This window comes from Canis lupus, chromosome 2 (assembly GCF_048164855.1).
Source record: "Canis lupus baileyi chromosome 2, mCanLup2.hap1, whole genome shotgun sequence".
In the NCBI taxonomy this organism is placed as follows: Eukaryota; Metazoa; Chordata; class Mammalia; order Carnivora; family Canidae; genus Canis; species Canis lupus.
In genome coordinates this window covers 28,936,512-29,207,435 of record NC_132839.1, presented here as the reverse complement: position 1 = coordinate 29,207,435, position 270,924 = coordinate 28,936,512, and the positions used below count along the sequence as shown (strand labels likewise).

The window sequence follows — 270,924 nt, the reverse complement described above, 5'->3', positions numbered from 1 at the left end:
TTTTAAGATTTATTTATTTATTTTAGAGCGAGCGAGCATGTGCACTACTGAGGGGAGGGGCAGAGGAGGAGAATCTCAAGCAGACTCCCCCCTGATCTTGGAGCCAGACCTGGGGCTCAATTCCACCGCCCTGAGATCATGACCTCAGCCAAAACCAGCAGTCATGCCCTCCCCGGGCTGAGACCCCCAGGCACCCCCAACTCCAAATCCACATAACATTGCAACTGGAACACTAACAAAAGCTGTAACCATTCCAAAAAAACATACTAGCAGAGTTTACGAGTCATGTTGAATTCCTAGTAAATATTACAGTAAATATAAATATAGGCCTTTACGTTTAAAAAACGACAGCGGTCACCGTTGGAGAGATTGGAAGGAGAGTTGTTTGAGGCTGTTGCCCTGGGAAGATAAGCACAAAATATACAAATATAAGAGGTGAATACCCCCCTCACCATAAATCCTTCCAAGTTAGAACTCATGGCCAAACCAATCCAAGAGAAGGAACACGGCGGATGGGCACGAGGCACCGCACACGTTTATTCTCCATGACTAGTAGTCTGCAGTGTTTTGCTCGTAGATGCTGTTACCTGGTGGTGCAAAATATTAGAGTGCTGGCAACAATCGCTTGTGAACCAACACAACCACCTCATTTTATTAATATCCTTTCCCTACATATCAATCATTAATGACTTCATTTGTGTTACCTATACTCTCATTACAGAAACAGGGTTATGCTTAGGAAGTAGGCTGTACTTCATTCTACACATGGATTGCGAGCCTGCTATATGCCAGGAAGTGTTGTTGGGCCTTGTGGATGCGTCAGTGAACAAAAAGAAGCACAAAAATGTCTGCCCTTGGGGCACCTTAGTGGCTCAGTGGTTGACTGTCTGTCTTTGGCTCAGGTCATGATCCCGGGGTCCTGGGGTCAAGTCCTGCATTGGGCTCCCCACAGGGAACCTGCTTCTAGCCTCCGCCTGTGTCTCTGCCTCGCTCTATGTGTCTCATGAATAAATAAAATCTTTTTTTAAAAAATGTCTACCCTTATGGAGCATACGTACTTGAACATGGCATCCTGGGATGGTATTACATATTTCATATGTATATAATTTAAATTAGCGCCTCATCTAATGCCTTATGTTTTTGTATTTTTCAAAATGTCTGACAGTGAATGCCTACTAGGACATGTAAGTTAGGCATTTTACATCCATTTTATGCCTTGTGTTATTGAATTCACAGGAGAATCACCTGAGATATCTAAAACTAAGGTTTTCTCAGAACTGTTTGTGCTATTTGGGCTAAAATTAAAGCAAGTTCCCCAGATAGGATCGTTTGGATCTGAAGAGTAGAAGAATTACATTTGGTAGGAAGCAAGAAATTAAGGATGAGAAGCAGGAGGGAGGATAGAAGAGAGAGATGCTAAAAGGTATAGTTAAGAAGAAAGTACTTCTCAGCTTTCTGGAAATGTAGCTGGAGAAAGAAGGATAATAACAGGAACTTTGGGATACTATGATGCTGCTGCTTTCATGTGTTTCAGCCAAGTGTTCAAGAAACAATGTGAGATGAGTGAGGACAAAATTGCAAGAAATTAAAGGGTACCCGAAGAGCTTGGTCAAATGACAAGGAGGCCTTGGAAAAAAGTAATTGTGAGCCACTAGATAGGTCATAAGGTAAAATTATAGTGGTGCCTGGCTACAGGGTTGTGATTCTGAGTTTACTTGCCTGTGCAAATCACTCCTTTCTCTGAACAGTATACCCCACCTAGTATAACTTACATCAACAGGGCTAGATATTTTTCATGTGTGAACACTTTGTATCCTATGATGAGTATGAATCTGCTTGGAATACAAATAAAATATGCATTTACAACTGACATATTTGCTATATTTTCATGATTGTCAGCATACTGAATATAGATTAACTTTAAATTTGCCTATTCATCTTCGTATAAACTACACTCTCAAATCCACTGCCCCCTTCTTAGAGATTGACATTTCCCAAACCGTGATCATAGAATTCCAGTGCTAGACCCACATTCAGAAATCAACATCTTTTGAAGATCATATAAAAAATGAAATGATTTAAGCAGAGAATCTCTTCAAGGAAATGAGCAAAATTGCAGTTCACCAACTTGAGGTCCTGTGAAAAATGAGTCTCTTAAAAATTATCATTCTGCCTTTTTATCCATGGATCTAATAATACAAAGAAATCATCTGAAATTCTAAGAATCCATTTTCCTTGACAGATATGGATAAAGAAAAGGCAGTTTTGAGCACAAAGACTTGAAAAGCTCTCCTAATTAAAAGGGCTCTGGGCAGTTAAAATCAGTGCTCTCTGATCCATGCGAGACAGAAGCAGTCTTCTGGCTACAGAATGGGCTGGCCAAAGTATCCAATGGGCTTAGCCATATCATATTTCATTTTCTGCCTATAACTCGCAGTTTTTAACACAAGGGTGAAAATGACACTCCTAAATACTAAAAATAAAATAAAATAAAATAAAATAAATCCCTATTTTTCCTGAAATCCCACTACCAAGGTGCTCGGCTATTTGTTGAACGAGAATAGCAAAATGTCTCCAAGTGAGAATAATTATTACAAGTACAAATAGGCATGTAGGAGATCTCAGTAGCCACATTACAAGAGGGCAGTAGGACCAAGTCAGAAATCAAGGGTCATGAGCCCCTGATAAAGAAAATCTCAGTGATCTGGAGAAATGCTTCCTTAATTTTCACACATCTATTAAAGACACTATCCATACAGAAGCCAAGAGAAAACATAGCCCTAAATACACTGTGGCTAAGCCATGAAAGAAATGAGCACACAGAACTTTGGGCATTCGTTCTCTTCTGGCAAAACTAAGGGTTGTTGACCACTTTTATCTTCAGGCCACAAAGTCTCTACCTTCTGGCCTTCCTTTATTCTATAAATGAAGCAGTTTTAATTTGCCACTGACTTCTAAAGAAGTAGTCTGCTTTCCTGCCTCTAGTTCCAAAACTTGATTCCATGTGACTCCAGCACAACTCAACTCAAGAAGGTGCTCTGTTCATTTCCTCCTATTATGTCACCACTACCATAAACAAATCCATCTGGCCCTCATCCAATTGAGCTTACCCCTGAAGTGAGGTGGAAATTTCCATACAGCGAGAATGTTCTATGCAATATTACTTTATAAGTTACATGCAAATTCTGCAACATTCTTAGCTGCTTCATAACGCATAACTGACAGATGCAATTCATTCCAAGTATTCACCTGCAGACATTTTCCGGGATGACAAACTTTTCTCTGAAGACGTATGAAATACAAAGAAGCTTGGAGGATTAGCTGTCTTACAGTATTCATGACAGGTATAAACCCATCCAAAGAAAGTATGCTTTAGCCCTTTACAACAACAACGCTATGCATCTTGCCCCTCACTTGGGCTTTATCTTCTCTATTATGAATTATGTGTTGCTCTCAAAACCTCAAAGAGGTAAGGTTTTTCTATTACCCTTATTAATACCTACAATAAAATTTGGAAAATACTCTGTGATTCAAGAGCAATGCTGAGATGAGAATTTGAGGAAACCACTGCTGTTTTTTGCATTGTAAAGAGGATACTTGTCCCTAATCTGGTCCAGACTGAAAAACCCAATCTCCAATCTGAAAACTTTGCCTTTAAGGAGCTTTTTTTCTTTTACTCTCCTTTAATTGTCTTCTGAAAACAAGAAGTACAACACATAAATCTCTAAAACTAGCAACTGTTGGGGACCCTATTTTCATATAGTGCTACAGTTAGAGGATACATTATTTTCTATTGATAATTATTATTGGTCATAACGTGTACTCTATTTCCATATGGCCCTGGGATGACTTGTAGTTAAATATAATAGAAGAACGCAAGAAGTTCTCTTACCAGAGTCTTGATTTACCATAGTTGAGCATTAAATTTAGCTCTGGGCTTCCCAGACCCAAGGCAAGAATGACATACAGTGAATAATACAGTTCTCATGGTCTGGTAAAAGAATCATAGTTGTTCTTCAAGTTAGACAAACTTTTTCCTGGCATTAACTTCTAAGAGGAATTGAATCATGGGAATCCTTACATAAGAGCCACTGGGCAATCTAAACATTTGGGTGCAGTGTCTTCACTGAGAGAAAGCAACAGCCTCATGCCCTGCAGAGTAGAGAGGGTAAAAAGTTCACAAGAGATGACAGGATTGTCTAGACTGTGTTTCTGTCATGGCTGAAACTGCATTATCTAAATTGAACTTCTGTGTAGATTCTGAGACCCAGAGGATATACTCCATGTCCTCCATTAAGAAAAGAAAAACAAAGGAGCTTTGTATTAAATGAATTCTGCTAAATAAATAAATAAATAAATAAATAAATAAATAAATAAATAAATAAATACATTTCTTCATCGACTTCACCTAGCTTTCTCAGTCCTAAACATTCTATTATTTCACGTAGAACTCATTTGACAACTATGACCTGTGTTCATTTCAGAGCAACCTTGGGAAGGTTTTCAATGAAAACAAGAATTAAGGACAAGGCCAGTCCACACAACTGAGATTCCTTCTAGCTTTTATTCCAACAGAATGGCATTTCACTATGCTAATTATACAAAATAATGTTCAATCACTTTTGAGGTCATATAAATGAGGCTAACATAAGCTGTGAAATTAAAATGAACCATAAAACTAGTTTTTATAGTTGAAGAATGACTTCTTTAAATATCTTGTGAAACACTGCTGTTAGACAACAGTCTCAAAATAGTAATAAGTGCCTCTGTAATTTTCTAGAGTGTCACAAGAAAATGTTTGATATTAATGAATTCAAGTCCCTACACTGCCTTCAGATGCAGTTTGTGTTCACTAAATGCAAAATAATAAAAGCTCCTTGTTATGAAAAGATCATGGGCTTTGGATTCCTAGGGACTGTGTATACATAACACTTCCTCCACTATTAGTTACAAAATGCTCATGGGCAAGTTACTTAACCTTTACAAACTTTACTTTTCTTGCTTTTTAAACATTAATTTTTTTTTTTTTTACTTAAAGTAAGCTCCACTCACAATGTGGGGCTCGAACTCATGACCCTGAGATCAAGAGTCACATGCTCCACCCACTGAACCCCTACTTTTCTTTCTTTTAAGTGAGGATTATGAGGACCTATTGCATGGGGTCATTATGATGTTACATGATTATTATTACAGTGTATGTAAAGGTGTCTACTGTAATGCTAACATATAATGGGTGCCCAATAGACATTTATTCCTTCTCCCTGACATCCATAATCCTGCAAAAAGTCTTCTCCAAGTTTAAGGAGACCAGTCTTCCCAATTTACCAATTACACAGCTTTCCTATACTGTTTTTTAAAAATGACAGAAGAAAAAAGAAAGATAAATGACAGAAGAATGAAAACACTGTGGTACTGGCATAAGGATAGAAATATAGATCAATGGAATAAAATGGCAAATCCAGAATAAACTCACATTTATGGTCAACTGATTTTCAACAAACAGTGCTGGGACAACTGGATAAGTACATGCAAAAGAATTAATATGAACCCCTACCCATTCAAAAATGGATTGCTCAAAATGCATTAAGATCTAAATATATGAGCTAAAACTATAAAACTCCTAGAAGAACACAGAGGAGTAAATCGTCATGACCTTGGGCTCGTTGATAACTTAGATATGACACCAAAATTACAATTAAAAAAAGAAAAAAATACATCAAGTGTACTTCATTAAAACTAAAAACTTTTGTGTGACAAGAGAACACCATCAAGAAAGTAAGAATAAAACCATAAAATTGGTTAAAATATTTGCAAAACATGTATCTGATAAGGCACCTGTCTCCAGAATATATAAAAAAAACTCTTACAAGTCAATTATAAAAGACAACCCAGGGATCCCTGGGTGGCGCAGCGGTTTGGCGCCTGCCTTTGGCCCAGGGCGCGGTCCTGGATATCCAGGATCGAATCCCACGTCAGGCTTCCAGTGCATGGAGCCTGCTTCTCCCTCTGCCTGTGTCTCTGCCTCTCTCTCTCTCACTGTGTGCCTATCATAAATAAAAAAAATAAAAATAAAAAAAAATAAAAGACAACCCAATTTAAAAAAACCGGGCAAAGGATCTGAATGGATGTTTTCCCAAAGAATATATACAAATGGATAATTAACACCTGAAAAGATGCTCACCATCATTAGTGATTACAAAAGTGCAAATGAAGGGTGCCTGGGTGGCTCAGTTGCCTCAGCCTAGGACTCTTGGTTTTGGCTGAAGTCCCAAACTCAGGTTCCTGAGACTGAGACCCATGCTGGGTGTGGAGCATGCTTGGGATTTTCTCTCACCTTCTGCCCCTCTTTGCATTCTTTCTCTAGAAAGAAAGAAAGAAAGAAAGAAAGAAAGAAAGAAAGAAAGAAAGAAAGAAAGAAAGAAAGAAGAGAGAGAGAGAGAGAGAGAGAAAGAAAGAAAGAAAGAAAGAAAGAAAGAAAGAAAGAAAGAAAGAAAGAAAGGGAAAGAAAGAAAGAAAGAAAGAAAGAAAGAAAGAAAAGAAGAAAGAAGAAAGAAAGAAAGAAAGAAAGAAAGAAAGAAAGAAAGAAAAGAAAGTACAAATGAAAACAATACATATACCAGTATGACTAAAATAAAGCAAGCAGAATATAACACTGTTGTTAAGGATGTAGAGAAAGTGAAACCTTCATACCCTGCTTGTGGGATTATAAATGGTTCAGCCGCTTTGAGAAACAGTCTAATACTTCTCAAAAGGCGAAATATGGAACTATCATTTGACCCAGAAATTCCTCTCTTGGTATGTACAGAAGAGAAATAAAAACAGGTCTACACCAAAACCTATAGAGAATGTTCACGTGGTATCGTTCATAGCAGGCAAAAAAGTGAAAATGCAAATATCCATGAACTGATGAATGGATATACAAAAGGTGTTATATACATACGATATACATTTGTTATATTATTCAGTAATAAAAATGAGTCGAGTACTGGTACACGCTACAACATGGATGAACTTTTTTTTAACTTTTTTTTTTTAATAAATTTATTTTTTATTGGTTTTCAATTTGCCAACACATAGAATAACACCCAGTGCTCTGGATGAACTTTTTTTAAAAAAAGATTTCATTTATTTATTCATGAGAAAGACACAGAGAGAGGCAGAGACGTAGGCAAAGGGAGAAGCAGGCTCCTTGTGGGGAGCCCAATGTGGGACTCGATCCCAGAACCCTGGGATCAGGCCTTGAGTGGAAGGCAGCCACTCAACCCCTGAGCCCCCCAGGTGCTCCAACATGGATGAACTTTGAAAACATTATGCTAAGTATAAAAAGCCAATAACAAAAGAGCACATATTATATGATTCCATTTATATGAAATGTCTAAAATATGCAAATCTATAGAGACAGAAAATAGATTCAAGTTTGCCTAGGGCTGGGGTGGAGAGGAGGGTAGGGGGAAGTGAGGAGTGACTGCTAATGGGTATGGATTTCTTTTGGGGGCAGCAAAAATGTTTTAAAATTAGATTGTGGTGATGGTTGCACAGTTCTGTGAATATATTAAAAACTACTGAACTATACACTTGAAATGAGTGTGCTTTTTGGCATGTGAAATATATCTCCGTTTATAAACAGAAATTAAGAAAAAAAAAGAGGGACACTGGGTGGCTCAGGGGTTGAGTGACTGCCTTTGGCTCAGGGCATGATCCCGAGATCTGGGATCAAGTCCCACAACGGGCTCCCTGCATGGAGCCTGCTTCTCCCTCTGCCTGTGTCTGCTTCCCTCTCTGTGTGTCTCATGAATAAATAGATAAAATCTTGGGGAAAAAAAAGAAAAGAAATGATAGGAGAAACGGTTGTACTACCAACAACCAGGAGTAACATTTGCTTACTGTGTAAGAGAGGGATACAAGGATGGCTAAGCATGGACTCTATCCTCAAAGTGCTTAAAATCTAGCCAATGGATGCAGTTCAATGAAGATGAGTGTATATTTTGATTGCCAGTGGGACCACAATTAAATAAATAGGTGGAATGCAGTGTTTATCTAATGCACAGTGCTGAGCATCGTGCTAAGCCTGGGGATGTGAAGTTTGCATGTGTAACTCTCTATAGGCACCCAGCCTTTTGGAGTGGCAGAGAAGGGTTTGGGTAAAAGTGCTGCGCTAGAGAGCGGGTGCCGAAGAAGCTTATCACTACTGAAAGGAAGTGAGAGGAGGGGAAGGAGGTTTTCTGGGGGTGATGACACTGTTTTCAGGAGTGAGTAGGAGTTCACAAGTTGAAAGATAGAAGAAGGCAATCCACTCGAAGGAGACTGAATGAACAAAGGTCCTGAAGCATCAGCAAGTGCGTGGCTGAAGAACACACAGAAAAGAAAAGTGAGAGATAAGAAATTGACTGAAGGGGGGGGGGTGGATGTTAGTGAGAAACCCAACATCCTATGAATCACATTAAGAAGTTCAACTCAAGGTCCCCAGGAAGCCAATGAAGGTTTTCAACCCCAGGATGGCCCAGTCTTAGGTTGCTCTGCCTGCTATGGGAGGAAAGGGACTAGATGAGAACAAAATCAGAAATGGAGAGACCCATATTCCAAGAGAGTGGGGATAAGGACCAACATAAGTAATGGTGGCAGGCTTACAGTGCCAACTAGGTGCTCAGGGAAGGAAAACAAATCAAGGATGACCTCCAGGTTTCCAGGCTGGGTGACACATGACATGTTGTGTCAGCCACAGAAGGACTGAACGTGGAACAAAGGATGAGATGCCCGAGGAGGCATGGAAAATGTGATATACCCCTCATATGAATATGTTAGAAGGTAGGGGAGGAATAGTAGAGTAGCCCCCAAACAGAGAAGGCACTTTGAGGCCAGAAAACAAATCAGGTCACTCCATTCAGTTTACATAGAATTTTAATCAGGGTAAATTACTGAGGTGTGTGTCTTGGCAGGATATGAAGGGTATACAGGAAAGGTGGGCAGATCCAGCAGAGGACAACCCATGGCAGCTACATAATTATTCTCTAAAAAGTATGGATCTTAGTCTAATTTTAGAGAGTGAGGGGACATGCAGAAAAACACTGTAGTGAGGTCAGAGGGTTTGCATGTATCTAATTGACAGCTAACTTTTAGTTAGATTTTGGAGCACCACTTGTGTGTCAGGAAGGGGAAAGACCATGTTATCTCTAACAGATTCATGGAAGGCAAAAACAAGCCTCCTCCCATCCTGGCCTTAATGGGCATTTCTAAGGGAATATATTAATCTCCAGAACACACAGCCCCAAGAGAGATCATCAAATGAACATAAACAAGACAGAGGGCCAAAGATGAAGTCAGTACTGTCAGCGCTCCTACAGAGTGCAAGAGGCCATAGGCCACAGATATATAGAATGAGAATTTCCCTCCTGGAAACTTTAAAGATCAGTGTCAAATCCTTCCCTTTGCCACCAGATTGTGGAATTAGGCACAGTTATACCTTCCTTGGACCCAAGCCAAGGGCGGGCCTTCAGGCACTAGAAGACACCAAATTCTATCTTGGTCACTCAGACTATACCAACGATTATTAGATAGTCCTGATAAATCTTGGTACACTGAATGCTTTCTAGCCAAATGAAAAATAGCTAACAGGCCCTGGGAAAGATTCCCCCGAGGGACTTCACCATCTAGGTTCTGATGGAGTCTGGGAGACTCTCTAGACATTTAGCCAAATTGGGTTGAATCAAATATCGTTGTCATTTATGAGAACATGTAAAATGCACCAGTTGTCTAAACCAGTATTCCCAATGGGCACCACCTCGTTCATTAGTTTAACACTTAATAACTAAAAAGCTAAGAGAAATTTCCCCTTGTTTTGAGTTGTTCTTTTGCACTTATACTCAATACTACTTCAGAAGCTTCCATAACTGTGTAACCCAGATAAGGCCCTCAAATCCTATTGGGATTATTGATTCTCAAGTCAAAATAAAGTTTCAGTGCAACTCATAATGCATTTATTGATTGCTGATGGGATCAAAATTAACATGAAAAATAATCAATAAAACCATCCTAAAAATAAAGCCACATCAGAAACAATCTCTGTATCTTCTAATGTGGGACTCTATGTGTGAGTGCAAAGTTCCCTTAGAAACCCGAACTTCCTTTGACCTGGTAGAAAGTCACCATTTCAACATAGGATGAAAGACAATATGATATGCCTATTCAAAAGTAAACAATCATTCAAAGTGCATTTTAACCTCAGAGACCTCAAAAGAAAAAGCAGCTACCATGTTTACTGATAACACAAAAGGAATTCAGGAGAAACATTTCAAACTTAGAAAACAAATTGTTAAATCTTTCTTATCCTTTGTCTGAAACTGGCTGTGGTCCAGAAGCATAGATTCTCTTTCTCTCAGCCCAGAATACTTCCCAAAACGTCCACACTCATGACATTGTAAGTGAAGGAAACTTGCCAGTGCCTGAAGGTAGCAATGCCAGCAACCTGCAAACATTTTAATGTAAGAGACTGTGCATATACTGTGTTCTTCAAGGAGCTACCTTGAGAAAATGTATTCATTTCTCTCAGTTTTCAACATTGCAAAATAAAGCCATTTAATAATGCTTTATATGCATAAGTTGAATTTTAATAAATTCATAGTTTTATTATACTTTTTATAACCCAAGTCTCACAAATCTTCACGGAAATTATTAGCAACAGTTTATGGCATCTTACAAAGTCCAAACTGTAGCCATGGTGGCTCAACTATTATCTCAGGCGATTCCAGGTAGTGGTGGAGTGGGGGAACTAAATGTCCATTTCTATTTTGGTGTTTAGTGTCCAAGCCCTAACCAAGCCCAGGATTTCTTTGTAGCCATTTTTCTAATAAAGTAGCCTAACTAAACATTCTATATGGCAGTTGGATGATAAGAAAATGCTTTTAGAAGATTCACTACTAGGTTTTTATTTATATCCTTTTTTTTTTTTTTTAGAGGGGAGGGGAGGGACAGAAAGAGAGAGAATATTAAGCAGGCTCCACACCCAGCACAGAGCCTGATGTAGAGCTCAATCCCACAACTTTGAGATCGTGACCTGAGCCAAAATCAAGAGTTGGACACTTAATTGACTGGGCCACCTAGGCACCCCTTATTTATATCTTGAGAGAACTTATGTTGAACTATATCCCACATGAAGACAAAGTCATTTTGAAATTATTTGCTGAGTGGGAAGTTCCAGGAGAGACCAAGTATCTAATGACCCAAGTCTTACTCTTTGGTCATTATCTCATGACCAATGTATAGGAACCTCTCAAGCGTAAGGGTAAGTTGAACCCTTATCTCGTACTATACAACAACTCAGAATGGATCAGAGACCCAATGGGAGAGCTGAAACTATAAAATTCTTAGAAGAAAACATGGAAGCAAATCTTCCTGACCTTGATTTTGGTAATGGATTACTAGCTATGGCACCCACGAGAAATAAACAAAAGATAAATCACACTTCATCAAAATTTACAACTTTTGTACATCAAAGTACACTATGAAGAAAGTAAAGAACCCCACAGAATGGGAGAAAATATTTGAGAATCATATATCTGATAAGGCTATAGTACCCAAAACATATAAATAGTTCTTATAACTCAATAACAAAAAGACAACCCAAATAAAAATGGGCAAAGGATCTGAATAAACATTTCTCCAAAGAAGACATACAAATGGCCAATAGGCACACAAAAAGATATTCAACATCTTTAGTCATTAGGAAAATGCAAATCAAAACCATAAAGAGATACCCCTTGACGCCCACCAGAATGGCTATAATAAAAAACAAAACAAGGGAAAAGAACAAGTGCTGCCAAGGACATAGAGAAATTGGAATCCTTCTACATTGCTGATGGGAATGTAAAATGATGCAGTTGCTTGGGGAAACAGTTGTGCAGTTTCTTAAAAAGTTAAAGATAGGGTTCAAACATGACCCAACAATTCCACTCCTACGTATGTACCTGAGAGAACTGGAAAACAGGATCCCGAACAAAAACTTGTACATGAATGTTTATAGCACGCTTTATAGTATCAGTCAAAAAGTAAAGACACACCAAATGTCCAAGTTAAATGTAGTATATTCACAGAGCATAATATTAAGTCATAAAATGGAATGGACTACTGACACATGCTGCAATATAGATAAATGCCGAAAACATTAGGCTCGGTGAAGAAGCCAGACACAAAGGACACCTATGAGTCCATTTCTATGAGGTGTCCAGAATAGGTAAATATAGAGACAGCAGATGAGAGGTCACCAGAGGCTGCAGGAGGGGGAAATGGTGAATGATTGCTAATGGGTATGGGATTTCTCTTTTGGGGTGATGAACATGTTTGGAAATTTGACAGTGGTGGTGGTTGCACAACCTTGTGAGCCTACTGGAGGCCACGGAATTATAAACTTTAAACTAATTAAAATGGTGAATTTTGTGTTATGTGAATTTTATCTCAAATAAAAAACTATTTTCTAACACCAAAAAGTAAGCACTGAGAAGAGTAACATTGTTTTATATTTTTGTAAACCTTTCTTACAAATGACTTGGTAGAAAAGAGTTGGGTGCTTTTATCTGCTTCTGCATTCGAGCTGTTACAATACTGTTTGAAGTGTATGAAGAGGGATCCCTGGGTGGCACAGCGGTTTAGTGCCTGCCTTTCGCCCAGGATGTGATCCTGGAGACCCAGGATCGAATCCCACGTTGGGCTCCCGGTGCATGGAGCCTGCTTCTCTCTCTGTCTCTGTCTCTGTCTCTCTCTGTGTGTGTGTGACTATCATAAATAAATAAAAATTTTTACAAAATGAAGTGTATGAAGAAAAACCATCTCACATAGATATGTAGATGGAAAAAGGAGACTTTAATGTCCTTTTTAGATAATAGTGGATACTCATTCTCCTTTGATATGACACCCAGATTCAACAAACGATAGATTTTTAGGTTAGTTTCGATGTGGAATCTGAAACCAAATCAATTAGCTTTTTGTGTTCTGTTATATTAAAATCCACCAGTTTACCTTGCAGAAGTAAAAAAAAAAAAAAAAAAAGGAAGGGTGAGACTGAAGGGTGGTAAGGCTTTTTCCTTTGCACGTATACAACCCTGATTTAATTTCAATAAAGAAAATGTGTAAAAGGATAAAGAATTTTGTTCAAGGTTATTAGTTAATAATTAGCAATGGAGTTGTTCTACTTAAGGAACGTACTACACTGAGTGAAAGGGAGAGATGTATTTTCAGTCTACAAATATTAAGCTCCCTTGTATATGCTAGATTTGGGCTGGGTGGCAGGAGCACCTGGACGCAGGAAGCAGTTGGAAGGAAGTGTACAAGATACCACCATTTGCTTCAAAAGTTTGCCCAGCCCCAGCTGGGCTGAGCTCAGGCTGCTTTCCCTGGCCCGGGGTGGTGGTGGAGAGGAGACTTCACAGCCCAGCCAGCCAGCACCAGAATGCAGATTTCCCCAGGGAAGGCAGAGGCACCTGTGTCATCGAGCCACGGGCACAGTAGGTCCTCAGAATTCCTCTGGGGAGCTCTACTCAACTAAGAAAAATGTACACCAGTAGAAGGATTGTTCTTGCTGTTGTTTGACTTAAAAAAATATAAAAATCTTCTTCGAAAAACTGTAAGTTCATTGATTTCATCTTTTTTATGCATCTTTTTACAACACTGAGATCATGCTGTAGATAGCCTCATAGCTTTTCCCCCCGGCTTAACCACCGTGACGTAACCATTTCCTCATGTTAGAAAACATTTTGTCTGCTCCAGTGTTAAATCCCCTCCTAAGCAAGGCCCGTTTCTGTGCTTGCTAGTGACTGACCAGGGGTGCACATTCCACTAGAGAATCCTCATGGTTTCCTTACAGCTCTGTTAAGAGCCTCAAATATGTCAAGAAGCATTTTTTTAAGACCTTAGTTTTCTATCAGACCAATTGCCCTGCATTGCTGTTGGATGGTATCCTCTGCCACCAGCTTGAGAAAGCCACGGCAGGCCCAGTAGAGAAGACCCCAGGACTCCCAAGGGAAGCACCTAGACCACCTATTGAGGTAAAGCCCAGTCATGTCCCATAATACTGTGACCTCGGAAACATTATTTAATCTCTTTGCACATCAGTTTTTTCATAAGTAAAAGGGAAAAATGCTAACAGTGTCTCCTACCTCATAGGATTGTTAGTGGGTACATGGAGGGTGCTTATCACAATGTGTGGGACTTGGGGAAGTCGAGACGTTTCTTCAGGATATGAACTTGCAACCAGCAGATAGAGATGACCTGGAGATCTAACGCACAGCATAGTGATCACAGAGAACGATACTATATTGCAGATTTCAATATTGCTAAAACAGCAGGTCTTAATTGTTCCCAACTCACGCACACGCAACACGCACGCGCACACAATATAGTTAGGTGACATTGATAGGGTGTTAGCTAAGCTATGTGGGTAATCATATTGCAATACATAAATGTACAAATCAACACACAATAGACCTTAAATTACACAATGTTATATGTCAATTATATCTCAATAAAAATAAAAGAAACAAGCTTGACAAGTATTAAATGTTTAATACATGTTAGTGGTGACCCTTATTGTTAAGTAGAATCAGAAAGCCCTGGGCTGGCAGCACCCAAATCTCAGTGGACACGGCCTTCAACTTCCGGCAGGCTTTGCGTTTCGGCCCTGTGGATCAGGATTAGCAGACCTACCTCACAGGGTTGTACCGTCTGACATTTAAGTGAGCTCAGCGTGGAGCAGCTCCAGGGCCCGCTCGCAGTGGGCACGCAGGAAACGGTTGTTAGGTCTCAGGTTCCTTTTAGAAGTCCCACCCCCAAAGCCACAGAGCAGGTGTTTAGCAGACTGAGGGGAGACTGTTTGGGGACAGAAGGTTTTGGGGGGAAGAAGAGAGGCACAGAGGCTGCTGTTTGGGTAATTCCCTTCTTACTACCCCGGGGTCACCGGGTGGTGAGGCCTCAGGAGTCTCCACTACCCTGAGACCCACCGTCAAGGGAGAGGGACACCCTGGAGCCAGCAGACTGTTTTCTTAATTTGCTTCCTCTCAGGGGTTCTGGTGGAGGACCCCTTCAGCTGTGGTAGAGTGGGGATGTTTCAATAAGTGTGTTATCTGTAAGATCGAGTTCCTCTGTTTAGAAAATATCAATCACTTGTGGAATCACAGACGTGGGAGGGTTGGGGATGAAACAGGCTCCCCAGGCAGTTCCCAAACAGAGGGCCTTTTGGTAGGGTTTTCTTTGGGGGACTTTTCAAAGGCTCCTGCCTGGCTGGCTGCCCCAGGCTAGTCGTCAGAATGTAGGACTCCGTGGGAGGACGCGTGGTTGTCAGCAGACAGGGTGCCTCCGTGTGTGTCCTTGCCTGCGGCCCAGCACACAGGTCACGTTAAAGCACCTAACTACTTTGGGAATTAGGCAAGGGAATAAAGGAGTCAGCTGATCTGTAAGTCGGGGACTTGGGTAATTCAGGAGGAATTCAAAGATGGCTCAAGAGGTTTATCAGGCCTGCCTCCTCTGCCTCTAATCTCTCAGTTCCTCTTGGACTCCTCTCTTCAACTCCATCTTGGAAGAGTTCCTTTCCAGTTTTTCGCCTTACTCCCAGCCCCCTGGCCAAATCTGCTGTCTGTCCTTTAAAACCCTTGGACCTTGGAGAGTCCATTTGTCTGCCTGGCCCAGAGGGTAGCCTCTCTCCAGTTGAAAGCTGTCTCCCTAGGGGATCCCTGGGTGGCTCAGCGGTTTGGCGCCTGCCTTTGGCCCAGGGCATGATCCTGGAGTCCCGGGATCGAGTCCCACTTCGGGATCCCTGCATGGAGCCTGCTTCTCCCTCTGCCTGTGTCTCTGCCTCTCTCTCTCTCTCTCTCTCTCTCTCTGTGTGTGTGTCTCTCATGAATAACTAAATAAAGATATTAAAAAAGAAAGAAAGAAAGAAAGAAAGAAAGAAAGAAAGAAAGAAAGAAAGAAAGAAAGAAAGCTGCCTCCCCAAGCCCCTGAAATGCAGTGGTTCCTCTGAGTCATCGTGGTATTTCCCCTGCTCGGGATCTGCTATGGGCTCACCTGGACTTAAGTGAGCTCCCGGTGTCACACAGCTTACCTTTGCCCGGGGATATGAAGTGTTAGCCAACTCCCTGTTGCCGCCATGGCCTGCCTTGGATTCCCAGCATTGGTTTTCTTCAATTGCGTGCTCTGTATCTCTGTGTAGTCACTACACCTGCCCCTCCAGCCTGGGGCATACCATTGGTAAATATTTACCAAGATGACTGAGGGCAAGGTACTGTGCTAGGGGCCAGAGACTAGAAAGTTAGAAGACTTGTCTTCAAAGAGCTTCTGAGCTAACTTAGGGCCAAATACAGCTGAAGTGTTGGGTGCCAGGGAGACTACTCAGAATGGCAAGCAGGAAGGACTTTCTTCCCTGGGAGAGTCAGGGAGGGCTTCCCAGAAGAGGTGGGATGTGAATTGAACAGTAGTGGATTAGGCAGGCCAGTGGTTCTAAATGCATTTAATTTAAATTTAAATTTTATTTTTTGTTCTCAGTGCATTTTAAAGAAATATATGTGCTGGGTTCTAGCCCAGAGTGGTGATACATAGGTCTGAGGTGGGGTCTAGTTGCTGAATTCTCCTTCCTCCTCTTCCTTCTCCTCCTCCTTCTTTTTTAAGTTTCATGGGTGACTGAGTTAGGTGATCAATGTTGAGAATTGTTGGTTGTGATGAGGCAGGGAGAAGTAAACATATCAGATAGAGGAAACAGCTGTAACCAAAGAGGAAAAGCAGGAAAGCACAGAGCTTTTATTTTGGGTAGGACAGGCAAGAAATAGATATTTCTTATACATATTTGCTTATGTATTATAAGCATATATTGCTGGTACATATTTGTGCTTGAAAGGTAGCTCAGAAGTTTAGATTCTATACTTTAAGTCATGGGAAGCCATTGATGGTTTCTGAAGGTGGGGGAGAGGTCTGAAGAGATAGGACAGTGTTTCTATAACAAACACTTGCTCTGCCTAGAATTCTCTCTTCTCAGGCTTGAAGGAGGAACATTACTTTCCTGGGTTCAGAAGTGTTAGTCCTCATTTTTTTGTGATTGCAGGGAAAGTTAAAACTAGATGTCATTAGAAACAAAACAAAACAAAACAAAACAAAACAAAACAAAACTAGATGTCATGTTGACTCCTGTCCCGGGATGATTGGCAGTGATTATGGCCATTGCTTTATTCCCATGTCCTCCAAAAGACAATCATAAAAATGAGCCTGATGTTGCATTTCCCAAAACTTCAACCATCTGATCATGTCCATGGACAGGCGGTTTTCACAGACGTGCAGGTAAAGGCAACAGAAAAGAAAAAAGGGAGCAATTTAAGAGATGTAGCAAAGTAAGAAAGGTGGGACTTGGAATGCAAAGTAGGCAACCAGGATAACATATAAGGAATTCTTAAGGAAAATAAGAGTGTTTAATCGACAGAGCAGCTGCCTTCAAAGACCCAAACGCTGTCACCAGGCTTGTTGTGTATATTGGTAAGCTTCCCTGCGAAGTGACGGGATGGGAGTGTTCACACAGGTCATGGAGGCTAAGCTCTAACACTTAGGGTTTCGGGCTCTATTAAGTGCTTGAACTTGTAGAGTCAGCCATTGCCCTCAGCAAAAGGCCGCACACCCAGACTGTAACCACAGTGCTGTTTATAATAACGACACCTCTCTTTGTATAATGTCAGGCATTACATCTCTTTTGAATGCTGCACAAAATCCAGTATGATTTTGGGCTGTATGAAAAATTGCTGATGAAAAATATATTACGTAGGGCTTCCACCTTCCTTTAATTCTAGTGGCCCACATACATTATCCAAAAACAAACAAACAAACAAAAAACAACCCATGTTATACTTACAGAACATAGTCTTTTTCTCTCTAAAAATTAAAAATCTCTTTTTTTAAGTCCTGACCACTATTATTCAGGATGAATCCTAGCACTCTGTTCTCTCTCAAGAAACCCTCCTACAAATTATGCTTGATTACATCCACGAGCTCTGCAAGAACTCCCAACAAATAAGACCTTTCATAGTAAATGGTGAAATAGAACAATAGGAAAGGGCAGCTTAATAGCTACTCTACTGAAATATATGGAGGATTCTCGTTAGGAAAATATTGGGGGAAATTTCTGCATTGTGCTGAGAATAAGAAAAAAATGGTCTTAACTTTAACAATGATGTCAAGAATGACACTCAGAAGGATGTAATAAAATATTTTCTGTGTAAGCCTCTGAATAATGCAGTCCTTTTCTTTTCTTTCTTTTTTTTTTTAATTTGAGAGAGAGAGAGAGCATGAGCAGGGTGGGGAGAGGAAGGGAGAAGCAGACTCCTCACTGAGCAGGGAGCCCAATGTGGGCCTTAACCCCGGGACCCCAGGATCATGATCTGAGCCAAAGGCAGATGCCTAACTGACTGAGCCACCCAGGAACCCCTGATGCAGTTTTTTTTTTTCTTGAGATTAGTGTTAAACTGGGCCCATAGGGGCTGTACCTTAGCCCTACAATTACCTCTCTCTATGATGCATGTGCTAGACTGTGAGCACCATGACAGCAGGTGCACTGTTTCCACTGTTTCTATGATTGTCATCACTGCACCCCCAGGATCAAGCACAATACCTGGCCCGCAATAGGCCTTCACTGAGCTTTTGATTAAAGAAAGGATGGATAGATTTGATTACCAAGTCCTAAGAGTATTGCATACCTTATTTTTAATTTATGAAAGTAAAGAAATAGCCAAAAAGAAAACCACCAATCTCCCCACATAATATACAGTTTGGCAAATAAAGAACCTTGGATCATAGTGAAGAGCTGCAAGGAGGCAATCACTGGAAACTGTGTAGACTTGGAAAAGGACCAGAAATGTCTAGGCAGATCCTAAGTTCAGCCTGTATAAGATTAGAGCCATAAATTGAGTATGTTTATCATTCAAATGAACAACAAATGGAAACATGAGATAAGCTGACATTCAAGCTCACTAAACTTTGTGTTCACAGAATGAACACTTTGCAAATGGCCCCAAGGTTACAATTCTTTTAAATTTTTCACATTAGTCTTCTAAGATGTGGTGGGCCTGAAATACCACAATGGTGTGATGATTGTGCCAAAAAGCAAGCAACGTAAATACTCAGGAAAGGAGAACAGTACCTTTTTTTCCTCCCTGGTTGCAGGTTTCAAAGGACCAGCCATTTTTAAATATGTAAAAACTTGGAAAGGAAGTTTTCTAAAAAGCAAGGAAGAAGTTGGTAGAAAGAAAAGCAAAAGTGGAAAATGATATAATGCTTGGAAAAAGAAGGAAAAAGGATCAAGGACAAGCAAAGGAAAAGAAAGAAAGTACAAGTACAACTTGGGATTCTGGGACCTTACAGGTATAAGGGGAGGACCTCTGAAGCTCTACCTGCCAAAATACTGAAAACAGGGATCCCTGGGTGGCGCAGCGGTTTGGCGCCTGCCTTTGGCCCAGGGCGCGATCCTGGAGACCCGGGATCGAATCCCACGTCAGGCTCCCGGTGCATGGAGCCTGCTTCTCCCTCTGCCTGTGTGTCTCTGCCCCTCTCTCTCTCTCTCTCTCTCTCTCTCTGACTATCATAAATAAATAAAAATTAAAAAAAAAAACTTTAAAAAAAAACAAAAAAACAAAAACAAAATACTGAAAACATAACCACACGGTGGATCATGGTCCACATGAGTGATGAGTAAATTCTTACTTCTTTCAACCTCAGGCTCTTAACTTTAGTAATTAAAGCAATTATCCATCAAACTAGTTATCAAACAGATTCTGAGAGAATTAGCATCTCATTTTCCAGCCTCTGGTTATTCTATAAGAAGATGAATTCTGGAAACACCTTTGGGATTAAGTCCTTTCAAATGCACACAGAGCAAAGGATCTTGGTATAAAGACAGAGCAAAGTCCTGTGGTACTGTCTTCTAGGTGTAATCACTTAGAACAGGCCTCAGGAAAATATTCAAAGTGGTGAGGTTTCTATGTACCTCTTTGAGACTTCCCTCCCACCTCCTGGCAAGTTATAATGATTTCTATTTGCATAGTGCTTTACAGTTCAGTAACATTTTGATATAAATTATCTCATCTCATGCTCACAGATACCCTGAGAAAGGCATCATTACCATTGCCATGCCTATTTTAGAAGAGAGGGTACTGGGGCTCGTTCAGTTACTATTTATAGACTAATGACTGTGTGTTGGGCCCAATGGAGACAAAATGATGATCCTTCAAGATGGCCAGCAGAGAACACTAACCACCAGCAAGATTTGACAACACAGCCCAAGCCTATCAGAGCACGTAGAAGGGCCAGGATCCAAAAATGGAAAAGCTTTCTGCAAGAGGTGTTACTTAATTTTTATAGAAGCAGGTTAATAAGGTAACAAGAGCCACAGGAAGAGCATTCTAGGCCCCAACCCATTCTTATTTGACCTCTTAAAGAGGAAATCTGTCAAATCAAATAAATTTCCGACCTTATAACAATGGAGGTACTTGAAACAGGCAATGTGTGGGGAAGTTTAGGCTCAGAGGTATCATCCTCTAATCCCTAGATGGAGTGTACCCCCTTCTAGGAAGCCATACCAGCCTACTGCAGCCTCTTTCCCACAGACAGACATGGAGTAACTCTCCTGGACTCTTCTCCTTAATACGAAAATGAAAATACACATATAGATCACATATACCAGGTGGAAGGTGGACCTTCCGGAAGTGACCACCAGGAAAATGATGTTAGAGCTTTTCAATTACAAAATATAGTCTAATAAATTCAGGCACCATAGAGTAATGACTGACTGTTTGTGGTCAGAGGTTCAAGCCAGAACAACTTTTCCTGCTTCTTCACTCTCCTTGGAAAAGAAGAGGTTGCATCTGAGTCCTCCATATGGCCCCCAAACAGGGGCCCAAAGGTAGCTAACACCACAAGGCAGCAAACAAATCTGCAGCATTTTGTTCCAGCATCTAGACTAGAGACTAGTCCAGCATCTCCAGGGACGTCAGGCATCACCACCACCGCACACCTTTGATTTTTCTCTCAGTAGGACACAATAGAAAATCTAAATTATTCTGAGGAAGAATAAAACATTTTGGTCAAGCTGGTCCTCCTTTTAAAAAACATCTGGGATAGCAAAATGGGTGAGATAAGTGTAAAATAATTTTAAAAGATGCCATTCCTAGAAATAGTGCAGAACTGCTTCCTTATGTGGTCTGCATGGTGGCCAGGGGTCTGCAGGCCGTCCTGGATCCAGGCCTAGGAAGTGACTCAGATGTGGCCAAGCAGCCACGTTGTTAGTGAAATCCTGGGGCTGGATTGGGGAATGGCACCTATTTGATGATGATATAAATTCTAGTCTTGTGCACATATTGTTTTGCAAAATCCAGGCATGAGATCATTTGGCCTGAATGTTTTCTCTGAGGGTTTCTCACAGACAAACACAGTTATCTGAATTGAGTTAGGCCAGGGGAAAGGCATTTTGGGGATTATCTGATTGTGCATGTGGACATTTAAACATTTCTCAGTTGGGCCCCAAACCAAAGGTTTATTTGTTTTCAAGAGGGCCCACAGAGGAAGAGCCCACAGATTTCTTTCTTTCTTTTTTTTTTTTTTTTTTTTAAGAATAGCCCACAGATTTCTAATCATACAATCTTTTCCTTCTACTTTATGGAGAGGAACTAAAACACTCTCTCCAAATCATGGAGCAGAAGGCGGAACAGCCACCACTATTCCTCCAGGCAGCATGTATTTGATTAGATTGGTGAGTATTTCTGTTTGGTTTTTGTTTTAGACTTTTCAGAAGAAGCGCCTCTAAGACTGCTCACAGCTCTAAGCAGGATTTACTATCACAAATGAGTGGTCATAAAAATCTGAGTTTTAGATGATTGGCACTGCATCTTTCCAGAAGACAAAGGTCTGACCGATTGCATCACATCGTCCCAGTGTTTCTGACCACTTGCATCAGAATCATTTGCAGAGAAACCAGTTAAATAGAAGATTCCTGTGGTCCTGTCCAGAGATCCTCACCCATCAGGTCTGGGTCACGCCCCAGGAATCTGCAGAGGTCCCTGGTGTCCTGGTACACTTGCGATCACAGAATTTCCAAGTGCTAGATAAAGTGGCCATTCTCTCTCTCCCATGTCCTTTGCTTGATTTTTGCTCCAAAGAATATTTTAGTATAATATAAAATATTTGTAATATAAAACATTTTAAGTAGAGCTTTCTGAGACTAAAATGTTAGCACTCATCAGAAAGGTAGGGGATATTTGGCCCATTAATAGTCGGAAATACCCCAAAGCAAGAAAGAACCTGAAATCTAGTTGGTTATCAGTTTCTTGAATAGAAAGAGAGAGAAGCGCACGTTCCCTAAAGGGAGACCTACAGAGTAGAGGGGAAAGCAGTGTCCAACCAAGGGGAGGCTTGTGAGGGCAGCCACATAGGGTAGGTTTTACCTTTTCCTTCATCTGCAAAATGTTCAGAATTAACATCTATAATGAAGAGTCTTGCTTATGAGGAAGGACAGACTCAGACTTGGAAATTGGGTATTCTTTTTTATTTTTCTTAAAATTTTTTTTTTATTTATTCATTTGAGAGAGAGAGAAAGCCAGCAAGTTCAGAGGGAGAAGAAGAAGCAGACTCCCAGCTGAGGGTAGACCCTGACGTGGGGCTCCATCCCAAGACCCTGGGATTATGACCTGAATGGAAGAGAGATGCTTAACTGACTGAACCACCCAGGTGTCCCAGAAATTAGGCATTCTTAAAGATGAAGATAGGAGTACATTTTTATGAAATTCTGAAAATATAGCTGTGGAAAAAAATATACACTCCAAACTCAGAACTCTACAAATGGGGAATACCCACTGAAGTTTGAAAATGTTTTAAATGTATATAAAAGCAACAACAAATAATACAAATGGTGGTAAACTTAAGGCACTTATTATCCCAAGAGCTACTTCAGGTTAGAACTATTTACAGTTCTTTTTTTTTTTTTTTTTTTTTTTTTACAGTTCTTATATAAAACATAAACTTAAATATTAGGAAATGTAGAGATTAAAGACCTTCATCAGGTTATTAAGGAAATTAGTGATATTTCAGATGCATGTCCCAAATTTTGAGGTTGATTTTCTTGGACAGCAGTTGAGGTATTCCTGCCATTTTCCTTGTGATCATAGATGAAAATATGATATTACCAGGGTTTTTATGTCCTTAGTTCTTTGGGGATATTCATCTGTTATCTGGCAGCAGCCATATAGCAGGACCTCAACCTCAATTCTATTTCTCCTGCTTACTAGCTGGGAAATGTTGGGCAAATTATTTTACTTCTCTGGTCTTGTCATCTGTTAAATTAAATATGAGTATATGTAATACCTTTCACAGAATTATCATGAGAATGAACTATGGTCCTGTTGGTGAGTGTGACAGCCCAGAAGTAGATGGGAGCTCAGCGAAAGCTTTTGACCCATGGCGTTTCAGGCTGGGTTCTGAGTGAGCCCTGTGTTCTGTATGTCTGGCCACACAGAACACTTTCAGCTTACACAGGAAATACCGGCATATCCATACTAAAAATGTATGGAAAAAATAATGTATGAATCCATTTCCCCATTAGCAAATTCAAAACACAATTCATTGAGTTCTGAGATTTATTTATTTATTTATTTAGTCTTCACTGATCTTTATTAAATGAAGGACTCCAGGGCAAGCAGGAGGGAATCAAGAGCAGCAACAGCAGGAGCAAATATAAAAGTGTAAAATGTAAAGTGCAGCACTGGAGAATGTGTGCAGGATTGAACCACGCTCACTTGGGACACAAGGCTGAGGACTAGCCATAGCCTACCCTCTAACGGAACCTAGACCTGAGGGGCCTGTGCAGGGCTCTTTGCTGGGGGTGGAAGTGGTTTGAATGGGGCCCAACCTTGGGCTTTGAAGTAGGAGACCAGCTGTGTGGGAACTTCTGCAAGCACAGTCTGTGCCAGTGTCTCCCAAGGGGCATTTTGGAAACAGCAGTAGGGCATAAACTGCACTATGTCACAGGCAGCTGCCTCCCCAGAGCGTGTCTGCAGGGGTCCACGGTCAGCATCTAGTTGCTCCATGGCCTTGAAGTCAGCACCACCCACACCCACAATGATCACTGACATGGGCAGGTGGGAGGCACGCACCACAGCCTCACGTGTAGCCTCCACATCTGTCACAGTACCATCAGTCAGCAGCAACAGCACGAAGTATTGCGAGGCTGTCCTCTGATGTGCAGCCTGGGTTGCCAACCTGGCCACGTGGTTGATAATGGGTGCGAAGTTGGTGGGGCCATAGAGGCGAACTTGGGGCAGGGCTTGGCGTAAGCATCTACAATGTGCAGTAGACCTCAGTTACTGGGGTTGAAGTTCAAGGCAAATTCATGGGAGACCTGCCAATCAGGAGGTACCTGGGCCCCAAATCCAAATGCTGGGAACAGCTTCTCCGAGTCATAGTCCTGGATCACGCTGCCCACACTCCACAGTGCTATCAGGTATTCATTGACTCCTATTGGGCTCAGGTAGTGCAGGGAGTCTGGGGAGGAAGGGTCTCCATTAGAGCCTGTGAAGTCCATGCCTACGGTGAAGTTGATTTGACAGCCTCCCATCACATAGTCCAGGAATGAATATTGTGTTTCTACCTGGCAAATCTTGACAAGAACAGCCCCAGATTCTTGTAGCTTTTCTTTGTCTGCTGTTTCTCAGGGTGGATGCATTCAAACTCAGCCGGGGCTGCTTGCAGTTGGGCCAAGCTGGTGTAGAAGGTACCAATGAGATCGTGTGAACCATCACTGTCATAATCGGAGCATCGCACCTGGATGGGTGTGCTGGGGTCTCCCCCACGGAAGTGCTGAAGGGGAACAGAGAAGTGCTTCCATGTAGGGTTCAAGTTGTTCTTGATTACCGCAGATCTGTAGGCCAGGTGCCATTTCCCATCACCCTGACGGAAGAACTCCAAGAATGGATCTGATTTCCCCAGGAAGTCCTTCTTATCTAGATTTCTGGCCTCCACCTCCATGGTCACTACATGACTATCCTTCATCTCTTGAGCAGATACTGTGATGGTCCCCCGCCCAGCAGGTTTTCCAGGCTTCAGCATCAAGGGTAGAGTTATTATGTGGCTGGACACAATCTGTCCTAGGGAACACTCAGCCCCTCCTAGGAAGTCATCATCCCCCAGCTCAGGTGTCTTGTTGTCTATGTCATAGATGCCAAATAGGAGCTTCTGGACTGTTTCAAAGTGGTACTCAAGCTGCAGAGTCTGGGAGAACTCAGGGCTTGAGCAGTTCCGCACTTGCTCAGTTCAGCCAAGCTCAGCCCAGCTGCCCTCTCCCACATCCTGTAAAAGGACACAGAGTGGGTCAGACTTGGAGGCGATGTCCTTGTCAATGAGGTGGTCACAGGAAATGGATAGATGAACCAAGGTCACACAGTGGGCCATCTCTTTCGCTGCTTCACAAAATGGCTGACAGCCGCTCAGCAGCTCCGCATTCCCGAGTTCTGAGTTTTAAAAACAGTTTAGTATAATTGCTCCGACTTTATTTAGTAGACATTTAGTGACTTATTAAATGAGAAATACTAAGGGCATAGATTTGAGAATCCACATCAACTAGACAAGTCTGAGAGTCGAAGTTTTCCTCCTCTATCTTCTCTTCCTGTGGATAGCGGAGGTGGAATTGGACTTCTTCCATAAGGTAGGACCAAACTCCAGAAGTCCAGGTCTTAGGAAGAGACATGACTTACAAGCTTAGGCTGAGTGCCTGGCAGTGCTTATGGCATGGAAGGCATAATTCATTCTATTCCATTCTGAATCCCTCTGTTCCAAATGCAACATTGTGCTTTATATTCTATTCCCCCACATGGTTCCAGTAGAGAACTAAATAATTTATTTATATTTCTATTAAAATTTTCCTGGTGCTGTCAAAAATGCCATGGTGCAAATGGCTTTTTTCATTTGATTAATAGGATTTCCAAAAGGATTCCAAGTGACATATTCAAACTCAAGTGTTTACCCAACTAAGCGACTGGACACCGATGTCTGTGTGCATACAGAGACTATTCTCCTTAGCTACCGAAATACTGGGGAGCTTTTGAGGTAATGGCAACATTTGGCATCTCGATAGTTGCAGTGGTTATGTGAGTTTATACATTTGCCAAAACTCATCCAACATTCTACTTGAAAAGGGTGGTTTTATTGTGTGTAAATTACACATTAGTTACTCTTACTTAAACACAAATTGAGCATTAAAAATAGGCCCCACTCTACCCCTGCTGCTTTCCAAAATTATTTGATTATGGGCTGTTATCACAGCAGGGTTACAGTGAGGCCATCATGGCACTTTGTTCACTCATAAACCAGCAGTTGGCTTTCAACTCCCCTCATCTCTTCAGAAGAATACTGACAACTCTCTTAATTTCTCCTCTTCTCAAATATTCTATGCACTCTCCTCAAGGAAGAGCCAGGGCTGCCATCCAAATCCAAAGCTGTCTGCTGAAGACAACTCTTACTTGGGGGAGGTGAGTCTTTTAGTCTACGTAGGCCTTCAACTGATCGGATGAGGCTCACCCATATCAAGGAGAGCAATCTGCTTTACTCAAAGTCCACTGATTTAAATACTAATTTCATCCAAAAACACCCCCACAGAAATATCCAGAACAATGTTGGACCACGTATCTGAGCATCGTGGCCCAGCTAAGTTGACACATAAGTTTAACCATCACAATCTTCTTCTAGCTCTGTTTCTACCCCAAATTTTAAAGACAAGGAATAAAGTTTCAGGCAATGAACTCCTCAAAACAGTGTTTTCCAAACTTGGGTGATGATGAGAATCTCTTGGAGGCTTATAAAAACTGCATAATCTCTGCACACACACACACACGCACACACACGCGCGCGCACACACATACACACACACACACACCCTGTCACCCCACAGATTTTAACTCAGGATCTTGGTTTAAATAAACTCCCTCAGGGATAATGATCAGGAAAATTTGGGCAATGATGCTATAAAATAAACCTACTTGTAACCAAGGAGCCAGGCTACTGTGGAGTTTATAAGGGCATGTGCTCAGTGCGAATCCTGTCCCTTGAAGCTGCTTTAATGGCACACAACAAAGTCTACTTAAGAGCTCCTTCATTAAGTGATTAATCCTGTCCCAGGACTCAGCTGGGTCTCCTCCTGAAGGAACTCCATGTAACTTCAGGGACTGAGGTACTAGATGCTCGCAGATCACACAGGCCCACCTAGGCCCCTTCATGAAGGTGGATGCAGAGTCTTGGCCATTCTCTGGGCAGCAGCTTCTAAACACACACAGAAGGGATTTGGTGTTTGCCCTTTAATGAGGCTAAGCCAGTGTCCCCCAGTGCCATAAGCAGGAAAAGAAGCTGGAAAGTAGAGGGAGAAGTGCACTTAATACCCTTAAGACAGATATGGATCTTCTTTTCCTTTGCTTTTTCTTTTCTTTCTTTCTCTCTCTCTCTCTCTTTTTTTTTAAGAAAGCTTTAGCCTGGAGTGGAAAGGACACCAGATAAGTATCTTGAAATAGCTGAAGAGTGCTCATGTGGAAGAGAGGTTTAACTTTTCCCTCTGTGCTCCCAAGAGAAAGAAATAACCTTAGTAGGTGAAAGCTACAGAGAAGGGGTATTGTGGGCCGGACAAAAGGTAAAATAAGTAGAAAGCATGAGGAGTGACAGCCAGATAGCTCTTCACCTGCTGGCCCTGCCACTCACCAGGTGTGGGATCTTGGGCAAGCAGTTAATCTCTCTGAGTTTTCTGAATTGCAAAATGGGAATAATAATAATACTTGAAGGGCCGTGGTGAGGATTACATGAGATGTCTTGTAAAAGCTTGTCTTGTAAAGCTCTTAGCAGAGAGCTGGGCCCATAACTGGGGTTAATAAGCCCTAGATGATTGAAATAAGAATAGTTCAAGCTGTGATGGGCAAAGAGGTTGCCTAAAGGAGAAGTAAATGCCCATGACCAGAGGTGTCCAAGCCTGGTCACAACTGTCCTTTCTGGGGAGTGAGGGAGGACAGGGAGTGAGGGGCTCCAAGCACTCTATGAGTGGCTGGATCAGACCACTCTTGAAGTCCTTTTCACCTTGAGCAATTTTACGGTTAATAGAAGAGGTAGAGAGCCCAGTCTTATGCTTGCAAAAAGATTGTTCTTTTGCTTTTAGTGAAAACATTTACTTTCTCCAGGCAGCCAACCCTTATGATTTGGCCTATGATTTGGTTTTTACTGAGAAGTTATGACATTGCACAATGTTTGCTCCTATTCCACCCTTAATACCAAAACTTGGAATATGAATCACAAAACAAACTGATGGCAGAGTACATTCCAAAACAGCAAGGAGAACAACTGGACCAGAGTCTTGACTGCCATCCGCAATGCACAAAGCACACTGTGTTTCATCCAGGACAGTTAAGGAACAGCATTATCAAAGGGCCGTGAGAGGCTGCGGTGCCTATTAAATATAGGAACTGGAACTGCAGTTTTCCCTAAATGTGCTATAAGGATGTTCACAAGAATTGGAATAAAGGGGGATCCCTGGGTGGCTCAGCGGTTTGGCGCCTGCCTTCGACCCAGGGTGTGATCCTGGAGTCCTGGGATCAAATCCCACATCAGGTTCCCTGCATGGAGCCTGCTTCTCCCTCTGCCTGTGTCTCTGCCTCTCTCTCTCTCTCTCTCTCTCTCTCTCTCTCTCTCTGTGTGTGTGTATGTGTCTCTCATGAATAAGTAAATAAAATCTTTTAAAAAAATGGGAATAAAGGTGAGAAATGTAAAACTCCCTTTCCCCTTCTTTCTCTCCCCCACCCAGCAGGCAGCTACCTCCTTCTCACACCCCCTAGTTCTCACACACCTAAGTTTATTCTCTGGAAGTTTGAGCATAAGAGCATCCTCATTCTAAGATATCAGCAGATCTTAGGAGAGGATGGGTGGAAGATGGTCTATTGAAAACAGGGAGGTTAAGTAAAAATTTGCCTACTAAATGGAGAGTTCCTCAGCCCCTTTACCTCCTGGCTTTCAAAACAAGAGTAGCCAGGATAGTAGCACATGGACAGAAGACGAGAGTCTTTTTCTTTGAAAAAAAAAACAAAGATTCCAAAAAAAGTTCTACAGATCCTGACCTTCTAGGACTCCCAATTAAAAGGCTGGCTTACCACTTGATCCCCTTAAAGGAGAGCCTATCACTTGTATATCTTTTAATATGTTTTATGTATAATATCTTGCTGTTGGATTTGTTCTTTCAACTAGGGGTCACCAGATATTTGAGGAAAACCCCCAGCTTGTAGGACAGAGAACATAACATACAAGAAGGGGGAAAAATAGAATGTGAAGGGAATCCAGATAATATAGAAAGCAGACTTTTAAAAAATATTCTAATAACCTCAAAGAAATGGAAGAAGATATTGTGTCTATGAAACGAGGAATGGATATTGTGGAATAACAATCTGAGGATAGGAAAAAATGCGTTTGGAACTTCAAGCCGTGATAGCTGAAGTTCAAAATTCAGTGGAAAGACTGGAAGATAATATCTCTTCCAGAGAGCAGGGCAAGCAACCGGAGAAACGGGTGAAGGAGTTACGAACAGTCCCCTCCGGGAATGGGGCTCGAAGCAGAGAGCGGAGGGTGCTGTTTTCCTTACCAAGTCTTGTAAGGCAATTTGACTTCAGCTTCATGCATGTGGATTTTAAAAATAATAATAAATGAATTTACAAAAAGAAAGAAAACTCACAGGCAGGATGTGGAAGGCCCATCAGTGGCCACTGGTTCCTAGCTGGAATCTGCAGAACTACCTAGGGAAGGGGAGCCAGAAATTGCCCTCATCCCAGGACTGCAAGCTCCCTCCGCTACGATCCTCTGATCCTGTGTGTCACAAGCTGGGAGTTTCTGATCTGTAAGTCTGTCCTCCATTTACTAACCCCCCCACCCCCTGCCCCCTCAAAGTTGAAATGTCCTGACCTATTCAGGCAATAGTATTGATCCTGGCTGGAATTTACTTATGGGAAAAGAGGAAAAAAGCAAGGAATTACTATTGACCTGCTGACTAGGGAAAATCCTGGTGAAAATAAAAGGAGAGGAAATAGATAAAATTCAGGGGGCTGCTTTTGTCAGAAAATATTTTCAACCTGCTGTCTGGCAGGTTATGATAAAGGACAGCAAGGCAGGCTTGGACAGAGATGAAAAAGCAGGCTGCAACTCTGGAAAACAGTGTGGAGGTTCCTCAAAGAGTTAAAAATAGAGCTTCCCTATGACCAGCAATTGCACTGCTGGGGATTTACCCCAAAGATACAGATGCAGTGAAACGAAGGGACACCCGCACCCCAATGTTCATAGCAGCCATGTCCACAATAGCCAAACTGTGGAAGGAGCCACGATGTTCTTCGATAGATGAATGGATAAAGAAGATGTGGTCTATATACACAATGGAATATTACTCAGCCATCAGAAAGGATGAATATCTACCATCTACATTGACGTGGATGGAATGGGAGGGTATTATGCTGAGTGAAGTAAGTCAATCGGAGAAGGACAATCATCATATGGTCTCACTCATACGGGTGAGTGAAAGGGATTATAAGAGAAGGTGGGGGGACTGAGTGGGGAAAAATTAGAGAGTGAGACAAACCATAAGAGACTCCTGACTCTGGGAAACAGAGGGTAGTGGAAGGGGAGGTGGGGAGGGGGACAGGGTGACTGGGTGACGGGCACTGAGGGGGGCACTTGTTGGGATGAGCACTGGGTGTTATATGTTGGCAAATTGAATTTAAATAAAAAGTAAAAAAAAAAAATCAAAAAAGGAAGGAAAGAAGGAAGGAAGGAAGCCAGCAAGTAAGCAGTCTGCCAAGGAAGACAAAGCAGCAGGTCAGGATAAGGAAGAAACACAGTGTTTGCTCCCTACACTGAGGAACAGACTGTCATAGAGAGATGAGGCGGATGCTTGCCCAAGATAGAGCAGGGTGACGGGAGCTAGGGCAAAGTCACAGACACGGCAGGCAGGGAGAAATGAGTGAGAGAAGCCTTAGACGATGAGTCTCAGAAGAGATAATGACACAGGGAGGTGGGATACACAGGGATGATGCTGAACAATTGTTCTGATTTAGAGCTTTTTTGGAACTGCTTTGGAATTGTTATGAAGGATGACTCAGGGAAAACCAAAGGTGGTATGAGTGCAGAAGTTAGGTTTTGTGCTGATTTTAGGAGGAAGGAAGCAATCACAGCTTTTCACTTTTTTTTCTCCTGAAAGTTTTAAATTTCATTTAGCCTTGTGAATTTAAATATAGGTTCGCAGGAAGCTACAAAGATAGACTAGAGTTCCTATGTACCCTTTACCCAGTTTCTCCTAATGGTTACCTACGTCTTACATAACTGTACATTGATATAACATGTGCAGGTAGTTCCATTCCATTTCATCACATGCACAGACTTCTGAAAGGACTACCAAGATCAAGATCCAGAATATTCCATCACCACAAAGGTCTCCCTCTTGCTACCTGTTTATGGTCACACCCACCACTTCTCTTCCTCTGGCCCTGTTGTTATAGTCGCACTCCACCCCCATCTCCCCCACCACTCACCTCCTACTTCCCTATCCCTAATCCTTTGCAACCACTAGTATCTTCTCCAACTCTTGAATTTTGTCATTTTGAGAATGCAATATAAATAGATTTATACAATATGTAACTTTCTGTGATGGGCTTTTTTCACTTGGCGTAATGCCTTTGAGGTCCATCGAAGTTTTTACTCGTATCAATAATTGAACACGGGCAGCCTGGGTGGCCCAGCGGTTTAGCGCTGCCTTCGAAGGGCCCAGGGCCTGATCCTGGAGACCCAGGATTGAGTCCCATGTCGGGCTCCCTGCACGGAGCCTGCTGCTCCCTCTGCCTGTGTCTCTGCCTCTCTCTCTCTCTCTCTGTCTCTCATGAATAAATAAATAAATAAAATCTTTTAAAAAAAATAATTGAACACAACAGTTTAGCCATTCACATAGGGACGGACAATTTCCTTGCTTCCAGTGTTTGGCTGTTACAAATAAAGTTACCGTGAACATTGTGTCCAGGTTTTGTGTGCACATACGTGTTCATTTCTCTGATAGAAATTCCCAGGAGCCCAATTGCTATGTTTGTATAGCAAGAGTATGTCTAGTCTTGTAAGAAAATCCCATACTATTTTCCAGAGTCACTGTAACATTTTACAATTCCACTATCTGTGTATGAAAGCCAATGTCTCCACATCCTCACCAGCAGTTGGTCCTGCATTATTTCTTTTTTGAAAGATCAGGAACATCCTGCTACCTTCCTTTTTTACTCTCTAAGTGAAAAGAAAAAAAAAATCAGTCCTATGTATATGTCTGTATAAGCATGCATGCACACGTGTGTGTGTGTATAAAATCTACTTAAGTTCAAAGCACAGTGAGACAAATACCTATCAACACATTCATTGCCCAATTTAAAAACCAGAGCGTATCAAACCCAGTTCCACCCTCTGCTTCTCCCACCGAAAGAGCAATCCCACTCCTGACAGTGGAAACCAGTTCTCTGGGGGGAAAGCTCTGCTTCACAGAGCTTGTCAATATTGGGGTGTAAACACCACATGAAAGACTTCAAGCTGCCAATCAGGGTAACTGGGTGTGAGCAGGCAAGAGATGCATGGACTCCGCTCTTGTGACAGAGTACAAGCCTATTCTAGCCCCGCTGGTCCTGAACTCGGTATTTATCATCCTAGAAAGAACTGACCCCTGAACGATGCAGGGGGTTAGAGGCACTCACTCCGACAGAGTTGAAAACCTGCATATAACTTTCAACTCTCCTAAAACTTCACTAGGAAGAGCCTGCTGTTGACTGGAAGCCTTACCAAGAATGTAAACAATCAACGAACACATATTTTGTGTGTGGCATGTGTTATGCACTGTATTCTAATGACAATAGTAAGTTACAGAAAAGAAAATGTTATTAAGAAAATCAAAAGAGAAAATAGGGAGAGGCTGAATAATGACCCCAAAGATACCTTAATCTTAGGAATCTGCGTTACCTTATATGACAAAGACAGCAGATGAGATTGAATTAAGGATTTTGAGTTGGAGAGATGATCTTGGATTCTCGACTTTAGCCCAGTGAAACTGGTTACAGACTTCTGGCCTGTAGGACTGGGAGAGAATTATTGTTGTTAAATAATATCACCAAGTTTGTGATAAATTTGTTACAACAGCCAGGAAACTGATACAGAGACACACTGTTTTGCACATATGTGCTCCTAAAGCATCTATCTAAATAGTTCATTTGGCTAGATTTTATCTTTATAAAATTGCAATATTATACAGAGAGATTCTGAGAGTTCCTTTTTTTTTGCTCAACACTGTTCCTAAGACTTCTTCACTTTGTTGCAAACCATAATTCATTTATTCTTACTGCTGGGCAATCTTCTGACACAACACGTACTTACTCATTCTCAGCCGACTTTGGTGGGTCTCCTTTATCAGATTAAAAAAAACTTTTTTTTCCCCCCCGCAGACTGAGTTTATGCCCAGATGTCTCATTTCCCATGTTCTTTCACCTCAAATATTGAGTCAGACAAAAATCTTGGAAGGGAAGCTGAAATGGATGTTGTAGGACTATGGGATTCTAGATACTCCATCAAGAGTAAATGTGGGTGAACTTCCTCAGCACTAGGGAGGGAGGGAGGGCTGGGCAAGGCGGGGGATGAGGGGGGGCGGTGTGGGCAGACGGGCTCAAGTGCAGGAAGGAGAATGCACCCCCCCCCGCACCCCAACTCCAGGGATCAGTGAGGAGCAGAGGCCTCCCTGGCTGACGAAGAGGCCGACGGGACCAGAAGGCTCACCCGAGACGCGGGGACTCTGCAACGCGAGGCCACCCATCACCCATCACCCATTACCCATCACCCCGAAACCAAGAGTAAACGAAATTTCTGGCCTCCAGTTGGACGTAAGCCCCCTGCTTCTCCTGAATATCTGGGAAGGTGAAGGGCACGAATGATCTGAAGGAACTAAGGGTGACTCAGCCTCGGCCGAAGTGGGGGAGTGATCATGAGACCTTTTCTCCCTTTCCCAGCAAACGTCGCCCTGGACAAGACCTTGCTCCACTGGACTGGCCAGTGGCTCCCAGACCTGCGCGGCCTCACCCCCGGCCTCACCCCCGTACTATTTGGCATCTGCCTCCTCACCCCTCTCTGCAGTTGTGAGCTCTGGGCTCAGCTGCCACTCAAATTATCCCCTTGCCTGAGAATCATGGAACTCACCGAGGATTTCAGGGGGACACGGAAGGTGTTCTCAGTTTGCACCACAGCCCAAGCATCTGAAAACTCCGTTTTTCAAATTAATGCTCTGTCAAGTTTTCACCTAGGAATTGCTGAGTCATTTCCCACGTAATTTCTACACGGCTGAGAAACGCAGGTGTGTTTCTTGTTTTTGATAGAATTCCTGTACCTTGGAGCAGCACCTAGAGCTCCTGAACACTTTATATGGAGACGCGGCTCCTTACCTCTCCAGGGGCAGAGGCGCAGGGTGACCTCGGCAGGGATCCAGATGGGCAAGCAGCAAGCACCTTAGCGCCCACACAGGCTTCCTTACCCTTGTCCTCTTGGCACCACCTCAGGGGCTAGAGCATTGGCTGGGCTCATCCCCTGCCATCATCCTTCCCACATACTTGGAGGTAACTGCCAACTGTTTAGCAATCTAGTTCTCCAGCCCGAGAATGACTTACATTTTTTTCCTGTCCTCCTTTCCACTGTTTGTCCTTTGCCCACTCATTTCTCATGTGCTGTACTACGGAAACTGGGCAAAAATCTGGTGGATGACTTACGAGGAAGAAAGGTAAAAAGGTCAGATAGCCTTCACTATGCACCTTATCCCTGGCTCTTACCCATTAGGGATGATCTAGAATGGTCTGTATGCTCCAAGCTCCTGTTTGGGACTCGTTTAGCAGCCTCTCTCTCCAGAGCCCAGTCAGAAATTCTACCTAGATGGAGTACATCAAGACCACATTCAGATCGCCTGAGTCTCCATCCAAAGTTCTCTTTCCATTACACCATATCCTATATTTTAGAGTTGAAGTTGAAGATGTCAGTGGTTCAGTAGGACATTCAGCAGGTCGCTCCTGGCTCTTGTTGTCCCTAATCAACAGAGGATAACTCTGAAGGTCTATGCTAACAGTTGGCGGCAGTCTCTATTTCCATTATCGAAGACTGAGCCAATAAATTCACTTAGAAGGCGATGTCGAAATCCTTCAGTAGCGGCACTCAGACTGGCTATGTCACCAAATGCTCCCAACATTTCTAGATCCATTCAAAATCAATGGTTCTCTTCACAAAGCACAAAAGCAAACACCAGACCATCCAAAATCAATAAAAAGTGACGGACGGGGGAATAGGACTGGGTAGCACAAAGGATAAAGAAATAATAAAGCCAAAGGTTATGAGACAATTGCTTTCTAATTTGTCTTTATAAAAAAGGAAAAAGAATCACATGAAAAATTGGCAAGCTGCAGAGTGAAAATGTCAGAAATGTTTTATATTCCAAGGCTTTGCCACATACTGTCTTGCACAATGTTGGAGGAAGCAAGGTTGACATGGAGAATATTTTCACAAGTCTGAGCCAGCCAGGAAGCTGGGGGAAAATGCTCTGAAATTTGGGGAAATTACAGGCCTGCTATTTGACATTAGTTGGAGAAAAACATCAAACCTCAGAACTTATTCTGAGAACCTGAACAAGAGAAGTACTTCAAGCCCTGTGTTTGGTCCAGAGGAGGGTGGATCCCTCTAGGACTTAGAAGCACTACTGGTGGAGGCTGTTAGGGAAGCCCTTGCCAAGGGGGAGGGATGAAGTGGGCTCCCCTCTCTGTAATCCATCTTCTAAGTGTGCATGGAGAACCACGAGAACGTGACTCAGGCCTGGGGCCTGGGAAGAACATCTGAGCTAGGTTGGAGAGTCAGATCTCCCCCTACACATGGGCTCAGCATCACAGTTAATTTTAAAAGAAACAAGCTTGCTCTTTAGAAAAGTGATAAGAGCTATCAAAATACAAAGCAAAACTGTGTAGTGCTGACACACAGATAGTCATAAGGTTCGATGAAACAGACTTGATGGTCCATAAATAGGCCCACATCCAAGCCAGGGGTAGCACTGGTCCCAAGCAGCAGGCCCTCAGCATGGGAGTTCGGAGCGCGGTGGGGCTAACCCTAGGCGTGCGGCCGCATCGCACCCATAGACTCACACCTGTACCAGTGCAGGTGGAAGGTGAAGGCTGGATTATGTGGCAGCTAGGACATTGGAATGGAGTGGGGGTGAAAATTACAAAAATTGGGGAGCTGGTCTGATTTTAACTCTCCGGAAGCCATGAAAAAACAGACCCTGCTGTAAACCGAAGGTGTGATATGAAATCTAGAAGGCCTCCAGCAGTTACAGAGTAAGTAGAACGTGCTCAAAATTGGTCCCGGGATCTAATCATCACAGTGGCGAAGCGGCGAAGGCAATTACCTCATGGTTTCAATGAATTTCTTATGTCAGAGTCAGGGTAGAGAGCAGCTGGGTGGCTCAGTGATTGATCGTGATCCTGGGATCCTGGAATCGAGTCCCACCCCGGGCTCCCCACAGGGAGCCTGCTTCTCTCTCTGCCTGTGTCTCTACCTCTCTCTCTGCATCTCTCATGAATAAATAAATAAAATCTTTAAAGAAATCAAGGTAGAAAAAGGGTAAAATCCTGAGATGTGGTTGGGATGCTTGGATGGATGAGCCTGAAGAGTATGAATTTTCCTGCTCCCCCGAACTCTCTCCCCTGCTAACGGCGAGCAGACTGCCCTTGCCCAGATGCAGTACTGAAGCCCCACTTGGTATCTGTCTTCTTGAAAAGATATTCTGACTCCTTTTAGTGTCTCAGCAGTCTGAGTAGAAAACACAGCTCCTTCTCCAGGAATAAAAATTGTCCACGTGAAAGATACCTTGAGTTCCAGGAAAAGCCAAAGGTCACATGAGGGTGTGGAACCAGGTAGGGGAGAAGGTGGGTTTGGTAGCAAGGGCAGACAGTAAGGCGGGGAAGCGGCCGGTTTACTGATCCGGGGGCCTCTCCCCTGCTTTGAATATTAGGGAAAGGAGACCCAGGAATGATCCTAATATATTGTTGGAACAGCTCCTTGAAGTTTGGACCAAACAATGGCCACGGGAAATGAGGTGGAAATGCTGGAATTGCCTTAGCATTGTCTTGATGAAGAGGTCGGAAAGCTTAGGTCTGTGGGAATGCGCGAAGAGATTTATTGTGCAGGACCATAGGAGCTACCAACATCCTATATTCCTCAGGAGGGCAGAGGAAATGTTCCCTTCGCCACGGCAATGAGGGTTACCTACGGGTGAAGGAGGCACTGCCGTCCTAGAGAAGTTCGGCGGTGCTTGTCTTTGGTAGGGACCAGATACCGTCATGGAAACAGGCTCACTAGTATCAGTGGAAACTACGGGATTCTGAAATGCCAGAGACTGGTTAGACTGTAGTGAGCAGCAAGGCCAGGGCAGCAAACCAGGGTGTTCTGACCAACAGAGAGGGATCCTTGGCGATGGCTAATGGATCACGGTGTTCCCAGGAGCAAGACACATGGATGGCCTGCTGGGATACTAGTTAACTTGTCAAAAATCACGAAGGCTCTGGAACTTTGCCCTAACAGCAAACTAGCAAGGGGGTCTACCATAGTTTCACGGACGCTGGTGGATACATGAGACTCCTGAGTCAGAGACAAGCATTTTATTGTTCACGGTAGAACAAGCACCGTGAGCTTCCTATCTGCACTGGTGTTCCTTGCCCCCACACCCGCCGGGGGCACAGGTGACTGTCATACACCCACAAAACAGCTTTGTGTCACAATTGAGAAAGCCTGAGTTTGGGGAGCTTGAATTTTTTATAATGGGAATAAGCAAATGGGCTTGACTTTTGCTCTGGAGGGAGACATCTCCCCCCTGCTGTCTGCTCCATAGGGAGCCCCTCTATCTTCCAAGGCTATTTGCTGTACAAACATACTGGAAGGTATGATTAGGAGCAAATGGCTGTTAGTGCCTCTGCTCGTAAGACATGGAAAAAAAAAGATAAAAAAAAAAGATATCCATGGAGAATCATCTCCCAACCCCTGCCTAAAAAATAAAAAACAAACAAAGAAAAAACAACTTTGTGACAAATCCCTTTTGGTATAAACACTCTAATAAAGAGCTCTTTCTCTAGATCATTCATGGGGACAAAGATTTGACTTTGCAGGTTGTAACTCGTCAGTCTTGTTGGGATTGCTATCGTGGAAGTTCTCGCCGTCCGTGGAGTCAGTCTCGTCCAGCTGAGACCAGGAAGAGGGTGGTATTTGCAACAGTCCCTGTCCCAGCATCCTCCCACTAAGGAGGCCGCCTGTTTCCCTACCCCTGGAGTCTGGGCTTGGCCATGAGACTTGCTTTGCCCAGTAGGACATTAGCAATATTGTGCAAAGGATCGAAGAGCTCACATGATTCCAGTCCCTCCCTGGTGTTCCTCCACCGTGGCACGAGCACGCGTGTGGGCTGGCCTGCCGAGTCACCTCAGCACCCAGCCACAGCCAGCCGACTCCCCCACGTGCGAAGCACCCCAGGCGAGCTGCCTAGCTGGCCCCTCCCCGCCCCCAGACACACCAGCCCACCACATGGTCCCTGTTAGAGGGCACTAGGGTCTCGTGGTTGTTTATTATGCAGGATGACTGTGCTCAGAGCTTGGTGGTACCACGAGGCAGACACGTAAGAATGACCATGGCTTTCCCGGGAAAAGACACGATTACCTGGAGGAGTCTATTGGTCTTCTCTTTTCTACAATTGCACAGTTGGAACCCGGATAGAAGGAAGTGGATCTAACAATAATACGACCCCACACTAACCCACGTGTCCACGCAGAGAGGACCAGGTGAGGACAGAGCCGCATCTCCCCTACCCTGAGGGTTGACTCTACTAACAGGAGGGGGGTGGGTGATGTGGAGCCCAGAGGACAGGAAACCGGGAAGCAAGACGTCCCCAGGCTTACTCGGGCCATGCTAGGGAGGGAGAGCCTGGCCTGAGGGTGGGCATTTTGGGGGTCACCGGCTTCCCCACACCTGGCTGGTGTCCCTCAGGGGGCTGATCCTGAACTCATGGCTTCCTTCCCTCCTGCATGGGGAAAAAGCACACTCTTCTTGGATTTGCTGCTTCTGACCATGTGGGTGAGCACCTCACCTGCTCCTCCCTATCCCAGCAACACCCGGGGGGCCCGTGGCAGGGGCCCTGCTGAGTCTGCTCTTCCCAAGGCCTTTCTGCTGAGACTCCAAGCCGTCAGGGAGCTCCACACACCTGACCCTGCCTCCCCCTGCTCGCAGGCACACGTTTGCTGGCATTTTGAGTAACAATTATTCCACAGGGACAGTTTTGGAGGTGGAGCATCTGATCAGGGTGGGCCTGGAACCCTGGCCAGGGCAGAAAACCAAGCCCCCGCAGAGCTGCTCCGACCTGTGACTAGTGTTACCTGCAGCACAGATCAGAACCCCCTCTAGATCCCGTCGGACACCGGCGGCATTTGGGGGAAGTTCATATCTTCTGCAAATTCTTTTTTTTAAAGATTTTATTTGTTTTATTTATTTATTCATGAGAGACACACAGAGAGAGGCAGAGACGCAGGCAGAGGGAGAAGCAGGCTCCATGCAGGCAGCCCGACGTGGGACTCGATCCCAGGACCCCAGGATCATGAACTGAGCCAAAGGCAGGCGCTCAGCCACTGAGCCCCCCAGGCGCCCCTTTTCTGTAAATCCTATTAGTATGGCCCAGAGCTGAAGACCGTCTGTCCGGTCACCAGCACTACAGGCACTAACCCTTTGGTTTTATATCCACTCAGCCTGGGACCTAGAAGACGGTACCTGTTCCTTTACTAACATCAAGACATCTTTTGGTTCATGGCAGCCCTGCTGGGACCCTGACGTTTGCACAGACTTTTCCACTGGCAGCACCAAACCTATTGTCAGCCATGGCTGGGCACTTTCTGACTGTTTCTGGCACAACTCTGGCAGCTAAGTAGACACTTGCTTTTAAATCCCATCGTGGTTCCCCTGGGGTCCCACTCAGAGCCCTTGGCAAAGCTCAGGAGCTGCCTATACCGTCCAGAGTTCAGCTGGGTCTTGGCCTGCGTATAAACAGGAAATCTTAAGGTTCCAAGGGGCACCTTTTTCAAGCAATAAAGGCTCTTTACAAGCCCCGCAGTAAAAGACACTGAACCAGAAAAGTAAACTCACACAGAGGGGTGACTGCATTCATGGACTTGACCAGTACTAACCCTCTAACTGTAATGATTTGCACAGATGACCTTCCAAAGAAAAATAAAAGTAAAAAAGTAAAAGCAGGCCTTCCAAAGTGGTGCAGAGCATCAGAATTTGGGAGGTGTCGATCCCCAAGTAGGAAGCTCTGAGTAATTATTAAAAGGGATGAAAGGGACGCTGGGCGGCTCAGAGGTTGAGCGTCTGCCTTTGGCCCAGGGTATGATCCTGGGGTCCCAGGATCGAGTCTCACGTTGGGCTCCCTGCAGGGAGCCTGCTTCTCCCTCTGCCTGTGTCTCTGCCTCTCTATGTCTTTAATGAATGAATAAATAAGATCTTTATAAATGAATGAATGAATGAATGAATAAATAAATAAATAAATAAATAAATAAATAGAATGAAAGAAAGGAATCTCACAACCACTCTAGGAAGAAGAGTTGAAGGAGACTAAAATTTAGAAGGAAAAGGGAACAAGAGAAAAGAAAGGCAAACCAAACAAAATGAAAAATAAGTTCACCTCTTACAGGGGAGCCCGATCTTGGAACCCTCCGGAAGGCCAGAAGGCCAGCCGGGTATTGTTAGCAGGTGACTTTCCTGTGGTAACACCCAGCAAACAGCTGAGGGGGTGGGCTGGGAGGTGCAGAAGGTAAACAGGATGCTGGAGGGAACTGGAAATCAGCATCACATTATAGGAAGTGCTCTGACTCCTGTGGAAGGTGTAGATGAAAATCTAGCTTAAGCTCACTGCTTTATTAGCTTGACAAAAGCTGATGCATTTTTTCAACCTTTCTCCCATGTAGAGAATTCATAAAATGCCCCTTTAAAAAAGTCACATGCATCACACACCTGTAAATGTACCATAAAAAAGGAAAAAAATACCGGAGTGGAAACAAATATCATTATGGTTTCAAAATACGGAATTGCATTCTCTCTAACACCAGACTTTCGATTTGATAATAAATTTAAGACTCGGGGGAAAAATATTCATTCTTTTCGGCCATAACAATAACAATGGTTGCCCTTACTTTTTCTTTTTCTTTTTTTAAGATTTTATTTATTCATTCATAAGAGACATAGACAGAGAAAGAGGCAGAGACACAGGCAGAGGGAGAAGCAGGCTCCTGATGCCATGACCCCAGGATCATGGCCTGAGGTGAAGGCAGATGCTCAACCACTGAGCCGCCCGGGTGCCACCTGCTCTTACTTTTTCGTACACTTTGGAGGGAGGACCAATTGGAAAATAAACTAAGACCAGCAAGAGCTCTTACCTGGCATTAAGCGCCATCTCAATGGTTTACGTGTATTAACACCTTCAATCCTAACAGCAATTGCATGAACTAGCTACTATTATAATTTCCTCTTTATAGATGCAGAAAGCCAAAGCACAGAGAGATGAAGTGAGCCGCTCAAGGTGACACAAGTAGTAAGTAGTAAAGCTGAGATTTGAACCCAGAAGGTCTGGTGTGAGAGTCTGAGCTCCTGAACTGCGCTGCTAGCAAGAATACTCTTGAAACACAGTTGTGTCTAACAGGAGACAATGGACGAACTTCAAATGAATGCTGGAGTGAACTATTAGATCACAAGCAAGACTACAACATAGGGTCCATTTGAAGTTGATTTTAGAGGATCCCAAGCCTTTTATCTTAAAGCCTAAAGAGTCAACCTTTCTCAGCTTAGTTTTCCCTAAACTTCTCTTCCTTCTGAGGCTAGAAGACTCCATAGAGGATACTTCCTTCTAGGAATGAGGGTCGCCTCAATATGTTACGCCTAAATCAGTTTCTTGAGCAACTGTGAGGGACAGAAGAGTAAATAGGAGTTTGGAAAAGAAACAAAACTGGATCATAATATCCTAAGTGTCGGACAATCATTTTCATTCCTTTCAATCTTCCCCTTCTCCACCTTGATTTTGAAAGATTTATTTTAGTTCCATTAAAGAACAATTTCCAGACTACAAATGGTCAATGAGCTGCCAAGGAGTCCAGTTGGCTCCTACCCCTGTTTCGTGGAACCCCTCAGTACGTGGGGCCTGCAAGGAGACCTGTGCTGTCCCAGGGCCCATCCGAAAAAATGCATTTTGCCAAGTGAGCCAGTCTTAAAACCGGTTTACTGTGAACATTTTCACCCTGTAATCTTAAACCCAGCAATGAAATTTAAAAAACCCAGTGTGTTTGTATGATTTCCACCAAGTTAGAAACAAAATCTGATGACTGCTCAGCCCACAGAGTTAAGAAATTTATAGTCTTGAAAACATTCACATGCTTACTGAAAATTTTATCCCATGCATTAAATAATCACTGGTCACAAACTATAATTCAGAGTTTTTATGTCCTTAAGTCCTCTAACTACAACCTAAGTTCTCTGGATGGTAATTTTGATGTGTGTGAATGCTGATGAGTTTTGTAAATCTCTCTACCATCTGAAAAGCAATTTTAGTTGATGTGATTAGGCATTAAGAAGCAATGTTTAACTGCTCTAGAAATTTTGTCCTAATGCCTTTGTCTCAGACTTCTCTGAGAGATACTTTGCAATTGTTCAGGGGGCATGGATTTCTATTGGTGGTTACTTTTATTTTTTCAAACTATACAGACGCTAATGAAGATTTGCTGGTTGCCTGTTTAAAGAAAATCTTTAAGGCATTTTAAAGTGTCTTTATAGGCCGGGTGCCAGATGCTTTCTTTCAAACATGTGGAGAGAGAGAGGAGGCCAATGCCAACAAGTAACAGAGGAACAATTCTATAAAGCATATATGCTAATATTAACCGCATTTTCTGAATGTTCTTTATTATATAAACTAAAGGGCCTTTGTTCTACGGTGAAAAGGAGCAGATAAACCAATCACTGTGGGAAAAGTTTCTGAATGCTTTGTAAAATAAAATTTTACATGTTTTATACGTTCATTATAGAAGAGAGCAAAAATACAAAAAAGGTTAAAGAAAACAGTAAAATCACTCAAAGCCTCACCTCCCAGAGGAAGGAAAATTGTCGTATTTTTCTACACACACACACACACACACACCACGTATTTTTTAAATCTTTGTGACCCTGCTCTACTCAGGTTTGTCCCTTTCTTCAATGATCAGGGCTTGGTGAGGTCAAGCCAGTCACCTATGGCTTATTCCTTCCCTGGATGAATTCATTCCTAGTAGGATCTTCACAGCCTCATTCAGACTTCTGACAGACATCCCCCAGCAGTTTCAGAAAAGCCCTGGCATTTCTGCATTTTAGCATGGACTCAGTCTGGGCCATCTTCTCACACCCTTGTCCTTACATTTGGTATAAAGAGTAAGAGAAATACGGCAGCTGCCTTCTAATGTCGGAAGGGTGAGCACAGAGGGGAAGGCACACTGTGGCTCTGTGCAGTTCTAGGGGACGAAGCTGGGACTGATGGGAGATAGAATAGTCTTGCTTGAGAAGCATGGAGTTCTCTGCCCTGAGCTACATTCCCTTGTCAGGATGGCTGGGGATACAAGATGGAGAGCAGAGACAGTTGATGACAGTGTCCTTGCCATAAGGTTCTGAGACTCCGTTTCTTTACAGGGTTGACCTTGTGTCTTATCTCCACATCAACATCCTGATCACGGCTGTAGCCGCAGGGCTCAGTACGGTGTCGGGCACATGGTAGGTGCTCAGTATTTGTTGGAACAAAGAAATGAATGTATCCGTGAATCTGACTGCTGCGGTTACTCCTTTGCCCTGCGTTTCTGGAGATTATGGACAAGCAACTATGTTGGAATTTAAACAGGCTTTGGTGGAAAGGATGGAGAACTGCTGGCTTCTTAGCTCACAGAATTACCCATTTTCTGTTGTTTCTTGGGAGGACCCTTGGCCCTGGTTTTCACACAGTGGTATGTGGAATGGACTGGGAGACAGCCAGTTTGGGCTTTTTCATCTACCAAACAAAACAAACCCAAACATTTGATTTGATGGATGGAATCCCCAAGTGGATGATTTCACTCCGTTTTTTAAACAATGCATGAGACCACTGGCCTCCTGCAGGCATTCTCTTGGTGGGGGGTGTGAGAGGAGTAGTGAACTGCAATGGGGAGATAACAAGTGCTAAAGGATTAAAAAGACAGGGAATGACTTTAAACTAGCAAACACACTTTTCAGGGATCAGATGTTCCATTCAACCCAAACTGACTATACAGAGATCTAAAATCAAGCATTGCTATGTTTTTGTAACACAAGGAAACAATATGTTTTAAAACTTCTCTACCAAATGACATTCTAGGACTTGACAATATTTTCTGACCTGCTTGAATGAATACAAACAGCAAGCAGCTCCATAAGCAGAGATCAACAAACAGATTTGAAGCGACGGCTTCAGAAATGATATACCCGAGTTAATTCTATGTCTGAGGAGTGGAGATGAAACCACCAACCAGGAGTGAAGGTCTGTTTTTTGCTTTGTCATGCGCAAGTGGGGATGCCCGGGAATCTCTAGGGAGCTGCGGTCAGCTAAGGTTTCAATTTGAGAGAGTGGTAAGGGATGGGTGTGTCTCAGAGGAGGCCTCAGGGGCGAACCAGGTAACTGGAAATACCTTTCTCCACCCTACACAAGAATGCCAAACATCAACGCAGCTCGCCCCCTTCATTCACACCAGCGTGGTTTACAGATTGAACAACATTAACGGGCACATTCTCAGGGTTTTCAAGGGGACACATTGTATCTCGAGGCATTTCATCTGTAGAACCTGTTTAGGTAGGACGTTGTTGGACCTTTACTCAGGACAAATAAAAACTTCTACTTGAGTGAGAAAATATGCCCAGTGTTCCCCTTCTGGAACTGGTAGTTAGCACAATGTACACTTGGCTTTGGGCCAGTTTGAACACAGGTGAGTTCAACCAGACATACAACCCACCAACTAGTTGGATAGAGGTAGCACTTTCTAGACTAGAGTGTCAATTACTGGTATTTACTGGCCAGGAACATACTGTTCCACCCATCAGCACCATAGCCAGGAGCCAGAGGGAATGTGAACAGGTCGGCCATTGGAATGTGGTCACAATAAGAGCCCGTAGCTACCAGGCAGGAGTACCGACTGCATGATTTAGCCCTGGGACTCTCAGGGCCTTAGGTCAGGCAGGAGCAGCCTTGAGGCTTCGGTATTCTTTCTGGACTGGGCTTCTCTCCTGGGTCTACACCTAAACCACCATCAGTTCCGCACACCCTCCTCCCCAGGAACTGAACTTGCCCCAGTCAACCTGTGCCTACCAACTCCTCTTTTTTTTTTCACTATTTTTTTCCTGAGAGAAACTAATTAAAAATGTAGAACAGTTGTCATCATGGTTTTTCTGAAGCTGCTTGACTCAGCCTTCCTCCTTCATTTGAATGAGTTCCGTGGAAGCTTACCTCTCCCTTCTAGCAAGGCCGCAACATACTAACCTCCGTTTCCCAATCTTCTACTCTCACCCCTGACTCAACACTTCTCTGTCCCCCTCAAAGATTCCTCAAAGGGGCACCTGGGTGGCTCAGTCCGTTAAGCGTCTGTCTTCAGCTCAGGTCATGATCCTGGGGTCCTGGGATCCAGTCCTGAATCGGGCTGCCTGCTTGGCAGGGAGCCTGCTTCTCCCTCTCCCTCGCTTGTGCACTTTCTCTCTCTCTCTCTCTCTCTCTCTCTCTCTCAAATAAATAAATAAATAAATAAAATCTTACAAAAAAGATGCCTAAGAATTTGTTCTTTTTTTTAAGGGGTGAGGGGCAAACGGAGGGGAGTGAGAGAATCTTAAGCAGGCTCCATGCCCAGCGGAGAGCCTGAGGTGGAGCTCCATCTCATGACCCTGAGATCACGACCTGAGCCAAAATCAAGAGTTGGCTGCTCGACTGACTGAGCCACCCAGGCATCCTGGAAATTGTTCTTTTGTAAAAAGATCTGCCAGGGTGAAGGGAGTGATTTGGAGGTGAGGTAAGGAGGCAGGGCAATTACATCACTCAGACACAGAATTACCCTTAGAAAAGTCCCCTAGGGCAGCCCGGGTGGCTCAGCGGTTTAGAGCCACCTTCCTCCCAGGGCGTGACCCTGGAGTCCCAGGATCGAGTCCCACGTCGGGCTCCCTGCACGGAACCTGCTTCTCCCTCTGTCTGTGTCTCTGCCTCTCTCTCTGTCTCTCATGAATAAATGAATAAAAGCTTTAAAAAAAAAAAAGAAAGAAAGAAAGAAAGGTCCCCTAGATGTGTCTCTTTTCCCTAAAATCTCTGCCTTTGGATGCTTCCCACCCAAGCTCCTTCAGCTTCAGTATCCTATCCTTCTTCACTCCAATTTTCCCATCACATGCACCTCACCCCTTTGCTTATGCAGAGTAATTTGGCTCCTGGACATGCAGAAGCAAGATGACGTTGGGGTCCAAAAACAAGAACTCCCCCAGGCACCAGGAACCCTCCTGGTGGAAGAATTTTAAGTATCAGATCATTTTTCTGGTTTACTTTTTCTCCCATCACCTACACCAATTCATCTAGGCAACCTGCACATCACCTCCTTTGAGGTCCCCGTCAAGCCACACCTGTGGCAGGGGCAGCTTCTCTTTGTGCCACACCGATTTCTGGAATGAGCTCAAATAGACACCTACACACCCAGGTAGATACTGCCCCTCTGTTCTGATTCAAAGCTTTTGGTGACCCCCACACGGGGCCAGCTTCATGGGCACCAACCCAAGTGGTGGTTCAGGGCCCCACATCTAGAAGTGCTCTAACACAGTTTAATGCTCTACCATCACCCTCGTGAAATTCTTAACAGGTTTGAATTAAAGGCCCCACATTTTCATTTTGTACTGGGCCGTGAAAATTAGGTAGCTGATTCTGCCCACACATGACCCTCACAGAAAATCTCCCTTCTCCACAGCTCCTCACAAGCCTAATCTCCAGTCCAAACCTTGACCAAACCACTGTGGGCTGCTGAGCCTGGAGAAGGGGCTGTGCAGATGGAGATAGTAGGGTCCCTCTTTTGCTCTAATGAACCCACAAAACCAGCGTTTCTGGGGAAGAGGCAGGGGGAGAAGGCATGGGGATTGGAGGATGAAGAAGAGCCCCTGCAAAGTCATCCACCTTGCCCTCATGCCCATTCCAGAGATTCTACTGGTAGAGAGCATTCCTTTGTGGTAAAGTCCTTTGCAAGGGTTTCAAAGGTGAGGATATTTCTGAGAAGGTCAGTACCCCACATTATTGGTCTCTCCCACCTCGAAACAAGCCCCTAAGCTGCTGTAAGCTGACCCCTGGTGGGGGTGTTGGCACAGGGGGAGACTGAAGAGGGAGTGAGGGTGCCGTGAGCGTGAGTGAGCATGGAGCAGAGGGCATCCCCAGGGAGGAGAAAACAGAATGAGGCCTGAGAGGGGGCCCTGAAGGGGCGGCGGGGAGTGGGGAGGGAAGCTGCTGGAGTACTTCCTCTACTTCGCCAGTGTGCTGGACTCAGAACAAAGCTGTCCTGCTCAGCACATTTGGTGGGTAAAAGGAGTTGTATTAATTTCCTCTGGCTGCCTTGTTTTTTCGCTTTTTTTGTGTGTGGGTTTTTTTTTTTTTTTTTTGCCAGTGACAAATGACCACATCCTGGGTGGCTTAAATTAGCAGAAACTTACTCTCTTATAGTTTTACAGGCTAACGTCTGAAATCAAGGTGTCAGCAAGGTTGGTTGTTTCTGGCGGCTCTAAGGGAGCATCCATTCCATGCCTGTCTCTTAGCTTCTGGTCACTGCCCGATAACCTTCGGTGCTCCTTGGCCTGTGACTCCGTCCTTCCAGCCCCCGCCTCCCTCTACACAGTGCCCTCTCCTCTGTGCCTCTGTGTGTCTCTCTTTCTCTTACAAGGACACCGGTTATCAGATCGAATGCCCAGTCTACATGCAGAATGATCTCAGCTAGAGAACCTTGACTTAATCACACTTCCAGAGACCCTATTCCCAACAATATTGAATTGCTTACTTCCAAAATGCTGAGAGACTACATCTTAAATGTTCTCACCATAAAAAAAAGGAATGATAATTAGGGGAGGTGATAGAGGTGTTAGTTAAGAATGGTGGTAATCATATTGCAAACATACAAATGTATCAAATCAACAGGTTGGATGCCTTAAACTTACAGAATGTGGTATGTAAATTATATCTAAAGTTAAAAAATAATTTTAACAAAGAAGTTATTTTCAAATAAGGTCACATTCATAGGTACAGAGGATGGGATTTGGACGTATCTTTTCGGAGCCACAATTCAATTTATGATGGTGTCTTCACATTTTTCAGTTTGCTTACTTTTTATGCAAGCTTCTTGTGAACTTTTGAGCTTTGGTTTCTCCCTTGATGGGAATGCTGAAATCCTAAGACTGACTATTAAGTAATAACAGCAAAACCTCTATAAATCCAAGACATTTTACAAGTGTGTACCACAGGAGACTCTGCAGGATCTCCCAGGATCTCAGGAGAATGGCCAAAGAACAATAGCAAAATGCTTTTGATCCCTTCAGTAGGAAAGTCTCAATAAGAGCCAAGTTCTATGCTTTAAATATTGTTGTGCATTAGTCAGAACATAGAAATGTGAGTGTTTACAGTTCTGAGACTGAAATGGGAAAGTAACAAAAATGTGGTTCTAGGAGATTTTCATTAGACTTACTGGTTTGTTGCAAAATATATATAAAAAGCCTAACACAATATTTGTGAATAAAACCTCTAATGACTAAATTCTGTCCACCACTCTCACATGCTTTTAGAAAAAAATTGCTTTTCAGCAAATTATACCAAAACAGTACCACAGGTGAACAATGAGAAATTATTCATGATTCCTAAACACAAAGGAAAGATTCCATTACCCCCAGAGATCTGGCATATTAAAATTATTAAATGAGGAAAATAATCTTATAAAAAGTTAGGGTTTTTTTTCCCCTTCATTCATCTTCACCACTCTAGGTCAGTTCTATTCAAGTTATCATCATGGCTTGGATCAAAGCCATAGAGTATTCAGCAGCTTTGAGGTTGAAATTTTTCCCTCTGAGTTTTTTCCCACTAATTTTCTTTTTAGGATGCCAGGTTACCTCCCATTTCCTTCTTTTATGTGCAGAAAATTCCCAAACACCCCCGGGTGTCATCCTAATCACATTTCATGACCAGTAACATCACCAAGCAACTAAACTTAAGAAATTGTTTTCATGGAAAAATAAACTTGAAGGAATAACCCAGAACATAATTAAAATGATAAATAAAGGAAGTAGATCTACCAGATATTAAAATACATCACAAGGCTACAATACTTAGAACGGTGTGGCGGGGGAAGAACGGTAGCCAGCACTGGAGCTTGGGGACCCTGGGACCGACCCCAGGCCCAGACGCCGCGTGACTGCAATCTCCCAAAAGATCCCAAACCAGAACAACCCAGCCAAGTCACTCCTCATCTGAACCCACAGGAACTATGAAAGAAACTACTGTTGTCGTTTGAAGCCGCTAAGTTTGGGGTGATTTGTGAAACAGCAGTAGTCATAGATTTTTATAGCTGACTAATACAGGCACTCTCAGTGCTTGCTGGAGGTGGACTAAATTGGCACATCCTCCTTGGTGATGAGTAACTTACTCCTTTTATCAAAAGAAAACATACACAGGCCCTTTGCTCAGACATTCCACTTTTAGAAGCTTCCCGACAAATATACTCACACAGATACATACAATGTATTTATCACAGCGTTGTTTAAATGGAAATTATAAGACATAACCTAAAAGGCCATCAATATGGGCCTCTTTAAGCAAACTATAACATTCAGTAAAATATCGTTCAGTCTAACAAAGATGATGGTATTCTTTATATGCTGACCTGAAAAAAAAAATCTCCAATGTAATTTCTAAGGAAGCCAATAACCAAAAAGCAAAGTGCAAGGCAACGTGTATAGTAAAGTGGCCCTTTAGAAAGCGGAGGAGGAATATTTGTTCATAACTGCATGAATACACAAAAATTATCTTTGTAAATCACACAAGAAACCCTCACGCCCATTGCCTGGAGAAAAGTACTGAGGCGGCGACAGACAAGAGTGGGAGCGCAGAGGTACTGTGTACCCTTTAACATCTTTTAATTTTATTCCAGTGAATGTATTAACTTAATCATAAAGAAATAAAATTAACTTAAACAAAAGACATTTCTGGGGTGCCTGGGTGCCTCAGTTGAGCATCTGACTCTTGGTTCCAGCTCAGGTCACGATATTAGGGTCATGGGACTGAGCCCAAGTTGGGCTCCACACTCAGCAGAGAGTCTTCTTGATTCTCTCTCCCTCTCTGCTCCTTCCTTCTCTCTAAAAAAGTAAATAATTTTTTTTTTTTAAAGGACATTTCTAACAGTTGTTTTGGCTTTGACTTAATGCTGTCTGGACTTTCAGATATTAGAGCTGAGTCTTCAAAGTGAGGTACATGTAGGTCCAAGGATCAGGAACATTTTCTTTCAGGGTGTATATTTGTGGTTAGAGGCTAACGGGAATCAGTGTCCAGATTTAGAATGAGTGCAGAAGTTCCCGCCTGAAATTCACTTGCCCAGGAAGCCCCTTGCTGGGCTGGTTCTCCTTTCTGACTTCTCCCTAGCCCTCCTTCCACCTCTCACCTGTCCTACACTGTATGCTGAGTGTCCCCCTGGAGAGGAAAGACCCTAGGAGGCCGAACCAGGGAACAGCTCAAAATATTGGCATTGCTTTTGAGACAGCAAAGAATTTTACAGATTGGGAAATAAATCCTTTTGTAAGTCCCACTCTTGCAAAAGCTAGTTTCCAAGTTTTTGCATTCCAAAAAATTGAAAGAGAACCTGTTGTCAGCTGATAGCACATTAAAAATTATTTTTGATGGGGGCGCCTGGGTGGCTCAGTGGGTTAAGTGTCTGCCTTCAGCTCAGGTGTGATCCTGGGGTCCTGGGATCAAGCCCCATGTCTGGGTCCCTGCTCAGCAGGGAGTCTGCTTCTCCCTCTCTCTCGCTGCCTCTCCTCCCTCCTCATGCTCTCTCTCTCCCTCAAATGAATAAGGAAAATATTTTTAAAATTATTTTTGACAATGGATTCCTGAGCCACTTTTTACATGTAACGTGAGCCTTCAGAGAAATGAGTGGCATTGCTGTAAAAGTCTTTTCATTGCCATCTGCTTGATTATATAAATAACAGTTCTTCAGCACTGACATTTTTAAAAACAGAAAAAGGTAATACAATTGATCCAATAAATTATACTCAGCCATAAGTAACTGAACTTCCTTAAAAAGCAAGGCAGCCCTATATCCATCTTACTAAGTGATTCATTTCCAATGAAATTTTTCTTTTATGTTTAATGATTCTAGTTGGCCAAAACAATTGTAGTGATAACTCCATCTAAAGTTTTCTTTTTTCTTTTTTTTTTTTTTTACCCTTACAGCTTTACAGTCACAAGATTTTTCTTTGTTAAGGTTTTGTTTATTTATTCATGGGAGACACACAGAGAGAGAGGCAGAGACACAGGCAGAGGGAGAAGCAGGCTCCCTGCAGGAAGCCCGACGTGGGACTCGATCCCTGACCCTGGGATCATGCCCTGAGCTGAAGGCAGACGCTTAACCACTGAGCCATCCAGGTGCCCCAAGATTTTTTTTTTTTTTTAAGATTTTATTTATTTATTCATGAGATACAGAGAGAGAGAGACAGAGAGGCAGGGACACAGGCAGAGGGAGAAGCAGGCTCTATGCAGGGAGCCGGACGTGGGACTGGATCCCGGGACTCCAGGATCATGCCCTGGGCGTGAAGGCAGGCACCAAACCGCTGAGCCACCCAGGGATCCCTTTTTTTTTTTTAACTTCGATTTACTCACATCCTTTTCTTAAAGTATTGATAAAGTGATTTTAAAGAAAAAAAAAACCTTTAAAGCATACAGACATATCAGAGGTAAAATTCTTTGGGGGACATGTAATGAAATTATTTTAAAGTAAAAGAGAAACAATGTAAAATTTGTATGTATTAAAGAAGAATTTTTTGATATATATTTTTAAAGTGATGATGGGGGATAAAATTGCTGTGTCACTTTGGATACATTTTAAAGAATGATGTAACAAAGTGTTTCAAGTGTCCATATTCATAATGTGTTGGAAATTATGTCTTTTGTTAAAGAAACATTTTAAATAACATAAAATTGCATAAGGGAGAAAGTTCTTCGAATTCTTTCAGCAGTGCACAAACAAATCATTTCAACTATTGCTTTAGAGACCATCTGGTTCTGCTCTCTTCACTTTGCAGATGAAAAACTTAAGGTCACCAGTGACATACGCTACCTGGTGTCCGGTCTCCTGGTGCAGGCACCGGGATCCAATCTACGAGGCAACAAGCCCACCCTGAGAGGGCTGAGAAATCCCCTATAGTCCTTCGCAGAAACACCTGAGCGGTGAGGAGCAAAGAGCAGCAGCCTGGATCCCAAAGCTGTGCACTCCAGTGGCCCCTCGGGAATGGAGATTAACCCAAGCAACAAAATGCTGTCTTCCCACATCCTGGTGGGGCTTGTGCAATGCCCCCTTAGGACCACCCTTCATTTTCTTTCCCATCTTTATTTCCTCTAATTTCTGTGAATCTTTTGCTTCCATTTGGCTTGCGAGGCACCTCTCCTGTACAAGCCTCATCACCACTGCCTACGGTGCCAGCAAGTGCTGGCTGGGACCCAGAAAGGGAGAACGGGGCTGCCAAACCTTCTTGACTTTGCCTTGGTAGCTCCGCTTTCTCTCGTTCTCACCCCGGACCGGCCTTGCATCTTTTCATTCAGCTGTGGGCAGCCCTGCCATGTAACTGCTTTTCCAAATTCGCACACATCTGCAAGAGGAAGGAAGGAGAACACTGCTCAAAGTGTTGGGTTAGCCATAGGGAGTGTTCGAGTAGTAGGTAAATCAGGGAGATCTGGCCTGGAATAAAGTGATAACTCCCAAATGAGGGGGGAAATGTATAGATTATGAATGTCTGCTGCGTTGCTTTTGTCTAACGTTCTGAGATGAGCCAACACTACCAATGGGCACTCGTAAATTGCACAGAGCTATACGCTGGATGCGATTCAGGGAGTCCAGAACAATCCTGTATATGACCAACAACTCCTGCAGTATCTGGTATCCCCCAAATTAAAGTTATTGCTTAGGCCTTCTGGACACTAGTTCATTTTACCTGGGTGGCATAATTTGGTGGGAATATCATAAATGCAGCCTGCTTTATCTTACAGAGAAGAACCATGAGAACATGGGTCACAGGACAGCTAAGTTTTGAAATGGGTACTAGAGGTGACATAGTAAAAGATCCAGAACACAAGTACTGAACCAAGCTTGTTGGGAGGAGGCAGCTATGGCCTCTGGGGTGGGCATTCAGTGTGGCGTGTTCCCATATGCAGCCTCACTTAACCCTTCCTACAGCCACGTAGGTGGGCATGGTCTTCCCTGCTTTCCTCGGGATGTAATGCCCAGGTGGTCTATCACCCTTCTGAAATTTCTTTGAAATATCAGTACACAACAGAGACTGTGCCAGAAAATAAATAAATAAATAAATAAATAAATAAATAAATAAATAAATAAATAAATAATAACATCTTGTATCCATGAAGTTCCACATGTTGACGAGTGCTTTCACGTGCATCATGTTGTGCAGGGAGAAACTTGGCATGTCTGACCCCATATTGCTTCTATTCCCCCCACCCCACCCCCGCCCCCCGCGGCTGTGACCTAGCGCTTCAGGAACTCTTGATTAGGCCTGCCTGTAGGCATGCTCATCATGGAAGGAATTTTGCATACAGCAGAGATTTGAAAACTGCTTTTTTTTTTTTTTTTTTTTTTTAAACCACAAACCTACCTCATTCGAGGAGATAAGGAAGTTTGCACAGCAGTGAGGATACTACGTTGAAGATTTACAGGAACTATGTGACCAGATTTCGGTACGGAAGATCCACAGACCAAGGACAAAGGGGTCACACGAGCTTCCCTCAGGTTTCTACAGCCTCCAGGGCCCTTTTGATTCTACGCTTCCCCCTCCTCCTAACGTAAAAGCAGCTCCAGTCCCCTGCTGAGGCCGCCTCCTCAGCTTGCTGCCTTTCTGGAAAGAAGTCCCTTTCCTTGCCCATATTGCCTCTGCTCGATTTATTGGCCCACCTTGTGCAAAGCGGATGAGCGTGGACTTAGTTACAATTTGGTCCAGACTTGGTAAGAGCCTCGTATCTCATATCGAAAGTGTCCTGAGGATGGCTTTACAATGAGCACAGCTGACACCCATAGCCCACGTGTCCTGCCTTTGGGTTTAGTGATTTGGTGCTTTGCCCATAGGCTACAGAGCTCTGCGCAGTTTATAAGAGATCAATCCTGACAAATTTCCTTGGCCTTATAGGGAGGATAAATTGGATCACTCCAGCCATGTGTATTGAGAAAATATTCACTTACAACTAGACTCCCATGCGATCTACCAAGGTTTGTAGGTCCCTAAAAACCTGATCCCTGCCTCCTTTCTAGTCCTTAATGATAACAAATCCCTCCCCACTGGTTATTTTCTCTGCCTGGATTTCCTTCCCCCCAGATCTTTCCATGGTTGGCTTATTCTCATGCCTCAGGCCAAGGTTGATTGCTTTAGACTCTTGCTTACCCTCTTATCTAAAGTGGCCTTCTCGATTACTCTCTCTCACATCATCCTGTTATTTCCTTGAATGCACAGCACAACTTGCTTCCTTACTATGTACTTTTATCATGTTTTCTCCCCTGGAACATATGTCCCATGAGGCAAGGAGCAAGTCTGACTTTTAATTGCTCTATTCCCAGTGCTGGTACCTAGGAGATACTCGAGAAATGCTATTTTGTGAATAAAATGAATAAGCAACTTTAACTGGGGATGCTTGGTCTGGGGTTGTGGCCTGCTAGCACTTCTCCCATGGATGGTTATGCTGTGATTTCAACAAGAGTTCATTTGGGAAACCACACTCACTGACTCACCTAACTGTGAAGGAAGGGAGCCATTATGTACTTGGAAGGGTCTTCTGATCTGCCTGCCTCAGGAAGGGGAGTATCAAGATCATATCGGGCAAACTTGTCACATACAAATCCTCCAGTCTATGTATAAACTGCTTGACCTTTTAAAAAAAGTAAAGCCCATATGCTATCATTCAATTTAATAACACAGTCAGGAGGAAGCATAGTATATAGGATTATTTAATTGAAAAATGTATCAAGCAAAAAACACTCTTCAATCTGCTTTGACAAAATGCTGAGCTCAGGAATTCTTCAATCCCAAGAGATTCCAAAGGCTCCAACACATGTTAACCTCAGAGCAATTTCACTGGACTCTGGTCATCTCAGACCTGAGATACTTTTGCCTGTTTAATTAAAAAGAAAAAAAAATCCATTTTTTCCTGCTGTTTTCTGACCATGATGTTAGTTTCTTTAAAGCAATAATTTCCTGGGAATTCTAGCACAAGACAGCAATCAGAGGCAAAGGAGCTAAAAAACCATGGGAAAAGGGAAATCTTAGAAATATAGACTAGAAAAAAGAGTTGAAGACTAATTTTTTTTTTCAAGGTCCAGAGCATTTTCGGATGTCCCCTAACAGAATAGAGGTCAATCCAAAATTTATACAATGCTACATTAATGTATTTTTACCCTATGAGAATATATCCAAAATAAATTTAAAAATTTTAGTTGAAGACTGCAAATGGAGAGAGATCTCATATCAGTTTACTTTATACCATAAGAAAAAACCTAATAACTTCCAAATTCTCACTATAATTTTGGCAATTTCCTTCCTAGACTGTAATACAGGAAAAGCAATCATACACTTTTTTAAAATTTTTCTTTCTTTTATTATGTATATATAGAGAGGATGGAGGGGCAGAGGGAGAGAATCTTGAGCAGACTCCCACTGAGCACATAGTCCATCATGGGGGCCCAATCTCACAACCTTGATATCATGACCCGAGCTGAAATCAAGAGTCAGACACTCAACCAACTGAGCCATCCTGGTGCCCCAGTAATTATTATACTCTAGTATTGGTATAGAAATAGAGTAAACCATCCTGGAACTGAGATATACATTTTTAACCATAGTGATACAATGATGTAATATCTTTAAGTAGATTCCTTACTCATTTTTTTTTTAATTGAGATTTTAGTAATGATAGAATGGTCAATTTAAACTAGTCTACCCATTGAGGTAAATTGGAGGAATTTTGCAGCAGGACATTAGAAATGTCTGTTTGAAGGCATCTGAGAGCTCTCAAGATGGTATAGAATTCCCAGGCTGAAAGACAGAGGCCCAGAAAGGTGGCCCAGCACGTGGAGATGTCTTTTCCTGGGAATATGTGCCAACTCTGAAAGTGTCTGAGAGGCTGAAAGCTGCTTTTGACAGCCATATTGGGCTAAGGGGCCTACACTAGTGCCCACCAAGGGGGCCTCTGGTAAACTATAAATTGAGACCCCAAAGGGATCCATCTAGGAAAAAGGGTGGACTAGATTTAGAAAAGCCTTATAAGGATTAAAGCTCAACTTTATTTCGAACCTTGAATTGAGATCATCCAAATTGGTGGTGTTCCTGTCTGGTAGAAAAAAATCACATTAGACCTAATTAATTCTACAAACAATGTTGTAAATACATTGGGCACACACTAAAAAATAACTAGGTACATGATGAGATAAGGCAACATGAAAATAAATCAATCAACCAAACCAACGCAGAAACAACCAACCACAAAACAGACCCCCAAGAGCTTCAGATATGCAAATGATCAGCACAAGTCTTACTTAACTGTTCACTATGCCAAGGAGATAAATGAAAAGATGGGTAATTTTGACAAGAACTAGAAACTATAAGTAAACAAATAGAAATTTCAGAACTGAAAAAAGATGACTGACATTAACTTAGTGGATGGGTTTAACACAGATGAAGAGAGAATTGATGAAATAGAAATAAGTCAGAGAAAATAATTCAGGATGAATCATGAAGAGATAGATTAATGGAGAATATCTGAGCAAGGATAAGTAAAAGAAGATACAATAAGAAGATATTACATACTTGAGAAAAAGAGTGGGAATGAGATAAAAGTAATATCTGAAGAAATAATGCTGAGAATTTTCCAAAGCTGATCAAAGATATCAAGCCATATATTCAACTAATCTTACCAATCCTAAACAAATTTTTAAAAAAGAAAAGAGGAAACGATATCTAGTCACATTATAGTAAAAATTCTAAAACCAAAGAGAGAATAATGTTCAACAGATCCTGGTTATAATACAAACAACGTTCAAAGGAGTGAAAAAACGATACAGAATTTAAAAAATTAATACAGAAAACCGACTTTAACAGAAGCAATGTAAAACAAAGGCAAAGGAGTAATATCTTCAAAAAGCTGAAAAAAATAACTGTAAATGTACCAGAATGATTGGGAAATACATCTTTAGATAAACAAAAACTGATAGAATTTGGCACTAGCAGACTTAAGCTAAGGACATTATTCAGGCAGAAGGAAAATGACACCAGATGAAAGCTTAAAGATGCAGGAGAAATCGGGGGTGGGAGGAGTTTAATTTAACTTAATATTGACTTATCAAACAATAATAAGAATTAGAATATACAACCACAATGGTAGATAAAGATGGGGGGAATAAATGGAATTCAAGTACTCTAAGATCCTAACGTTCAGGAAGAAGACAAAAATAACAATCAAATTACACTTATAAAGAATTCATTTATTACCTATATGCAAAGGAGAGTATAACTTCTAAGCTGGAGGAGAGGAAAAAGAAAATCACAATAAACTTGAAAGTTCAAAGTAAAAACAAAGAAAGGAGAGGAGAAAAAGAATGTAGACCAGAGTAACAATAAGTTACTTGATTAAGAGTAACAATAAGTTCCTTAAGACTATAAACTATGTAGCCGTAATTACATACAATGCAATGAGAGAGTCAAAGATCTTCAAAGTAACATAAAAATTATGCTTATAAGAATTATCTATATCTCTATGTATATGAATACAAAAATACTGTAAGTAAAGAGATGGATAAGGAAATACAATATAAATACCAAGGAGAACAAGTGAGTATAGCCATGTTAACATCAGATCCAGTAAACTACATCTGTAAAGAGGGACACAATGATGAAACTTACACTAGGAAGATATGACAACTCTAAATTAATCTCCACTTCAAAATATAGCTTCAAAATATATAGTATAAAGCAAAAATGGGCAGAACTAAGTGGGAAAACAGATAAAAACATTTCAGTGGGAGTTTTTATTGACATACTTTGTAAGTGATAGAATGAACAAACAAACTCAGTAAGACCATGGAGGACTTCAGCAAAATGAAATGAAAGTAAGAAATAACATGAGAGACAACACGGAACATTCGGCAACTTTGGGGCATAGCCTGTGTTAAAGCATATATGGAAAAATCAATCAGACACTGTGTCACAAAGCAAATCTTGACAAATTTCCAAAGATTGAAGTCACACGGCATATACTCTGACCACACAGCAACTGAAAAGAAACCAGTAACCAAATCATATTAGAAAAACCCGGGATCCCTGGGTGGCACAGCGGTTTAGCGCCTGCCTTTGGCCCAGGGTGGGATCCTGGAGACCCGGGATCAAATCCCACGTCAGGCTCCTGGTGCATGGAGCCTGCTTCTCCCTCTGCCTATGTCTCTGCCTCTCTCTCTCTCTCTCTCTGTGTGACTATCATAAATAAATAAAAAAAAATTAAAAAAAAAAGAAAAACCCCATGTGTATGGAGATTAAAAAAATAAGCTTCTAAATAATGCCTTGATCAAAAAAGAAATCAGTGAAAACTAGAAAATATTTTTGGATGGCATGAAATGAATAAAACATGGGGGAAACTTCCTGATTTTAAAATGTTGGATGTAAAAAAATAAAATAAAATAAAATAAAATAAAATAAAATAAAATGTTGGATGTTGTCTATGGAAGAGCTAGATTCAACTTTTGAAAACTTTCTCATGCTCCCCCTACAAAAATATATCCTTTCTCTCTCCCCTCTTCCCATCTTCCCAAATAGTTTTAGCACATTTTGGTTAAATTAATATTCATAATATGACTATATAAATATTTTTCACAAAATATAAATGGGGGTAGATGTTGCCTTTAAGGCAGACCACGTCTTTACCTCTCATCTACCCTGTCGACTGCCTGATTCCTTTGCCATCTCTGAAACTCCTCACTCCAGCTGCTAATGACATCACATAACAGTTAAGTAGCTAAAAATCTCCACAATCCAGCCTTCAGGGCCAAAGCTTGAACTAATGGCAACTCAAGATGGAAAGAGATGTGTTTGCATACTGCAAAATGGCAAGAGCAAAGCTAAGGAATGCACAATGGAAATAGCATTAAAAAATAATAATTAAAAAGAGAGTAGATCTTCTCAAAGCAGGCAGGAATAACTGTCTTTTTGGCTAACTATAAAAGTGCAGAGCAAAAGCAGCCTGAGAATCGAGCATTCTGAATGATTTTATTACAGGGGAAAAAATAACAAACCCAACTTTTTAATTTTCCTTTTTCAATACCAAAAAACAAAACAAAACCAGCCCCCCACACACACATGAGAAAAAAAAAAACTAAGAAAAGAAAGAGAGAGAGAGAGAGAGAAAGGGAGAAAAAAAAGAGGCAGTTTCCAGGATACAAATCCATTGCTTAAAAAATGTTCTCTCGGATACAAACATGTGCTTATGAATGTGAGCAGGTGGTGTTCCATCTGCTGTGACCCCAGAAGACACCCTCTCTATGCTCCAAGTGCAGGGGATGGTGTGTAAAGAAAGGAAAGAACCCATGCGACAGCCAGAGCGGGGGGGGGGGGGGGGGGGGGGGGGGGAGTACAGGCAATGGTCTTCACAAAGGGCCCTGAAGCCGCATGAACAGGGGCCCCGTCCAGCTCCCTGTCGCAAGCCACGCGCATCGGCCAACAGAAGCCATGGGACGCTCTACAGCACGCGGGGGACACTCTCGGATCAGGATGGGAGAAGAAAGCACAGATACCATCTGTGAAAAATAAGAGTAGGACTTTTGAGGACTTTTGCTTTCCTCCTGTTGGAATACATACGTTTCTATGGAAGAGCTGGAAACTTCACCATTCGTTTGTTATTAGCTCAACAGATAGTGAGGGAACACTTAGTGAGCACCCAGCATTCAGCTAAAGCTGGCAAGTTTCCTCAAAATGAACTTACAGTTCAGTAGGGAACACAGACATAAGAAGGCAACCACAATAGCGTAACAAGGTTAAAATTGGGTGGATTTAGGTGTTACAAGGGCTCCGGGAGAGGTCATGGTCAGTGCAGCCTGGGTGGATGGATGGGAGGCTTCGGAAACTGGGCATCTAAGGTGACATCTAAACCACAAAGGTCTGTGACACTATGAGAAAATGTAATTTTTAAAAAAGATTTGATTTATTTATTCATGAGAGACACACAGAGAGAAGCAGAGACACAGGCAGAGGCAGAAGCAGGCTCCCTGCAGGGAGCCCGGATCACGGCCTGAGCCCCCCAGGCCACCCCGGGAAGATGATATAAATCCAAATGATATAAACTCCGGACTTGCTGGTCTATCAGCCCCACTTGACGTGCACATCTCAGATTGCTTGTATACTGTTTCTTCCTCAAACAGAGATAGAGGTTGGTGATACTCCGGGCGCCTGGTGGCGTGGTCAGTTAAGCGTCTGCCTCCTGCTTGGGTCGTGAGCGCAGGGTCCCGGGATCGAGCCCTGCATCGATGGGCTGTGCGCTTGGCACGGATTCTGCTTCTGCTTCTCCCTCTCCCTCTGTCCCTCCCCCGGCTCGTGCTCTCGCCCTCAAATAAATAATCTTTAAAAATCCGTTGATTATACTCATTGTTGCTAAGACTTTTGCTTTTTCCCAATCGTCTTAAGCCTGAAACCCTTTCTGTTGCTTTCCTTTTCAGATCACCGTCTACAAAGGCCCCCAGTCCACTCATTGCTTGGCCCAACTTCTTTTTGACTCATGATGCAGTCTTACCTCAAATTATTACTTGGGAGTTAAAGGAGAGTTCCTGGTGGGAAAGGCTGGGACTTCTTTTGAGAACTGGCTCTCAGAAAAGGCCATCAAAAGGTAACCAGCCACGTCCAGCTTTTGATCAAATTTTAATGATCACACTGATATAAACCACTTTCTGTTCCTGATCTATTTCCCAGGGTCTGTCCTGCAATTAATCACCAGCCGTATGCGCTCCGGGGCTCCAGGCCAAAGAGAAAATGCTCCAAGGCTTGGTCTCAACAGTTTGTGCAGGGACATTACAGAGCACTTTTTATTAGCTCTGACTCACCCTAGACCGTCTCCATAGCCTGAAGTAAGGCTGCCTGTTACCTTTGTTTCCTCCAGTTCCCATAGATACCACCCCGAGGGGCTCTGAAAGCTCCAAATATAGGTTTCCTCTGTTTTTTGGTCCTTCTCTTGGAAGTGCATTGTGGATTTCCATCTCAGCTCTGGTTTTTCAGGTGACATGGCATTCTCTCCATCACCTGCTCAGTGTGACACTACTTTCCCACAGGGGTGACCAAAACATTGTGGCTGCCTCTAGAGATAGCCTCTTTCTTGGACTTGGGATTTGAACCTGATTAGAAGCGAGGCAATGAGGGGCACCTGGGTGGCTCAGTGGTTGGGCACCTGCCTTCGGCCCAGGGAGGGATCCCGGGGTCCTGGGATTGAGTCCCACATGGGGCTCCCTACAGGGCTTGCTTCTCCCTCGGCCTGCGTCTCTGCCTCTCTCTGTGTGTCTCATGAATAAATAAACAAAATCTTTAAAAATAAATAAATAAATAAATAAATAAATAAATAAATAAATAAATGTGAACCTGCAAATTAATTACTCACGCAGATGCTCCAAGCAATTTTTTGAGGAGCCAGGTAACGTCTGCCCATGAGCTGAGTGCAGGTAGGCTGTCCTAAGTGGAGGCCCAGCTCCTTCCATGGATCTGGGAGGTCCAGAGGGTGGGGGAAAGGGCAGGGGAAAGGGCAGTGGGGAGTTTTGTTGCCTTGGCAGCGCATCTGCTGGGTCACCGAGGAACCTCTGGCCGGTCCAGTGGGTGGTCTTTCATAGTCACACTTGACCGGCTACGCAGCGCAGCCCACACTCTGCTTACGGCCTCTGCCAAAGTATTTATTAGGAGCTTTGCCTTCTTGGAAGACTAAATGGCTAAGGACTTTATAATTAAACACTTCGTTAGTTTCTTACTGTGAATTTCCAGGGCTGCTGAGACTGGGCCTGCATTATTGATGGCACCGGAAGGCGGATCACCCATCAGTCTCCGCGATCCTTTTACCCCCAAGTGGCCACCATACACCCTCTGCCCCAGGAGTCTGTCAGCAGAATAGGAGAGAGTCAATGCCAGAGTTAAAAAGAAAGAATTCCCAGGGTCTCACACTGGTCGGCATACATTTGTACGGTGGCCAAAAGCAGGCTGGGAAATGTAGCAAGTCCAACCCCCATTTGTCATCCTTTAATGGTCTTCTATTCTGAGCTCATCCCATAAGTAAATGGGGCATTCCAGAGGATAAGGCTGCGCTTTCCCCATGGTTCATCTTTCAAGATTGTCACTAGTGAGTAGTTGAGAAGCTCTGTGGGGCCGAGGACCGGCAGGCCTTAGAGAGAAGGGCGGAGGGACAGGCCCGGAGCTGCCGAAGGAAGCTGGCGGAGCAGGGTCGTGAGATCAGTACAGATTCCCTAAGAGTCATTTTGTGGCCTAATTTGAGGCCTAGCTTCTTTTCTAATTCCGATAGCATGAGGGAACACCACGAAAACAGCTAATGCCTGAGCGCTCCCCTTTGCCAGTGGAATGTTCTGGAGCACTTCATGTGTGCTCTCTCATCCCTCCTTGCTCAGCAGCTTTCCACCAAGTCCCGGTTTCCCCTCCTGCCCGCAGGAGTCGCGGCTGGAACGTGGCCAAAAGGCCCAGAAGGACATTTCCCAGCCTGGAGGCAGGGGAGGCCCAGAGTCTGTACCTTTTCAGAGGGAGTGTGACATGAGTGTGCTGCCCCCCACCCCACCCCAAGCTGGAGCCTTCGGGGGAAGGAGTCGGCCTCCTCCATGCTCTTTCCTCCTCTCCTCTCCTGTTGGATGAGTTGGTGGAAAATGTAAAGGTTTTAAAACCTATGAGCTGCTATTAGGTGGTGCCTAAGCCATCCACCAGCTCCAGCACCTGCCCCAGATGGTTTCATGACAGAGAAATGACAGCACCTGCTCCTTAGCTCTCCATTTTAAGGATCTTTATTAGAAAGCTTCTGTTATTCTAACAGACTTTGCAACAACTCTCCAAGGCAAGTCATTTTAATTGACTTCGTCATTACCTGATGATAAAATTCCAGTTCTGAGAAGTTAGGAGCTTGGTCTGCAGGAGTCCCACTGTGGCTAGTTAGCAGCGCTGGAGTCTGTGATGGGAGAGGTCAGAATAGTGGTCCTTTGGGAAGAGTGGGTTCCCTGAGAGGGTGCACAAGGAGACTCCCCCCACCCTGCCTTTGGTTTTCTTTCTTTCTTTCTTCTTCTTTCTTTCTTTCTTTCTTCTTTCTTTCTTTCTTTCTTTCTTTCTTTCTTTCTTTCTTTTTCTTTCTTCTTTTTCTTTCTTTCTTTCTCTCTTAAGATTTTATTTATTTATTCACAGACACAGAGAGAGAGAGAGGCAGAGACACAGGCAGAGGGAGAAGCAGGCTCCATGCAGGAAGCCCGATGTGGGACTCGAACCCAGGTCTCCAGGATCACAGCCCAGGCTGCAGGCGGCGCCAAACCGCTGCACCACTTTGGAGAAAGGTGCTTGGATTAGTAGTTAACATTCAGACAACGTTTTATCCTTATACAAAGCACTTCCACACAATTGGCTCATTTAATCCTCATAAATGCCTCGTATGTTGTACAGATGAAGAAACTGAGGTTTGGACAAGTTGTGTGTCTTGAACACAGTTAATGAGAACCAGATCTAGGCTTTGAATGTAGGTCTTCACTCCCAATCCTGTGCCCAATCCATTATCTGCATGCTGAAGCAACTTGCAACTCTCTCACGTGGAAATTCAAACACCAACTCATCCTAGTTTAAGCAAAAACCAAACCACCCCTTCAACCACCACAACCACAACCCCCCATGCCCATATTGCCATTCACTGAACTGATAGAGCACAAAGGTGAATGGGCCAGAGTAGCACGGCTGTCGTCAGACTTTTTGTTCCCTCACTCTGCCGGTGGTTTTCTTCCCCATGGCTAGAGGAGCACGGGCCGGAGCTTCCAAGGTCAGCAACCCCATGAGAAAACTCAGTTCTTGCCTACTGCTCTAAAATAAGTCCTAGGGAAAGACCCAGGGTGGGCTGGGTTGGGCCAGTTGCTTTCTTCATGGGCCAATTGTTGAGGCCACGGGGAGGGGGCAAGATACTGTGATTGGCTGACCCACTCGAACCACATGGGATGGGTAGCAGGACAGGAACAATTATCTGTGGGAAGTGGACGACGGTGGATGCTGATGGCCAAGTCAGGAAGGGATATTGGACGGACAAAACCAGATCCATTACACATATCCTGCCTTATAGAAAGGATTCACCGTACAACTGGCAGCAGCATCCCTTAATGGAAAACATTGTGTGTGTATGATATAGGTGACTGTCCCTTGGTCTAACTATAGACTTCCTCTTGCACGGTGTGTTCCAAAACATTGCACCCTGTGACTTGCCTGTTCCTTCAAAACCCGCTGGGGCTTCCTAGCAGCAACCCTCTAATTACAGGCCCCGGGCAGGCTGACCAGCAGCACGTGCCCAGTCTGTCCCAGGATGGCCAGCGTCCCGGGTTCCGGGGACGAAGGAGTGGGTATCCTTGGGAAGAGTGGGAGAGACACTCTTACATATACTCTCGGCGTCCCCCGTCCCATTTCCAGGGTTTGTTTTTGGTTATTCTCGGGGGATCTGAATTCACTTTCCCTACAGTCCCTCCGGGGAACTGAAGAGTAGTGAGAAGTCAGATATGCCCGCATGCCTCCTCCTCGGTGCAGAGGTGCAGCTCCCAGCCAGAGCCGGTGTCCTTGGTGGCCCGACGGACACGAGCTTCCCCGCGTACTGGGCTGAGTACTGGTGGGGGACTGTCCTCTCTCTATGCTGCCATGCGACCCAACAACTTAGGACACATTTTTAAAACTCCAGATCTCTCTCTCCCCTGTTTTGCATTTGCTTCTAAACTTTTCAGTAAAAAAAAAAAAAAAAAAAAAAATTTAACCCACAGTAAAATGTGACTTTTACATGGGCCTTGCACACATACACGCAAATTGTAACCAAAAATATTTCTTGAAAAACACCTAATACTTACCCTTACCCTGTGTGTTGCACTCCGATGTGTCCCATTTTACTTCAGTTTTTAAAATCTGTGGGGCATAACTGGATACAATTTCATGACAAGTTGTGTGTGGCCTGCCGTGGAAGAAGAGTCACAGAGGCCAGCCGCCCGAGCACTGCTCTGCGTGCATCATCAGTGTAAACTGATGCATCACCATCAGTGAGCACCTTTGCGAATGCTTCGAAAGCCTTTTGTGTCAGGACTCCAGCCCAGGAGCCTGTGAACTCGCTGGGAGGTTAGGTAAGCAGGTCCTGAGCCTGACCTCACCTCTCTGCTCCTCAGGAGGCATCTCCGAGTTAGCCTGGAGGCTTGCTCAGCGCACCGGTCACGCAGGCTCTGCTCCACACCTCCGGCAGTTGGCTGGGTTATTAAAAAGCTCTTTGTTGTTTCCAATTAAAATGAACTTGCTGCCAAGTGCCTGCCTTTGAATCCAGGGGAGCTGAATCTCTCCTTCACAATATACTTTACAATCTTTGAAAACAATGCCTATTAACTGTCCTGAGTTCCCTGTCATCAAGTTCTTCCATCTACAAGGGACACGGTTCCTAGGTCGCTCGCCGTCCTGCCTGCTGTTTCTGGACACTCTTGTTTGCTAACATCCGTTTAAAATTGGAACAAGCAATTGAGTTCTTGGTAAATCTCATCCCATTTTAAAAAATCAGCTGATATAAAGCTGATATACAGAGCCCTTGATTCCAAGATACAGAGCCTGGTCCTACCTGCATGACACTGAGCCAACTCTGGCCAATTTCCTCATTATTAAAGAAAAGATTGTGTTGTTTGGTGGGCACAGGCTTTCAGTTTGGGATGATGAACAACTGGAAGTGGGTAGGTAGTAGTGATGGCTGCACATCGTAAACGTACTTAGGGTGATTGAATTATACATTTAAAATGGTTGAAATGGGGGGGTCAGGGTGGCTCAGTCAGTTGAGCATCTGCCGTCAGCTCAGGTCATGATCCTAGGGTCCCGGGATCAAGCCCCACATCGGGCTCTCTGCTCAGCCAGGAGTCTGCTTCTCCCTCTCCCTCCGCCTGTCACTCTGCCTACTTCTGTGCCCCCTCTCTTTCTGTCAAATAAGCAAATAAAATACTTTTATAAATGGTTGAAAAGACAACTTATGTATATTTTACCACAATTTAGAAAAACAGAGAGGGTTAGATGTGGTGATCTCTAGGATTCCTTCCCATGCTCCTAGAGTCTTTGCCATCTGATCTCATGTTACTTTGCTTTGAAGCCCCCAGCTCAGCCCCAGGCATTGCTTGGACAGCAGAGGGAAGAGGCTGGCTGATATTCCCAGCGGAGCATGAGGGAGGCTGGCGTTCAGCTCCTGGTGCACACCCCTCACCCCCTTTGTTCTGGAATTGTGTGGTCTAGTAGGGCCTCGACCCTGGACACATCCCTAGCATAATTAGAGCAGTGACCCTGCTATAGCCCCTGGGCTCAGAGTCCCTGCAGGACATTTAAAACAAGCAAATGGGGGATCCCTGGGTGGCTCAGTGGTTTAGGGCCTGCCTTTGGCCCAGGGCACGATCCTAGAGTCCCGGGATGGAGTCCCGCATCGGGCTCCCTGCATGGAGCCTGCTTCTCCCTCTGCCTGTCTCTACCTCTCTCTCTCTATGTCTATCATGAATAAATAAAAAATAAAATCTTTAAAAAAGATAAAAAAGAATTTAAAAAAATAAAAAATAAAACAAGCAAATATGGGGGAGGGGTACAGGGAGGGAGAATCGGAGGAAGGTGGCCAAAAGGTACAAACTTTCAATTATAACGTAAGTACTAGGGATGCAAATTATAACATGGTGAGTATAGCTAACACTACTAGTGATTATATGGGAAAGTTGTTTATGGGGTAAATCCTGAGCATTTCCATCACAGGAGAAATTTCTTTCCCTTTTTATTATATCTGTGAGCACGTGGACATTAGCTGAACTTACTGTGATAATCACTCGACAATATATGTGAATCAAGCCTTCTGCTGTATGTCTTACACAGTGATGTATTTCAATGATTTCTTAATAAAACTAGGAAAAAAAATACATTTAAAAAACAAACAAAACAAAAAAGAAACAAATGCTCCCTTTGACAGCCTGAACTCTGGGTTATATGCAGGCCAAGCCCAAGAAGACCCAGAGGCCCAGACTTGAGGAATTCTTTCTCTACTCCCTGGCTCCGGTTTCTAAAATCATCCTTCTCCTGCTGTTTACCCCCGTGGGAGTGGGCTCAGGGAGCTGTTGGGACGCTGGTGGGGAAGCCATCCAGTTGGGCTTTCGTTCCTTTCTAGTTTTGAAAAGCAGCCTTCCCTCTCCCTTTAAAAGGTGGAGGGAAGGGAAAGTAATAGGAACCCCAAACAAGCTGAATCTGAGGCCTACAACGATGGCCTCCTCTGGCCAGCCCTGAGGCCATCGCAGAGCTGGGTAACACAAGTACCCACCATGCCTGGGTGATCTTGGTGACCAGCACCCACAGGCTGCCTCCCCCAGGCCGCTCTGCTGGGACTCCAGACCCTCCTGAGAAATCACACGCAGGTGTGACATAACATCCCACTCCCAACCCGATACTGCTATGGAGGTCCCCACCTCAATGGGCCTTTGAAGTAAAAACGGGTGAGAGTATTTGATTTTCAATGCTTTCTTTTTTTCGTTTTACAAACTATGAGACAAATCCAAGGCAGCGGACAATGACCCCGAGGACTGGATCTGGAGAGAGTTGCCATATTACATATGTTCAGCCAGTGACTGAACCAACTCCTCAGGGACAATGGGAGGCAAAGTGAGATGACACTCACTCCCTGCAAGGCCTCCCCTGTGAAGCAGCAGCTGAGACTCCAGAGCTGGCCAGGGCTGATGAAAGAGCCCAGGGAAGAAGTCAGGACCCAGAAACAATGATGGCTTTGGTTTCTAGCTGGTGGGACTGGCTGATTCTTGGTGCAGCTTAAGACAGAGAGCCATTTTTATACCACTTAGTAGCTAATGGAAGCCTGCTGGGAACAACAGGGCTTGTCTGGAGGCAGCTCAGTTTCTGATTTGGTGGGCAGCCAATCAGTGCAGCAGTCACGCCCGGCTGGGTGGACAGGGAGGGCAAAGATGCAGTTGGCGTGCTTCAGCGGTGCCCGCCAAGGAGCCACCTGCTGCTGGACTCCATAACTCCGTTCCTACAGACCAAGGGGCACTCACAGGACACCCATCTGGTTCCACCGCATCCGACTCCTGCAGCATCATCTCTTTGCCTTTGCCTTCCCCTTCTTGTTCCTTTGTTGTACATCAAGTAACTGGTATACATGCTGCATTTTTCTTTTAATTTTTAAAAAAGATTTTATTTATTTATTCATAAGAGACACAGAGAGGCAGAGACACAGGCAGAGGGAGAAGCAGGCTCCCTGTGGGGAGCTCGATGTGGGACTCGATCCTGGGGCCCCAGGATCACGACCTGAGCCAAAGACAGATGCCTAACCACTAAGGCACCCAGGTGTCCCGAATGCTGCATTTTTAAAAAAACTAAATAGCCATGGTAAGTTTTGATCGTCATCAAGTGGAGATGAGACTGGTAAAATAACTGGTTCTGGGAAAATAGTCTCTTTCTCCATTAGTGGCATGCTCATTCCGCTCTCATCTTTATATTCCACTAAGTTATTTTGCTCTGTTTAACAAAACAGCAACATAAAAAAAAAAAAAATCCTTGCAGACCTTATTTGATTATAGAATTCTAGTGTTTTCCACTTATCATTGTAAAACCAAGGACAATTTTAAATCAGTTTTGCATGTAGCCACTACATGTGTAAGACAATTTATCTTTAGGTAGGGATAAATTACTCCAAAAGGAATGAATCCTAGATCGTTCTCCCTTCGAGTCAAATGTCTTATTGTTTAAATAAACTTCTTGTTTAAAATGAAGGGAAAAAAAGATAAAACCAAAATAAAACTCCCAAGTAGAGGTCTGGGTGTTTATTAACCATTAAAGAACAACTAAAGAGCCAAAGCACATGTGACCCATTTGCGGGGGAGGGAAGCGCCAGCATGTGGGCACCCTCCCGCTTTCCTCCAAGGCTCCGCTGCTTTCCAGCCAAAGCAAGGCCTGGGTCAGCCATCTGCATCCGGGCCCAGGGGTAGTGCATCAGTCGCAGCTCTGGGTCCTGGAGCCAGTCAGATGTGGTTCAAACCCTGTACCTGACACTTTCCAACTGTGTGACTTTGGTCAAACATTTCCTGCTCTCTGTGCCTCAAGTATCCTCAGTTGTCCATCTACCAAGTGAGGATGATGATAATTACTTTGTAGGCGGTTATGAGAGTGAACGAGATAGGGAGAGACAGCAGCAAGAACTCGATCATAGTCTGTATTCCATGTCAGTGAATGTTGAAAACCATTGCTCTCTTTGACATCGGTTTTTCTCCTGAACATTTTATTACAAAAAAGTTCAAACATACAAAAAAGTCGAAAATGGCACAGTGAACAGTCATCCACCTAGATTCTACAATCAGCATTTTTCTGTATATGTTTTATTGCCTATTATCTCTTTTCCACCCATTGATCCATTTTTTTCAAAATTTACTTTATTTTTTTTTCAAAATTTATTTTAAAGTAGGCTACAGACATCAGTACTTTTCACAACGCACATCATCATCTAGTCTTTTATTTTATTTTTTTAAGATTTTATTTATTTATTCATGATAGACAGAGAGAGAGAGAGAGAGAGAGAGAGAGGCAGAGACACAGGCAGAGGGAGAAGCAGACTCCATGCAGGGTCCCCGACGCGGGACTCGATCCCTGGTCTCCAGGATCACACCCTGTGCCAAAGGCAGGCGCCAAACCGCTGCACCACCCAGGGATCCTATCATCTAGTCTTTTAAAAGGCAAAATTTATATTTGGTGGATTGTACAAATCTCAAGTGTATCATGAATGCATCCATGTTGGATCCTTAGTTCTGTATCCCTGGCCTCTGTTGCCACAGAGACTGCTTTGCCATATGTTCTCCTCTCCCAGGAACCAGGCAGTGGGTGGTGGTAGGGGAACACACAGGAGGATCTCACCTAGAGGCCAGTCACCCTACTCCTCTGGGAGGTCCAGATTGAGCTCATGTTCCAGTAACTGCACACATAACTATTTCAAAGGTCCAAGACAGTTTAGATGTCATTTAATTTACACAGTGTGGAAAACCCTTTTGTCATATCCCCCAACAGATGACATTCAATCTCTTTGCATGCCTCCAACAATCCCACTAGCTTGTCTTTCCCAACTCAGTTCTTTCTGTTGATGAGCTGGAATTCTTCATCCTGTAACTTTCACATTCTTCCTTCTGAAGACAGATTCAATATCCCTGTAAAATAGGAAGCCTGGTCTCACACACTCTTCATTTTCTCTCAATTTCTTCAGGTCTATTTTTCCTCCTTTGGCACTTTATCACATCCTGCCTTGACTTGTTCATTAATGCTTCACACATTCTCCTTTTTAAAAGTTTTTTTAAAGGATTTTATTTATTTGAGAGGGAGAGAGAATGAATGGGGAGGGGCAGAGGGAGAGGGAGAAGCAGACTCCCTTCTGAGCAGGGCCCAGGTGGGCTCAGTTCCAGGATCCCGAGATCATGACCTGAGCTGAAGGCAGATGCTTACCTGGCTGAGCCTCCCAGGTGCCCCCATTATGCTTCATTAGTGAGGTTTCCTAGGGGCCGGGACCACATCTAAGGCTTCTGTAGGCCAACCTGAAACACTGTCTTCTTTGTGGGTGCTCAATGCATGGATGGGATTGACTTAGATGGAGAAAAATAAGAATATCACACGTGTTAGATATAAATATAACTGACCTGGGTCCAAACCATTTAATAGGCTTTAGTCTTTTCAGCATATTTGGAACTGTACATCATGAGTAGGAAAGCTTGTGCATCAGTCTATGTTCTGTAGAGGAAACAGCCTTGGAATATAACACCTTAATGAAGATCCTTGACTAATGAAGCTATAATAAAAACATTAACTCTATGTTGTCAATGTTGGGCTGCCTGAGCCACCACAGCTGTATACTTTGGATTATTAGGTTTTTGATTTTGGAGAAGAGAGCCTTGCTATTCAGGAACCTCTCTGAAATGTCAGCGCAGTCTTGATGTCCACCTCAAGGCCAGGGCTGGGGATATTTCAATTTCATGTTTGAAGCCAGGGCACATTCAAAGGGCTTTCAGGCACAGCAGAAAGGTCTTCCAAATGAAACTTTCCTGCTTCCCATAAAGGGCCCTGGTTTCCAGTGGACTGTGTAAATGAAGAAAGTCTAGTTCCACCCAGCTCTTATCCACTCCCTTTCTTCCTAATTCTTTCACAGAAAACCCAGGTTGAAACATCTTTATAAACTTTCTTCAATACCATAAATGCCTCCATTTGGGGCAGGCAAAAACTGTGCCTACTCAGCTGGTTTGCATTTTTTCCGGTCGTGTTTGCAGAAAAGAAAACTGAACTAATTTTTACCAAACCTTCTCCTCTCTGCCTCTCAGGAGACCAAGAGTTAGCCAGAAGCCAAATTATCACTCTAACAATGTAACTGTATTCTTGCCCTGCATGTTTTTCTTTTCTTCCAAAATTAAGGGACCCCTCCCCCCACATACACACAGTCTACCATCAAACCCATGGTCATATATGGGTTTCACAAGAGACAAGAGCTGTTGACACCATCCAGATGGGGCCTGGGAGGCACTGATTCTTCCCTGGACCTGGAGAGGGTTTTCAGGGAACATAGGGAATTGGCAAAGAAGTCTCTGATACGCTTGCAATGACTCGTGTCTACTGGGAGCTCAGTAAATGTAAAATAAGCCTACACAGATTTTTACCACAAAAGTCAGGGTACAAAGGCACATCTCCAACAGCGTGATGGCACTCAAAAGGGCTTCTCTGGGGAGACATCTTCTTAAAATAAGAGCAACTTAGGATCTCAAGGTTTTGGGAGAAATGTGTCTTGTTCTCTTCCTGCTGCAAACCCACTTGTTTTATATGGCCCCATGGCGGGCCCAGGAGTTATACCCTATTATAGTGACTGGTTACTCTCTGGAGAGGCTGGGCCTTGGGTGGTTCCTGACAGCCAAGAACAAGAAGGCCAGAGAGAATGTATTTACCTGCCTGGGGTGGACCAAGGGGGAAGTCTGGGGAGGCTCAATTCTGTGTCCAACGCTCTTAACATGGTGCCCAGAACAAGTACAAAAACTCCACTAGGTTGGCTGCTGAAATGGATGGAAAGTGAAAGAAAACATGGGAGATTATGGGGGACAGGCTGGACGATCTCTTGAACTGTCTTGAGTAATTAGGACTGTTTTCTGGAGCAGGGATAACATCCCAGCTTGTATTTTATTGCTTGCTCAGTGCCTGGGTGGGGAGGGTATTTGGCTTCCATGAAAGCACAGCACCTAGGAAACTACTAGCTGCCTTCAAAACAAGGTGATGTTGCTTACTGAAGCTGCCTTGGTTGCATTAGCAGTTTCTCCTTCACTTGAGGGCAAAAAGATCTGCCTCTTCAATATACAAGTCAAGGCTAACCTGTGTCAACTCTCTTTGAAGCTGACTTTAACCACACGGTTAATTCCCACTGTCAAAAGTCTGTCTTCTTTTACACTATAAAGTTTAAAGATACTTAGCATGGGGTTGGGTACTGGATCCACATTTAAAAAAATACCTTTCATCTCACCTAGAAGACCTTTATTTTAACAGTCACAGCACTGCCTGAAACACTGAGACACTGACCATAAAATAATGAACCTTTTAAATGACGTTTGAGTGACCATTAAATAACAAACACATTAGAACGTATAAACCAAATATAAGTAAACAAATATGTCTACCCAAATAAATATTGTTCTTGAAATAATCTTTCTACTCAAATGATGCCATTATTGCTAGAAGCATTTTCAAAACCTCTCTTGCAGGGTAGCCGTTGAAATAACTGGAACAAAAGCAAAAAGACGTCACCGGACTTGAGGGTCACAGGTTTGCTTCTTTGAACCAATACATCTTCTTGTCTTTCACACTTTTTGAAACATTCTTCCTGTCCTTCTCCCCTCTTTCACATCATGAACTGATACCAAGAGATCCCAACAGAGTGTTTTAATGGTGCTGAGAATGGAAAGGTCCAGCAAAAAGACTGAGGGGCCAACTGCAGTCTGGAATCTGAGAGATCAATGGAGCATGGTCACTGCCCCAATTCTTTTGGGTATTGAGTGATTAAATGAAATGTGAGAGGTGCCTGGGTGGCTCGGTTCGTTGCAGTTGCCTCTTGATTTCAGCCAGGTCGCAAACTCAGGGTCCTGGGATCGAGTCTTTCTTCGGGCTCCTTGCTCAGTGGGGAGTCTCCCTCTCCCTCACCTCCACTTGTGTTCTTGCTCTCTCACTCTCTTTCAAATAAATAAATAAATCTGAAGAAAGAGAAAGAAAGAAAGAAAGAAAGAAAGAAAGAAAGAAAGAAAGAAAGAAAGAAAGAAAGAAAGAAAGGAAGGAAGGAAGGAAGGAAGGAAGGAAGGAAGGAAGGAAGGAAGAAAGAAAGAAAGAAAGAAAGAAAGAAAGAAAGAAAGAAAGAAAGAAAGAAAGAAAGAAATATAAGTAGATAACTGGCCAGTGTCCTCAACTCAAATCAAATTGAACCTCCATTAGGTCAAGGAATATTCCTTGGCTATAGCCAAGCGGTAGCACCATGCATCCAGTGTAGATCTGGATTCCGTCAAAGTCTTTTTTTTTTTTTTTTTTTTGTAACAGGCCAGGAGACAGGCACTGATCAGCCATACTAGAGCTGGTTGCTGCTGGGTGGCAGGAATGCTTGAGGCTCAGAGATAAGGCAGAAAAGAACCAATTGTAGTTTGAATTCCCGTGATGGCAGCAGCTGTAAATGAGACTTAGAAGAATTGGCTTAGGCCATGGAGAAAAGATTAGTTTGAGAGAGTTCTAGTTGTGTGGAGCTACAGGAGAGAACAGCAGTTCAAGTAGCCAGGAATAATAGAAAACCAGGCTATGTACTCAAGATTTGGAACCAACCAAAAAAAACCTGGTTGGCTGGTTGTGAGGATTGCTTGAAATATTTATGCAAATGTTTTAAAACTATACAATGCTTTTGTTGATATGTTATTCACCATCTTTATTGACCAGGAAAGCAAACAAGCTTCAACCTTTCCACCCTTCCACTTACCAGTTATCTGCATTCACCCCTATCTCATTTGCTCTTTGCTCTTTCCTTATCTGTTCCTGTTCTTACCCTCCCAAGCCAATTACCTGTGCAATATCTGTTCTCTTCTAGAGCCACGCCTCCCTGCTTCCTGAATTCTCCTTCCACCCACTGTGCCCCATTCATTCACCTCTTCAACCTCTCCCTCCCTCCCTCTTCCCCATCACCATTGAAACAGGCTCTAAGACCTCCTACCAAAGAGAAAAACCCTCTCTCGTGCCATTACACTCCTAAAGGTACTTCTTGTTTCTCACATTATTGCTTTTTTCTTTATAGTCAACCTTCTATAAAGGGCACTGTCTACTCATTACCTCTGGTTGCTTACATCCCATGCATACATGAGCAGTCTGGTTCCTGAATCCATCACTTCGAAGGCATTGGTTTTGTCAAGTACTCCCCACATCCAGGGGGCACTTTTTTGTTCTTCCATTAATCCACTCTCTCAACTCTATTCTTTCAGCTTTTAAGGGAACACACTCTCCTGTTGTTTCTTCCATTTTCCCAAATGTTCCATTCCATATTGCTTCCTCTATCCATTCCTTGAACATAGGGGATCCTTTTTGGCCCCTAAGGGCACTGATAGTTCTTCAGCTCTTAGGAAGAGGCTACTTGGCAAACCGTTCACAGTTAAGGCCCTATGTTGAGCCAAAGGTTCTGGAGTTGGTGCTTTCTCTCTCTTAGATTCCTTTCTGGGGCTCCTTTCTGGGGCTCTTATTTTCCAGCTATCCAGTTGAGTGAGTCCGCATGTGGCCACCAGCTGCTGGAAAAGCACATGTTATAAAAGCACAATTTGACCAGCAATGCTCCAGATGCCAAAACAAACCTCTCTTTGTTTCCTTACCCATTTTTTGCCATGCCTTTGCCTTGGTGTTCTATAAAACAGAGAGTAGACTTGCATCTGGGCTTATGAGGACAGGTGGCCATTCAGGCTAAGTCAGATCTGCCTGCTATAGACCAGACAATTGGTGGCTCCATTAGTTAAACCCAACACAACGAGGGCTAGGGCTAGTCCCTATCCTCAGGGACTAAAGCCCTCAAACATCTATTCCTTGGGAGATTCCTCTGCCTGCCTAGGTTCTTTTTAAATGTTCCTGTCCCAGAGTCCCAGATGAGGTCAGCAGCCATTCTCAAATGCATCTTTATCTGACTTTTATCTATAGTCTCTTTCTTCTCTATACACACTTGTTCTGAGAGACCTGACCCACCCACAGGGCTCCAAATACTGCACGCGGGTGATGATGCCAAATCACCATCTTTGGCGCACAGACAGGGTTCCTGGCCCATATCTAATTACAGGATCAACATGCCTAAAAGAGAACTCATTAACACTCCTCAAAACCAGCCCTCACTCCCTATACTCCATTCTGTTTATCCCCTGCCTCTCATCACCCTTTTTATCTGGTTAGCTCTTACTTCTCCCTAAAAATAGAGCCAAGCCAAGGTATCACTTCTCTGGGAAGGCTTCCCTGGCCCCTAAGATTGGGTTGGCCTGCCCCTATGTTCACATGATGCCCTGTACTTTCCCAGTATGACACCATATTATAATCACTTGCTCCCTTTTTTGTTTTCCCATTAAATTGCACATCTTTCCAGGGCAGCAGTGCCATCTTGAAAGTCCAAGAGTAAGTGCATGGGTAAAATGGAAAAACTCCTGTTGCAAATTGAAATACTAGCCTTCTTCAAACACTAGCCATCCGTTTATTGACCAAGTTGAGCTGGGTAAGATTTTGTTTTCTCCCACCATTGTCTTCAAATGAGCTCTGCTGTGTCACCTTTTTTACTCTTTGGTGAGGTCTCCAGGCAGATTCCAAGACTTCAGTCCTGTTCAGGCATCAGCAGAGTCCTATTTGGGAATACTAAAAGCTCCACTCTAACCCCACACTTGAGCCTCACATCCGGTTTAGTTCCTTTTCCACACCTCAGCTCAGGTCTGACGTGAGGGTTAAGAACCTCCAGTAGGGAAGGGAGTGTGTCTGTTCTTTCCTTCTTCCTGATTTGCCTTGTTCACCCCTAACCTGCTTCTGGATGCTCTAGGGCTGAGCAGATGGGGAAAATTGAGAGGAAATCAGGCCATTATGTATAACATGTGCAGTTTGTTGCTTTCCCTGGAGTGTCTGAAGTCCCCTTCATTCTAAGTCCAGCTCCTTTATAGGCATGTTAACAGGACTTTTGAGATGCACTTCCCTACTTCTGCCTTGGAGACTTCCCACAGTGCACTGCAGGTGGTGCCCTGTTCAGCCTATCTCAATCTTTCTCTGCTGGGCCCCTTGCCCCACAGTGCAGCTCTCTGGCTATCACTTGGCCTAATGGGAATCGACTCACAGAGCCCTCCAAATGGCAGACACGCATCCCTGCTGCCCTCTCTCACCATACCCCATCGCCCAGTCTCAGCTAGCCTCCTGCCCTCACAGCTCCCTGAGAGCCACATGCCAGTCCTCCTGGCCCCAGACTCCAAGAGGCACGCAGCAAGGTCTCCCGAGACCCTTGGCATTCTTCCCTCTGGTAATAGCACCTCACAGGCTGAAATGTTTTTGCCACTCAACAAGCTTCCATCTGTCTACAAAGTGCGAGACCAGTCTGTCTCCCCTTCTCTCAAGAACCTTCTCCCAAGCCTGAGGTTCTCTTGTCTCCACTCTCTGCTTGCTTTGGGTAAAGAATCCCCTTTCCCATAGGGAGTGGAGGGAAAAGCAAAGCTTGCTCCTCTTATGAATTCCCTTCAAAGAACTCTCTCTCCTGAACCTCTAGCCTGTCTTTGGCAAATCCTGTGAGATTTTTTAGCATCTCTCTTTAGAACATGGGGGTCCTTATCATCCATTGACTTCAGCTTTGAAGCTGTAGCCAACACCTGAGACAACAGGAAACGTTCCATTGCACATCCTGCTAGCTCTCGCCTCTGCTTAAAATACTCCTTCCTTACACCTGCACTTACACCTCCTTACACTTCCTTACCCCCTCAGCCTCACATCGCTACACCATCAACCTCATCTATAATATCATAGTAAACTGAGGAGAAAAGGGGTTCAGTTGGAACTTTATCTTCACACAAAACTAAAACATCACAAAACCTTATTTTCCATTTTATACAATGGATATTGTGTGATTGTACACTAATTCTTAGACTGAAAAATGAGTTCAATTTTTGGGCATTAGCTCTTTGATTAGATTATCAGATAGCATAGTATGTCTTCCTTCATTTTACATTCAAGGACAGGAAGATAAAGAAAATATTGCAGAAAATATTCAGGAGTTTCATCAGTTTCCTGAGGGCCTCTCCTCTGCCTTTGATATTCAAATCACCTTCCTTTGAAGAGCCTAATGTGTCAGTGTCCTTGTGGATTTTCTCTCCTCTGTCAACTGCTCTAGCTCCCCAGCCCCACCCCCCAGATCCTTCCTCTTTAGGTTCACCCAGGAGTGAGTAATTCAACTTCACTGCCCACTTCCACAAAGTATATTTGATTTGCATTTTATTTCTCCACATGCACAGCATTGGAAAGTCAGCTGGAGGGTAAGTGGCCAGGAGGATGAGGCAGCCAGCTAGGAAGGAGGCTGGTTTAATTAGGATCTGGTACTTGCAACCAGACATCTTTTTGAGAGCTAAATTCCTCAGTCACCACTGGGTCATAACAACTTTTGCTTTCCCAGGCCACCTCATACCTCTGGGCTTAGATACTGAACTGTGGGATGAGCAGGGGCCTCGGCCAGCCCCCCGGAGAAGTCGCACCTTAAGTGCTTCTCGACGAAGATGGAGGCAAGGACAGATTGGAGCCAGTGGAGAGACCACAAGAGACAAGGATGACCAGGGCTGAGTGTGACTATGCTGAATCACAGAGCCAGAAAGGACTGGAAGGGTCTTAAAGGGAAGGCAAGGGAGGAGGTCCAAGACTTTGGACCAAAGAGGTGACCAAATGGGTGAGAGGCTGAGCCCTGGGACGGCACAGAAAGTGTCCTCTTCTGTAAGTCAGCTCTTTGGCCCTGAGACATCAACAGGACCGTCAGTATCTTTGTAAGACGGCACACTAGGAGTGGTATCAAGGGACAGCTTGAGGCTTCAGATCGTAATTTGCAAAATGCATCAAGGGACAGCTTGAGGCTTCAGATCGTAATTTGCAAAATGCCACCCCCATCAGCCAACTCTTCCGTAAATGTGTCCTACACCTACTGCCTCTTGCCCAGAACTTGGCCTCTATAGACAGGCTCTGCCACCAGCAAGTCCTTCTGGGTCCACTGTCTGTATAAGCAGAGCATCCAGCCTAATGCCCTTACGACTTTAGGCTATTCCCCACTCTTGGGGGCCGGAGTGGTGGTGGTAAGCAGTCACGAGCCCCTTCCATAAGCACATACTGAACTGGGAAGGAAGCAGTGAGACTGGGTGGAGGCACACGGTGGGTAGCCTGACAAGGTGCCCAGGGATTGCTGCCCCCTGGCATCCACATTCTTGAGTAATTTCCTCCCCTTGAGGGTAGGCTGGATTTAGTGACTGGCTTCTAACAAACAGAATATGGCAGACATGATGGATATCATTTCTGAGAGATTAGTTATAAATGGTTGCAGCTTCCATTGTGGGTACTCATGCTCTCTCTTGAATCCTACCCACCCTTTCCCAAATCAAGCCTTTGAGATGACCACCCCATGAGAACATTCATCCAGAGTCACCGAGCTAAGGTCCACCCTGACTCTCAGAAACTGGAGGAGATAAATCTGGTCTTTTTTTAAAAGATAGATAGATAGATAGATAGATAGACAGATAGATAGATAGATATAGATTTAAGAGAGAGAGAGAGAGAGAGGAGGAGAGGAGAGAGAGGGAAAAGGAGAAGCAGACTCCCTGCTGAGCGGGGAGCCCAATGTAGGCTGGATCCCAGGACTCCAAGATCATGACCCGAGCTGAAGGCAGCTGCTTAACTGGCTGAGGCACCCCTGTGTATGGTCTTAAACACATTTGTGCCTTACACTTTTCATCAAGACTCATGCTATCCTAGTCTGCACCTAGGTAGCTAAGCTTATATCTCTATTATCCCCAATCCTTGTCTTCAAAAAATTGTTCAACTCCACTTTCCTTAAGGAAATCTCTAGTTTATCTCCATTATATCTACACCAAAAACCCCCACCCACTCCCACCCTGTGGAAGGAGAAAAGCCTGAGTAAATATGGATCGATAACAAAAGAGCATCAGGAAATATGCCATCTGCCCTTTCCAGCTTGCCTTTGGCATTTGCAAGACTTAGCTGCAAGTGGAAGCCATGAAGCCAGTTTTCTGCAGGGAAAGTCGTGCACGGAAAAGCATCTGTAATAAAGCTTGAACAAACGCGAGGAGGAAAATCTTAGGGAAGGATTGGAAGATGAAGGGGGAAAATCTGAGTCTGTCCGAATCTGAGACCATAAAAAGTGTTTGAAGCCATCAGCTGATATCTTGGAGGAGATCCCAGGATAAACAAAGCCTGCCCGAGGAGTCTGGCTAGTGTATTGTTCACCCGATTTGACGAAGGCGCTGAAGCCCTTCCAGCTGATACTGATAAAGCCTTTGAAGATAGCCAAGGTTCCAGACACACATTTCCCCAGAGCAGGCAGTGGGGTGCGGCTGTTGTCAGGCTGGGCAAACAGGGTCTGCAGGTAGGGTAGGGGCAGGGTCTGCAGGTTGAGAGCAAGAGCTAGATCAGGGACTTCCCTGTCACCCTCAAACTGAAGGATGATTGGGTCCTCTGAATTCAACAAATGGAACTCATTCAACTAGCATTGTCTAATTGCCAAGCATGGCTCTCTGAGACAAAGATATTCCATTAAACACGCCAGACATGAGATTTCCGCCTGCTGGGGAAGACAGACATTTATTTATACAGGAATAACAATGGAGTGTGATGTCCCTTCTCATAGGAACACCATCCCCGTCCAGCAGGGCCCGGGAAAGCTTCCCGGGGGAAGGAGCCCACGATGTTTAGACCTGGAGGAGGAGCTAGTCCAGAAAAAAGCCGGAGGAACCGCGTATGCAAAGGCACTAGCCTGTGTGATCCTAGGCTGGGGATCACTGGGGCACCGGCAGACTGGAAGAGCCGAAGTGCAGAAACTCAGATGAAAGGCATTAGGATTATTCCTACTAAAAAAGGCAAGGCTAAAAGTGGAATGCAAGTTTCAATTCTGAGCTGTTTATACAGAGGGCACTGCCCTCCCTCATGAGGCTGACTCGGGGGAGAGGGGCTTCAGGGACCCCACTCAGATGGGTCAGCCCAGGTACAAGGGTCTGAAGGTGTGACAGGACAGCGCTGTCAATGGGGAGAGACCGAACTTCTCTCACGTGTGCAGTTGGGTGGGATCACCCCAGGGGACACGCTGAGGAAGAAGCTAGCTTCGGTTTAACTGACCCTCAGGGTGAGTCTGTACCTGCAGGGCTTCGTTTTGCCAAGTGCATGTGCACCAGCCTTGATGAGTTTGGGGTCACAGTGGGGTTTGGGGGCCGCTGTCAGAGGTCTCCCCTCTCCATCCATCGCCCCCCACCCCCAACACAGCGCTTCTGTTCCAATAATAAAAGAACATCACTTCGAAGGGTCACCAAATTTTCGCCTTTCTCACAAGTCTGTTTGACTCCGTCTGTAAGGAAAGGATCTTGTCTGTTCCTTCTACTCCTCTTACTTTTCCCTGCCTCCTAACACAGTTCCAAAGACTGAGCATAAAGCAGAGAGTGGAGCACACCGAATGCACGGCCTGTGAGTCACCAGCAGCCCCAGCGGAGGTGATGGCTCGGGTGCAAGCGAAGGATGGCTTTTCCTTGCGCTACCCTCTTGGCTGGGCCCTCTGTTCCCCCTCCTCCTGCTCCCTGTAGGCAGGATGGGTGGCACCAGGGAGGGAGAGTGGTGATCAGGACACTCAAAAAAGAGCCATATGGGCCAATAAAAATATGGAAAAGTCCAATCTCCTGGTACCGAAAGAAACACAAAACAATGTAACATTTTAAAGCCTGTCACACCAGCAAGTCTTAGAGCTGTGGGATAACACGACCTGGTGAGAGGGCGGGCGAGTTCCACCTATTGAGGGTTACACCTAAAACCTTGATGACAGGTTAGCTGCGTACATTGAAGACACAATCAGTGGAATTGCTACCTTTTGCAAGATTGAAATCATGGCAGGTCCAGAAACCGATGCCCAATTCCATTTCACTGGCATCAGAAAATATTTCAACTCTTATACTCTCACAGGTAGAATGAATTGTGTATTGGCCACACGTGGAGGCATTGCTTTGCTTTTATACTTCAAATTAGGGTCTAAAAAAACGCCAGCTGTGAAAGCAACATAAATGGACTTTAACTTGGACCTCATCTGTTAAGTCCCATGCTTGGAGAGGCCAATGTCAACTCATCACCTGATACTCAATTTCAACAATAAATTATGAACCTGGAAAACAAACAAAACAAAACAAAAACCCAAAAACCTTGACGACAGAGGAGAGACTCATGGCACCACCTTGTCTGCTCTGCTCCGCCTCCCTGTCCAAGGGCAGGCTGCTTCTCCCCTGCTGGGGGTGGATTGGCTACCCCTTGGCGTGGCTCCCCTGGCGACCGCGTGGGCCTGCGTGGGTGGGGACCGGGGCACAGGGGCCGCTGGGGTGGCTGTGCCGAAGGAGCCGAGCCCTCGGGAGCACCAGGCCAGGCAGGCCGGCCAGGGGAGGAGCAGGGAGGAGCAGGGAGGAGCAGGGAACCCCTCGCCCCGCCGTTTATCCCTCCACAGAAGAGGAGCTGTGGTCGGCCCACGGCTCGGTTGCAGAACTTTTTGCTGAAGGCAACAGTGTTTAGCTAACTATAGAAGACCAAGCATTTCTCTCTCTCTTTTAAAAAGATTTTATTTATTTATTAATGAGAGAGAGTGAGAGGCAGAGACCCAGGCAGAGGGAGAAGCAGGCCCCATGCAGGGAGCCCGACGTGGGCCTCGACCCCGGGACCCCAGGATCCCGCCCTGGGCCGAAGGCGGTGCTCAACCGCTGAGCCACCGGGGCTGCCCAAGACCAAGCATTCCTATCACTAGGTCCTGCTGACCAACACATTGCTCTCTAATTTGTGGTATTTTAAACAAAAACATAGTATTTGGATCTAAACATAGTCTTTGTGCCTCTTCAAGGAGAGGCCCTTGCGAGGCAATGTTGCTCACAACCTCGGCTTTGCTCCCTCTCATCCCGCTCCCCCCCCCCCCCCCGAAATCCTTACCACGGAACTTGAGGGAATACCAGTGGGCCTCGGTGTTTGCTGAGCCTCAGACACCGGGTGGACAGGGGCCCGTGGGCCCTCGAGAAGAGCGCAGGAGCACCTGCAGGATCCAGCAGCACCGCGCCGGTGGCGGCAGGCCGTAGGACGGGATGGAACACTGGGCCCCCTCCCAACCAGCCTCCGCGCCCCCCCTCGCACCCCTGCGCCCCCTTCCATCCACCCCTGCGCCCCCCCCGCACCCCTGCGCCCCCTTCCATCCAGCCCCTGTGCCTCCCTCGCACCCTGCGCCCCTTTCCATCCACCACTGCACCCCCTGCACCCCCTTCCATCCACCCCTGCGCCCCCTTCCATCCACCCCTGTGCCCCCGCGCACCCCTGTGCCCCCTTCCATCGACCCCTGCGCCCCTCCACACCCCTGCGCCCCCTTCCATCCAGCCCCTGTGTCTCCCCTCACACCCGAGCCCCCTTCCATCCACCCCTGCGCCCCCTTCCATCCAGCCCCTGCGCCTCCCTCGCACCCCGCGCCCCTTCCATCCACCCCTGCACCCCCCGCACCCCTGCGCCCCCTTCCATCACCCCTGCGCCAGGGCTGCCGCGGCCTGGAGAACCCGGTGCGGGCCTCCGCCTCCGCGGCCAGCGCCGTGCGGCCACCGTCTTGGGCACCAGCGGCCGTGCCCTGTGCGCGGACACAGCCCCCCGCGGAATGTGCGGGGGCCGCTGATAAACTTCCTCCCGGGCTGAGCGGTTCAAATACCCTTCAGGTGGGCTTGAGGTTTTAGGCCTCCAGTTCGGTTGTGATGCCGGCCCTCGTCACCTGCCGCTCGGCCCCTGTGCCCTGGCCTGTAGCGCCGCACACCGCCCCCCGCCCTCGCTGCCCCCCTAAGATCTCGGGGGGGGGGGGTGGCCGGGACACGAGCGCAGGCCGCGGGGACGGAAGGCGGCAGCGGGGGGCGGACGAGGGGACCCGAGCACCTGCAGCTGCCCGCCCCGGAGTGGCCGCGGGGACTTCCCTGTCCCCAGGCCAGGCCGCCGCGTGGCACCCGGCGCTGAGGACGCTGGCCTCGAACTGGTTCACGCCTCGGGGTTCGGAAGGGGCTCGGTCACGGAGTTCTTTCCCTCCAGGCCAGAGACAGTTCGGAGCTCAGGTGTCAGGGCCTTTTGTCCTCCTCCGTGATTGCCCGCAGACTTTTCTCTTTACCGTAGTGACAAAGAAAAGCCTCGCTTTCCCTTATTGTAGTAAACTGCACTCTTAGTACAGATGCACATTTAAGGAGAAGCACCGTGTTCCGACTCCCAGCAGGGGCAGGCCGAGGGGAGCTAGAGTCTGGGGGTCTCCAGGAGCTTTGGGGATCGCTAAGGGCCCTGCTCGACCGGGCGCCCAGGGAGCTCAGCTGCTTGGCGGAGGAGCCGGGTACGTAGACCTCAGGGGCGGGACACAGGCGGGTCCCAGTGAGACAGGCCCTTCTTGTCCCGGAGTCCTGCATGTGGCAGACACATACTTCCACCCCCTGTATGTGTTAAGTCCAAACGCTTTCACTGAAGCTCTGGCCTAAGAACCAAAAAAACCAGAACAGTCTTGTGAAGTCCAAACAAGCAGCATCTTTCAAATAAATCAGCTGTTTCCCTAACAGATTCAGAGGACCTTCTAATCAAAGGGTTTCATTTTAAAAATAGCTCATTCAGAAAAAACCTACTGCTGTCAGGAGTGTATAGATACAAAGCAATAATTGGAGTTAAGTGAATCCTCTTGGCAAAGGTCAAGCTGTACTTCCTCTGTCTCTAGAGCCTCCTCCTCCTCACTTGCTTTCCAGCCCTGTTCTGGGACTACCTCCTGCTGTTGGTGGAGTTCCCTGATCTCACCCTCCTCCCTCCTTGCTGGTCAGTGGCCCCTGGCCTCACCCCCAGTGCATATCACAGTGTGGACTTGAACCATCCCAGTTACAAAACGCTGGCATAAGAGGCAATCCCAGCTTTGGTTCACTTAATGTAAACAAAGGCACAGTGAGACTGGTTTACCTGCCTTAACTGCAAGACTCACGATGAGAGGAGCACTGGGTGTTATACTATAGGTTGGCAAATTGAATTAAAAAAAAAAAAAACTGGCCCAAAAGGCAGGTGCTTACTAGCTGCTTTGATTGATTGCACAAACTCCCTTGTGTGTGGAGGCCCTCACTTCTTGAGGTTTGTGGAAAAGATGGTGTAGAGAGAGAGAAAATTCATATTTGTAAGTGTGTGTGAAAACATGTACTCTTAGAATAAAAATGCTGGGAAGATCAGTATTTCGTTAATGCGATTAAAATGAAGAGTTTCAAAAGAATGACATTTTATTTATCTACCATCTTGATAGTCTCCAGGGAGGGTTCAGTTGGGCTCAGTGGGATTTGAAAACCAATCGGGGGCAGCCCAGGTGGCTCAGCGGTTTGGTGCCACCTTCAGCCCACGGCGTGATCCCGGAGACCCGGGATTGAGTCCTGTGTTGGACTCCCTGAGTGGAGCCTGCTTCTTCCTCTGCCTGTCTCTCTCTCTCTCTCTCATGAATAAATGAATAAAATCTTGAAAAAAAAAAATAAAAAAGAAAACCAATCTGGGAAGTGGGCCACTTATTTACTCTCTTAAAGAGAAAGAAGGTTAATGGTGGCAGTCTCTTGGTGGCTGCTTTATGGGATGTCTAATTTTCTCTATGCATTTTCTGTATAACAATTCTAAAATTGTTACAGTGGGACGTATTATCTCTATTGTCAGACAAATAATAAAGGTTATGAAATGAAATATCTTAAGCTCAAGTGATTTGTTCCTTGGGTGAGTTAGTTTGAGAATTAAATTGCCCTTCCAGTTTCCTTATGGTTAAAAGTCCTAAAGTCAGGCTCCCGGCAACTTGAGTCACGCCTCCTCTGCTCTGTGGCACCTAGTGGGTGGCTCCCGTGGCAATGGAGCAAGGGTGAGAGATGCGGCAGGCGCCTCTACAGCCGTTCAAACCTCCTGCTCTCGGCGATCGGTGAGGAAGATGGCCAGAGGGAGCAGCCGGGTCTTAACAGCCTGAAAACGAACCCATCTGCACAAGCTGTGGCTATTCTTCACTTGAACAAAAAGAAAAAAAAAAAAAGATTTTAAAGTTTAAGTGGTGACTGGGAAGGATAATAACTACTTCAATATGTTTAGTATTAGCTGGAATGGTCTTAACAACTGTTAAGCTAGAAAGAGCTTGGTACTACAGAATTGGATCTGAAGCCTCTTGGAGCAGAGGCCTTGCCTGCAATTTCATTCCTATCATGTCGTGGTCTTTGCACCTCTCTCCCAGCACCAGAAACCTCCAGGAAAACGGGGGTAGCAAAATCTCAATTTAGGAACGCCAAATCAATGCATTCAGGTTTTGTAAAAGCAAAAACCTAAATTTGTGTTTACAAAAGGAGTCACAAAAAAGCTTCTTTAAGTAGTGAATGTCTTTGCAGTGTTTAAAAGATTTTATTTGCAATCGTTTGTATGTTTCCAAGCACATTTGGGTCACATATGAGATAAATATGTAGTGATCTCTTACTGTAAGGGCATGTGTTTTTTGTTGTAAAGCACTTGTTAATTAGGTATAACATAGGAACTCTAAAGTACAAAACTTGAGTATACGTCTTCGTGAGTTTTTACACATGGGTATACCCATGCCAAGACCACTCAGACCACGATACAGAGCATTTTCTGGATCCCAAAGAGTTTCATTATGTTCCTTCCCAGTAAATACTCTCTCTGCCAAGGGAAGAAGTTTGTTGACTTCTCTCACCATCAGTTAGTTTTGGCTTATGTGGAAGTCCAATCTATAAAAAGAACTAAAAGAGCAGCTATACTGGTAGGTCAGAGGACCTAGACCCCACCACTCCATTCTTTCTGCCCCCCTTTCTCTCCCTCCTTCTCTCTTTATATTTGATTAAATATATTAATATATAATATATTTTATATATAATAAAAATATATCTATATATAATAAAATTGGCCATTTTAACCAATTTTAAGTGTATAATTTAATGGCATCAATTACATTCATAGTTGTGCAATCATCACTACTATTTCTAAAACCTTCTCATCATCGCCAAAAGAAACGCTATCCATTAATAGCGTTAGTTCTTCCCTCCCCTCAGCCTCTGGTAACCTCTACTCTGCTTTCTGCCTCTGCCAATTTGCCTACTCTTGATATTTCATGTAAGTGGGATCATATAATATCTACCCTGTTGTGTCTGGCTTCACAGCATAATATTTTCTTTTTCTTTTTAAAATATTTTATTTACTTATTCATGAGAGACTCAGAGAGAGATACAGAGACACAGGCAGAGGGAGAAGCAGGCTCCATGCAGGGAGCCCGACATGGGACTCGATCCCAGGACCCCGGGATCACACCCTGGGCCAAAGGCAGACATTCAACCACTGAGCCACCCAGGCGACCCTTAGCATACTATTTTCAAGGTTCATCCATGTTCTAGCAGCAGGTATCAGAGCTCCATTTCTTTTTCTGGCCAAGTAATATTGCATTGTGTAGATATATTTTGTTCATCCATTTGTTGGTTAACACTTGGGTTATTTCTCTGGTGTACTTTGTAAAAAGATAAAGTAATTATTTTTATTTTCTTGATTTAAGTAATCCTATGTTTGGGTAAATATTGGACATTTAGAAAATGTAAGGGGTGGGATCCCTGGGTGGCTCAGCAGTTCAGCGCCTGCCTTTGGCCCAGGGTGTGATCCTGGAATCCCAGGATCGAGTCCCACGTCAGGCTCCCGGCATGGAGCCTGCTTCTCCCTCTGCCTGTGTCTCTGCCTCTCTCTCTGTGTCTCTCTGTATCATGAATACATAAATTAAATCTTAACAAATAAAAAAATAAAAATATAAGGGGTGAAAAGCAAGCATTTTTTTCTTAAGATTTTATTTATTCATTTAAATAAATGTCTCTTTGAGACAGCATGAGCAGGAGGAGGGGCAGAAAGAAAGGGAGAAGTAGACTCCTTACTGAGCAGGGACACTCAGTGGGGTCCCCCCCCCCATGTGGGGCCTGATCCCAGGACTCCAGAATCATGACCTGTGCCGAAGATGGAAGCTTAATGACTGAGCCACCCAGGCGCCCTGAAAGCATGTCTTTATAATTATGATTGAACAGATTTTATAAACATTACCTCTATTTAGTTTAAAATTATATTAAACAAGATAATTATTTATTTATTAAGAAGAACATTGCCTTTATTTTCCTTGGGCAACAAGATAATTCTTTTAAAGCACCTAGTACGATGCTTGGAATACACTAAGCATTCAAAAAACTAGTTTTTAAATCATATTTTCAGGAAACAAATATTTTTTAAGATGGAGCACAATCTCTGGCTATTTTAGCATAGTCTTTAAAAAAAATCTATTTGAGAGAGAGTGGTGGGGAGGGGCAGAGGGAGAGAGAGAATCTCAAGCAGACTTCCTGCTGTGCGCAGAGCCCGACATGGGGCTCAATCTCACAACCTTGAGATCATGACCTGAGCCAAAATCAAGAGCTGGGTGCTTAACCCAGTGAGTCACCCCAGCGCCCCAGCACAATTTTATTTCACATTCTTACACCAGAGTCCAGTCAGCTGAGAGTCAGTCAACCACCATCTATTTAATATATACTATGTGTTAGGCATTGTTCTAAGCACAAGGGATCTAAGAGATTTTACAGTTTACTTAATTCAACCCATCACCCTACAGTAAAAAAAAACCCGGAGCCACAGAGAGGATTAGATCCATGGTCATTATAACCACTAAATAGCAAAGTTGGATGCTTTTTCTTCCATCTGTCTTCAAATAGAATTTGATAAGTGCATGTGGACTTGAGTGGACAATCCATTACCCAGGAGGCTACCTTTGCCCATTCTTCTCCATCGTCCGTGGTAGAATCAATTATGTCCACCAATTTGACACTGTCTTCAAAAGGCAGGACCTAATTCTCCTTCACTTACGTAAAGGTTGGACTTAGTGACTTGTTTTAAGGGAGAAGTGACGTTGTACAACTTTGGAGGTCACGTCTTTAAGGCACTGTAGCTTCCTCTTGCTCGGTCTCTCTCACATTACTTGCTCTGCTGGAAGTGGACTGCTATGTGTGAGGAAATTCAAGCAGCCTGTGGAGAAGCCATAGGCAAGAAACAGAGGCCTCTAACCAAGAGCCTTGTGAGTGAGTCATCTTGGAAGTGGATCCGCTGCCCCAGACAAGCTTTCAGATGACTGCAGCCTTGGCCATCTGCTTAACTGCAATCTCATGAGACATCCTGGGCCAGAACCACCCAGCTAAGCCACTCCCGGGGTCCTGACCCCCATAGAGGATGTGAAGTAATAAATGTTTGTTTTATGCTACTAAGTTTTGGGGTAATTTGTTATGCAGCAATAGAGAACAGATATACTCTCTTATTATCACTTTATATTCACTCCTACCCTCTCCTGACCTCCCTCCAATAAGTTATTTTATAGTTTGCACTCTGGGGGCAATGACTAACACATTTTTTTCAGTTCTACATTTATTTATTTAACAGTTTCATTGAGATGTAATTTACATACCATAAAATTGGCCAATACGTTAAAAAACCACATAAAAGTTATCATTTAAACCATTTTAAAGTATACAATTCAGAGGCATGCTGTGCAAACATCACCACTGTGTAGTTTCAGAACTTGTTCACCACCCAAATGGAAACTCCCTATGGACACATTTTAAAGGATAAAAACTTTTTGTTCTCCAGATCTGGAATAATCATGTACTAACAAAGAAAAACAATCAATAAAACTTTTCTTTAAAGGTACGCAAATTTGGAAAGAAACCACATTAATGTGAATCTGTTCACATTCTAATATGGAATAAAGAAACCTAATGGGATACATTCTATCATGGATAAAATAAAATCTCAAAAGTTTGACAACAATTAGTGTTTACAACTCCCTTTAAACAATTGAGTGTAGAACATCCATGTTGTACCTGGCCCCCAAGGGACTAGAACTGGGCCAGCCCTGGGAGCACAGTGGGGAGAGCTGATGGCTGTCGTGTGGTGATGGCCTCTAATCTTATGGTATTAATAGACACTGGGATTAGAAGGATCCAGAGGAACATCTGGGCTCAGTTCATAGTATCTACCACAAGTGTGGGAGTGGTAGGTGATGGCATTTTGACCAGCTGTTTCCCAACCCAGGAGTGGGGTAAAGGTTGGTAATAGGTATCTTTAGCTCTAGCACCATTGCCTTCCAATCATCTTATTTTAATACAATACATATTAGTAGTGACCAGAAATTACTGCTACTAAATTGAAGGATGGCTATACAAGGACCTATAGCACATTATTTGCTGGTTTTAATTTCTAGTGTCCTATAAAGAATAGAACTAAGGATTATTGCCCAAAGAGTGTCTTTGGCAGGTGTGTTTCCCCTATTCCCTCCTGAAGAGGACACCATGGCTTCACTATGGAGTGTACGGTGACTGTCCAGACACACAGACTCTGCTCCTACCCCAGGAGGACAGCTTGAGAAGAGAAAAGCAACAGTTGGAGATATTTAATTTAGCCCTGTGTTTAGCTGTACTTTCATGGTGTGCAACTTTCTCATTTGTTCAACTTGTTCAATTGTCCATTCATTCATTAAAAAAAAAAAAAAAGTATTGACTGCCTTCTTTGTAACAGGCACTGATCCAGGCATGGGTGACAAGGAGTGAACAAAACAGTGGAGCTAATGGGAAAAAGAATATCATTTTTGCACATACTAAATCTGACACTTTTGAGAGCTATTCTGGATTGACCCGCATTAGTAGGACATCAGTGGGACTGAGAAAGGATCAGCAGGTCAAACTGCCCATCCTCTTTCCTCAACCCCAGAACCTTAATACAAGCAGTAAAACGGAACAAGAGAAACGTAGATGTGCCCTCCTTTGCTTTACCGAGGCCTGGTATCTCGGATGCTGGCCATTTCCTTTCAAGCCGCCCACTTCCATCATCCCAAGACAATATTATTGTTTCCTGGGGTTTCTCCTCATTGCTGGGGAATAGCATGCAACTCTTAATACATTACAAGACAAAGCCACCATCATGATAATAAACTCCATGCAACTTAGAAAAATCTTTACCAAACAGATGACACAGAGTTGAACATCACCTGCCCAGCCCCTCCTGTCCACCACAAGCGTGCCTGCAGGGCCAGACTTGACCACCTTCCCTGGGTGGGGCTCCAGTTTCAGGGTTAGAGGCGAAGGGAAGGCAGGCCACAGCAGTGTTCCAAAAACCAGTGGTGTTCAGAGTAGGGAGGCGAGGCAGCCTTCCTAGGCACAGGATGCCTGAGTGAAGAGGAGGTTAGGAAAAGAACCGCAGGGGAGAGGGGGTAGCAGGAAGTCTAGACAAAATGAGCAGCAGCTGGAAAGAAAAACTGGGAATAAAACCACATTTTTTTTATTGTAATAACCCAAACCGAGAAGCAGGCATATTGCCATGCTGACCGTAACTATGAGACGGGCCTTATACTCCATCATGAGATGAGTGACAGGGTGAGTAAGTGAGGGCTGAACCCGGGGGGTTATTCATGGCATGCCCGAACATGATATCTCACAGACGGGGAGATCCCCCGGCCAGCAGAACCATTACAAACTGTCTGCTCCCCACATTTGTTACAAGAAACACGAGGCACTCCAATAAAACCCAGCTATTGGCAGAGGGAAGTCTAACATCTGACTTGTGAGGCAAAGAGAGCCAGCTGTTCCAGCCTCCGGGAATCGACGAGAACTTCCTATTTCAAGCCGAGTTCCCAGCGGTCCCACGGCTCAGGAAAAAGAGGCTGAACTCAGCCACCCTCTCCTCTAGACACATACCCTGGCCAACAGCAGGGGCGCTGCGGGCGACGTCAGCCTCTTCAGTGCACTGGGGGTTGAAATGAGACACCTCAGGGTGGGCTGGGAACAAGAGGGGGGCCAGGGGAACCTGGGCTGGGAGAGCAAATGAGACAAGAGACACAGGAGTGAAGGCCTGAAGTCCAGCTTGTAGCACAAAGGTGGCCTGGCTGTCGCAGGCCGCCGGGGAGGCCTAGATCCATGGGCCCCAGGCCCCGGTGCCCTTGGGGTCACAGCGGGGGTCCTGCGCCGGGAAGTACACAGGCACCGAGTGTTTGTGGTAGAACTGCAGGCGGGAAAGGAGCTGCTTGACAACGTGGGGGTGGTCTCTCGACAGGTCATGTCTTTCTTCTGGGTCCTGGTCAATATCAAAGAGCCACAGGGTCTTGGTCGGTGGGTCCGAAGAGGGGATCACAGAGACGTTGTGCTGAGACGGTGGAGGAAACCAGCAACCACAGCCTGGCAAAGAAATCCGATGGTTTACTGGGGGAGAAGCATCACGGGCGGGTTCTCATTTCAAGGGAGGAGACTGGGGCACAAGGCTGAGCGGGACGTGGGCAGGAAGCCACGCAAAGATGCAGCCCTGGATGCTGCAGCTACGTCTGCCTCAGGCTCTGACTTCTGGTGCTTTAACTAGACGTGGTTCACGGGTTCATGACCAGGGGCTTGCAGGAAAGCGCGGGCTCGCATGCGTGCGTGGGGGTGGGGGGGGGTGGGGAGGGTGTGTAGTTGTCCCAGGGACCCGGGGCTACTGGCACACAGGCATCACGGGCCAGGGAAGCTAAGATGCCTTGCGATGCTCGGGCGCTACCAATCAAAGAACTGGCTTGCCGCAAATGCCAAGAATGTCGTCATTATCAATACTGCTAATGGCATCACAGTCTTAGCCGGCACACCCCATATTTTAAAAGTATTTAAAGGACATCATTTTTAGAGACTGTGCTCCGGGGAAGCAAGCACGTCCCTCAACCACCCAGCTGGTTAGGACGTAGCTTTCAGAGGGTCTCCTTGCAGGCAGGCTAGTACCCGACAGCACACGGCCCTGGACTCTTTATTCCCCATGAAACATGAGCGTGGCATTGCTTCCTTTCAACACCCCCCCTCCCCCCCGGCCTACAGTTAATTCTCAGTCTTCTTCTGTCGGGACAGTAGATCAAACCACTCTTCCTCATTCAGCTGCCCCTGAGGTATGTTCTGCAAGGCAGCTGTCACTTCCGTAAAGGTTCCCTTGCCCTTCTGGGGGCAGGAGCTCAGCATTGTACCTGGGTAGCCGGTGAGAAGTTTCCAGTTCCCGTGTCTAATTGCAGCATGGAGAGATGTGTTGAAGGAGAAATATCCTGGATGAGAAGAATCATCCTTTGCTGGAGCCAGGCTCTGCCCAGGACCTGGGAAGAAACCGGGTGGAAGCCTTAGATCTCTGCTATTGAAACGTGTTGTTACAAATCAACATTTAACAGCCTTCTTGTTGACCAGTAGCTTCATTCAATGCTGGGGTGTGAACGTGTCTCCCGCCACGGAAGCGAATCTTCTATTATATATGAACAGAGAGCTCTAGCTACACGGAACAGCATAGACCACTGCAGATAGAAAGGGAATCCCAAAGAGATTAGAACACGAATTCATCCTTAAAATCACTGCGTTCTAGGGTGTGATCCTGGGATCCTGGATCGAGTCCCGCGTCCGGCTCCCTGCACGGAGCCTGCTTCTCCCTCTGCCTGTGTCTCTGCTTCTCTCTCTGTGTCTCTCATGAATAAATATATAAAATCTTTCGGAAAAAAAAAATCACTGCTTTCTGCAGAGGTGCAGCCGGCCCCTGCAGAGCAGTGGTCTGTCATAGCAGGTCAGGCTGTTCTCTGTGTGCACCTGTTTTCTTTTTGCTGTTAAATGCTCAAATTAGATGAATATATATTTTATACTTATACCTATGTAGATAATGGGATAGATTATAAAATATACACTTTAATGGAGTCTGTCTCGAGCTATGAGAGTTCAGTCATGCCATGATGAACGGTGCTATAGTCACCTGTTTAACCACACTGATGAGACCTAAAGTAGCTGAGCAATGCTCAGTTAACTATTCAACAGGGTAATCACGGGTGTAAGAAGGAATTGGTATACAGATTCTTGGTTATTATCGTGGATTACATTAATTTCTCATCTTGGGGTCTTAAGCTAATCGATTATTAGGTTTTTGAGGGAGGCAATTAATAGGACCTACTCCCCCACTTTCTTGAATTTGGAACCAACTGAAAGGCAGAGACCAGACAGTTGGAGCTAAAATATTGCCTTTGTTACTGATAAAGTAGTTTGGAGATAACAGAGCTCCAGGTCTGCAGCACAGAGGCCTTTCTAACAACGGACTCTTGACTTAGACTAAACCTCCCACCACTGATCTTGCTGGACACCCACTGGGCTCCCTCGGGGCTGAGAACCAACTGGGGTGCCTACGGGCATCCCGGGGCAGACACACAGAAGGTCTGAAATGAGCAGCTCGGTTCCTTCTGTCGGTGCGCCCTCCTTGGCCAGCGGCGAGGGGTGGATAAAGTGCAGCGGAAGAGACCTGACTTCTACTCTAGGGACCCTGAAGGGGCGCCTTAGGGAAGCGGCTGCCCTTGCTCGTGTCGTGACCCTGGGGCCTGGGATCCAGCACCGCGGTGGGAGGGTGAGGGGGTGCGGGCGGCAGGCTCCAGCTCCCAGAGGTGGGGGAGTGGGGGGGGTGGAGGGGGGTGGGGGAGTGGGGGGGGTGGAGGGGGGTGGGGGAGTGGGGGGGGTGGAGAGGGGTGGGGGAGTGGGGAGGGTGGAGGGGCGGTCAGGCTCCGGCTGGGGGGGGTAGGGGAGTGAGTGGGGGGGAGTGAGGGGACGGCGGGGTGGGGGGGTAGTGGGGAGGGTGGAGGGGCGGTCAGGCTCTGGCTCAGGGGGAGGGGGGCGCTCCGGGTTCCGGGGTGGGGGTGGCAGGCTCCGGCTCCTGGGGGGGCAGTGGGGAGGTGGAGGGGGGGAGTGGGGAGGGTGGAGGGGGGTGGGGGAGTGGGGAGGGTGGAGGGGCGGTCAGGCTCCGGCTCCGGGGTGGGGGTGGGGGTGGGGAAGTGAGTGGGGAGAGTGAGGGGATGGAGGGGGAGGGGGCGGGGGAGTGGGGAGGGGCGGTCAGGCTCTGGCTGGGGGTTTGGGGGGAAGTGAGTGGGGGGGAGTGAGGGGATGGAGGGGGGAGGGGGCGGGGGAGTGGGGAGGGGCGGTCAGGCTCTGGCTGGGGGGGCAGGCTCCAGCTCCCCGGTGGCGGTGGGGTGGGGGGGCTCCAGCTCCCCGCGGGGGGTGGTTCCAGCTGGGGGGGGGGGCAGGCTATGGCTGGGGGGGCGGGTGTTGTGCCAGCGACCCTGGAGGGACATTCTGGGGCGGGAGCCAGCACCCGGGGGCGGCTTCAGGCCTCCGGTCCCCGAAGCCACGCACCGACCCCCCCGGCCGCCGCTCCCCGGCACGAGGAACGGGCGCCCGTGGGGGGAGGCCCTGGGGCACCAGCGGCTGCGTGTCTTGCTCTGCTCCCCGCAGAGGTCCAAGGGCCGCCTTTGGGTACCACACAATGTGGGATGGAACAAGTGCGTTGCAAACATAAACAATGGGAGGAAATTTAGCTCTCTCGGCCAGACTTCTATTTCTATACATTTTTTTCTAAAACAGGACCATAAAATACTTAAGCAATGAACAAGCAGAAGACTAAATGATGGAAGATGCTACGGTGTCAACTCTAGTTTTTTTTAAACTGAGAAATTAAACAAAGAGAAAATTACAAGGAATAGTTTAACTAACACCCCCCCACCCCCCACTCCCCGGGGAGCCAACACCTAAAATGCACAGATGTTAACATTCTGTCCTACTCGCTTGGAAAAAAACAAAACAAAACAGAAAGGAAACAGAGCAATGACAATGAAGGGGCAGTTTCCATGTGACCGTTTGTCCCCAATACCTCATGCCCTCCCCCTGGGGCTGCAGCGGTCAGGGCTTCAGTGCACAGTGAATCCTGCAGTCACTTAAAAACAGAGGGATATATGCATGCATCAAAGAATAATATCTAGACTTGTTTTATACTGTAAGAATGTCCATGTATATGTCATACATACTCTGCAACTTGCTATTTTCATCCACACAGTATTTTTAGAGCTCTGTGATTATGTTTGTATATATACATATACATATATATACATACACACACACATATATATTCCTTTTAACTGTCTGGTATTTCGCTATATAAAAAAATCACATTTATCCATTTTTCTATTAGGCATTTCAGTTACTTCGATTATTTTTTTTTCTTTTTCTTTTTTTTTAAAGATTTTATTTATTTATTCATGAGAGATGCAGTGAGAGAGAGAGAGGCAGAGACACAGTCAGAGGGAGAAGCAGGCCCCATGCAGGGAGCCTGATGTGGGACTTGATCCCAGGTCCCCAGGATCAGGCCCTGGGCTAAAGGCAGCACTAAACCGCTGAGCCACCAGGGCTGCGGTTTTTTTTTCTATTAAAAACTCTCCTGCAATGAACACTGTTGCCCTCGACTCCTTTTGAGTGTGGAGGCGGAGAAAATTAAGGCCATTCCACTTTAAGTTCAGCGTTAGCACAAGTACAGCCATCCCAGGCCCCTGTGAATAAGAGCTGAAATTTACATTACTTCAGTTACAGGAAGAAAACAGCTTACAGCTTGCCCTAGAAAGCCCCATATTAGAATGAGAACAGAGCTCAATGCCAGTGGCAGAAAGTCTCATATCAGAATGAGAACAGAGCTCTATGCCCTTGAAAGCCCCATATCAGAATGTAAACAGAACTTGAGAAATTCCTCCATCCCTTCTGAAAATCCCTTAGACCAGCCTATAAAAAACCCAGCTGTAACCCACTTTGGGGTCCAAGTCCCTGCTCCGCTGTGTCAGGTATACTTGGACCCGAGCTCGAGCTTGTAAATAAACCCTCATGTGTCTGCATCGGTGTCGGCTCCTTGGTGGTTTCTCGGATTCGCAATCTTGGGCACAACACTGAGCATGAACAAGAGTTTCTCTAGGATTTCTAGATTTGTGTCTAGTTGCAAGGTGCACACATTTCCGATGTTACAACACACACTTAATTGGCCCTCCTCCTAGTAATTAACCCCTTTCTCCATACCCTCCACCTGGTACTTTCAGACTTAAAATTGTTGCCTATCTAAACATTTTATACAGAATCTTCATTTTTTTAAGTCATTCAATCAGCAAGAATGATCTTTCTTTTTCCCTGTCAATCTAAAGGTTGCTTTAAAAAACATTTTTAAATGACATCTATAGAGAAAAGTGCACAGAAGATGCTGATGAAGCCTGCACGTTCGTCTTCCACTCAAGAGCCAGGGCATTCCTAGGACTTCAGAAGCCCGTGTGGGCAGCCTCCAGTCCCTCCAGTCTCTCAGAAGGAACTACTTTGCTATCCAACCCTGGAGTTCTATCTGCCTGCTTTTGAACTTTATGTAAAGGGAAACTAAGCATGTTCTTTTTTACTTCCAGCTCCAGCTGATCGCATAATGCTGGTCAGATTCATCCTTGGTGTTGAGGTTCAGCCTGTTCCCAACACTATTCGTTTTCATTGCTGGCTGTTATTCCCTTGCATGGAAGTTCCACAACCTCTTGCATTTAGGACTCCCCAGGGGATTGATCTGTGTGTGTGCGTGTGTGTGTGTGTGTGTGAAGTGAGGTAGGACTTGAGATTCATTTTTCAAAGATGGCTATCATCTGACCAAGACTGTTGAAAAGACTTTCTTTTCTACTCATCTGCAAGGACACTTTGTCAAACATCTTATTTCCATTTGTGGTGGTGAGTCTCTCTGAAGCAGCATGGTCCGACAGAACTTTCTTTAGTGAAGGTGCCATATCTGTGCTGTCTACTGCAGCAGCCACTCACTGCATGTGGCTACTGAGCACGTGAAATGTAGCTAGTGCAAATGAGGAAATTAATGTAAATGTCAATTGCCACCTGTGCCTAGTGACTACTGCGTGGGACAGCTGAGCTCTAGAGTTTCTATTCTGTACCACTAGTCAATTTGTCTGTCCTTATGCTAATATTACACTATCTTAATTACCGTGGATTTATTACATGTCCTCCTATCTGGTAGTATAAGTGTCCAACTTTGTTGTTCTTGCAGACTGATTTCGTCATTATTGGCCTTTTGCATTTTCAAGATGAATTTTAGGAGTGTTTTGTTAAATTTCCCAAACTAGCTGCTACGATATTGATTATGATGGTATTGATTCCAGGGATCAATTTGGGGGTATTGCTGTCTTAAAATATTGAGACTTACAATTCATGAGACTTACAAATCCAGCTTGGTGGATTTCCACATCTTCTCTTAATAATAGTGTATCATTTTCTGTGGAGAGGTCTTATGTGTCTTAGGTTTTCTCCTACTTAATGTGTTTTTTTTTTTGTTAGTTAATGTGTTTTAATACTATTATAAACAATATTTAAAAATATATTTCATACTCTGGATGTTGTATATAAAAATACAATTGACTTTTTTTTACATATTGACTTTGTTTCCAGTGACTTTATGAAATTCATTAACTCTAATCCTTTGTTTACAGAGTCTTTGGATTTTCTTTGTATCCTATCTTGTCACCTGCAAATAATGACATTGGTTTCTCCCCATATTATATCCTTTAGTTTTCTTTTTTTTACCTTATGACACTGGACAAAATCTCTAGTGTAAATTTGAATGAAAGTAGTAATAGTGAGAATTTCTATCTCATTCCTGATTTCAGGGGAAAAGCTTTCAGTATTGTACTATTAAGTTTGATGTCAAGCTATGCTTTACCATATTAAAGAAGATCCTTTCTACTCTCCATTCACTATGTCCCCATCAAAAATGGATGTTAAATTTTACCATATACTTTTTCTGCATCTGAAAATATCACATAATTATTCTTTTATCTTTTAACAGAATGAATTATATTTATTCTTTTTTTTAAGATTATTTATTTATTTATTCATGAAAGACACAGAGAGAGAGGCAGAGACACAGGCAGAGGGAGAAGCAGGCTCCCTGCAGGAAGCCCCATGCGGGACTTGATCCTGGGACTCCAGGATCACGCTCTGAGCCGAAGGCAGCCGCTTAACCGCTGAGCCACCCAGGTGTCCCTTTATTGATTCTTAAATGCTAAACCAATCTTGCATTTATGGAATAAGCTTTATATCATGATGTTTGTTATTTTTATATATTGCTGGATTCGCATTTGGTTTGAAATTGATTATATTTCCTGAATTTACATTTCATTTCGGGTTTTTGCACCTATGCTTAAGACAGAAATTGCTCTAATAATTTTTTTCTTAAAATATTGTCATGTTTTTGAGTCAAGGTTACAGTGGTCCTACAAAAGCAATTGGAAGTATTCCCTGAAGGGTTTGTTTAAGATGGATGTTACTTCCTAAATATTTGCAAGAGTTCATTTGCAAAACAATGGGGGCCTAGAGTTTTCTTTGTGGGCAGGTTATTTATTAATTTCATTTCTTTAATAGATATAGAACTCTTCAGATCTTCTATTTCTCTCACTTATAGTTTTGGTGAAGTGTACTGTATTGGGAATCTGTATTTTTTTTATCTTTGTATTATCTTTTTAATGTCTGTAGCATCTGTAGTAATATCTTTTCATTCCTGATATTGGCAGTATGTGCTTTTCACTTTTTTTCCCATGACAAATTTTGTTTAAGGTTAATTGATTTTATTAATCTTTTCAAACCAATATTTTACTTATTAGTCCTGCTCTGTATTATATTTACTTTCAATGTCATGATTTTGCCTCTTCTCTTTATTATTCCCTTCCTATGTTTCCTTTTGGCTTAATTTGCTTGCTCTTCTTCTCCTTTTTTTTTTTTTTTTTTTGAGAGAGAGAATGAGGGGGTAGGGGCAGAAAGAGTGAGTGAGGTGGGTGGAGTAGAAGGAGAGGAAGAGAGAGAATCTGGAGCAGGCTCCATGCCCAGCAGGAGCCTGACTCTGGGATCAATCTTAGGACCCTGAGATCATGACCTAAGCTGAAATCAAGAGTCAGATGCTTAATTGACTGAGCTACCCAGTTGCCCCTTAATTTGCTCTTCTATTTATAGCTTCCTGAGTAATTAATTTTCAGCACTTTTTCATTTCTGACATATACATTTAATAGTATGTTTTTATCCAAGCACCAATTTATTTTTATCATGCATGTTTTCAATATGTATCTTTGTTATTCAATCAAAATATTTTCAAATTTTCATTGTGATTTCCTTTCTGACTCGTGGATTGTTCAAAACTGTATCACTTAATGCCCAAACATTTGAGAATTTCCTGTTATCTTTTTGTTACTAATTTCCAACTTAATTCCATTATGATTAAAAAATAGATCCATGGATTTTTAAAAAATAAACTTCTAACTTTAGAATCATGTTACATGTACAGTATACGATTTAAATCCTTTGAAATGTGTTTCTACTTGCTTTATAGCCCAGTATGTGGTCAATTGAGTAACGTTCCATTCTCACTTGAAAAAAAAAAAACACATATTCTCAAGTTGTTGGGTGCAGTGATCCATATATATCATAGTGTGTTAACTATGCCTTTCAAATGTTTTACATCTGTACCGACTTTTTGGTTTGTTTGCTTGTTCTAATAGTTACTGAGAGAGTTATGTAGAAAATTTCTCACTGTAACTGAGAATTTGTTTATTTCTCCTCTAAGCTTTCTCATTTTTTGAGACCATATTAAGTGCTTACCCATTTGGAAGCATTATAATTTTCTGGCTGGTTCTTCTTTTTTTTTTTTTTTTTTAAATTTTTATTTATTTATGATAGTCACACAGAGAGAGAGAGAGAGAGGCAGAGACACAGGCAGAGGGAGAAGCAGGCTCCATGCACCCGGAGCCCGACGTGGGATTCGATCCCGGGTCTCCAGGATCGCGCCCTGGTCCAAAGGCAGGCGCTAAACCGCTGCGCCACCCAGGGATCCCTGGTTCTTCTTTTTATAATTTTGAAAAGCTTCTCTTTATTTCCAACAATGCCTTCCTCCTTTTGTCTACTTTGTCTGATGTACAGATCATTAGCCGTCATCACTGTTGTTGGTGTTTGCATACTTTATCTTTTTCCATCCATCTCATATGCAATACAAAGAAGTATAAAACAAGGTGATAGATAGGATAGTGATTCCCAAAGATGGCCTGGTCCTAACCTCCCTGGAACCTGTGGTATGTTGCCTTACATAGCAAAAGAGACTTTGTACGTATGTCTAAGGGTAAGGACCTTGAGATGTGGAGGTTATCTCACATTATCGGAGTGGGCCTGATCTAACCATGAGTCTGTAAGAGCAGGGGCTATTTCCTGACTTTGGTCAGAGGGTCTGAGATGCAGTGCTGCTGACTTTGAAGATGGAGGAGGGGCCGTGAGCTAAGGAATGTGGACCACCACGACCGCCTGGGAAAAACAAAGGAAACAGATTCTGTCCTAGATCCTCTGCAAGGGAATACAGCACTTCTGGAACCTTGACCTTAGCCCTGTGAGACCCTTATCGAACTTTTAACCGGCAAAACTGTCAGACAGGCATCTGTGTTCTTTTAAGCCACTAAGTTTGTGATAATTTGTTACAGCAGCAATAGAAAACCACACAAGGGAGCTGTGTATTTGCAATCCATGAGGAAGATACTATATACGAAATGGTTTAATAAACACCATCAGGAGAAATATCGTTAAGGTCAAACAGTAAATATTCTAAAAGGCCACAGTAGGAAGAAGTTGATGCAGGTGGAGGCACACAGGAAGGATGGATGAAGAAAGTGGGACTTTAGGGAAGATCTTAATGTTGTACTTTTTTGTTATCACTTGGCTCCCCTTCCAGCATAAAATAATCTAGGGTGTGGCCTAGGGTTGATTTAGCTCTGTGACCCCAAGGCCTGACCCAGTGCCCAGGCACTTCAATGACAAGGTACTCAACAATGCTCACTGAAACAGGAGATGACTAAAAACTGGATAACTAGAAGGTGAAGAAGGTACTTTTATTTTTTTTTTATTTTTTATTTTTTTGAAGAAGGTACTTTTAGCCTGAAGATGAAGAGAAGCAGTCTCCCTGATGCAGTGCCTCAGAAGGACATGAGGGGAAGTGCTGCTGGAGGCTGGGGTGAGGTGGTTGGTAGGCGGGTGAAACAGCCTCAGGCAGTGGGAAACGCCAGCCTCAGAACCAGGCAGTGGGAAACGCCAGCCTCAGAACCTGTCACTTCTCATCAATGGAGAGGCACAAGAAAAATTTAAATATTTTTTAAAAATGAAACTTCTTTTTCTAACGGCTTTATTAAGATATAATTAATATATGACACAATTTACTCCTTTAAAGTCTAAAAGTCAATGGTTTTGAGCATATTCAGAGAGTCAAAAAAGCAGCTTGATGGAGGATAAAAGGACATTGGATTTCTTAACTTGAAGCACAAACCAACAAAAGAATCTTTCTCCTTTCCTTCTGAGCTGACAATCACCTCTGGGATAAAGCTTTCTGGCTAGATAGAAATACTCAGTTATCAGATGGACCAGTCACATGTACTGATACTGTATATAAAAAAGGATTAATAGGGGGGGCCTGGGTGGCTCAGTTGGTTAAGTGTCTGCCTTTGGTTGGATCATGATCCCGGAGTCCTGGGATGGAGTCCCACATCCGGCTCTCTGCTCACCGGGGAGTCTGCTTCTCCCTCTCCCTCTATCTGCTGCTCCCCCTGCTTGTGCTCTGTTCTCTCACTCTGTCAAATATATAAATAAAATCTTAAAAAAATAAAAAATAAAGAAGGATATTAGCAAAAAAATTTAGGGCAAATGAGGGAAATCACTATCTTCATAATACGTAGTAAACTTACAGAGCTCCTTATCTGAGCAACCTCTGGAAATCTGAAGGAGTTGGAGCTTCTAGGATGAGGCAAGTCAATGGTTTTCAGTGGAGAATGTGTTCTCCAGAGCTAGAAGGGGTTCCAGGAGCACCGTGGGAGTTGTCTTTAGATGGGATGGTAAGTTGGCAGGGTCCAGGTTCCTTTCTTCATTTCAATTAGTGCTGCTTAACCCTTAAGGAAGAATTTGTAGTATTGGCTAAATATATCACCTGAATAAAATATTGTCCCTATGTTTTTTGTCTGAAAAAAAGGGTCTCCAGCTAAACTACAATTGGAAAGATACTAATTAGTGATGGGTGATGGACTCGTCCAATGTGGAATGGTCCGAGTGGTGGGTGCCTGGGGACACTCCTAATCTGGTGTTCATGAACAGCAACTTTGTTCCCTTGACTGTACAATGTATCCTCATGACTCTTTGGAAACTACTGTCCAATACAGTCTATGACTGTATTTTATAAAATACATTATTTTTCTATGTAATTTATGTTTCTCGTATGTAAGTTGGAAACACAAAAATGTATGAATGGGAAAATTTAAACTATCTCTAAATTTATTAGCTGCTGTTAACATTTTGGTGTATGACCCTTAAGACTTTTAACTATACAAGGCTTAAATAACATAAACATATTAGCTGACTTGCAAGTAGGAGGAAAGCCCATAGAAAACAAAGTTTTCGTGCCTAGAGAAAATCAGGCAGGGTAGGGAGGAGTCCCAAGCATCAGTGCAGGGGTGAAGGGAATGGTCTGGGTCTCTTCCTCTGCAGGACTTTGTTCAAGTGTGCACTGGGTATCGCTAGAAAATGCGCCTTGGGAAGAGTTAAGGTTGTGAGCCTGTAGAATAGCACCGCAAGGGATGCAATCAGGACGAGGAGAGGGCCTGGGACTGCAATGAAGACCCTGCCGACCCCTCTCCCACAGTGCACAGCAGTACAGAGCGTGTACTCTTGGAGCAGGATTGCTTGGATTTGAATCTCCACTCTGTTTTTCACCAGCTGTGTGAGTTTAGGGGTTAGCTGATCTCCCTAGACCTACGCTTCCCCACCTGTAAAATGAGGATAATATCATCTATTTCACAGAATTATTGTGTAGCCTAACTGTGCAGATACATTGAAAATGTTCATTAGCACCATGTCCAGCATATAGTAAGTGCACAATATATGGTTTTGATACTAGTTGTGCAACTAATGGGCAACTCTCATAACTCCCTATGCCTCAATTTACTACATAAAAGTAGTATAATAACAGCAAGTGAGATAAGGCACATCCAGTGCTTAGCAACATTGTCAACATTAAAGGTAATAATGCTCACTACATGCTTATAAAATGCTGTGTTAAGTGTTCTGTGTATGTTAACTCATTTAATCCTTGCAATAGCTCTATGAAATGGGTAATAATGGCTGGTAATGATGGGCACTGAATGATAGCTATTATCAATATAATATAGGTTTTTTTCTTTTATATCCTCTTTTATTGAAGACCTTGCAAAGAGGAGAAAAGTAGGCAGAGTGACGGGGGCCAGAGGACTAGCTGAGGACAGAGCACACTGATGAGTCCTTGAAACAGGCAGAGGGACCTTCCTCCAGGGACTCAACTGCCTCGATGTTCAGACTTTGCTAAGGGCAGAGGCAAGCTTAGCCTGACCCCCAGGAGCCTGTCCGTCTACTTTAACATATAAAAATTCCTTTAGAAATTCCTTTATCTCTACCCCCAGGATACGTGTGGGCAATCATCCCCAAGCACGTGGCCCACCGATATAGATCTGTAGGGTCTCATGACTCAGGTTTCATTAGATGGTGGTAAGTGACCTTTTCCCAACAACAGCTGCCCCTCGAGGTCCTGGAAACCTGGCTTCCAAAGCTCCTTAGGGAGGATGCGCTCCCCAACCCTCCCTCTCCCAGGGGTATAATCAGCCTCCCCTCCCAGGCCCGGGGCAGCCGCTCTCCCTGCCCATGGCTCCCATCCCCTTTTGTACCAAAGAGTCTCAAGAGTTCTTTCTTGGTCGTTGGCTCTGGACCTCCCCCCACCAAATCTCACCTATATTCCAAAACTTCATCCAGATGTCATTATTATACCAGAAAAAAACAAAACAAAACAAAACAAAACAATCCCCCTAAACTAAAATCCAAACCAAACAAACCACTTCTCTGGTCTGGGTCTGGAGAAGAACCATATTTGCTCCCCCACCACATGTTCTAGAGTTTAAACAGCGGGAGAAAGCATTAATGGTGAGGCTTTAATTTGCTACTTTGGGTTTTATTCCCTTTTCTGCCCTGCTGAGAGGGCTGTCCTTCATTTCTACTGAGCTCTTTCTGGTCTTGATCAGTTTTATAATTTACAAAGATCAGCCTAAAAGTTTACCTCTAATGATCCATTTTATTCTTCTTGCTGCTGTGAGGCCATCTTCATGCTTTTATGGCATATGCAGTTTTACTTACAGCAAAACTTACTCATTTGGTCTAAAAACCCTCAGCTTTTCCAGATATTTGGTGATCAAGGTATATTTATATATGGAATCCTATCAGGTATATTTTTTAATGAACAGGCAAATTTATTAATTACATGAGCCAAATGTGCCTCTTAATTAAAACACCAAAGTTGTATTTACTCTCAACATTTGACTGGCTGGCCAGTTTCTTCATGGCTTAAGCCAAGAAAAGTTGTAAGAATCCCCAAACCAAAGTGAAGTTCAGGTCACCAAGGTCCTTATTGCACCAACTAGTCTGAGCCCACTGGGCACAGCCTGCATGTCCTCCATAGTACACTGGGACTATATCTGGGTGGGCGCCCTTCTTCTGCTCAGGGTTCGACAGGTCCTGAACACCATGGCTCAAGCCACAGCTGCCTCTCATCTCCCCGGGGGGCAAGGACTTACACACCCAGATGCGACTGTGTTCTTTGTTGTCTGGATTCTTGTTTTTAAAGTCATTCTAGATCTAAAAATCTAAGTTTTTCTCTAAAAGTAGTTCCTAATAAAACACGTGCTAGAATGCCACACTCTGAGCTGATGCTCTATCAAACCTTTACTCAATTTTCAGAAATGGAAAGAGCCCCTACGAGCCACAGGTATGGCTCTGGCAGCTGGAAAGCTGGGATTTACAGAATGGTTAGGGAGTTTCCAGCAGCATTCTTCCCTATACAATTACTTGCTAGTTCTGAGAAACCACTGTGCATTTTAATAGCCTTTAGAATGAATAATCTATTAAGTTGTTTAGCCACTCTGAATTCCTGTTTCCTCATATGTAAAATGAGGAGAAAAATAATGCCTAACTCACAGGACAAGTGTGAGGATGGAATGAGATCCTGTGATTGGTGACTGTTTGCCCTGTAAGTATAAAAATTTAAGTCTCTTGGATTCCCACAGCAGCTGCCAGAGGACTGGGTACATGGATAAACAAACTGACCAATTGAAAGAAATTATTTCAATTTAGGTTCAGCCTATGGCCTTTGATTGACAGGCATCCAAATGAAGGTATGGTCAGCTGCCCAAACCTGTAACAACCATGAAACCTGGAACAGCTGCCACAGGAGCAAGATATTAGAAAATTGTGGTGAAGAGGGGATGGGGAGGGACTCCTGGGGGGCTCAGTGGTTGGGTGCTGCCTTCGGCTCAGGTTGTGATCCCGGGATCCAGGATGGGGTCCTGCGTTGGGCTCCCTGCATGGAGCCTGCTCCTCCCTCTGCTTCTGTCTCTGCCTCTCTGTCTCTCTCATGAATAAATAAATAAATCTTAAAAAAAAAGAAAAAGAAAAAGAAAAAGAGGGGACGGGGATATGGAGGAGTCAAGAGCATACAGTTTCAGTTACATAAGATGAAGCAGCCCTAGAGATCTACCATACAGCATAGTGCCCACAGTTAATACTATTTTGTGTCCTTAAAAGCTTGCTAAGAGGGGATCCCTGGGTGGCGCAGCGGTTTGGCGCCTGCCTTTGGCCCAGGGCGCGATCCTGGAGACCCGGGATCGAATCCCACGTCGGGCTCCCGGTGCGTGGAGCCTGCTTCTCCCTCTGCCTGTGTCTCTGCCTCTCTCTCTCTCACTGTGTGCCTATCATAAAAAAAAAAAAAAAAAAAAAAAAAAAACTTAAAAAAAAAAAAAGCTTGCTAAGAGGGTAGATATTATGTTAAGTGTTCTTATCTCACCTCCACACACATACACACACAAGAAAAATAATAATAGCAGGGTGGAAGGAAACTTCCGGAGTTTGTTTACGACACAGATTGTGGCAATGGTCTCAAAACTCATCAAGTTGTAAATATTAAATATGTGCAGCTTTTTTATGTCAACCATATCTTGATGAAGTGGTTTCTCTCAGGAAGGGGCACGTGGGTGGCTCAGTCAGTTGAGCATCTGACTCTTGATTTTAGCTTAGGTCATGATCTCAGTGTCATGAGATCGAGCCCCATGCCAGGCTCCACGCTCAGCGCAGAGTCGGCTTGTCCCTCTCCCTCTCCCTGTGCCACTTCCCCTGTGGGTGCATGTGTACGTGTCTGCTCTCTTTCAAATAAATTTTAAAAAAATCTTAAAAAAACGATAAAGTGGTATTAAAATGAATGAAAAAAGGAAATTGTGTGGAAAAAAACAACATGGCAATATCACCTAAATTATGTATGCTAATCTAGATGTCTGGTTAAAATTATGAAAACAGAGCGAAATAGATGGGGGATTCCCAATTCTGGGTGTACACTGGGATCACCTGACCCCCACAGTCACCTCAGGACTGACCTATGTGTGGCTCCCTAGGCCTGGCACAGCTTAGCACTGGCCTCCTGACAGGCTCAGCCTGGCCCAACACTGGCTGCCTGGCTGTCTGTCACCTTCAATGACCTGAAATCCCATCTTCAGCAGCAGCAGCAGCTACTACACTTGCAACAGTCTTGACAGAGCTCTTCCCTCCTAACAAATGGTATGCAGCTGCCCATCGTATAAAACAGCTAAAAGGGATCCCTGGGTGGCGCAGCGGTTTAGCACCTGCCTTTGGCCCAGGGCGCGATCCTGGAGATCCGGGATCGAATCCCACGTCGGGCTCCCGGTGCATGGAGCCTGCTTCTCCCTCTGCCTATGTCTCTGCCTCTCTCTCTCTGACTATCATAAATAAAATAAAAATTAAAAAAAAAAAAAAAAAAACAGCTAAAAGCAGAGTGGTCCAGCTTCCACTGGGTTCACCTTCGGCAGTCCCCAGAGGACCCCTGGGGCTCCATGGACCCCCAGGTGAAAGCCAGTGGCTTTCTGCTGGATGCACCCACGTGGGCACAGGTGCGCAGTGAGGGGGCCTAGGAAGCCACACCAGCACTGGGGCTACAGTGGAGCTGGTCTGTGGGCCACACGCACTTTGCCCTTCCGGGGTCCTCTCATCTCTTAGGGCCTGTGCAGCTCTGCTGGGGGTACCCCAGAGAAAGGTAAGAGAGAGGCCTGATTACCCACCAAACTCATCCTGCTCCTTATTTCTGGACTTAAAGCCGATCACTGCAAGTTCTCTGTGGCCCCCACACTACTTTAGAATCCTCTCTCTCCTTGGAGAAATCCTTGCAGCACGAAACGGGAGTGTGGGGGAAAATATGCCAGACATAAAGCTAATCAGAAAAAGGTGAGGAGGAACATTACAGATGTTATTTATTACCTACAAGGGAAAAATCAAAACGCTCATAATTTTTATATGTGCACTCCACATGACATATTTCAAATGAATCTGGGTTTATGATTTTCAGTTTACAAAGTTAGTTTCTCCAACACCTACTCATTCAGTCCATATTTGAGATTTTAAAAGTCCTAATGAAAAAAAGAGCTTTGATGTGGCTTGCTCGGCCTAGACAGAGTTCAAATGTTAATCATTATTGAATTGTGCATAATAAGTATTCAGAGAATGTGTGTGCCTGTGTTACAGGGAACTCCAGCAGTCGGTCAATGTCTGACATGAGCCGGGAGTGTCAACTGAGCACCGGAAACCCCAACAAACAGAAAACAACCATCCGGTGAATCCTGGGCTCCCAACTGTTGAGGGTTCGCCCTAAGTTTAGCAATCGACACCTGAAATGGGTTGTCAAGAGATGGTCTCATACTTTGGTTCAAATTAAATCTTGAATAAATGTTCTATTTTATGTGGCAGACTCATTTGCCTATTAAACAAATATTTATTTTGTTGACCACTTTGCACGCTGGAGTCTAAATCTTCAGAATGAATAAACCAGAGTCCAGAAGTTTATAATAAAATAATTTCATTAGACACCACGAATTCTAAAACAGCGGAATAAACATTTGTGGGCCAGGTGAATAAAACGTGCGAAGTGCCAGGTGATTCCCAAGAAGATACCAACTGCCTGGAAAGACCCAGGAAAGCAGTGCTCACTGAGCTGGGCTCTAGAGGCAGGAGGAGCATGACAGATAAAGGGTGACAAAGATAGTCCAGGGACGGAGAATGTCTGTCTTCCTGAAATTTTCTTCTCCCTATGATGTTGCCCTCCTTTTCAGTCTCTAAATAAGAACATGTGTACAAAGCGCTTCACCACAGTGCCTGGCGCAGAGAAATCGCTCCATCAGGCTGGGCTATTATTTCTCCCTGGGACTGCTTTTTAGCCTCCTTTTTTTTTCTTCTTCTTCTTTCCCTGTTCATCTCTTGAATGTTTTCATCCCCCAGGTCCAAGTTTCAACATTCCCTTGGGTATTCCAGGCTCCAAAATCTCATCTCCTACCCGGATCATTCTTTGCCCTGCCCAACTGCCAGCGCCTCTGACCAGGCTTCCCGGCCCAGGCCACCATGTGGTGGGAGCCCAGCCGTCGGGCCTCATGTGCACACACACTGCCCCTCTGTCATGTTCCAATCGCGCATTTGTCCATAGGGAATCAGACACCCATCTTCTATTTCTGGCCTTAACCATCAAAACAGCCTCCATGGCTCCAGCTTGCCCCTCTCCTCTCCTCCCTGGACAACAGTACATGTGCTGTCTCTGGCTCCACCTCCTTTCCAGGGCCTCGGAGCCACCTTGCCTTTTTTCAGCCTGCGCCCAGCGTGAGGACCAGAGGTGGCAGGCAGAGAAATCCTGTTTATCTGCTCATAAGAAGCTTTACAGAAAGCACTTCTCTGATGTAGCCCACATGTGGCCAAGTCCTGGACTTCCGAGCTGGGTGCCGTACCTCCACATCTTCCCATTGTCATGACCCTGGGAGGAACATGTGACTGGGAAGAGAAAGGGGGGCAGTACGGAACCCCGGAGAGAACCAACAATCCAAAGGCAAGGAAGACAGGGCGAGCCTCTGAAAGACGGAGAAGGAGGAGTTAGTCGGGAAAAATGCCTCAGAAGCCAGGGGAAATATTCCATGGAGGACATGGTTACTGCCAGAGAGAAGGAGAGTCTGAGAAAGCAGGGAAAGACAGCACTGGATGTGGCAAAGAGGATGTCACTGATGACTGTGGCAACAGCAACTGCACTGGGCTCGTAACACAGTGCCCAGAATAAACATGCACAAGGGATCCAGGAAGCTCGTAATAACGACGACAGACAGAAGAGTGGGTCTTTTCTCTAATCATCTCCAAATTAAAGTCACAACCGATGATCATGTCCAGTTCTGACATCACCACATGCCAACAACCGTCCCCATTCTGACCCTGCCCCACAATGGGCTGATCCGTGCAGAGCTACGGCTCTCCTCTGAATTCACATTTTTAGTTTGTCTCTCTCTAAATACAAGTTTTTAAACTAATTGGTAGAGTCCTTCAGCAAAGAGCTATAAATAGGCACTGTGTGTATATATATAAAAAAAGAGAGAAACTAACCAAAAATATTCATCTTCAGTCTGTGATTAAGATGATGAGCATGAACCGGGCTGGGTCGCCTGTTCTCTGGCGGGGGATGAAAGGAGAAAGCCTCCCCCGCCCCCCAACTCGGCATTTAGTGAAATCCGGACCACAAAGCCTCACGGTCCGAGATGCCTTGCTAAAGGCCTCTCTCTTCCTGTGTCGGACTGTTCGTGTTCCAGGGCACAGGAAAGACATGTCTAGGCTCTCAGCACATTTTTGGATAGGGAAGAAAAAACGCTAATTTAATCCGTAACATGGAAAGGGAGCGCTGTCCACGGAAGCAGCCCGCGATGGTTGTCAGGTGGGCCTGGCCTCTCCGGGCAGGCTCCTGGCCCCAGGAGCGCACGCGGGGCAGCGACAGTGCAGGAAGCTGGAGCCCGTGGGCACTTTTCCAAGGCCAGCCCTCCGCGGCACTGCTGCTCCACAGTCCAAACCCCGGCATGTCATACAAACCCTATAATCACTGAAACGAGGACCACAAGGTGCAGCTTGCCAAAGGTAAAAAAGCAAACATTTGAGACCACTCTCTCTAGCCTACCCTGGTTCTTGGCAGCAGCCCGGCTGAAACTAAGGATGTTTTATATTTTGAGACTATCAGGGTCTCGCATGAACCAGGATTCAGAACACAATCTCTCTTTCCAAGGAAAACTAGAAGCACATTTGAGAAGGGAAGCAAAGTTGGGGTCTCTGCTCTGCAACTGATTTAGAGAGAATGAAGTGTCAAAGCGCTGCCACCAACTCCTCAGACCTACTTAAGATCTGGTTCCAAGGAGCACCCGCCTTAGAGGCTCATGAATTCACAGATGCTGACTGGAAGCTGGCAGGGAGTCCAACAGACAGAGATCCCAGGATTCCTGAAGCTCCAGGATTCTCCCCCAAATCTGATGTTACACCCATAATCCCAAGAATGCTCCCTGAAGACTGCTGGCTGCCACAGACCCACACACATCGGGGGAGTGACTCCCAGAAGGGGCAGCATCTGACCCTGTGCTGGCCGTCCCAGTCCGGCGTTCTCTCCCTGTCAGTCATGTGCTCTCTATGCAGCCCAGAGCAGGTGGGAGGGACTTGACGCCAAGCATTGCTGTCACTCCTCCTCCCTCCTCGCCAGTGTTAGCCCACTAGCCGCAGCTCCCAGTAAGGGATGACGCACAGAGGTAAACCCCCCTTCTGAGGCCTGCGTGGGGAAAACCAGTTAAGATACAGAGAAAAACAAGATAGAACTGAATTTTCCATCTGACTTAAGAACATTGAGAATCAGGTAGATTTGGAAATGGAACGGAGGTGCCTACTATCATATTGGGGTCTCATCTACCGCAGGACGGTGCTCTAGGCAAACAAAACCCCACAGAGCCAGAGTATATTCTGGAAATATGGTTGCTTGCTTTGATGCTGTCTCCCGGCTCTGGTATAGTCTGTCTCATGGAAAATTTGAAAAGATACCCAGGGCAACACCTATCCACTCACCCCTTCTTCTTCTCCTTCTTTTTGGAAAAGGAGCATTGTAAATAGGAAGTGGGAGTATTTGTAACCGAAAACTCCATGACAAACCCAGAGCTGGGCAGAAGAAACCAAACAGGAAGCTGCCTACAGAGGGCTAGACAGTCACTGGCAATCTCTACTCTCCACCTCTCTCTTTTTTTTTTTAAGATTTTATTTATTTATTCATGAGACACAGAGATAGGCAGAGACACAGGCAGAGGGAGAAGCAGGCTCCATGCAGGGACCCTGACTTGGGACTCGATCCCGGGATCCCGGGATCACACCCTGTGCCGAAGGCAGACGCTCAACTGCTGAGCCACCCAGGCGTCCCTACTCTCTACCTCGTATTTTGCGCAATGGTCCCTCTTTGGGGCTGGAATTCCCAGCAAAAGCATTCCCCCTTAACTGACCGAAGCTTTGCATTTACAAAGGTATCATATATTAAAGCAACAAGAAGCAACCAACAGAATGTTTTGAACACATGCTGCATTGAAGGAACTGCAAGGTGTCACAGGAATTATAGAAAAGCATTAATTAATAACTTGTTTTAAGGATGTGCCAGGTACCATATTAGATAAGGAGAAAGTGTCTTTACTTAGGAAGTTTATAATTAATTGGAAGGAAGATGTCAATAAAAGGCATTATGTGACCAATGCCAAAGGAGCGGTACCTAATTTAAGTAATTTAAGTTTTTTTTTTTAAGTAATTTAAATATTAATTGAGAACCAAGCATGTGCAAGCCATTGTGCAAAGGACTTTGGGAAGGGCCAGAGAATTCCAGAGACAGGAAGCTTATTTCTGGCTGGTGGGAAAAGGGGAAGCTTCCTGGGAAAGGTGAGACTTGGGAATGAGGCCTGGCATGGAAGGACTGGTAGGACTCCGGGAGGTGGATGGAGTGGAAGAGGATGCCCCTGCAGCGGGGGACAGCATGGGGCCAGAAGTCTCTAGATGTGTGCTGACTCTGGAGGCCCATCATGCATCCCGGCTGGCTGTAGGGGGACACAGTAAGAATAGTTTGGAAAGGATGGGTTAAATCCGTTCCCCCAAACTACAGAAGTGAGAACTTTTTTTCAGTAGGTAACTGGACACCAGTCACACCTTTGAGCTGAAATGCAAGGCGCATTTTAGAAAGCTTCATGTCCTCGCTCACAATGATGTGATTATGAAGTTTCTCAGATGACTTGATACTGGGAAAACATCACAGCTAGGAAAACCTGTCCCTGGGAGAGGCCAGTCCACACTGCAAATAGCATGCCATCTCAGGGGAGCAGGAAACCGGTCAAAGAGCCTCAAGGGGCAGGAACTGAGACCAGCAGCTAGAGGGAAAGCCTCAGTGACCAACAGAGCAGGAGAACGAGTGCCTTTGGGTCTGGAGCGGCACCACTGAAAGGGGGTGAGGGTTGCTTTTTGAGGAGGCTGCAGAGCTAGGTTTGGACACACTGGGAGCCACGAGCAATCGAACATGCAGGCGCAGGCGTGGTGATGGGTTGACTGCGGGCACGCTCTCACCTGGCCTAACTTCTGTCGCATTGCCCGGGGCCTGCATCCCCTGCTGGGTCTCCTTCTGCCCATCACAGCAACCTTGCTGCTAGGTTGTGTCAACGGAATGTGAACGCCACGAGGGCAGACTCCCAGGCAGGCCTGGGCCCAGAAAAGTCTCGCATGGACGACCTTCCATGACAGTAAGCACACTGGCCTCGGCAGCCCATTAAACATGGCGGCAGGGCCCCAAGATGGAAGAAGCTGTGGTTTCCCCCACACGCTGCTTGGACAAGAGGTGTCTGCTGCTCAGAAATACCCATCTGTTCTCCTCATGAACAAGACATGCCACATGCCTGTGTGATTGGGATTAGCAGAGGGTTTCGGTTTGCTCCAGGAGCCAGCATTACCTTAACCAGCCCATCCCTCCTCCGGCCTCACGGCATGCTCCTCCCTCGCGACTCCGCTCCAGACATGCTGGTCTCTTCCGGTCTTTGCACACACTAAGCTCTCTCCGCTGGTCTGTACGGCCCTTCCCTGCTACAGACGTCTTTGTATTTGCTCTTCCCTCCATCTGGAGCACTTTCTATGGCTCCTGGCCTGGCTAACTTCTTTTTCAGGTCTCAGATAAAACACGACTTCCTTAGAGCAGCTTTTTTTCACCACCCAAATGAAATTTTATGACCCCTGTTAATCTTTTATAACCCATATTCCCATTTCCAATTATATATTTCTTTCCTTTGTTTACTATGTCTCCCTACAAAAGTGTAAGATCCCCCAAACGTGGGGACCGTGGCTGTTTTGTTTGCCACTGTACACCCAGTGCCTCGCACTGTGTAGGGATCTGATAAATAGTACTAAATAAGCGAATGCCTGGAGCTCCAAGGTTCTAATTAGACCTGAGGGTGATCTGAACAGGCACAGACAGGAGGCGCCGAGACACAACTCTGCGAAATACACACTCGGGTACAGCGCGGACATCTCACACCCCAGACACGATCACTGCAGAAGAATACAGTGTAGGGAAATGGTAGGATAATAATGGAGTTGCTGGTTGTTATAGGATGAAGAATGTTAGTGCTCCCAGGGGGGCTTAGACATCATGTTACCAGAGCTCCCCTTTATGTAGCTAAGGAAACAGAAGACCCTGACCCAGGTAGTTGGTGTCCAAGTATCCAGCTCCATATTAGGCTGTGGCCTAATCATCAAATGATGCAAGCTCTACGGAGACTGGAATTCGTTCCCCATGGAATACAGTCATTTATTCACTATTTGAACAAATATTTATCTACTCCGTACTGGGTACCCTACCAGGATCCAATTTCATTCCATCTAGTGACTACTTCCTAAGCAGCTGCTGCATGCTGGGAAGGGTACCAGTGCCACCCCCTGTGGCAAGGGGCTCTGGGTCTAGTGAGGGCCCGTCCTTGGCTTTGGTGCCCTGGTTCTTCCACCTGAGGGCAGCGGGCAGACTTAGTCAGGGTGCTGGGCAGTCCAGGAGGGTCAAGACTACAAGCAGAAGGCCCGAAATCATTCGTGGCCAGGGAGAACCTGTGGTCCTACTGCTGGACCTAAGAGGCATCTCCTGATGGACTTGGGTGACCCTGTATGTCCTAAGAACTTAAATCTCAGGTCCCTTCTCCTCAACGGTCCAAGAGGGGGGCAGCTGTTTGTAAACATGAGGGAGGAACACCCACGTCCTATTCGGTGGTGTTTGTTCCCCTGAGAGCAACACCTACTGTATGAGACAAAGAGCCTTCCTCAGGCAAGTGAGGAGCAGGCCTCCTGGGACCTTTGGAGCACTTTCCCTTCCTCTGTGTTACACCTCTGCTCTCATGGAGAGCATTTTCACTTGCACGGAGCTGGAGTTCCAGTTCTGACAGTTCACTGTAATGCATTTCCCTCTGCACTGGGGACACTTCTTGTACTGATACGATTAAATTAGCCTGTCAGTCCTCTGGTATCCTTTGAACACTTGAGAGAAAGCCAGCAGCTTACCGGGGCTTTTTCCAAAAGAAATATTTGCTACTAAAAAGTGATTTCCACACACATCCGTGCCTCCCTTGATCAGGAGGTAATTACTGGGTTGTTAAAACCGTTGGAGCTGGGGGCTGGCACAGACAAATGTGTGCTGGTGTAAGAGTGCCAGGAGGAGCAGAGGAAGCCCCTGGATTTGCACTATCCTGGCCCCCCTGTTCTTGCAAGCTTCCCTGAGGTCAGAGCATCCAAGTTCCAACAGACACAGTGCCGGTCTCCTGGGCTGCAGGGCTTGGATCAGACATCTGCTCCCCTGCTTCTGGCTGCTTCTCTCCTTCATCCAGCCCAAATCCCTTCTGGAGGGTCAAATGATACAACCTCTATGGAGACTGGAATTCTTTCCCCATGGAATACAGTCATTCATTCACTATTTCGACAAATATTTATCTACTGTACCTGGTAGCATACCAGGAACCGATTTCATTCCATCAGTGACTATTTCCTGAGCAGCTACTACGTGCTGGGAAGGGCTCTTATGCCACCCCCTGCGGCAAGGGGCTCTGGATCCAGTGAGGGCCCATCCTTGGCTTCGGTGCCCTGGTTCTTCCACCTGAGGGCAGCGGGCAGACCTAGTCAGGGTGCCAGGCAGTCCGGGTGGGTCAAGACTACAAGCAGAAGGCCCAAAAGGCCCTAAGACTCTTTGGCCATTAATGTTTGGGGAATAAAAGAGAAATGTCCCTTAGTTTCAAGGGGCTCACCTAAGATATAAGCAGAGATAAACTCCTGCAAAAAGAAGCAAATACCAGGGGGAGATGATCTCTAGGATTAGTAATTGTTCTTTCAGATGAGACCAAATGTAGAATGAAAGGCAAAACAGTGTTTCCCTCCAAGTCAGGGAGAATTTGTTTTAATCGAAATTCATTCACTCCTCCTTCCTTTCTTGCCACCCCTTCCATGTCTACCTACCACTGAGGGTAGATGACGTGGTCAGTGTGGTCACAGTAGCTTCTGGTGAGAGAGAAAGCAGAGGGTAAGTCAGGGAGGATGGGGAGCTTGGGAAGCATCTACCCTCCCGGGGCTTGGCAGGAGTGCAAATCACAGACTCAGTGCACCAGGCGACACGGCAGGAAAGGACAGGAGTGCAGAGGATCAGGGGAATCTCTTCACACGGCAGATGACTAATCCACAAAAGCCAACAACCAAGCCAGAATGGAAGCTGTAATCACCCAAATGCTTTCCGAGAGTGGGTCCTGGCAGGGAAGCACAGGTGGCCGCTTGGTTGGCAGTGGTGCCCTCGGTCCCGGGGGGGTTGGCCAGAGCCACCTGTGGCTCGGTCCCCAGTCGCACCCAGCTCGGCGTGCTCACCGCGGTGGTGCCAGGACAGGGTGTGGTTTGGCGAGCAGTGCTCCCACGGGGCAAGTCCGTGTTAGCCGAGTCCGGGCCACGGAGGACGCACATCCCCACTCCGCCTCTCCAGAGCTCCACAGCCATGGGCACAGCCTCTAAAACCTACTCCATGGCTCTGTGAGACAGGAATAACCCTGCCACCCGCCCCCCTGGGGTTCCTGTGACGATGACATGGCCTGATGCAGAGTGCCCAGCCAGTGCCTGGCACCAGATAGAGGGACAATATGGGGCCGTTACTGTTGCTTTATTCTTATGAAATCTGCTCTGGCCTCACCTGCCGCTCTCCCACCCTCCTGGGTAACTAGGGGCCTTTGGGGAGCTGGCGACTGCAAAACTAACCAGTGCTCAGAGGAAATAAAAAATGACCACATGGTCAGAGTGCCCAGGGCCACGTACGGCAATTCCATATCTTGCAGGCCAGCTTCTGCAGGTGACACCCTGTGTCAGGCTCTACCAGGGAAATAATTTAACACCTTTTATGCTAACAGCCAACACCTATGTAGAAGGCCCCCTTGAGAAGCTGACAGGAAACAAAACGTGGTTTCCAGGTTGGCCCTCCTCCTCTGGATACAGCATTGATGCTTCCAACTTATTTTATACACATAACTGAAGCATTGATGCTTCCAACTTATTTTATACACATAAGAAACAGTAACAATTCCCCAATATAATAAAGTAAATTTAAAAATTTGTTTGTAGGTCTATGTGGCTGCCTCAAATCATTGCCTCACATAAGTTCCCAGGCTGCCACTCCTCCTCATGCTGTTCTTTGGGGATGGCTGTGAGCACAGCACTGTACATGTACCCCATTTCATGTCAGCCTGTCAGGTTTGCCTCTTTATTTATTCTAGACTGTCAACATCTCAAGGATCCCAACTTATCATCTGCCGTGTTCACCATCACCTATGGCTCTTATGGCACCTGGACTGTGTATGTATGGTTTTGGTAGCGTCTTCTAAGTCCCACCATGAGAAAATGGGCCATGGATCAGAAGCTAGACAAGATGTTAACTCGAAGGGGTAGGCATCTCTGACAACTCTTTCTTTTTTTAAAAAAAGATTTATTTATTTATTTGAGAGAGAGAGAGAGAGAGAATGTACTGGGGAGGGGCAGAGGGAGAGAGAGAGAGAGAAACTTAAGCAGACTCTGTGCTGAGCGTGGACCCTGATGCAGGGCTCAATCTCACAACCCTGAGATCATGACCTGATCATGACCTGAGCTGAAATCAAGACTCAGACACGTTAAAAAAAAAAAAAAAAAAAAAGACTCAGACACGTAACCAACTGTGCTACACAGGTATCCCTCCCTCACAACTTTTAAGTCTTAAATTATTCCATTGAAGACTTTACCTGTTGGCCCACACTTGCCATGCTTACTCCTCTACTCCCTGTCACTTCCAACTAGTTATTCATCCTCAACTCTCTTACAGCTATGTCTGTGGTGTGCACAGAAAGCAGGCCCATGACGATGGGCAGTGGTTGAGGAGAACAAAGTGAGCACAGAGCGTTCCATGGAGGAGTGCGGTAGGGTGGAGGTGGGGTGGGAAAAAGAGGGTGGTGGAAATGAGGCCAATGAAAACTCTAACTCTGGAAAACATTAAGCTAATGGACTTCAGAGCATCCAATCTGTGGAAGGAGATAAAACAGAAATATTTGAGAGATTAAATAATTTAGTGCTGAGCCTCTTGTCCACACTGTGCGTTCCTAACTGGCTGGTGGTGCCTCAATTCTATCAGATAACACATTTTTATCAGTTGGCTTCCAAGTAGAGTTAGCCCCATGAAAGTGTCCTTCTATTATAAAATGAACCCAGGCCAACTCCCTGGGGGTACAGGCTCAGTGAAAAGAGTATGCTTTCTTCTATAATGTGTCATCAAAGGAATTGGGAAAATTCATTAGGGAAAAGCAAATATTTCAAACCAGAAGAAGCCTAAGCCCAGAGTTTGGAGTGTAGACCTTTCCAGGACTTCCAGCTGGCCCCTACCCTTCTGGAACCAATGTAAGGAGGAACATCTCATTTTCAAAGCCCTTTAAATATTTGAGGAACGTGAAAGTGCTGAAGGGGTGGCGATACCAATGATTTGGACCCTATTCCCTAATAGATCCTCAGAGGTGACCTTGAGTGAGGCAAAGAGATATAATAAAGCAAATTTAAGAATTGAAGGGGATGGGAACAAAATAATCTTCTTTCCCACATACTTAAATAAAAACCCTTAATTATTATTCAGCCATAAAAAAGAATGAAATCCTGCCCTTTGCCAATGACATGGATAGAGCTAGAGAGTTTAATGCTAAGTGAAATAAGTCAGTCAGAGAAAGACAAATATCCTATGATTTCACTAATATGTGGAATTTAAGAAACAAATGAGCAAAGGGAAAAAGAGAAAGAGGCAAACCAGGAAACAGACTCTTAAGTATAGAGAACACACTGATGGTTACCAGAGGGGGACGTGGGTGGATGGGTGATATAGGTGATGGGGATAAGGAGTGCACTTGTGATGAGCACTGGGTGCTCATACTGGGTGTACGGAAGTGACAAATCACTATATTGTACACTTGAAACTAATATTACTCTGTAGGTTAACTAACTGGAATTTAAATAAAATGTTTTTAAAAACTCTCAATTATAAAACACTCCAAGCACACACACAAAAGTAGACCAAATAGTGTAATATAATTGCATAATACCAAGGTACTCAATACCTACCTCCAACCATTATCTGCTTATGGCCAATCTTCTATCTTTCCCTGCATTTCCCTGCTCCCCACATTGTTTCAAAGCAAATCCCAGCCATCACAACATTTCATCTGTAAATATTTCAGTATATATATCTCTGAAAGACAAGGGTTCTTTTTAAGGAGAGAAGGGCTCCTGGGTGGCTCAGTGGGTTAAGTGTCTGCCTTTGGCCCACATCATGATCCAGGAGTTCCAGAATTGGGCCCCACATCGGGTTCCCTGCTCAGTGGGGAGTCTGCTTCTCCCTCTCCCTGTGCTCCTCACCCGCTCATGTTCTCTCTCAAATAAATACAATCTTTAAAAAAAAAATAATAATCTTATTATCACGTTAATGATTTAGTGAGCAAAGATCAACAGTGTTTCCTGAAACAGTAACAATTCCCCAATGGCTTCACATATCCAGTGCTACGGTCTGAATATTTATGTCCCCTTCAAATTCATACGCTGAAATCCTAACCCCCAGAGACGATGGTAGTAGAGATGGGACACTTAAGTCATGAGGGTGGAGTTCTCATGGATGGGTTGGAACTTTATAAAAGAAGCTCCAGAGGGAAAGGGAAGGCCCTTTCCACCATGTGAGGACAGAGCAAGAAGGCATGAGCTATGCATTGGGAAGCGTGCCCTCACCAGGCTGTAGCAAGCTGGTACCCTGGAGGTGGACTTCCCAGCCACCAGAACTGGGAGAATCCAATCTCTGTTATTTATAAGCCACCTAGACTGTGGTCCTTCCAGGTATGGCAGCCTGAACAAAGACATCCTCTCACTGTTCACATACCTGCCTTTGCAGGGTTTTAAACCACTTTGCTGATAAGGCCTGCATTTACCTCCAGGGTGGCTGGGAGGACCCCGTCCTAGCGCACGTAGCTGGCTCGGGGCAGCCCCGCATGCTCACAGTGCGCATCCTGTACTGGGTGGAGTGAGATTCATTTCATGCTGCATTGACACCTCCTAGCACAGAGAAGTGCTCCCATAAAGCATTTCCCTGGTTTCCAGAGCCACAGGCAGCTTCGGGGAGCCAAATAGTTGTGAAGGCCACAGGGACAAATCTAACTTCTGCTTCGGGCCAGCTGCGCACTCAGCATGGGGCTGATGCCTCTGCCCTGTCGGCAACGAGCTGCTGGGCCAGTGGGGTCCTGGCTGACATTTCTGTTGGACGTGGAGTCAGGAGGGACAAAGAAAGGCATCCATAAATGTTAGCAATTCCACTTGCCCTGCTTTCGACTTTCTCAACCAGCCAGAGCTGAATGTTAATGAGTGCTAGAAGCTTCCACCTTAGGTAACGGATGTGCAACCCCGATGTGTATAAGTTACAAATTGTGTTCCGGGCGCTGTGCTGGGAGGGATACAAGGATGAACGGACAGATGGCCAGGTGCCTGTCTTTGAGAGGTTTGGAATCCAACAGGACGGGCGTGCATTGGCCTGTCCTACTGGGCTAGAGGTGCATATAAAATGCTGAGGGGCACCAGAGAGAAGCAATTAGCACTTAATGCTGCCGGGAGAGGTGGTGCGGGCACCGGCTGGCAAGGCCTTACCAAGAAAGGTTGTGTTTGGACTCGACCTCAAGGGGTTAGCCAGATTTCTCCCAGCAGAGGAAGGCAAGAAAGGGCAGTCAAGGCAAGAGGAGCAGTGGGAGGAAAAGCACGGAGGCAGGAAGGCCTGCGGCACATCTGGGGACAGGAAGAGCCGGTACAGGGCAGGGTCAGGAAATGGGGCTGGCCGAGGGGCTGGGCCGCCTGGGCAGGGCCGCACCGGGGCCTGGAGCCCAGCTCCCATCTGGAGCCGGCACCCAGAGCTCACGGAGGGCCCCGAGCAGCCACATGACTCTGATGGGAGGGTTTCAGGCTCGCCCGCAGCCAGAGGGGGAAGCACCTGCTGACAGACCTTTCCCATATATCATGGGCCACTCGCTCCTCTGTCTACACCAAGGGCCAGTCCCGTGGAGGAGCTGAAATGGCGAGGAACGAGCGAGGAGACGATCATTCCGGACCACGTGCAGGGAGGAGGCCAGGGGCCCCAGGTCTGGCTCGGGCCAGCCAGAGCCCCCGGACCAGGCTGGACAGCAGGCGGGAGCAGCTCTGCAGCTGTTGGGCACCAGGCCTCTGGCCACTCGCACCTGTCAGCCTTCACCCCGTGTCCCTGCTCTGATAACCATGCCCCGCAGCCTGCCCGACACCTCGGGCCTGCCTTGCCCTCCCTACAGCAGCCCTATGGGCCTGGCCCCCAACCCCAGGCCTTGACACACTCCTGAAGCTACAGGCCTGCCCCCTGGCCCTCCGATTTTGGCTGGCCCTGGGAGCCCGTCTTGGAAAAGAATCGGAGGTGGCTGAACGTTGGCACGAGGTACCGACTGTATAAGCAGGGCCCACCTTTGGGTCCTTCTCGTCAAACCGTGGTCCCGTGGCCCAGCATGGTGAGCGCCCACCAGAGCCCTGATTTGGCGGAGTGGCCCGTCTGCTGTCCCAGGTGAAAAGGCGCTGCTTCCCCTGCTTGTTCCTATCAAACCTGGCGCTCATCGCCTCTACTCAGGGCTCAGACTTCCCACCACCCGGACGCCTCGCTGCCCCCCTCAGGCCTCCCTGCCAAGGCGGAGGGCTCATTTGTCTTCTCTTCAAGTGCTCGGAGTAGGACTGGCGTTTCCCTCCTGGGAACAAGCACAGGCAGGGCCTGCTATGCAGGGAGTCAGGACAGGAGGAGAAAAAAGAATGGGAGGGATTCAGTTGAAATCCCAAACCAGCATTCTGATCCTATGACTGTCCGGTGCTCCCGCGCTCAGTATCACGGGAGAACTCGGTTGTGCAAAGACGGTCGAAGCAGCAGAGTGAAAACTCTTCCTGCCTTTTTTTTCTTTTTTTAAACTCTTCCTGCTTTGAACGCAAAAATGAAGTTGGTGCCTGTGAGCTATTTGTTTCTCATTTGCTTTGTAATGAGATTGTCTAGAGAGTCTGGAAGCCTACATTCCATTTCAGAAAGCAGACCGGATTTCTGCTGACAGCCAGTTTGGCAGGGGGGCAGCTTTTGTCTGGTTTTGCCATACGAGCTCATTTTCGGGAGGACATTCTACACAGTTCTAATTCTAGAGCGAACAGAGCTGCACCTTCCATCATGAAGCTGTAATTAGTACTAAAAGGCTTTTGTGTGTTTACTTAGGACCTGTTTTCAGAAAATACGAGGCCTCCCTGCTGCAGTGAGAGCCACTGGGAACGATGTTAGTTCCACGACTTCAACCGGGATCAGTACCCGGCCTTCCCCTGCTTCAGGAGTTTCAGGAACTTTCAACCATTGGCTCCTATGTTCAGCTGAATCAGAAAATGATTGTGGTTGGATTTCTCCAAAGCTCTCAAAGGCCTTGAACCTTTGACTTAGCGTTGTTTGCATCGTTCGACTTCTCCCTCCACTGAAGGCTTTACTTAACATAACAACTTAGCAATACAAGAAGAGTTAGGTACATTTCTGTGAAAGATTCAGGTCCTCGAGGGTTGGATTAAATTAAAAATTCGAAAAAGCTGCCTGGAGTTATAGGGCTGATAAGCTGAGGGTTCTCCTTTCTTGAGGGAGAGAAAGGAGCACAGCACAGGAGCTCCGCCCACGGCCACCTATGTTATTTTAGATTTCATCTGTCCACACAATCTGTACTTTTTCTGAGGTTAGCATCCATAGATTATCCTTGCTCTGCCCACATTTCCTACCAGAGTGAAACAATGGTGCTCAGTAATATTTGCTGAGTAAGTAATTGAGAACACATTGAAGGCTAGAACTTTTGGTGGGGGGAGAGGGGGCTGCTCTTTTGGTTAGTAGGATTCTGTTCTAGGTAATGAAACTGTCTCCCTCATTCCCTCTTTGAGAACATAAATTCTATCAAAAGAACACAATGAAACTAGCAACATAAACTTGGAGGACCCTGAAATTCAGCCTCAGAGGCCACTAAAGAGTTAATTCAGTTCTGATAAGAGAATTATGAGGCAAGGCTATGAGGATTATACACAATAGATTTATAACACAAGATTTTTTTTTTTTAAGGATAAAAGTAGTGACTGGGGACATTTCAGATGAAGAAATAACCATGTTAACCTCACTGCTTTTTAAACATTTGCATCTGTGAATTGCAGGGGCTCAACATAAAGCAGATTGCCTATATCCACTGAAAGCCATTCTGGCATGAGAAATTTCTCTTGCATAAAGCAAAACAGATGTGTGAGAAGGAAAAGCAAACTCTCCTATGGGTGTATCAACATTTGGAATTATATCGCTATCTCAAGAACTATATATTGTGCAAAGCAATGAATACAAATCTTGACCATACTCTGTCCCTGAAAACTCAATATAGAAAGCAGCAACTTAATATCTGGAAAATACTAATTACTAATGCAGATAAAAGCCTAACAGTATACTCACATTTCATCCACAGTTTTTTGTTTAAACTGGAAGGATATCTGCCAACTAAACTAACCCTGCACCAGAGATTACACATCCAGAACTTTTGGCTAAGTGCTGCCTGGAAGATATGAATTCAGATCCACTTGACTGTTTAAGTGATTAGAAAAAGTGCCAAAGGGGTGCCTGGATGGCTCAGGAGGTTAAGCGTCTGCCTTGGGCTCAGGTCATGATCTCAGGGTCCTGCTATGGAGCCCTGCAACGGGCTCCCTGCTCAGTGGGGAGTCTGGTTGTCTCTCTCCCTCTGTTCCTCCTCCCAGCTTTTGTTCTCTCTCTCTCAAATAAATAAAGCCGTAAAAAAAAAAAAAAAAAAAAAGAAAAGAAAAAGCGCCACATCCTTGTAAGCAGTAGAGTACTCCAGAGTCATACTCATTGTGTGTCTACATTTTGGGATCCATGAGTTAATCAGTTTGGAAATTGGAAAGTGCTCAAAGGCTGCTCCCCTCACGGTGCAGGATGTTTACAGGGTAGGAGGCAAGTGCTTGGCTGTCTTCTAGGTCCTTAGAAGTGCACAAGTGAGGCAAGGACAAAAACACAAGCACTGAGTTGGGAAGGAAAGCACAGTGTCCCAGAGGGCAGGCCCACCTGGTGTGACAGTAGAGTATTCACGGTGGGGAAGAGAAGAGAGTAGACAAAGTCCTTAGGGAGCAGCTAGTCCGAAACCAGGCTAGGAAAATTGTTCAAAGAAACTTCAACTTTGATGTACATGGAATATAAATGAGTAAATAAAATATATATTACACATACATACTAGATTGGGAATGGCAATATAATAGTCAAGATCAAATTGGTAGAAATCAATGCTGTATGATTAAAATAACCCCAAATATTTGATATGGTCATATTACGGAAACAAAGTCAAAGTGACATTCTGTTCAATCACACACACACACACACACACACACACACACACACAGAGTTAGATGTAGCATTAGATGTGGCTTAGAGGGCTCAGGATTATCCTGGGCACCCCTCTTTGATGATGGTGATAAATAGGTTTACAGATTATGAGTATACATAGCAGAAATAAAGAAATATATTTCTACTAATAGCTTTTCTACTTGGGCAGAAATACACAAAATTGTAAGTTTTATTTAATTATACAAATTAAACTTTAGATACAGTCTCTACCTGAAGCCACCCAGCATTTACTTATCACCCAAGAAAACCCCACAGCAGCGATGTGTACTCTAAAATAAGAAAGTCACGCAGTACTATATGAATCTCTACTGTTTCTCATTTATTATGAGTATCAGGGGAGAGAGAGAGAGAGTTCTGTTTATTTTCTTCTGGTTTTACTAAGTATAATATATTTTCTGCAACAATCACTGCAACATATTTTCTGCAACAACTCGCTGCAAAACAAATGCCAAGTGCTATCCTCTATTTTCACGTTTCTTCTTAAAAATGAAAATCTGCTTCGGATATCTTTTAGTTACCAAAAACAGGTACTAAAGTGCATCTTTGGTAGTAGTGAAAGGTGAAATGGGAACTTTTTTGAAAAGTAGGGAATATCTGCTTGCGTAGGGAAAAAAGGATTATAAAACACAAGCATCAAACAGTCTCCAATAAATCACTTGGTTAGCAATCCATTGAAATAGAATGAGCTCCAAACATGGGTTAGATGAATAAACAAAGGCTCTACGTTGCAAAAGGCTGATAGAGTGTTCACATTTAATTTCATGACCACTTCCTCTATTTCACTGATTGGCAGCATAGTTTGAGACGTCTGTAGGCCCCACTGCTTTGAAGGAAAATCTACAGAGTAAAAGAAGTATGCTGAAAATCTACAGAGCAAAAATGTTCACTGTTAATGAAAGGTGCTGGCATCTGAACCTAATAATCGGATGCCATTTCCATTTGGAGTCTACATAATTTTTCAACATGATAGACACTTAGACAAATCAGTTTGAAATTATACATAACTCAGTGCGTAGGCTTCAACTGTGATTAGTCTCTTTTTACATGTACATGTGCAATCTCTTATGGAATATTCTTAAAAGCAGCCTAATAAGGAAAGATGAAGTTGTGGTTCAAGAGGGATCCTTGATGAAGCAGTGAGGAGATATTAAATCAGCCCCCCTGGGTTGCTCTGAGCTCTCTGCCCCAGCATCAGGCCACAGAGCCTTTACTCCTATTCTCCCCACTAGACATACCCTCACCACTCTTTTAAGGCCCAGTTAAAACCCAAGCTGGTTTGAAATCTTCTGAGAACCCTATTTAGGAATATTCCTCTCCCCACGTAATATCCCATCCCTTCTTTATTTTCTCTATCTCTCATTTGGCTCTTTAAGCATCCACTGTTTGTGTATTATCAGTTATTTTGAAATAGTCTATTTTATTTCCCTGGTTCATTGATATGCTCTTTGAGGACAAGGAACTCTAGGTTATACTCTTCCTACCCCTGTTGCAACCTTCAAAGAGGAGCCCGGGGACCATTAGAATTGCCTCGTTGTTTGACCAAAACAGAATTTCAGAGATCCTTAAGGTACATGGAAAGAGAGCCTGGGAAGCTGCATTTTTAACATGCTGTCCAGGCGATTCTTAGGCACTGTAAAGATTGGGCCAGTAGATACAAGAACTGGGGGGAGTGCCATGAACAGAATCAGTACTAAGAAGTATTTGTCGACTATGTAGAAGAACACAAAAAAGCCCATGCCAAACCCAAACAACAACAACAACAACAAACAAATCAAACAAAAAACCATGTGAAAAACAGAAGGTGCTAGGCACTCAGACCAGTCTGTAAAATATAAAAAATTATTTTTCTGAAGATAGGTAGCTTTCTTAGGTACAAATTTTTGTCAGGACAACATCTCCAGTCTAGGAGAGACCTTACAAACTCACCAGACTTTGAAGTGTTAATGGGCAGGGACCCTGTGTTTTTCATTATTCTAATGCTTATGGGGCCTTGCAAAGAAGCCAACAAAACTGATAATGGAGCTCAATCCCTCAATGGGTTCTCTAATTCTGCCTCTGAAAGGCCTCTGTCCCCTGAGAACCCTTCCTTGTGTCACTCTCCATCCCACCCACTCCTACCCTCAGCCACAGTTTTCTGAGCTCTGGGTCTCCAGATGTCATTTGAAGGTCAAAGAGAACCACACTTTGGGCACCTGAGGTTGGCTGAATTCTAAATCTCTGCCCTTGGCCCCTTGGTGTTACTCCCATGATTATGTGACTCACATGGCAAAAGGGACCCTGTAGATATGATGGTTCCTAATCAGTGACCTCAAAGAGGGAGTTTATCTGGGTGGCCTGCCCTAATCCCAAGCCTTTCAAACACAGAGTCACAGAGTCACAAAGTCACAGAGATTACAGAAGGATTTCAACAAGAGGAACGTTCTTGCTGGCTTTGAGATGGAGGTCACCGGGCAAGGACAGGAGAACAGCCTCGGAAAACTGGGAGCAGTCCCCTCCGAGAGAACAGGGGTCCCAGTCCTATAAGCACAAGCAACCAAATCCTGCCAACAGCCTGAACGGGCCAGGGCCGCCGGGTGACACTGCGGCCTGACAGCCTGATTGCACCTAGCGAGATGCTCCGCCTGGAGCCCAGCTGAGCCTGCCCAGACTCCCACCCTGAGGACCATGGGACACGGGAGGGCTGTTGGGTTAGGATGTACAGTGGGTGGTGGTTCGTTCCGCAGCAGCAGGAGATGAACACAGGGGCCCTCAGGGATGTCCACGGCTCTCCTCCCCACCCCCCACCCCGTGGACCCCAGCTCCCCTGGTCCTGGCCTTGGAGACACAAAGGGTGGGCGGGAGCGGACCCAAAGTAAGCAGCAGTGCTGGGTGGTCTGCTGTTGCCCGTGTTCACAGGCCTGCTTCTGCTGCCCTCCCGGCCGCACATCCTGGAACCTTCCCCTCTGCCCTCTGCCATGGCTCGCAGTCTTCAGTAGAAGCTTCTATGCTTGAACTAGAGCCTCCAGGCTGCCAGGACCCCGCCTGGCTTCACATAAACAGTTAGAAATACAAATACCGACCCTGCAGAGCTCCGCTCACTGGAGCAATCGGTGAGTGTGCTCTTAAGAACTAGATAACGTGAGTTGCTGAATGAACTTGAACAGAAGTGAGTCAAGTTAAGATCCCCAACACACAACCGGGGCTGCAGGACTTGAGCATCCAGGGCTGACACAGCCATAAGCCCGGATGGTTGCAGTGGGACCTGAGACAAATGGCAGATAAAAGCCCCTGTGTCCAAGGCTCGGTCTTACCCAAACTACACAGGGCTTGGCAGACAGGCACTCGAGAACCCAGCTCTTGGGTTCTCCTTCCAGAATCCTACTTTCCTTGTTTAAATCAAATGAGTCCATCCAACAAAACAGCTCTTATTTCTAAGAGAGAAGGGCAATGATTTTTAAGTGCCTTGCTCGATCCCTTAGCAAAGCTGATCCCCCCCAGTTGCCCCCTGCCCCCTGGCCTTTCTCCTTCAGCAACTTAGCTCAGTCCTCATTCATGGGCTTTCTTCTGCTTTGCCCTGAGTAGCTGCCCTCCACCCCCCAACTCCCTCCCTGTACCCCTGTGGGGGCAGGGGTACAACCCATTTGTCTTCATGCCTCCCCGGGCCTGCCCAGGGAGCACTGAGTACATGTTGAAGGAGTTCATTCTGAGCACTGAGCTGGACTTAGGGTTAAGATTTCCTTTGCTATCAGGTTTCGGGTAGGGGCTTCAGATCCCTTGATCCAGGGAACTCGGGGCCGGGCGGCAGATGTGGCCCACGCCTGGGGTCCTCCAACCCAGGAGGCTGAAGAGAAGGTGGAGGAGAAGGAAGCCCCAGATGGAGAGGAGGGCGTGCCAACCTTGCTTCCTGCCCTCAGCCAGCAGCAAGCAGACTCGCTCCTCTAATTTGATCTCTTCTCTGCTTTGGCCAAGGCTGAGTGCATTCCCCATAGAGCAAGAGTGAAACAATGCAGTTGCTGTTTCAAAGCAGAGAAAAAGAGTGGTGGTGGTAAAATGTGAAGAAAGCATTTTCCTTGATTTATTTTTTTTAAATGTGTGTTATGGGAGAAGTAGGCATGAAGACAAAATATGCAGTACATTCTGAACCACGAAGGAAAGACATTTTCTATAGTCCTTTAAAGTCTTTCTTACTACAGCTAATCATGTATTGAGTCACTCAGCAAACTCTGCACCCGCTGTAACTGGAGCATGCCTCCCTGCACAACTTGTGGCTGTGCCCGTCTCCTGAACCAGAGGGTCTCTGGGGCAGGAATGTGCTGCAGCTCACCCTCATGCCCCGATGCCTAGCACAGTGCCTGGTGAACAGCAAGAGCTCAAGGCACGGTGGTTGGTCAGCCCCAGGGATTGAAAAGGGGCAGCAGATACACAGAGGGATACAGTCTTGAGGCCAGGGAGCCAAGTACTTCTGGGAGAAGAGAATAACGAGGACTGGCAATGTCAGGGAAAGGCCAAGACAGCTTATCCTGAAAAGAAGCCAGGGACTGGGGAAGTTAGGAGGCCACTGGGAACCCAGGGAATGTCTGGGGAAGAAGGCAGATTGCAATTAGGTAAAAAGTAAATGAAAGAAACACTGAATGATGGGTACAAACAAACATTTAAAAAAATTCGTCTAAATGTACATTGTTCCATGACTGGTAAAATAAACTACAGAATACTATGTAGCAGTTAAAAGAATAAAGTAGATCCCCACCATATATATATTTTGGGTGGGCAATTCTTTTTTTTTTTTTTTTTTTTTTAGGATTTATTTACTTGAGAGAGAGCAAACATGTACACTTGTGTGCATGAGCAGATGGGTGGGAGAGAGAAGAGGGAGAGAGAGAGACTCTCAAGCAGACTCTGTGCTGAGCATAGAGCCTGGTGCAGGGCTTGATCCCATGACCTTGAGATCATGGCCTGAGCTGAAACCAGGAGTCAGACACTTAACCAACTGTGCCACCCAGGTGTCCCTGGGTGGACAATGCTTTGTCATGGGCTATCTTGTGCATTGCAGGATGTTTAGCAGCATCCCTGGCTTCTACCTACAAGATGCCAGTCACACCACCACCCAGGCTATGACCACCAAAAATGTCTCCAGAAATTGCCTAAAGTTCCCCAAGCAGCAAAACTGTCCCCAGGTTGAGAACTACTGGTCTATATGTCCTGCCAAGGCAGATCGTTGAGTGGAAAACATGTCACAAAAAAAGTACATTTTATATGATACCATTTACATGGAAATAGTATTCTATACACTCATATAATATTCATATTATATAAGTGATGCCACGATAGTATCTAGAAGGGTAAAACTATTAACAGCGGTCATCTCTGGGGAGCAGGCTAGGGCAGGGAGTCATAGTGAATTTTTATTTTATTTGTATTGTTTGTATTTTTTTTTAAAAAAAGAAAATGGAAATGTACTTGGTGTGAAAAGTAGTTTGCAGGTGAATGGAAATTGAAGATATGGAGAAAGTACTTGTTAATCACTCCCTGACAACCTTTAGAGAGGAAGAAAAAGGTGGCCAGAATGAGGCAGATGAAAGGAAGGGATTTTTAGGACGTGGGAAAATTGAGCTAAACTCAGTCAAGTTACAATTTTGTGTAAAGCATTATGAAGAGAAGGGTGAAAAGCTTCTAGAATGCTTCCATTTATTAGCTCAAGATTTCAACAATGCTTTGCCAGCAATGATTTTCCCACTACAGTTAAATATGCATGAAATGATAGAATTCCTCTTTCTGTTTTTCCACTGCATGTTTCTTTAATTTGTGTTTCTTTGGTGTGCGTACAGCTTTCTGTAACTAAAGTGCTGATGCCATTATGGAAACTGTCACTCCTCAGAGTTGGAAAGACCTGAGAATAAAAGCTCACTTTGACTTGTGTTTGGTCTGGCATGGCTGAGTACACTGCAGGAGTATATTTGTTTTTCATTAATTTGTTTGTCATTTTTCTCCATGATCTATGGAACATTTATTTCCCCTGAAGCAAAAGGATCTGAAATGTCAGAGGTTTCTCTTGGTTTTGCTGGGGTAATGAATTGTGGAGAAAAAGAAATTTTTCTTATATGCTATTTGATTGTGGAAGGAGACATTTTGTGACCTTTTGCTATTTTACAGTGATAATGAATTTCCTGATAAACCTGGAAACTTTGGGCTTCTTTATTGAAATAATATGGTTTGAGGAATAACTTTGACCTGGACCTTTGTAGAATTAATCAAATACAGATTCTGGAAAAATTGATGAGTTTGGTCTTTACCGAGACACTCTAATTTATTTCTGTCACTGCAGCAGTAGACAGATCTATACCACAAAAAACATCAAACAATTAACTACAGACCCAAGTCCCTGAACAGAGATTTACCCACATGTGGTGGGAGGGGCCTAGGTTCAGGGACTTCTAGCCTGATCACTGTTGCTTTGTTTCCTTTTTCTTTTCTTCTCTCTTCATTCTTTTCAATTGCAAAAGTAATACAAACTTATAGAAAAGTTGGCCTATGCTGAACAGAATGAAGAAGATAGTAGGAAATCATCTATAACCTCATTCTCCAAAGGTAATGGACCAACATAACATTTTGGTCTATTCCTTCTAATCCTGTTTTGAAGCCTATAAAACTTATTATTGAGATGATACCGAATAAAAAATTTTATCTTCTATGGTTTTTTCCTCCTAAATATTGCATACAATGTTCTGCTTGTGATCTCCAAACACTTTAAAGGAAAACTATAGTGAGTCCTCAGGATAGTCTAAACAAAGGCTGCAATTTATGGGGAAAAAGAAGGAACAGATCTTCTATGCCGTATTTTAGGAACATCAGATTCTTCCATGGTCCTGGAATGTGATAAATGATGATAAGATCTGGTTTTCAGATTCTCTGATGTGGACATGTGTATGCCTTTATGTTTGAAAGATGAGGTGAAGAAAGAAGCTCGTTGAGTCAGGATGCCAGCTGAGCTCAAGAATGATGCTCGGCAAGGGCACTCTGTGTCCCTCAGAGACACTGGCTCATCAACAGGTATCACAGCTACTGCTGTGACCACCCAAACAGATGTGTGGATGTCAGCACCCATGCCAGGAGCCTCTCTGCCATGTACGCGGGCATGAACATGGGGAAGTCTCCTCCACAGAAGTAGCACAATTAGTCCCCTGATTTCTCTATTTATTCTCTCTGGGAACTTGTTGCAGTTTGTCTTAATATTTGTCTTAATATTCTGCAAGACCAGAGGAAGTACTTGAAAGGTGTCAGAAGGGCAGCCCTAGTGGTCCAGTGGTTTAGCGCCGCCTTTGGCCCAAGGCCTGATCCTGGAGTCCCGGGATGGAGTTCCACATCGGGCTCCCTGCATGGAGCCTGCTCCTCCCTCTGCCTGTGTCTCTGTCTCTGTCTCTGTCTGTCATGAGTAAATAAATAAAATCTTTAAAAAACAAATTGTTCAAAAGAAAAGAAAAGAAAAGAAAAAAAGAAAAGAAAGGTATCAGAACTCACAACCCCAGTACCTGCCTGGGTGGCTTAGTTGGTTAGGTATCTGCCTTTGGCTCAGGTCATGATCCCCAGGTCAAGGGATCAAGCCCATGTGGGGGCTCTCTGCTCGGTGGTGAGTCTCCTTCTCCGTCTACCTCTGCCTCTTCCCTCTGCTCATGTGCTCTTTCTTTCTCTCAAATAAATAAATCTGGAAAAAAAGAACTCACCACCCAAGCAGGGTGAATTTAGAGAATTCTCTAAATTCTCAGAGAATTTAGGTAGAAATGTTAGTACCTCATTCTTGACTTCCTGGAGGGACAGATGCTCAGTTCACTGCCATTTCTGAGAAGTTTAGATTTTCTTCCTATTTGTTGACAGGATGAGAACATCAGGAACAAAAGGAAAAAGGAACTGTGTTTCTGAGTTGAGCTCTAAAATCTTCACGCTTTGCTCAATTGAATATACTTTGATTTTTTTTCATCAAATACCAGATTACTTTAGGATCAGAAAACAATTTGGTATTTGGATCATGGGAAAGATCATGTAAAATGCTACCAGCTAGCCAACACAGGAATTCTGGAGGAAATTACAAAATTATAATTATAATTTACATATTGATTACATAATTAATTATATAATCAATATATTAGGTATATAATTAATATAGTAACAATTATAAAACAGTTCTGAAAATTTAACATCTTGTATCTCTGTCTCCAACTGCATATCTCACAAAATATTTAATTAGTCTTAAATCAAATATTCCCACAAATATTTTAAATTATAGATCTTGGGGCAATCCTGGTGGCTCAGCGGTTTAGCGCCTGCCTTTGGCCCGGGGCGTGATCCTGGAGACCTGGGATCAAGTCCCACGTCGGGCTCCCTGTGTGGAGCCTGCTTCTCCCTCTGCCTGTGTCTCTGTCGCTCTCTCTGTATGTCTCTCATTAATAAATAAATAAATAAATCTTTAAAAAAAAGTAAATAAATTATAAATCTTGGACTCCAAATTGTGTAAAAGTACTTTCCACGCTGGGAGCTGGCTACTCAAAAGTAGCCTGGGCACTACCCGGGAGCTCCTTAAAATCCTGAATTAGGTGATCCCTATACTCAGTCAAGTTTGAGAAGCTCTGGCCTAGAGTGGGGTGATAGAGCTGACCTTTACAAATCCAAGTGTTTTCACCTGGTCATCCAAGGAGAGTTCCTAGGAGATTCAGAAAAGTTGTTAGTACTGTTAACAGACTTTTTTCTTCCCCATTAACAGGCTAATTTCTAGTATTATCTTTTCATTACCACCTGCTGCCCCTCATCTGCCCCTGACTGCTGAGACAGACTACAGCTCAAAAACCCAGCTCTGGTTTTCCAAAATGGAAAAACAATGCCAAGGTCATTATGCTCTGGATTTGGGATCAAGTTAAGATAAATAAAAGAGATGATTTGGGCTAAAAGCATCTGAATGGTTGGAGACATGCACCGATAAATTAATGCATTTTGACAATTTATTTTGACTGATTATTGACTCTAAAACGTGTGTTTTCTCTCACTTGCTTACTTCTGCAGCCTACAGGCAATGTAAGGTTTTTTTTTTTTTTTATTAAGATTTTATTTATTTATTTATTTATTTATTCATGAGAGACACAGAGACACACACACAGAGGCAAAGACACAGGCAGAGGGAGAAGCAGGCTCCATGCAGGGAGCCCAACGTGGGACTCGATCCCGGGTCTCCAGGATATCACCCTGGGCCGAAGGCGGCACTAAATCGCTGAGCCACCCGGGCTGCCCACAATGTAAGTTTTGAAGAGTGCTCAAAAGCAGGCTTAAGGTCAGGAATGTGTTTGGTTTATCAGGTAGGGGAATTTAAATTCAAACCCAGTTGGTTTTTAATTCAACTTCATCACTAACACTTGATAAAGTGCCATCAAGTTATCTAAAAGAAAGCAATTACTGCACAATGGAAGAGTTGATGTCATCCTAGGAGCTGCCAAACCATCAACAAATTAGAAAGTGATTTTTAAAAGGGAAAATGTAAAATTATGAAAAACGCATAGTTCTTAGATTTGCTTGCATGCTCTTCCAAGTGTCTGGCGATTTATGAACAGCTCTCTGCATTCTTTTCTAATTTTGCTTCCACTGTCAACATTTTCATTTTCAAAGAATGTGTAATCATTTGAGCTCAATGCAGGAATAAATGCTGCTTTATGTTCTTTATAATTTGTGAAGAGATTAAGAAAAAATAACCTCATATACATTTGAAAATACAATTAAAATTAGAAGGCAAAGTTTAGATTTTTTTTCAGTCTCTAACATTAAAATGTTTAAAAATTAATTGTTAACAGATATCAAATACTGAATTCTAACTCATCCAAGAAATAACCCAAACCCAACCTTCAACTTTCTTTAAATGAAATATATATATTACAAATAATTCTTATATCTCAGGCAAATGATTATAAGGGAGAGTAATACTTGAGCTGAGTCTCTCTCTTTCCTCCTTATATTTTTATTTTCTCTTTTGAGAAATGTGCTTAAAGTCAGATAAGCATCTAATTATTTTCTGTAAGAAATTTTTACAAAATTATATAAAAGAAAGGCTCTGAAATGAATTTTTGTAAGTTGCCAAAATAGTCATGACTTTCTGATAAGTCACCATAAATTTATACTCACGTTGGACACAAGTACACATCAGTCTCTTACACTAGCCATCAAGTAAACCAAATCTGTCTTCCATATCTTACTTTACAAACAAACATTAGCTATTACCAATCAAGTACCTCTGACATCTATCCAATCTCTTTTTAAAAGATCTGTTAAAGGTTTTCTCAAGTCTTTCTTTTTTTCATTGTTCTTTAAATTAAGGATATTTAGTCAAAAACTGCTTTTCTCTCTTCTCTCACCACCATTCTAGGTACTTGGGTATAGTCATGTAATGAATACAAAAGGTAAAAAATGTCTGCCGTCTACCTTCATGGAGCTTATATTTTAATCGGAGCAAAAGATGATAAATGTTTAGAATATAATTATGACAGATGGTGCTGTGTACTCTAAAGAACATAATGCAGGCATGGGGGGTAGGGCAGTGGTGAGAGTAAGCCTAGACAGTGCCTGGAACACAGCACATAATCAACATTAGTTTCTTCTCTGGATTCTTCTCCATGTGATTGCTCTCAACCTCCTTAATCATGTATGTACCCTCTTTAAAAGTGTTTACTGGGGACATTTAGATAAGAGGACAACTAAGCACAGGTATCTAACACCCCTCACATTTTAAAGGGAGAAGCTAGAGCTGACTGGAAGCTCCACCCCTGAGAAAATGGTATGGGGCCCCAGGAAATAAAAGACCCACTAGAAGACTTTCACAAACATTCCTAATTTGGAAATCAGGACAGAAAGGAATCCTTCAAACGAGAACCTTTTTCACTGCTATGAGTCAAGAGGGTTAGGAATCACTCATGCATGAAGTCCAAGGGCATCTCCAGCATATGAGATGAAAAAAATTGCATGCAGCAGAATCCATCCTAACACAGGGTACCATACCACCAGGAAAGGAACTGGGCATAGCCACTTGCATACCTGGAACAGAGTCCAAGAGACTGAGAAGAGACCACAAAATTGGCTCCTGATCAAGGCTTCCACCAAATACAAAGAAATCACCTAGAGACTTACTAGGAGGGTCCACTGCACCAGATCACTTTTCCTCATCCATTGCCTATTAGATCACTGAACAAGTTTTATGTATCTTTTTTTATAAACTAGTCCTCCTGCTTTTATATTTGAAAGTGTTCTAATAGCATGAAAGATGGAATCCAAAGATAATTAATCTATGCCATTTTTAAGCAAAACCCACCTAATTTACACTCAGTAACAAAATACTATGAACCTGGAACATAATAAAATATACACAAATATAATATTTTACAATATAAGAGGAGATAAACATATCACTGTAGAGGTATAGGTGCAGCATACCTGAGAACTATTTACTGAAGAAAAAGAGTCAACTGTCAGCCTCAAATTTGTGTACTTAATACAATCGAATGAAATATTAACTCTATGAAAGAGGCAAAAGATACAATCATAAAATTGATTTTTTTAAAACAGAAAGAGCTGGAAAGCCTATAGAAAGGCAATGAGGGAAAAGATTTGCCATACTATATTCTGAAATGCCACTGGAAGCATTAAAGGTACACAGAATGAGATCTGTAAAAAAAAAAAAAAAAAAGTAAGTGAAGTGGAACTCATCCCAAAATGTGGGAGAAAATGGCAAAGAGATAAAAATGAGAAGTGAGAGAATGTATATATGAAGGACAAAGGATATCAAACACGCATGTAAGTGATGTTACTGCCCAAAAGACCAGAGTACATTTAACAGAGATAAAAATCCAAACACCAAAAAAAAAAAAAAAAAAAAAAATCCAAACACCCATCAGATTAAAAGTTTCTTGGCATGAAGAATCTTGAATTGTGCAGTACCCACTTTCCTCCAAGAAAAAGTGATGAAATAAATACAAAATATACTGGTGATATATATATGGTTTTAACTATCAGTACCAAAGACAGAACACTGTAATTATCCATTCAGGGGGAGAAAACTGGATATCTCCAAAGCAAGAGTATCAGACAATACTGAGATTATTTTTCTGCAACAATAGATGCCAGAGACCATAAGCAGTGTCTACTGAATTTTTAAGGAAAAAGAATAACCATAGGATTATTTACCTAACATAGTTATCATTCTGGGCAAAAGTAACAGAAAGCTATATTCTCAGATATGCAAGGCTTCAGAAAGCATATTACCCATGACATTTCCATGGAAAGAAGATAATTCAAAGATGTACCAAACAAACAAAAAGGATCAAAATAAAATATCTATCTCAAGATGAAATTAGTTACAGTAAAATAAAGCAAGCACTTAAGTCTATATGTAATTTATATAAAATTAAATTTATAATTTAAATTTAAAAAGACTGAAAATAAATGAGTTGAATTTTCAACTTATTTAGAAAAAGAGCAACAGGAAAAAAACGCAAAGGAAGTAAATAATTACTGGCATAAAAGCAGACATATGTACCAATGGAACAAATAGCCCAGAAATAAATCCAAGAACACACAATGGGAAAGGATAGTCTCTTTCACAAAGACTGTTGGAAAAACTGAATATCCTCATTGTAAAGAGTGAAATTTGGACACTTATCTTATACCATACACACACACACACACACACACACACACAAACTGAAAAGGAACTAAAGATTTAATGTAAGATCTAAAACTGTAAAACTCCTAGACACAAACATAGGAAAAAAATCTTCTTAGCACTGGTCTTGGCAATGATTTTTTTTTTTAATATGACACCAAAAACACAATCTACAAAGGCAAAAATGATCAAGTGAAGCTACATCAAACTAATAAGCTTCTGTACCCCAAAAGAAAAAAAATCAACAAAATGAAAAGGCAACCTAAAGAATGGGAGAAAATATTTGCAAATCATATACCTGATGAGGAGTTTATACCCAAAAGGAACATATACTATTCAATAGAAGAAAAATCCAATTAAAAAAATGGGCGGAGACCAAAAAGAAAAAAAAAGTTTTGTTAAGTCTGTGGAGAAAAGGAACCCCTGTACACTGTTGGTACTGTGAATTGGTTCAGCCACTATGGAAAATAGTATGGAGGTTCCTCGAAAAATTAAAAATAGAACTACCCTATGATCCAGCAATCCTACTTCTGGGTATATATCCAAAGGAAGTGAAAACAGGATATTGAAGAGATAGCTGCCCTTCCGTGTTCACTGTGGGATTATTCACAATAGCCAAGGTATGGAAACAACCTAAGTATCCATTAGTGGATGAATGGATAAGGAAGATCTGGCATATATAGATTAATATTATATCTATATTTTATATATGTATTAAATATATTCAGCCATAAGAAAGAAGGAAATCCTATCATTTGTGACAACATGGATGGGCTCTGAGGACAAACACTGCATAGTATCACTTATATATGAAATCTTTAAAAACAAAAAAATTCACACTCTTAGAGTAGAATGGTGGTTCCCAGAATGGAATGTGCATAGGGGGCAGTAAATAAGGGGAAGGTGGGAAAAGTGTATAAACTTTCAGCTATAAGATGAATATGTTTGAGGATCTAATGTAAACATTGGTGACTATAATTGATAACACTGTATATTATGTAAATGAAATTTGCTCAGAGTAGAACTCAAATACTCTCCTCTGCCCATCCAAATATAAAGCTGATAGATGATGTTAATCAACTAGATGGTGAGAATCCTTTCACAATGTATATGTATATCAAATCACTACAATGTACACTTAAATATCTTACCATTTTATTTGTCAATTATACCTCAATAAAACTGGAAAAAATCTGTAGTATATACACAATAGAATATTATTCAGCCATGAAAAAGAATCAAATCCTGTCATTTGTGACAACATGGATGAACCACAAAAGCATTCTGTTAAGTAAAATAAGTCAGACAGAGAAAGACAAATATTCTATGATCTCACTCATATATGGAGTCTAAAAAAACTGAACTCATAGAGCCAGAGAGTAGACTGATGGTTACCAGAGGTGGTACAGGTGGGGGTAGGAGAAATAGTAGCTGGTAGTCAAAAGGTACAAACTTCCAATTATAAGATGAAAAAGTTCTGGGTACTTAAAGTACATCATTGTATGTAGTTTACTGTACTGTACACCAGAAAGTTATTTAAAACGTGATCTTAAGTGGTTTCACTGCCAAAAATCCAAAAGATAAAGGTAACTATGGACGTAATGTATGTGTTAACTAACTACTGTGTTAATCGTTTCATAATATAAGTATATATCAAAGCATCACACTGTACACTTTAAACTTACATAATGTAATATGTAATGAATATATCTCCATAAAGCTGGGAGATAAAAAGATAAATATACCCAATGCACAAATAATACCTCTTCCATAGGGGCCAAAAAGGGGAAACATCATTCTAGTCATTTTATGAAAACAGCATTACCTTGATCAAAATATTACAATGATAATTTAAGAACTCATAATTACAGGATATTCTTATACATAAATATGAAGTAAAAATGCTGAATAAAGTATTAGAAAACTTTATCTAGCAATGCATAAACTGAATGTATCTCAAAAATGCAAATTTAACATCAGAAAATTAACAAATCAAAGGAAAAAAATATGATCACATAGAAGCAAAAAGATTTTGTTTTTTGTTTTTTTTAATTTTTATTTATATATGATAGTCACACAGAGAGAGAGAGAGAGAGAGAGAGGCAGAGACACAGGCAGAGGGAGAAGCAGGCTCCATGCACCGGGAGCCTGACGTGGGATTCGATCCTGGGTCTCCAGGATTGTGCCCTGGGCCAAAGGCAGGCGTTAAACCACTGTGCCACCCAGGGATCCCTAAAATTTTGAAAAAAAATAAAACACCTATTCATAATTCAGAAAATTCTACAAACTAGGAATAGAAGGGGATATTCTTACTCTGATAGAGTATAAAAATCTATAATGAACATTATATTTAATGGTAATACTTTGAAAGCTTTCCCTCTGGGCTTGGGAATGAAACAAGGATGCCTGATATGACCACTTTTATTCAACACTGAATAAAAACAGCAATAAGACAAGAAAAAGTGAAGGGTATCTGATTAGAAAGGAACAAATTGTCATTATTCAAGATAATTTCCTTGTTGATATACAAACTCAAGAGAGTATGAGACTTAGAAACGGGGTTTAACAATATCACTAATTAGATATAAGATTAAAAAAATAAATAAAAAATAAAAAAAAGATATAAGATTAAAGGTGAAGTGAATATCCAAAATTCAACTGCATTCCTATACACTAACAACTAACAGAATTCAAAAAGAAAAAAGGACTATTTATGATAGCAACAAAACCATAAGATATGCAAAAATAAATAATAAAAAATCTTGAGAATTATAATACTTCATAGGAAGTCATTAGAGAAGATCACATCAAAGGAGAGCTATACCATGTCCATTGACAAATCGATCTATGCAAATTGATCTATGCTATGATTTGATGCAACTTCAATCAAAATCTCAACTGGTTTTTCAAGATGGTGGGCATAACCATATTGATTTTGCTATTTTTAAATTGTAAACCTACTTTGCATTCATACTATTACACTTAAGACACATTTTTAAAGAGCCAAATGTAAATGACTAAAGCTTTGTAGGACTAGAAGAAAATATAAGTGAGTATTTATTTATTTTTTATTTATTTTTTTGAGTGAATATTTAAACTCAGGATGAAGAACTTTTAAAATAAATAAACACAAGAATTCTACAAAATGAAAGCTTTTATTTTTTAAATTTAAAAGATATAATAAGGGGATCCCTGGGTAGCTCAGTGGTTTAGCACCTGCCTTTGGCCCAGGGCATGATCCTGGAGTCCTGGGATCGAGTCCCACATCAGGCTCTCTCCATGGAGCCTTCTTCTCCCTCTTCCTGTGTCTCTGCCTCTCTCTCTCTCTCTCTCTCTCTCTCTCCCTCTCTCTGTGTCTCTCATGAATAATTAAAAAAACAAAAGAAAAATATTTGCTACATAACAATATTTTAATATATAAAAGCTCATAGATTGAAAAGAAAAATATTTTTTTCTTAACATGAGAAAAAGATAGGAATTAGTAATTATAGCCAGTAAATACGAAAAATAAGCCTCACCTCAGCAGCAATACAAAAGATCCAAATTAAATCAATAAATTATTTTATTTACAAAATTGGCAAATGTTTTGAGAAATGCTAATATAACCTATAGCCAAGAATTCCACAAAATAAACATTCTCACGTAGTGATGGTAGAAATATCAATTCATACAGTATTTCAGGGAAGCAACTGACCAATATATAATAAAGAATCTTCAAACTGTTTATGCCCTTTGACCTAGGAATTTTGCTTTTAGACATCATCCTCCCAAAATAATGGCTGGTCATTGCAGCTTTATTTATATTAATGAAACTTGGAAAATATATGAACGCATACAAAAATAGGGTGAATGATTAAGTATTTTGCATGTTAGAATTATAGATCCAGGTCAGAGAAAGCTATACAGCCATTAATAAAATTGTTACACAAAAATTTTAAAGATGAAAAATTTCTATACTTAACCTTGCTAACAAATCAGTTAATAAAATAATATATCATAGGATCCAAATTCTGTAAGAATGTGTGACACATGGCTGTCAGCGAACAGAGCTGGGAGAGAGAGAAAACAGAAAAAAAAATCCATGCTAAATTATTAACATTGCTTACTTTGAGGTAGCAGGATAGTAGGATTGTGGTGATTTTTACCTTTATCTTTGAGCTTTTCAGTATTTGTCAAAATTTCCACACAACACTCTTCTTGTGTATTACTTGTACAAGAAACAAACAAGTAGGTAGTTTCCCTCATACCAGGATCAAGTTTAGCCTCCTTAGCCTGACATACTGTCTTTATTTATTTATCCCATCTTCTGCTTCCTCCTTCTCTTTGTCTAAACAGGCTTACACGTACACCCTTTTACTCACGTGCTTGTGTGTCCCAGGATTGCCTTTTCCACCTCCAGAACCCTTCATTCAGGGTTCCAGGCAAGGCTTCCTCCCCTTGGTTAACCAGCCTGAGTGACTGAACCCTCCACTCAAATACCAGCCCTCTCAACCAGACTCCATGGCAATGATCTGGTGATGAATCAAATATAGCTTGTAATGTCTCGACCGCTGGTGCCTCGCACTATTATTTGATTTTCTTTTAACTTTTTGTATGTTTTTTTCTTCTCTCCACCTAGATTATGAACTATTTTTTGTCATTTTTCATCAAGTCTAGTGCAACAGAGTAGGTGTCTATGGTACACAGAAAAATGGCCCCAAAGATGTCCATGTCCTAAGCCCCAGAGCCTATGAACCGGTTGGGTTTCAGAGCCTAGGAGAATTAAGGTTGCAGATGGAGGTAAGGTTGCTAATCAGCTGACCCTCAAATAGGGAGATTAGCCTGGATTACCCAGGTGGGCCTAATGTAATCACAAGAGTCCTTAAAAAGTGGCAGAGGTCAGAAGAGGTGTGATGACAGAAGTAAGGATTGTGCTGTAAGGACTCAACTAACTCTTCATCACTGGCTTTGAAGACGGAGGAAGAGGGCACTGACCAAGCATGGGGGGTAGTCTCCCCAGGTTGGAAAAAGCAAGGACATGGATTCTCCCCTAGAGCCTCTAGAGAGGAATACAACCCTCTTTGTTCAGTGAGATCCATGTCTGACTTTTAACTTACAGAATTGTAACATGAATTTGTGTGGTTTTAAGTCATTAAGTTTATGGTAATTAGTTCCAGCAGTGATAGAAAATTAATACAGTGTTAAATATTATTTTCCTTCATTCATATTTAAATCAAGAAAGATAAAGCCAAAGTTATTAAAATAATGGACACATTTAAGACTATGCTTTTTGAGGAAATCTATCCTAATCCCCCAAACGCCTCTCATTATATCTTTATTTCTCTTTAACATTTATGTATTCAATTGACATCATTTATCATTTGTTGCTACTTCTTTTATTGCTGTGTTAATATCATTTCCTGGGCACACAGTTTTTCCTCTCATTCAAAAGGCTCTTCAGAAGTAGAGGCCATGTATTCACTCCCTAGGTATTTGGGGCCGGAAGTAACAAATGCCTGATTACTAACATCTTACATTATAGATTACTTAAGGGAGACCATGTACTCAGCTTTCTTCTCAGAAATGTTTTTTAAAAGTTTTATTTCAGTCTTATACATTAACACCCTCAAGCCCCTAAAAAAATCTATCCAGATTAGTAAATATTTAGAAAGGGGATCTACTATACTTTAATTCCATTGGATATGTCCCACATAATGTAGTGAGGTTTTAGGTTTTTCCAAACTTTTATGGTTGACTATTTCAAGAAAGGCATGCGTATTTATCCTTAGAGATTATAAGGCTGGGGAGTTGAGGTAGGAAGATGTCTGGTCCAGGAGAGGGGAGAAAAAAAGAAGTCTGGACATCCTGGAATCCTGAACAGACCTGAATCCTGGGCAGGCTCCAGTGTGGAGGAGGGACTGTATGGAAGGTATAGTCTATACCGTGCTGTCAAAATCAGCATAGACCTTCTAATCCACTGAAATTACCAGCCTACTCTTGGAAGCCATTGTTAAAATTTCTAGGCTGTACCAGAATTAAGGAAAAGCAAGCAAATAAGTAAGTGGTCAGTTGGAAATGAGAGGATTTGGCATCATCGTAACCCCAGGGGGAAAAATAAAAGCTGATGTGTAAATGGAGTTCTGGGCAAGTAAGTGCATGGTGTGGTGGGGAGGGCAACTCAGGGAGGCAGCTGGCCCTGGCCACATGGCCTTCTCCCAGAGGCAGGGCCAGCCCCAGCCCTTCGAATTGCTTCTGTTATCTGGCCCTGGGAAGCCTTAAAAAAGTTGCTTACTCTGATTTCTCCAAACATAAAATTGGGGCAGTGGGATTTGCCGTTTCTGTGTAGCCAAGGCCTGTGGTGAGGATTAATTAGTGTTTTTAAAGGGCTGTGGGTTTGGTGTGGTTTATTTATTTTCTCAGGATGAAAGCCAGTATGCCAGCACCAAGTGTTAACAGCAAAGGTTTGATGTATGTTACTTGAGATGCACTGTGTGAAGTGGGGTGGATGGGATATGAGGCTTGTGGGACTGCCTTTGGCATCAAAGAGGCCACATTTCCAAACACACTTTAGTGCTCCCCAAAGTGAAGGAGGCAGCAGAAAAACCTTTGTAAATTAAAAAGGGACAAGGTCACCCAACTTTAGGCTCTGCAACCGAGGGCATGTACCAACCTATACCGAGGAACATTTGATGAGCTGCTAAAGACAAATATTAGCAGGTAGAGAAAACACAAAATTCTGCTAACTTTGTGACAAGCTGCAAAATGAGCTCCTAAATTCGATAAGGAGAAAGAATGCCAGCAGAGGCTGAGCCCATCTCAGGCTGGTGGTGGAGGAGCATGCTCGCACACTCATCTCACCACCATAGTACAGGTGGGCATGGGGGCAAGGCACTCAGCTCCCATTCACTGGACACCCAGCAGCCTTCCAGATGGGCCGGTCTCACAGGAACCCTCCGGGCTGGTTTTCAAAGTTAAATCTTTATGGCTTTATTCCTGATTATGGAAGTGCCATTACTGAAACTTAAAACTGAAGAAATGCATAAAACAAAAAGTGCAGACACACGCACCGCCCCCCCCCATCTCTGCAGCCAGAACAGAATCCCTATGAACTATTGTTGTGACATATGTACAAGATATAGATATAATCGTTCTCAACTTATAGGCGATGAAACGGGTAACTCAAAGGACTTATCCACAAGCTTACAGGAAATAAGTCAAAACTAAAATTCGAACCCAGACTTTCGACACCTGGGAACTCTGCATGTCCCAGCAGGCTACACACCCTGTGCACACCCTTTTCTCTCATCCCACCACCATCTTGCAGTGCAATTACTACAAGGCACTACGGGACTTGCATAACTAGCTCTGCACACAGAAGCTGCTGTTATCCACACAGTCAGGTTGTACCTGAAACTGCAAGCTAGTGTTATGGCTAGACCTATTTTTCCAGCCACATTTAAGTGCATAATGCTCCAGTGACAATTGAGATGATTATAACGCAGATCTGGGCCATCCTTTTTGCCCAAATCCCATGCAGAACAGAAAATAAAGAGACTCCTGAAATTAGGAGGGCATGGCTCTTATGTGAGGCCTGAATCTGGAAAGCCCTGAATTCCAGGTCATTTATTAGCAATGTGTGGCCAATGCCTCCGTTTCTCTTTCCTGATTATAAAGAGGGTGGATGAACTGAATGCCTTCTAATTTCTGGTATTCTATGTAATGATGAACAATCTCTTTATCAAGAGGTGGTGGGCCTCATGCATCCCATCTAACTTTTTGTTTTGTTTTTTCCATCTAACTTTTAAAATTCTGCTCTATGTGGAATTTCAGGCTGACGAATGAAAAGTTGCTTCTGGATTGCTACTTCATAAGTATACCCAGAAAAAAACTAAGTGCTTTGAAAATGAAGTATGATATTATTGCTCTTGCTAGATTTATTCTAATGAAATGAGTGGGTGATAGCCAACTTCAATGATGAATTTATTAGCATGCATTTTTCAGTGTGGGCAAATCTCTGCAACAAAAGATATTGAGAGGGGCTCTGGGTGGCTCAGTCGGTTAAGCATCCAACTTTTGATTTTTGCTCAGGTCGTGATCTCAAGGTTGTGAGATTGAGCTCCACTGGCATTGGCCTCGGAGCTGGGCTTGGAGCCTGCTCGAGATTCTCTCTCCCTCTCCCTATGCCCCTCCTCTAAAAAGGGGGGAGGGGAATTGAGAGAGTTATTGATGAAATCTTCCCCTCCTTGGAACTTACAGCTCTGGATGGGGGAAACACAGGAATATAAACATCTGCGATACGAAATAGCAAGAACTCAGTGTCCTAAGATGCTCCAAAGAAGCTCAAGAGACTCAAGTTTGGAGGAGGAGGGATGTGAACAGGTCCTTAGAGAAGTGTCAGAAAAGCACAGGAAGATGAATGACAGTGGCCAAAGGTGGGCACTGCAACAGGGCTGAGGGCTCATGCAAACTGAATGAGGGGGGAGGCTGTAGCTGGGGGGCTCAGGCATCTGCATGTGGCTGTGGGCAGCTGGGGAGCAACGACAGCTGTCAGGCAGGGAAGCAAGAGGCTGTGTCCACAGCTTCTTCCAGACCAGCTTCTAACAAAACTGAAAGTCTAACTGATCTCCAGTCCCTGCATCAGTCCCTAGCATGTCATACCTGCTGAATAAAATACTTCAGAACTGGATTGAATGTTGCTCTAAAGAGGAAACGGAGCAGCTCCCAGCCTGCAAACCTGGACAACTCTTAAATCTCGTGTATTGAATTGGCAATTTTACCACAGAAAATGAGTGTGTGAGAGAGAGGGAGGGAAAGACTGTTCTTTCACTCTGTAATCAAGAGCAGAAATAACGTCTCATTATAACCTTTAAAGAAAGGAGGCCTTTTAAATGAAATAGTAGAAAAGCTGTACAGAATCACTTTGAAGACTTGGCCTTTGGTGGTACGGAAAATGCTAACATCTGTCCATGCCCTTCATCTATGATCAAGCTTCTACCAGAAGAATCTGAGTGCTTTGTATGCTTGCGTGTGTCAGGTGTATATGTCTGCACTGCATGACTGGATGTATGTGAGAATTCTAAGGAGACACAGAATGTCACGTCTGACTGCCGAGGTGAGTCGTGGTTTCAGATGGCATAGGCTCGTTCCTTCAGGACAGTGCCTGTCAAGGCTGGTTACTGCGGGATGGCTGCATATATTTTCTCTAAGGCAAGCTAACTCCTTTGAAATTATTTCTCCTCATGGTTTTGAGGCATGCTGGCCAGAACCTAAGGGAGTCTGGATCTGGTGACCCTCAGAAGCACGTTGTTGAGCTGGACTCACACCTGCTGGACCTCAAGGCCTAACTTGGATCTCGGTTGCTTTCTGCCACTTAAGATAGTTCTGGGCTTCCCATAAATGAGCTTAAATGGCATCATCCCAGTCCCTTGGGTTCTCGCAGGCCTCCTTCACTGACTACCCTGTACTGCTTGAGAAGGACACTGAGTCAAGGTCAGCCTGCTAGAAAGAAATATTTCAAAGACCTGAGGAATAACTCATTCTTAGGATCTATTCTTAGAAAGGAAGGAGGGAAGAGAAAAAAGGTAGCATCTGAATGGAGACCAGAACACATCTGTCCAAGGTTACCTCGGAACAAAGCCTCTAAAGATGAATAAAAGGCTTCCTCAAAGCACATAGGAAAGCAATTACAGCCCACACGTCTGACACTGGTCATGGGGATGAGGGGTGAGGTGGAGATGAAAGCATTGGCAGATCTGGGGCCCTGAGAGGACAGTGACCAATGAAACAAGGCAAGGGAACTTGCCAGGAAGGGAACAGAAAGTTCTAGAAGAGTAAGAAGCAGCAGTGCCCTGGACTCACAGGGGAAGTCAGGCTGGGCCAAGTACAAAGGAAGCGACTTTATAAATATGTATGTTTGTCTCTCAAGGAGGTCTAGAGAAAGGATGGAAGAAAGGGAGGGAAAACTCTCCCATCACCCCTGCTGGCTGATACTGTCAATGCAGTGGGGGAGTGAGGGTGGGCATTTATAAACTGGACCAGCAGTTTCAAGCAGCTGTAGATGATAATGTTAATGGTCACCAGGCACTTCCTAATCTTAATTAGATTATTTTTATTTAGGAACAAAATGTAAGATGCAAGTTCAGGGATCAAGAGGTGGGTGTGAATTGCCATCTGGAGGTACTTTTAGGTTCAGGGAAGGCTAAGAGACATGGAGACAATGGCTTTCAGCTGTTGATCTATTAACATTCATTAACAAGTATTTATGGAGAAATTGCTATGATGCAGGCTCCGTGCTATGCACTGGGGATATGGCAATAAATGAAAAAGATACAGACCCAGTCCTCAAGAATTTCTATGCTTTTTTTTTTTTTTTGGTTTTGCATTTTTCATTTATTTTTAATTGTGGTAAAATAAATATGAAATATACCATTTTAACTGTTTTTAAATGTACAGTTCAGTGGCATGAAGTACATTCACACCTTTGTGTAACCTTCATCACATCCACCCACAGAACTCTTTCCATCTTGCAAAATTGAAACTATACCCATTAAACACTAATTCCCCATCTCACCCCCTCCAGCCTCTGGCAGCCACCAGTCTACTTTCTGTCTCCAAATTTTGACTATACTAGGGACCTCATGTAAGTGGAATCATGCAGTACTTGGTCTTTTTGTGACTGGCTTATTTCACAATGTTCTCAAGGTTCATCCGCATTGTAGCATGTGCCAGAACTTCCTTCCTTCTTAAGGCTGAATGGTAGCCCATCATATGTGTAGACTACATTTTGTTTATCCTTTCATCCCACCGACAGTGCAATCCCATTTTATATTCCCACCAATAGTGCAGAAGTGTTCAAATTTCTCCACATCCTCACCAATGCTTGTTGTCTTCCTTCCTTTGTTCTTTCTTTAGATAGTAGCCATCTAAATGAGTGTGATCTGTGGTTCTTTGAGACTGTTCATGCTTTACTGCACAATCTCTGGGTCTCTGGGAAACCCTATAACCTCTGGTGTGTGCTTGTGTCTGTCTCAGGCTTTGGGGAATATCTTTATTATTCATACTCAATCCACAATATACCACGGGTATGTGGCCATGAAAAAAAGCCCCAACTCACCAGCAGGAAGGGCCTCTGGGGGGTACCCTGTGCTCCTGGAATAAGAGGAAGGTGGTAGAGTTGCTAAATCCCTAAAGGCCAGCTTCTGAGGGGATGTGTACTACCTAGAAGGCAGGGCTCCCCTGGGAAACGTCTAATGCCTGTTCCTCTGATTCATTATAGGAGGAGACATTGGTCCACAACCCCCAACAAGACCCACTGAAGGGGAGGAGGGAGATGGAGAAGTGGATCAATGCAGTGATGTGTTAGAACAGGGATCAGAAAAGTGGGCAGGATGTAGTTATAATGAAATCCTACAATTCTAATTACCCTAGCACTTCAAAGATTTCTCACATTTTTACTTATAAAATACTTATCTATTCACAACCATGCCTTTGGTTACATCACTGCTCATTAATGAACACAGGGTGGAAAGGGTGAGAAACTGAGTCAGCAGCTTTGCTCCTCTGAGATCCTCTTTATGCAGAGACCCACAGAATGTTGAAGCTGGAAGGGACTTCAGACATCTTTTAATTCAATCTTCACTTCATAGGTGAGGAAACTGGTGAAGTGGCTTTTGGGAAGGAAGAAGTAAAATACCACCCTCTTGTGCTATAAGTAAGGACAATCTGAGAAGTACTGGAGTTAGAAACCAAAGAAATAGTTCTGTGATAACACTGACTCAATGCTCAATCTGTAATTTATACTCGAGATTGGCCACAGTATGATTTCATTCCACAAAGCCTCTAGAACATACTCACAAAACATTCTACAAAAATGATTCACAGACTTGCTTGTTGTCCTATAAATACATATTTTCTTCTTGATGGATTTTATTCCGCCCCCAAATTTAACTACATAGAAAAGGAAATGAGCTTGTATCATCCTCCTGTGAAGGAACAGACCCCCCAAAGACAGCTTCCCTTTTTTCAGCTTCTGCTGCACAGTGGATTAAAATGAATATCAAAATTGGGGAGAGAAGTCTAAGGTGTTGTGCTTGTGTGAGGAGGAGGGGCATTTTCCTAGTTGCAGGTGGAGACAGAAATGAAAGCCCTGTTTCTGTGGACCAGCAGTGAATGTGGTTCTATGTCAATGCCAATGCTGGACAGTGTCCTTCATTACAAGCAGCAGTCAGAGCAAGAGTCCCTCGTGGGCAGGGAAGGCCAATAGAGAGGCCTGGAGTGGATTTCGAGGAGGGGGGTGCGGGCAGCAGAAAGCCAGAAAATGTCCCTGAATTTGGAACAGCAGTAGAGAGTCATTGTAAGTCCGTCATTTAGCCTGTGGGAAACTGAGTCCAGGAAAAGGAGGGACTTGCTTATAATCTATGGGTGGCAAAACTAAAACCATTCTCTATTCTGAGTTCCATGACCTCCTTAACTTTTATACTGGAGAAACAAGGTGTCTATGTGGGGATTGAGCTGGGGCACTACGGGGAAGGTAGTGAAACCCACAGCAGGTTGACTAGGAACCCTGAAGCAAGCAGTACTGTGGCTGGGTTATGCAGAAATCTAGAATTTAAACTATCTATCTTTCTTTCTTTCTTTCTTTCTTTCTTTCTTTCTTTCTTTCTTTCTTTCGAGAAAGAGCACGTAATCACGAGTGGAGGGTGGGGACACAGAGGGAGAGGGAGAGAGAGAACCTTAAGCAGACTCCATGCTCAGCAAGGGCCCAACATGGGGCTTGATCTCACGACCCTGAGATCATGACTTGAGCCACCACCAAGACTGAGACACTTAACCAAATGAGCCACCTCGGCACTTCCCACCAGCCCCATTTCAAAACCTGATGTGTATTTTATACTTGCAGCACATCTCAATTCACAATTAGCTACCTTTCAGGTGTTCAATAGCCACACACGGCTAGTGGCTACCACATAGACAAGTGGCTACCGTTGCCTCTCTCACTGACAAAAGTTACTCCAACGGAAATATCAATTTCTCCATGCTATAGCCATCCCGACCTGCCTCAGGCCCTTTCCTTTCTGAATTTAAAATTAAAAGTGCTTCCACTTTTGTCCTAATTCTATCCCAACATTCCTCCATTAGTCTTCAAGTAATCATCACTGAGGGCCTACCCCGTGCTGAGTATTTGTGTTAACTTGTGAGGATGAAAGATAAATAAGGCATAGACCCTGACTTCCAGGAGCTCTCAGCTTCATGGGAAATGAAGGCACATATAAGGGAACTGACTGAAGGCTTTATGCACATCCATACAAACGGATGCTGAAGAAGGACTTTCTGGGGTTCCAAGAAGCATTCACATATATGGGACATTTGTGTTGAGTTTTAAGGGATGAGGAAAAATTGTGGAAGTGCAAGAAAAGGTGTTGAAGCTACAGAGAAAAGCATACAAGTATATTCAAGACAAAATATGACAATTTACATGTTTAGAAAGGGTAAGTGTCTCACAGGGCAAGGAGGGGCTGGATGCAGCTGGCAGAGCAAGTGGTCCTCTAGTGCTCCCTGCCACACAACCGCTATCAGGTTGTTATCTGAGCAGGGAAATCCTGGGGCTGGTTGTGCCACAGACTGGAGAGACAAAGAAGTAAGGAAAGCCTGAACGATGGAATGAGTGAGTGAAGGGGCCCTATGTCTAGAAAGGAGGGGATGTGAGCACCTAAGGGAATGAAAGGAATTGAAGAGCACTGTTTTCTGAAGAGTCTTGAGATGAGGCTTGACGGGGGAGGCTGGACAAAGGGCCTAAGAGTTAAGGCTTTCCAGATGCAAACTCACTAGGCTAGGGTTCTTGGGGCCACTAGCCTAGTATATGCACCAGACCGTTACAGCCTGTTGTGATCTAAGAGAATAAATGGCCTCTTTCCCTGAAGAATTAATGGGGCTACTATGGCTTAACTTAGGCAGGAGACAGTCCAGCCAAATGGCTTCCCCGATTGGTAGGTAAGTCACACCTCTGAGACACAGCAGGTGCTGGGCAGCATGTGGCCAGCTCCGTCAGAGGACATGGCGGCTTATCTGACCTTGGGTTTCCTGGAAGAAGACTCTGGGGTTGTCAGGTGAGAAGAGGGCAACAATAAGATGGTCCTGTTGAATGTGAGCAATGAGCAGGAGCCTCTGAGGTCCTACGGCAAAGCTGAAGTAGGGAGCTGAAGTGGCTCGAAGCTAGTAAGTGGCAGAGCCAAGAACAGCACCAAAGCCAGTGAGGTCAGTACAACAGGTGTCGTGGAGACTGTTTATCCTGACAGCAAACCCAAGTGGAAAAGGAGAAAGCAAGGCTGAAGACAACCTGGCAACACAAATGGCTTTGCTAGCTAAAGAAATTAAGTTTAGTAGCGATAAATGAGGTACTCACATGGTGAAATATCCACAAAGTTGGGGTCGATATTATGCAGCAGCTCCATTCTGGGAGATGGGCTTCCTTCGCTAGAAGAGAATTTTTTACGAAACGTTAGTTTCCTCTCAAATTAATATGATGACTTTCAATACTTCCCTTCCTTGTACTTCCAGGAAATAACAAACTTGCCAGTTAACAACTTTGTCACAAATTCAGAGATCTCTAAAATCTGTAGTTGGTGCATCTTTAATTCATCATTATTTGTCTACATTATAGATAGTAATGAGTGAATATCTGTCAGTGTCACACATACCACAATTTAAAAATAAGATTCCTGTGACCCTTTGCAATAAACGATGTGGCTGTATTTATACATGACCATTCTTCACAAAGGGGAAATGAGAACTCAAGTCATTCTGTGTAGACTTCACATCCACCATTCACAGGAAGATGAGGAAAGAACACCTACCAGGCTGGCAGCATCAATACTACAATCACAACCTACATTAGTGGTGAAAGGAAACTTAGGGATCACAGTCCAACTTTTTATATTATGAGTAAAGAGACACAAAGTTATTGGCCAAATATTAGATCATATGACTCTCAAAATGGTGTTCTTAAAAAAATTGGGAGTATCGGGGCGCCTGGATGGCTCAGTCGGTCAAGTGTCCGACTCTTGGTTTTGGCTCAGGTCATGATCTCACAGTCATGGGACTGAGTCCTGCGGTGGGCTCTAAGCTCAGTGAGGAGTCTCCTTCAGTTTCTCTTTCCCTCTCCCTCCCACCCACTCTCTCTCTTAAATAAATAAAATCTTAAAAAAAAAAAAATTGAGAGCATTAGCATCACCACATATATGTGAGATGTACATGGTTTTGCTAGTATAGACCCAGCCTTATGTAAAAAACAATTTTCAATTGTTGGGAGAGTCCTAAGGACTGCCTGCTAACCCAACTAAAGGCTGGACAGTACTGTTAACACTGTAAGATTTGTATACACCTGAAAAACCATTAAGGACCCTGATGTAACCAAGAGGACATGTTTTCAGGCAACCCAATACCCACATTTAAAATTACACGTAGTTGTCTACGGCAGTAGCTTGGGATTTCAAGGTCCATAAAATTTCAAAAAATCTGGGTTGTGATTGGCAATGTTGTTTTTGCCAAGTAAAACAAATTTTTAAATAAAGTTTAACTAATTAAAAAAATCCCAAACTTCCACTACCACCATCATTATATTATAAAATAAAGATAATCTTTTTTTAAGGGGGGGCAGAGCACAGAGAGAGAGAGAAACTTAGCAGGCTCCACGCCCAGTGTGGAGCCCGACTTGGGGCTCAATCTCCCAACCTTGAGATCATGAACTGAGCTGAAATCGAGTCAGACGCTTAACTGACTTAGCTGCCCAGGCACCCCTAAAATAAAGATTATAACAGCAAAAATGGTAAGAAGAATATGATCTCAGAAAAACACGACAGCTCTTCAAATTGGACGTATTTAACTTTAGTATTCTATCAGATGTCCTGGTTCTCTCTACTCCATAAAACTTGCTAACTAGAGAAAGGGAGGGAAATACACAGGGATGCCTCTAGTCCTGGGGGCACAGAAGACAGCACTGTTGGGGAGGGGGGCATATTTCCCAGGACTCTTCTCATTTTCTTCGAGGCAACTAACTATCTGATTGTCCTGAAGACTGTCAACCAGTCCAAAATGACAGGGTTTGTTTCCAGAAGCTCTGAAACCAAGAAGGGATGATTAGCAAACAAAATGGTGAATGTGAGAAAATCTAAACAAGTTGATGATGTCTAATTTGTGGGTTTAATGTAAAGAGAGTTAAAATAGCAAGTAAGTCAGAAGGGGAAATCAGAATGAATGCATTTTATAAAGTCTTCATATTGTTCAGAAGAAGTTATTACTATTGATGAAATTTAGATTTAGCTAAGTAAAATTTGCATGTTAAAATTTTAAGGTAACTTAAAATGAAGATAGAATTTTTCTGGACTACAGAAAAACAAAACAAAATTCATTCAATTCAAAGGAATACCCCCAAATTTCAGGGCTAAAATATAGTACATAATCCCTTGTCCTTAAAAAGCATGTTCACTGGAATATCCCAAAGCATTAGGCACAGTTAAATAAAGGATTTAAAAAAAATATTTCATTTATTTATTCATGAAAGACACAGAGAGAGGGGCAGAGACATAGGCAGAGGGAGAAGCAGGCTCCATGGAGGGAGCCCAACGTGGGACTCGATTCTGGGACCCCAGGATCCCACCCTGAGCCAAAGGCAGATGCTCAACCACTGAGCCACCCAGGCATCCCATAAAGGATATTCTTCTAATGACTTTTTTAAAAAAGATTTTATTTATTTATTTATTTATTTATTTATTTATTTATTTATTTATTCATGAAAGACATAGAAAAAGAGAGAGGCAGAGACACAGGCAGAGGGAGAAGCAGGCTCCATGGAGGGAGCCCGACGTGGAATTCAATCCCAGGACTCCAGGATCACACCCTGGGCCGAAGACAGGCGCTAAACCACTGAGCCACCCATGGATCCCCTCTTCTAATGACTTTTAAAAAGAAAGAATTTCTCTGTTATGATATTCATTCATTTATATTTTTTGCTTTATTCAAAAGAGCCACAGATATTTCAAAATAAGGACACTTAAAAGAAGAGATGATATTTGGAATACTAGAGTCCATGAGTAATCCTGGTGATGGATTATTTGCTGGGAAAAATCTTCACAAGCAGACTCACCATGATGCAAACAGGAACAAAACAACAACAACAACAAAAAAGCAAAAAACAACCAGTTCTCTTAAGTAGGTTGTGATACTACTTCTTATTTTTTTATTATTTATTTATTTTGTGATATTACTTTTTAAAATGTAGTAATCAGAATATTTGGATAAGGATGTGGTTACGAATATGAGGCAAGAAGGAAGACACAGTATGTGATTAGTGATTAAAACAATGACTAAAAGCCCTTAGTCACTTCAGGTTATTAAATAAATCAAGGAAACCAAGTGTACTTGAATAAAATACCATAAATCTCAGGTTACTCCACCTCAAAATATAAAAAGTTGTTAAAATCTTGGATAAGCCCATGTACCATTCCCTGGAGCTAGCCTTTTGGAAAATGATGGATTTTAGAAATATTTCTGGATGCATTTTTTAGAAAGATGCATACCTACATGGGAAGTAATTATGGAAATATGGGAAAATATACACTAAACTGTTAACTGGAGTGGACAGAGGGGTAGGGTAAGATTATAGAGGGCTTTCGACTTCTACAACTAGCATTATTATTGTAATCAAGAAAAATTTAAGACTTTTAATTAATATTTTAATTAAAATTAATATTTTATTTATTTTCTTTAGGGGGAGCAGAGGGAGAGAGACTCTTAAGCAGGCTATGCACTCAGGGCTCCATCCCATGACCCTGGGATCACCACTGGGGCTGAAATCAAGAGTTGTTCTCTCAACTGACTGAGCCACCCAGGTGTCCCAAAATTTAAGATTTTTTTTTTAAAGGAGTATATAATTTGTAAAAATTTAAGGTCCCACAAACACAACATTTAAAAATATAACAAGGGGAAAGCTTGGATATTTTACAGAGTTTAGGAACTTAAAGAGAGGAAAACTATCCATACTAGGATGTGCATGTAGTATTTAAATACGTTAACCTTGGAGTGTAATTGCATTCTAACCACTCAGAAACTATCGCCCTGAATGGGGGTGTAACTCCCTCAGGAGTCGACAACTCCGTAAGTTTAAGAACAGAATTGCCTCGGGCACCTGGTGGCTCCCTCTGCGAAGCAACAGGACTCTTGATCTCAGGGTTCAAGCTCAGGTGTTGGGCTCATGCTAGGAGTGGAGGGAAAAAAAAAGAACAGGATTGCCTTTACCGAAAGGGAGAAAATGTCCTATTAGGTCACAAGGTTCTCAAGTCTCACTACTAAAGCCTTTTACTTTTCTTTCAGTAAAGGTTACAGGGTCTCAAAGCCTGAGGTGGAAGGGATGAAGAAAGGGATGGTGGGGAGGAAGGGGAGGAGGAAGGAGGAGGAAAAGGCAGGGGAGGAGGAAGAAGCGGGGAAGGCCTGTGGGTTCCCTTTAAGCTCTGTGCTGCACCAAGTTCCCCCAACCCAGATCCACCTGGGGAGCTGCAGAAACCCCATACACAGTGGGCTGCGCAGTGGGGGCACTGACTGCTGCTGGGGGCGTGTGCACTCAGGTGGTGGTGGGGGGACAGGACCACAGGGGAGGGGCTGCTGGGGCTGCGAGGGGGGCAGGGGCTGAAGGGGGATCTCAAAGACCACCAGCTCCCCGGTACTGCGTCGGGAATCTTAGAGAGTCCTGATTGCCAAGTGACCAGCCAAGGGCAGGGAGACGATGGTCATTGGAGAGCGGTGGCCCATTACTGGCGACACCTGAAGGGAAGCATAAACACCCCGACCCCACACAGCTCCCCCTGTCGAGTCGAGGTAGGAATTCAGTTTCCCAGGGCTGAGGAACTGGACACCAGCACTCTGGCTATTGGGAAAAAATATCCACCACCCTGATAATAAGCTAACATTCTCTTTATAGACTAAAAGTTCAACAGGAAGGCACCTATTTTCAATGCAGTTTAAGAACTCACAAATCCGCAGTCACCTAAATTTGAGGAGTCTCCAGTGATCATACAAAAGGTTTGTATCTGGATGGAAAAATGCTTAGTCTTTTTTTATCTTTTCCTTTTCCTGTGTCTTTTTTTTTAAAAAAATTTTATTTATTTATTAGAAAGAGAGAGAGAGAGAAAATGAGTGATGGGGAGAGAGACGGAGAGTGAGAAGCAAACTATTCAATGCACGATACACGACTGGGTCCCAGGACCCAGGATCGTGACCTGAGCCAAAGGCAGACCTTAACCACTGAGCCCCCCAGGTGCTCCCCTGTGTTTTTTTAGAGCAAACCCTCTGTGGTCATACTGCCATTCCTCTACACCTCTGGACATTTTTGTCACCAATAATCTTTATTTTTTATGCATGCTCTTCCATGTTTTTACGTATTTTTTTTTTTTAACTATCATCTCTTCTCTTCACCATTAAATGTCCCCAAACAGTATTGTTACACCAGTTCTTCTCACTTTGCCTCGCATTAGAATCACCTGAGGAGGGACACATAGGTGGCCCAGGGCCTGATCCTGGAGATCCAGGATCGAGTCCCGCGTTGGGCTCTGCATGGAGCCTGCTTCTCCCTCCACCTGTGTCTCTGCCTCTCTCTCTGTGTCTCTAATGAATAAATAAATAAAATCTTAAAAAAAAAAAAAAAAGAATTGCCTGAGGAGTTTTTCAAATCCAGATGCTCAGGGCACCTGGCTGGCTCAGTCAGTGGAACACGAGACTCTTGATCTTGGGGTTGTGGGTTCAAGTCCCACATTGGGTATAGAGATTACTTAAAAATAAAATATTAAAAAAATAAGATAAAATCCAAATGCTCAGGCTGTCCCTCATAACCAGAAAGGTCACCAGGGGTAGAACCCAGGTGTTCATATTGTTTTAAACTCCCAGGTGAATCTGATATGCAGCTTAGAGGCACTGGGTTGTGACCACTGCTCTGGAGCACAACTGTTCACTTTCAGGTACTACTACTAGGTCACCAGGAGACTTTTTTTTTTTTTTTTTTTTTTTTTAGAGAGAGAGGCAGAGACAGAGAAAGAGCATATGTGCAGAGGATCATGAGCTGGGGCAGAGAGGGGCAGAGGCAGAGGGAGAGGGAGCATCCTAAGCAGGCTCCAGCCTCAACTCTAAGCCTGACAGCCAGAGCCACCACCAGAGCCAGAGTTGGTTGAGTCTGAGCCAAAATCCAGCGTCTCACACTCAACCAACTGAGCCACCCAGGCAACCCACTAGAAGAAGGTCTTGTTAAACTGTGGATTCTGATTTCTTTGAGCTGGTGAAGCCAGGAATCTCTAACAGGTTCCGGGTAGTACTGTTGCTGCTGCTCTGAGGACCACACTTTAAGTACCAATATTAGAGGAGGTCTCCTGGAGTCCTCTTACATAGGACCAGAACTCTTTTGAAGTTTCCTAAATTAGAAACTCATTTAGTTTAGACCTTCTTCTAGAGCAGTGATTCTTCACCTTCTACACAAAGCAGTCACCCGGGGAGCTCTGAAAACTACTGACGCCATAAGAGAGTGTTCTCGTTGACATGCACTTCAGCCTGGGCATGCAAATGTATAAAAGCACCCATGCTAATTTTCTTAAAATTAACTATTAAAATACAATTTACAAATGATACAATTCACCCACTTAAAGCGTAGACTTAAATGTTTTTAGTAAATTCAGAGTTGTATGACCATCAACACAATGTTTTTAGTAAATTCAGAGTTGTATGACCATCAACACAATTTAATTTTAAACTATTTTTCTCCCCTGCTAAATAAAAACTGTGCACCCACTAGCAGCTATCCTTCAGTTCTTCTCTCCCTACCCTCCTTGCAGCCCAAGGCAATCACTAATCTACAGTGCTCCTACAGATTTGCATATGTTAGATATTCATATAAATGAAATCATAGAGGGGCACCTGGGTGGCTCAGTCCATTAAGCAGGTAAGTATCTGTCTTTGGCTCAGGTCCTGGGATCAAGCCCTGCATCAGGCTTCCTGCTCAGTGGGAGCCTGCCTCACCCTGTCCCTCTGCCCCTGCTTGTGTTCCCTCTTGCTCACTCTCTCTCAAATAAGTAAATAAAATCTTTATAAAAATGGAATCATAGACTATGTGGTCTTTCGTGATGGTTTCCTTCACTTAGCATAACATTTTTGTGGTTCACCCACATTGCAGCATCTATCAAGTACTTCATTCCTTTATATGGCTGAATAATATTTCATTGTAAGAATATAACATGTTTTCTTCATCCATATTCATCAGGGAACAGACATTTGGATTGTTTCCTCATTTTGGCTACTCTGAATAATGTTGTAATGTGTGTATGTTTGCATACAAGTTTTTGTACAGAAGCTTGTTTTCATTTCTCTTGGATATATACTGAGCAGTGGGTTTGCTGGCTCATATGGTAATCCTATATTTAACCTTTTAAGGACCTGCAGAACTGTTTTCCAAAGCACCTGTACCATTTACACTGTCACTGACTGTGAGCATTCCAATATCTCCACATGCTCATCATCACTTGTTAATGGTCGTCTTCTTGATTATAGCGATTTTTAGTTGGTATGAAGTGGTATCTCACTGCAGTTTTATGTTTTCATCTTCATGTGAATATTGACTACCTGTACAGCTGCTTTGGAGAAATATCTATTCAGATACTTTGCTCATTTTTTAATTGGGCCATTTGTCTTTTTATAATTGGGTTGCATTTATTCTGGATGTAATTCCCATATCAGGTGCATGTTTTGTTCATATTTTCTCTAATTCTCTGCATTGTCTTTTTGCTTTCTTTATAGTATCATTTGCAGAACAAAAGTTTAAAATTTTGATGTGGTACAACTTATCTATTTTTCCTTTTGTTGCTTTTGGTGTTTTATCTATAAAACCACTGCTTAATCCAGGGTCACAAAGATTTACTCTGATCTTTCCTTTTAGGAAGGTTATAATTTTAGTTCTTACATTTAGGTCTCTCATGATTTTTTTAAAAAAGATTTATTTATTTAAAAGAGAGAGAGAAAACAAGGAGAGGGGGAATCCTGAAGTAAGCTCCCTACTGAGTGCGGACCCTGGTGAGGAGCTCAATCCAAGGCCCCGAGATCATGATCCAAGCCTAAACCAAGAGTCGGCTGCCCAATCCTCTGAGTCACACAGGCACCTTGGGTCTCTGATCCATTTTAAGTTAGTTTTTGTGTGTGCTGTGAGGTAGGGATCCAATTTCATTCTTTGGCATTAGATATCCAGTTATCCCAGTACCATTTATTGAGTGAGAATCACTAGTCTTGAGCCTTGTTATATGAAGTCAACACATTTGATTAAATGTTCTAAATTCTTGATTTTCTTCCATAGAGGAAAAGATGAGTGACTAGCTTCCAGGACACTTACATAATGAGCCCATGTAGATGATAATGGCTTGCCCTTGAAAGGAAGTTCTAGTTCCTCAGAAACTATCTTAAGAAAACCATTGATAACCTCCTACAATCAAGTCCCTTTAATAGGCCCCTGTATAGAGATAAAAGTACTTTGAACACATCTCTTTTTGCATATGATACAATCTCTTCCTCAAAGGTATGGGTACCGAAGTGAGATGGAAAAAAAAGTGCTTTGCATGGTCATGACAGTTTTCAGCAGTATTAACTGTGTAATTACCACAATCTTACAAATAAACAATGGCCTCATCAAACTCATACATGATTATGGGACTGACTATTGCTATATTATAACATGTGTTGACTTCTATCTTCTGTATGTATCTATGCATGTACAGGTAACACTACAAACATTGTAGCATTTCATGATTATTTGTAAATTGTACTGTTCCAAAGTTTTATTTCCATACAACCAAAGTACTAGAAAGTGGATGCTATCAATTGTTTCAGTAGTTTCTGGTCCTCCTCCTGACCAGTTCTGAAGGCCTCACTCTCTCAGATGCAGTCCTGCACTGTCTTTAAGGGCACAGCCTTTCAGGGTCTGCATCTCAGGTCTACACGGTTATATAAACTAGAGCTTTTTGTTCACCAGTAGAATGTGGATAAAAGAACCTACTTACACAATTGTTAGGAGAATTAAATGAGGCAGCATACATAAAGCACACATACATAAACCTGGAATATGATGCATGCTAAATAAGCTGGTAGCTTAAAAACACCCTTTATATTGCAAAATGTGGATACTGATTCTGCAGACATGGAAACAACAGAACCACAATTACAAGACTATAATCTGAGATACAGATATAAGAATAATATGGAGATACAATGGAACATTATATTCCCATTCTTTCTTCTTGCTGGCAAGAATTCCCCTTATGAGGGATGCCTGGATGGCTCAGTGGGATGCCTGGGTGGCTCAGCAGTTGAGCGTCTGCCTTTAGCTCAGGTGATTCCAGGGTTCCGGGATCAAGTCCCACATCGGGCTCTCTGCATGGAGCCTGCTTCTCCCTTTGCTGTGTCTCTGCTCTCTCTGTGTCTCTCATGAATAAATAAATAAATAAATAAATAAATAAATAAATAAATAAATAAATAAATCTTTTTAAAAAAATAATTCCCCTTATGAAATACACTGGTGTATTTAATTTAACTTTAATTTCGAAGACATATTACAATATTCTCTCCCATGTGAGAGTCTCATTTTAGAAAAGTATTAGTGTCAAATATAGCTAAGTCACAGTCTACTAATCATGAAATGCATATAAAAAAGATATGTTGTCATCTGTTATCTAGGGATTTTCCCTATTTTTCAGATTAAGCATATGGTATAGTTTGCTGTACAAACAACACTATCTTTGTTAGACTGTTGATCCCATTTGTGAAATTTAAATCTCTGAATGACTAATGATGTTCATGGGAAATGATTTTCCAATAATCACACAAGTCCCTGCAATGACCTCACTTTATTATGGCAAAGTAGTGTGTGCTTTTACTCTGGCAAATGTTTGGGCTCTCTAAATAGCTTCTTAAGGTAGGCACCTGTGGGACTGTTCGAGGATCCTTACTGCACAATGCTCACTACCCACCCCAGCTTACGTGAATGACTATGGCAGTAAGTAGTCAAAGAATTATGTAAAGAAAAGGAACTCTAATGTGTTGTTCACATTGACAGAGACCCATCTCTAAACCTGGCATGTTTCATCCATGTCCATAACCACCAAACTGGAATTATTTTGAGGTTTCTTTGTTTTGGCCAGGCTAGTTTGAATAACAGTAGCTAGCATTTATAGAGCATTTATTCTGTGCCATATGCCATTTTAAATGATCTATGTATATTATCACGTTTAATCATTGACACTCTGACACAGACACAATCTAGACACAGTGCAGTTAGGTGACTTGAAAGATTGTGTAGTTGAGCAGGTGAAGGAACTGGGTTTGAAACTCAGGCAGAGTTTCTAATTGACTCCTGAATTCCTCACTTCTAACCACTATGCTAAATTGTCTCCTTAGCAGGATGTAGATGTGACCTCAGTATCTCCTTGAATGTTTATATTTCCATTCATTCAGCTTATTTTCAAGGCTCTATTACCAAATATCTCTATTAACTTCAAATGCCCCTATTCACAAGAGAGAGAATCATTTTCTCTATCTTCTTCTCTTAAAAACTTATATAAAATGGTACACAGTTAATTATCTTTGATGACATTTTAGTATTGTTTTAATTCACCTCAAATTGCATATTCTCTGGATTAGCTTTAAAAATAACAGGGCAAGAAGAGACTGATCAGTGACTAGTTTCCAATATTCTATAAATATTTTCTAAAAGTCTACAGTTTCAGACACTGAGATCACAGCACTGTCCATTTATAAATAGTTTCCAGTTTTTGACTTTCATTTTCCAACTAGTTGAAGGGTGGGGCAGTAAAATATTTCCCATAAATAAATATAATGCTATTACATTCCATCCTCATTTTACCATTAGCTGCTGACCATCTGTCATAAAAAAGACACACTCTGAAAAGCAGTATCAAATTTTTAGAAACAGAAACAAATAGCTATGATAATATTTTCTGAGATGAAAAATTTTGAAAAAGAAAAAAAGTTACTGATTAAAAAATTCAAGAAACACCCAGAGTAAAGTCCATCCTGTTACCTCTTTGTGAGCATCGTCATTATTGTTTCCGTCTTCACCTCAAGCTACTGAGTCGTGACCATGTCCCAGGCATTGTGCTAGGTGTTTTATACATATTCTTTCACTAAATCCGCACATAAGTGTCTATGAGGTAGGTACTACTAATGTTACCTCCTGCACATGAGGAAACTGCTGCTTACAGATGTTAAGTAACTTGCCCAAAGTCACATAAATAACAAATGGAGGAGATAAGATTTGAACTAGCTCCAACTACAGAGTTCACATTTTTAGCCATTACATAGCAGACCCTTGAGCAATGTTAGGGTGGGGGGTGCTGACTCCCCGTGCAGTCAAAAATCCATGTACAGGGGCGCCTGGGGGCTCAGTGGTTGAGCGTCTGCCTTTGGCTCAGGTCATGATCCTGGGGTCCTGGGATCAGGTCCCACATCAGGTTCCCTGCAGGGAGCCTGCTTCTCCCTCTGCCTGTGTCTCTGCTACTTTCTCTATGTCTCTCATGAATAAATAAATAAAATATTTTTTTTAAAAAAGAAATCTATGTACAAGTTTTGACTCCCTCAAAACTTAACTATTAATAGTTTACTATTGACCAGACCCTTTGTATGTTAGGTGTATTGTATATTGTATTCTTACAATCAAGGAAACTAGAAAAAAGAAATGTTATTAAGAAAATCATAAGGAAAATACATTTATTGTACTGCACTATATTTATATTATAAAATCTGTGTATAAGTGGACCCAACACAGCTCACACCCATGTTGCTCAAGGGTCAATGGTACCACTGAAATTCCTGGCAGGATTTCTTTTCCTTGTTATCTGGGTCCAGGTGATATAAGGTTTGTGTAAATCCCATGCTCCTTGAAAAGCCATTTTAACATGCAAACATAACCATGAATAAAGAGTTTAGGCATGGGAATTATAAGATTTTGACTAAATTTGGTGAGGAAATATATAACTTAAATTCATTTGATATAGTGTTATATACAGAAAGATTATTTTCATGGACATTTTTATTAAGAAATCTTATTAAATTTTTAAAGTAGGCTACTTGAGAAATAAGTAATATTATTATGAATAACTGATTCACTCCCCTAAATATATCTTTTCCTATTCATTACTGAAAAATAATTTGTAGAACTTCTGGGTTAGTATCTGGGCAAACCAGCAGGGCCTAATATGCCTTTCTTCCAATTTCCATGATAATACCCATAAAGAATTACAAAAAGATGAAAACTGGCAAGAGCACTGGAAACTAAAGAGAAGACCAGATGCCAAAGTCTCCAGGGGATTTTCACTAATGCCAATGCTGAAGAGATTAACAACATATTCTTGGATTCTAGCATAAAAATCAAAACCTGATCCCAAAGAAAACAGAAAAAAGATGGATTTGCTTTGTCCACTTCTAGCTCTGGGACTCAGAGATCGCACTAAAGAAAAAATGGGCAATGATCTTCCATTAGTTGTCTTCAGAACTGGCCCATCATGTTTTTCCTCCCTCACTCCCAGTTACATCCCTCCCTATGTCCACCCAGGCAGCAAACACTAGATTACATGAAAGGAAACAGAAGACATGAGGCATAATATATAGCATTCTTGCATGTGAAGTTTTTTCCTAACAAGAAAAAAAAATCCAAATCTGAACAAACCCCTAGAGTGCTACATACTGTGGACTTAGGGTAGAAGTACTTCTTTTTTTTTTAAGATTTTATTTATTTATTTATTTATTTATTTATTTATTTATTTATTTATTTATTTGAGAGAGAGAGCAAGAGCACAAGTGGGGGGGGATAGGGGCAGAGGGAGAGGGAGAAGCAGACTCCCCACTGAGCAGGGAGCCCCACACAGGGCTGGATCCCAGGACCCCGAGATCATGACCTAGCTGAAGGCAGACATAACCAACTGAGCATCCCAGAGTTCCAGGGTAGAAACTCCTTTATTAAAAAGGTTGGTAAAGTAGATAAAAAAATAACACATCATTCCTTAAATATTTTGCTTTAACTTAAAAACATATATATTCACTTGGCATTTTTTGAATGCGGCTACTGGTTAGAATTCCCTGCCATCCTTATTTCATCAACCATACTTATAATGCTTCTTTATAGTTTCTAGGGCTGTTTTTCTTTTCTTTCCTTTAAAATTTTAAATTTAAGTTTAATTTATTTAACACATACTGTATTATTAGTTTCAGGAGTAGAATGTAGTGATTCCTCAGTTGCACATAATACCCTGGAGCTGTTTTTCTTAAACTAGAGGAAGAGCCTAAGAACATGTGAGTTTCCAGATTTCTAGAGAATAATGGTGGCCATTAAAGTTTAAACTCACCACATATTCTCCTTAGAAGCCATATTGAAAAGGAAAGAAAGTGGGGGTGCCTGGGTGGCTCAGTCAGTTAGGCATCTGACTTTGGCTCAGGTCATGATCTCAGGGTCCTGGGATAGAGCCCCACAGTGGGCTCTCTGCTCAGCGGGGAGTCTGCTTCTCCCCACTGTCTCTGCCTCCCTCTGTCTCTCCCCCTGCTCGTTTTGTCTCTCTCAAATAAATAAAATCTTAAAAAAAAAAAAAAAAAGGAAGGGAAAGAAAGTAAAATCATCCAATGCTTAAGCCTACAACATAAGTGGGAGCCAGAACATGTTTAAATTTCAGGTAGCTGTGAGGAAATAATCATCTTAGACCCGAAGAGTCAGTGCTAGTGACAATCAGGGCAGAGTCAGGTTGGCATCATGCAAAAGAGAGTGAGGGGGCACAAGAGGGAAGGGACTCATGAGGACTGCACCTGGTAAAATAAACCCTAGAAAAAGAGGGCCCCACCCTGAGTGATGAAATGGATCAGCGGACCGGCCTCAGAGGAGTCAAAAGGAAGGGCTTAGACGCTGCGCAGGACAAGAGTGGCAGTCTCAGGAAGATACCAATTCTTACAGGAACCGGTGAATAATAGGTGTCTTTTGGAGAGTGAATGATAAAAGGGGAAAAAGGAAGAGGCAAAAAATCAGAGTCCTACTGAAACAACCTAGTATCACAGAATCACAAGAAGGCAGACTAGAAAAATAGGGGCAACATTTATTTTAAAAAGTGCACTTCAGGGGCATTTGGGTGGCTAGTGGTTGAATGTCTGCCTTCAGCTCAGGTCATGATCATAAAAACTCATAAATCAGGGACAGTCTGTAAAGATATTAGGATAAAGGCGAGCACTAGAATAAAATGTAAATCATTCTAAATATATTAAAGGAACTAAAAAAATCAAAGATCAAAGATGAGAGTAAATATAACATAAAACAATATGATAAAGCTAGGAATAAAAATACCGGCCATTGCAATATATATAAACTCATCTACTAAAATAAAATATTTTCTTTTTTTTTAAAAAAGATTTATTTATTTATTCATGAGAGGCACACATAGAGAGAGCAAGGCAGAGACAGAGGCAGAGGGAGAAGCAGGCTCCATGCAGGGAACCTCATGTGGGACTCGATCCCGGGACTCCAGGTTCACGCACTGGGCCAAAGGCAGGTGCCCAACCGCTGAGCCACCCAGGCATCCCAATAAAATATTTTCTGACTAGATCACCAAGAAAAACCTAACACTATACCTAACAACCACAAAATACACATACTTTTCAAGTTCACATGGCAGAGACACCAAGAAAGATCATACATAGAGCCAAGGCCAAATTGAAAAGAACTCAGTAATGTAAAGTATGTCCTCTGACCACAACAGAATTAAACAAAAAAATCAATAACTACAGAAAACCTAACATATTTGCATATTAAGCAACATACTTCTAAATACTTGGTCAAAGAAGAGATCATTTGCCCTACCCCTACTGTTAAACTTACCACTAATTTTAATGTCAATTTTACTTTGTCAGATATCAAGATTATAAATAAACTCAGCTTTCTATTTGTTTGCAGGCAAATCCTTGCTGTAATGGTAATTACCATTGCAGAAGACAATAAAGCAATGTCTATAGACTCTTGGAGGAGAAGAAATTTGGCAAGATTTGTCAGATTATTATTTAAGTGCAAAGGCTAATAAATATTTCATATGGAAAGATTTATTTAAAAAAAACTCCTTATCATATATGTACCACTACTGAAAATTACTTTAAAATATGGAGCAACCGGGCAGCCTGGGTGGCTCAGCAGTTTAGTGCCACCTTCAGCCCAGGGTGTGATCTTGAAGACCCGGGATCTAGTCCCACGTCAGGCTCCCTGCATGGAGCCTGCTTCTCTCTCTGCCTGTGTCTCTGCCTCTCTCTCTCTCTCCCTCTCTCTCTCTCTGTGTGTCTCTCATGAATAAATAAATAAAAATTTTTAAAAATAAAATATAATAAGGGTAGCCCGGGTGGTGCAGCAGTTTAGCACCTGCCTTCAGCCCCCGGGATAGAGTCCCATATCGGGTTCCCTGCATGGAGCCTGCTTCTCCCTCTGCCTGTGACTCTGCCTCTCTCTCTGTGTGTCTGCCATGAATAAATAAATAAAATCTTTTAAAAAAATAAAAATAAAATAAAATAAAACAAAATGAATAAATAAAATAAAATATGGAGCAACCGATCAGAAGAGTAATTAAAATTAGGAACTGAAGAATGGCAAAGCTATATAATAAAAGGCGGTTGGTAACATTAAAGATAATTAAACATATAGATCAACATATATAATTTCTCTATTATGTGATAACACTGAATGCAGAAGAAAAGCTTTGAAGAGTTGTAAGATGTATAATATCATGTCTCAGAAGGCTGGGTCTATGATCCCAGATTAAATTAACAAGCATTTGAAAGTGGAAAATAAGCAGGAAAATATTGATCAAGAAAGGAAAGGCACAATAAAATTTTCTTTGAGTATGTCTGCCTCCAAACAAGACAGAGTAGCATGCAGGGTGGATTTACCTCCTACCTAAAACAACCTCAGGAAAAACAGACAGGGGTGCCTGGGGTGGCTCAGTCAGTTAGGCATCTGCCTTTGGCTCAGGTCATGATCCCAGGGTCCTAGGATTGAGTCCCACATGGGGCTCCCTACTCAGTGGGGAGCCTGCTTCTCACTCTCCCTCTATTCCTCCCCCCTGCTCGTGTGCTCACTCTCTTTCTCAAATAAATAAATAAATAAATAAATAAATAAATAAATAAATAAATAAATAAATAAATAAAATCTTAAAGAAAAAAAAAGAATATGTAAAACAATAGTTTTCAAAACAAGGAATATCAGGCAAAGGACAGTGATCTCTGAGGGGTAGGAGACAAAGGAGTTGAGTCTTATTGGTACCCTAGCTTACTACCTTGAGAGAGTTTTCAGACCTTGGTGCACAGAAGGGGAACTGAGGCATAGCCCAGTGGACTCCCTGAGTTGAGGAGGTAGCGCTAAGGGTCCAGACAGACCAAGGGATTGAAAAGTTCATAGGGTGGAGTACCAGAGAAGAGAAAGCTGGCCAGAAAGAGATTTGCAGAGGGTCCCTTAAACTATTTAGCTGAGCACCAATCAGATGTATGCAAGGGAATTACTTCAAACTGGGAAAAGAACCATCTGAAGAGATGAGAGGGAACAGTGGCCAGTAGTCACAGAGTTGGGGACAGCACATGCTCCCTCCAGCCAGATTCACAGGGCACTGCGTAGAGTACTGGGAAGGTGCTGACTCAGTAGTAGTAGTAGGAGGAGGAGGAGGAGGAGGAGGAGGAGGAGAATAATTAGTTCTAAACGGAGCAAAGGTCTGGACCTGCCTAATAAATTACGAAGCAACACCCAGAAGAATCTAACTATTACTAAGTAGAATAAAGCAAGATTTATAACAATACATAAATATCTAGCAGCTAACAAGGTAAAATGCACAATGTCCAGCATCAAATCAAAGATTAAAAGTCATGGAAACATGACCCATAGTTAAGAGAACTATCGTCCCTTCACAACCAACCCAGAACTAACTTGGATGCTGGAATTAGCAGCAGTCATTAAAAGTTATTTTAGGGGCAGGAGTCTGCTTCTCCTCCCTCTGCCACTCCCCCTGCTTGTGCTTGCCTTCTCTCACTCTCTCTTTGTCAAATCAATAAATAAATAAAATCTTTTTTTTTTTTTTTTTAAATCTTCATTCAGAGGTTCTTAACCTTTGGCTCATTGACCATTATTTTCTTTCTTTTTTTTTAAAGGTTTTATTTATTTATTCAGAGAGAGAGAGAGAGAGGCAGAGACACAGGCAGAGGGAGAAGCAGGCTCCGTTCAGGGAGCCTGACGTGGGACTCGATGGATGGGTCTCCAGGATCAGGCCCTGGGCTGAAGGCAGCGATAAACTGCTGAGCCACTGGGGCTGCCCGACCATTATTTTCACTGGCCTTCATGGTATCTGTGAAAGTGGGGTTAAAAGTGACTTATTTTCCCTTTAGTTTTCCTCTTGAAATTGAATCCATAGTGGGGGAAGTTTAAGTTGTTGTTGTTTTTAGCTTTACTTATTATTTTTTTGGGGGGTGGGGGAGAGAGAGAAAGAGAGACAGTGCACGCACAAGAGGAGAGCAGAGAGGGAGAAGCAGACTCTCCACTGAGCAGGGAGCCCAACACGGGGCTTGATCCCAGGACTCTGAGATCATGACCTGAGCTGAAGACAGATGCTTAACTGACTGAGCCATCTAGGTGCCCCAAGTTTTAAGTTTCTAAGTTATTAAAATTTTAAGATATTTTACATCATCAGATAATATTTGATTCTCACTATTGTCATCTTATAACATCAAGAAGAGTTTCTCATTGATTACAAAGAAAAAAGATGCTTACCGTTATGATTAAGGGTTCTGCTTGTGTTTATATAAGTGTAATAAAATGAGTTTTTAAAAAAGCAGAAAGAGAAAAAACACTGTGAGATAATGATCCTTTGAAATGCCTTAAAACAGCCTATAGGCTCCTTATCAAGTTGAAAGTGGAAAAACCATACAGAACTGGAAAGAACTTAGAGAAGCTGTGTCTCTAGAACTGATAATATGCTCTGTGGTTTGGAACAGAATTAAAAAACAAGCAGTTGAAGGAGCTCCTGTTGCAAATAATGTCACTTGCTCCAGAACTACTGATTCTTTTGATACATTTAATATTTTGAAGCAGGTCTAAGAGGAAATGATAACTGTGCAACTAGCAAAACCTCTGATGCTCACAGCACAGCCAACTCCATTACTGGAATTCCTATTTCATGAAACCCTTTTGAAATTTTCAAAAATTAGCATTATCTTGAAACTGGCATTCCAAGTAAATATCTGAAAGTTCCAGAACCCTGGGCACAGATCAAGTGTCTCTGACATTTGGCTGCCCATTTGTTTTTGCTGCGTTGGAAAAGAAGCTCCAGATGTCAATGTGACTGGTTGCTTTCACTATGAGCAGTCATGGCGAATGTTGCGCCACTCATACCGAATGATGGCCTGCCCAATGCTGGGAAAAGCATCAACTTCAAGGCCAGAGGGGCTGAGTCATCTTTCAGGATCTTTCATCAAGAAATAGAAGAATGAGAGTAGTTGTTCACTTACTAAATAGAAATTTGCTGGATTTCCAGAGCAAAGTCTTGAAATGCTTAATTAAACTTTGGGCAGAAATTTTACTTTTTTTTTTTTTCCAAACAGAAAAGGAAAGCCCACTGTCTCATGGTGTAGCATACTTGGACAATATTTTTGGCCGTATCTCTTGGCTAAGGCCCTGCAGTCAGTATTATGTATGCTGCTCAAGAATGGAGAACTCTTGTTCTATTAGAGCTGGGTCACCAGGAGTTCAGTATCCTTCTAACACTCCCCTAATCTGGAGTTAAAGGTGCCCAAACTTTTTCCAGTTTCTTTGTAAGTAGAAGTAAACATGTGCCAAACTCTTAAAGGTTACTCGTAATCAATAAAATCTTAAGATTGAAATGTGGATATATAATCCAAAATTTGGTGATACACACAAACATCAAAGACTTAGACTTTGCCAAAGAAAACAGCCTCAGTGAGCTGGGGGCAGAGGAAATTATTCAAACTGAATTCAACTATTTCCCAACTAAGGCTGCTCTCGTTTGGCAAAGTGTACTACAGAGTTTTGATTCCATTTGCTATGGTGTGCTTTTGCAAGCCAGGATTTTACACTTTTGCCACCAAAACAAAACAAAACAAAAATCAAAACTGATTGGATGTCAAGCATGACACATATGTTATCATATAAAAACCACTCAAAACTTTCTCCTATTTCTTTAAATCAAACCTCAACACCTTTCACAGTGAAATTAGCAATCAGCTGAAGTTCAAGTTTTGCTTGGCATGGAAATTTTTATTCTGTTTCCTTATCATAAAGCAGGTATTAATTTTTGCATGAAAAATTAACGAGAGGGAGGTGCTTGTGTGGCCCAGTCCAAAGTGCATGCAACTGATCTTGGGATTGTGTGTTCGAGCTCCATATTGGTGTAGATTACTAAAAAATTACATAAACTTAAAAAAATAAAGTAACAGATTTTCTTTAAAAAAATTGAGACAGGTTTATAAAGAATGTTTCTCGTATTTTTCTATGTTTAGTCACAGAAAAAATGTATCATCAGTGTTTAATATCACAAAAATTAATTCTTTTTTTTTAAAGATTTTATTTATTCATGAGAGACAGAGAGAGAGACAGAGAGAGAGAGAGAGACAGAGAGACAGAGAGAGAGAGAGAGGCAGAGACCCAGGCAGAGGGAGAAGCAGGCTCCATGCAGAGAGCCCGATGTGGGACTCGATCCCGGGACTCCAGGATCAAGCCTCAGGCTGAAGGCGGCACTGAACCACTGAGCCACCCAGGCTGCCCTCAAAAATTAATTCTTTATAAATTTTTGTGCATATGTTTAGGTACTTTTCTTCTGTAAATTCACAGCTTTCAGAGTCTCAAAGAAGTCTGTGAATCAAAACCCTAGAAAAAACTCATTCCTCTCATTTAGATATCAACCTAACATAACACACATAATCTTCTCTCAACAGCTAAGAATTATATGGAAGAAAATCAAAGCATCACACTTAGAAGAAAATATTTAGCACATTTCAGGCTGAGAAAAAGCCTCTGACCAAAAAGAAGCAAAAGAAAAACTGATTTCAGCAAGAAAACTCAAACTTCAATAAGTAAATGTAAAGAGTCACATTTTCAAAAGCGTAAATACAAATGGAATATAAACATTTTAAAAATTCAAGTTAAAATGAGATAATTTTGCCTATGATATTAAGAAAGAGGTTTTTTAAAGCTATATAAGGAAAATCTGTGAAGGAGATGAGAATTCTCATATACCAGTGGAATAAGAGTACACTGGTACTTTTTGGGAAGGCAATGTTATAATGTGTATCAAATGCTTTCAAAATAGTCATCTCTAAATACTGTACGAGGGGATCCCTGGGTGGCTCAGTGGTTTAGTGCTGCCTTCAGCCCAGGGCGTGATCCTGGGGTCCTGGGATCAAGTCCCACGTCGGGCTCCTTGCATGGAGCCTGCTTCTCCCTCTGCCTGGGTCTCTGCCTCTCTCTCTCTCTCTCTGTGTGTCTCTCGTGAATAAATAAATAAACTCTTTAAAAATTTTTTTTAAAAATAAATAAATACTGTATGATATCTCATTTATGTGGAATCTAAGAAAAGGGGGGGTGGCTGAACTCTTAGAAACAAGTAGAATGATGGTTGCCAGGGGCTGGAGGGCAGGGGATCTAGGGAGATGTTGCTCAAAGGGTACAAACTTCCAGCTATTAGATGATTAAATCCTGGGGATCTAATGTACAGCACGCTGACTACGCGTCACAATACTGTATCATATACTAGAGAGTTATTAAGAGAGTGGATCTTAACTGTTCTCACACACATAAAAATAGTAACTATGGGAGATGATAAACATGTTAACTAACCTTATTTTGGTCATCACTTTCCAGTATATATGTGTATCAAATGATCACATTGTACACCTTTAGTTTACACAATGTTTTATGTCATCTATATCTCAATAAAGCTGGAAAAATGAAATTAAACTATACATCATTTTTCCTCCCATTAGGAATTCAGCAGTCATAAGTCAGTGAGAGGAGAGAAAGGTGTCAGACAATGTTTGACTCAACGACAGAACACTAACCACCCAGCATGTCCCTTGAATATACATCTCTGATTGCGGTGTGTTGCCTCATGGTTGAATGATGAAATATAAAGACAATTCAACAAAATCAACTTCCAGATTTAACTTGATACCTATTTTCTTCATTCTCCAAAATTAGGCAAACTTTTTCAAGGTTTGTGTTCCATAGCAACACAAGAAGAACAACTAAAAATGCATGCAATAAAGCTGACATTCAAAAAAAGTAAGTAGGGATGCCTGGGTGGCTCAGCGGTTGAGCTCTGCTTTCAGCTTAGGGTGTGATCCTGGGGTTCGGGGATTGAGTCCCGCATCGGGCTCCTTGCGTGGAGCCTGCTTCTCCCTCTGCCTGTGTCTCTGCTTCTCTCTGTGTGTCTCTCATGAATGAATAAATAAAATCTTAAAAAAACAAAACAAAAAAGTAAATTATGTAGAACTCATTCTTTTGAATAATAATTTAATTTTAAATAATTTCTATATAACGAGAAGTATCCAAAATATAGACAGAGATTTTATGAAGAAATTGTTTACTCCAGTGTTAATGATAAAAAAAATAAAGATCAATCTATAGTAAGGGAATTGTTAAGGATATCAAGGTATATGACAGAGGGGCACCTGGGTGGCTCAGTGGTTGAACCTCTGCCTTTGGCCCAGGGCGTGACCCCGGGGTCCCGGGATCGAGTCCCACGTCAGGCTCCCTGCATGGAGCCTGCTTCTCCCTCTGCCTGTGTCTCTGCCTCTCTCTCTGTGTCTCTCATGAATAAATAAATAAAATCTTTTTTAAAAAAGGTTAATGACAGAATATGTAGTCATTGAAATAATATTTGCAATGAGTTTCTTGGACAACATGATTAAAACTGATGATGTGTGAGTTGAGGAAAAAAAGAGGCAGCAAAAAAATGCTAGGAAAAATTTTAAGGGAACATGACATGTTTATGGTAGCTGTTTCCAGGTAAGATCTGGGTGGTTATTTTTATTGTCTGTGCTTTGCAAGTTATCTACAATGAGTATATATTACTGATACCCAGGGAAATTACATAGAGTCAGCATAGAACACGTGTGTACATCTCATGTTTAGATCATGAAGAGGGGCAGAAAGATTTTAGAGAAAAAGAAAAATGTCATCTTGTATGAATGAGCAAATAATGAGCATAAACTTTCAAAACAACTAATGAGAGAAAAAGTTTTCTTGTTTACTTCTTGGCTTAGCTGTTTGATGAGGTGGATATGGCTCTGTTCTCTTTAAATGGCAAATCATAAACTGGTCGTCCAATCCAAATGGAAAAACCAACTTCTCAGGCAAGAATAGGAGGAAACAATTTGGGGCTGGTTAGGATTTTTCCCCCAAAATAGTATGATTTAGAAGAAGGACTGAAGTAATAGTTGGAAAATAGGAAAAGGTAAAAAAAGAGCTCCTGATACTTTAAATTTTGCTGTTTGAGAAAAGATCTTTTAAATTTGATAAATTCTCTTAAAAAAAAAAAAACTTGGGAACTTTGAATTGCAAAGTAATTGAAAGAAAAAGGACACAAAGCTAATGGAATCAGAATTTCCCCTGGGTCTGTAGGAGATGAAGACCTTCCCTAGTCTCACCTCCTGGATGAGATTCATTACAAAGGAACCAATAGACTCCATGCTTCTCAGAGGCCAAATAGCCCTGCCCAATGCTACTTTCATCCATTCTTAAGCTCATAGGACATTTTAAATTTTAGCATCAAAACTAAAATTCCTTTGCATAAAGTAATCTTATCTCAAACACTACTATTTATTTTTATTTATTTATTTTTTAAGTAGGCTCCTTGGCCAGTGTGAAGTCCAATGTGGGGCTTGAACTCATGCCCCGAGATCAAGACCTGAGCTGAGATGAAGAGTTGGACGCTTAACCGACTGAACCATCCAGGTGCCCAAACCCTCCTATTTTTAATACTGAATATCACTTACATAAAAATTGATAATATAAATATTAGAAATAACCAGTATATCCAGCACTTGGGGATTGGTTAAATTATGGTATATCCATACTATGCACTATGGATTATAAACCTAAATGTCTACAGGGACCAGGTAGTTAACACCAGTGAATGGAGTGGGCCTGGGTTGGGATTTGGGGGCAATGGAGACAAGTGATTTGAAGAGGGAATACTCTAAGGAAGACAGAAACAACTTGATTCCTGTCAGTTGGCTTTGTGGTAAGGTTGGATCCCTGTGTTGCCAGAATTGCCTATTTTTAAAAAGTTTTATGTGGAAATAATATCAAATTTAAAGAAAGTTGCAAAACTAAGAAATACTAAAAGAACCACCTATGCCCTTTACCCAGATAATCTGACTGTTAATATTTGACTCAGTATGTATTTTTCCTCTCTGTGTACACACACACACACACACTGTATATCTCGAACTATATAGGAAATACATGCACATAATTTTTTCTGAACCATCTGAGGATATGTTAACATGTTATCGTAACACTTTACTCCTACTCGACTGCATGTTTCCTAAGAATAGAAACCCTACTATTTTTGAGATGGAGCATCTGGAGTGGGATGAAGAAGAGAACACGAGGAGGTTGTCTCCTCCTGGCCATTAGGGTAGTCAATCAGCCACTTTTTCTCCCTCTATAACACCAAAGAGAGGTTAAATCCTATTGCACTAGACAACTGCCATTCCACCAGTAAAATATATGTACGATATGTGCACATTTATTTATAACTTGGATATATGTGCTAATCTTCTAATACGTGCTGTACCTTATAAAACATATTCTTAGACAAAATTAAGATAAAATAAAAAACAAATACAAGCTTATAATTTTCTTCCTGCACCCCTGGAGGTGTGTACCTCCATTTTTCTACGCTGTGGCGGCTAAACCGGAAAAGGACTGCCACCATTTCCGAAGCTGAGTCTGGGTTCTGCTCCCCAGCGTACCTCCTTACGTCTGCCAACTCTCCTCCACAACACACGTCCTTACTGCCTTCACAGTGTTTACGGCTACTGGAAGTCATCTTGCTTATTTATGTGTTTAGTTATTTCCTCTCTGCACTCCCTGCCCTCCCTCACCTTCTCTACTAGAACACAAGCTCCATGAGAGCCAAAATCTTGTCTGTCTTGCTCACTTGGAACTCCCCCACCGCTAAAACAGGGGTGGGTGGTGCAGGGCAGCCCGGGTGGCTCAGCGGTTTGACGCTGCCTTCGGCCCAGGGCATGATCCTGGAGACCCGGGATCGAGTCCCACGTGGGCTCCCTGCATGGAGCCTGCTTCTCCCTCTGCCTGTGTCTCTGCCTCTGTGTGTGTGTGTGTGTGTCTCTGTGTCTCTCATGAATAAATAAATAAAATCTTAAAAAGAAAACAAACCGAGGTGGTTCATAGTGGGTGCTCATTAGATACTCTCTGGTTCCCATTCCAGCTCTATCCCCTGTGTAGCGCTCCATTCTCCCAGCAGACAACAGGGCAGGTCCCCCGACCTCCAGGAAGCAAACAATACCCCATCCTACCCCTTTGAGAAGCTTCTCTGCTTAAAAAAACACCTGTAGAGGGCAAGCAGCTGAAGACAATCTTCCTCTTTGTATCAAACACGTGGCCACAATCTCAAACCCAGAACATCTCTATACATCCTGACAATAGTTCTAAAGACATTTTATTCTTTCTAAAAAATAATTTATTTGTGGGCACCTGGGAGGCTCAGTGGTTGAGCATCTGCCTTGGGCCCAGGGCGTGACGTTGGGGTCCCGGGATCGAGTCCCACGTCGGGCTCTCCGCACGGGGCCTGCTTCTCCCTCTGCCTCCCTGTCTCTTGTAGATACATAAATTTCAAAAATCTTTAAAAAAATAATTTACCGGTAAGCTGAACTATCATTTCCACTCAGCCCCCCAGGCTGCTCTTGCCGCCCGCCCCGGGAGGGAACAAAGGAGACTGAGCAGTACCTGATGGTCCTCCACACGTCGAAGCCATCCAGAGGCTTGGTGCCCTTCGTGCTGCCCCCGGCCAGCCCCACGAGGGTGGGCAGCCAGTCGGAGATGTGGACGAGCTCCCGGCTCTTCACCCCCTTCCGCTTCAGCAGGGGGCTCGCCACGAAGCCCACCCCTCGAACGCCTCCTTCCCACAGGCTCCATTTTCGTCCTCGAAGCGGCCAGTTGTTGCCCCCCGCCAGCGTCTGTCCTCCGTTATCTGAAATACAATAAGGTCTCTGCATGAGGACGACGCCAGACACATTTAAGGACCCAAGGGGTCTATGCTGCTTTCAAATGCTGCTTAAGAGGGGCCCCCAGCGGGCCCAGTGGTTGAGCCTCTGCCTGCGGCCCAGAGCATGACCCCGGGGTCGTGGGATCGAGGCCTGCTTCTCCCTCGGCCTCTCTCTCTGTGTCTTGAATGAATAAACAAATAAAACCTTTTTTAAAAAATTAAAAAATAAATGCTGCTTAAGAACTAAGACAGATGCTCCCTCCTTACCATGTCCCATCCTAACCTCCCCTCTTGCACCCACACCTCCCCCTATTACACAGAATCAGAGGGCGCCGTGGCACCAATCTGACAGCAGACCTTCAAATCTCTTGGGTCGGGTCGCTGGAAAGCAAGGAAGTCCCCAGAGGAGAGCTGCTTGGGTTACAGCCCTGCATGGATAATCAATGACTGGGCTGCAAATGCATGCATGCAATTGTGGGTGAGGCAAAATGAATCCAGGTAAGCTAAGCCTCTCACGGTCCACAAAAAGAAACCTCAAGTGAAATTTCACTTAGTGAGTTAAAGCTCCTGATAATGGGGACAGCAGACCTTTCTCTTTTACTCTCCTGGAAAAAGTTTCTAACATTTAAACTGGTAACTGGATTAAGCTTCTACTCCCTGGTGATTTGAACTCTTAAGTGTGAAAGTTGAAGATTTCTCCAGTGGGCTAAAGGTCTCTGTAAACACAGCAGTCGGGTGGAAAACATCATTGCAAGAAAAATTCCTCCCTTGTTGAGAGGACAAAGCTTCATGTGATACACCGTACCAGGGAAGAGAAAGGTTCTTTTCTAAGACAACTGATGGTGAAGCCAGAGGACAAGTTACAAGAGTGACTGAAATGAAGTATCTTACCAGCTGGGTGGAACTCAGTTAGAAATTAAATTGGACTGTAGGAAAAAAAAAATTTAAAGTGGTATTTCTTGTATACTGAGATGTTAGAATCATTGATATAACCAAAAGTATCCATACATTTAGGTGACTCTACAGACACATTTGAAATAACCCTTATTGGCATATGTATTACACCCCAATTAAATGTTTTTTAAACCACTGTTATCCAAATGAACCACATGAGGGCAGCAGGACAGGCCTGCTCTGGAGAACCTTATATATAAAAATCTGACACAGAAATCAACACCAAAACCACAGGAAACACATGGAAGGAAAAATAACTGGCATTGCTAAGCACCTACCACGTACCAGGTACCATGGTAAGTTCATATTATCTCTCCCAGGATCTGAAATCTGAGAGACCCGGAATTGAAGCTGATGCCAACCACTCACGAGCCATGTGACCCTGGGCGATATGCTACCTCAGAGTCCTTAATTCAATGTAGAGATAATAATTCCTAGCTCATGCATTATGATGAAAATTAAATGACACTGTTGATGATAATTGCTTGTCTGGGTACCTGGCACAACCTCCGTGCTCAATAAATGGTAGCTAATATTTATAACTCAGTCTAACATTATAATTGTTTCATTGTTTTTTTTTTTTTAATTGTTTCATTGTTAAAAAGAAGAAGATTGAAAAGTCCAAATAGCTAGTAAGTGGCAAAGCTAAGATTCAAACAAGGCCTGTGTGACTCTCCAGGTGCCTTCTGCCCCCAGAGAACCATGTTGCTGATGTCCCCAGTATGAAGTGGGCTTTACCCCAATACCCCGACAGGCCACATAAAGCTTCACTGCCTAATGAAAACCATAGGCACAGTAAATCTCAGCGAAGTGCAGACTCTTCCTTTTCATACAGCAGAAGGTGATGCTAATTCCCTTTAGAGGAACCTTTGTTGCTTATGGATAAGAAATTCAAGGCTCTACTGCCAAGGAGGCTTCTATTCAAACCCTTAACATACCAAGTGCCTGGTTCTTCTCTGTGTTTGGTGAAGGGAAGGAGCAGAGTGGAGCTAGATTATATGAAGGTAACAATTCTTCAACACACGGGCGGGCAACGACCTGCCTCATCCTTTGCTATCATAGACTTCAAAGAACTTTTCCTTGAACCTTACATCTCTTCTTGACAAAGAGTCAAGGCCCAAACAGTCACCCAATCCTGTATGCTTGTTTGTCTATATATTTTGAGATTTTATTTGTTTACTCATGAGAGACCCAGAGAGAGAGAGGCAGAGACACAGGCAGAGGGAGAAGCAGGCTCCGGGCAGGGAGCCCGATGTGGGACTCGATCCCAGGTCTCCAGGATCACGCCCTGGGTCAAAAGCAGATGCTCAACTGCTGGGTCACCCAGGCGTCCCCCAAGCCAGTTTATTAATACCCTTTCTATTTTACATGAGCAAATCTGTATATTCAAAACAAGAGGCCACCACCTTCTGACAGAAGAGATTGCTCCCTACGCCTTACACTTCACAGCACATCAGTCACCCATAAGCAACATTTTGAAACTGAAAAGGAGGTGCTGTTCGTTTTATACAAAAATACACTGGAAAGAAACGCTTCCACTCTGCCCGTGAGCTCAAGAACGGCTGAAGAACAGCCAAGAACTGGTATTTCGCCCTTTTATTAGACTGCTATAAACGATACCGGCTCAGTGCTTGTAGAAGACACCTGCTGTCTCCATTTTAAATAGATACACCCTTTGAGATGTTATATAATGTCTATTTCAGTTCCATGTCCTTGCTAATGCTTAATACAAAAATACTAGATGATGGCGGTGGAGGAAAGGCATGTGGAGATGAGGAAGAGAAGGATGGTGGCTGGGTCTGCAGTCTGACTCTAGGAGCAGCCCTTCAGGTAGGACTCTAAAAGGAGAATAGCCAGGGCAGCTGGGTGGCTCAGTGCTCAAGTGTCTGCCTTTGACTGAGGGCATGTTCCTAGGGTCCTGAGATCGAGTCCCATGTCGGGCTCCTTGCATGGAGCCTGCTTCTCCCTCTGCCTGTGTCTCTGCCTCTCTCTCTCTCTCTCTCTGGGTCTCTCATGAATACATAAATAAAAATCTTAAAAAAAAAAAAAAAAAAAGGAAAGTATTCTGTGCTGTAAAGAGAATTTGGCCACTAGGGCTGGAAGGTGTTTCTAGATCTTATGGGGGGTAGAAGGTGCCAATGCAGTGAGTATGACTGTTTTTGCCATTAGCTCACTGGGCTGTTTTCCCCATTAGCAATGATGGGGGATTTTATCACCTGTCACGTTTTGAAGAGCACTCTGGAGAGAAAGTGCCGTCAACTGGCACACTGCGACTTACTCTCTCGGACATCCATCACAGAGCCAATGGCACAACAGCAGCATGAAGAGGTCCATTTGGCTTTGCCTGGGGCCTGCATCTCCCCAGGTGGCACCTGCCTGATGGCCACCATTTATCAACAAAGGGTAGATTCCACAGTTGGGCTCTTCAGAGAGCCCACAACTGCTGCTGTGCTTCAGTTCTAGCACAGTCCCCCGGGTATTTCGAGAAGTTGGACATAAACCTGACCACAGTCACAGCAAGAATACAAGCTCATTTGGAATATGGCTTCCTATGTTGTTCACTTAAATCTGACTAATTAAAATTAAAAAAGACATTGGAACCATCACCAGTTTTCTTTTCACTCTCTCTCCTAATTTTCTTTTGGAGAAAAGTTAACTTTTGTTTCTTGCTAAGAATTAGTTTTCAAGAGAAAATCTTCTTGTTTCATTTCCTGACTGGCTTACGAAAGAACTTCCAAAACAAAATAAGATGACTCCAACTAATAATGGGAGCTCTGAAATTTTTTTTTTCAGGGAAGTAGTTTTTCAGCAAAATTTTTGGCAGAGGGAAAACCTAATTATAAAGACTCTGCTGTCTAGAAAAGAAATGTCAAAATAAAACTAATGTTGTCTTATACAGATGGCAAATCTCACTTTATTATTCCTTCCTGAACAAAAATAACTGTTACAAAGTCATGGAAAAACATTGGTTAGCCAGAGATCGGAGCAAATGCATGAAGTACATGACAATGAATCCTCATCCTGACCCAGATGATAAAAGTTAAGGTGGAACCATGACAACAAAATTAATTTTTAGGACTACTCCCGACAGGGTATCGTTGTGGCTTGGCCATGGAAGGGCGCCCTGAACATCAAGTGTACTTCTATGTCATTGCTCCCTAACCCGGGCTTATCCAGGACATCGTCCTCACTCTGATTCAGGGATCCTAAAATAAAAAAAAGAAAGAAAGACTCCAATAGCCTTGCATCAGGACCTGGACTTTCCTTTCAACAGGGCCAGCAATGTTAGTGGGACAGATGAATAGACAACATGATTTCACATACTAAGATGCCTCCTTCTCTTAAAAGAGGACCCGCTTGCTGATGGTTGATGCTTTTAAACTAGTTTTTTAAAAATTTTGGGATCCCTGGGTGGCTCAGCGGTTTAGCGCCTGCCTTCGGCTCAGGGCGTGATCCTGGAGACCCAGGATCGAGTCCCGCATCGGGCTCCCTGCATGGAGCCTGCTTCTCCCTCTGCCTGTGTCTCTGCCTCTCTCTCTCTCTGTCTGTGTCTCTCATGAATAAATAAATAAAAATCTTTAAAAAAATTTTTTGTTAACTAAAATGAAAATCAAAGGGTTACTATATGTCTTAGAAGTCATCTAGACGATTAGGTAAATTCAATCTTCTCCTACTAAAAGATCTTGGAGAAAATATCTACCTGGATATTCAACTTACAATCTACTGTTCTTGTCTTTCCCTCTTGTTCTACATTCAATTTCTGATTGAATGTGCATTCCCTTCTGCTAAGTCTAACTTTCAAATGGATTTGAAACCCATCCACTCCTATATACCCCAGGGCCTCATGTCTTTCCACTTGGATATACAGGAACTTACAGATTGCTTCACTTTGCTGTCAGAGGCATCCTTGTGAAGCCCTAAACCAATCAAGTCATGTTCATGTTTAAAGATCTCTACTAGCTTTCTCATCAGGAAAAAGTTCAAGCTTCAGCCCCCATATAGAATCCTATACAGTGGCACCTGGGTGGCTTAGTGAACATCAGCCTTTGGCTCAGGGCGTGATCCCGGGGTCCTGGGATGGAGTCCCACATCTGGCTCCCTGTGGGGAGCTGGCTTCTCCCTCTGCCTGTGTCTCTGCCTCTCTCTGTGTGTCTCTCATGAATAAATAAATAAAATCTTTAAAAAAAAGAATCCTTTACATGTGGCCCCAATCTACTTATTGGGCATCAAAACTTGCCCTCCTGCATAAAAAGTGCCTTGTGCTGGAGCACCTGGTTGGCTTAGTTGGTAGAGAGTGAGACCCTTGATGTCGGGGTTGTGGGTTTGAGCCCCATATTAGGTGTGGAGATTACTTAAAAAATAAAAGCTTAAAAAAAGTGCCCAGTGTTTCATTCATGTAGAACTAACCTCACCTTGTTGTTAGGATATGTCATGCCCCTTCATGCTGACTTTGCCCCTGTACATGTTAATTCTTCCACCTAAAATGCTCTCCTTCTTCTTTCCTGCCCAACTTAAATTTTAATTCTCAGGATAAATGTTACATCTTCTGTTAACTTTTCATTTATTGCCCCCCACTACCACCCTGTCTAGATAGTCTCTCTGTACTTTTGCACTTTTTATATACCTTTCCTATCGCACTTCTTTCTTTTTTTTTTTTTTTCACTTATTTCTATATATTGTTAATGAGTTGTCTTTAACTTCCCAGGAACTCTGCCTCCCAAGGACAAGGATGATGTCTCATTCTTCTTCACATTCCCAGGACCTAGCACAGGGCCCACCAAAGAGAAGGGCTCAAGAATTGGGGGGTGGGTAAGGAATAATAAACAAACAGGAAAAATGTCCACCAAAAATTGAGACTGAAGGCACTAAAAATTTACTTTGATTATTGGATAGTGTTTTCTGAGCCTTCATCCATCCATGCCATGATCTTAACTTTCAGGGAACTGTTCCATACACAGGTGCTGTTTATTTAACAGGACACTGCACAGGGGGGGGCGTGGGGGTGGGGGTAGCTCCTGGTCCCCGTGACAATTTAAGCAAATCAAACACAATACCAGAGATGTTTGTCCAATCTGGCCCTTGATCAGTCACACTGAAGTCAAAGGGGATTGAGGAAGTCAAAGGGGATTGAGGAAGTCAAAGGGGATTAAGGAACTCGGTCCTGGACAGGAAGAGAGTCCTCACTCAGCCCTTTAATAAATCTTTCCAGAGTGCTTACCATATGGCAAGGACTACTCCAGCTTTGGAGAAATGGCAGCCAAGAAGACAGACAAGGCCCTTTCTCTCATGAAGTGAGTAGAAAAAGAGATATGATCTCTCTATTCATGATCCTCTTGGAGGAGCTGAAACCAGAATGATGGGACAGGGGGGACCACTATCAGAAAGGGGAGAGTAGGGATCCCTGGGTGGCGCAGTGGTTTAGCGCCTGCCTTTGGCCCAGGGCGCGATCCTGGAGATCCGGGATCGAATCCCACGTCGGGCTCCCGGTGCATGGAGCCTGCTTCTCCCTCTGCCTGTGTCTCTGCCTCTCTCTCTCTCTCTCTCTCTCACTGTGTGCCTATCATAAAAAAAAAAAAAAAAAAAAAAAAAAAAGAAGAAAGAAAGGGGAGAGTAGGAGGCTCAAGCTCCTTATTCAATTACACATTGGATGGTGGGGTGTTCTGCATCAAGGCTTCTTCTTAATTCAAGATTATCTTAACTACACTCTTAAGAACACTCTTGCCAGAACTTAAGGCAAACTTGAGCTGAATGATGACTAGATATAACTCAGAAGGTGTCTGGCTGGTTTATGACTGTCATCGTTTGTCTCTATCATCCTTACTGCCACCTTTCTAATTTCATTGAAATGGATTCAAAGAATTGGGTTTGGGTAAATTGCTCTCGGAGCCTAATTTTCTCATTTGGAAAATGAGGATAACAATGAGACCTATCTTAACATATAGTCTGGCACAAATGTATCACTCAATAAATATTAGCCATTTTCATGATAAGAATCACAAGCCGCAGAAGCATCAAACACGCAGAGCAGAACAGTCTCCTCTCCGGGTATTTATTACACATATACTAGGTTTAGATATCACAGCTGCAGTCTAAAACACCATGCATTCATGAAGAAGAAAGGATTTTATGCACAGATTCCTTCTCAATTATATGTTCTTCTCCATAGGTGATTTCTTGAGATTCATAAAAACATAGTGAACTTGAGGGCTTTTGCTATTATTTTCAGGACAGAGCCAGGTGACACCTTTTTGTTTTTAGGAGTTTAAAAAAAGTATCTCAATTATCAAAGGAAGAGGCACAATGATCATAAGCTATGACTCAAATGAAGTGTCAGAAACTAAAGCTTTATTCAGTTACATTTGTAGGGGTTTCACCTGGTTTGTAGCACTCAGGACAGATGAATGCTCCTGCCCTACTCCCAGTCAGACACAGTCGGACTCTGCATCTGGATAAAAGAACCAGCAAAGGGAGTGTGCCTGCTGAGCTAGCATTGGAAGGGTCCTGCTGAAATGGGATTGACAACCAGACCCCAAATAACAGATACAGCCACCAAAAAAGTGGAAGATGAAAGGGACGGATGCAGGGAAAGGGAAAAATCAGGAATAAATGAGGATTAAAAGGGAAGTACAGGGTTATAGTAAAAGATTTCCTCATTTTAATGAGGCTAATGGCATTACTTGTAATGATGAGATGCCTGTGGGATTTTATCTCTCCTTTAGAATTTAAGGATGAGAAGACTCAAAAATCTTTTGAAAGACTGGAGGGACATAAGTGCAGGATAGGCTAGATGGGTGATGGGCATTCAGGAGGCCACTCGCTGTGATGAGCACTGGGTGTTACATGTAAATGATGAATCACTGAATTCTAGAAGTCAATATTGCACTGTATGTTAACTTAAATTCAATTCTAAAACTAACTAACTAATTAACTAAATAGTTGAAAGGAAGGAAAGAAGAAAGGCAAGCAAGCAAGCAAACAATTGGTCTCTAAAAGTTAAAACAGGAAAATGAGAGGTGCCTGGCTGGCTCAATTCATACAGCATGCAACACTTGATATTGGGGTCACAAGTTTGAGCCCTATGCCAGGTATAGAGCTCACTTAAAAATTTTTAAAAATTCAAACTGGGGATCCCTGGGTGGTGCAGTGGTTTGGCGCCTGCCTTTGGCCCAGGGTGCGATCCTGGAGACCCGGGATTGAATCCCACATCGGGCTCCCGGTGCCTGGAGCCTGCTTCTCCCTCTGCCTGTGTCTCTGCCTCTCTCTCTCTCTCTGTGTGACTATCATAAATAAATAAAGAAAAAAGTATTAAAAAAAATAATAAAAATAAAAATTCAAACTAAATAATAAATAAAAATTAAAATAGGACTGGAAACTGAAAAACTGTCCTAATTTATTATATATCGATAGGCAAACAATTGAACTTTTATTTTTATTTTTTTTAAAGATTTTATTTATTTATTCATGAGAGACACTGAGAGAGAGAGAGGCAGAGACACAGGCAGAGGGAGAAACAGGCTCCATGCAAGAAGCCTGATGCGGGGCTCCACCCCACCCCCCCCCACCCCCCACCCCCGTAGGATCACACGCTGGGCTGAAGGCGGTGCTAAACCGCTGAGCCACCTGGGCTGCCCATACAATTGAACTTTTTATATCGATAGGCAAACAATTGAACTTTTTCTGTAGTTTAAAGCATAGGTAGTCACAGATTTTAGTGATCCTTAAACTTAAATTGTAAGATAAGTATGGAATGTTATGAATTACTCTCACTCAGGAGTCATGGGTTTGATCTCCATATTCCTGCTTCCCTAACAAGTAGCTTAGAAGCCTCATGTCTAGGGTACTTAGAGCCAGCAAAAATAGATGTTTATTCACCACTTTTCAAAAATTAAAGCCCTCCTTGTTTTCTCTTCAGTTTGATCTTGAAAAAAAATGCTTGATATCTTTAGCTAATGAAGTTATAAATTTCAGGCCAAACAAAAGTTATTTGGCACTTTAAGGGTGTATCATAGTTTACTCACAAATTATTTGGCTCCCTTTTCAGATCAGATGATTTTTTTTTTTAACTAGATAGCTGTTTGTCGATCAGCAATCAACAAGTAGGAGATGAAAAAGTATTACAGAAATATTTCAGAGCCTGGCAAGTTTCAGAACGGCAAGAGTGAAAAATACCATCAACAGAAAAAAGAACAGCAGTTGCCAAATTAGAAGTACACTAATTCCTTGTATGGCATGGAAGATGGGAATTGAGGTCAATGATTTTTCAGAGAGAATTAAGGCAGAGAAAGCTAACATATTCTATTTGGGCAAGCATCAACTACTTTAATTTGTCTTTATATTTCCAAATATATCATACAAGTTAACTGTTCTGAATTTACCTTTGATGCAGAAGCAACATTTTATTGGATTTCTACCTCCAAGGTAGTAAGATATGCTTTTAGGATCACCCAGAAAAACCAATAAACCAAACTGAATGAACAGGCAATTCTATTTGCCCAAAACTCTTTTCTTTTTTTTCCTTATGTAGAAACCATAAAAATATTTAATTCTTATTTTCTGTACCCAAAGCTCTTTTCTGAAGTTTACTAAATGGTAAAGGGTCTCACTGAGGTTTGAGTGTCTACTTACGGAAGAGAGACAAGTCATCAGCACAATCCTCTTTGAAGAACGATGTAAGAGTGAAACATTTAATGGCAGAAACAAAAAAACTCAATATACCTAGATACTAAAAAAAGTTAGTGAAGATTATTTATCAAATAATTCAAATATTGAATACATACTTAATAAAGATAGAAGAATATGATTCTTTGGGGTTTGCAGATGACACCTGCTCCAAAGACAAAGCAAAACCAACTCTGCACTCTTGGACTCTAGGCCCTCCTGACGACACCAGGTGGGAGAAGCCCTGATGACAGAGGGGTACACAATGAGAGTGGGGAGAAACCAGGTGACCCTGGACATTCTAAGCAGACATCGGGCAGGGAAGGCAGCTGGAGAAGAGTAAGTGTGAGCTGTGAGGCCTATGTGTCTAATGAGAAACCAGAGGTTAAATGGAGGCATTTTAACAGGAAACAAAGGGATATGGAAAGAGAGAGGTCCGAGAAAAACAAATACCATGTGATTTCACTCACATGAGCAAACTAAAAAAATAAACAAGTGGAATCAGACTCATAAATACAAAAGGCAAACTGATGGTTGTCAGAGGGGAGGGATGAGAGGATAGGCAAAATGGGTGAAGGGGAGCAGGAGGTAGAGACTTCCAGTCATGGGATGAAGAAGTCATAGGCATAAAGGGCACAGCACAGGGAACAGAGTCAGTGGTACTCTAAGAGCAATGTATGTGACCAATGGCAGCCACACTAGTGGTGAGTACCGTGTAACATATGGAGATGTTTAATCACTATGTTGTACACCTGGAACTAGTATAACATTGTGTGTCAATTATACTCAAATTTTAAAATTAGAAGAAAGAGATGAAGGGAGGGAGGGAGGAGGGTAGGGAGAAAGGGGTCCAACATCTGGGAAACTCAATGTCTACTGAACAGCCACGAACAAGGATAAAAGAACAAAACAAAATCATCAAACAAATCAAAACAAATGCCCCTAAATAACCACAACAGGCATCATCAATTCACTGCAACCAGATTTTTAATGTAGGGCCCATTTAGTCTCAGACACGATTTCTTATGATAGGTTTAGTGTGTGGCTCCCTCACTTCATGGCAGACTGGAATCTGCAAATTAGAAAGGTGCATAGTGCTGGAGATGGCCTCTGTAGAGACCACCCTCAGAGTAAGGGAATAAGAAGAAGGGGACAGCGAGACTCTCCATTTCCCTGTGCCCAGGGTGATTTGGCCACAACAGACGACAGTGACTATAGGCTCAGAGCCCCTCACACAACTTGGGCTTAAAGGAGGCCATTCTATACTAGACATACAGAATAATCAAAGGGAGTAGGTATGAATGCTAAAAAAAAGAATTAGGATATTAAATGTATATAAAACCACATGAAAATCTTCTCATGTTTAAATGTAAAACTAGACTAGGTTCTAGACGTAGAAAATTATACGCATGTTTTTTAATTTTCATAACTATGCAGTAGGGTATCTTTAGATATATAAGACTCAGGACAGGGACGCCTGGGTAGCTCAGTGGTTGAGCACGTGCCTTTGGCCTGGGGCGTGATCCTGGAGTCCTGGGATCGAGTCCCACATCAGGCTCCCCACATGGAGCCTGCTTCTACCCCTGCCTGTGTCTCTACCTCTCTGTCTCTGTGTCTCTCATAAATAAATAAATAAAATCTTTAAAAAAAAAAAAAAGACTCAGGACAGCTCCTCATTGTGTGGAGTTAGTAGGAGCATCACATCCCGGGGTTCTGTCTACTGAGTGCTAGTAGCACCCTATCAAATTTCCAAATTGTTTCCTGTAGGAACCAGCGCCATACATAATGATCAGTTGGGACATACAGCCAAGGATAAGTAGTGGCCTCTCTATCAAGAGGCTTGTCAGACGATATTCATTACTTTGTAAATTTACCATAGTTTGGGGTCTGGCCTAAAGCTGTGTAAGCTCATAAATAATTCCACCAGCACATGGAAAGAGGCTCCACCCCTCAGGAGCAGAACTATTATAAATAATATATATATCAGAATGTCCACTGATTTATGATGTAAATTTACCTATCATAGAGGATGGCATGTTCATGCTCCATGTGAGTGGCTTAAGTGCATGGAAAGCAAAATGGAAATCAGATTTCCTGGTGAAGAAGGACTCAGAGACTTACTATGTCCCACTGCCAATACACAGTTTATTTGTACTTTCTGTTTATGCAATCTCATAATAAAGTAATTACTTTTCATCTAAAATATATTAAATTGTGCTATAAATATTCAAAAATGCAACGAGAGATGCTTCTTCCTTTGAAAAAGGAAATTAGCCAAGTCTTAACCATTTTTTCCAGCAACTAATTCTCAAAAATCTACTCAAGTTCTCTCAAAAATAGATAACCTAGTTAGCTTTGTATCTATTAAGGAAGTTAACACTTGTAGTTAAAAACTTCCTATAAAGAAAATTCTAGGCTAAAATGGCTTGACTGGTAAATTCTATCAAACAGGGAGAAATGTTACTAGTTGTACACAAACTCTTCAAGAACATAGAGAAGCCTAAGCTTCCCAACTCACTCTATGAGGCCAGCACTACTCAGATTCCAAAACCAAAGGCATTACAAAGAAAGAAAGAGAAAGAGAGAGAGAGAGAGACAGAGAGAAAGAGAAAGAGAAAGAAAGAAAGAAGAAAGAAAGAAAGAAAGAAAGAAAGAAAGAAAGAAAAGAAAGAAAGAAAGAAAGAAAGAAAAAGAAAGAAAGAAAGAAAGAAAGAAAGAAAGAAAGAAAGAAAGAAAAAGAAAGAAAGAAAGAAAGAAAGAAAGAAAGAAAGAAAGAAAGAAAGAAAGAAAGAAACTCTAATGAACACAGGTACAAAAATTCTTAACAAAATTTCAGTAAATCAAATCCAGCTATATACAAAAATGATAATACATCATTGTGCTCGCCTTCTATTGATACTATGACAATTACCATGAATTTAACAGCTAAACACCACAGATTTATCACCTTATAGTTCTGTAGGTTAAAAGTCTGAAGCAAGTCTCATTGGGAAAAACTCCAAGTGTTGGGATGGCTACATTCCCTGTTGGAGGCCCTAGGGGAGAACCTGTTTCTTTGCAATTTCCAGCTTCTAGAAGCCACTGGAATTCTTCTTCCTCTATCTTCAAAGCCATCAATAGCTGGTTGAGTCTTTCTTGCATTTTATTATTTTGACCTTCTCTTTGTCTCTCTCTACCACTGTTTTAAAGATTGATTGATTGATTGATTGATTGATTGATTTATTATTTATTTATTTATTTATTTATTTAACAGTGTGCATGAGCAGGTGGAGCGCTAAAGGGAGAGGGAGAGAGAATCCCAAGCAGACTCCTCACTGATAAGGGAACCTGACATGGGGCTCAATCTCATGACCCATGAGACCATGACCTGAGCTGAAATCAAGAGTCGGATGCTCAACCAACTGAACCATCCAGGTGCCCCTCTTTTCCACTTTTAAAAACCCTTGTGATTGGGACACCTGGGTGGCTCAGCGGTTTGGTGCCTGCCTTCGACCCAGGGCATGATCTTGGAGACCCAGGATCGAGTCTCATGTGGGTCTCCCTGCATGGAGGCTGCTTCTCTCTGCCTATGTCTCTGCCTCTCTCTGTGTCTTTCATGAATAAATAAATAAAATCTTTAAAAAAGAGAGAGAGAGAGAGAGAAAACCCTTGTGATCACTTTAGGCCCTATAGTATAACTTCTCCATTTTAAGGTCAGATAACTGGCAACCTTATTCAGTCTATAACCTTAACTCCCATTTGTCAATAACATAACATATTCATAGGTTTGGAGCGTAAAATGTGCGTATCTTTGAAGGAAGAAAGGAGAACATTACTCTGCCTACCAGTATTATGATGATCAAGTGATGTTTATCCTAGAACTGCAAATCATTTTCAATTACAAGAACAAAGTGAAAAGAATTATACTATACAACTTCAAGACCTACTATAGAAAGCTGTAGTAATCAAGACAGCATGGTACTAAAAAGGGAGCCTGGTAAAAGAACCACACTTAAATGATCATTTGATACTTAGCAAGACAAACCAACTGAGAAAAATCTCTATACAACAAATGATTAATCGGATACCTACCTACAAGGAAGAAAAAACCCTTGACCAATCCTACTTCACAACGCACATATAATGTAAAAATGGATCATATTACAACTTAATAGTAAACAAATAAACATTTAAAATACGGGCAAAAGATTTCAACAGATATTTCTCCAAATAAGATGAAAACATGAAAAAATGTTCAATATCATTAGTCATCAGAGAGATACGAATCAAAACTACAAGGAGATACCACTTCACATTCAGCAAGGTAGTTATAATAAAAAAAGACAGACAATGACAAGTGTTGGAGAGGATGCAGAGAAATTGGAACCCTCAAACACTGCTGGTGGGAACGTAACATGGTTTTACTGATTTGGAAATAGTTCGGCAGTTGCTCAAAACATATATTCCCACAAAAAACTTGTGTATGAATGTTCACAGCAGTATTGTTCATCAGAGATCCAAAGAGTGGAAACACCCAATGTCCACTAATTGATGAATGAGTAAGGAAATGTGATATATTTTTAGCAATATACAGCCAAAAAGGAATATTATTCAGTAATAAAAAGGAATGAAATACTAATGTATGCTACAATATGAAAGAACCTTGAAAGAAGTATACTAATGAAAGATGCCAGGTGCAAAAGGTCATATATTATATGGTTCCATTTACATGAAACATCCAGAAGAAACAAATCTATTGATACAGAAAGTAGATGAGGGACGCCCAGGTAGCTCAGCAGTTTAGTCCCTGCCTTCAGCCCAGGGATCAAGTCTCACATCGGGCTCCCTGCATGGAGCCTGCTTCTCCCTCTGCCTGTGTCTCTGCCTCTCTCTCTTTCTCTGGGTCTCTCATGAATAAATAAATAAAATCTTAAAAAAAAAAAGAAAAGAAAAGAAAGTAGATTAGTGGTTGCCAGTAAGGAAATGTGATATATTTTTAGCAATATATCCTGGGAGGATATATCCTGGGGGGGGGGGGGTGATGCTAATGGACACAGGAGTTTTTGGGGGGAGGAGGGTGACAAAAAATTAATAAGGGTGATGATTGTACAGCTATGTGAACCACTGAACTGTACACTTCAGAAGGGTGAATTTTATGATAAAGTGAATTATATCTTAACAAAACAAAACTATATGGGGGAAAAAAGATTGATCAAAGATCTATGTGTAAACGCTAAGACCATAAAATGTTGTAGAAAACATCAGAGAATACCTTTGTAACTTGGAGAGTAGGCAAGTTTTCTCAAAACCATCAGCTGTTTTTATACGTTTGTGTATAAATTGGTAAGGCCTATGCTGGTGTAAGAGGATGCAAAGTGATGGTAAAGATTCAAAGGCAGGATAAGCAGAGGTAGAAAGTGCAGCTCTGCCCAGCTGCTGGGATCTCACTACGATTAAACATCTATCCGGCACTGTACGCCCTCTGGATGAAAGGTGGGTTGAAGAAAAATTCCTATGTTCAGGAAAACTCCCTAGTGTCCCAGGAATGTATACAATCTGTCCCTGGGAACAGCCCCGGCCTGCCTACCGCATGTGTATTTCAGAGCACAAGCAAGGACAGAGCTCAGTACAAGAGATGTGATTGTTCGAGACAGGGCACTCGAAGTACCACCCCAATGATCAAAACCCAGAGCCTCCAAGGTACGTCAAATTCTTTGTTCCTGCTTTCACCAGTCTATCAAATTGACTTGGCTTCTTTAAAAACAGTTGATCTTTTCTGGAATCAAGGTATCTCTTACAGACCCTTCCTTTATACCTCAATTTTTCATCAGGGCCTTTTGTGGTGAGCTGACCCTACAAAACATCTGCCTGGCACGTGAGACACAAAATTCTTTTTTGAAAAGCTCTTCATAGACACCAAAGAGACTGCGTCATTGTTTATTCCTTTTTTTTTTTTTTTTCCTACAAGTTTAACACGGAATCAAGTGGAAAATGACTTCAAAATACATAAGACATTACACGGATCTTTTCCATATTTCATGCAGTCACGAAGATGTGTTAACCCTATCAGATACGAATGGTATGCTTTATTTTAGGATTTACATACAGTAGAAGTCACTTGGTTTGGTATGGAGTTCTGTGAATTTTGACAGTCATGGAACCAGCACCACACTTACAGGACAATCCATCAAACCAGAACCACTCCCTTGTACTGCTCCTTTGTAATCACACCTCTACCCCACCCTTAAACCCTGGCAACCACTGATGCCTTCTCCATCTTTAAAGCTTTGCCTTTTCCAGAATGCCCCAGAGTTGTGACACTCTAGGCCTTATTAAAATACCCCCAAGGATGTTAATCTCTGTTTGGTTCAGCAGACAACCAACCCAGTTAGAGTCAGATTGCAAGCTTCATCTCACTTTCTCTGAACAGGGTTATATTGTCAGTTTAGTTTTTAAAGTCTTTGCTATAATGTTTGGGTTTACCCACCCAGTATGCGCCCCACTCAGGACTTAGTTGGGACCTGGTTAGTGGTTTGTATTGCGGTTGAGTTCTTGAAGCCTTTGCTTTGCTTCTCTGGGATTGCATGGCACACGCATGGCTTGGAGGTGAGCCTGGGACTTAGCCTGGGACTTGAGTCAGTTCATACAGGGCTGGGGGATCCTATTCTCCACCTCTATCCTCTCTGAGATTCACACACACACACACTTTCTAGCCTCCTGGGGCCCCCTTTTCCTTGTTTCTCTGGTCAGAAAGACAGGTTTCTCTCAGGTTTTAGCATCTTACTCTGTCGTGTACTTCCACACAACTGAGGCTGCCTTTGGGAGCAAAGCAGCAAAATAAAAGAGAGAGAGAAATCATGAGATGTCCCACACATTTTGGAGAAAAGAGGTGCCTTTTCACCAGTACTCTGGTCAGAGAGAATTTTCTTTGGGGGATTTCAGGTGCCCAAACCCCCACCGCAAACACAAAAGCAGATCCCCAACGGGGTTGGCCATGGGGCAGGGGCAGGGGAGGAAACAAAGAAACAAAGTAATAATTCCCCTATGTTCTTCAGCAAAGGACTCCTTTCCCAAATCGCTGTTTAGAAATAGAGGGTTTCACCTGAAGATTTTGCTGCCGGTGGCTGCTGCATTGTTCTAGAATGGCATCAGGCCTTGGGTCAAAGCTGAGAGACAGAGGAGAGAAAACAAACCCACAAAACCCACCCCTCATACAAGGGGTTGATTCAGCTTTGACTTCACTCCCATTCACCACTCCCCTGCTTCTTTTTTTTCTTTTCAGTTGCCCCGGACAGTTGCTTTCTATATTTTCCAGAGTTTCCAGGTGCAATTCATGGGGAAGAGAGGCTTTAGTGGGCTTACTCCATCCTGCCCCTCACCGGAAGGGTATGCTTAGGATTTTAATGAGAACTGGCCAAAGAGGCTTGTTTCTGTTGTTGTTGTGGTTGTTGTTTTGCTTGCCTGGAATAACACAGCAGCAGAATGAGTGCCACCTCATATCAGGTAAGCATAAAGAAAACAATGGTTTCAAAGGTCTTCGTTAGGCACCTGCAAAATACCCACAAGTGTTGTCAGCACCGTGGGAAAGGACAACAGAAGTTCAAACGCAGTCCCTACTCTCAGGGGACAGATCATCCGCGGAAAGCCTGGTCCGTGTGAAAAATACAAGACTGTCCACAATTAGGACAAAGAAAGGACACAGAGGAAAAGAGAGAGACGAAAACCGGGGAGCTGAAGCAGGTGACACTGGAGGCCATTCAATCCCATGCTCCAATGTGGTGAAGAAGAAAAGGCACATTCTACAAGGAAAAGGGGGCTGGACAGGGTAATAATTCTTCTGAAGTTGGTTTTGTACCGTTTTATTACACATGGAGGTTATTTGCCCCAAAGAAAACTAAGAGGAGGCTTCTAAGGACTTTTTATTACTCCTGACCCTGGTAGAAAGGATTTCCAGGACTTCCAGCGTGAGGACTGGAAGCCCAGTCATGCTGCAGTGAGTCATGGGATCTTTCCCGGCGAGTGTTGAATTAGCAACAGACAAAATCTTCAGTAATTGTGGTAACTCAGCCGGTTGCTGGCATTGTCCATGTGCTTCAGCTGAGTTAAAACATTCGGAAGTTGACTTTTCATATTTTATTTGGGTTTATTCCTACCATCACAAAGGCAGGATCTTCATTCTAGGACAGTATCTCTTCTATTCGAAAATATTTTTTGTGAAGTACTGAGAAAGGCTTCGCCTCAGAGGCCCTGTGAGACTCCCACAGAGGCCCAGGCGGTGCAGGGGCAGCTGCCCGATGGCCTGCACGATGGCACACGGGCCAGGCCCACCGTGAACTTTCACTGCAGCTGTGTGGAAAAGACCTTTGCTGGTAACTCAACGGTCTTTGGAGTTCTAGCTTCAGACTACAGCAGAGACGAGAACATTCTCTAGGGCTGAGCGTGTAGGGAGAGGCCAGCAAACTCCAGCTGGTTTCGAGCCCATCAGCTATCACTCACTGCAACACAGAAGGACAATTTAAAGGAAAAAAGGGACTCCTGTCCCAATCGGGGGGGGGGGGGGGGGAGGGCATCGAGCGTCGAGCCCCAACAGCTGGCAGGGCAACCAGGCCTGTGGTTAAGAGAGATACCGTATCTATTTCCAAGAATGGAAATTTAGCTTCCTTCTCCTGTGACTTCATGCCAAGGCCTTGATTTTCTGGAATGAGGTGTGCGCGGATCCCCGCCCGTGGCGGCCCGTGTGCATGGCAGGCCCGGTGACCGCATCACAGCTGGGCCTTTCACAGCTTTGTCTGGGAGTGCTCCCTCCTGCAGAAGGCCCCCCCGCCAGCTCCTCCTGGCAGGCTGCTGGGACCGTATTTTGTCGCTTATCTAACACAAAATAAACAGAGCAATCTGGAGCTAATTTAAGTGGTTTACCATATCAGGATACAGCTGGGAAAGATTTTAAGAAAAAGGCCCAACAGGAACAATAGTGCTGTGAAGTTCGGCAGCGGTGGGGAGCACAGGAAGACGGCTGCAGACGGCCTGGCAGACAGCTGGCAGCCACGCCAAGAACAATCCCGAAGCCAGTGAAGACGGGCAGGCCGGCGGGCAGCTCAGCAGCTCAGCAACAAGGCAAGCAAGCGACCGGAGGGCGTTCAGGGCTACTGGCCGAGGGCCGGGAGCCCTTGGGCGCTGCTCCCATGCACAAAGCCTGGAGGGGAACTGCAGATGAGGGGACCCTCCATTTCTCCACAGTCCTGGCCAAGATTTTTTTTCTTTTGACGTGCATGCATACACGCTGGCTTTATCCTGACTTAGGAATCCAGCAAAGCCTGGATAGGAACATCTGTTTTTGACATCAGTTTCTTCTACTCTGCAGGCTGGTTGTCTTTTTAACTCTTTGGGGGCCCCTGGCTAGACCTTGAATTTCCTGGTCCAACTCGACAGAGGTGAGAGGGCTTGAGGGAGTTAAGTAAAGCTATGTGCTGCCCTTGGAAGAACTCGCAAATGCTTTATATATTAAAACAAAAAACCACACTTGGATCAAGTTCTTGACAAAAAGCCAACCAATTAGGTAAACGGTACAGTCCAAGAGGCAGTGCCATTCTGTGCAGAGAATACTGAATTGGAAGCACAGAAACCTGGGCTCTCGGTCTGCTTCTGCTGCAGCAGATGCCCTTATCCTCCTTCCTCATCATTCAGTTCAAGATGTTGGTCCACGCTCACACCTTCCTCCCTGAAAGTGCTCTATTTTGTTAAAATGTCCCACTGATAAGAGCAGCCTTTCTCTGTTATAGAACAATTCCATTGATTTAAAGATAACCTTAAATCATCTTTGTCTATGTTCTATATTCCAGGACGCCTGGGTTGCTCAAGTCTACTAAGTGTCCAACTCTTGGTTTCGGCTCAGGTCATGATCTCAAGGTCTGTGAGTTCGAACCCCATGCCAGGCTCTGTGCTCAATGCAGAGTCTTCTTGAGATTCTCTCTCCCTCTGCCCCTCCCCCGGCTCATACTAGTGCGCGCACACACACACACACACACACACACACACACTCCCTCTCTCTCAAATAAATAAATAAAATCTTTAAAGGAAGAAGAATTCCATCTGGAAGTTTCAGTTGAAAAATATACAAATGAAAAAGTAGAAATTAAATATTTTATTAGTCACTGTTCCATCTACTATTCCAACATATTCCACAATTATTTAAACACCACTGATTATCAAAGTTCCCATGCTAATAGAACCGATTTTAAGACTAAAATTTCAGACTGTTGGGACGCCTGGGTTGCTCAGCAGTTGAGCATCCACCTTCAGCCCAGGGCATGATCCCGGAGTCCTGGGATCGAGTCCCACATCAGACTCCCCACAGGGAGTCTGCTTCTCCCTCTGCCTATGTCTCTGTCTCTCTCTGTGTGTCTCTCATGCTTAAAAAAATAAAATTTCAGACCACAAAAAAATTAAAATTAAAGTTTTTATTTTTTTTTACATTTCCTTTTTTTTTTATTGGTGTTGAATTTACCAACATACAGCATAACCCCCAGTGCCCGTCACCCAATCACTCTAAAAAAAGTTTTTAAAAAGAATAAATAAAAAATATAAAAAATTTCAAACTGCACAAAGGCAGAGATATGGATAGATTTTCTAAGAGTAGAAAAGAAAACTTCTAAAGGATAAAAAAGTAGGAAGGCAGGGCGGCACAATACTCTTTGGAAATGTAATATCTTTTTTATTTCTACTTATGTAATATCCTTTCTATTTTCTAAGTTTGGACAATGATTGCTTCAAAAATATCTAAGCACACTTAAAAATCCAAATGTCTGAAAATACAAAATCTCTCTAAGACAGTTCTCATACAATAGCACATATCAGAATCTTGTTAATACACAGATTGCTGGGTCCCACTTCTAAAATTTCTGGTCCAAGGAGGGGCCTGAAAATTTTTATTTCTAACAAGTTTCCAGGTGATGAGAATGCTTCTGGGTCTATGCTCTGAGAACCATTCTCCAGAGAGAGATGTAATGGCTGGTACATTAATATCAACCAGCTTTACTCAGTATACTTTATATCCTCAGTTCTTTAGAATCACTGGTCAAGTGTGGTTGAGTAGTGAGAGTGGAAATAAGCAAGAACACAAATGGGTACTGATTCAATGCAAAATATCCATTAAAAGTCACACAAAGAGAAAATGGCTGACCCTTAACTTTTGTGAGGATTTGATTACAAAGGTAGTTATTTTCTGAATGGCAAAATTTTCTTAAGGATGAAAAAAAATGTGGCAAAGGAGAAAGTTTTATAATAATGAGTCTCTGGGTCTAAACTATATCAGGGGTTTTCATCCTTCATCCTGACTATGCTGCAGAATCGCTTTGGGAATCTGAATCTTTGGGGCAGGCTTTCTAGGCAGCTTAAAAATACAGAGAAGATTGTGAACCTGCCTAAAAGAAAATAGTATTTGAATTTCCATGATTGGAGTACAGAATCTCACACATATTTGAGACATCAACACGAAGATGATGAGGTCAAGAAAGATGAAAGAGCGCACGAGAAGCTGTACAGCTAGTTAGAAGCAAAGCCACAATCACACTTCTTCTCCCGAAGCCCGTCCAGCTCTCTATCCCAGTATTTGACTACAAGAGTAATAATAATTAAAAGGAGAGAAAAAGGAAGTAATTGGGGAGAATCTAAAATGGAGGCCTCAGTACACAATAGTAAGGTCAATTACCATCTTGGGAGATTCCAGGGGTTTCATTCCAAGTATTCGTTTTTTGTGTTGTTGTTTTTTTTTAAGACTTTATTTATTTATGCATGAGAGACACACAGAGAGAGAGAGAGGCAGAGACACAGGCAGAGGGAGAAGCAGGCTCCATGCAGGGAGCCCAATGCGGGACTCGATCTCGGATCTCCAGGATCAGGCCCTGGGCTGAAGGTGGCACTAAACCACTGGGCCACCTGGGCTGCCCTTTTTTTTTTTTTTTTTTTTTTTATTTTATTTACCAAGTCCCTGTTTTAAAAACCGAGGAGTCAATGCAGGCTTTCACCAATTCTGGACCTGCTCTTCTAATGAATGGTTATGTAACCAGGCCTTCACCATCTATAACCCAAATGGTTGTGGGGAGTCTGGTTCATACCATTCTTATAATACACTAGGCTATATGGATTTGAAGACTAGGAAAAAGAGAGAAAATGGACGATAGTGATGCTCTCTGGCAGCCCTCAGAGCTCACAGGCAAATTTTTTGCAGGTAAGTTATTTCTGACACTCCAAAAGCAAAATCACCATAGTGCACTGAGAGAGGTTTGCCAGAGGGAATGTGAAGCCACGGAGTGCTTGGTGAGGCCCACAGCTTGTCTGTGACTCAAGCTACTTTATGGGACTCAAAATGAGTTAAAACTACATTCTAAAAGCTGTATCTTCCACCTGGTTCCCATCACTGTTTTTGGCTAGCAGGAAAAGGACCTGTCAGTTTTTATCTGCAGGAAGCAAAACAGGGACAGCACATTTCAGGGAGAAGCAAATAAACATATTTGCCATGACGGTTTCAGGTTTACCAACACAGCAGGTGGGTCAGGAAGCTCTGCACTGATCCAAATGATTGCAGTCAACATCATCCGGCCAAAGAGAAGGTATATTTTGAACTCATGATAGGGAACAGTGGTCAGACAGGCGCATCTCCAACTACCTGACCAAGGCACTTATATTTTATGGAAACTTTTCTCTTGGGATCAATTCACAATACCACTATCCATTCCCATTTCTTGATGAAAACCAAAAATACGGTCAGAAATTATTTTTAAAGAAGCTTTGCTGAAAGAATATTTAAGGCATTAGAAAGAAGAATCAGTTATCATTTTGATCACTTAGAAGTTTTTTTCATGCTTATTGAAAACATGCTGAGGATGGGAGACAGGCCTGAGTGAGTCAGTGGGATCCTCCAGGAAGGTTTCCTGGGTGGCCAGGGCACTGCCTCCTTCCCCAGACCTTTTCCTGCCAGCCAATAACATGATGGGAGCTGGGCTTTTAAAAACGTAGATTTAATTCACTTTCCGTATCATAAAGTAGGCTGAGTCACAGCAAAAGCAACTGTTTGGGATGGATTTAGTACTTTTCTTATCCTGCTGTATGATGGAATCTATTTATCTTATTTGATTCTCAAGTTTCTCATAGTATGATCAGACACAAATGTCATGGTTCTTCTCAGTTTATTTTATAAGAAGTGAAGTTAGAGCCTCTGGATCCATTTCAACACAGACTCAGTGTTGCACATTTGTATTTACAGACTTGCCATTTTAGATACATCACGATTATTCTCTGCCACCACGTGTGTTTATGCCAAAATATCAAAGGTAACCAAATTTCTAGCCAAAGGAAAAAAAACCTCTCTTGTCTAGCTGTAGTCACCCAGATCATGATTTCTTAAAATGATTGCTATTATTAAAAAATACACTTTTGGAGAATTTTTAATGTCAGAGAAATTTTTACCATAGAAAATTAAGTATTTACCTTGAGTGGTAAGATAATGAACAATTTACATTGTTCCCTTTATATCTTTCAAGAGTTTTCTAGCTTTCTGCCATGATCATGTATTAATATTTTTTAATCAGAGCATGATTAAAGTCATTTTTAAAAATTTAATGAAGATACTAAGGATTTCTTTCAAAAATGGATATTCAATCTAAAATAAGTATGACTTATTTATTTTATTTTATTTTTTTTTAAGATTTTATTTATTCATGAGAGGCAGAGAGAGAGAGAGAGAGAGAGAGAGAGGCAGAGACACAGGCAGAGGGAGAAGCAGGCTCCATGCAGGGAGCCCGACGTGGGATTCGATCCCGGGTCTCCAGGATCACGCCCTGGGCCAAAGGCAGGCGCCAAACCGCTGCGCCACCCAGGGATCCCAGTATGACTTATTTTATAATAAAATCTACTCTGGTAATCCAATGGTTAGAAAATATTATTTTAATGTTAATTCATAAAAAAAGAAAGAAATGAACTAAGGGGTACCATTTTTAGAGAGAAAAATAGTATTTTTAGAGCTGAATTGTTTTAAAAATGTAAAATGAAAGAAGCCCTCCATGTCTCTACCAATCTTCAGTGCCATACCTTGTGGGAACAAGTGGTCCACGTATCTATCACAATGGAGTGGCTCACAAATACTTTGAGCCATATGATGATGCCAAGATACTTTATATTCATTTTACTTCATGAATGTCTTCTTAGGGATATTAAACATTCCTATTAATTTTCCAGGTAATTTGACAACCAATAGACTACTTTCTTCAGCTCCTGGACTGCTTTTCATTACTTACTAATTTTTTTTTTTTTAAGATTTTACGTATTTATTCATGAGAGACCCAGAGAGAGAGAGGCAGAGACACAGGCAGAAGGAGAAGCAGGCTCCATGCGGGGAGCCTGACATGGGCTTGGATCCTGGGTATCCAGGACCAGGCCCTGGACTGAAGGCAGACAGTCAACCACTGAGCCACCCAGGCATCCCCCTTACTTGTATAATTTTGACTAAAAGAGGCATAAACACTCCCTTCTGTAAAATAAATCTGGTCTTCACTATCGATGTGCAGTTTGGTTTCTGTTTCCCATTCATTTCCTGGATACCTTATTGAGTTATCTGATAATTATCTGACCAACTAACTACTGCTGCCACCTCAATTGGAAAGATTTATCTGGGCAACCTATCTGGGCCCCTGGCTTCTTTTTTTTGAGCATAAAGGACTTTTCTGAGCTTGATACTGTAACTGAAAGGAAACCAGTGATTTCAGGAGCTTCTATCTTACATTAAGGATCATGGCTAGCAAAAAACACTCGAGTCAATCTAAGGAGAGCTGACTCTCTACACTAGGAGAAAAGATGTCTTAGAGGCAGTAATGGGGAAGATCAAATAGCTTTCTATTGAACATAAAGACTACATTAATTTGGGGGGAAAGTAAAAGGAGGGAGAGAATGTGAAACAGAAGGTAAAATGACACCTGACATCTATTGGATCTAAATTGTGTTTACTTGCCTACTACAGCCTGTAAGGAATCTTGGTCTGTGACTTCATTTATACTTTGAGGTTAGCATTTACTACAAATATCCTCTAAGATAAATGATTCATTGTAAAATCACTGAAGTTTGTGATGAGGTGAGCATGCAGCAAGTGGGGCGTGACTTTCATAAAATTAAATATATCCCAGACATGTATGAACATCTCACATGTAAACAGTTAACAATCATCACACACTCTATCCTACATTTCTTTTACAGCTCTAAGCTGGTCTGTGAAGGCTTCCCATGCAGGTTCTAAGGCAGAGACAGGCCAAGGTACATCAAGGTAAGTCCCTGAGTATTGGGAGAAAGAGACAGGTCCTCCTGGCCTATTCGACTCCAGGGTAAAGAACACTAGGTCTGGCCACATGGATCTAAACCCAAGAGCAGACTTGACCAAATTTTTCTTTTTTTTTTTTTCTTAAAGATTTTATTTATTTATTCATGAGAGACACACACACATACACACAGAGAGAGAGAGAGAGAGGCAGAGACACAGGCAGAGGGAGAAGCAGGCTCCATGTAGGGAGCCTGACATGGGACTCGATCCCGGGTCTCCAGGATCAGGCCCTGAGCTAAAGGCAGCGCTAAACCGCTGAGTCACCCGGACTGCCCATTGACCAAATTTCTGGGTAAATGTGGTAAAATACTAAAGTTGCCTGTCTTCTAGAAATATGCAGGTAGAACAAGAGGTCACTAATATAATGACCCATGGACTCCTACCCCAAGAACACCTATGTTTCCTTCCTATCCTCAAAGTCATCCTCTTACCGACGAAAATCAGAAGAAAGGAGCTAAAACATCAATTTGTTGTGCAGATAAAATGTTACCTTAATGCCAAGTTTTCTCCTTGAGATTTACATTTTCCTATTACAACATATCATTTATCATGCCCTAAGAACAATGTCAGTGTCTAAGAAAATCAGAAACAGTAAGGAATTAGGAAAGAATTTAGTAAATGGGGTAGTTATTCATTCATGGGAGGAGGGGAATCTTTCTGGCCTATCTTCTAGCAGGAACTATAAATGTATATATACCTATCATATGTTTTGCAACGTCAAACATTAAAATATCAACCTACTATGTGCCAGTGTTCCAAGCACAGGGGGTATCCTGATAAAAAAAAAAAGACAGATAAGGTCCTTGTACTCTTGAAGCTTAATTCTGTTGAGGGAGACAGATGACAAACAAATATGGCAAAAACAACCAGAACGATCATTCCCACTGGGATAAGTGCTATGCAGAAAACCAAACACTGTGATGGGGCAGACGAAGAGGGGGCAGGGAGGGACAACATGGGATGCAGGGTTGACTTGTGAGCTGATACTTAAAATGACAAGGTATCAGCAGCCATGAAAAGGTCAAGAGAAGAGAGTGCTAGGCAAAGGGAATTCAAGGGTCGAAGGCTTCTCTATTACAATATTAGGGTCATGTGATACACTGTGCCAAAACTTCTTTTAAATTAAGGACTACACTATTTTCCTGATAATCCTCTGTTGTCAAGAAAAATGTAGGCTAAAAGATACCAAGCAGTAAACCACAAATGAACTTTTATATCATCACTTCTTTTTCCATTATCTGTACTCCACCCACCTACTTAATTTCACTGAAATTTATATATGATAGGATACAGGTTCACATGAAATTCTTTTGTGTTCGAATCCAATTGTGGGTTTTTTAAAAAAGATTTTATTTATTTATTCACGAGAAACACAGAGAGAGAGACAGAGACATAAGCAGAGGGAGAAGGCTCCCTGAGAGGAGCCAGATGCAGGACTTGATCTCAGGACCCTGGGATCACGACCTGAGCCAAAGGCAGACACTCAACTACGGAGCCACCCAGGTGCTCCAGTGCAATTGTGTTTAAAGGTGGCAAATTAAAGCACAGGTTCAAGGAGAATCGAGGAAAACTAAACACATGTCAATCAAATTTGGCCAGAACCAGTTAATTTCTTAGAAATTTACAATGGGACAAACCAAGACATAGACCAAACTCAAAGTGTCACCACACTTCCTCATGTTGGCAGTATCATGAGATAACCCTAAACATAAGTAATTCATAGTTTTTAACTATAACTTTGATTCGTGTATAGAGTAAATTTATTAGCAAACAGTAATTTATTGTTTCTCATAGGAAAAGTGTCGCCTATGTAGCAACTAAATATTCTAAACTCAACTTCATACTTAACATTATTTGCACAACAGGAAATTCTGATCGTACTTTTATGTACTAAAACTACCATTTCTAATACTTCCATTAGATGTAGCTGAAAACCTTAAGAAGGCAATATATTGTCAATTTTTTAAATAAAGCTTTTTTTTTTAAGTGGAATTACACTTATAGAAAGCTTTCAGGAATGTTCTTATTCAGTATATAGTAGAATACATCTGATTTTATTTGTGTCTTTCATATATAAAAAATATTTTATTTTAGAATAGTTTTAGATGTACAGAAAAATTGCAAATGTAATACAGAGTTCCCATATGCCCCACATTCAGTTTCTCTTCTGGTTAACATCCTACATTAATTAGTCGTATACATTTTGGGGACAAAAATATCAATTTTATGTATGCATGCATACGTGCACGCACACACACACACATAAACAAAGAACTTTCAACCCAATATGGTATTTCTTACATGGTTTAGCATAAGAACTGTACCTTTCAAGACCTTTTCTTAATGTCTGATTTTTTTCAAATGTTAGAATAATGATTTATTAAACAAAGTAATTCTTCCCCAGATACTTTTCGGAGTCAAAGCAATTTTTTATCAAAGGGTCACTACCAAGTAATTATCTAATTAGGAAAAACATTTTTTTTTCTCAGCTCAAAAAGGAATTAGAAATTATAACCACGGAAGAGTGCTAATTGGCTTTTCACAGAAGCAAAGTGCTAGAGCTCTTTTTGATTGTTTCACTCTTCTCCTCTGAAGGTTACCCATATTAACCCTTTATCTTCTGCACGACCACATCAATATAATGCTGCAATTCAGTAGTGGAGGAGAAACAAAACAGAGTCAAGTAAACGTTGGGATTTTTCTTAAGTGTGCAATTTCTATATGGACACAATTTCAATACAGGAAACTAGGAACCCCATTCTCCAATCTGGGATAAGGAGATGGAGGTGGGGTGGGGCAATGACACTCTGCAGCTCTCATGCTACAACTATAGCAGTTAGTAACCCCTGATGTGCCAGTGAGCCCATCACAGCCCAGATTGGAGAGTAGTCAGGATAGGACATGCTGTGGAACCACACAGCCCTTATTCTATACAAACGATGTCGAACAAGGAGAGACTGCCATTGCCAGCAGTTAGCGTAGACTGGACTTCAGGCAGGATTAGTGGATAGTCCAAATGCCTAGGGGAGTTTGGCCAAGTCTGATTCACTTTTATGTGCTTACATGGAGCCTTGCATAGAAGAATCATTGAAAGAATATTTGTTGAATAGATGAAAGAATAAAGATCTTACTCTTCCCTAAAAGAACTGCAGAGATTTGGGGTTACATATAGCCATTGGAACCCAGAAATCAAGAGCTTTCCAAGGAGGCAACCATAAGACTACATCTGAATTTCAAGAATTGGCAGATCTGGAGTCACTTCTTAGCACCCAGACTTCTGGTTAGCAAGCCCCTGTCCTGGAGAACATTGAATACATTTTCAGAAGAAAGTCTCCTTCACATCCCAAGAGGCAGAAGGAGGGAATAGGAGCAGAGGCACTACCTACTACAAGTGAATTCTAAAACTGGTAACAGTGGTGTTCTCTGGGAAAAGAAACTGAGAGGCTGAAGAACAGTGGCAGGCATACAGACTTATTTTTCACTCAAAAACTTCTGAACATTTGAAAATTCCGTACTTCATGCATTATGAGTTAAAAAATAAATTATTATTTAATAATGAACTCTAGATGAAGCCATTCCTGTGGAACAAGATTACTATGCAATTATCAGAGGAATGTATCAAACAGGAGACAGGATGGAGTGAGGGATCCAAAGATACACTATGGCCTTAAGTCCCAGAGGATCCTCTCCCCTGGGGGCCAAGGGCAGTGCCTAAGTGGGTATCTGAGCAGGTACATCAGTGGATGATGAGGTTGAGTGAGCAGCAGGGACTCACACTCCAAAAGCAGGCTGGGGAGGATCATCCTTCAGCACCTAGACTCATTTCCAAGGAGCTCTGCATATCCGGTGATCTGATTGTAAATCCTACCTCTTTCCAGCCCTTGAACGCTTCCCTTCTGTTTCCACTCCTTGCAGAGCACCGTCAACAAAAGTAAATTCCATCTGGAGTCTCTGGCTCTCCCCTAAGGACCTTGCTTCCTCTTCAGCCTCACTGTTCATCACTGCACTTTCTTTTTCCCCACCCTTCTCTCTAATCACTATCCATCTTGCCCCAGATTGTGGCTCATACACTCAGACTATACCACTGACTCAATTATTTTATTGCAGCTGTTTTTAGACTCCTGGATCACTGCTGCCATGTTCCTTGACAATTCTGACACCTACCAGCATCCTATCTCTCCAGTACCATTCCTATCACTCTCTGCAAACCACTGATGATTTCAATATCAATACAGATGATATAGATGATCTCTCCAAAATCCTGGACTCTCAGTGATCTGACTTCCTCCTCTTCAATGAGCTTATCCTCTACCCTGCTGTAGCATATCACTCCCAGATTATACTCTGGGCCTTACAGTTAAAAATATTTGTAAACTGCCCCCCCGCCCCCCGCGTGTGTCTCTCATGAATAAATAAATCTTTTTTTTTTTTTTTTAAAAAGGGCAGCCTGGATGGCTCAGCGGTTTAGTGCTGCCTTCAGCCCAGGGTGTGGTCCTGGAAACCGGGATCGAGTCCCACATCAGGCTCCCTGCATGGAGCCTGCTTCTCCCTCTGCCTGTGTCTGTGCCTCTCTCTCTCTCTCTCTGTCTCTCATGAATAAATAAAATCTTTAAATATATATATATATGTATATATATATATTTTTGTAAACCCTCCACAATTTTAATTTCAGGCATCACACTCTCTCCAGTGACCACCAACCATCTTATCAGCTCACTTGCTACTGAACTGAGCTGTTCAAAATGGTAACCACTAGAATACTGGATATTCACATGCAAAAGAATAAAACTGGATCCCTATCTTACAGCACTCACAAAAATTAACTCAGCATGGATTAAGGTCTTAAATCTAAGACCTGAAACTATGAAACTCCTAGAAATAAACATGGGGAAAGAACTCCATGACACTCAAAGCATATGTGACAAAAATAAAACCAAGTGGGATTACAACAAGCTAAAAAGCTTCTGCACAGCAAAAGAAACAATCACTAAAATTAAAAGGCAACCTACAGAATGAAAGAAAATACTTACAAACCATGTATCTGATAAAAGGATATATACCCAAGAGCAAAAAAAATAATCTGATTTTTTAAATGGGCAAAGGACCTGAATGAACAATTTTCCAAGGAAGGCACACAACTGACCAACAGGTATATGAAAAGGACCTCAACATCACTCAGCATCAGAAAAATGCAAATTAAAAGCACAATGAGATATCACCTCACACCTGCCAAAATGGCTATCACCAAAAAGACAAGAAGTAAATCCTGGCAAGGATGTGGAAAAAAGGGAACCCTAATGTACTTCTGGTAAGAAAGGAAGTTGATATAGCCACTATGGAAAACAATATGGAGGGCCCTCAGAAAATTAAAAATAGAATTACCATATGATCCAATATCCAATAATCCCACCTCTGGGTACATAGCCAAAGGAAATGAAATTACTATCTTGAAGAGTTATCTTCATCCACATGTTCACTGTGGTGTTTTTACAAAAGCCAATACATGGAAACAACCCAAGTGTCCACGGATGGATAAATGGATACGGAAAATGTAGTGCTGATAAAGAATATATAATGAAATATTATTCAGCCATAAAAAGGACGGAAATGCTGCCATCTGTGACATGTTTGAAACTTGAGGGCATTATGCTCGTGCAACAAGTCAGAGAAAAGCAACTACTGTATGATCTTACATGTGAAATCTACAAACAACGGAACGCTTATAAGAGACTTGGTGGCTGCCAAGGGCTGGGGGTGGGGGAAATGGGTGGGGTGAGCAAAGGGTACAAACTTCCAGGTACAAGATGAGTAAGTTCTAGGGACCTAATATATAGCTTGGTGACTTTAGCTAACAATACAGTACTGAACACATGAAAATTGCTAAGAGAGTAAATCTTCTATGCTCTTACCACACACAAAGAAACTATATAAGGTAACAGATGTGTTAACTAACGTTCTTGTGGTAATCATCTGGCAATACATACTTGCATCAAATCATCATGTTGTACACCTTAAACTTACACAATGTTATATGTCAATTATATCTCTATCAAGTGAGGGGAAAAAAAACAAATGGTAGCCACTAGGCACATTTGGCTATTAAGCACCTCAAATGTGGCTAGTCTGAATTGAGAAGTGCTTTAAGTATAAAATACACACCAGATTTACTGTATTTTTTTAAAGATTGTACAATATCTCAATGATAACTTTCTATATTGATTACTAATTGAAATAATACTTTAGCTCTATTACATTGAATAAAATATATTATTAAAACTAATTTTACCTATTTTAGTTTTTTTGAACACAGCTACTTAAAATACGTATCTGACTCACATTTGTGGTTTGCATTATATTTCCATTGGACAATAGTGATCCAGAACCTCACTTCAATAATTCTTCAACCACCCTCAGGATATACAATCCTTCAATCACACTACCTTTTTACCACATCTTAACAACCCTCCACCAAGTCCTAAGTTTCCCTCCTTACCCCACTTGCATTGCATGGCCCCTCATTGTAACCACTTCTGTTTTGTTGTTTTATTTGTCTTAAGTTTTTTAATTGAAGTATAACCAATATACAGTATTATACTAGTTTCAGGTGTACTATATATAATAACGAGTCTATACATTTCTTAGAGTTCATCAAGATAAGTGTGCTCTTAATCCCCTTTACTGATTCCACCTATTCCCCTGCCCATGTCATATTCTCTCTCTCTTTTTTTTTTAAAGAGGAAGAGTGTGAGTTTGGTGGGGGAAGAGAGAACCTCAAGCAGACTCCCCACTGAGCATGAAGCCCAACGTGTGGCTCAGTCTCACAACCCTTAGATCATGACCTGAGCTGAAATCAAGAGTCAGACGCCACCCAGATATCCCCATATTCTCTTCTTCATACAATTGTGTCCTTTTCTCTTTTATTAAACTCATCCTCATTAAATTCAACTTTCCATGGCTCATTAAGTATCCCAAAACCAAGTGTAATCAGTGGTTCCTTAGCCAAATTTTGTCATCACTAATTCTCTTCCTTTTGGAAGCCCAAATGGCTTGAGACCTAGCACACAACCATTAAGAAGCAGAATGAGTGACAGTTTTAAAGGAAAGATCATTAACCAAAAAAACACTTGAACAGAGTCCTACTCCTACATCTGCCTCAATCCAGCTGTGTGACCATAGAAAGTCACTTAACCTCTTTGGGGCTCAATTTCCTCATGTATAATATGAGGCTCTTAGCCTTTCTAGCTTCAGCATGCTAGAATTTGGTGAAGACAGTGGGAGTCAGTATGAACACAGAGCTACGAGTAAATGCTTTCTGACACTGACTTTGAGCCAAAACCAGCAGTCTGCATGCAAGTAGTTTATTTTGGAGGTGATCCCAGGGAGCAGGAATGAGAGGCCAGAGTGGTTGAACATGGAATGAGAGAAAGCCACACATGGATGTGTTATCAAGCTAGCCACTGCCACAGGTGACTCATGCTCAGTCCCTTTGGTCCCCTTTGAGAATCCTGATGAAATTCATCTGCTAACTGTCACTCTGGGGGGTATATGGGGAAAACATTTATGCAGTGGCTCCCAGTGAGTAAGCGTGGCCCCACGGGCATCAACTGCAGCACACGTAGGGTATGTACATGTGAGTCTCTCAGTGTTGGAGAACATGTGGGGTCAGGGCAAGGCACAGTGGTTGCCTTGTGAGAGGCTGACCAAAGCCTGCTCTGAACTGGTCACCGGGGCAGCAGCTGGAACAAGACATGAGGCTACAAGGATCCACCATGACGCACAGAGTTGTGGATGACACAGTGTCTTAATCAGCGTGGTTTCTAAATGAAAGCCTAGAGCCAAAGGAGGCAATTGCTTTGCTTTTAACTATGGATCACCGTCCCTCAGGCCCATCTCTTCAGCTGAAAAGTGGAGAATAACATAAACGTACCTCACATTCTGGGAAAGGCTTAAAACCAGAGTGTTGCCATTCCGGGGTTTAAGAACTTCAGTAATATTTAAAGACAGAAATTGCCTATAGGGCTTCTGTCGGCCCCAGTCCTGCCCAGTAGCAGATTCTGGGGCCTTCAACATATAGGGTTACCTCTGCTCCACCCCGGTTGTTGAGAGCTTCATATTGGAGTCTATAGCTCTTCTAACCCTTACATCCAACCACCCACCTCCAACTGCTTATGTGTGGGCTTCCCACTCATTTCCACAAATGCATTCCAGAAAACAGGGTCCCAACAGCCTCTCTCGCCCTGCAGGCCTCGTTTTCTAAGAAGTGTTGGGTTCTGCTCATGTAGCACAGCTGAATGGAGTCCTGCTTTAATCTGGATCTTTGAATCCTAAATCAAATATAATATTTATACAATGACACATTGCCCAGAGATTATTGCCTTGATGTCCTCACCAGTGCAAAAGCCCATACAGTGACGATAGGAATAATAGCTGTAATTATTAAATTCTTACCTTTCAGCAGGCCCGGTATCAGGTACTTTACATGAATCTGATTTTAATTTGCACATAGTCCTGTGAGTAAGCTTTATCCTCATTTGCAGATAAGCAAATTAATGCTCAGAAACTTACCTAAAGTCACCCAATTTGTAAGTGGTAGAATGAGAATCTGAGCTCAGGTGTGTCTGATTACAGGGCCTTTGCCTATCTTAACCACTGTCTCTTCAAGATGGGTCTCAAACTTGCCATGTCTCCTGGGTCATTACAGATCAGACTTGCCATCCACCTTCTGGAACCAGTCATATATCCAGCTCAGCCCATTTCCAACCTTGTCCAGAACTGGTTTTCTACTCTCTCCCTGTCCCCAACATGGCAAGTAGTTCATTTTCCAGGGAATTTTGCATTGACCTGAAGCTAGAATCTTCCCCTTTTTTGGCATATTTTATTGCTTTATCAGGCATTTGACTCGAGCAGTGTTTTAAAGTTAAAATGTATTATCAATTTCTAGTGTGTTCTTTCAATTAGGACAAAATCAAGATCCATTCCTAAGTTCCAATGATGAGAGATAGATGCCCAATGCCAAGAACAGTAAAGAGCAAGGGGAAGTAGATTGTGCTTCAGGGAATAGACTGAATTGGAGTTAAGATTGCAGCATGTCATTTTATTTTTTATTTTTTATTTTTTTAAAGATTTTTAAAAATATATTTATTCATGAGAGACACACAGAGAGGGAGGGAGAGGCAGAGACACAGGCAGAGGGAGAAGCAGGGTCTATGCAGGGAGCCCGATGTGGGACTCGATCCTGAGCCCCCAGGATCACACCCCGGGCTGAGGGTTGAGCTAAACCGCTGAGCCACCCGGGCTGCCCAGCAGCATGTCATATTAAAAGCAAAACCAACATTGTCCCAAAATACCAACATTGAAAATTATTTTTCTTTTCTAAATGTTTCTTACTCTTTAAAAAAATGTTTTATTTATTTATTCATGAGAGACACAGAGAGAGAGGCAGAGATAGGCAGAGGGAGAAGCAGGCTCCTCGCAGGGAGCCTGATGCGGGACTCAATCCCTAGACCCCAGGATCATGCCCTGGGACAAGGCAGGCACTAAACCACTGAGCCACCCAGGCGTCCCTGTTTCTTACTTCTTACTCTTCACATATTGTTTACACACATGGGAGGGAGAAAGATCCACTCATCATTATTACTGAACTTGTAAACATTCCTTCAAGGTTCGACATCACATTAATGTGTTCAAGTTCTGACTTCTTAAGGAAGCCAACAGTAGCAACTGGCTGGGGGTCTTTGGAGAAAAAGCTGTTTATGTCTGCTTCTTTCTGAACCCTCAGACTTGGAGCATCTCACTACCATGACCCATCATTTCCTTCTCATGTACAATTCCCAACAGGATCCTTGGTTGAGGGTTACACAGACTGTACATAATCCACAAGAACACGGTTTCTACATTCAGTGTAACAATTGATCTTGCTGAAGGTCCAGAATCAATGAGTGTTTTAAGACGTGAGAAAGTATTATCGGCAAAAGGACAGACATCCAAGGAAAAAGTAAGTTCCTGTGGAGAAAATAAACGCCATTGCTTTTCAGTCATACACAGCAATAAGACTGAATGAATTCCTTAAGATTATGAGCTGACAAAGCAGTGAGAAGTGAGAATGAAGGCTGCCCAGCAACTTGGCCTCTAAGAAGCTGGTGACAATGCTTAAGTCCTCTCTATCACTACTGGGAGGAAGAGAATATTAAGTTCGAGAATTCAATTCTTCTCTACCTCTCTTAACTCTCTAAACATTTCTGTATTATTAAACAAAGCACAGTGTAGAATTTAGTAAAAAAGAAGTACACCTAAAAAATGAGACACCCCTCCTCATTTTTCAGAACAGCACGTTCCACTATGAACAAAGGACATTCTTGAACTCACAGAGCTGTGTGAGTGTGAGACTATGAATCCTGTAGCTGGAATGGAAAGGAAAAGATCTAAATTTTCAAACCATTTCAGTCACTGGTCACTTGTGCTTTTTCAGCAAGTGACCCCTCTGTGATTATGTCTCTATTTGCAAAAAAGCTGATTATTTCCAATCTACCCCAGAGAATTAGAAGACAGTGCAGCTCTACAACAAAGGAAAAAATTTTAAAGATCTTAAAAAGCAACAGCACTCTGGCAGGGGGGTCGGTAATGGGGAAGGCCATGTGAGGGTAGGGGCAAGGAGCATACGGGAAATCTCTGTACCTTCTCAATTTTGCTAGAAACCTTAAACTGCTCTAAAAATATATATAATAAAATCTCTTTGTTTAAAGGCTTCTTTTTGGGAAAAGATTACTTCTATTTTATGGAGAAATATTTATTAATGGTGAACTTATTCAAAATAGATTTTATAATCTTAAAAAAGAAAAAGACTGCCAGAAATAGCCTTGAGAGTATCTTCAGTCTATATAAATACTAATGATGAAAATTTCCAAGAAAATATTTATATGTTGTGGACATATACTAATATGCTGGATCCAAGATCCCCGTAATCCTATTTGTTGTATGTTGTAACTGTATTTCTACTGACACCAAGGAGTAAGCGCTATCATGTCATAGCAAACAAAAATATTTTGGGTTTTCCTTAAAGTTGAAAGGCTTTCTTTACCCCCCTCTGCCTGGATCATGTTGCATTCTGCATTTCTAAAATAACAATAGGCGATCATCCCTGTTTTTGCCCTGTGCCCTTCTGCATGCTTAACCCACAGGAGGAAGAGAATTCAAGTAATGAGACCACCTTCTTTTTTCTTTCTTTCTTTCTTTCTTTCTTTCTTTCTTTCTCTTTCTTTCTTTCTTTCTTCTTTCTCTCTCTCTCTCTTTCTCTCTCTCTCTCTTTCTTTCTTTTTCTTTCTTTCTTTCAACATTCCAACCCCAGATTATGCAACCAAATTATATCTCTCAGTGGAGTCACTGGGAGGCAATATCCTCTTTCAGTGATGCTGTGAATGCTCAAAACAGTTTTTGGAATTTCCTTCACAGCTATGAACTTCCTTGGCAAAATGACCCAGCTCCTGCTTTGTAGAGCCTTACAGTCCACTTTGTGTTCTTCCATTTTAGCCTGATCACTAAGAGAAAAGATCTTCAATAAACAACCCTTGGGGTACTCCCAAGATGTAGGAATTAGGGATCCCTGGGTGGCGCAGCGGTTTGGCGCCTGCCTTTGGCCCAGGGCGCGATCCTGGAGACCCGGGATCGAATCCCACGTCGGGCTTCCGGTGCATGGAGCCTGCTTCTCCCTCTGCCTGTGTCTCTGCCTCTCTCTCTCTCTCTCACTGTGTGCCTATCATAAATAAATAAAAAATTTAAAAAAAAATTAAAAAAAAATGTAGGAATTATTATAATTACAATAGAGATATGATCTGAGCCACACATGTAATGTAAAAATTCTCTAGCAGCCACATTTCAAAAATTAACAGATAAATTTAATTTTCATAAATATCTCATTCTACTCAATATATCACAAACATTATCATTCCAACATGTCACCAATATAAAAAATGCATTATTTTACAATCTTTTCATACCAGGTCTTTGAGATTCAGTATTTTATGCTTATAGCACATCTCAATTCAAATTAGCCACATTTCATAATGCATGCTAGCCACCTGTGTCTAGTGGTCACCTAGTGGACAGCACAGATCTAAGTCCTTTTCTTCCCTGAATAACAAAAGCCAGTGCACTATTTAGCACTGGATAAAAGTTCCTCGTGGCTTTTCTTAATTCCTTTAAATTGTAAGTAGATGGCCATGATACAAGAACGCAGTCTATAACCCTGGGCAGAGTTTCATATAAAAACAAAGAAAACCAAAAAATAAAAAAATAAAAAATAAAAAAACAAAGAAAACCTTATGACAAAATCAATGTGACATATGCCAGGATATATGGAAATTAAAACAGAAATGGTAAACGCAGGTCTAGAGGCTCTTTCAGCCACCAACAGTTCCAGCTCTTGTTGGCCTCTGATGTTACTCCAGCTTGGAGAGACTGCATGTGGTCTTTTCTCAAAGCCGGAGACAGCTTTGAAAGGGAGTGGGTGGCCTTTGCCTAAGAAAAACAGAATCTATGATCTAATCTATCTAATGATTCACAACTCAAACATACTGAAGACAAAGGACTAGCTAGCATGGGGGCACGGGCCTGCGGAGCGCAGGGAGCCAGACAGGCTGGAGAAGCAGACGCAGGAATGCAGGAAAGCTGAGGACCAGCAGGTGAGAAAGAAAAGAACTGAAGACTCAGGAAGTGCCTCTGAAGACCCTTCATTCCATGGATTATCCTAAGAGACGAAGGTGGCCAAACCTCCCTGCATTCTTAGCAAGAGCGCAGACTCCACATCCCGACCAGAGCACAGGCCTACTTCATGTCTGTTGTGTGGGACAGAGGCACATTCCGTAGGGGCCCTACGCTAACGGCCCTCAAGATCTGCAGTCCAGGACGTGCGGTGTCCGAGAGCCTGGGCCTCCAACTGGAGTTCTCAACAGCTAAGCAGAATCCTCAGCCAGGGGCCACATGTGGGGCTCTGGCCCCACCTCCCACAGGCACTTGCAAGGAACCACGGCTCCTGCCTCAAGTTCTAGGTAAGAATTAGTGGGCACGTTTTGGTGGATGAATGGAGTTGATTCTTTAAAAAATGTTTAATTCTTCCATCAACAGATCAAAAGGAAAAAGTAGAAACCGGAGATTTTGAACTTTATGAGATCCATAAAATTGTACTCTCTTCCAAAATTTGCCCTTGTTTAATTTTAAATTATTCGCCAGTTAAGTTACATATGTTTTCTTCTATATATGGAAGCAAAATTAACATTTAAGAAGATGCATTCTGTTTATACTGTGGTTTTGTGTATGGCTTTGAACACCAAAGCTAAGCTTAGACTGGCCTAGTCACAAGCCCAGAACACACCTTTGCGTCCTTCTTCCTGCGCATCTGCTCAGGCCTCTCTCCATGCCCAAAATGTCCTCTCCACGTTTTCCATTCACCTATCGATAACTTTCCAATCATTCGAGCACAGTTTAATTTCTATCACATCTCTCCTACGAAGCCACCCCTGACGATCACCATCTAAAATGACCTCTCCTCCAAACTTCTTTCTATCCCACCCACATGACCTTGAATGACGGCCTGTGTTGTTATATCTAGAATGCATGTCTCCACCTGCAAGCATTTCCTGAGTTCTCTGCTAGACACTGAGTTGGACTAACGACTCAGCATACTTTTTGTCCTCCTCCTGACCACTCACATTGTTACCACAGTATCTCTCCCACACTAAACAATTTTAAGCCTGGAGGTCATGGAATAAACACAAGTCTTTCTAGGAGATGTGGGAGAGGACTTTTCTAAACCACACCTTTGCCTGCTCTCTCCTCATTCCCAATCCCCGGGGAATTTGAAATAAAGACCACTCCCACCATACTAGGCGCTCTCTTTTCTTTTTTAAAGATTTTATTTATTTATTTTTGAGAGACAGAGAGAGAGAGAGAGAGAGGCAGAGACACAGGCAGAGGGAGAAGCAGGCTCCATGCAGGGAGCCCGACGTGGGACTCGATCCCAGGTCTCCAGGATCACGCCCTGGGCCGAAGGCAGTGCTAAACCACTGAGCCACCCGGGCCGCCCCACTAGGTGCTCTTTAAGGGAGACTTACCTAACCTAGCTTCTGGTCTCCTCAGGACCAGTGTATTGACTCAAATAAAAGAGAGTCACCGTGCTTACTAATTTACTTATTCTTGTCATGAAGAAGACAAATGATCTCTCCTGGTCAAGCGACCTCACCTGATGACACCCTGATGATCTCAACCTGCCACAGACACTAATCATGCCACTCCTTCAGGGATTCACAGATGTGGACTCTGTGCTCCTGGAGATCAGACTGTCAACAGGTCCCAGCATGCAGCCTGCTCCATTACCTGTGCATCTGAGAAGCACCTCCTAACACCAAATGTGGTACCAAAATGGGATTTTAAAATGATTCCAGGGGTGCCTGAGTGGCGCAGTCGGTTGGGCATCTGACTTTTGGTTTTGGCTTGGTTATGATCTCAGGGTCATGAAATCGAGTCCCTCCTCGGGTTCTGTACAGCACAGAGTCTGTCTCCCTCTGCTCCTCCCCCATTCTCTCTCTTTCAAGTAAATAAATAAATAGAATCTTAAAAAATGAATATATAAAAGAAAAGAAAGTGGCTCCATAAAGCTGACATTCTCAAACACAGCACTCCCTTCTCCCTTCACCCCTACTTCTTTTACACTTTTGACTAGTTTGTCAACTGTGTGTCGGTGTCAGAACATGTCACCAGATCACAAGCTGTTTTGAGGACAGAGATGCAGCTTTTAATTTTTTTTTGGTAGTCTCCACAGCCATGGATGTCATTTTTAATGTGTTCAAATTTTTGAGACAATCCTTATTTTATTTTTAAAAAATCCACGAAAGTAAGAAAGTACTCTGGGATGGAAATGATAAAAGAAAAAAAAAAATCACTGGACTTGGAATAGCCATCTTCGAAAAGGGTGATGAGATGTGGCCCATACTGTGAAAGAAAAACAGACAGGAGGCCAGAGATTACAGCTGGTTCAGGGTGAACACTGCCGGAAAGAGAGAGACCTGTGGTGCCAATAATCTCCGAGATATTTTCCGATTAAGAAAGCATGAAGAGGGGATCCCTGGGTGGTGCAGTGGTTTGGCGCCTGCCTTTGGCCCAGGGCGCGATCCTGGAGACCCGGGATCGAATCCCACGTCGGGCTCCCGGTGCATGGAGCCTGCTTCTCCCTCTGCCTATGTCTCTGCCTCTCTGTGTCTCTCATGAATAAATAAATAAAATCTTTATTTAAAAAATGCTTCATTAAGCCAAGTTAAGCAGGTCTCTTTACTCCAGAATTTCTCAGAGCCTTTGATATGTTGTGTTTAGTGGCAGTCTCCAAGAAAGGGACAAAGTAAATAGCTACTTCCTAACCTAATTGATCATACAGCCTTATTTTTATGGAGCAAACTTTGGGATCCCTGTGCTAAATTATGAAATCCTTGGTGTCAAGGGGTATGTTCTATATTTTTATTTCTCTGTGGCCCCTTAGAAGGACCCTTATGCCTAATAGACATCTGGTAAATAGCCAACCTATGATTAATTCATTAGTGTAAGGAAGTCAAGCAAGGAAAGAAAAATTCTGGCAGCACAACATCCAAAAAATTAAAAGACTTATAAAAACAAAAAAGAAGAAGAAAGAAAGAAAAAGGGAGTCAAGATCCAAGCGAAGATGTTAAGTAAGCTGTTGAATAGACAAGTCTCTCTCTAACCCAAGGGAAAGAAAGGTCCAGGTTAGAGAGAGAAATTTGGAGAGTTCTGGATATCGTTCATACTGAAAGCCCAGGGACTGGAAAGGAAGAGAAGATGACTCATGGGGATCCTGGACACTGCATGATTGAAAGGTTCAGCTGTGAGTGGGGACTCAGCACCTAACACCCAAAGAAAGCAGCCAAGAAGGTGGGAGCAATACTCAGTGTGAGAAGCCAAGAAGGGGAGTGTTAATGAAGAAGGGGGTGGTCCAGTAGATTAAATGCTGCCCAGACATCGAGTAAGATGAGAACAGAGAAGCAACTACTGGCTTTGGCAAGCTTGAGGTCACTGGTGCTCTTGACAAAACAAAACAAAAACACCTGATGCAGAGGAGTAACAGGAGGCAGGATTTGGGGATGCCTGGGTGGCTCAGCATTTGAGCATCTGCCTTCTATTCAGGGCATGATCCTGGGGTTCTGGAACCGAGTCCTGCATCAGGCTCCCTGCATGGAGCCTGCTTCTCCCTCTGCCTCTCTCTGTGTGTCTCTCATGGATAAATAAAATCTTTAAAAAACAGATAAGTAAAATGGAGTGAAAAACAGGAAGTAAACCCAAACCAATTGGAAAGCTTCTTGAATTTTGTCAATAAACATGCTCAGTTCAGTATGTATCGTCCATTACTCAGAAACTCAGGGAAAGGCCACTTCTCAGAGCAGTCTGAAAGTAAAGATTACCTCATGTTTCTCATGATAAAAAATTCAAAATGTCAATAATGCAATATTATAGCAAAAAAACCATATAATAAAACTTTGAAGATCTATTTGATAAATTTAGAGAATGAAAAGCATCTTTGCCTTAGACTCTGAGCTAATGGATTCAACGGTTTGTCACAGAGAATAATACAAACACAAGATTGTTCTGGGGGCCTTTAAAATGTATTGGTTATCCTTTTTTCTCAATATCATAATGAACAAATCTATGTGATTACAACTATTAATAATAATATTTTAAGATGATCCAACATGCTTTTGGCATGGACATTAACATATGAAATCTAAAGAGGTAAAATGGATTAATGACTTCTGGCTGGGGGGAAGGTCATTCTAGTCTCACAGTTTTGAACTATGTGTTCTTATTTCCTTCTACGGTAGATGGTGTTCAATAAAGGGATAATTGCAAAAAGAAAGACACTGTGGACACCCTGTATGACTTACTCCCTTAACAGGTTTTCCTTAGCTTTGTCAGAAATGCATTTAAGTGTTTGAAGAACCTAGTGAGATTGGGTTTGCCAGCAGTCAGACTTCTCTGTTCCTGGCACCGAATTTCTATAATATTTACACGTCTGCCAATTGCATAAGTACATTTAAACTGTGAAGGAGTTCTCCACTTGCCAGTATCAATTCTTAAGGCATAAGAGTTAGAATTAGTTAAGATTCTTTATTGTTCTGTTTAAGATACTAAATTACAAAGAGTTTTGTGAAAGCTCAGATAACAAACATTAAAAGCGCAGGCTGTGTAATAATCACTGTTCAAGTAGAAATGTGCTGTCGACCAGGATCTAGTCGGTGTTCCTGGATGGTGATGCTGCTAAGGTCTGTGTCAGGGGGCTTCTCCATTACACAGGGCTGGCCTGAGCACTGCAGGGACCCGTTCTTCAAATGACATCACCCTCAAGTCACAGTGACAATCAAAACCATTTCTATACATTTCTAAATAGTACTGCAGAGCCCCAGCCCAGTCTCAAGTGGACTCTGGATCCACTGCTATGCGGGCCATATGGACACTCTGGCCAGCAGAAGGGATGCCTCCATCAGAGGCTGTCGCCAGCATCGAAAAAAGGGATTTAAACACAGAATGACAGAACAATGAACTCTCCCAGTAACAAGAACTCTGAGATAACCAGTCCAAGCTCTCCTGCAGATTTCTTCAATCTACCCTTTCATGGCCATAAATATCCCCCCTGCCTTCCCTCCTACCCCCTTCACTGACATAGCCTCGCCTCCTAAAAAGTCTGCCTGCCTCCAGCCATGCTCCACACCAATCCTAAAATGAAAATCTGATCCTGCTTAAAACCTATCAATGCTTCCCTACAGCTTTCATTGTACCTTCGAGATTCCTGTGCGTACACAGGCTCCCCTGCCTCGCTCTCCGGCCTCATCTCTGGCCATCTCCCCCCCTGCACTGGGCTCCAGCCCCGCTGAGCCTCCTACACAACTGCTGTCTCCTCCCTGTCCTTGTTCATGTTCATCTGCACAACGTTTATCTGGCAAACTCATTCTCAATCTTTACATCTCAGAAAGCCTCCCAGACCCCTGTGTTCTGGTAGGCACGCAATACTCTGGGCTGCACCCAAACATACTTTTGCGGCATCTTAATAATACATTTGATTGTCTGCCTCACTAGGCTGTGAGTTTTCCAAGGGCTAGAACTATGTCCTGCTTGTCTTTCTGTCTACAGTGAGAAACTGAGTGAATAAAGGAACTGTCACCCAATCTGCACTCGACAGATCATGAAACCGAGGCTACAGTCCACAAAACCAACTGGCAGGAAAGCTGGGACTTAAACTTTCATCATATTCTATCAGAGAATGATTTCAAGGGTCATCTTTCTATACAAATAGCAAAATATTATGTTTGTAATGGGATGAGCAATATTTGTTACCATAAATAATCACACATTGTAAATAGAGAAAATAATTTAAAATTTTCTTATTAGCTTTTTTTCAAGAGTCTGTTTCTAGAAATGAGCACATTTACCTGAAATGAAAACACCTAGAAAAGGTTAAACTTCAAACCCATTTGGTTTCTGGTTTCTATGTATAAATATATGAACAGTTGATCCTTGAACAACAATTTTGAACTTCTGGGTCCACTTATATGCAGATTGTTCCAGTAAATATGATTCAGTACTATGTATGTACTTTGCCCCCTTATGTTTTTCTTAATAATATTTGTTTTTTTTAAATAATAATAATATTTGTTTTTCTCTAGCTTACTTTGTTGCAAGAATATAGTATACAATACAAATAACATACAAAGTATCTGTTAATCAACTATTTATGGTAATGCTTCTGGTCAACAATAAGCTATCATTAGTTAAGTTTTTGCAGAGTCAAAAGTTCTATGTGGATTTTCAGCTGCTGAGAGGTCAGTCAGTGCCCCTAATCCCCACATTATCCAAGTACCAATTATATATGTATATATATATGTATTGTACTCCTGTGAGTATATGTATTATACATACAAGCTACTTAAATAATTACTATGTATACAATAAATACATATACGTTCTTTGTTAGGTGAATTCCCTAGGTGTGAATAAATTACCTTGGGTCAGAGGTTTTCAAATTTTTGCACACAAAAGAATCACCTAGATTTTTTTTTACCTAGATTATTATTTTTTTTTATTATTTATTTATGATAGGCACACAGTGAGAGAGAGAGGCAGAGACACAGGCAGAGGGAGAAGCAGGCTCCATGCACCAGGAGCCCGACGTGGGACTCGATCCTGGGTCTCCAGGATCGGGCCCTGGGCCAAAGGCCGGTGCTAAACCGCTGCGCCACCCAGGGATCCCTACCTAGATTATTTTTAAAAAGAAGGCTTCCTAGGCCCAGACCCCAGGATTTCTGATTCAGTAAGTCTATACTAGAATCTAAGAAGTTGCATTTTAAAAATTGATGTAAAATTCACATAACATAAAAAGAACCATTTTAAAGTGTCCAATTCACGAAAAAGAAAAACAAAGTGGAAGCATCACAATTCTTGATTTCAAGTTATGTTACAAAGCTGTAGTGAACAAAACAGTATGATCCTGGCACAAAAATACATAGATCAACAGAACAGAATAGAAAACCCAGAAATGAAACTACCGTTATATGGTTAATCTTCAAAAAAGCAGGAATAAATATCCAACAGGAAGATGATCTCTTCAACAAATGGTGTTGGGAAAACTGGACAGCAATATGTAAAAGGATGAAACTGGACCACCTTCTTACAACATACACAAAAATAAATTCAAAATGGATTAAAGACCTAAATGTGAGATCTGAAACATAAAAATCCTAGAAGAGAACACAGTCAGTAACTTCTTTGACATCGACCATAGCAACTTCTTTCTAGACACAGCTCCTAAAGCAACAGAAACAAAAGCAAAAGTAAACTATTGGGACTACATCAAAATAAAAAGCTTCTGCATAGCAAGGGAAACAATAAAAAAACTAAAAGGCAATCTACAGAATGGAAGAAGATATTTGCAAATTATGTATCTGATAAAGGGTTAGTATTCACAATATATAAAATCTTATAAAACTCAACACCCCCCATAAAAAAATAAAAAGAAATAAAACTCAACACCCTCAAAATGAGCAATTAAAATTAAAAATGGGCAGAAGACATGAACAGACATTTCTCCAAAGATACACAGATGGACAACAGACACATGAAAAGATGCTCAACATCACTTATCTGGGAAATGGAAGTCAAAACTATAATGAGAGGGCAGCCCGGGTGGCTCAGCAGTTTAGCACTGCCCTTCAGCCCAGGGCCTGATCCTGGAGACCCAGGAACGAGTCCCACGTCGGGATCCCTGCATGGAGCCTACTTCTCCCCCTACCTGTGTCTCTGCCTGCCTCTCTCTCTCTCATGAATAAATAAATTAAATCTTAAAAAAAAAAACTATAATGAGAAGTTACCTCACACCTGTCAGAATAGCTAAAAACAACACAAGAAACAACAGGTGTTGATGAAGATGGAGAGAGAGAGGAATCCTATGGCACTTTTGGGGGTAATGCAAACTGATGCAGCCACTCTACAAAACAGTATGGAGGTTCCTCAAAAAGTTAAAAATAGAACAACCCCATGATCCAGCAATTGCACTGCTAGGTATTTACCCACAAAATACAAAAATACTAACTCAAAGGGATACATGCACCCAATTTTCATAACAGCATTATCTACAATAGCCAAATTATGGAAACAGCCCAAATGCCCCATTGATTGATGTTGATAAACAGATAAAGATGATGTGGGATATATGTATATGTATATATACATATATATGGAAAAATATATATACACACAAATGTATTATGAAATATTACTCAGCCATAAAAAGAATGAAATTTTTCCATTTGCAACAACATGGATGGAGCTAGAAGGTATATAATGCTAACCAAAATAAGTCAGTCAAAGAAAGACAAGTACCATATGATTTCATTCATATGTGGAATCTAACAAAACAAACGAGCAAACAGAGAAAAAGAGAGAAACCAAGAAACAGAACCTTAACTATAGAGAACAAACTAATGGTTAGCAGAGGGGAGGCAAGTGGGAGGATGGGTGAAATAGGTGATGGAGATGCAGGAGTGCATTTGTGGTGATGAGCACCAGGTGATGTATGGAATTGTTGAATCACTATACTGTACACCTGAAACAAATGTTACACGGTATGTTAACTAACCAGAATTTAAATAAAAACTTAAAAAAATAGAATGGATATAAGGAAGGTTAGATAACAGAAGATTAAAAAAATGAATGGGCCTTGTAAATAAAATAAAATAAAATAAAATATGCTAAGTCCTATGAAACATTAAAAATGTTTAGATAAGAAAAATAGTGTCCATTTCAGCAACATTTTAGTTTTTTCACAACATCGTGCAGGCATGTCCTCAGAGATTGCATTTTTAACAAACTCCCCACTGCTGCAGGTGGTCCCCAGGTGGCAAACTCAGAATAACCACCTCAAGTTCTCAGATAATGATGATAGAGAATGAGAAGCCTCATGGATCGCCCTCAGATTATAAAAGGAGATTTAAAAAAAAAACACACAACGTCAGCTTTCCCCACTGCTTCTTGGCCTTTTGGCTAAGATCAAGTACAGTCCGCTTTCCCAAACATCTAACCCTAAAAAACATATGCCTTCACCTCTCCCTTTCACTAAATGAATTTAGTTTATTTTAAGGTTTCTTATACTAATGGATCCAACACATTTAGATGTACCCAGTATTTTTATGCCTACAAAGTAGGGCAGTGCTGGGCGAAGTCAAATGAGAAAACTGGAAGAAATGAATCACTGCTCTATAACCAGCCAGATTTAAGCCCTGTTTCCTTAGATTTTAGTCACATTATTATAGAACATTATTAAATTCTACTTCAGGCAATGAAACTGTCAGTGAACACAGAAAAAGTCTCCAGAGGAAGAACCTCAATAAGATTTCTCTTTATAGTCAAACTCTCATCTATAGGTAAGCGAAACTGGTTATTCTGATGAGTTAATATAAATACATAATAGCTGCATAAAGATGCTGAGATCAATTACTGTTTTCTCTTCAAGGTTTTAGAGTCAGCTCTCCTAGTTTTAATTCATGATCTAGTTGCTCCAGAGCTGACTCTGATTTTAGCTCATTTTACTCAAGGTCAGACTTCAGCAAAGATTCCTGGAGTCTGGCAACTATAACGATCAGCATGGTGACAGGGGCCCTGGTTAAAAGGGTATCTTCCTAACAACCACTAGTGCTGCTTCTCTTCAACGATATCCTGCTAAAATAACACAGACACAAAATACAATGAATAATATTGTGCTGTGATGCGTTAGAATAAGATGAAAACTCATCACAATGTGAGAAACCAGGACTGAATGACAACCTGTAACACCCAAGAGAATCTTGGAGAAATTTCCATCAGCAGTAAGGCCAAAGATGCTGAGCTAAAGAAACAAGGGCTAGCAAAACCCCATTGCCTCATGACACAGAGCCACCCCTCCTACCTGAAAAGAGGCAGGAAGGCAGCCTGGGAGGGGACAGTGCTAATTTCTGACATGACCAGAGAATGATTACCTTCTCCTCTTTCTATATGCAGTTAGAGATCACATCTCCCAGAAAATAATGAGTAGGAAAAGAAAAGGGTCTGACAGTGGGGCACACTGTATCCTGGGAAATGCCCCTGAAGTATAAGCCTTGAAGGTATGGAGATTGGAAGAGCCTGGTAGCCTTGCATCCTGGAATTCTTTCAGCGTGTCCAAGATCCAGCTAGCCAAAAGAAAAGAAAATGTCAAATACATCAATCAGATTCACTGGAGTGTAGAGCCCTCAATGCCTAAGGCCACTGAGAACTGAGGAAGCTGCGCACCTTAACCTGACCTCAAACTACAGGTATGAGAAGGAATTAACCAGAACAGTGATCAGAGGCCAAGAGATGGCCATGTACTCTATGTGGACAGATTCATCAATGCTTATACTCAGAGGAAAAATATGTGGCTAATAATGATTTATAGTGAAAAGGAAGATTTTAGCAAAGGTCTATTCAGAAAGATTCAGGAGAAACATAGGTTCTATGAACAGAAATGTAGAAAGCCAAAAGCAGAGATAAGGGGCAATGGGATGAGCTTAAAAGGAAAAGATGAGATGCAAAGGCCCAGTTGATTATGGCTAATAGGTACTGACCTCAAGTAGATCTGCAGTTAAACTCTGGCTCTTCCATTTGTCAGTCCATTCGGGCTGCTATAACAAAATACCACCGACTGGGGGGCTTATAAACAACAGAAATTTCTCTCTCAGTTCTGGAAGCAGGAAAGACCAAGACCAAGACACCCTTATAGTCACCTTCTGGTGAGGGCCTTTCTGCTGGTTCACAGCTGGTATCCTCTTGCTGTGTCTTTACATGGAAGGATCTATCTGTGGTGACTTTTATTAAAGCATGAATCTCATTCACGAGGGCTCTACCCTCATACCCTAATCACCACCCAAAGGCCACTTTCTAACTACCACATGTGAATTCTAGATGGACATTTGTAGACCTAAGAGCAGCCTTGAGCAACTCACTTACCCTCTTTAAGTTCTGGTTTCTTCACTTATGAAATGAGGATAAAGAAACCTATTTCACAAGGTCACTTTGAGCTTTAATGCTAACAACTTGCCCAATAATGAGAAAATATAGAGAAGGCTCTAGTATAAGGCCTGAGCATGCAGTAAATGCTTAATAAACAGTAGTCATGATTATTATTGTTGTTTATTATTATTATTATTAATACTAACAAGCTTAGAAGAAAAAGGAACTGATTGAGGCAAAGGAAGGATTACAAGAAACTAAAAATACAATCAATAATAATCGATATCAGAGATCCTAAAGAACAGAAGCCAAGTTGCAAAAATGTCTAACTGGTAATGCAGAGGGATTCAAAAGACTGAGAAAAAGGACAGAAAAATGAAAATAATGAGAGAAAATCTGAATCAGTGATTCAACCTATTAATTAAAGCTATTTTTGAGAAATAAATAGAGCAGAACTAAAGCAATAAGCTAAAATATGTACAAGGAAAACTTCCAGAGTGAAAACTAATCTTAGCATACAGATCAAAGGGCCCATATATTTCAGGCAAAATTAATTTTAAATATTTTAAAGACCTACACCTAGATATAACTCAGAAAAAGATCTAAACTATGGAGATTTAAAAAAAAAATCCTCCAAAAAAGGTTCCAGGGACCAGCTCAACCAGAGAGATCTTTCAAGAAATCTGTAAACTGTTCCAGAGCATAAAAGAAGGAAATTCATCCAAACTATTTTATGAAGTGAACATAACCAAGATAACAGACCTGACAGGGAGAAAAGAAGCCACCAACCCCACTTTCACTTCTGAATTGACGTAAAAATCCTAAATAGAACCCTAGCTAACTGAACTCAGCAGTATAATAAAAATATGTACACATGATCAAATTGGATTTAGCCCGCAAAGGAAAGACAGTCCCAGATTAATGTACCCATTAATATATCATAGTGCAAGAATATAAAGCAGCCTTATTATAAGGTAATCCCCATTATCTCAATGCAAAGCTTCCAAAATTATTTTTGACAACTTGAATACTTGAATAAATAATACATTAGGGATGTTTATGAAACAGTCAACTATTTAAAATACGGTTATGCAAACGCATTTGAAATCATATAATAAAAGATCTTAGAATATTGCCTTTTCCCAACTCTCACATATCCAGAAAAAATGTTATTCCACCTCTTCCCATACATACTTGATAAGCAATAACCATCGTTACAGGAGCCACGTTGAGCTATATAACAGTTTTCCAGAGGTACCATCTTCACTTTTGTCTGAGCACTTTTCAGTCTACACATGATACACTGATCCACATATATTTTCATTTCAGGAAATCATTTATCCTCAAATTGCATAATTCTGATCTCTACCACAAAGGCTTGCTTTATAAACTTATAACTTTCAATTCTTGCAACTGTGAGGTCATTTCCCAGGAATAATTACTAACTCAGTATTAAATGTCTTGGTCTCTTTTTTTATTGATTCTTTCTAGCGACCTCTATAAGCATTCAATTCCAGACCTGATTAAAGTGCTTTACCAGGCTGTTCAAAATCAAGTAAATTGAGAAGACTCTCAGAATATGAGAGATCTCGTAAGGACTCAAGTATAAGAAATCAACATTTTTTTTGGAAGACGGTGAGTTTGGGGAGTTGACGGGGAGGATACATGTTATCTTACATTCAATCCATTTCGCATGAGGGCATACTTAGAAAATTGGAGTATTTGCACAGTACTAAAGTAACTGAACGACACTGACTGCTCAGGATGAATGCCTCTCTGGGCCGTGCCTAGGCTCCCCAGGAGATCAATATGGCAGCCAACTACGGGGAAAGGGCCGCTATGCGATGAGGTCCAATAAGAACATCCAGGTCGTCATTGGCATCATCTCAGGAAGCTGCAGTGGAATCAGAAAGGTTGCTGCCTGGCTCTGCCCAGCTGTGTGGCCTTGCGCAGAATACTCAGCCTCTTTGTGCTTCAGTTCTTACAACTGCACAATGGGATAATAGTTGTCCCCAGATAATTATTATGAGAATGAACTGAGCTAAGTCATGTGAAGCACTGTGAACTCTGTCCTACACAGAGTAAATGCTCATTAAATGCTAGATTCAATAACAATGCCTAATTAAAAGCAAAAACAAAACTACTCTTAAAAAAACAAACCAATTATCAGTAGAATACCCAAATTAATTCCACGACATGTCATGGCACATGCCTCACGTAGTCACTTGACAGTAAAATTCACCAGAAGTCCTGTCCTCACCCTTGAAGTTTGCAATCAAATTTTTAGGTTTTAGCCAAGAATCACCAGGGATTTGAGAAAGTCTTTTTCATGAAAGACAGGCCAAAGAAGACAAAAATGACCTTAGAAGGAAGAGAGGCAATGTTGGAAGTACAAGTAAACTTAAAAATATATGTATGGGTTCGCATATACATATACACATACAAGTATACATAGGCGTATATACATATCTACAAACATACTCATACCAACATAAAATTAATAGCTAAGAGGACAGGCTTTGGAGAAAGAAATCATTACATATAAAGTAAAAACAGAACTTTATAAAAAAGGAATTATCAGAAAATAAGAGTTCTTGATAATTAAAAAATATAGTAGTTGCACTGAATTTAATAGAAAAGGTTACAAAATAATGACAAGGAAATTTCCCAAATAGCAGAAGAAAAGTAAATAGGAGAGAAAAAAACTAAGGAAATTAGAGGATGATCCACTATCCAAGTAAGAGAAGTTTCGTAAAGAGAGAAGAGGAGAAAGGTAGGATGGAGGGTCAAACAATTCTGAAATAAATAATACAAGAAAACTTCCCATTAAAAAAATCATCTTCATTTTTAGATACAAAGTGCTCTCTGAATACTCTGCATAAGGAGTAAACCAAGACCTACGCCCATAGCACATCATAGGGAAATCTTAGAAAACTCTGTCTAATGAGAGGGAAAAAAAATTGTGGTATACCAGATGCAGAATCAGAAGGGCACTGCCATAATGAAAACTATTTTCAAACACTTTTTTTTCCTCCTCCTTTTCTGTCTTTTTCTCTAATCGATACGTATGAATTTTATTGTCAGAAAACAATCTGAATACAAAAAAATCGATATGTGGTGACTCTAGCCTAGATTTAAATGGCTCCATTTCTCATCTGTCTCCTTAATGCCATGATCTGCCTCTACACTGAGATGGAACCCTCTAGGCAGCAGAAGTCCTAGTCACAGAGGGTACCTGGGCCGCAGACCACCAGGAACAGGCCACTCCAGTGATGCCCACGGCCCTGCATAGCAGTGATGTCTGCTCACACTTACTCAGGTGGGGAGAGCTTCCTGCCAGAGTATGTTGCTATCTGAAGGAAGAGGGGGAAGGCCCATAATGCTTTTCCTTAGACACATTTTTCTATCCATTATTATCTTGTCTCCACTCGCACAGTTAACATTTATTTTAATAAGGAGCTGCTAAACGCTCCAATTTGTCTTCATTCCATTTATCGAATACCACGTCCTAGGCTTTGCCAAGAGATGATTTTCCTATCGACAGACTTACCCGTGGAGAAGACGAACACCGTGTTGTTCCAGAGCCCGTGGCTTTTTAAGGCTGCCGTGACATTTCCCACTGCTTCATCCATGAGAGACACCATTCCTGCATAGTAACGCCTGTTCTTATCGTGGATAAAGTCGTAGGGTTTCAGGTATTCCTCGGGGACCTGGAGAGGCTCGTGGACAGACTGAAGAGCAAGGTAGAGAAATAGAGGCTGGAAAGAGAGTTTTGCAAATCAGTTAAGAGGGTATGGAAGTATTAAATATAGAGACATAAGTCCAGATGGATCAGTTAATAAAAGTACTATCGATGCAACCCACAGATAGCTTGAAAATGTTTGTAAATCATTTATCTGACAAGGGACTGTATCCAGTATATCTGAAGAACTCTCACAACCAAATAACAAGAGGCAACCCAATTACAAGATGGTAAAAGAATCTGAATAGACATTTCTCCAAAGAAGATACACAAATGGACAATAAGCTCATGAAAAGATACTCAAAAGATGCCTAGGGCTGTAGGGAGCTGAGGGAGTATGAGGAATGGTGAGTGCTAAGAGGAATGAGGTTTCTTTTGGGGGTGATGAAAATGTTTTCAATTTAGATTATGGTGATGTTTGCACACCTCTATGAGTTTACTACTGAACTGTATACTTTAATTGGGTGAATTTTATGCTATGTGAACTATTAGCATCAATAAAAATATCAGCAATGTAACAGAAGATGTAAGACAAAAAATTAAAAACAAAAGTTTGAGTTCCACAATGGCCTAGAAGGCTCTAATCCAAACAAATGATAGCAATATCAATAACCAATAATAACAACTATATATTAAAGGTTATCTGTGTGCTAGATACCGTGATACCGATCTACATATTGTCTCATGTAATACTCAAATCCAGCCTGTTTACACCCATTTCACAGGTAAGTTAACTGGGGCTTAGGAAGGCTATATGATATGTCCACATTCATATTAATTGCAGAGCAATTTCCTATTGGAAACTCCACTGTTACAGTGCAGATATGTACCAATAGATGCTTTAGCTTTTTGCTTTAGCCAAAAACTAAGTTCCCACCTGTTAGGAAAGAGTTAAGGATTTTTCATATGAGAAAACAAGTGGATACCATGTCTTGCTAGTCTTTTATCAAGGACCAAACATAATCCCAATTTAATTCCTGGAAACTAAGGAGTGTGATATGCTGATTCTATTTTACCTTTTATACCAATTTATAGCATTTAACATTAGTGGCTTTCCAGGTCAGCCTCTCCTTTTTTAATGAGCCTTTCTGAAAACACTCTCTTCACTGTGCTCCTACAGAATTCCTTAATGACCTGAAAACCCTCAAAGAGACAACGACTGTTCAATCCAAGAATAATAATACAATTCCGTTAGAGTATTTGAGGCATTTAAATCTCAAAATAGAATGGGAGAAAGTTAGAAAGCAGATTGGGAGGGGGGAGCCTCATATTTCATTCTTCATTACTGTTGATAATTTTTTAAAAATCCTATATGATACACCTTGCAGGATAGAGTATCAAACATACATAAACAACATTCAAAAAGATACCTAAAAGATTATTTTTAGTGTAGATCTTTAGAACTTAGAAACACTTCTTCCCCAAAATCAAAATGTTAAAAATAGCTATTAAATATCAAAGTCATCGCTTTAAAACCTATTTAATGAAGGAAGTTAGGTGATGGAATGATAGCTACGATAACGTTGAACCTATGCTCCATTTGTGCATTACTTCCATGGGAAAACATTCCAAATTGCAACTTCGAAGATCAATACTACAATCTTTGACACTGCCTTAGCTCTGCCTCCGCTCCCCCTCAACACACACCCTTTCTGCTCCAGCCACACAAACAGCAAAACTTCTGATCTCTCCCGGACCATCGTGAAGGGGTCTGCTGTGGGAGCAGCCATCTGGGCCTTTGGCCCTGTCCCCCACCACCAGCCATGGTCTGGATGAGGGCAGGATTAAATATTGGAAGGCTACAACAATTTGCAGCCCACACAAAGTTTTTAAAATCAGGAAATATCACATAAAACTCAGTGGTTTTTAAAGAATTCTTCTTGAAAAATCACAAATCTGACAACTCCGTGCCCACACTCCATCTGGTAACAAATGGCTGGAACATGAAATAGAGGCCTCACTCTCAAGTGCTCTCTTGTTTCTTTCTTAAAAAAAAAAAAAAAAGATTTTATTTATTTATTCATGAGAGAGAGAGAGAGAGAGAGAGAGAGAGGCAGAGAGAGAAGCAGGCTCCATGCAGGGAGCCTGATGTGGGACTCGATCCCGGGTCTCCAGGATCACACCCTGGGCCAAAGGCAGGCAGGCACTCAACTGCTGAGCCACCCGGGCGTCCCTCGCTCTCTGGTTTCTAGAGCTTCCCCACTGTTCTACCTGAATGGCTTCACTTAGTAGGTCAGCGGCCTGGCCTCTGTAAACACCAGAGTTTGTGACCCTGGTCTGGCTTCTCTGGGGCAGGGATGGAGAGAAGGAGCTCACCACTTAAGGAGAAGATGCCCTCATCCAGGTCATTAGCAACAACATGGCAACCCATATGGTGAAGGAGAGAAAGGAGAAAGAGGGCAGGTTATTCCCCGCCAGCAAGTGATCTCTAGAGGCGATGGCCAGGGAGGGTGGTGAGAAAGAGTTCTTATAACCACATCAGGGGGAAAAATGATTATTGGACCATCATTTGTTTTGCAAATACAGCAAAATATTACCTGAAAATCTTTCCTATAATTATTCCCTAGGGAGCTAAAGACATGACCATTATTCTTGAGGGGTCAAAGTTACAAAAGTGCACCAATTCCCCCATTTTTCCAGTCAGGCTTCTGTTAGTTCAAAGAGAAGGAGCATAGCTGAGAAGAGGAGTGAAAATCCCCTCTGAGGGATGAGGCCTATGACTGTCACAGGCCAGGCAAAGGCCTCGCACTACCACCAACCACATTCTAGTAACTTACAAATATAGATAAAAGTGTTCCTTGCACAAAATCCATTTTCTTTTTTTTTTCTCCTCATGTAACCAGCAGTAATCGAGGGCCATGCAGCGTACAGGTGGACAGGGACACATATCCATAGGTCTCTGGCTCACCAGAAGGACGCAGAATGATGTACAGTGCAGTCCTTTTAATAAAGTGAGGCCCACGGCAACATAACTGAGAGTACTTCCATCCAATATCGTAAAAATAAAGTTCCAACACTTACCAGGTGAACTTTATCCATGAAACAACTCATTTCCCATTCTGCTGGGTATGAAACATTTCAATACTATTTTTAAATGAAAAAAAATTAACAGAGTATTTTGTTCTTTGTACTACATGGTGGCCTAGAGGAAAGAATAATTAACTAGGGCTCTGAGGTTCTCCAACTACAATGGGGACCCTGCCTGCAAGCCACTTGTTGTAGGACCCCCCGCTAGTGAACACATCGCCAATTTCCCCACACCCACCTACGTGGCTTCAGCTCACTGTTAACCATAAACAAGCTGCCATCCTGGGGATGGACTCAGGATTACTACACTGGCTACTGACTTGAGTTCCAACCCAGGCACGTGTTGGTCTTTGGAGACCTGCGGGCCCATTCTGACCTTACAGCCATAATTTAAAACACCGTAGTCCTGGGCTGATTTTCATCTCCATGAACCTCCACGTTTATGCCAAACCTTGATTTTTCCCTTGCTCTTTCTTGGGTGCCAATTCCTGCTCTGACCACGCCAGTTACAGCTGCCACCTTTATTTTTTTTTTAATTTTTATTTATTTATGATAGTCACAGAGAGAGAGAGAGAGAGGCAGAGACACAGGCAGAGGGAGAAGCAGGCTCCATGCACCAGGAGCCCGACATGGGACTCGATCCCGGGTCTCCAGGATCGCGCCCTGGGCCAAAGGCAGGGGCTAAACCGCTGTGCCACCCAGGGATCCCAGCTGCCACCTTTAGACCAACTCTAACACTTTCAGGTTTCCTTGGAATTTAAAACAGAATCCTAAATGTGAAGCATGACCAAATGTTTAAGTATTATACAACCTTATGACATTACTACCTAAAGTTACTAGCATATTGGTAAGATGCTGAAAGTTATTTTCCCTTTCTTTCTTTTTAAAGATTTAATTTATTTATTCATGAGACACACACACACACACACACAGAGGCAGAGACACAGGCAGAGGGAGAAGTAGGCTCCATGCAGGGAGCCTGATGTGGGATTCGATCCCGGGTCTCCAGGACCACACCCTGAGCTGAAGGCAGTGCTAAACCGTTGAGCCACCCAGGCTGCCCTTCTTCTCCCATTCTTATGCCATTCGATTCCTAAGATATATACTCTAAATATCCTCACCATGCTACGAAACCTAATTCCAGTGAGGAAGAAAGCCTTATTTTTATTTCTTTAGTATATTTTCCTAATTTAAAGCAAAAATTTCAAAAATATGTGATGCAGTTTTAAATTATTGCTCTATTGCTCTACTGACTTTCAAACTAAGACATTTCTTCCCAAACTGTGTCAGGAAAAAAGTGTCTACCACTAGAAATTCACATTTGCTTTAAGAAGCTTCTAGTAGATTTAGGTTTATGAGAAAACATTTATTTTTATTCTACAAAGTGTTGAGGGGGGACTATTTTAACCGAACAATATTTTGTGGACATGTTGCTTTTACACTGTAGTGTTAGTACTGAGGGATTTATCCTGGAGAAAAAAAAAAGACATTCCTTCCCAACATGTGTGCAGTGGCTATTAGCAGTATTTCCCTGAATCCAGCACCAACTGTTTCTATTACAAAATTGCTCCATATGCTCTTTTCCCTTCAAGTGCTCTTTAAAATAGGCACATTTTTAAAATGGCCTGTGGATACTTCATGTGTATTTCTTTAATGATTTCCATCTTAGGACAAGTGGCCTATGTTATAGTCTATATATAGCACCTAAGAAATTAGTACGGAATCAGAGTCAACATTGGGATAAAATGAGGAAAAGCTCAGCTCCTGGAACTATGTGATGATGCATCAGTTTACTAAGAACTGATAATGTAAACGTCTGCATTTGCTATCTTAAACAAACACTCTGGGGCTGTTATTCTGTATCGATTATTTCATGCATTTATCTACGCTTGAAACTTGACCTTGAGGCCGTTGGGCATGCTGGACACTGCTTCAGAACGTTTTAGACACTGTCAGAAAATGACCATCCTGTCATCTGGAAATTCCCACAATGCTACCTACGAGCAGCACTATATTACTAACACAACTTTGGATGGCTTGCAAGCTCTTAGGGACTCACTTCCCACAGTTCCTGTGCTTTCCGCACCACACCAGATAAGGCAGCCCACCCACAAAGAACTACTTCACCCAGCTGCTTCCTCTTATCCACTTAATGTTACAGGCACTGTGAGAGAATACTCTATTGTTGCCTAATGGGAACTAACTTTTGCTGTAGGCATATTACAGTTGTTACATGATTAAGGTAGTGTTTTACTGTAAGCCTGTAAAAGGCAGTTGGCCTGAGCTTGTCCTCTGTGTGTTTGAAGGGAGTCAATAGTGGCTGCACCTCAGAATCACTGGTGAGAGAAAGGTGGGGGCAGAAGGGTCATTAAATACCAATGACACCTCCCCACACCGGCACCAATAAATCACAATATTTGTTACCGATCTTTATTACAAGGTTTCCAGATGAGCCCAACATACTGTCAAGACTGGAACCATCAAGCTGAATCATACACTGAGGCTAATAATCTCTAGTCTTGGATATTAGCTGTAAACTCGGGATGCGTGTTGAGTGCATTGAGCTCTGGAGTCAAACAGAATGGGTTTAAATTCTGATTTGGACTCTAAGTAGCTCTGTGACCTTGAACAAATTTCTTGCTTGCTTATCTGTAAAAGGGTGCATAACTCAAAGGATAAGACAGGAACCACAATTCCCTTAAGGCTTTATCTTGTTCTTTGGGCTTTTCGCACTATCTATAGAATACCAAGCATACAGAGGAAAACAGAGAACCTAGGCCAAATACCCAGCAGCTATCTTTCCAACTCTCTCAATATTGGTTTAGATCTAGATTTTTTTAAAAAAAAGATTTTATTTAATTATTTGAGAGAGAGACACACACACACAAGCAGGGGGGACTGGCACAGGAGGAGAGGGAGAAGCAGACTCCCTGCTCAGCAGGGAGCCCAATGTGGGGCTTGATCTCAGAACCCCAAGATCACGACCCAAGCCAAAGGCAGATGCTTAACTGACTGAGCCAACCAGGCATTCCCGGTTTAGATCTAGATTTAAAACCTGCATATGTTCACATATTTGAGAGATGTTCTGATCTTCCATTTTCCACCAGATGTATAGTTACTCCAAGAAGGAAGCATGTAAGAGTGGTGTAAAACTGAGGATGGGTACCAGGGAAGACCCCCAATACTGAGTTAGAACAGGCAAAGGCACAGCCAGGAAGAAACCATGTCAAAAAGGGAGTCAGAAAAAAAAAAAATAAAAAAAAAGGGAGTCAGCTGCCAGGTACCACGTCTAAACAGGTATATTAATCTAAATCCAAACTGTGATCTGCTCTGAGGCCATTCAGTAATTGTCAAAGAAACAAAATACAGAAAACTGGAAGTACCAGATAATACTGCACATTCTGTAGTTTGCCCTATCAGGGTCTTATTGAAGGACTAATTTCATCAGTGTGCTAATCCAATTCTTAACGAAGCCACATTTGAGCCCAGTATCTGACAACACAAATATGTGACCCAATTTCAAAAGTGTATCCAGAGAATTTAGCTTAGGAAGCTAACTCTAGATTAACAACAGCAGCAACAACAACAACAAAATGTTTAAGGCAATTCACACTCTTTTCTATTTTACCTTGAGATAAGTCAAAAGATTTCAGTACATGACATACACAATGGCTTCAATGCAGTAAATGTGAAAAATAGGCTCATCAGTATACCATGTTTATGGAGTGAAAGACAATATTGTTAAGACATACATTCTCCCCATGTTGGTCTACAGAGGCAAGGAAATCCACATCCAAGCAGCAACTTTTTGGTAGAAATTGACCAGGTGATTCTAAAATTAACATGGGAATGCAAAATATCTAGAATAGCCAAAATAACCTAGGGAGGCCAAACACAAAGAAGACTTGTGCTAAATCCAAAGTCTGTCGATCTCTTAACAGAAAGTTTGCCATAATACAGCCTCATCTTGTACATGAGCCTATCATTTAAAAAAAGTCAATGTACTAATTGCTTACAGCACATAAAATGCACCAAAATAATAAAACTATATTTCTACTAAAACACTGTAGAAACAATATTCCTCAAAATGCAATCTGGGGACCACATGGTGTCAGAATCACCCCTAAAGAGTTTCTTTAAAATGCTGATGTATGGGGGCAGCTGGGTTGCTCCCATACATCATACACCATACATCATCCCATACATCATACATCATATATCAGTTAAGCATCTGACCCTTGACCTCAGCTCAGGTCTTGATCTCAGGGTTGTGACTTCAAGACTTGTGTTAAAAATAAATATAAATAAATAAACAAAAATCAATTAATTAATTAATTAAAATTCTGGTGTATGGATTTTCCCCAGAACTAAGGAATCAGACTTTCAGAGAGGGATTCCAGAAATTTCTACTTTTATCAAGCTTCCCCAAGCAGATACCAATATACTCCAAAATTTGAACACAACTCCCCTAGAATTTTTTTAGATCTTCTCCTAAACAAGCAGCCTTTTCCTATACTCACCTGCAGTATATCTTAACACAATTTTGATATCAATAAAAGAGAAAGGCTTACCTTCTCTGGTGGATGGTTAGATATGAGGGCTGTTGCTCTTTCAGTAAATATGTTTGTTGAATACATATTTTTATATCCTGTTGCAACTTCTTCACCATCTCGAAAATCAAGAGCACATCGTGTGACATTTAGAGCATCAATTAATGTACAGCGCTCATGGGAATAGTAATCTTCACTACCTAGGAGATATCCTACAACATGAATGGGAGATGAAAGTAGTCAGCATAGCATAAAACTTGTTAAACAAACTAATGTTTCAGCATTTAATTGCCCAGTGCAATTGATTACCCATGACAAGGCTAATCAAATGACAAGGCTAATCAGAGCACCACTTCTTAACTCTCTATATTTGCTAGCAGGAGGCATTAAAATGTTATTGTAAAAAAAAATTCAAATCCATTCCTCAGTCAAGTCTTTGGAACACAAGGCTCTGTCATGTAACTCTCAAAGTAGATGATTCTAAGTAAATCCATTTTTAAAAATCAGAGTTCAAATTCAGTAAAGGTGATAAAATCTTAATCTTTTAAAGCTATCTAATGGCAAAAATAGCACATAGTCAATGTGATTTCTCTGAGGTAATCACATAAATGAACACAGGATTCAAATAATGTTGATACCGACCTTGGGAGACTGGCTTCAAGGTTATTTATAGTAGCAGCTCTAGGAGGAATCATCTTTAGTCAGATGCTGACACCCACTGGTGGAAGACATAAACCTTACCAAAGAGGAGCTCTAGACATAATTTAACAGAGCCAGCAGATCAAACTACCGTGGGGCACTGAAAGCAGAATTGTCTACAACCCTGATCTCAGTTTTGCCCGAAATATAAATGTCATCAACTGCCTAGCCCACAATTTGAATATAAACATGAAAGGAAGTGGGTTGTCTCAGCTAAAGTGGTTTCTGCAAATGTTGTATATTTTCCTAAAATATTAAAATAAGCTGTGCTGCATATTGTATTATTCCATTTATATGTAATATCCAGAATAGGCAAATCTATAGAGACAAAAAGTTATGTTAGTGGTTACCTAGTGCTGGTGAGGTTTGGGGAAAATCAGGAGTGACTGCTAACAGAGATGGGTTTTCTTTTTGGGGTGATGAAAATATTCTACAATTGGATTGTAATGACAGTGGCACAACCCTGTGTATTTATTAAAAATCAATAATCTGTACACGTTAGTTGGGTGAGTTAGATGGTGTGTAAGTTATACCTCAATAGAGCTATTAAAAAGAAATAAGCTGTGCTGGACTCTGAACCATCTCCTAACAAATAATGTTTATTAACCTTAAAATGAGGTGGATAAAATTGGCCTAGCCCTTTCTTCAGTCCTAAGCATCCTCTATAATACCAATCAAAAGCCTTATGCAGTTTACATAAAAAATGAATTCATTTTTAATTAATTTCCTTTTCCACGATTCAATAAATTCAAAGTCCCGAATACAATGAATACCTTGGTCTAAGACCACTTTTTAAAAAATTCAATTAATTAATTTATTTTAGAGATTCAGCAAAGTGAGAGGGTGGAAGAGAATCTCAAGCAGACTACTCACTGAGTGTGGAGTTAGATGTGGGGCTTGATCTCATGACCCCTGACATCATGACCTGAGCCAAAATTAAGAGTCAGAGGCTTAACCGAATGAGCCATCCGTGTGCCCCAGATCACATTTTAAATGCTAATCTTTTCCCCTAATGTATATAACAAAAAGGGAAATCAAATATATTTGTTAATTAATATATAATAGAGAAAGAAACGTATCCATAAAAGTGATCTTATGCCTTACATGGATGATTAGAGAGGTTAGGACACTGGGGTTCTTCTGGAATTTTTAATAACTCCTGGGTGTTAAGAGCTTGAGGAAATCACTTCCGTTTATTTCTCTGTAAATGTAAATTGTTTTCCATTACTTGAGAGAGTATAAGCATAGGATATACTTGATTAAAAGAATACAAAACTGTAGGGGTGCCTGCGTGGCTCTGTAGGTTATGTGTCTGACTCTTGATCTCAGGTCAGGCCTTGATCTCAGGGTGGTGAGTTCAAGCCCCACATTGGGCTCCATGCTAGGCATGGAGGCTACTTTTTAAAAAAATTTTAATTATAAATATTTAAAAAGATATAACCACAGGAGAATTCCAGGAATAGAACTATTTATTTACATATTTAGCCAGACTGATACCAAACAACCATGTGGCAATCACATACAGCTTTTCTCAAACAGGGCTTCACAAATTTGAACTTACATGATGAGCTAAAAGAAGATGGCATCCTATGTTATATTGGGGAAAAATCAGAACATACTTTTTGAACAACTAAATCTCTGACGTTTTTGCTTAACAGTTTTATTGAGGTCTAATGCACAATACCATATAAGTTACCTACTTAAAGTGTCCAAATCAGTGGTCTTTAAGGTATTCAGAGTTGTGCAACCAGCCCCACAATCATCTGACTGCTTTTAAACAGAACATCTACGTCATAATAGTGATAACAGCTGCATGGTCATTATCCCCTCCAACTACAAGTCTATATGGGTGTGGGGTGTTCGTTCATCTCAATCCTCAGGCTTCTCAACTCTTATAAAAGGATATGATTTTCTTCTAGCCAATTGAATTTTTAAATATGTGATTTGGGTTTTAGTAAAAAAAAAAAAAAAAAAGAAAAAGAAAAGAAAATTAAAATAGCTATAGTCTATAGTCTAAAGCTGTTTTTTAACACTTGCCAGAGTACAAGTATTGATCTATCTTTCAGCAAAGGTCTAATTGAAAATTGTCAAGGGATATACAGGCTGTTTTTCCTCTAGAATTTGCAAAATGACAAAGAGCTCTTACACCCAAGTCTGACTTTAACAGTTATTTGAGGATGTGGAGGATATAGTCAGGTTCATTAAGAAAGAATGCCATGATTGCTTAGCAATGTCTGCTAGAGGACCTGGATGGGAGCGGGGCACATACAGCCTCCTGTCTGATGTCCTTGCATCTCAACTTGACACTGGACCCAACACAACATGACACAGCTGTGGGCTTCAACTGCATCGTCTGGGCCCCACATAATCACTAAAATGCACTTTGGTGCTCGCGAAAGTTATGACTTAGATGCTCTGTTAAAAAGCAATCAGAGGATTGTGGGGCTAGTTGCACAACTCTAAATGAAAAGGAATGTCTCAAGACAAATGTACAAGAAAACCACCACTTTATTACTAAAATGCTGTTTTTGAGGATGCTGTCCACCTTACCTTCTCCCAAAGGAGAAATTTCTCAAGTCTAAGAGCCAGAAAATGCTTTACCCTTCCTGAACATCTGGCTTCCATTTATCTTATAAATAATGTGACTCTTATAGCTGTCTCCTTTTTTAAAATATTTTTTTTTAAATTTGGACATGAGAATTCTCAAGTTACAGAGTTCAGTGCGAACCCCACCTACAGCCATGCAGTTTTTTCATAATTTAGTGCCATGATACAATTCCATCTTTTTCTACTCACCCTGATTTTTTATTCTATTTAAGATTTTGTTTATTTGAGAAAAAGAGAGAAAGAGAGGAAAAAGGAAAGTGAAAGAGAGAGAGTCTGAGCAGGGGGGAGGAGCAGAGGGAGAAGCAGACTCCCCACTGAGGCAGGGAGCCAGATGTGGGGCTTGATCCCAGCACCCCAAGATCATGACCTAAACCCAAAGTAGACACTTAACTGACTGAGCCACCCAGGTACCCTCTATTTATTTTTAAACTTTTTATGTTCAGCATGAGTTCCTTTTCAGATGCAGGTTGTAAATAAACGAAGAGACAAATGAGAAGTACGTAGGTAGCTAAATAGCCAGATAGCGTAGTATGAAAAGAACTCATCAGAAAGACACAGTCACTAGTAAAATAAATAGGCTGTTAATTAAGACATAATTTGTAAGAGGTTAAAAGAGGGTAAGTTTTAAAACTAACTTCAGGGTTCACATTTTTATATGACTATCAAGTCCCTAAACCATTTATTTCTTATTATTCTTCCTATTACTATTTGTTATCGACTCTCTCCTTTTATTTTTTTGACTGGTTTTCCCCAATCTAGTGATTTCAAAAACAGATCTCACAGAAGGGGAAAAGGATGCCAGTAGAAAAGAGTCTCCTCTACCATCTCCAGAAAAAAAAAAAAAAAAAAAGAAATCTGTGGGAAAGTCCATGGAGAGAAAACAATATTCTGAACCTTTGTGAAGAAAATATTCTTGTATTGAGTTTTGCCTGAAATTTCTGAAAAATCAAGCTGTATGCCCTTTTGGTAATAAGGTTCTCCACGAGTACTACAGTCTCAGATGTGAAGATAGCAAATCTTCAAAGGCCCCAACATGGCATTTAATACGCTGGCAAAGGGAAGTGCCCCCTGTGGCGCTGCCCACCGTGCGCTGAGCAGAGCCGGGCGTGGAGGTGGTCCTAGGAAGCTGCCCACAGCAGTGCTGGCTGATTCATTCTGTGTTCAAGTTTCCAGTTATTTCATTTGATTACATTGGGGTGTGTTTTATGAGACGGTTGCAGCTCGGCTAAGTTGTAAAACGAACATGTGCATTTCCATTACCAAAGTAAGTATCAAATCCTCGGCGGGTTGGAAGGCATTCTTTCCGGTACATTCCCAGGTGCCACTTTCCGACCATATGGGTAGTGTAGCCTGCTTCTTTTAGAAGCTGGGGAAGGAGTTTTTCATCCAAAGGGACGCAGCTGGGCTGACAGGGCCAGATTATTTGGTGTTGTAAACCTGTGTGGATCTTAAAGAGATAAACATGAAATTATATATAGATGATCTGAAACATCCTGAACAAGCAGATAGAGTGGTTGTTTACTTTTCTTTTAAAAGATTTTATTTATTTATTCATGAGAGACATAGAGAGAGAGGCAGAGACACAGGAGGAGGGAGAAGCAGGCTCCATGCAGGGAGCCCGACACGGGACTCGATCCTGGGACCCCGAGGTCATGCCCTGAGCTGAAGGCAGGCGCTCAACCACTGAGCCACCCAAGTGCCCTTGGTTCCTTATTTTTTTGAACACATCTGCAGACCTGACGGTTTAATTCTATTCCTGTACCAGTTTAAGGATACTTCTGAATGGCACTTTACTCACTTACCCAAATAAGGTACTGGATCATAAACAGGATTGGAAAAAATGAATAAAAGCACTCTAATAAACACTAGATATTTCAACAAATATTTATCAAGGAATTATGTTAGAAACCATTAACTTAAGATTTCACTTTCTACCTCAAAGGAAAGGAACCATAACATGATGCGTGGATCTACGAAGGAAAAAGTATTCCAAGTTTTGTGCATGTGAGAAATGAGTGTTTGGTTTGGAAGGAGCCTCTGTAACCTTTCAAGATTTGGTGATTTTTTAAAGGGTTATTAAAAATCTAATGAAAGTAATGATTTGCTTTTCTTATTCCACTTTATGGAAACCATAATTTCATGTCAGTGACGGGGAAAAAAAAGCAGCCATCTGACCCACCTGTTGGGAGTGGTTCACACAATTATGCCCAGGGTGCAAGGACCACACAACAACCGTCCTTTAAGAAATGATCCCTTGTTGCATCTGGTGTGATATTAAAATAGAATATCCACAATGAAAAGGCTATTAAAATGATCCTTCCCTTTTTTAACCACCTGTCTGAGGCCAGATGTTCTTTACAAACTTTTACCAAAATAACATATTACAACAGATTATAACAACCTAGCTATCTTCTATTAATAGAAGACACATACAAAAACACAAAACAATATTACTCTTCTCAGATAATTCTCTTATTTTGGATAATATAGTTATTTTTCATAAGTTATTTATGTTAACATGTATTGGGATTATTACTGCTGTTTTTCAATGAACAAAAGTATTTTTAAATTTCTATTTTCATTTCTGATACGATGAATTTTGAAAGGTATAACCCACAGAAACATAAGCTCTTTGGGGTCTATAATAATTTTTAAGCACATGCAGAGGACCTAAGACCAAAAAGGTTGAGAATTGATGTTATAATGTCCAATAGTGGTCCCTGCAAGGAGAGAAATAAGGCATGACAGGGAGATGGTGACAGACGTGATTTTTTTGAGAGGGTGGCAAAAGAAAGGAGCTATTTGGGCAGCAATATGAATCATGTGATAGAGTAAGAGAGCCTTGCAAAAATATGAGGCAAGGATAATCTAGGCATAAGAAATAAAAAGTGCAAAGGTGAGATGTCTGGGTGGCTCAGCAGTTGAGCGTCTGCCTTCATCTCAGGTGGTGATCCTGGGGTCCTGGGATTGGGTTCCACATCAGGCTCCCTAGAGGGAGCGTGCTTCTCCCTCTGCCTGTGTCTCTCCCTCTTTCTCCATGTCTCTCATGAATAAACAAATAAAAATGTTTAAAAAGTGCAAGGGCCCTGAGACCTGAACTTGCTGGATGAGTTTGAAGGCCAGCATGGAAGCCAGTGTGGCCCTGTCACAGCTCCTGTGCTGATGGGTGCCAAGCCACCCCCCGCTGGGACACAACCAGGACACTCCCCAGGGGCTTCTGGCCTGGCCTGCGCAGCCACTCCCTTCCTGCAAACCTCACACCTCTTCTCCTTGTCCTGGCTTAGCCAGGGAGGTACTTTCCTTTGTACGAAGTGGGGGTAGGGTGTCATATTCAACTCTGCACTGGACACAGCTTTCCCTGGAAAGGCTAGGTACTCCTGATTTTCCTAAAATAAATGGAGCCCTGGGAACACAGAAGACTGAGAGGGCCAGTTCTCAATGCAAACTGCAACTCTCTGGCCTCCATCAGCTGTCATTGTGGGTAGCCAGCAATTATTAATAAATGGTAAAAGTGTGTTTGCAAATGATTTACTGGCTTTTATCATTTAAAGCAGAATGTATAAAGCTCAGGAATTAAATCCCATCCTTGTTCTATCTCCAAAGACATACCCCACATTCAACAAGTGCCACAGTAAGAACTGTAAGCATTGTTATTAATAACATAGCAAGCCTTCCCCACTACATTTCGCTTTGCTTTCTTGAGAGATGGTGTGGCATTATAGAGAGCAAGTCTGGACCTGCCCAGCAGCTGGCTGTGGTGTATATGAACACGACATAAACTGTTTACTGGAACTACCCCTCTATAGTTCTGCTGGCACTACTGAATACTGATTAATCACTGATTTTCTCAGTTCAAAAACTGGCTTACACAGACCAGATTCACAGATTTTTATTGTGGTTAAATGCATGGCAATAAACAGATACAAAGGGAAAGACAAAAAAAAAATTTACACTCACAATCTTTTTTTTAAATTTACGATAAGCTACTATTGAATAGCTTTCTCATAAGCTTTGACATTGCCTTGAATTTTATTTTCTGTGGATCTTTCCAGCACTTTGGAGTTGCACTTGCCATTGCTTCATTTACTTGTGTCTTTCCATATGTTTTTATAAGAATCATATAAAATATCTTAAATGTGAAATTAAAATGGGATTATTTTGCAGGCGATGGATAAGTTCACTACCTTGATCGTGGTGACGGTTTCACAGGTGTATACATATCCAAACTTATCAAACTGTATACTTAAATATGCGCGCTTTATTGCATGTCAATCACATATCAATAAAGCTATTTAAAAATAAAAGTGAGTTTAAGTTTTCTATTAAGATTTCTACACCTTTGGGGAGCCTGGGTGGCTCAGTCGGTGAAACATCTGCCTTCAGCTGAGGTCATGATCCCAGAGTTCTGGAATGGAGCCGCCTACTGTGTCGGGAATCTGCTTCTCCCTCTCCCTCTGTTCCTCCCCTCCCCTGCCCCTGCTCACTTGCTCTCTCATGCTCTCTCTCTCAAATAAATAAATAAAATCTTAAAAAAAAAAAAAAAGATGTCTATGCTTTTCCTAGAAATCACTGGACACCTCCACTAAGATATGTGCCAGATGCCTTCCACTTGCCTTCCAAATGCACATTCTGCTTCTGTCCTGCTCTCTGCCCTGGGAAGCTGACCTATGGGAACCAAATCATAGGCACCTCTGCACCTTCTGGCATCTGACTGGGTTCAGCCAAGGGGGACCCCTGACAAGAAATTAGACGTAGGGAAGAGATGAGTGGCTTTGGACTGCCAGACCATGCCTTTCTCTGTGCAGACCATCCTGAAGGCAGCCTTCTCTATAATGACACTCTTCATCGCTAGGTTCTTTCTTTCCTTTTCTTCTGGTCCAGGGCCAGCGGCTCCACTGGGTTACACACTATCACTTGTGTTCCCCTTACCCCAATTCACACATTTTTGAATAGCCCCTCTATATATAAACCTCCCTAAATCATCCTAATTTGAATGTGCCATCTCCTTCCAGCTAGGGTCCTGAATAATAAGGATACTACAATATCCAGGCCGGGGCAGGAAACATTGCTCTCAAAACACACACACACACACACACACACAACCCCAAATCATAGAAGGATTCTGTTCATGGTTAACAGCTTGAAATTTACTCAATAGAAAATTAATCCCAGGTCCAAAAACTTTATAATATATACTAATTGGCAACAGTGCAGGATAAGGAAAGACACTATTTTAGGGAACCCAAAAGACCCAGTGGAAATAAATGCTATGTGCAGATTTCTTTAAACGGAAAGCTCATCCATTACATGCACAGAATTAACTCTGATAGCTAGAAAGCAGTGCCAAGGGATGCTGTGAGATTCGGTTTTCCTAGTCCATGGGCATCAAGCCAGGTGGTCAGCTGAAGCCTGTTTCTATTATCTACAATCATATGGAGCAGAGAATTTGTTCTTTTCAATTCCCGAGAATTTATTTGACAGAGCATTTTTATGGCATTACTGGGGAAGTGAAAGCCAAACTCTGGATGACAGCCAAAAACATGTTTTTAGTCTGTTCAAACACTATTTGAAGTAGGGAAGCTGTAATGTGTAGAGAAGCAGTAAACAGGCAAATGCTGAGCTGGTTCCAACCGAGCACTTTAGTGCAGAACTACAGATCCACTCCATGCTTCATGGGGCAGGATGATAAGAGGACACTAATAGGAATCAACAAAAAAAGAACTGTCCTTTTGTAATAACAACAGCATCTAAAACAATTCCATTCTAACCCCAGTCTCTGAAGTCCAGAGAGCACGAATGAATGGAGAGGACTACATAATAATATACAAGAATCCAAAGGAGTTACTCTCTACCTACCACATGTGCCTATCTCTTCTTAATTAAACCAAAGCTTCTTTCAGAAAAAGCTCCTCCTAAGATTTCACTTAACTCTCAAGGATTCCCTGCACAAAGGTAAAGGGTCTGTAAAATCAGTGAAGGACCTGGCTTGTCTCTAGATTCTTTCCATGAGATGACTGATAAGAATCCCTGTGTGTTTGGTTGCATATAAAATTGATTTGATCTATGAGTTGACATGGGAGATATTACCAGCGTAGTCTCAAGAACTTAAAAGAGAAAGGCCTATCTCTTGGAGGGAGAGGGGAGGCGGCTGGCTCCCACCGTCAGAATTGCTCACTATTCCTTTTTAAGAGGTCCAGGCAGTCTATTGATTATCTACAGGATTTGGAAGCCCAGAGCACAGCATTTCAGCTACACTGATAATAAACTCTCCCGGGGGCTGCATGGATCGTGGCCACACATACGGCAGTGAGAGCTGTTTCTGCCCTAACTTAATAGCGCTTAGATAATGTCTAGTTGAACAGAAGGAAGATTCTATCCTATCAGCTAGACCTGTGCAAGATGACCTCATCCCCTCACTGCACCCACATATTTGTACACCACCTGCTACCGTACTTTAAAATTCAGAAAAGCAGGCAGCTCCACCCTCCCACAGTCCACACCAAAGGCCTGAGAGGGAAACTTCGTGACCGGAACACAATCACAGAACAAGCCAGGGGCCTGCCAGGAGTTCAGAATTTCCAGCCTATGTCTGAGCCAGCACACTACAGGTTTTAACCACGGTCAAGTACCACTCATGCCACCTTAGGGTTTATTCCTGGAGCTGCCCCACAGAACAAATGGATAGTGGAGAATCTGCTCCCTCCCCCCATAAGCCTTCTAAAAGCCATCAGCTGCCCATGCTGTTGAAGCCAAGAGCTACAGAACACACATTATGTGTGTTAGGGGCCTGACACTGCCATCTGGCCTGGTCTCCCAGAACTCAGGCTGCAGAGCTGGCTGGTGTCGCTGACAGTTTTAAGGGTCCATTTATTTTGGTGTTGATTAGCAAAGAGTGTAAATCTCTGGCTAAGCCCACAAAGGGATGTAGTTTATAAAAAGAATAAACAAGGCAAAAACTGTATCAGTGCCTTCCTCTGTTTAAATTATAAATCCAACCCAAAGCGCAAAATGAAAAGGAAAGGAAAATCTGGATGAAAAGAAATTTTTAGTCAGGTGATATGACTAAAGAAACAAAGAGTTTAGGTTCAGAGTGATTCTTGAAATAACAAACCTCAAAAATCAATCAGCAAAACAACAACAACAAAAAAACCCATAAGTCAATGGGTCATACTTCACTCAGCCCCAAACTTACTTCTTTATTTCCTCACTTCCAATTACGTGGGAAGTAAAATATGTAAAACATGGAATTGTTTCTTTAAAATATTTTCAATGCTTGTGGGAATATGGCTTCCAGATGCCCCTTCCCTTCTGGGAAAATGCTTCTTGGCTCCGGCTGGGCTTAGGGTAGATATCTGGCTTCAGTGAAAACAAAAGACCCATCAGATCAAGTCATCCTCGTGGCTCCCTGCACTAGAGCCCTGAGGTGTTTTAACAGTGGGCCTTCTTATCAGTCACTATGGACCCAACACAGCCTTTGTTCCTCTGCCTAAGGAAGCATGGAAAGAGAGGCTAACCAGTACTTTCTCTTCAGAAGTGCCTGTGGCCCCTAGACTGTGTGCTCCACTAACGTCACTCCTTGGATGCCACCACCAGAGGGTCCCATGAACACTCCCAGTGTGTGACCTACTTCTTGCCCCAATCACTCTACCTACTTCTTCGAGCTCTTCACTCTTCTTTGCCCCACTTCCAGTCTTAGAGTCCAGCGAGAGGTGACCAGGGGCAGGAGCCTACTGTCCACAAGGGAGGCAACCAGGTGGGGGGCTGATAAAGGATGGGCAGGCAGGGTGCCAGGGGACTAAAGAAAAGAAGCTGGGGGGGGGGGGGCGGGCGAAAGCATCCGCAGGGGGAATTCATTGCTCTTTCCACGCCAGCATGCAATGCCCTGCTCTGCCTGTAGCCACGGGTCTCAGCTGCTCACATTCTTAAAACGAACTTGAAGCAAGTCAACAATCACCCACAATGCTGCTGCCCAGCCTCCTTCCTCTATTTCCTGCCAAGGTCTTGCGTCAGGGGTGAGTAAGGAGCCCTGAGATGTCCTGTCCATTTATCAATGTGATTAAGAAAAATGTGACTTGGGTCCCCTAAGAATGAAACCTTGGAGTCATCTTTCATCACTTGTATCGCCTGCGAAGGTTACAGAGTTCTGGTGGAGTGGTCCCCTCAGTTCCCAAGGTGAGAATGTTCCCAGCTGAGGGCCCAAGTTACTTTCCTTACTTTTTTCCTAGCAGGAAGTGTTCCCACTAAGGCCCACTGCTATTGTTACCCTTTCATCTTTTCAGTTCTCTTGAAAAGACAGCAGGAGCCCTGGCATGTCAACCATAAGCAGCAAAGACAGGGAGCTTGAGCTCTCTCAGGAAACACTCGGGAGGTAGAGTACTTGACGCATTCGTTCACTTAGTTGTTCAACTCTGACTGTTTCTCCAGGCCAGGCACAAGCAAGGCAATCCTAAGGACAAGTCAGACTTGAGAATGAACAACCACATAAAATGTGTAGTAAGAATACAGAGGTGTAACAAATATTTTGTATTGAATAAAGTCAATTTGTAAGAATAAAGAAATTTAGCATTTTCAAGTCTTATGACTAAAAACACTATACAAATTCTATTAGAAAAGCTGGCAGGTTTTCTTTTTACAGACATCTTTATTACATATTTTTATTGGAATATATGTGACATATAACACTGTGTAAATTTAAGGTGTACTGCATTTATACATTGTGACATCATTCCCATTGTAGCAGTAATTACCACCTCTTTCATGTTACATAATCATCCTTTCTTTTTAGTGCTTGGAATCATTAAGTTCTAGTCTCTCAGCAAGTTTGAGGATTACAGTACTGCTGTCTATGTTGACATTAGATCTCCGTCTTATTTACTGCTTGTTGCAAGTCTATACCTTTAAATAACATCTGTCTTATCCTCTTACCCCTGGAGGATTTTTTCTTAAGATTTTATTTATTTATTCATGAGAGACACAGAGAGAGGGGCAGAGACACAGGCAGAGGGAGAAGCAGGCTCCTTGCAGGGAGCCCGACGTGGGACTTGATCCCAGGTCCCCAGGATCACACCCTGGGCTGAAGGCAGGGGCTAAACTGCTGGGCCACCCAGGGATCCCCCTCCCCTGGAGGAATTTTAAATTAATATTTCAATCCTGAGATTTTAAACAAGGGGAAAGCGAATATAAAATCTACTTCATTGTATGCACAACATACCTCTGAAGGATACCCAGAAACTGATAAACAGGAAGGAGGGCTGAGGACCAAGATGAAAAGGTCTGTTTTTATACATACCTCTATTTAAATCTCTTATAGGTGAAACTTTGAAAGGATTTCCCAACAACAATTTTTAAAATAAACTTAACTTAAAAAAGGAGGAGAGGGGGTAAAAAATTGAATTCCAACTGGAGTAACATGTAGACAAAGAATGCCACATGGCACTTAATTGTGGTTCCTTAACGTATGTTTACTTAGAATACTGTTCAATTAGAAACGTTCAGTAGAGAGCAGCTTCCACTGTAATATCACTATGAAAACCTAAGTAAGTTGAAGTTTAATATTTTATCAGGAGCAGCCAGTATGAGTACAGGGAGACCCTGCCTCCCCCTCTGAGCTCCGAGCAGGCTTTTCATACCCTCTTACACTAGTTCCAGCCACAGAGACCTTGTCCTACTTCTTAGAAACCGCTCACTGCAGCATGGAGGGCCTGCACTTGGTTGTGCCTTCCACTGGGTTACACTCTCTTTCCCAGTATCTTTGAATGGCTGGCTCCTCTTCTTTCAGGCTTCTGTCCCTATCTCCTTCTTGGAGATAATTTCCTGAGTCACTTAGCACTCTACCCACTTAATTTTCTTCTCTACATTTAATACCAGGACATTTAAATTCACCTAGCTTACTCATCTGTTTATAGGTTTATTTCATCCCCCCTTGGTCGCTCTTGTTCACCTCACCTCCAACAGACTACAAGTACCAGGGGATCCCCAGAGTAGAGCAAATGCCGGTCTAAACAGCTGCTCAATAAATATTTGTTGAATGAAGGAATGAATGAATGCATTTTACTTAATGCTGATAGACTGAAAGCTTTCGCCTAAGATCAGGAATAAGAAAAGGATGTCTACTCTTGCTACTTCTTTTTTTTTTTTTTTTTAAGATTTATTTATTTATTTATGATAGACCGAGAGAGAGAGAGAGGCAGAGACACAGGCAGAGGAAGAAGCAGGCTCCATGCCGGAAGCCCGACGCAGTACTCGATCCCGGGACTCCAGGATCTTGCCTTGGGCCAAAGGCAGGCGCCAAACTGCTGAGCCACCCAGGGATCCCCCACTCTTGCTACTTCTAATCAACATTGTACTGTAGGTTCTAGTCAGGGCAATTACGTAAGCACTCAGAATGGAAAGCATCCAGATTGGGAAGGAAAAGGCAAAACTATTTCTATTTGCAGATGATAGGATCTTGTATATAAGAAATCCTAAAGATCACACACACACACACACACACACACACACCCCTTTAGAACTAGTAAGTTCAGCAAGGTTGCAGGATACAGATCAACTGTCAGTTGCATTTCCATATACTAGCAATAAACAATTGAAAATGAAATTAAGAAAACAATTAACAAAATCCAGAAGAATAAAAACTTAGAAATAAACATAACCAAAGAATCGCAAGACTTGTATGCTAAAAACTACAAAACATTATTGGAAAGAAATTAAAGACCTAAATTAGTAGAAACATATCTCATATTCGTAAATTAGAAGACTTATATTGTTAAGGTGGTAAAACTCCCCAAACAGATTTATAGATCAGTGCAGTTCCTATCAAAATTCCACATTTTTTTTATAGAAAATTCCTATGGAAATGAAAGGGGCCCAGAATAGCCATATCAATCTTTTTTTTTTTTTTTAAGATTTTATTTATTCATGAGAGACACAGAGAGAGAGGCAGAAACACAGGCAGAGGGAAAAGCAGGCTTTCTGAGAGGGAAGCCCAATGTGGGACTCGATTCCAGGACCCTGGGATCACGACCAGAGCCAAAGGCAGCCGCTCAACCAGAGTCACTCAAGCGCCCCAAATCAGTCTTTAAAAAGAACAAAATTGGAGAACTCATATTTTCTGATTATGAAACCTACTACAAAGCTAGAGTAATCAGGATAGTGTGGTGCTGCCATAAGGATACACATACAGATCAAAAGAATAAAATTGTTTAAGTCCAGAAATAAACCCATATACCTATGGTAACCGATTTGTGACAAGAGTGGAAAAAGCATTCGATAAGGAAAGAACAGTCTCTTCTTTTAAAAAAAAAAAAAAAAAAAAAAAAGATTTTATTTAGTTATTCATGAGAGACACGAGAGAGAGAGAGAGAGAGAGAGAGAGAGAGAGGCAGAGACACACGCAGAGGGAGAAGCAGGCTCCCGATGTGGTACTCCATCCCTGGTCTCCAGGATCACACCCCAGGCCAAAGGTGGTGCTAAACCGCTGAGCTACCCAGGCTGCCAAGAACAGCCTTTTTAACATATTGTGCTGGAACAACTGGGCATCCACATGCATCCACATACCTCAGAAAAATACAAAAATTGGGACACCTGAGTGGCTCAGCGGTTGAGCATCTGCCTTTGGCTCAGGGTGTGATCCCGGGGTCCTGGGATCAAGTTCCACATCAGGCTCCCTATGGGGAGCCTGCTTCTCCCTCTGCTTATGTGTATGCCTCTCTCTGCGTGTGTCTCATGAATAAATAAATATTTTTAAAACTACAAAAATTAACTAAAAATGGATCAAAGACCTAAATGTAAGAGCTGAAGCTATAAAACTCGTAGAAGAAAACATGGAGGTGACTCTTTATAATCTTAGTGGTTTCTTAGATATGACACCAAAAGCACAAACAGCCAAAGAAATTAAGTTGAACTACATCAAAATTTAAAAGTTTTGTGCATAAAAGGGCACTATTAAGAAAGCAAAATGAAAACCCACAGGAGAAAATATTTGCAAATTATGTATGTGAAAAGACTCTAGCATCCAGAATATATGAAGAACTCGTACAACTCAACAACAAAAAGACAACTCAATTTAAAAATGGCGAAGGGTTTGAGCAGAGATTTCTCCAAAGAAATATACAAATGAGGGGATCCCTGGGTGGCTCAGCAGTTTGGTGCCTGCCTTTGGCCCAGGGTGCGATCCTGGAGTCCCGGGATCAAGTCCCACATCAGGCTCCTGGCATGGAGCCTGCTTCTCCTTCCTCCTGTGTCTCTGCCCCTCCCCATAAATCAATCAATCAATCAATCAATCAATCAATCAATCTTTTAAAAATATATACAAATGACAAATAAGACATGAAAAGATGCTCAATGCTATTAGGGAAATGCAAATCAAAGGGACAATGAGATGCCACTCCATACCCACTGGGATGATTAGAAGGCTATAATCAAAAAGACAGTAACAAGTGCTGGCAAAGACATGGAGAAACCGGAACTCACATACGTTGGTGGGAATGGTGTATCTGCTATGGACACAGTTCGGCAGCTCCTCAAAAAATTAAACATAGAGTTGCCATTTGATCTAGCATTCTACTCCTAGGCATAAACCCAAAAGAGGTGACCAAAAAATATGTACATGGATATTCACAGCAGCATTATTCACAATAGCCAAAAGACAAAGTCTATCAACTGATGGATAAATAAAATGTTGGTATATCCATACAATAGAATATTATGTGACCATAAAATGGCTTGGTATATGTCACAATAGGGATGAAAGGATATCTATCATATAATTCCATTTATATAAAATGTCCAAAATAGGCAAATCTATAAAGGCAGAAAGTAGATTAGTGGTTGCCAGGGGCTGGGGGCAGAGGGCAATGAGGACGGACTGCTAACAGTTACGGGGTTTCTTTATGGGGTAATTGCAACGTTCTACAATTAGACAATGGCGATGGTTGCACAACTTTGCAGATATGTGAAAAACTGAAAAATTATACATTTAATATGGTGCATTTGTGGTATGTGAAATACAACTTTAAGAAGAAAATAGAGTATACAGTGCCTGGCTGGCTCAGTCAGTGGAGCATATGACCCTAGATCTTTGGGTTGTGAGTTCAAGCCCCATGCTAGGTGTAGAGATACTTAAAAATAAAGTCTTTTTAGAAAACAGAGTATAGGAAAATAGGCAATATCTTATGTTGCTGGTCGGAATGTAGATTGATACATCCCACTGAAATGCAATTTTGTAGGATTTATCAAAATTACTGGGGAACCTGGCTCAGTCTGTTAATCATCTGCCTTGGGCTCAGGTCAGGATCCCAGGGTCCTAGGATAGAGCCTGGCATTGTGCTCCCCGCTCAGTGGGGAATCTGCTTCTCCCTCTCCCTCTGCTCCTCCCCCTGCTTGTGCTCTCTCTCTTCCTCAAATAAATAAAATCTTTTTTTAAAAAATTACAAATTCACCCACCCTTAAACCTAGAAACAGTCCTTTTCTAAGAATTTATCCTGCAGATATATTCATGTGTAAAATGATAATATAGTGAAGGTACTGACTTCAGTTTTGATATATCAAAAGACTGGAAACAATCTACATGTTCATCATAATGTGACCAGTTAAATAAATTATATCCACTTAAAGTATTACACAGCCATAAAAATCAAGATGCTCTTTTAGTAATGATGTGGAATTATTTCAAATGTAAAATAAAACAAACATGTGAAGAGTATGCTATCATCCATATAAAAAGCGAGAAAAGGTATATCTATATATGTATTTGCTTGTATATGCATAAAATACTTTTTGAAAGATACATGTGCACAATTCAGATAGCACTGTTTGCCTCCAAAGATCAGGAACGGGATGCTTAAGGATCAAAACAGTGTATGTGTGCGTGTGCATATGCGCAGGGAGAGATATTCAGTAATTTTTGAGTTTTCAAACCATTATAGTTTCTATTTAAGAAGAAAAACAAAATATACATTTAAAATATTTTTAAAATAATGAATGAATGAGTCGTAGGGCCATGGTTAGGACAGTATACAGAGACCTGAATTCTAGTTCTGAACTTACCAATAACCATTTACCTCCTCTGCTGATCAGTCTCCCTATTGCCCGTTTGATCAAACTCCATGCATTTTTCACGAAAGTATGCAGGTTTAAAAAGGTTCCTATGTGAGGATTCTGAACAATTATATATCTCAATATAAAAGGCTGGGTCTTTTCCGTTTAAACAAGCTCCTGGCAGCAGAACAAGCAGCAACATTGTAAGGCACACACCATCGGGCAAGATTAATCTCTCTTCCTGCCAGTAGATGGGGTCAGTAGGTATGATAACACATATTTGCTCAGTTAGAAATCTGCTCTATGGGACACAGGGCCTTAGAGTCAAAGAAATGTAGAGCTAGAAAGAGCCTGAGAGTTCAGCCCAACTCCCATATTTTACAGATGTCAAAAATGATGTCCAGCAGGTCAGAGTCTGAAGACTGATGTGAAGACTGGAACCCACATCTCCTTATTCCCAACCAGTCGTCGTCACTAAATAATAAGCCAAAAACCTAAAACTCAGAATTTGGGGAAATTCAGTTCAATCAGTCCAAGCTTAGTTATCACTTTATACTTTTCTAATCTAAAGTTACATGACTTTGGGAAGGATGGGTCTCTAAACATTCTATCAAAGTTGATTATTAAGCTCACAGATATAAGTATTACAGTTCTTTCAAGTACCTAAATTTGAAATCATCAAATTTCCTCATTTTAGTGTCTAAATTTTTGCACAACACGTGACTCATTCAGAAATAAAACCTAGCTTTTGTCCCCCCTCTTCCCTTCTATGTGAAACCTACCCCTTCCTCCCCACTAATGCAGTCTAAAATGCTTCAGTACTTGTGGAACACAGCTGTTCTCCTTTGGTTTGTTCTCCTCTCCTTTGGTTCTGCACACCCTCAGCCACACCCAAGCACTAGCAGAGCTCAGCTGTCGATCGAGCAAAGTTTGGTATAAGCTTCAGATGGAGAAGCATTTTCCTCCCAACGTATGTATTGTACCTCAATAGCTAATGCTTTAAATGGCTCCTTTGGTTTGCGTCTGTAAGTTAAGGCCTTGGATTGGTTTGTTTGTCCTTAAAAGAAATAAAACTTTTCTGCTGATTAAAAAAAAAAAAAAAAAAAAAGATGCTTGCTAGCCTGAGGTAATTTGTAATTGGGTCTCCTGAACTCAGAATAAAACAGGAGTGAAAAGTCAAGCAAAATGTTTGGGGAGGCTAGCTTGCTCCACTGAGGGGTCTCTAAACTGTTCTGGAGTATGCGCAGCCTCTACCCTTCCTTCGCTTCTACCTACGGGCTACTCTACACACGTTGTTTCTCCAAGAAGCAATGGTGGTGAGTGGCAGAGAAGGATGTTTGGGGAACAAAAGCAGCCAATTATCAGAACAAGTTTTGTAAAGTATGGTGGTGTTTGCTTTCCTGTTCAAGTCTGTTGGAAGGGAGGAAGTTAAAAAATGAACGGCCTTCCCATTCTTCTGCAATTTTTCAATTCTCTTATTTCAGAGCAAATGCAGAACTAATTGGGGCAGATCTTGCATTCTCTTTCTTCTTTACTCAAATGCTCTCTTACTCTTAGAAAGTGTCCAGGGCGAGATCTGCCTTAGAGCATAGATTCCTGATTACACCTAACAGCCAAAGTTAGACCTGTGGAAAGTACTTAGAGCCGATGGTGAAGGGAGCCATCCTTTATCTCCAGAGCAAACCTTGGCTATAGCTCCTTCTCAGTCCTGTAGTAAAACTCTATCTTTTCTGCTCTAGAAGTCTTCAGATCACTGCGGAAATCTTTATCGCAAATAAACCTTCCCTTCTCTTGATCTCAGGACAACATGAGGTTAGGCTTGATCTGAGAGGCTACATGCACACAGACCTACTAGGGCAAGGTTCAAGCATATCTCGTGACTTGCACAGCAAGGGCTCAAAATATGCTTAATGAACAAACAATATGTATATAAGGAGGTATGCTTGGGTTCTTAAACAGTATTCATTTATTGAATTTAATATAATAGCCATAATCACATCGGGATCTTATAAAATCATCAATCTTCCTGAAAAAAAGGATACAATTTTATGGGCCTGAGATGACTTGTAGATGCAGGAGAGGCGCAGACCTAATTTTACCACTTTCTAGCTCTGTCATTCTTAACATGTAATCTAACTTCTTCAAGTTTATTTGCTCATCTGTAAAAGAGGATGAAAAGTTACATCTACCTCAGGGGTTATTTCAAGAATTTATTTTAAAAAAGGTCCAGCACTATGCAAATGTTGTTGATATTCTTATTTTAGCATACATCAAGCTCTCTACAAGTAGCATATCCCTGTTAACTACATAGAAGTTTTTAAAGGAAAGTTTTTAAAGATAATGTGATTACTTCACTCCTGTCAGATTGGCCTGTCAGATTCTTTTATCAAAAGAATAAGAAATAACAAGCGTTGGTGACAATGTGGAGAAAAGGGAACCCAGGAAACCCTCTCGCATGGCTGATAGGAATGTAAATTGGTGCAGCCACTAGGGAAAACGGTACGGAGTTTCCTCAAAGAAAATTAAAAATAGACCCACATGGGCAGCCCAGGTGGCTCAGCGGTTTAGCGCCACCTGCGGCCCAGGTGTGATCCTGGAGACCCGGGATCCAGGCCCACGTCGGGCTCCCTGCATGGAGCCTGCTTCTCCTTCTGCCTGTGTCTCTGCCTCTCTCTCTCATGAATAAATAAATAAAATCTTTAAAAAAAAAAAAAAAAAAAAAGACCCACAGGGCCCAGCAATTCCACTTCTGGATACCAGGGCTCAGCGGTTTAGCGCCACCTGCGGCCCAGGTGTGATCCTGGAGACCCGGGATCCAGGCCCACGTCGGGCTCCCTGCATGGAGCCTGCTTCTCCTTCTGCCTGTGTCTCTGCCTCTCTCTCTCATGAATAAATAAATAAAATCTTTAAAAAAAAAAAAAAAAAAAAGACCCACAGGGCCCAGCAATTCCACTTCTGGATACCAGAAGGAAAGGGCAAAGCAACCTGAGGAGAGGAAGGCAGCCCTGTGTTCTCTGCAGCATTCTTTACAGCAGCCAAGACGCAGAAGCAGCCTACGTGTCCATCCAAAGATAAAATACATAGTGGACTATTACACGGCCATAAAACAGGATGAACTCGGGATCCCTGGGTGGCGCAGTGGTTTGGCTGGCGCCTGCCTTTGACCCGGGGCGCGATCTTGGAGATCCGGGATCAAATCCCACGTCGGGCTCCCAGTGCATGGAGCCTGCTTCTCCTTCTGCCTGTCTCTGCCTTTCTCTCTCTGTGTGACTATCATAAATAAATAAAAATTAAGAAAAGAAAAAAAACAGGATGAACTCTTACCCCTGGCACGACGCGGATTGGCCCAGGGGGTACAATGCTAAGGGAACCGAGAAAGACAAAGACCCTGTGATCCCACCTATATGTGTGAACTGAAAAACAAAACAATGAACAAAGACAAGCAGATACAAGAAACAAGTCACGGAATCAGGGAACAGAGGGTTTCCAGAGGGCAGAGGCCTCGGGGGGCAGGGGAGATGGGGAAGGGTCGCGGCGCACACCTGCCGACGCAGGCCAGGTGGGTCACCGGCCACGGCGAGGCCACGGCTTCGTGCGGTGACAAACCACAGCTACACGTGGGCGGAGCCCGGATTATTTCATGATGTGTAAAACTAGAGTCACTGCGACGGACCCCTGAAGCTCCCGGGATACCACGCCCCCACCAGGCGACCCCGAGGCTCAGCAGCACAAGGTCCGGGCAGCCACGCGGGGAGGCTCACTGCAAACCCTCGGGCTGCGGGCAGGCGGGCGCACCGCAGCCCGCCCCTCCCCACCGCGCTCCTCGGGGCCTCTCCGCGGAGTCCGCCTGACCCCGGGCCCCGGACGGGCTCGCAGGCCCGGCAGCCGGCGCCGCCCCGGGAGCCCCTTCCCCCGCCGCACCTCCCGAGAGCGGGGGCGGCCCCGGAGCAGGTGGGCGGGCGGGCGGCGCTCAGGGCGCATGCGCAGAGGCGGCGGCCTGCGGCCCCGGAGCAGGTGGGGCGGGCGGGAGGCCGGCGCTCGGGGCGCATGCGTAGAGGCGGCGGCCTGCGGCCCCGGAGCAGGTGGGCGGGCGGGAGGACAGCGCTCGGGGCGCATGCGCAGAGGCGGCGGCCTGCGGCCCGGGAGGAGCGGCGGCGGCGGCCCCGCGCGGGGAGCGGCCGCCTCGCCCTGCCCGCCCCGCCCGCCCCCGGCGTCCCGGCCCCCGCGCCCTGCGGACCCGGGAGGTACCTGGTAGCGGCCGGTGAGCAGCTGGCTGCGCGAGGGCGTGCACAGCGGCTGCGTGTAGTAGTTGTCCAGGAGCACCCCGGCGGCCGCCAGCGCGTCCAGGTGCGGCGTGCGGATGCGCGAGCCGTGGAAGCCCACGTCGTGCCAGCCCAGGTCGTCCGCCAGCACGAAGACCAGGTGCGGCGGCCCGGCGGCCCGAGCGCCGGCGCCCGGCGGGGCGAGCAGCAGCAGCAGCCGCAGCAGCAGGCGGAGGACGCCGGGGAGCCGCGGCCGCCGCGGGCCGGGACCTCCGGGCAGGCTGGCCGCCCCGCGCCCGCACATCCTTCGCGGCCCGCGGCCCCGCCGCCTGTGGCGCCCGCAGCCCCCGGCGCCGCTGGTAGAATCAGGAACTGGCGGCCGGGCCTGCCCCGCCCCCGCCCGGGACTCCCCCCCGCCCCCCCGCGGCCAGCGGAGCCCGGCGCCCCCGCCCCCGCCGCCTCCGACCCGGGCCCGGCCGCTACCGGGGGAGGGGCCGGCGCCCGGTGGGCTCGGTGGGGCCGGGCCGCGTGGCACCCTCCAAGAGGAGCAGCTGCGGTCTTTGCAGTGCCTCTCTCTAGTTCACAAAGCGCTTTCTTTAAGTCTCTCCACGACCTCGGTGACTGCGAATTATAAACACTGCACCCTCCTTTCCTTTTTCTTTTACAGAATAAGGCCGTTTGTAGTTGGTTCAACCTAACCCAGACTCATGATGTTTTAAGGGCCCTGGGGGAATCCTTTCTAGCAGAAGAGACTTGTCCAAGTGGGAGGTGGATGGAGAGGCAGACTCTAGATGAGGTTTCAGATTCATTTATGAAGAGCACACACACACGTGAAGCCACTTCCTCCTCACTACCCAAGAGGGGCCAAATGCACACTCCCGACTTGCGGTGCCCCTTCGAAGGGACGGCTTTGCTTAGGCTGCCCTGAGGATTTTGGGGGGTGTTGTGTGACCACTGAGCAGCTCATTAATTAGCTCGTCCGAGTAGGAGCCCCTTCAGGGCCTGGCTCTGACGCTTAAGTAGTGAACCAGGGAACTATAGTATCTAATTTGCCTGAAATCATCTGGATGGAAGGAAAAAATTTCCTTAACCACATGCACATTGAATTGGGAAGTTAGCCTTAGGACCAGCACATTCCCACTGCCATCCAAACGCTCTGCCTCTTCTATTCCTGGGGATAGACTATAACTATTTACAGTAGGGGGAGTGGATTATGCGCTGCTGTATCCTCTCAGGTTAGCCGAGTCTGATGCCGTGGGAACTATTTCACAGCTTTATAAGCTGTAGATAACAGATAGGAGTGGAAACTAGTTCTTGTTTATACCTAACACAAATGAATTCTATCCAGTGGAGTGACAATCCCCACTGCCACCGTGGAAAAACGTTTTGCCTCCACTTGCACATTTATTTTAATATTCATGATATGATCCTCGGGTTTTAACTAGTTTTAACACCTTACCAGCTTCCTCATTAGTAAATTAAAATCTTTAACATATATTCATTTCTATATTCGTACAAGGGTCATTATTGTTTTTGCAAAATATTAACATGGAGAGTTTTGCTCTTACATATATTTATTTTTATTTGCATGAGGTGGATTAGTTTATGTTACATCTACTTTTTTTTTTTTAAGATTTTATTTATTTATTCATGAGAGACAGAGAGAGAGAGAGAGGCAGAGACACAGGCAGACGGAGAAGCAGGCCCCATGCAGGGACCTCGACGTGGGACTCGATCTCAGGACTCGGATCACACCCTGGGCTGAAGGCGGCGCTAAACCGCTGAGCCACCCAGGCTGCCCAACATCCACGTTTAATCTCTGGTGGAATCGGTGGAATTTAGCACGAAAAAAAATTAAATTTATCATTAAATTCAAAAGGATAATTTTGAAGAGCTGTTTGATTATTATGTAAAAGCCTGAAATTTTCATTTAAACACCCTGTAAGAAATGATGAAGGCTTGAGAATTCTCCTCTATGGCCGTTGCATGTCCTTCTCCATAACCTTGCATGTTTCTCCCTACCCTTCCTGATAGAAATCAAATTGCCCAAACCAATTGAGCTGCTAATCTGCAGAAACAGTTCCTCCTTTGACCACCTGCTCCAGAAACTAGCTAAACTTGCACTGAGACTTCTCATATCTTGCATTTTTGAACAAAAATGTATAATTGTGCCCTGGAAATGTGCAAATGAGTTAATTAAAAAGAATTCATTTATTTGTATCTATTTATTGAACACATGATATGCAATACATGCTAGTTATTGTGAAATCTCTCACTTGGACTTTGGTGTTTCTTGATGACTAGATTCAGTGGTGGGTTTGAGCAGAAGTATCATACAAACAATGTATCTTTTTGATGCTTTTTAAAGATTTTATTTATTTACTCATGAGAGACACACACAGAGAGGCAGAGACATAGGCAGAGGAAGAAGTAGGCTGTCTGCGGAGTCTGGTGTGTGACTCCATCCCAGGACCCCGGGATCATGACCCAAGCCAAAGGCAGATGCTCAGCCACCAAGCCACCCAGGTGCCCCTTGATGCTTTGTATTAAAAAGGGCATGATGTTGATTTATTATTTGATCACTTTTTTAAGGCAGCCATTTATCCACTATTAAGTTACTATTTTCCCCTTGTAACTAATCATTATTTTACAGGGAGATACTTTGAGAATTTTTTCTATTTTTTCTAAAGCTTTTGCTTATTAGTTTTAGCACCCACTGATGCTTCTTGCTTTGATCTATTATTATTAGGATGGTTACTGAATGATGATTTTCTAATTCCATCATTCCTTCTATATTAATTACTTGTCAAGTAAGGAAGAAGTTTGCCTTCTCTCCCATTAATTTGTTTATTTAAATCACTATGAACTCATGGATTCTCGGGGTTTTTAAGAAGATTTTACTTATTTATTTTAGAGGGAGAAAGGAAGGGGTGGGGGAAGAGCAAAGGGAGAGGGACAAGCAGACTCCCTGCTGAGCAGGGAGCCCAATACAGGGCTCTATCTTAGGACCCCGGGATCATGACCCCAGCTGAAAGCAGAGGCTTAACTGAGTGAGTCACCCAGGTGTCCCCAGTTCTTGTCTTAATCAATGTGCTTTAATTATTTTAATCCTCAAATTTCCTTTGATTTGACCAATGGGAACCCCTTCAGTCTGGCTCTCGTATCCTTTTGGCATATCCTTTTTAACCTTTGAGCACTCCCTTGCTTTTTGGTACAAGATATCTAGGCCCATATTGTACTTTTCCTTCCCCAACCCTGGAATTAACCATTTCTATGAGGAACCCTGATTGCTTTTAGTGGAGGATGGCATCTAGAACCCAGTATCTGTTCTATAGGTGTGATCATTTCTACTGGACTGTCATTACTTCTAGGATCTCTCATCAAAGATAGCAACTAGATGTACGTAGTCATACATACATAAGTATGTATATATAGCATATTGATACACGTGAATAGGTATAAAACCGTGAGTTCATAGTCAATACCTCCAATTCTACTTCCCCCTTTCCAAATGTATATGCTTAGTACCAATTCTCATTGTTACCAGCCCTTAAAGTTCTATACTTTTTAATTTTTGACAATCTGATATGAGAAGTGGTTGGGACACCTGGGTGACTCAGCAGTTGAGCGTCTGCCTTTGGCTCAGGGCATGACCCCAGGGTCCCAGGATCGAGTCCCACATCGGGCTCCCTGCATGGAGCCTGCTTCTCCCTCTGCCTGTGTCTCTGCCTCTCTCTGTGTCTCTCATGAATAAATAAATAAAATCTTAAAAAAAAAAAAGTGGTATCTCAGGATAGTTTTGGGTTTCTCATTTTTCTTAGGAATAAGACTAAAAACATCATTTGATATCTGGTTTTGGTCTTTTCCCTGAATTTTAAGAGTTCTTTATGTACTAGAGATGTGACCTCTTTAACTGTGATATGTATCAGAAAAATGTTTCTCTAAGTTTGTCAACTAACAAATATTTTGTTATGGTGTTTTTAGATATGCCAAAGTGATTTTTTTTAACCTGGTAAAATTTATCAATTTTTTTATTGCACCTGGATCCTGAGTCATGATTAGACATTTCTAATATTAAAGTTAAACTAAAATTCACCCATTTTTTCTTCTAGTAAGGTTTCAGCTTTCATATTAGATCCCTGATCCATTGGCATTTATTTTTGTGTATAATGTGAGATTTGAATCTAATTTTACCTTTTTCCAAATGGTTACCCAGCTATCCTAGCACCATTTGTAAAGAAAGAAGTCCATCTTTGCCCCACTGCAATGAGATGCCACATTGAGCTTATGGTTAATTTTCTCATATACTGAGTCTATTTCTGGGCTTTCTGTTCTATGTCGCTGGCATGCCTGTCGATTCATGCACCGGTACCACACCGTTTTAGTTACAGAGGCTTTACAATATGTTTTGATGTATGATATGGAATAGTGACTCCTCATAACTTAATTTGTAATGTTTTCCTGGTTATTCCTGCATGTTTATTTTTTTGCATGTTTATTTTGTCATATGAACTCCAACACCAGCATGTCCAGTTCCATAAAAATGTTGGAAAAAATTTTATTAGAATTGCATTAAATTTATAAATTAATTGAGGGACAACAGTAAACTTTGTAATGTTAAGTTGTCCTATCTAAAACCAAAGGTTATCATCCATTAAGTCTACTTTGGTGTCTTTTAGAAGTTTAAAAAATATTCCTCATATCAGTTTTGGCTTTTCTTGTTAAGTTTATTCCTAAGTATTTAATCTTCTCTGTTGCTATTGGAATGGGGCTTTCTTTATATCCTTTAACTGGTTATTATTTGTGGACATAAAAGTTACTGATTTCTGCAGGACAATTCATGTTCTACCAAATACTGAATTATTTTCCCTGTTTAAGTTAAATTATTGATTTTTAAGGGTTTTTCCAGTACATAATCATATCAATAACAATAATTTCAGTCCAGCTGGTGGCTCTGTCAGTTAAGCATCTGCCTTTGGCTCAGGTCATGATCCTGGAGCCCTGGGATCAAGCCCCACATCAGGCTCCCTGCTCAGCAGGAGTCTACTTCTTCCTCTCCTTTTACCCTTCCCCCTGCTTGTGCTCTTGCTCTAAAATAAATAAATAACCTTTAAAAAAAAGATACTATACATAACACCTGGTTTGCATCTAACCCACACAAAACCTATTTAACCCATAGGTTAAAATCTCTTAACTCCTTAAGTCAGTAAGAAAAAGGCCAACAATCCATTTTTACATAAGCAAAAATCTAGGAACTTAATAATATTTAGCAGAAAAGGAAATACAAGTGGTTATTAAATAAATGAAAAGATATTCAACCTCACTCGAGAGGAAAAATACAAATTGAACTTTCAGTGATATACCACTGATACTGGTGATAACTCACTGCTTTGGGTATGGTATAAAGAAACTGTCTCATACATTAATCACAAAAGTGAAATTTGGCATAATCTCTAAAGGAAACAACTTTGCATGTTTATCAAAATACACATACACTTTAATCCAGCAATTCCAGTTGTATGAACTTATACTTCAGATATACTCAGTGTGAGAAATAGCATATGTATCAAGATAATCACTTTAGTTTTATTTTTATTAGAAAAAGGCAAATAACAGGGACTGGTCAAATTAATTAATGGAATACTAAGCAGTCATTCAAAAGGATGATATGGAATAGTCTCCAAAACATATCATTAATTTTTAAAAGCTAGGCAAAAAACATTATGCTTGGTATACCTTAGTTTGCTTAAAAATATATGTATATATGTGTATATACGTCTATATTCATATATTTTCATATTTTGAGACATAGATGCTTACATATTTATAAAGTATCTCAAGATGGGTATAGAAGAAATAATATTTATTGTCTCTGAGTAGACAATTTGCAGATAAGAATAAGAGAGATACTAACTTTACACCATATATGCTTTATGCATTGCAAATTTTTGACTCTATACATATAATATCTATTTCTAATATCAGTAATGGTAACAACATAATTTACATTTAAACAAATGTAATTCTACAAAAGTGGAATGCATTATGAGATCAGAGTGCTAAGACAAATAGCCCCGAATGAACATGTTTGTAAAGCGCCAAGGCCATGCACTAAGAGAATCACATAGGTGCCTTGCTGTGCCTCCTGGTTTCTCCAGTTTGCAGACCCCTCGGTTCTTGGCACCGTACTAACTGGCTATAAGCTACGCTTAGAAGTCAGATACCCATGTTTCAATGCTTCTCTCAACCTGTGTTGTCTCAGTGAATATGATATGATAACTATTTCATAAAAGTGATATGATAACTTGAATATGATAACTATTTCATAAAAGTCTAAACAATTTTAAACACTATCTCTAAATGTTTAACCGTTGGGGTAGAGATAAGAATGACAAGAAGTCTTTCTTCAAATAGAGAACCTGAAATTCACTAACTAAATGGGGTAAGTTGTGGTTGGTGTTACTCATTGCCCCATTACCACCCTGCATAGTCCAAAAGGAGATAGACTTGAACGTCAGAAAGAATATCCAAGCTTTGTTACTTTAGGTATCAGCTATTAAATTATTTTCACAATACATTTAGTTTTGGAAACTGATCTGGATGGATTTGTTTCTACCATATCTAACTGACAGGGAGAGGGTCTTCTTGAAGGCCTGTAAAGTCACATACCAGATTTATAGATGACTGTTCTTAATGTTCTTTTATCTTCTAGTCACCAGTACTTACATGCATAAGTTATATTAACTACTATCAGTGCTAACTACTAACTAACACTGCATTAAGAATCATTAAGCATGGGGACTCCTGTGTGGCTCAGCAGTTGAATATCGGTCTTTGGCTCAGGGCCTGATTCCAGGTCTGGAGATCGAGTCCTTGCATCAGGCTCCCTGTGAGGAGCCTGCTTCTCCCTCTGCCTATGTTTCTGCCTTTCTGTCTCTCATGAATAAATAAATAAATTCTTAAAAAAAAATCATTAAGCACGTAGGAAGATAATTCTCCCCAAGAAGCATCTTCAGTTTATTGTTGATTTTGTTTGATGTGTTAATACATGTGTGTGTGTTGAAAAGAAAAAGGGTCAGATTTTAAAAAGAAAGACTTATTTGAGCTCTAATATACTCCAGATCTCTGAAATTAATAGTCTAGATAAGAATAGCTATGGCCACCTCACAGTGAAACTCCCCTGACTGTCTCATCTTTCCCATCGCTTATCACCTCCTACCTCCTCAAAACTGATTAGAGAAAGTAGAGAGTGGAAAACAGCATCCTTCATTGAAAAAGATATTGGCATAGCATTTCTTTGACCTAGGAATGCCTGGCTGGCTTGGTCAATAGAGCCTGTAACTCTTGATCTCAGGGTTGTCAGTTTGAGCCCCATGTTGGGTGTAGAGATAAGTTAAAAAATATTTTTTTAACAAGGGGTAGTGGAAAGGGAGGTGGGCGGGGGGTTGGAGTGATGGGGTGACAGGCACTGAGGGGGGCACTTGATGGGATGAGCACTGGGTGATATGCTATATGTTGGCAAATTGAACTCCAATAAAAAAATAATTTAATGAAAATATTTTTTTTAATCTTTAAAAAAAATAAGATAGTATACAGGTCAATGAATTCTCACAAAGTGAACACACCCATGTAAGTTCCACCCAGATCAAGAAACAGGATGTTGGTGTTGCATTTTGTCTCATTTCTTCTTTCCTTTCCTTTACCTTTCACACAGCCCAGTCCTTAGTGTTTGCGCAGTATTTACCATATGCAACTGAATTGCATTCACCTTTTCATACTGAGCATTTTACACTGTATACTACATTCTTAAACCATTCTTAAGCAATGCTTTCCAACCAGGCTTATATATCTCAAACCAATGTGAATGCTTTAGAAAATAAAAATAGTCATATTATGTTTCAAAAAAATAAGAACCTACGTAGGTTCAGCCAATGAGAGGCACTGAAAAATTGGAATGTGGGAGGAAGAGAGAAGCCTGGGTGTTTCTTCCCTTCTTTAGGCTTTGGGTAGCATCTTCAACAGTACAGTTGAGTCTCTGTGGTTCCAGCTCCTGCTGGCAGCCCCTTCCCAAATGGTCCTAGTGTTGGCTTGGCGGCCCCCCATCACGGCATTCCATACTAGTTCTCCACATGAAGTTCCCTCGTAGGGACGCCTGGGTGGCTCAGTGGTTGAGCGTCTGCTTTCAGCTCAGGGGGTGACCCCGGGGTCCCGGGATTGAGTCCCTCACCGAGCTCCCTGCATGGAGCCTGCTTCTCCCTCTGCCTCTCTCTGTGCGTCTCTCATGAATAAATAAATAAAAGCTTTAAAAAAAAAAAATGAAGTTCCCTCCTATGAACTACCGGGCAAGTTACTCAGCTGGAGAGGCCACGTGGAGGGAGATGCCCTGCCAGCCCCAGCTTGACAGTCCTCCTTGCAGAGCTGCTAGACATGGCAGTGAAGAAGCCCTCCTGAATAACCAACCAGTGAGAATCATTTTTTTAAAAAAGACCCTACCTCTTTTTATAGGACACAATTATTTTTTTTTTTTTTGGTAAGCTTGTGATTACAAGATAAAGAATAACCAGAAAAGAAACACAAAGAGTGAAAATGTCCTATTAAACTTTGTTTCATGCCAGTAATAGTAATAAGAATAGAAATTAAATAAACATAATTGTATGGGAAAGGGGTCCATATTTTTAAGTTATATTAATGTATCTTTGAAAAAGGAAAGTATTAAAAAAAAGAAAAAGGAAAGTATTTATACGTACATATTGATCTCTTGTAATAAAATGGTCTGTTGTCTGTGAATAATGAAGTCATCTTTTCTGTTTTAAACCTTAAGCTTTGCAGTGACTTCACTGAAATTAATTTTCTTCACATATTAATATTTAATTGACAGGGTAGCCAGATTTGGCCAGTTACCTTTGCACATAGTTGACTGAAGAACATATTTTAAGCTCTTAAATTTCAAAAGTTTGTTTTTACATGAGCAACAGATGTATAAATAATTAGGAAAAGACTTTAACATAATAAGTTTGGCAGAGATTCATAAAAATCCCCTTCATAATAAACCACAGAAATTGCAATACTGTTTCTTTTGGAACAAGTATAGTGGCTTTATATCTCCACAGTTGAAAATTTTCCACTAAAATATCTTCATCAGAAAATTCTTCAGGGGGGGCCTGGGTGGCTAAGTTGGTTAAGCAGTTAAGTGTCTGCCTTCAGCTCAAGTCATGATCTAGGGGTCCTGGGATGGAGCCCCACATCAGGCCCCTTGCTTGGCGGGGAGTCTGCTTCTCCCTCTCACTCTGCCCCTCCCGCCCTCCTGCCCCTACTAGTGTTCTCTCTCTCTCTCTCAAATAAATAAAATCTTAAAAGATTTTTGTTGTGTATTTTTATTATATAGGGTTTTTCTTCATCTGCTAAAATCAGAGAAAATGGATGAATGATAACGGTGTGCCAATATTTGATCTACTGCTTAACAAGTGCCCAACCATTGGTGAGAAATATCAAGGCACTCAAATACTGCTCTGCTGATTCCTTCCAGCAGTGTAAGACCAGCACATTTTGTTGTTTCTCCCGGCGTTTTTGAAGTTGGATTGTTCATTCTGAATAAATGACCATTTCCTGATATTTTGTTATTGCATGATTAATAACCTCCTCCACAATTTCTATGTATTGCTCCTTTGGAGTCTGATATATTTTATGTAAATAGTTTGTCCAGTAACTAACAAGGTACTGAAAAGTCACAACTTAGGTAGTGATTAAACTATGCCATTGATGATTACATTTCCTTAACATTCTTTCTTTAGTTTCAACAAACATTTAAAAAGAATAAATATGAATTTTAGAGATACTGTTCAAAACCAGTAAGCTATTTCATGTATGAACTAAAATCTGCACTTACTGAGCACGATGTTATACCTCAAAACTTGCCCTCTGTTTCATAATAAACATCAATAGAAACTCTAAGTGATCACATAGAATGACAGGATTGAGCTCAACTTCTGCTTCTTCATATTTACAATTGCTCTACTGTTTCATTGTGAGCTAACTAGCTCCGCAGGGATTGAAGACCCAAATTATGCATGAAGTAAGCTTGAATGATTCCAGCAGTTAAAGAACTTGCTCTTGAAATGAATGCATAAAGCTGAGCCTGCTAGTGGTAAGGGCCGGCGGTATCACCCAGGGCCTCTCTAAATTGATTTCCATATGGAACACAATATTTAATAAGGTTAGCAATAAAGATGGTGCTAATTTGAAGTAGATAGATGGTCGAAACATCAACAATTGCAACAACAAATTATTTAAACTAACAAAGTGTTTTACAGGCAGGAGAGGAGGATTTGACATAATGAAATAAAGAGAACAGAGATACTTGATGGCATCATTGAATCTACCTCCAGATTTAGTAATTGCTTAAACTGCTGTTGATGGGATATTTTCTTACCCGCAGCTGAAAGCTTCCTAACTGCTACCCTCTAGCTTAGTAGGAAGCTGCTCCCGGACAGTTAGAGTCTATGTTCCCTGTCTCCAACTCCTTACTTCCTAGTCCTTTTTCAGTAGGGCCTGCCTTTGCGCCCTCCCCAGTTCCCTGGAAGAGCCCATGCCCATTGCGCCCACAACACTCAGGTGCTTCACCTCAGAGGCACTGCTCAGCCCTTAGTCTTACGTGACATCTCTTAACTTTGGACACAGTTTACCATCCTCTCATTCTCAAGAACATTCTCTCCCCTTGGTTTACATGACACTTCACTTTGTAATGAAATATACTCCACTTTTTTTTTCATTAAATGCTTGACTACTCTGGGACCCCTGAGTGGCTCAGTGGTTGAGCATCTCCCTTGGGCTCAGGTCGTGATCCTGGGGTCCTGGGATCGAGTCCCACTTCGGGCTCCCCATAGGGAGCCTGCTTCTCCCTCTGCCTGGTCTCTTTTTCATGAATAAGTAAATAAAGTCTTTTTTAAAAAAAAAGCTTGATCTCTCTGGTCTATAAACTCCACAAACTCAGGGAACATGTCTGTTCACTGCTTTTCCAGTGCCTAGACTGTTGGAAGTACTCAAGGAACATGTGTAGACTAACAAACATTTCAGTAATGAAAGCTATTACTCAGAGAACTTTAAACACAGGAAAGGCTTTAGTGGATGATTATGTAGTCCATTCTTGGCTGGCAGCAGAGCTGGGAAAAGCAAGTCTTCTGGCTTTCTTTCCGGTAGCTTTTTACTACCCTGTCACTCCTATGCTTCATGCTAATACTCCCAAAATGTATACTTGAAGGAAATATAATTGAGTAATGTGTTAGCCTTTTATAATTCATAAGGTTGCTTCTATAAACTACTGAACTATCCTGGGGATTCATTAATGGCAGACAGATAAGCAAAGGCAGGGGGATTTTCACCTTGATATGATGAAAGAGTAAGACACAGGTTAGAGGTGAACATCAGCAACATAATTACATAAATGTTTCAATAATATGTAGACTAGAAAGTGTTTTTGCAGTTCTAAGAAGATTTCCTAACTCAAGAAAGTACCCAGCATTCACCATCACATTCTTGAGAACGTTTTTCCTAAGCCAAAGACACGGGCTTCTGCGCCTCAGTAGAGTACTTCTAGACATACTGGTTGTTTGCTCTTCATGGCTGACACTAATCCTGAGCCCCATCCCTGTGTGGCCTCTCTCCAGCCTGGTGGTTTTAGGGAGGCTCTTTTGAGTCAAGCTTTTCAGCTAACAACTGGCTTATAGGCCATGGGGAACTGAAAGCTTCAAGAACTGGTCTTTCTCTCAAGGCTTCTCCCTACTTGTCAGGAGTTCTTGTTACCCCAAGGCTTCTCTTCCATCTTTTGTCCATCTTCTCAGCTTCAGTTTTTGGGGCTCATCAGTCAGTTTACTCTGATATTTCACAGTTCACATTCCCATGGGATGAAGTCTGGTTAACTTGGTCCATCTTTTATTGGCTAAGTTGTATAATAGGTCATTAGTCAGCCTCTGCATTGGCTGATGCCAAACTTCGTACCTAGGCCAGGTTCACTGGCTGGGAGGGGATGGGAATGCCAGGGTGATTAATAGCACCCAACAAAGCACAAAAGGAGGAATGAGTACAACTTCTTAAGGAAATTAAGAAGTATATGTCCTTCATACTACGGGTAGGACTTCTTTAATAGTCATCTAAATGTTCTATGTGTTTTATTGATCTGTTGTAGTGCTCTATTAAATGGAAGAGACGAATTCAATGTTGTGCTTTCGTTATTGATTTCGGTATCAAAAAACCTGGAATTGTCTATGTTGCAGATAAAGAATTCAGAAATGGTAAATAAGTATCTCAACAGTTATAGGGCTACAGAGAGGCAGAGAATGAGAAATGGGGCCTCCAGGCAAAGGCTTGAACCAGCACCTACCTGAAATGAAATAGTAGATATGGAGGATTCTTTTATTAAGGGAGGTAGAACTGATTTATAACATTATATTAGTTGCAGGTATATAATTAATGATTCCCTGGTGTAAAATGATCCCACCAGTCTAGCTACCAATCATTACCATATGAAGTTACATTTTTTTCCTTGTGATGAGAACTCTTAAGATTTACGCTTAAAAACTTTGAAATATTCCATACTATATTAACTATATTCGCCATGATATATAT

The 270,924-nt window shown here is 42.6% G+C and overlaps 1 protein-coding gene, 1 long non-coding RNA gene and 2 pseudogenes across 8 annotated transcripts; 2 read left to right on the top strand and 2 right to left on the bottom strand.

The window, feature by feature from the left end:
• Nucleotides 1–23,671: 23,671 nt before the first annotated feature.
• On the bottom strand, nucleotides 23,672–33,132 carry LOC140614765 (copine-1 pseudogene; annotated as a pseudogene).
• Nucleotides 33,133–71,199: 38,067 nt separating this feature from the next.
• ARSB (arylsulfatase B) lies at nucleotides 71,200–258,644 on the bottom strand. 7 transcript variants are annotated; one of them, XM_072793962.1, is made up of 8 exons: nucleotides 258,290–258,644; nucleotides 241,268–241,454; nucleotides 236,723–236,913; nucleotides 228,933–229,140; nucleotides 176,622–176,865; nucleotides 151,944–152,014; nucleotides 93,050–93,172; nucleotides 89,830–92,246 (listed from the first exon to the last, which is right to left on the bottom strand). In XM_072793962.1, exons 1-8 carry the CDS (start codon nucleotides 258,605–258,607, stop codon nucleotides 91,981–91,983), a joined length of 1,608 nt encoding a protein of 535 aa, XP_072650063.1. In that variant the 5' UTR covers nucleotides 258,608–258,644; the 3' UTR covers nucleotides 89,830–91,980. The 7 variants fall into 7 exon arrangements, with proteins under 7 accessions (XP_072650069.1, XP_072650082.1, XP_072650088.1 ...); XM_072793968.1 differs by lacking the exons at nucleotides 89,830–92,246; nucleotides 93,050–93,172 and adding an exon at nucleotides 71,200–71,315; XM_072793981.1 differs by lacking the exons at nucleotides 89,830–92,246; nucleotides 93,050–93,172 and adding an exon at nucleotides 74,637–75,509.
• Nucleotides 81,841–82,034, top strand: LOC140609950 (ATP synthase membrane subunit K, mitochondrial pseudogene; annotated as a pseudogene).
• On the top strand, nucleotides 196,157–211,011 carry LOC140614764 (uncharacterized). Its single transcript, XR_012015549.1, has 3 exons — nucleotides 196,157–196,377; nucleotides 201,715–201,781; nucleotides 206,508–211,011. It is a non-coding gene; the product is annotated as an uncharacterized lncRNA (long non-coding RNA).
• Nucleotides 258,645–270,924: the final 12,280 nt, after the last annotated feature.

What these genes read in the sequence shown, in the direction of transcription:
- ARSB (XM_072793962.1), bottom strand. Translation starts at nt 258,607, where the DNA reads ATGTGCGGGCGCGGGGCGGCCAGCCTGCCCGGAGGTCCCGGCCCGCGG. An exon ending in GGTGTTCGTCTTCTCCACGG is followed by an intron (nt 176,866 to 228,932) that starts GTAAGTCTGTCG and finishes ATTGTATTTCAG; the next exon opens with ATAACGGAGGACAGACGCTG. An exon ending in CTTTGTGGATATTTCACCAT is followed by an intron (nt 93,173 to 151,943) that starts GTGAGTACCTCA and finishes GTTTCTTCCCAG; the next exon opens with GTCCTGGGCAGAGCCTGGCT.